The sequence below is a fragment of the Lynx rufus genome, unplaced genomic scaffold (genome assembly GCF_022079265.1).
Source record: "Lynx rufus isolate CCGP_SWC_20201006 ecotype Redwood Valley unplaced genomic scaffold, mLynRuf1.p SCAF_31, whole genome shotgun sequence".
Taxonomy (NCBI): Eukaryota; Metazoa; Chordata; class Mammalia; order Carnivora; family Felidae; genus Lynx; species Lynx rufus.
Window position 1 is genome coordinate 3719865 of NW_025814847.1, and position 261519 is coordinate 3981383.

At 58.8% G+C, this 261519-nt stretch overlaps 13 protein-coding genes, 3 long non-coding RNA genes and 1 pseudogene across 23 annotated transcripts; 7 read left to right on the forward strand and 10 right to left on the reverse strand.

Annotated features, from left to right (window-relative positions):
* Window positions 1–56490: 56490 nt before the first annotated feature.
* On the reverse strand, window positions 56491–66873 carry RHBG (Rh family B glycoprotein). The gene is made up of 10 exons (XM_047092912.1): window positions 66687–66873; window positions 61234–61420; window positions 60775–60925; window positions 60493–60640; window positions 58927–59093; window positions 58531–58668; window positions 58270–58403; window positions 57600–57721; window positions 56752–56825; window positions 56491–56559 (listed from the first exon to the last, which is right to left on the reverse strand). Exons 1-10 carry the CDS (start codon window positions 66871–66873, stop codon window positions 56491–56493), a joined length of 1377 nt encoding a protein of 458 aa, XP_046948868.1.
* Window positions 66874–75915: 9042 nt separating this feature from the next.
* On the reverse strand, window positions 75916–81760 carry TSACC (TSSK6 activating cochaperone). Its single transcript, XM_047092913.1, has 3 exons — window positions 81487–81760; window positions 77441–77563; window positions 75916–76134 (listed from the first exon to the last, which is right to left on the reverse strand). Exons 1-3 carry the CDS (start codon window positions 81518–81520, stop codon window positions 75917–75919), a joined length of 375 nt encoding a protein of 124 aa, XP_046948869.1. The 5' UTR covers window positions 81521–81760; the 3' UTR covers window position 75916.
* Window positions 79884–79981, reverse strand: LOC124521926 (uncharacterized; annotated as a pseudogene).
* An 826-nt stretch (window positions 81761–82586) lies between the features above and the next one.
* On the forward strand, window positions 82587–97861 carry CCT3 (chaperonin containing TCP1 subunit 3). The gene is made up of 14 exons (XM_047092847.1): window positions 82587–82712; window positions 84502–84563; window positions 85836–85886; window positions 85974–86036; window positions 86799–86895; window positions 89580–89697; window positions 91236–91422; window positions 92544–92693; window positions 93669–93801; window positions 93969–94050; window positions 95134–95314; window positions 96561–96806; window positions 97092–97223; window positions 97531–97861. The coding sequence occupies exons 1-14, from the start codon at window positions 82682–82684 to the stop codon at window positions 97633–97635; spliced, it is 1638 nt and encodes a 545-aa protein (XP_046948803.1). The 5' UTR covers window positions 82587–82681; the 3' UTR covers window positions 97636–97861.
* Window positions 93347–96567, reverse strand: LOC124521762 (uncharacterized). The gene is made up of 2 exons (XR_006964599.1): window positions 96259–96567; window positions 93347–94128 (listed from the first exon to the last, which is right to left on the reverse strand). It is a non-coding gene; the product is annotated as an uncharacterized LOC124521762 (long non-coding RNA).
* Window positions 97862–99215: 1354 nt separating the features above from the next.
* GLMP (glycosylated lysosomal membrane protein) lies at window positions 99216–104592 on the forward strand. 2 transcript variants are annotated; one of them, XM_047092919.1, is made up of 8 exons: window positions 99216–100266; window positions 100509–100647; window positions 100743–101899; window positions 102315–102572; window positions 102768–102965; window positions 103081–103299; window positions 103719–103972; window positions 104097–104592. In XM_047092919.1, exons 3-8 carry the CDS (start codon window positions 101528–101530, stop codon window positions 104260–104262), a joined length of 1467 nt encoding a protein of 488 aa, XP_046948875.1. In that variant the 5' UTR covers window positions 99216–100266; window positions 100509–100647; window positions 100743–101527; the 3' UTR covers window positions 104263–104592. The 2 variants fall into 2 exon arrangements, with proteins under 2 accessions (XP_046948875.1, XP_046948874.1); XM_047092918.1 differs by having other exon boundaries at window positions 100509–101899.
* Window positions 104593–105474: 882 nt separating this feature from the next.
* On the reverse strand, window positions 105475–109292 carry TMEM79 (transmembrane protein 79). The gene is made up of 3 exons (XM_047092920.1): window positions 108513–109292; window positions 108113–108326; window positions 105475–105817 (listed from the first exon to the last, which is right to left on the reverse strand). Exons 1-3 carry the CDS (start codon window positions 109270–109272, stop codon window positions 105604–105606), a joined length of 1188 nt encoding a protein of 395 aa, XP_046948876.1. The 5' UTR covers window positions 109273–109292; the 3' UTR covers window positions 105475–105603.
* Window positions 109293–111569: 2277 nt separating this feature from the next.
* On the forward strand, window positions 111570–136745 carry SMG5 (SMG5 nonsense mediated mRNA decay factor). 2 transcript variants are annotated; one of them, XM_047092698.1, is made up of 22 exons: window positions 111570–111793; window positions 115417–115515; window positions 116027–116150; window positions 116516–116672; window positions 118691–118780; window positions 119716–119805; window positions 120477–120555; window positions 122621–122746; window positions 122818–122886; window positions 123033–123241; window positions 123898–124035; window positions 124163–124747; window positions 126410–126585; window positions 127547–127622; window positions 128193–128368; window positions 129395–129553; window positions 132695–132754; window positions 133240–133399; window positions 133817–133907; window positions 134762–134836; window positions 135149–135287; window positions 135470–136745. In XM_047092698.1, exons 1-22 carry the CDS (start codon window positions 111720–111722, stop codon window positions 135551–135553), a joined length of 3036 nt encoding a protein of 1011 aa, XP_046948654.1. In that variant the 5' UTR covers window positions 111570–111719; the 3' UTR covers window positions 135554–136745. The 2 variants fall into 2 exon arrangements, with proteins under 2 accessions (XP_046948654.1, XP_046948655.1); XM_047092699.1 differs by lacking the exons at window positions 111570–111793; window positions 115417–115515 and having other exon boundaries at window positions 116058–116150; window positions 119621–119805.
* Window positions 136746–138238: 1493 nt separating this feature from the next.
* PAQR6 (progestin and adipoQ receptor family member 6) lies at window positions 138239–141671 on the forward strand. 2 transcript variants are annotated; one of them, XM_047093033.1, is made up of 8 exons: window positions 138239–138498; window positions 139080–139155; window positions 139581–139708; window positions 139784–139989; window positions 140119–140245; window positions 140635–140731; window positions 140811–140961; window positions 141265–141671. In XM_047093033.1, the coding sequence occupies exons 2-8, from the start codon at window positions 139105–139107 to the stop codon at window positions 141537–141539; spliced, it is 1035 nt and encodes a 344-aa protein (XP_046948989.1). In that variant the 5' UTR covers window positions 138239–138498; window positions 139080–139104; the 3' UTR covers window positions 141540–141671. The 2 variants fall into 2 exon arrangements, with proteins under 2 accessions (XP_046948989.1, XP_046948988.1); XM_047093032.1 differs by having other exon boundaries at window positions 138240–138483.
* A 644-nt stretch (window positions 141672–142315) lies between these two features.
* BGLAP (bone gamma-carboxyglutamate protein) lies at window positions 142316–143169 on the reverse strand. The gene is made up of 4 exons (XM_047092841.1): window positions 143085–143169; window positions 142891–142929; window positions 142725–142794; window positions 142316–142585 (listed from the first exon to the last, which is right to left on the reverse strand). The coding sequence occupies exons 1-4, from the start codon at window positions 143152–143154 to the stop codon at window positions 142456–142458; spliced, it is 309 nt and encodes a 102-aa protein (XP_046948797.1). The 5' UTR covers window positions 143155–143169; the 3' UTR covers window positions 142316–142455.
* A 1340-nt stretch (window positions 143170–144509) lies between these two features.
* On the reverse strand, window positions 144510–161726 carry PMF1 (polyamine modulated factor 1). Its single transcript, XM_047092840.1, has 5 exons — window positions 161550–161726; window positions 147884–147989; window positions 147161–147261; window positions 146082–146277; window positions 144510–144954 (listed from the first exon to the last, which is right to left on the reverse strand). Exons 1-5 carry the CDS (start codon window positions 161708–161710, stop codon window positions 144901–144903), a joined length of 618 nt encoding a protein of 205 aa, XP_046948796.1. The 5' UTR covers window positions 161711–161726; the 3' UTR covers window positions 144510–144900.
* On the forward strand, window positions 144947–151159 carry LOC124521759 (uncharacterized). 3 transcript variants are annotated; one of them, XR_006964598.1, is made up of 5 exons: window positions 144947–145773; window positions 146619–148804; window positions 149529–149615; window positions 150198–150484; window positions 150611–151159. It is a non-coding gene; the product is annotated as an uncharacterized LOC124521759 (long non-coding RNA). The 3 variants fall into 3 exon arrangements; XR_006964596.1 differs by lacking the exon at window positions 144947–145773 and having other exon boundaries at window positions 146212–147080; window positions 147164–148804; XR_006964597.1 differs by lacking the exon at window positions 144947–145773 and having other exon boundaries at window positions 146212–146719; window positions 146903–148804.
* A 215-nt stretch (window positions 161727–161941) lies between the features above and the next one.
* Window positions 161942–176883, reverse strand: SLC25A44 (solute carrier family 25 member 44). Its single transcript, XM_047092839.1, has 4 exons — window positions 176757–176883; window positions 171778–172415; window positions 165968–166095; window positions 161942–164371 (listed from the first exon to the last, which is right to left on the reverse strand). Exons 2-4 carry the CDS (start codon window positions 172400–172402, stop codon window positions 164180–164182), a joined length of 945 nt encoding a protein of 314 aa, XP_046948795.1. The 5' UTR covers window positions 172403–172415; window positions 176757–176883; the 3' UTR covers window positions 161942–164179.
* A 5445-nt stretch (window positions 176884–182328) lies between these two features.
* Window positions 182329–197991, reverse strand: SEMA4A (semaphorin 4A). 2 transcript variants are annotated; one of them, XM_047092766.1, is made up of 15 exons: window positions 197797–197991; window positions 196930–197094; window positions 195249–195409; window positions 194287–194349; window positions 193981–194079; window positions 193653–193758; window positions 192772–192888; window positions 192324–192448; window positions 191977–192149; window positions 190793–190943; window positions 186013–186193; window positions 184516–184634; window positions 184268–184425; window positions 183951–184051; window positions 182329–183563 (listed from the first exon to the last, which is right to left on the reverse strand). In XM_047092766.1, the coding sequence occupies exons 1-15, from the start codon at window positions 197852–197854 to the stop codon at window positions 182971–182973; spliced, it is 2370 nt and encodes a 789-aa protein (XP_046948722.1). In that variant the 5' UTR covers window positions 197855–197991; the 3' UTR covers window positions 182329–182970. The 2 variants fall into 2 exon arrangements, with proteins under 2 accessions (XP_046948722.1, XP_046948723.1); XM_047092767.1 differs by lacking the exons at window positions 193981–194079; window positions 194287–194349; window positions 195249–195409; window positions 196930–197094; window positions 197797–197991 and adding an exon at window positions 193872–193957.
* A 13031-nt stretch (window positions 197992–211022) lies between these two features.
* LMNA (lamin A/C) lies at window positions 211023–228474 on the reverse strand. 2 transcript variants are annotated; one of them, XM_047092828.1, is made up of 12 exons: window positions 227912–228474; window positions 217762–217918; window positions 216347–216472; window positions 215912–216082; window positions 215697–215822; window positions 214753–214973; window positions 214429–214651; window positions 213941–214048; window positions 213715–213834; window positions 213197–213286; window positions 212253–212522; window positions 211023–211965 (listed from the first exon to the last, which is right to left on the reverse strand). In XM_047092828.1, the coding sequence occupies exons 1-12, from the start codon at window positions 228265–228267 to the stop codon at window positions 211939–211941; spliced, it is 1995 nt and encodes a 664-aa protein (XP_046948784.1). In that variant the 5' UTR covers window positions 228268–228474; the 3' UTR covers window positions 211023–211938. The 2 variants fall into 2 exon arrangements, with proteins under 2 accessions (XP_046948784.1, XP_046948786.1); XM_047092830.1 differs by lacking the exon at window positions 227912–228474 and adding an exon at window positions 218634–218671.
* Window positions 219983–223715, forward strand: LOC124521751 (uncharacterized). The gene is made up of 4 exons (XR_006964595.1): window positions 219983–220169; window positions 221101–221290; window positions 222080–222323; window positions 223246–223715. It is a non-coding gene; the product is annotated as an uncharacterized LOC124521751 (long non-coding RNA).
* Window positions 228475–251409: 22935 nt separating the features above from the next.
* MEX3A (mex-3 RNA binding family member A) lies at window positions 251410–256575 on the forward strand. The gene is made up of 2 exons (XM_047092768.1): window positions 251410–251863; window positions 255467–256575. The coding sequence occupies exons 1-2, from the start codon at window positions 251410–251412 to the stop codon at window positions 256573–256575; spliced, it is 1563 nt and encodes a 520-aa protein (XP_046948724.1).
* The last annotated feature ends 4944 nt before the right edge of the window (window positions 256576–261519 follow it).

The following is a 261519-nucleotide window of genomic DNA, read 5'->3' on the forward strand; positions in this document are numbered from 1 at the left end:
ACGGTTACTCATTTGTATAGAATATGATTTAGAAATAAGTGGAATCACCTCGCCTCCCAAAACAAAACAAAAGACGCGGTTGGAGAAGGAGAAGGTCTTACCTGTATTGCACTCGATTTCCAGAGCATTTCTGCACATGTTCTGTCATGTGCAGCCCTTCAAGGTATTGTCTCCATGTGCAAGATGAAGAAAGGAGACCAAAAATTCATGAGGCCGGTGGCACAGAGACAGGAAAGGTGAGCGTGCAGGAGGTCAGCGGGGAGCCCTGGGCAGTTAAATCTCCAGGGTGCCGAGCACTGTGCCTGGTACAGAGAACGTGGTCGGCAAGCACTCGTTCATCGGGTGAGTGACGGAACTTTCTGACCATGTGGGTGTCCAGGAGTGACAGGAGCTGCCCCGAAGGCAGGTGCCCTGCTCAGCGGCTGGCTGACCACCGTGGGGACCAGGAGGACGAGAGAGGCCACTTTGGGCAAACTTCGGAGAGAAGCCCCCTCTGTGACTGTTCACGTGAGTCTGTATATCAGAGGCTGAAGACAAGACCATGTTACGATAATAAGGTTCTCGCCTGCAGTGGGGCAGCAGTCCCCAGAGAAGGGCCGGGACAAAAGAGACATTTTGAAGGGAAAGTTCATAGGACTCGTTCCCGGAATGGGTATGAGGTGTGTTGTTGCTGTGTGTATTGTTGTGTGTTGTCTGTGGCTCCCGGATGCTGTGCCGCTGACTACACAAGGGCGTAGAGGAACGTGGATTCGTGCCTAGCAGGTGGTTTGCGATGGAGGATAGCGCTCAGGACGGGTAAGGGCTGACGACACGCCGACACGCCAGGGAAACAGCACCTCAGTTTGAGTTAGGAGGCCCGATTCCTAGGCCTGTCACCCGGGACACGTCACTTCATCTGAGTGTTTGGTACAGAACGTATACGCGCAACAAGAGCTGAAAAGAAGAATGTGCCTGAGCCCCTTGTCTAGATCTAGTTAAATCGACTCCTATAGTTAAATATGCAGATACCCGCCCCTGGAACTTTGCTTGCCTCCGTCGTCCCATGATGTTACGTCCTTCATTCTGAGACTACCACATTTGTTCTGGAAGTGCTGTCTTACCCGAGTTTCTGTTCCCCCTGCCGTGCCTGGCACAGAGCCGGAGCTCGGTAGATGTGTGTTGCCCCGCACAGAATTGTGTGAACTAGAAACAACACTCATTTCCCCAAGACCTAGGTTTCCTTATTTGCAGATGAGACTAGTTGACCTTCAAAATTCTTTTGAGTTCTGGACTTCTGTTATCCAGCCATGTTCTATTGATTGAGAAGGCTGAACTAGCTGATTGCTGAATTCCTTTCCAGCTCCAGTGTTCCGTTGTGATACTGAGTGGCAGGTGATCTCACAGAAGCCGCGGTTGGGCGGGTCCTCAAAGGGAAAGCGTGGAGAAGGTTGAGGACAGAGACGGCACCCAGTTGTCCCAAACCAGAGTGGCACAGAATGACCAGGCTGGGAAGCAGGAGGAATACGAATGGCAGAGTGTCAAACTGAGACGCCCAGAGGAGCCAGGCGGGGGATGTGAATGTGGGACGTGGCCCCGCCGTGTGAGGGAGGCCATGCCCAGCCAAGGAAGTCCGCGGTCTCTTCCAGTTTTTGAGATGAAGCTGGACTCCCAGCGTTTTATTTGAAATCCCGTGATTCTTAAGTACTGACAACCAATTCAGACTATTTTTAAAACTCCGCGCAGGTTAAAAAACAACAACAAACGAACAAAAAAGCCCTCCACGCCTCTTGGCCTGCTGGTCTCTACCCTCGCTGGCGTGGTGCCCTCAATCCACGCATGCCCCAGGACGATGTTGCTGGAAGTTTCCCGTTTCTGTTCACACCGGTTCTCCGATAGGCCAACCCTTCCCGATACTCCCAGGACTTTGATCATTTATCCCCTCCCTGCCTTCTGTTTTCAGCGTCCCCCTTTATGCTTGTGTCTCCTTCAGTCTCGAAACATGCCAGCGTCTTTCCACATCCTGAAGACGCTGTTTCGTTCTCCTACGGTCCCTGCCAGGGCCTTTCTAGAAAGTTCTTTCTTTTTCCCTTCCACAGATTTCCTAGCAGAATCCACTGCATTCTCCCTGTCTTCCTATTGTAAGCCGGCTTTACTGCTCAGCTCACTGTAGTTTAAGGTCTGCCTCCGCGATTCCACTGAAGGTTTTCTGACCAGGGCAGAGGTCTCTGCTGCTGAATTCGTGAGACTGCTCCAACTAGGCTAAACTCACACTCAGAGACCCAAGTGGTGTCCTTTGCTTTAATCTATGACCTGAGAAATGTCGCATCGGTGTTTATGGAACCACACGGGAAAGTGTCCTCGAGAAAGAAGGACAGTCGGCACCATGGGATTTGCAGACAGATCAAAGTCTGTGTCGGCCACACGAAGCCCACTGGGTTGTAAGAAAAGGAGATTGCCACTAGCTTTTGAGAGGACAGTTCCGGCAGAGGCAGCCTGAAGGTACGTTGCTGTAGTCTGTGAAGAAAAGGGTGGTGACGTGATGACAGACGGTGCCCAGAGGTGGCGCCTTGGACGAGTTTGGCACCGCGGGAAGCGACATCAAGCAGGAGGTATTGGAGACACGCGTGCCCGTCAGAGTCCCTGAGGTTGAGCAAATCCTGGCATGTCTGCAGGTAAAGCGGGCAAGCCAGTGGCACGGGAGATACTGGAAATGCTGGGGAAGGACTACCTGAGAGCCCGCCGCCAGGGGCGTCGGGAAGAATCGAGAAGTCAGCCAGTTGAAAGGACTGGTCCGCCTTGACGAGGAAGCGAGGAGTCTCTGAAGTAGGCAGAACGGTTAAAGGCATGAGTCGTCATTCTATCCGGACTCTCGTGGCAGCGGTGACGCAGGAGAGCCCCGGTGTGCGTTTCATCTGTGACACGGAAGCGACGTCCCGTCTCCAGTCACAGGCATAGCAGATCCAGGATGTTGGCCGCCTTCGCGACATCACTCTGCACTGGCTGTGTCCCTTCCGCTCCCTCTGCACTGATTCCGGGGGGCTCTGGCCTTGGCTGCCCCCCTCTCCTCGTCAGGGAAGTGTCGTCCCCACACCTGAGGTTTAAGCAGCCACCTCAATGCTAGTGACTCCCAATCTGTGTCTGTGACATAGATTTCTCTCCTGAGCCTCCCATCTATGTGCCCAGTATCTTTATGACTAGAACTGGTCATTTCTCCTTAATTCTTTATTCTCATTTTTTATTTTATTAAAATTTTTTTTTCTGATGTTTATTTTTGAGACAGGAGTGACAGCACGAGCAGGGGAGGGGCAGAGAGAGAGAGGGAGACACAGAATCGGAAGCAGGCTCCAGGTTCTGAGCTGTCAGCACAGAGCCGGACACGGGGCTCGAACTCACAAGCCGTGAGATCATGACCCGAGCCGAAGTCGGACGCTCAACCGACTGAGCCGCCCAGGCGCCCCAGTTCCATATCCTAGCTAATGATCTAATGATCGCAGTCATTTTGCAGTTGTCAAGCCAGATCCGTGTTTCACCTCCCTCCCCCTCCCCCCGCAAGCGTATGTGTGTATAGTAGATCCTTAAAAGAACAGGAACATATTTATATTTCGTGTGTTGGGTTTTCTTTTCCACTTAGTACCGTCACGATCACTTGCGCATGTCAATAAATGCCTTTTTACATTCTTAGCTGCCGCCTGGTGTTCCCTCGTACGCGCCTACTCTGGTCTGCCGCCTTGTTGAAAACCGTTTCCTTCTTTCTGTTGTGCACAGCACTGAACGTGTCTGTACATACACTTTTTATTTCCTTAGATTTACCACTCAGAACTGAGAGGAGGACCGAGGAGTGGGACATTTGAAAAGCTTTTAATACCTATTGCCAAGTTGGCCTTCCGGAAAAATCGTACCAGCAGTATACGGTCCACTCATTGCCTGTACCTTTGCTAGGATCGGGTGTTATATTTCATTTTTGCTGATTTAATAAATTCCATCTGAGCCTCCGAGCCCAGCCCCCCTCCCTCTCCCCAACCACCCCTACCCCGTGTCCTTCTGGGTAGCTCCTCAACTCACATGTCACTTGGGACACACGCCACTTAGGAGGCGGAGGGGGAGGTGATGCCAGATTTCCCAGGGGGACAGGTCTCAGTCTTAGGCTCTGGCCCCACTTCTGCTGCTCTTGTGCACAGAGCTAGCTTTCCGGCCACCCTTCAGTATCTTCCCTAATCTCCCTCTTTTCCTAACTTCCTGCCTCCGGAGTGGTGGTTTTCTCCCCGCGCGTTGGGGCTGATCCCCCAGGGGCACAGCTGTCCTCCCCCCATCTCTGGAAGCTTCGTCTCCCATCAGCACCGGCTCCCAGGAGCAGTGTTTCTGCCTTCCATTTCCCAGCAAGCAAACCTACTCAAATCTGTCCTGTACAGGGGAAGACAGTTCCGTCACCCTGTTACCCTCTCAAACTGCCACTTTGTCTCCGCCTTCCTTTGCCATCAAACTTCTCCCAAGGTCCCGAGAGTAATTAGGAAGAGTGTTTGTCCTCATTTGCCTCTCTCGGTTCCAGCCCCTTCTTCTCTGCTGAAACCGCAGTCTTCAGGGTCCCCAGTGACCTCAAAGCTGGTTGGAAGGCCAAGTCGCCCCCCTCCCTTCAGTCAGCTGGTGACACAGGCCACGCCCTTGATGCCCTGGGAGGCTGTCTCCCCTGTCTCCGCTCTCCCCTCTCGGGACAGTGCCTGTGATGCTGCGTGCCCTCCAGAGGTCTGCAGGCCCTCACCCCGTCTCCCCTCCCTCGCTCTCCTTCTCTCTTGGGTTTTCTCGCCTCTTTCTGGGGTACCAGGGGTCTCCTTTGCACCGATGACTCACAGGCTCTCCGGGATGCCAGACCCCGGGTTTTATAGTCACCTGCTAGGCCGCTCTACCCGGATGTGACTGCGCGGATCCCACAGGTTAGCCACCAGGCCCTGCCCACTGCTCCCCCGCCATCCGAGAGCTGCCCTGTGGCACATCCCTGCAGCGTGCCAGGTGCTTTTCGTAGGCATCGAATCAGGTTCTCCCACAACCACGCGAGGCTGCCTGACTATTCCCGTCCCGGTTGTGAGGCCTCTAGTAGACGGTGGTGGTGTTCAATGGGCCTGGCTCGTGCTGGAGCCACGGTGTGGCGTTTGCCCACGTAATCTCTTCCTGCTCCCCTGTGCCAGCGGCGGCCGCTCTCCAGTCCCCCCGCCCCCGTCCCTGGGAGTGTTCCCTGTGCGCCCACCCAGTACATGCCGACCCACTCCACGCAAGCGTGCGTCCCTTTTGCCTGAAACCAGCAAAGCCCTCTTCCACTGTCCCTGACAGACTTCATTCTAAAGCACAATTTTAAATAAACCGCTACAAGCAAAGAGCCTAAATAGTTTTGGTGCCGGACACGGTTCTCGCCTGCAAGGCCCCCACTCCCGTGCCAGCTTTTCGCCCTCTGGGGGCCCGTCGTGCGCGTGTGCTCCGCCCGGCCGAGAGCGCGAGCCCTGGACGTGCCCCCCACCCTGCCGCCCAGCCCAGCCCCTCCGACCCTCTCCTTCCCATCCTGTCCTCACCCTCCGGTGAGGAGGACACTGCCCAGCATGGCCACTGGGAGGAGCCCTTGTGCCACAGGCGCGCCCGCAAGACAGAGCTGTGTGACTGCGTGCTGCTGTCTGGCGAGGCCACCACGGTCCCCGTCCCTCCCCGCCCAGCAAGCACCGGGCCCTCTGCGTCTCCGTTTCCATGCTCTTCTTCCAGACGGCCTGCTCTAGACGAGCGGACCCTGGATGGGAGCCAGGGGGCCCAAGACCGCCGCCCCAGCTTGGCCACCGGTTGGCTAACAGCTCGACTTTTGTCACCTGTGAATCAGGGGCGCTAAGCCCCGCCCTGTGAGCCCAACAAGAACCTGCCTGACGCTATTTACCAGCTACCAAGTGCCCCAAGGTTATACCTTCGTCTGATCTCAGATGGTGTCATTCCCCCCTCCCGGGCACCCTGGGCCTCCGGCTGGGAGCTCACCATCCGTGAAGGGTTCCTGCCTCCCTCCCACCTCTGCTAACAGAAAGGGATGAGCCGGAGGCGCAGCGAGGGGGCTGGAATGGACGTGACCCGGAACATCTGGGAAAAGGGGCAGAGCGGGAGCCGCGGGAAAGGACAGGCGCGGAAAGGAGCTGGGGAGGCGGTGGCCAGGTCCAGAGCCAGAGGGAAGGCTCCTCGTAGTTTTGCTAAAACACTGAGTTAAAGGGAACGTATGCACGATTCTGAGCGAGTGAATGAAATGCCCCTCCCCCGGGGGAGGGATTGGAAGGCTTGGGGACACTAGGTGGCAGCACAGGGCAGCAAACCAGGGGCGAGTGCCTTCCGGCTGCGGGAGCCGGAGCTCCCCACCTTAGGCACCGCGGGCCCTTCTCCACAGGTGTTCTTGCAAATGAGGACACCCTCAGTGGCGAGGACACCAAGGTGGGCGGGGAGGAGAGGCCCGGGGGGAGCCAGGTGTTTGTCGTCTGGGGTTGTTTTCAAAGGGCCCCCGAGGATAAGAGTTTCCGACTTTCAAAAAGATACCAAAAAGAGGGGGAGTTTGGAATGAGGTATGGGGAATCTGGATTAGGGTCAGGGGGATTGGGATAGGATTCCCCGACCCAACTGGCTGGGAAAAGAACTGTTGCAGGAATCTTTTCTTTTTTTTTTCTTTTTAATGTAGGAATGGTCCTACCTCATCCATTCCTGCCCTCGGGACACCTCAGACCCCTCTCCTCCAGTTTCCTCATAGACGGAGAGCCCCTAACCTTTCTCCGCAGAGCAAAAGCAAAGCAGAAATCAGGCATGTAGCTCACAGAAGCTCTCCATCCTACCCTGCCATCGAGTTTGGGTTCTTTGCTACAGGATAGAAGGCTCCGCCCAAACCCAGGGACCACTGAGGACACACACCCCCCCCTCAGCCAGGAAGCCCTGAAAAGCTCAGCGTGGCACAAAGCCGCGGGTTGGCCGCCGAGCCACCACCATGCAGGTGTCCTGTGTCTCGAATATGGCCCCAGCGGAAGATGCCGCCTCCGCCGCGGCCTCACTCTGCTTGCGTTTGTAATTGTGAGACAAAATCTCCCTTTCTGGATCATTTCCCCTCCCCTGCTTGCCCAGTTCAACCTCCTGTTTTAGCAGCCAGCCACGGACACGGACACGCAGACCCAGCCCCGCCTCTCATCCTGTCTCCTCTGCCTACGGGCTATGACCCCCTGCTTCTTCCCATGCTCTTCCTGTGACTGAACCCCTGTAACACTTACTGTCTCTACAGTAATGCACAGAAAGCACCTGAGACGCCATTCAGCAAATGTCAATGATGGTCATCGCTAATTCTAACTTTACGAGAACTCGGTTTATAAGAACTTCCACATGCACTGTCGAACTCACCCGTCCACTCGTGCATCCATTCAACAAATTTTATCAAACACCTGCTAAATGCCTGTCGCTCTTCTGGGCGCTCGAGAGAGAAAAGAACCCGATGGGCATGATCCCTGCCTTCACGGAACCTCCAAGGAAGCTTGTGGTTTTCAACGTCAGCTGACACCTGCAGAGTATTGGCGGCGTTGGGAAGAATGTTAGAAACTGGCTAATCCAGTCACTTGCCCCGGACAGAAATTCCTTCCACATCATTCACGGGTGGCCATTCTTGACCAAACATTCTCTAGATTTGGTCTTTTCCAGCTATTTGGGCAGTCTTCCTCATGCCAAACCTAATTGGCTCCCTCACTGGCATCTCTGATCCTTCCTGCACCCTTAACTAAGTTGCCCCCCTTCGGCGGGGACCCCCAGGGCGAGCAGCGAGAGACCACAGCCCGTCTCCAGCAGTTTCTTCGTGAAGCTTCTCTTTTGAAGAGTTAGATCCTCTTTTTCAGGAATCACGTGGGGGGTCTCCCGCTTCCGCAGATGCTTACATATCATCTGACCTGCCCCTGGCTTGCTGTGCGGAAACAGGTGAGCATCCCCCCACCCCCCACCCCACCCCCGCACTCCACCGAGCAGGAGAACGACTCCCAAGGTCGCACCGCTCACTCGGCCGACCCTCCAGGCTTTGGCTGACCCTCTTCTCGCGGCTTGTATGCCAGCAGCTCACTTGAGGTGAGCCTGCTCCAAAGTATCGTGATGGGTTTTTCATCTTTCTTGATCCGGACGTGATTCCCCCCTAACAGAGCTGAGGAGGGCATCGGCTTCCCAGGTCCGTGATGTTGCAGGCTCATAACAAGCTCGTGTTTACCCGAATGTCCAGGGCTTACTGGTACACATCATCGCCAGGCGGTGTCTTCCCCACATGCTGCACCTCCGGGGCCTAGCATCCTTCAAGGACCAGCCCTCCACGCTTCCCTGAGGAAAGCTTTCCCGATCCCACAGTACCCCATACGTGGTGCTCTCTTTCTCTCTCCAGAGAATTGCGGTCTTATTTTCTGCGCACACGTCATGTCCCGCAACGTACGCCAGCAGTTCGTGTCCTCGTCTGCCCTCTTTGATCGGGGCACGTGCCTCAGTGCTCTTGGTGGCCCTCAGAGCTTTGTGCATACAGGTCCTCAGCACACATCTGCCAAACGGGCAAATCTTATAACTTGGGAATTGATATTCCGTCCCAACACGTGCAAATACCTTGCCCATCCCTGTGGAACTTCTCGAACAAATGCTTTCAAAGCTTCCTGTGGTCCTGGGGCTAGCACACTGTGTGGTACCTCACTGAATGTCCACAGCGGCCCTTCGAGGCGGGCATGACCTTTTACAGGTAGGGGGTGGAGGGTCTGCCCCCCCCCCGGGGGTCACCCTGCCAGTGAGAAGCCGCCGCGCTGGGGCTGGTTCAGGCGGAGGTCCTCCCGACTCCCGTGACTTGTTTCTGGCACCTGCTGCTTTTCAGAAGCAAAACATGTGCCTTTTGGGGGACCAAGTGTGTCTGGGGCAGTCGCCCCAGACAGGCAGCTGTTGGGCGGAGCTGGGGAGCCCTGCCTCTGCAGGCTGTCTTGCGGTGGTTGGGACAGGCTGCTGGGAGTCACCTCAGCTCTTTTTATTTTTTTCAGGTAAGCTCTACACCCATCATGGGGCTTGAACTCGCAACCCTGAGATCAAGAGCCGTAGGCTCTACTGACTGAGCCCCGAAAAGGAGACTGGGCCCCAAAAAGGAGAGAATAAAAAAGAAAAAACATTTTTTTTCAAGTAATAGCCCCTTTAGTTTCTTGAGTGGGTTAGAAAACAGCTAAAAGGGTTGGTTGAGGGCCAGGGTGGGGGAGAAGTGGGCACATGGACAAACCTGTGGAATACCCCCTGAATACCCCTCTCACCTAGAAGTCCTTGTTCACAAGACACCTTTTCAAGGAGCTCCCCCCACCCCGTTTCGGGCCTCATGTACTTCCCTTCCCATGTGACTCCTGGGGCCTGGGTTGCACCTGCACGCCCCCGGGTTCCAACCATGAAACCCCCTCCAGGCTCCCCTGAAGCCCCTCTCCCCCCAAGTATGAGGCCCCTGTCGTCGACAGAGCAATCACAAAGAAGAGAATAAATGTCTAGGAAACAAATGCCTTAGATGGAAACAAGTTGGTGCTCGTGTGCATTTTCATGTGCCGGTCGGCTCGGAAGCTAGATCCCCCCCAGGGACCCAGGTGGGAGAGACTCAAAGAGGCCAGGCCAGGGCCGGGCGGGCCGGGGCCGGGGCTGGGGGTGCCCCCGGGCAGCCAGCCCCACACCTCCACGGGGCCGGCCGCCCCTCTCCCCGATTCCCAGCGCCGCGGGCTCCCGAGAAGAATACGGCTCAGGAGCATAAGTGACCTTTCACACCTCAGACAAGCCAAGTTTGTTTTCTCCTTTTCTGTCCAGCCCGCAGCAGGAGGGAGGGGGGAACGGGCTGGGCCTTGTCGAACTTTCTCCCGCTACAATACCCCAGAGGGGTTGAAGTGGAGGGAGTAAAGGATCTATTTATTTTTGGCTCAGGAGGGACAATGTAAGCAGATGGTCTTTGATGGGATTAGCGGCGTAATCTCTAAGACCCTGGTAAATTGGAAAATGATCCATTATATTCCACGAACCTTTGGCGGCTTGGGCTCCTGGGGAGGGAGGGGCAGGGCCCAGGGGCACCTTGTTAGAAAAGACCCCCCTCTGGGAGCAGCCCAGTCCCGCCCAGGGAATTTGGGAAGGGGCTCGTTAGCTGCGCCACCCCGGCCCCTCTCCTCCCAGGGCTCTCAGAGCCTCCTCCTTCCCCGTCGCCCTCCCCCCTCTTTTGAGAGTGTTGAGGTGTCCGCGCTACCGCCCCTGCCCCCAACCCTTTCCATTCCCAGGGTGTCCGGGGACTGTTCTTTGTGGAGAGAATGATATTGGGTCTCCCGCCTTGGAGGGGCAGAACATTCTTCTTAGACTCCAATTTGTATCCCTCGAACTGTACATCCCAGTCTGCCCCCCCCCCCCCGCTCCCGACCGGACGGGAATAGCCCAGAGGACCCCCTCCACGCCACGCCGGCGGGGGGGAAGCGGGGCAGAGGCTGGGCCAGGGAGAGGGGGAGGGGCAGACCCTCCCCCCTCCCCCAGGAGGGACGGGGGCGGGGAAGGAACGTGGAAGGGGAGATGAGGTGCTAATGAACCAGTCCGCCCAGCCCTCCGCCCTCTTCACTCACCTCCGTCCCCCAGAGCCCCAGCGCCTCCCGGAGCAGGAGCCCCTCCGTCCGGAGGACCTGGGCGGGGGCGGGGCGCCTGGGGGACCGCGCAGCGTCAGGGGCGGCGCAGTAGGTCCGGGAGCTCTCTGCGGTGTGCCTCTGCGAGTACCCTGTAGTTTATAGAGAAACTTGGACGTTCAGAAGGTCATGTGGATCTCCTCACCACGGAATGAGGGGGGCATCGGAAAACTTGGGAGGCAGGTCGGGAGAGGGCCGGCGGCTTGCGAGACGGGCCCCGCTCCGCGGGTCCCGGGTGCCTTCGCTTCAGTAGCAGACCCGTGGGTGTCGGTCAACACGTGAAATGTGTGTGTTAAGCGCCGCGCGATCTGTTTTTGGGGAGTCCGGTCCGAGACCTCGCCTAGTTACAGCCATCCTTGAACAGGTGTCTGGTCGTAATCGTATCACATGTATACATTTAATTTGGGGGGATCAAAAGCCAAAGCAGAAGCAACCAAAAGACGCAGTTTTCCGCACGTAGAATCTCCACGATTCTTTAAAACCAAATGCACAGATAAGGGAAGCTGGAGGGGGACAGACACTTTCTGCCTTTCGCAGCAGTTCCCTGGAACAGAATAGAAATTCAACGTTTCTGAGTGTATTAACTTTAGCTGTAAGAGGTGTAGCAGGTGACTGGTGGGGGTTCCAGGAGGAATTACACTTGTACAATATTTTGTTTCAGGCTATTTCAATGTATTAAGATATAGTTTACTTTATTTTAGCATTTTTTGAAAGAGGGACACTTTGTAATGTATGTATTTTTTAAATATTCTTTTTTTTACTTTACTCTTTTTTCTTTTTTTTAATAATCTCTATGCCCCACCCGGAGCTCGAACTCAGGACCCTGAGATCAAGAGTAGATCAAGAGTCACCCGCTCCGTCCACTGAGCCAGGCGGGAGCCCCTAATGTATGTATTTTTTTTTTTTGAGATAGCTTGAGCGGACGGGGATTTGCAGACTGGCTGACACAGGAAGGCAGAGTGGAGGGCCGTCGAGCTACAGCCCCCCCCCAACCACCTTTCCCACTGCCCCCCCCCAGTGAAAACCTCACAAAGTTGACCGGACAACCCTGAATGGCAAGAAAGCTACAATCTCGTGAATTTCTGTGGATGGCCAAGCTGGCACACAGGCACACACTGGGCACGTTAATTTACTGAGTTCACGGCCCCAGGAAGTAAGTTTCCTCTCGTCCATTTTCCCTGTTCAGAAGAGAGGCTCAGAGAGGGTAGGTAACTGGCTTAGACTCACACAGCCAGTGAAGTGGTGGGGCGACCATTGCAGACTGTGTCCTTCCCAGCACCGGCACCCTCCACGGGCCCTCGGGCCTTCACATCAACCCTCTGCCGGGAACAGCCCGCCAGGACGTTCACCTCGGGGCGGGGACCCTCCTGGGCAGCCGTCCTGCTCCCCGTTCTCCTGGGCTCTCGCGGAAGCACCCACTCTTCAGCCTCACTCCCACAGCTGGTGGTGTCCTCTCAAGTCTGTGTGCACCCTGCCCCGGATTAATGCCCGAGACACTTACTGACCGAGTCCAGAACGTTCTGGGGTGAGATTGAGCCACCAAATCCCGGCTCTGGTCACCTTCGCACTGGAAGGACGCTTCTTTTATGGAGGACGGAAGGGGTGGAGGAAACGACGAGGCCAAGGCCACAAGGCTGGTGGTGGCCACAGACACGGGGGGGGGGGGGAGAGGCTGGTGGGGGCATTTATTCAGGTGTTCTGAGAGTGAAATGCCCCCCCCCCCAAGGCGGCCGGGACTTGCTCTCAGGTGGCAGTGATCCCAAGATCCCACCTGGATCTGGAGGGCTTGGGCGGGCTGGGTCCCCCTCTTGGCTATCTGCTCTGTGCCCTGGAATGTTAGAGCTCCCCGGGGAGCGCGGGTCTCCATCCCCTTCCCCTGCCCGGGAGAACCACAGACAAGGTCCGCGAGGTCTACACGGCCCTAACTCTCTGGAGCCGGGCTCCCTCAGCCCCTGGAAACCTGGGTCTAGGAACCACGCAGCTTCGGAAGGGAAGGGACGGGAAGGGACACCCGGCGCCGCGGGAGGAAGGGAGGGTAGCAAGGCCTCCGGCCAAACCCCGTGAGCGTCCCCCCTCCCTTCCAGCGCCCTGTCCGGTCCCTGTGTCCTCCGTTATTTCTCCGTATCTCTCTCGCCTCCGTATCTCTTCCCCTCCTGTCCCCTCGGTCTTGGCCCCTCTTGCCCCCAGCCTCTGTGTGTCTCATCTTCCTCGTCCCGGGCTCCCGGGGCTCCCCAGGCTCCCCCCGTTGCCCCAGCTTCTCCGGACCCCGAGGCCGGGACGAGCGGGGACGAGCGGGGAGTGCGGCGGCCGCGGACCCGGGTCCCTACGCTCTCCACGGTTCTGGCTTCGCGAGCCAAAGCCTGGCGCCGCGAATCCCGAGACGGCGTCTGCAAAGGCCTGGCGGCCAAAAACTCAGACTCGAGGGAGGACCGGGGGGACGGCGGTGGCGCGGGGGGGGGGGCGGCGGGGGGGAGGTAGTTCTCGGCTTTATTCCCCCGGGACGGGCTCCGCGGCGGCGATGGGGGGAGGGGGGTGCGGACCCGCACAGCCTCGAGCCCGCTTTTCGCCTGACCCGGGTCGGGGGAGCGGGCGGCCAGAGGCGACCCCGCGGCCCCCGCTTTCCGGCTCCGGAGACCCCGCGCCTCCTGCTTCCCTCGCCCCCCCCCCATCCTGCGCCGCCCCCTCCCCGCGGCCCCGGGTCCCGCGGGCACCCCCCCCCGCATCCTGCAGCCCCTCAGTTCCAGTGTTGCCTGCTTCCCGCAGCACCCGACCCCCGCTCCCCGCACCCCTGAAAGCCTGGGCCCGCCCGGATCCTGCAGTCCCCCCGGACTTCCCAAGCCCCCCCTTCCCTGCAGTCCGCCGACCCCGCGCCCTCCCATCCCGTGCCCCCCTCCCCCGCTTCCCGCGGCCGTTCCCGCGCCCCCTGGATCCCGCAGCACGCCCCCCCCCGCCAGGATCCGTCCCCCACATTCCCACGGACCCCCAACTCCAACGCCACATCGCTCCGTCTCCGCCCCTCCCCTCGGGCGCCTCGGAGCCTTTTCTTTTCCATTTTGTTACCTCGCCTTTATCATTTAATTTAACGTTTTTAATATCCTTGTTATGTTTCCCTTTTATTTCATTTAGGGTCATTTCATCCCTTTGGTTTTAACGTGTTACCTCATTTCACATAGTTTTTGTTCTCCTCCTCCTCCTCCTCCTCTGTTTCCCTTTCCCTGTTTTCTTTTTCTTTCTCTGTTTACTGGTCGCCTGGGCCGTCGCGTCCCCGGAGCTGGCAGAGCCTAGAAGGACCCCCGCCCCCAGCGGGGACTTTGTGGGAAGCGGGCAGCCAGCCACCTGGAAAGCACGACTCGAGTCGGAGGGCAGGGGGCGCGGGGCCTGGCCCCAGGCAGACAGAGGGACGGGCGCACGGTTCACACTGGGACTCAGGGACCCCCAGACACACCCGCAAACACCGACATCGACAAATGTCAGACACGCAGCCTCAAGCCACGCAAACACGCCGCCTTGGCAGAAGCCGAGCCGGGACGTAATGGACACAGCACACACATCACTGCGCGCTGTGGAGACAGGACTCAGACGCACTTAAACCTGCGCGCACACCCTGGGCAGCCCAGGGGGGTTTCAGCGCTAACAAACCATCACAGTGTGACCCCCCCGCAGCCTCGGGGTGCAGAGGGAACCTGCCGGTCTCCCCGGCAGGCACTGCGGCCGCGTACACAGCCGCCCAGAGTTCATTGCCTCTGCCTCGACTGAGGTGGTAGGGGCTCCAAAGGTGGGGAATACTGGCCGCCTGTTTGGCCCAGGGTTCCGGCCCAAATCCGGGAGCCCCAGCCCCAGAGGTGAGCATCGGACCTGGAGAACCTTCTGTGAAGCAGACAGGGGCCAGCACGGCATCCGGAAAAGGCATTGTGTTAGAGTGGCGGGCATGGGACCCGTGTGCCCGTTCGGTCGTATTCCCGCCTCGCGGATCACGGTGCTGCCGTTTGGTCAGGTGCCCACAGAGGGACCATGATTTCCGTGAAAAGGAGCAGAAAAGACGTGTGCGGTTCTAGGAATAAAAGTACAGATATAGTTACCAAGTAGACACCTAGGGAGATGTCAACAGAAAATCTGTCTCCAGCCCATGGGTGTTGTGACCAAGCGGGCACGCTTGCCGGACCTCTGTGGCGAGGTCTGGGGTGACTGGTGCCGTGGGAGCTGCGTGGGGAAAGGCTGGTTTGTGGGGAAAACAGATACATTATCAAATCAACAAAAAGGGATATTTGGGCAGCCTTGGGGATGAACTCTGGGGTAAAAGACCGGCCGGACCGGGTCCCAGAAGTCCTGGGTCTGGAAGGGTCCCTGGGGTATAGCCGCACAGGAGTGGTGGCCAGATATGTGGCCAGTGGCGATGGCGGAACCTGACCCCAGGCAGGTGTCGGGACACACAGACCCTGCTGGGCGAAAACACAAAGCTGTGGGTGCCCTCTCCAGACCTGCTCCACCCATGGCCCCTGAGAACCATACCAGGCAAGGGGCAGGCAAGGTTACAGATGTCCAACTGGATTGCCAGGGACATGCATTTTGCAGGAGAGAAGAGGAGATAATAGATGTTCATGCGCACACACACAACTCCGTAGGTTTGGAGGTCAGTCATTGTGAGAGCCACAGACGTGGGCAAGTGCATAGCTCAAAAGGGAAAAGCTAGTGAGTCCCTGTCTGGAATGCTGGGTGGCTGGAGGCCGGGTCTCCACGGGACAGCCCTGGGAGGGGGTCCAGCCACCGTCCAAAGAAAGACTCCAGATCCGGGCAGGGGGATACGCCTGCTGAAGCCGCCGATCCGTTCACCAGTTTCTGGACTGAGCCTGGAGGAGAAACAGGCAGATGTCAGGGCCACGTCCCAGGTCGCTAACCGCTAACGTGGGACAGAGAAAGGCAAGCTGGGCCCCTGGGGCCGGCTGGCTGTCAGCCTCCTGGTCTGCCCTGCCTTTGACTGGCTCCTTGGTGCCTTTCTTGTAGGTGTTGGTCTCTGCCTCTCTGGGCTCCTCTCTCTGCTGGGCGTGTGTGTGTGTGTGTGTGTGTGTGTGTGTGTGTCTTTCTTTCAGTCCCTCTTCGGCTCCTTCACTGTATTATACGCCAGAGGAGCAAACAGACCCAGGAGGACACACAGAGACAAATGCATTTCGTAGACGTGGAGGTCATTGGCCATAAAGCCCGTCCATCGTGCTGGTCTCTATATACTTTATGTGATCACACATTTTCGTGTTTGTGTAAAAATCTAAGCGCAGCCTCGACATTTTGTTTCCCTGCAGGCTTCTGGCTACTGTCTCTTTGGGTGTCTGTCTCTGCCCGCTTCTTCCAAAGATCCTTCCCCTTCTTCATTCTACCACAGCTTAGGTCATCTCCCCAGTATGGCCTTCTTTGAAGTCGGCCTCAGGTGGGCAAAGGTTCGAGACGGGGGGGGGGGGGGGGGGGGGGGGAGCTAGATGGCCACTTTAGCAGTACCTAGAGGGGGACATTTGGAATTGCTGGGGCTGCGGGTATCTCTGGGGACGTGAAAAGGCCTTTGTGGCCACTCAAATGGAGAAGTCCCCTTGATCCACTCGGCGGTGGAAGGCCTCTTCCGAGGGGAACGGAGGAAAGGACGTCGGTGAGGCTATGAAGTCCGTGGCTCCTGCCCGGCCAGGCAGAGGGAGGGGGACCCCGAGTCAGTGGGGCGAGTCCTGGGAACGATTGTAGAAAAAGGAGAAACCCCTCAGGTCCCGCTTCCCAGCCCGAGAGGCGGTGTACAGGAGGCCTGAGTGAGATGGGGCCGGAGCTGGGGAAGGGAGACAGTGATGTGGCTCTTTAGAACCCGAGGCAGCAGGGGACATCTAGGTGGGGAGCCCCACGGAGGCCGGACACCCTGGGGGAGGGGAGGGGCTCCAGTGGGACTCTATCCTCCCCGTGGGCGCTCACCCAGCAGCTGGACCGAAGCAGGTGCCAACACCCCGTGCTTAGTGCCCTTGACTATTTACTAGGTGGGGCAAACAGGGCGGGCACGGGGCCTGGGAACGGGGTGGGCTTTGGCAGCAGCTGGGAGAGCGCCCAGCCCCAGGCCTACGACCAGAACGTCCGGGATGAGCCCATGCCCCCCCCCCCCAGATAGGCAGGCCCTCGTTTTCTCCCCCAGTCAGGACGCCCCCTCCGTGGGCCCTCCCGAAGGTGTCCCCGCTCCCCCACTCCCCTGAGCCGGGCGTCCGTCTCTCCACCTCTGTCACTCTTCACTCCCTGGCTTCGTCCGCCCCCCTCGGTCCCAGGTCTCTGTCTCCCCACCCTCACCCCACCCTACCTTTGTTAATCCAAAGACTTCTTCCCAGCCCCTCCCTACTCTTCCCAGAAGAAAGCTGAGCAAAATGTCCCCCTCCCTCAGCCCCCTCCTCCAGGCCTGCGGCCCCTCTCCCAGTGTCAGATAATTGCTGGCGTGCGGCTCTGATGCCAGAGCTGGAAGGAGAGGGGGGAGAGAAATAAATAATAATTTGCTTCCATTCAGCGTATATAGGTTACTTGATTTGCATATATGCTAATAATGCTATAATTACCCTGCTGTTCTGGCCTAGGATCAAGTTCTATAAATACATGGGTAGCAGAGTTAGGCCCAGCAACACCACCCCAAATTATAAAGTATGTGTACCCTAAATCCACAAGCCTCTCTTTGTTACCACACAGCCCTCGGAGGTCCTGGCTCCCGGCCCCTCCTGTGTTCGGAGGAGGGGAGACCGGCCCGGATGAGAAAATATTCTAGATCACGTGTGATTTGTATGTACTGATGTTATTATGAATCAGGTGTGACCAGTTTTAGGAAAATCGAAGATCTCCCCCCCCACACCCAGTTGTTGAATTAGTTGTTATTACCCGGATGCCCTCACCTCCTGGGGGGGGCCGTACTTTGGGGTGCAGGTCGGGGCGCAGGAGGAAGACACCTCCCTACCCTTGGGTCTGTTGAGATGTTTAGGAAAGTGCCGGCTACTGGGTGCCGTTCCCCAAAGCTGCCCCCGCACCTCAGCCCCCCCACCCCACCCCACCCCCCACCCCCGTCCCCCCCGCACGTCAGGGGGACGGTGGGTGCTCACGGAGCCGTGCAGATGTTCGGGGGACGGCAGAGGTGGGAGGAGGCGTGGGGAACATAAAAGACGCGATCCACAGCTGTCTGCTTTTAATTATAATTATCCCCTTTCGCTTCCTTTCTGGCTAATGAGGGGGGGGGGGATTCGATCTTTTTCTCCCTTTTCTCCCCCTCCCTCCTTTTCCTGGAATTGAGGGGTGGAGTGAGTTCAGGGTCCTCCTCCCCGCCCCCCAGCCCCCCGCTTACTGGGAGAAAGGCAGACTCCAGAGCGTGGGGATAGTGTGAAGAGATTTGCGGGAACAAAGGGAGGACAGGTTTGGGTTGCTGGACACGTCCCTGAGTTGGAGAGACCCCCTCCGCCCACTGGCACCCTCCCGCCGGCCCCCCAGCCCCCTAGACAAGGAACTCAATGTCTTCCAGCCGGTGAGAAAGGAGCTGAAGGGAGCCCAGGCCTGGAGGGAAGGAGGAGGGAAGGGGTGGGGAGCTGGGGGCGCAAAATTAGTCTCAAAGGATCTTTATTTCTGAGCTAGTGAAGCAGATGTAATCAAGGGGAGAGCAAAGTAATCATAATGGGAGGAATGGGGGGAGGGGGGGCTGAGGCTGGAGTGGGGGGCAGGCTGGCCTTCCCCCACCCGCCCGCTCGTCTCCGTGCTCCCTGCTCGGGGTGCGGAAGGAAGCTCCGGGCCTGCGGACTCTGACCTAAGCCCTCGGAATCCCGCCCTCAGAGCTCGGGGACGCAGGCCGGAAGGTGGCTGGGAAGGCACCGGGCAGGAGAGAGGCCCCCGCCCCGGCTCAGGGAGACAGTGGGCAGGGGGGGGCACTGAAAGCCGTGGGGGAGGGTGAGAGAGGGGAGCGGGCAGGGACTCGAGTGGCCTCCAGGTCTGTGGGACAAAAGTTGGAGGGAGATTTGTGTATGAGAGAGGAGGGGAGGGGGCCTTGGGGAAGGGGGGGTTTTGACAATGAACTTGAGACAAACTTCATTAGCATGCAGGCCTGCTGTCTGTCACGTCGAGCTCAGACTGAGTTCCCAGGCCGGGCCGGGAGAGTGGGAGGGAGGGGAGGGAGGGGCGGGGTGGGGGTGACAGAGAAGACGCGGCCATTGTGCCATCCTGGGCGCCCCCCCTCCGCGTCCAGCAGATATTGGGACCCCGGCCCTGGAAACCAGCCCTCGAGTGGCTCTCCCTCCTCTGAGAACAAGATAATTTATCTCCCACTTTGAATCTGTGGTCCCACCCCTCCCGTCTCCCGTCTAGACTTCCGAGCGCTGGCCTTCGCCGCCCCCACCCTGCTCCCCCCTCCCTCAGCCCCCAAGTGTCACTTTGTCCCTCACAACTAAGATGTGGACTTGTGATTCGTCCAGCTGACGGAGACGGGGGTCGGGGGACACCCTGAAACGGCAAAGTGTCCTTCTGCCGTCACTCCTCACCCCCCAACCCGGGACGCTCCCGAGTCCGGAGGTCAGTTCGACCTGGCGGGAGACTGGGGACCGCGCGCGCGCTCCTGTCCCAGCCTGTCTCTCTCTTCCTCTGGGGACGAGGGTGGCCGGGAGGAACAATAGCTTCCCTCGCCCCTTCTTCCTGCCTCAGGTTAGAAAAGGCGGCGGGAGGAGGTGGGGACGGGCGAGTGACAAAGACCCCTTCCCACACAGGCATGGGAGCCGGAGAGGAGGGGGCGTCCTCCGGGCGGGCTGTCATTTCGGTGGCCGTGGTGTCTCCAGACAGGGGCAGCACCCCCTCTTTGCTGCCTTCCAGGGAGAGCAGCGGGAGAAAGAAAGAGCGAGGCGAGCGGAATTCCTGAATGGACGGACCGATGCTACGTCACCGTCACCGGGCCGCACCCCCGCGCCACGGGAGGCTGGGAGCCGCGAGAGAGGCAGTCGGCGGGCGGCAGGGGCCACCGAGCCGCCTCTCCTCCTCCCAGAAGCCGGGTGAGTGGCCATGGGAGAGGGTCCTTGCCGCCTCGGCCGTGCGGGCTGGGGTGGGGTGGGATCCCCTGAAATCAGTCGGGGCGCCCCACCTGGCCCAATGGCTAATGGAGGCGGGCGCGATCATCAGAGAAAGGAAAGGCTGATAAAAGATTTAAGGGGGGGACCAGAAGGGGTGGGGCGGGTGCGTGCAGGGGTGGTTGGCAGAGCGGGGTCTCCCCTCTTGGGTCCGGGGCGCCCAGGGCCTGGGGTGGGGGGGCCCTCCTTCCGCTCGCCCCGGGCGACCCGACCGCGAGACAGCTCACCAAGTTTGTCAATGGGATTCAGGGGAGCTTTAGGGTCACGGTGCTACTGATCCCATTAATCTGCCCCTCCCTCTCTCCAGCAGACGGCCAACATCTTAATGCCGGTACCAGAGGAGGGGCGGGAGGGGAGCGGAGTGCGGATGGGAGGGAAGAGAAAATGGTTCTGTGTCTGGACTCCTGACCTTTCCTTTCCTGGCTCTGGGCCTCTCCGCCCTACAGACCTCAGCTCTTAGGAAAGGACCAAGTCTGAGGGGCTGGGGGCACGAGGGGGCAAAGGAGCCACGTTCCCACACAGGGGGAGACCAGAATTAGGAAAAAAAATCCAAGAGCATTTTGTAGGATCTAGATTAATTCAATTCCCCCTTCGTCCCCGCTTTTCCCAAGAGCTGACAGGTGGGAAAGGGGCTGAGGGGAGCCGAAAGGCAAGTGAGGTGTCGGGGCCCGAGCTTTGGGGAAGGAAGGGGTAACAGCCCTCCCCACCCCCTCCCCTGCCCCATCTGATGCCGTCCTTAATCTCTTGTTTTCTCAGAAGGGCCAGGGGATGTAGACAGAAGGCACTGGTGTCCCCACCTGCACGGGGCTTCCTGGGGGCAGGCTGGGACCACTGTGGGGCATGGGGGCGGGAGGCCCCCACACCACTTCTGGTCCCCCAGAGGCCAGATTCCTGGGAGAAGCCGAGGCTGTGGGTCACCAAACATACACACGCTCCATGACCCCCGGGCACGGACCTTGTCACCGTGTTTCCCTGGGCGCTGTGTGTATGTTTTGGGGGTGGGGTGGGGTGCAGGGCAGGGCTCAGCAGGGAGAGGCACACACAGGGACCCCACGACTCTCTCTGATGAGGGCGGAAGGAGCCGGAGGCCCCCAGCTGTGTCTGTGTCCGTTTTCCAGGGGGTCTGCAAGCTGGAGGGTTGGTGCCTCTTTGGCTTGAGGATCATTTCAGAGGAAACACCCCTTTATGCATGGGTGGGCTGGCAGAGCTGAGGCTGGGAGCGAGGGGGGGCATTCCAAGCACTCCTTCTAGAAATCAGGCTTGGAGGTAAGACTTACTCCTGACCCCTAGCCTTCCTTTTTATGATTTCCTCTGCATTAAGGTAGATTATCTTCCTGATTAAAAAAAGAAGGTGAGGAAGTTGTGGAATTGAGTTTGAGGCAGAAGGATTCACCACCTTACCCCCCCCCCACCCACACACACACATGCGCGCACACACACCCACACGCACACACAAATACACTTCCCTTAGTGTTTTAGGAGCCGGGTCACCCGAGTCATTCCCCTAAATAAAAATTCAGCCCGAAAGCAAAATACTGGGCCGGGAGAGTAGGTTCCACACCCAACATCGAAATGAAAAAGCTGCTTTGTATTCTCACCTCTTGTGTGTGTGAGCCGGGGGGAGCAGAGGAGGAGAGGGGAGGCCAGCTCCTGGATCTGCTCTTGCGGAGAGGAGCTCTAGAAAGCTCCCCCGCGATATCCTGAGGGCAGGGCGCTTTACAGCTTGTAATGCGGTCGGATCTGGACGGAAGAACAGAGGCTTGCCCCCGGGGTCTTCCCTTCTGTCCAGAGCAGAGGGGGCTGCGTGCGAGGAGAGAGTGTCCGGCTGGGCGAGGGGCTCCTCCTCCGGGACGAGCGAGCAAGCGAGGGCCCTTGCTTCGCTTCGGACTGAGGCACAGCAGGCTGTGCGTGGGGGCTGAGGACACGGGGTCCAGGCAGCTTGGGGCTGGAGCGTCCCCGGGCTGCCCAGGGCCCTGCCCTCCTGCACATCTAGGCTTTCCTCTCCCAGCTGCCGCCCTGTGCTGCCCGGAGGGCTGGTGATGGACGAGGGCAGGACGGTGGAGGAGGGAGAGATGGGAGGGGGGAGGGTGGCAGGGAGACGGGGGCGACGGAGAGAACCCGAGCCCCTCCAGGACTGTAACCTTCACATTCTCCTCCTTGACAGGGCTGGGCGTCCGGAAGCAGCGGCCTCGGTCCGGTGTCACCGTCATCGTGGGCGACCACCTTGGCTTTTAGGGTATTTATCTTATTTGTTTGCTTTCAATGGAGGGGCGGGCGGGGGAGCTGGCCCTGTATGGCCTCCGTGTCCTCTCGTTCTCCCCACCTCGTCAGGTCACCCTGCCTCTTCCAGCTGTGGGCTCTGACTTTGCTCCACTCTGGTGGCAGCAAGACCTGTGGAGCCTCGATGATGGGAGGGAGCGAGGGAATGAGGGGCCCCCCTGCGCCCAGTTCCGCGAGAGGGAGGAGAGGCCCTGGGGATTCAGGGGGCCCTTCCCCTTCTCTCAGCGGCTCCTAAGGGCGGCAGCCGGGGGACCCCGGGGAGGCGCGGAGATGTCTGTACCTGGTGACAGGTGAGAGAGGAGAGCGGTGTGGCTTGTGCTGAGCGGGATCCGGGAAGCAGGCACGTGAGGGTGTATGCCTCCGGGAGCATCTGACGCTCCTGCTGGGAGGGCCGAGGACATACCCTGGCGTTTGCCTGTGCGTGTGCCCAGGCTTCTGCGCGTGTGTGTGCAGGCACAGCGCCTTACACACCCACACTTTTGCCCCTCAAGGAGGCCATTTGCGGATGGTGGACCCTCTGCTATCTCTGTCTCCGTGTCCTCACCTCCCCGGCTCCCTAGGGCTCGGAGGCGAGCGGGCGAGCGCACCGCCTGTGGGTTCAAGGGAGGACCGGGGGCAGGAGGGGGCAGCGCTCACAGAGGCCGGGGGAATTCTCAGGCTGGCCTCTCGCCACGAGAAAAACACTGTCTTGGGGGCAGGGAAGGGCGGCAGCCCCAGCGACAGGATCCCCCAGATTGCGTCCCCAGGCCCTCAAACCTCCTCTGCCCTTATGGAGGTAGACGGATTGGTGTCCCCCAGAGCGTCAGCATTTCTTTTCCTGCCGATTCTTGCTTTCCGAGTCGCCATCCCACAGACAATGCAAATATTCCACAGCAAAAGGATAATGGGTGGCAATGTTCATGATAAGGATGCACTTAAAAGGCAGAAATAAATACCTGAACCCACCTCCTCCAACCGCGGCTTCCATCTGTGTCCTCAAGGCAAACTCCTCTGGTGACTGAGACAAAGAAAAAATAGGCTTTTCATTTAATCACCTGAATATTTCACGAGCGTGGCCTAACGCCGAAATGTATTCTGGACCCAAAGTATCAAAATCTGTCCAAAAGCTGCATCCCGAGAGCACAATTGAGGCCATGTTTTTCTCTACGTGGGCTCTTCAGGCACAGACAATGGGTGGGCATCGGGACGGGGACCGTGGCGATGGGGGTGGGGCAGGCGCTGGCAAGGGACAGGCTCCAAGCTGACTGAGACACTTCCACCCTCAGATCAACGCCAGGGACTTGGGGGGCTCTCCCCCCAGCACCCCCAGAATCTCCCTGGAAGGACGGGGGTGGGGTCTGCAGGCCATGGCTCTAGAACAGCCACCGCAGTGGAAAGTGCTGTGGGCTGGGGGTGGAGGCCTTTTTGGGGAGACTGAGGTTGACAGGCCGAGCAAAAGGGGACCTCAGGCCCCCTCTTGCTCTAGCGGCCGCCTCCCTCAGGCCTGCTGCCGCAGGTCCGGGATGGCGGAAGGGTCCCCCGCGGCCAGAGGAGCCGACACAGGCGGCGAGGTGGCCCCACCCCTCCCCTCCCACGCGGATCCCACTCGGGACACGCATTTTGGCAACACCCTCCCTCTCCACGCACAGCGCGTGAGAGCAAACCCAGACTGGCAGGCGCACCCACAGGTGCAGGCTGTCACTCCTGGGCGCCCACCCGGTGTCAGACCCCCGAGACCCCAATGAATGGCTGTGACGTCGCCTCTGTCCCAGAGGGCGGTCTCCTCTGCTCCCCTTCAAGTAGTTTCCTTTGGGAAGCTGGAATGCGGGCGCTGGCGGTGCAAACCAAGCCCGGCCAAGGTGCCAGTGGAGGTGTGTGTGGGGGGTGTCTCTGCTTCCCTCAAGGCTTACAGCCCCGTGCCCCTGGGAATGAGCCCGAGGGGACCGCACTCGCCGCCACCCCTGAGCGGGAGCCCTGGGAGTTCGAGTCTGCCCACACAAAACCGAACAGAACGTTGCTTCATCCGGAATCTGGACAGATAGGGTGATTCCGACTTAAACTAATCTCCATTTTCTTTTGTGGGGGGACTCCTTAAATGTGGACGCTGTCGGGGTTGAGGTGCTTCTGTAGGACCCACGGCAAGAGGCAGAGGACCTAGCTCTTTATCTAGCTATTTGGGGGAGATTGGGAAATGTACCCATTTCTTCCCAGACCTCAGTTCTTCAGAAGGTCCAGCTGAGTCTGATGTTGGCCAACAGGGGTGGGGGTGGGGGTTCTCCACGGGGCAAAGAAACCTTTCTGTGTCTACCTCCCCTACCCCCACAAAATTATAGCAGTGGCTGAAAGAGAAGGAAGGTTCATGCCGATCCCCACTCCGAGCTCACAGCGCTGCTGGGTGGCTCTGGGGTAAGGGGGGGGGGGCTAAGCCTGGGCCCACGGAGGGGAGGGGCCCCGCTGGCACTGGTGACAGAAGAGAACGGAGCAGAGCCTGTTGGCTAGCGGGAGAGCCAGCTCTTTCCCACCTGCCGCCCCGGCCTCGCAGGCACTGGGCGAGGGGGCTGGGAGGCCGAGAAAGTTCGCCTAAGGTGCTTTTAAGGGACCTTGCGGGGAGGGTGGGGGCGAATGCGGAAATATCTGTAGGGGAAGCTGGTGTGTGTGTGCGAAGTGTAGGCCCTATTGAGGGTTACTGGAACGTCTGGAGGGTATTGGGTATCTTAGAAGGGGGTGTGAGGTCGTGTACCTAGAAATATTGGGGGAGGTCTGTAGGTGGGAAGCTGGAAGGCTGGAGGGGCCTCTAGTTTCTCTGGGGCCTGTTTTGGAGGGTGCATTTAAGGAGTGCGTCTAGCAGCACGCCACTAGGGTAGGTTTATCTGTGAGTGTTTGGGGAAGGTTCCACTTTTCTGCAACTGAACTGGGGCAACAGAGACCCCAGTGCACGCCCCCCCCATGCTCTATTTTGAGTTCGAGGGGCACCTGGGAGGGGCAGGCAGAAAAAGCAGGCAGTGGGCACTTGACCTCTTTTCTTCTTTCCCCACTGTTGGCTGCTGTGCTCCCAGTTCTGAGAGGGTAAAGAATTGATGCTGTGGAAGCTTCTAGAAAGCCTTTCCCTTAGGTAAGGGTCCTGAGACCCTCTGGAGGCTGACAGAGGGGGAAAAAAAAAAGCGGTGCCAAGCACAGTCCCCAGACTTGGGGAAATCAGGCTGTCTGCATCAGCCCCATACTGCCGCTTGGGTAGGGAAACTCAGGCCCCTGGCCTTTATCCTATTTTGAAATGTCCCCCACCTCACAATAATGTAGTGGTTATTCAGACATTCTCCAACCTTTGAGGGGTGCATAAAATGAAACCCATTGGCCACTGGCTTGCATCTAACCAAGGCGAATAGTGTTCAGGCTCGGCTTTGTCCTAGACTGTGCAGAGAGGCGAGGCCCTGGAGTGGATAAAGCAGTCTGGCTGGGCCTGCTGGGGAGACCCAGGTCCCCCGGAGCACTCCTCTGTTGGCATAGCGTTCAAGGACGGCAGGTGGTAGGGATCGGCCCTTACCAAGCAGACACACAGGCTCTAGGTATGTAAGTCGTAGGAGTTTTTAGCAAAGGGACCGAGAGTAACGTGGTTGGAGGGGCGTGACAACTCCGGAAGGGAGTTCGCAGAGCCGAGGACCAACGCGACTCAGCTAGGGCCCCGCAGCTCTCCCAGAGAGCTCCGCCAGGCAGGGAGAATCCGGACTCCCCCTGCGGGGAGACGCGAGCTGCCCCGGGTTGGGACGCTGCGTTTTCTGATTCTCTGGGCCAGATGGGGAGCCAGGTCAGGGAAGCCCGGAGCTTCAAACCCCAGCTCTCCAGACACCCGGAGCTGGAGCGGAGGTGGGGGCGCAGGGCTCGCCGTTGGAGGCGCACCAGGAAGGGCAAGGGAGAGAAGGCGGTGGCAAGGGCCTCCGTGGCTGGGTCAGATCTATGGATGCTGCCCGGGTTAATGCCAGCTGGGACCCTCCAGCCTCCTCCACCTGGAAGCTTGGTGCAGCGAGCAGGTTCCGAGAGATGCCCGTCCCCGCACAGCAAAGAGGGAGGCCCTGTCTCGCTCAGACTAACTTCCAGAATCTCTCCCTCCCTGTTTGGGGTTGAAAACCAACAAGACAGGTTTCCGCCCGTCCTGAAAGGTTAGGATCCCAGTCTGGAAGGGATCAGAACACAAGCACAAAGGATATCCTGAGCGGAGGCGGCAGGTGGGGGTAGCATCTCCAGTTATCTGGTTCTTTTTGATATTTCACCGATCTCTTTTCCCGTCTCTGCCCCCACCCCCACCCCCAGACCTGGTGCAACGTGTCTGGGGCCCAAGTGGAAAATGTAGGACCTCCAGAAAGAGGGAGGATTGAGATCAAAACCCCAAATGGCAGCGGATGGGAGATGGCAGGCGGGTCTCGGGGTGGGTGAGGCCGCAGGAGGCCGGGAATCCGCACACAGAGGTAGTAGTTCCTCCCCCACCCCGTTCTGGGGGGGGGAGGGGCGCCCCAATTGCGCGCTCCAGCTCTTCCAAGGCAGGGGAGGGGCGGGGCCGGCGGGGAGACGAGGTGGTGACGTCAGACGTGGCGGAGCCAATCGGAGGCTGGCCTGGGGAGGGAGCGTGAAAGGATGAATGAAAAGTCCGGAGCCGGAGCGCGCCCGGGCCAGAGCAGCGGCCGCCGAGGAGGCGGGAGCTGGGGAGGCGAGGCCCGCCCGGCCGTGCTGGCCGCGGCTCGGCGGAGGCTGAGACCCGCGGGAGCCTGCACCCCGCGCCCGATGAGCCCTGGCGCCCCGGACCCGGGCCGCGGCTCTCCGTGGCGGGAACGCGCCGGGAGGACGGCGCGGGAGAGCTCGATGGGCGCCCTGGGCTCCATGTAAGTGGCCTGGCCGGCTCGGGGCCGCAGGTGGGCGAGCGCCAGCGTCCAGCGTGCCGGCGCGCCCGCCCAGAGGGGCCGGCCGAGCCCCACACCCTCCTCCGGGCTGCCCGCCAGGACCTCCGTGACGATTCCCGTTCTCGATCGGAATCCCCGCCAAGCCCCAGGGGCACCTCCCGCCTCGGGCCCCCGGCCATTTTCACAGCCTTGGGGGCTTTGTGGACCTCTTTGTACAAAGCCATTTCTGGGGGGGGGGGGGCGCGGTGGGGCCTGGGGCTCGCTCACCTGCACCGCCTGCCCCATCTCGTGCGTGCTCTCCCAGAACCCCTCCCGGGTGGGGTCTCTGCCCTTTTCTTCTCTCCCCGAGGCGCGCTTGGGAGGCTCTGGGGGCGCCCACCCCGCACCAGCCTGCCTCCCTCCCGGTTGCCGGGATTTCCTGTTCCCTGCCGGGACGCTGCCGGGGCTTCCCCCATGATTCGCTGCTCGCCCCCCCCCCACCTCGTTTCAGCGGGCAGCGGGGTTCTAGCCCTTGACGAGCTGGGGGTCCCCGCGGCTCCCACGCAGAGGCTTGGGCTGTGGGGCGCGCCCCGCAGCCTCCAAGGGAGGGCGGCGGGGACCCCGTGGGCTGGCCGAGGCCTCCGCCGCGGTCCCTGCGGTCTTCCCGGGTGGCGCGAAAGCCCGCGAGTCCCTCTTCGTGAGGAAGGACCCGCCGAACTCGCGCTTCTGGCTCGGATGGGGAAACCGGGCGTTCGAAGCTTCTCGGGTCCGGGGGCGATCCCTGGGCCTCCACGCCGCCGGCGCCGCGTCCTTCCCACGCCCTTTTCGGTGTCCGTGGTGCCTGTGTCCTGTACTCCGGGTCCCTTTCCGTCTTGGGCTCCGTTTCTCTCTCCGCCCCCACCTCCACCCCGTGCCCTCTCCCACCTCCACCGGCGGGCGTCCGGGGGCGGGGGCGGCGGCGGCGGCGGCGGCGGCCGGGAGGCTGCGTGGAAGAGGCAGCGGCAGCAGCCAGGAGGCGGGGTTGGTTGTTATCTTTGGTTATCTAGCTGTATGAGTGGTGTGGAGTCTTCATAAAGCTAGATAACCGAAAGTAAAAATAACCCCATACACTGCGCAGAGGGCCCCGGGAAAGCTGGCCGCACGGACGGGCGGGGGGCGGGCTAAACGAGGGGCTGGGGGCGCGAGGACCCCCGGGCCGCGCGGGCGAGAGGAGGAACCGGTGGCCCGCGGGCCTCAAGACCGCACCCCAACCCCGGGCGGCGCAGAGGCGCCGCGCGATCTCACGTTAGCCGGGTGCTCTGTGGGGGAAGGCGAGAAAGGGGCGGGGTGGTTACTCAGGATGGGGCGTCTCCCCCCCCCACCCCCGGCCAGCCGTCTGCGGAGTGGGTCAGTGCGGGGTGGGGGGGGGTGGGGGGAGGGGGGAAGCCACTCCAAGGGAGGGATCTGTTGAAATCTGGTTGCAGGGTTATTTGGGACAGTGCCTCAGGCTCCCGGGCCCAGGCCTCTCCCGGGGGCGCTGGCTTATCCACAGCTCTTGCTGGGGTGGGAGCTTTGGGGGAGCGCCCCCCCCCCAAGGAGAAAAGGAAAGAGCAGGGTCTTTGCTTAAATCGGTTCCTTGAAGCCACATAGGTCTACCCAGCTGGGCTGGGAGCTGAGAATGGCGAGGTGGAGACTAGGGGAGGTTGAACGGGAGGTACAGCCTGGGTTCTGGGCCGGTGGGGTGCTCGCTGTGTCTCAGCCTCCTCGCTTCCGTATTCGTTACTCCTTCCCACCCAGGACCTGAGTCTGGTGTCTTGAAAAGCTTCTCGTGCCAGCATTGTCTTCACTGACCAAATGGCTTGAGTTGGGGTCTTTCAGGGCACCCCACCTTCCCACGCCATCCTGGCTCTTAGAAATCATCTCCAAGAGCACATAGCCTGGAGGAGCTCGAACACAAAGGAATTTGTAGCTTAGTATTTATGCTGCCCAGAGAAAGCAAAGAATTAGAGAGATTAATCAGGGCCTTTCCTAAAAGAATCCATTTATCTGGCCTGACCTAAATATTTTAAGCAAAAGTGTTTGGGTGCAGCTGAGAGGAGAGTGGTCCAGAGTGACTTGGTAGAACAAAAGTGAACGAAACAAAACTAGAAGTGGCCTTGCTGCTTTTATCTCCCCGTTCCACCCCCCACCACCTGGCCTTCCAGAACGCGGGACAACTGGACAAAATGACCTTGTACTGTCCAGTTCCCGGTGTAAATTTACAGCTTCCTCCAGGAAATGATTTTACAGCTAGGAGATTATGATTCAATTACATATTATGTGGGAGAAATATTGGGGAATCCGAACGGAAACAGTCAGGCTTCAGAGGGCCTGGGGCACACGTTTCCTCCCTTCGGAGATCTGGAGGAAGGAGAGATGAACCGCCTCTCGCCTCTCCCTTTTTCAGCTGTTTGGAATTTGGTGTTTTCGGAGGGGGGCAGCGGAGACAGGATTAGGGAGAAGAGAGCGGGTTCAGGCAGGGACCGGGAGTCCCTAACACCACACCACACCTCCCGGTAACAGCCTCCGTCTACGAGCCTCTCTTGGATCTTCAGATGCCGTAAGGTAGCTGTCACTAACCCCATTTTACAGATGAGGAACCATAGACCCCCGTGCGTGGCTAATGTCGCTCCGTAGTTTCAAACCCCAGGGGAAGGACTGGAAGGTAAGGTGGGGATGTATCAGAAGAGAGGGGATTAGCGCAGCAGGGAAAGGGAAGGCCCGGGAGAGAGGAGAAAGGAGAGAGCCTCGGGCCTGGTTGTGACCGGGGGAGGAGGGGAAGGAGGACGAGGAGGAAGGTGAAGCTCGAGAAAGACAGGTGCTTTTTTTTTTTTTTTTTTTTAACTCTTCTTGCAGCTGGTTGGAAATGCGTATTTGGATCTGCTGAGACTCATGCGCACAAGACTTCCAACTTCTGTTCTAACCACAGTGGGTTTATATTGTTATCGTGGGGCCTCATTAGCACGTCTGACCACAGGGTCTCCGAAGGAGGACGAGGACGGAGGCCTGAGGAAGCTGGCGGGTGGAGGGCCTACACCCTGCAGAACAAGGATCTCCGAGGAGAGGGGACGGAGGCCGGGAGGGACGTGGGGGTGAGTGCGTGCTGCCTGCCTTACTCGTACATGTGGTGGTGCGCGTGGGTGTGTGGGCAGGGCTGCGGGAGAGAGGGGTGGGTGGCTGTGCCGGGGGCTGTGTCTGCTCATGAGGGTGACAAACTCAGTAACTGCTGTGAGGCTCGGGGTGTGCGACCCCCGTGGGCAGGAGGCTGGGCTGTCAGATCACGGATGCCTGGCTGCACCTAGGTTTAAGTCCACCGGAGGAACAGACACTCTGGGATCCGGGAGGCTCCTCGAAATGCAGACATCGCCCTGACACCACGGAGTCCTGCTGCCTGCCTCCCCCAACCTTTATGGCAGCTGAACCCGCTAGGAGCACTGGTGGAGTGGGGGTGCAGGGGCCTCTCTTGAAAGGGGTTCACAAGGGCCTCACCGGTTACCGGTTAGAAAATTTCTTTCTGGCTATCAACACACTTCTGTCTGTGTCCACGAGTTTTTAGTTCTATTCTTCAGATCTTGCAACATCCACCCATTCCTACTGGGAACCAAGTTCTAGGCTGGTTTCTTTACCCATTTCGGTCCCCTGCCCTCATTCCAGAGCTCTCCTATTGAATTCTGAGTCCCAGAGTTCAAAGGCAATTTTCTCCTCAGTATCTGACTCAAGTTTTACATGATCACTCACACCCTCACCTGGGTCAGTTTTTCCCCAATTCGAGGCATTGCAAGGTCTCTCCAGTCGTAAGCATCATCACCATCAGCAAGCCTGGGGAGGGACAGAAATGGAAACAGCCTGTGTGACTGAATGGGGGTCTGTGCTTCTGCGTGTCATTCACCAGCTACGATATCTCTGAGCTTCAATGGGATGTTCACATAAGGGGGAGAAGAAGATGTGCGCTCAGGATTGTTACATGGAGCAGACAAGGAATTGTATGTAAAAGATCTTGTAATATGTTATGGTATCCATGCGCAGAGAGTAATTCTCAGGGTACGGAAGGGTTAAAGGCCACGGTTTGGAACAAGGATTTGAAAGCATACGGTTGATCTCAGAATGCAAACAGGGTAGCTTTTCAGTATGTTCTTGACTGAGGATCTCACAACATTTAAACTTGAGGAAGTTCCTCCTTTTCCAGCTTCGGAGTTGAGGAGGGACTCCTGGGGACCTGGGTAGGCAGTGTCTGAAGCGTGGGGAGAAGGAACAGCCTTCGAGAAGCCTGTTAAGAGGCTAGAGTCCACAAGGGCAGAAGGGCCATTGTGTTTTCTGTTCTTTACGGATCTTACCACCTACTGGTAGAGAACTTACAACTGGTAAACTGAGTTATGGAGATAGAGAATGTGGCACGGGTAAATGGTAACTCCAAGTGTATTCCATTAAGTTTCCAGAGTGACAAAAAACACAGGTGTTAAATTTAAGGACCGGTTAGGTACTGGGTAGAATTAACCAACCAAATAGAGACCTGCCTACCAGCATACAGACTGAGCAACTTTAAGAAGAGGTGTTTTCTCTCCTCTTGCCTCCCAGCCTGCACCCCTACCCCAACCCCCAAGTCAATTCCCAAGGCTAGTAACCCACCAGAGAAGCATAGGCCCCTCTGCGTTCTTCTGGGTCTGGAAGTCCTTCTTGAAGTCTGCAATTCCCAAGGTTTGGGAATTGGAATATTCTGATATTTATTTATTCCCCACCTTCCCACCCTAATGCTCTGGGGACAGATTGACCTTTCCGCCTTCCTTCCTTTGCTATCAAGACCTCAGAGATCATGGGGGGTTATGGCGCTGGCTCATCCAGGGGCAGGTGTGCCAACTTCCCTGCAGGATAAATGAATTTAGGTTAATGTTTTAAAAATCATTGGAGGGGCGCCTGGGTGGCGCAGTCGGTTAAGCGTCTGACTTGAGCCAGGTCACGATCTCGCGGTCCGTGAGTTCGAGCCCCGCGTCGGGCTCTGGGCTGACGGCTCAGAGCCTGGAGCCTGTTTCCGATTCTGTGTCTCCCTCTCTCTCTGCCCCTCCCCCGTTCATGCTCTGTCTCTCTCTGTCCCAAAAATAAATAAACGTTGAAAAAAAATTAAAAAAAATCATTGGAGGGAAAGAGTAGACAAAAGTATGAAAACCATTCTTGGAGCTTTGAGGAAAATGAGAAGCAGGGTTATAGAAGGTAAAGGTGAGTAGCTGCATATTCAGGTGGGAGAGAGCTGGGAGAAACAGGGGAGCCCTTCATTGCCACCCAGGCTCTCCCAAGGCTCCGAGTGACACCCCCCTCCTCCTGCCCTAATCCCCCCATTAAGGCTGCTCTGAGTTTGTTATGACAGCGGCTGAAGGCAGCTGAATTGCTGTTTGCTGTGTCTGCTAATTGGACTGAAGGGTTGGAATCTGGACACTGAAAGAGACCATTGTTGCTGTTTACCTTCTACAACTGCCTCCCTGGGGACCTTCTGGGTGAAGGGGAGCAGCATGCCCCCAGGGTCATTGCACCCATGCCCTGTCTCTGCACAAGGGCCTGGGATGGGGACACAGTTCGTCTCCCTGCCTCATCTCATTGGGACGGTATGAGCTTCCACAGCACCAAAGAGACAAGCTCGATGCCTGAGTCGGTCTCCAATCCAGATCAGGCCTGGGGCCACCAGGAGGTCCCAGGAGATGCTTTCCTTCCTGCTTATTCCCTTCCTCTTCAGGGGCCCTGGCTTTCCCTCTCCCTCCAGCTCATCAGGCTCAACCCCTGTACTTTTTCTTATGTGCTTTCTTCCAGGCCAGTGATTCTCAACTTGGTTATGCACTAAAACCACCTGGGGAGCGTTAGGAAAAAAAACTGATGTTGGGGTCCAGCCCCAGGCCAATGAAATCAGAGTATCTGGGACTGAGGCCTAGACATTGGTATCATTTAAAAGTTCTCTCCGTGTTTCTAATGTGCAGCTAGGGTTAAGAACCACCGATGTAGGCTTACCTCTCTTCCCTGGGACACACACACACACACACACACACACACACACACGCCCTTTCCTATTTCCCTGCCTTTCCTCTCCAGCTCTTGATGGTTATAATACAACTGAGCAGATTGTGTGTCTTCAACTCTGCATCTTTCCCAACCTTATTTCTAAACTCCTTGTAGGAACCTTAGAATTTAGGATGGAATTTAGAGGTCGGTACCCTGTCAACTACCTCAACCTGAGCTCTTCCCCAAGAGCAGGAACGATGACTGTATCTCCCTGTGGATTTCCAAATAGGATCCAGATGGAGACTGAGTTAACCTATGACCCTTAAGTCGTTAGGGATGAAGGGGTGTGAGGTTCAGAGTTGCAGGGACCCTTGGGCTCCTCCTCCCCCCAAGTAGCACTGGCAATTTGGACATCTTCCCAGAGGAGAGACTTTCCTCGGGGGTGTCTGCGCCCTTGCTTACTGTTTCCCAATGTTTCCGCTTCTTCTCTTCCTTTTAGCTTCTCACCTGGGGCGGGTGGGTGCTCGTCACCCTCCCGCCCGCTTTCCTCCACTCCTGGGCCAGAGCCGCGTCCAGCACCACGGACAGCTCCCGGGCGGTGAGTAGCCGGCCGGCCTGCAGGCCCCCTTTGGGAGGCTTACGAGGGGGTCTTCTCTCGGTCTCTAGATTTTGTAATCTGTGGGGACTGTTTGCAGGCAGCTGCGGGGTCTCAGGAAGAGGGAAAAGCTGAGGGCAGTTGGCATTCCATCTCCAGGAAATTGGGTCTGTCCTCTTCGGGGAGTGGGAACTGAACGGTGTGGGGGCGGGGTGCTGTTGCAGCGGTGGGAAGGATGAGAGGTGGATGCGGGAAGTGTGTACCCTAAACTCATGTAAGGTCAGCCAGAGCCAGGATGAGCCTCCGCCCTATATCCCTCATTTTACAGATCCCAAGAGAGTGGAAGAGTCATGCCCAAGGTCACTCAGCTGGGTGGTGGAAATGCCAAGAGGCAGCCTCCTCAAGTCCAGCCCGGCCCTGCCCACTGTGTCTGATGTGTCCTGTAGGAACCTCCCTGCCTGACTCGCGTGCGTGCGCAGGCCTAATGCTGGTCGGGAGGGTCACAGGTTGTCCTTGCACGGAAAGGGACAGAGCACGTGTCTGGGCGTGTGAGGTGTCCACACAGGCCGGGAAGAGGTGGGCCCAACTGCTCTCTCTGTCAGAGGTTTGCAGGGGAGGCCTCAGAGAGAAGCACAGGGGAAGGCATACCTAGCAGTGGCTGGCAAGCCCACGGGGAAAGGGGCAGCCATCTGCCAGGGCACAGAGGCCAGCGGATGGCCACAAGGAGTCTCCAGAGGCCAGCAAGAGCCACGCAAACTGGAACGGGGCCTGGGAAAGGCCCTTCTGTGTGCCCAGGCCTGCTCCTCCGACACCGGGAGCCCAGAAACAAAGGGGCTATTCTCGCTAGGATGTGATGCCGCCATCTCCGGCTGGCAGTGCCAGGTGGTGGGGGCATCAGGGGGTGTCAGTCTATTATGCCCCCCCCCAACTCTTAGGTCCTCTGGGGCTGGATGTTGGGGAGGTGGGTGTTCCATGCTATGTTGCCATGGCAACCGCCCCAGCCCCCACCTTCCAAGGCACAAAGAGAGACAGCTTTCACCCCCACCCCCAGGAAGAACCTGGGTCTGGTTGGGAATCTTCCCTTGGGAATCCTCCTTTCTGAATCACAAGCCTTGGCATGCATGAGCACCAGCCTCCTTTCAGCACTGGAGCCGCACAGGCAGGGAGGCTGGTGCATCCAGAGACTCTGGGAAGGTTGTGCGAGGGAGCCGGAGTCCCCTGTACTTAACCCTCTCCACCCTCAAGCTCTCCTGTCCCTCACCTACAGCCGAGGCCATCCTCAGCCTTCTAAGGTGATGGGGCCTCGACCTTCTGCTCTTTCCCAGAAGCGAGGGACACCCTGCTACCCCCAGCCAGCCTCCAGGCTGTGGGAACGGGAGAAGAGGAGGGGGGTCATTCCTGCCACCCTCCGCCATTACTCATTAGGCATTCTGCCCCCTCCTTCCGCTCGTTAAGCCTGATTTGCATACATTTGCATAATACAACTCATTTGCATTCCAGGAGGCTCATGGTAGGAGCCAGAAAAAAAGGGGAGGGGGTTGGAGAAGAGAGAAAAGGGGAGAGATTTTGTTTTCATCAAAGTGTGTGTGGGGGGGGAGGTGGCAGGAAGAGGACAGAAATAAAAACTCACACTACTTTCTTTCTTCCCTTCTGCCGTCCCTCCCTGAGCTGGACTCAGATGCCAAAGAGAGATGCCAAGGGGCCGGCTTTTCTGTCCTTTTTTGTCTTGCTTCCTCCGGCCTTGGCTCCCCAGCCTGGCCCCCCACCTTGCTGGGCTCGGGCTTCAGAGAGAGAGAGAGAGGCAGGGGTAGGAGGCAATGCTGTGGGAACGGAAGCGGAGGGCGAGTGAGGTCGCCATGTGAGGCAGCTGGCACCCCTAAGATGGCGGCCTCTGACAGGTGGACGGACGTGGCGGGGGCTGAGGCCCCGGGAACCCAGGAAGGACTTGCTGGCTGGCCGGGAACATGGCTGAGGCTCCTTGCTAGTAGAACTGGGGAGAGCGGACGGGAGGGATGAGGCATGGCAGCCCCAGAGGAGAGTGAGGCTGGCACAGGAGCAGGGCTGGTGGGGCGGCCTCCCGTTCACTCACAGACCCCATGAGCACCCGGTGGTCAGAGGACTTGACGGAGGATCTTATGGACTGGGTGATGCACAAAGACTGGGGGGGGGGGTGAGAACTGGGGGGAGGGTAAGGTGTGGGCAGGCAGGACCGCCTGCCAGTTTGAGGGTCTCTCTGGGGCCTTGAAGGGCTGTCGTGTCCTCGAGGTGGAGCTCCAGGTTTTCCCTGCTCAGCCTGGCGGTCTGGCTTCCCTCGTCTCGGCCCTTGTGAAGCTACACCCTGGAGACCACCCACGGCCCCGCCAAGGGCCCACCGCCCACCCCCACCTCAGGCCAGGAGACCTCTGCAGAGCAGTCCTCGCTGGCCCCGGTCTGGTCCTGCCTCCTCCTGTGGCCTTTGGCCCTCCTGTTACATCCTCGCTCATGCGTCCTGGGTTCTGCTCATTCAGTCTTCCAGGTCTTCATTTGTGAGTGCTCCCCAGGGCTCCACGGCCCTGCTACGTTTATCGCGTCAGCCATCGTGGGCTCTAGACTTCTAGAAACCTGCCCGCTTCACAGGTTCTGGCCTCTCTGAACTCCAGATCTGTCCCCTCACTGCTCTGTGTGTGCTCCTGCCCTTAGCTCCTGGGGCAGAGGCTCGAGAGGTGCCCCTGCTTGGGTTCCACCCAGGCCCGAGCAGCAAGGAGGGCTGGGAGCGCTCCTGTGCTTTTGGCTTCCCTGGTGGCGAAGAAGCCAGCCTCCCTCCCAAACCGCAAGGTGGCCGCTCCCCAGACGCGGTACAGGGTCCCGGTGCTCACTGGCTCAGCATGTGCTCCCGCCTCCCCCCTCCACCTGCGGTGTCACCAAACTGCTAGGCCCTCGAGTCCCTCCCCCTCCACATCACCCGCGTGAGCACCATCCCTTCCTCCCGGGCAGCGCCTCTCGCACCCACACCTTCCTTTCGCTTGGCCCCTGCCTCCGTGGCTCATTCCGTCAACAGGCGTGTGCCGAGTGCCGCTGGGTGAAGGCGGAGGTGGGGTTCGGGGCCGCTCTGCGGAACCAGCAGTCTGGCAGGGAGGGCGGACAGGCACCACGGGACACCGGGAGGACCGTTGTCCTGAAGACCTGAGCCAGGCTCCGGGGAGCATGGGGCCGGGCAGGCAGGGAGGGCCTCCTGGAGGGGCCGAGGGGCAAGTGGTGACAGGTGAGCAGGAGGTCGTCAAGTCCAAGGTGGGAGGGAGTGGGCGGTGGTGAGGGGCCAGCTGATGTGAGGGGAGGGAGGAAAAAGCAGGCTGGGCTAGGGGACGGGGCTGTCGTCACAGGGACTCTGGGCTGGGAGGAGATGGGGCACGGAGGCTGAAGTTGGTTACCGAGAGAGCCTCATGTGCCCCAGCAGGGGGGCTGGACTTGCAGGGTGCTTAGCTGACAGCCTCAGAGATGCCCTGTATGGGGGGGGGGGTTGGACGGGGAGCAGCACACAGCCCCTCCCAGGAGGGACAAGGACACCGCATCCAGATGCCTGCTTAGCCCAGTGCCCAGCCGGAGGTTTCACTGGCTCCTGCTTAGTTCTGCAAATGAGGGAACAGAGGCCTGGGAGCCCCCCAGGAAGAGTCTCTGCCCCTCCCCCAGATCACCCCACCATCCGCATGCATGCGTGCCCCCGCTTACACAGTGGGTAGGCCAGTGGGGGCTCCCTGGGAGAAGCACGGGTGCCCCGAGGGCAGCACAGGAGATGGGCCGCTGGGGACTGAAGAGCAGAGAGGGGGCTCAGTCCTGGAAAGTCCCTGGGAGACGGGGTGCGGGAAGGGGTGCGGGCTATCAGGCGGGGAGATCCTTCCTGGAGAAGGTGGTGGAAGGCTGGAGAGGCATCTGAGGAGCTGCTGTGGCCACTGGGGGAGGGGGAGAGGGAAGTGGGGGGGCCGGCCCCCGCCCCTCCCCCAGGCCCAGCCTTTGCACAAAGGCTTCTCTGTGAGTGGCCACGGAAGTGGCCTTGTCAGGTGAGGGGGCTTAGCTCCCGGGGCTAAGGGGTGGGTGGAAGGGGATTGGAGGAGGGGAGGGCTGAGGGGTAGCCTCAGGCTTTAACCAGATCTGGGAAGGAAATGGAGAAACTGACACCTAGCCAGTGTCACAGTGTCACCTAGCCAGAGCCTCACAGTGAGGCCAGTGAGGCCCTGTCCGAACCTTCCCAGGACAGGCTCCTCTCCACGGTCCTGTCGGGCCCCGCGGGGGCCCCCAGCAGCAGGGTCCTCCTGCCCGCCTCCTTCCTTGCTGTAACTCCCTCCACCCCGGCCCCTCTAGCCTCCCTTCCCGCCCTTTCACGGGGCTCCCCAGCTCCTGCACGGGGCTCCCCGCTCGCTCGCTCGCTCGCTCGCTCGGGGAGGGCTGTGTTGGGAAGGTAGAAAGAAGCCAGGGCCCAAAAAGAGGCGTGAGGCTGCCTTAGACTCCACACCCAGTCTCGTCCTCCCCCGGGAAGGTTTCTCTCGTTGCCTGACCTGAGTGCCGCCTGCTGTCAGCCAGCGTGTGGATAGACCCCTGCCCCACCCCCAACGCCTTGTTGCGCACACTGTTCCTTGTAATAAGTGTGTGGCTTTGGGCCCCGGGAGCGGCAGAATGGCAGCGGGCACCTCGTCGGGCTGCAGGCTGCTCACGGATTGGATAGCAGGGCTCCATCCACAGGACGGACAACAGAAGGAGGTTTTGGTTGTAGACTCTGAATCAGACAGGCCGGTCAGGAGACCCTGGCTTCCCTCCCTTGCTAGCTAGGTGACCTTAGGCAAGTCACTTACTGTCTTTGGACCCTAACTTCCTTCCACGGTTACTCCGAGGGATCAGTTGGGTCGGTGTGAATGAGGGTGAGGCCATGTGCAGGTGGACAGTGCTAATTCTAGAGGGACACAGAGTTAGAGGGGCCACTGAGGTGGGGACAGTCTGGAAGGGCTTCTGCGGCTTGGAAATGAGGGCACGGATCGCTGGGGAGGAGGGGACCAGGAGGGACTCGCAGTCCGTGATGAAGGTCTGTCTGAGGGCGGGGCTGGGCTCCGGGCGCTGCCCAGAGCTCTCGTGGGCTCAAGCAGGCAGGTGTCTTGGTGGCCATCCTCCTCAGGAAGAGCTTCCCCTTAGGGCCGGTGTAGACACCGTCCAGCAGCCCTGGGAAGAGCGAGGGTGGGGTGAGGGTCCCCCACAGTGTCCTAACCCTGCTTGCTTCCCGCAGCCCGCATCTCGTCGTTCTCCAGAGGGAGCGCTAGCCGGACATCGTGACGCTCCAGCGAATGAGCCCAACGTGGTCCCTCCAAGCCCTGCCGCCCAGCCCAGGACTCTCTCAAGTCCCCGATGATCTTATGTTCCTCAGCATTGTCAGGAGTGAGCTGAATTCAGACTTACTGAGGTCCCTCAGCCTATGGGCCAGGGAGACTTTGAGCAACAGGGGCTTTCGTCTCGAAGCGGTCATTCCTTGTTGTACAGGCAAGAGCTGGGAGGAAGGATGGTTTGGGCATCATCCCCCACTGATAGCAGTGGAGCCTGTAGGCCTGCAGGGAAGGACCAGGCTGAGGCTGGCATATGGAGGGAGAGCCCTGGGCACAGGGGCATGAGCCTCACCCGGCCAGGGCTACCTTCTGCCGGGTTTGTCCATCTGGCACCAGCTGGCTTTCCAGCGCTGCCCCCACAGCCAACCGGACTCCTTCTGCTTCTGTTGCTATAGCAACTGGCTGCCATCTTGTACTCGGGGCACCATCTCCTATCTGGATTTTCCCATGGGGTTCCTGGAGGATGGGACGTAGGTCTCCAGCGATGTATCCCTTCCTCCTGATAGCCATCCAATAAGAATGGCCACGGTGGGGGCCAACGACACGTCAGGCTCTATGCTAAGTACTCCCTATGTGTTATTTAATACGGCAGAGAAAGCATCCATGTGATCAATTTAAAAGGTTCCCAGTTTCTTGTTTCTATGACAGACCTTTCCTCTCTCCAACCAGGAGACACCACGATCTTGCTTATTCTGTCTTGCAAGGTCCTTCCCAGTGTCTAACTGAGACCTGTTCTGCTGAAGTACCAGTTCTCTGACCCTGGGCTTGACATGGCTAATTTGAGAGGTAAGGAACGGACTGTCACCTGCTTTAGTCACTTTATTGGGCTTCGTGGACTCCAACTGATGGCCTAAGGAAACACACATGGGTACCTTGGTGAGGTCTGAGTGCCCCTTAAAGACTTGGGGACACAAGTCTGCAATCTTTTGTTCAGAGGGGCACCTGGCTGGCCCAGTCAGTAGAGCATGCGACTCTTGATCTCAGGGTCATGAGTTCAAGCCCCACATTGGGTGTGGAGGCTTCTTACAATAAAACAATGATAATAATAATTAATGAATGAATAAAATCTTGTTGAGAGAAGGGGAGTCAGTGTCACAAAACGCTTTGAAATTTCCCTTCCTTGCCCCCATCCCCACCCAAAGAGAAAAGCCAGAACCAGAGGCCATCGGAAAGGGCTAGTCTCTCAGGCCCTCAGCAGGGGGGAGTCCCCTAGGAAAGCAGGCTCCCCGCTCCTGCCACTGGGGAGGTTCCAACAGGGTCCCTGAGAGATCCTGAGATGGTGAGAATCCCCTCCCTCTGGAGCTCCAGCACAAGGCAGAGAATGGTCACCTTGACCTAGAGGGGCATCTCTAAGGGGCACTGAGCAGGGGCCAGCTTTGCTGAGGGAATCTCCAATGAGGGGCAGGTGGGGAGAGAAAGGAGGCCATTCTCAACTGAGGCAGGGTGGGCTGGCAGGGAGGGGCTGGGGATAATTTATGATATCATTGTTTCCCCGCCCCGCTTTCCCAGCCCCCCTTCCCAGCCCCCTGCTACTGTACTGTTGCTAGGAGATGCTGGCTGTCCGTGTCTGGGCTGGGAGGGCGGAGCCGACAGACCCTGCTCCGTCTGGACTCCTCCTCCCCCCCTGCGGGGGAGGGCCTGCTCTGAGCTTCACCCACCACCCCTCCCCAGGCCCCCACACGCACCTTCTCTTCTGTTGTCCCCCAAATCTAGCCAGCCTGGGGCTCGTGGGGCTCGTGGGGCTCCCGGGCGGCCTGAGGATCTGGGGCAAGGAATGGGACAGTGAGCAGTGGAGGGAGAGGCTGTAGACTCAGCGGGGGTGCTTAGGAGTGGCCGGCTCACCTCAGGGCCTCTGGGAGCCAGCCCGGGGCAGGACGAGCGCCAGGGGAAGTCGGAGGCCTCGAGGAGCCCAAGTTCGAGGGAGACAAGTCTTTCCCTTTGGGGAGCTACCAGTACAATGGGTGAGGCAGACCCCATCCACACCCCTCCACGGTACCGCCCCGGTCAAGGTCGGGGGGCCTGTAAAGACCATGTTTAGGGGCAGGGGTGGGAGCGATAATGGAGGTAGGGCAGGCAGGGACGTAAGGCTGGGCCTTCTGGTCTGAGCGGAGCTGGGCAGCGCAGGGGCTCGGACCCCCCTCCTCTTCCGGAGACTCTCTTTTCAGATTTTAAAGCCCTTGGAGAAGTCAGATGGGGTGAACCTCAGGGACTCCGGAAGCTGCTGGCTCCTGACTCCCGCCGGGGCAGGGGAGGGAGGCCGTGGCCACGGTTGTGCTCCTAACGCAGATTTCTGTGTGGCCCCTGCTCGTCCTGTCCATTCCTAGGTGCTGAGGCTCCTAGGTCTCCCCCACCCCAGGAAGGAAGGGGCTGACCTCGATTCCACACCCACTTGCTCACGCGAGCCCTCTCGCAGCCGTCTTCTCTGTCAGTCTGCTGCCAGGCCCGGAGTGGTTCTGTCCCCCACTTGGCAAAGCTGCAGTCAGGGCCCCACGAAGGATGTGTGGGTCACCCCGCGTCACGGGGCTGGTAAGTTGGGCTTCAGATGGGGCCCGGTGGGTCCCCCCGCACAGGCTGCGTCCCTCCCCGTGGCTCCAGTAGAACACCTCCTAACACACTGAGTGACTGAGGGGCGGAGCCCGTGGGCTGGGAGCCCGCGGCAGGTGGGAAGCCGCAGGATGCTTCGGCCGGGCCGGCCGTCTTTGGGGGTGAAGACGGGACTGGAGAAGAGACCACAGTTGCTGCAGAAATCACCCAAACCTTCCCAGGTTTGTCCTTGGCCAACGGAAGCATGTTCCCTACCTGGTGCCGAGTCCCTTGGGCCTTTACCTCTCCCCTGCTGGGGACCTGAGTCCCTCGCCCTGTCCTGGCCTTGGGCAGAGCTCCTGGAAGACACGCCCAGTCTCAGCCCTCCCCAGCCCCCTGCCTTTCTGGTGGAGGGGAGCCCCGAGGGCCGCTGGACACTCTCCCTGGAATTCTGTCCTCTGCTTCCTGCTAAGGTCTCCATCCAAAGAGAACCTTTTTCACTCTCGCCATTTTTTTCTTTTCAGACCGAAAAGAAGGACGTATTGCACCCAGCTGGCATGGGTTCCCTCTGAGAAGCCCTCCTGGATTGATCGAAGTGGCAAGACCCCAGCTCCCTCCTGGGCTGCCCGTTACACCCGGAGCCACCCGGGAGAGGACTTCGTCCCACCCTTGCTCCCGTGGCCACCGCTGTCCACCCTGGTCCATCCCAGTTCCTGTGGTGTCCGAGCTGAGAGTCCTCTGAGATGGCGGTCCCGTCTCAGATCTAATAAAGACTCCTGAATGTTGAACCAGTCCGGGTGGTGGTGATGTACCTGGGCAGGGTTGGGAGGGGAAGCCTCCCTCGGAGAGACCCTTGCTGGGGGAGCCCCTGTTGCAGCAGAAGGGGGAGGGGAGCCTCACTAAGACAGAACTCCCCGCTGTGGGCGTGGGCGGGGGGCAGTGAAGACCTCCTCAGCTCCTTCCACCTCTCTCAGCCGTCCCAGGGCTCCTGGCAATGCCATCAAGGCTCTGGTCAGTCCCAGCTCAGAGTGCTGGGCAGATGCTCCCAGCAGCTCCCCAAATTGTAGTTTGAAACCTGGATTTTTTTTTAAAGCTTATTTATTTATTTTTTTGGGAGGGAGGGACAGAGAGAGAGGGAGAGAGAGAATCCCAAGCGGGCTCCGTGCTGTGAGCAGAGTTCTACGTGGGGCCCGAATTCACAAACCATACGATCATGATCTGAGCCAGAATCAAGAGTTGAATGCTTAACCGACTGAGCCGGGCAGGTGCCCCCAAACCTGGAATTTTTAATTTTTTTTTTCAACGTTTATTTATTTTTGGGACAGAGAGAGACAGAGCATGAACGGGGGAGGGGCAGAGAGAGAAGGAGACACAGAATCGGAAACAGGCTCCAGGCTCTGAGCCATCAGCCCAGAGCCCGACGCGGGGCTCGAACTCACAGACCGCGAGATCGTGACCTGGCTGAAGTCGGACGCTCAACCGACTGCGCCACCCAGGCGCCCCTGGAATTTTTATAAATAAAAAGGCTTAAGATCGTGTGCATGGCACACTTTCAACAGCACCAAAGGGAAAGTATGTCTCCTTCCCACCCCCGTCCCCGGCCACCCACCTCCTGTCCCAAGAAGCAACCACTGGTCCCCGGGTCCTCCCAGAGACAGTCCATATGCATCTAAGCACATATGTCTACAGCCTCCCCCACCGCTTTCATTTAAACACTGACCACAGCATTTTTAGCCCCCTAGGCCAGGACTCCTAGCCTGAGGTCAAGGTGAACCTCAGAGGAGGCTGGCATCTGCTGAAATTGCATGCAGAATGCTGGCTAGGCACCTGTACCCCGTTTCTCGGAAGAAGGGACACATTAAAGCCACCTGCTCTAGTCCAGCTCTCCATTTTACAGAGGAAACTGACGTCGGGGAGGAGAAGGGCTACGTCCAGGGTCCTCAGCATGGTGGGGGCCCGTCGGAAGAATGCCAGGCTCCCTGCACCTGCGCACCAAAGAGCCCCAGGGTCTCCCGCCAGGACAGGGTCTCTGAGGGCTGACTCAGTCCCAGGATGCAGCCAGGAAGAGGCATTTCCATTTGTATCACAAATGTGGCTTATTTAAGAGACTGAGCTTGGGCCCCCCAGGCCTGGCTAGTGCTTCTGAGGCTCCCAACCCTCCCTTTGAGACCCTCCATGCTGTCCAGCCTTGCAAGGACCCCCTGCAGCCCCCCACCCCGCGCCGGGTCAGTCTCTGGGGAGGAGGGGTGAACAGGGACAGAGTCTGGCCTGGGGTCAGCATGGTGTGCCCAGTTCCGGCCTGAGCACCAGTCTTCACAGCCTCCTTCTCCTCTGGGTATTGGGGACCCTGTGCGGGGAGAGGCAGCCAGTGGCCTCCCGGCTCGCAAAGGAGGTTCCCGGTGAAGGCAAGGCGCTGGGACAGACCGGGTGGGCTGCCTTTTGGAAACAGAAAGACCCAGACCCAGACAGGGGCAGAGCGGGTGGGGGCTCTCCTTCGACAGGGATGCCAGCACTGGGGTGGGAGGGTCCAGGCGGGACACTTCGGAATGTGCTCTCAGAGTCCCACCGAGCTATGCAGATGAGGCCTGTCTGTATGCAGATGAGACCGTCTGTATGCAGATGAGGAGAAAGGGCATTCTCTTCTCAGGGTTACCATAGAGCCCAGCCCACCCCCGGCCCTCCGGGCCCCAGCTGCAGGGCAGCCTGGGAAGAGGCCAGGCTGGGGAGAGACAACCTGTGGTAGGTTAGACTTCGGGAAGGACTGACCCAAGGCAAATGGGCTGTTCTGGGGAAGGAGCTGGTGATAGAACTGAGAATGCAAGAGGGACGGCTGGGAGAGCCGGGCCGAGATGATGGGGCGAGCCATGACAGAACCCGGCAGACAGCTGCGAGCAGGACAGGAAGGAAGGGCTGATCTTCCACTCCACGCCAGGTCCGCTGGCTCTCCTGGGGTCCTGGCGATGCTCCTGTGAGCCTTTCACAGACAGAGAGGCTCCGACAGGCTGGCGGACGCGTCTAGGACACAGTTTGCAATGGCGGGGCCCTGGCCCGTCCAGCTCCGTGGCGGGCAGCCACAGCCTGGAACCCTCCTACTCCTTCTGGGGGGGGCAGGCAGGCACTCGGACGGTTCCCTCTGCCCCGGGGGAAGGGGACAGTGCTCAGGGTTAGGGGGCTGTGCCCGGCCCGGCCCAGGGGCGCTGGCTGGGTCTCGGGCCCAGGGAGGGCCTGTGGGGGGCTGGAGGGGGTAGCTGAGGGCAGATACCAGGAAGGGGACAGCAGGTTGAGGAAAGATGCCAGGGATAACCCAGTGGGGGAAACTGAGGCCAGAGAGATTGGGAGGGTTGCCGTCCTCACTGAGCAGATCCAAGCCCGAGCTGGGCCTGGACCCAGGGCCCCTTCCTGGGGGTGCAGAGGCCCAGAGTGGGGGTGTCTTTGAGAACGGCCTCTCCTCTTCCTCCGGCGGCCCCCGGCCCCTCCACCCCCCACCCAATGGGGTAGCCAAGGCCTTTGTGGGGAAGCGGCAGGGAAGAGAGGCCCCTTGTCGGCCCTTCATCTCGCCGGAGGTTCCGCCGATGCCAGCCCCCCGGCACCGGCTGGGCTCTCCTTCCTGGGGGTGCCAGCCGCCCCCCGCCCGCTGCCACTGCCCGCTCCCCAGCCCTGCCGTTTCCTGGAGCCTCAGGGCTTTGGCCCCGGGCCCGGCTGAAGGATGGCGGGTGCCCCGGCCCCAGCGCCTCCCGCGTCTCCCCTTTCACACGCTGGCACCAGAGCCGTGGGAACGCCGGGCGGCAGCTGGGCACCGGTGCCCAGCTCTGCCCACCCCCAGCCCAGCCGACCTCGGAGAGGGGAGAGCAGAGCGGCAGGCAGGCTGCCCCAAACAGCCCCTTCAGGACGGGCCCTAGAAATCCTTCGCACTAATTATGAATCTGGGGACAAACAAGGCATTTGCAAGTCAATTAGTGACAGAACTTTCCCAGGAAAGAGTTTCGTCCAGGCTCAGCTTCAGACAGGGCCACATGCTGGGTCATCTTGTCCCTCCTCCTGCCTCTGCCCTGCTCGAAGCTCAGGGAGAGAGGCCGCCCCTCTGCGGCCGACGGTGCCAGAGCCCAAGTGGGCAGGAGGCTGGAGGGCAGCTGGAGGTCACTCGAGGGCTGCCGCAGGGAGGCGTCCTGTCAGGGTCCACCTGCCTGGACAGGGTGACGTGGGTGGGTTGACAGGAAAGTGGACGTCATTGTGAAAAGGTGGGGGGGGGGATCTTCAGGTGGGCCTAGGGCCATCTGGGGCCACTTGTCACAGAGAGGGAGGTAGGGCGTGGTGTTGCTCTCCCAGGCCTGGGAAAGGCGCTCTCTCTGCCTACGGGACCCCTTAATTGGGGGACGAGGGGGAGGGAAGGGCTGCTGGGGCAAGCGCCCCTAGAGCCGCCCCGCTAGCCATCTGAGGGAGATTAAGGGATTACAATTAAAAGGCGTTTGCAGACGAGCAGGTGGGTTGGGGCTGTGCTAGCGATCTAATTGCCCAATTGCTGTGCCCGGGCTCTAATGAGGGGGGTGGGCTCTTCGGGGAGGGGAGGGCGGGGCCTGGGGGTGGGGCCTCACCTCGAACACACCTCGGCTCGCGGGGGTCACGCCCACAGGCTCCCCGGCTGCCCTCCCTGAGGACTCAAGAGGAAGCAGCCTGACGGGGCTTCCCGGGCTGGACAAGGGTGTTCGGGCCAGAAATGAGCAAAGAGGGTGCTGAGCTCCCGACCAGAGGCGCCGTGAACACGGGGGATGGTTAGGGCGGACTCTTGTCAAGCACTGTGCTAAATACTCTATAACGTAGGTAATCCCCGCGACCACAGTAGAGCCTGTCCGCGCCTCTGCGGGGGTCCCGCTGACCAGGGGCGGCTCCCTTCACACCCACCCTTGCCAGGAAGGGACAGATGGACAAACCCTCCGTAGACTCGGAAAGGCCCCAGGCTGAGGGTCCAAGCACGCCCGGTTCCGCGAGGGCCACCCCTTCCGCTCCTGTCCGGCCCCTCGGAGAAGTCTTCCGCTCCCCGCCATCCGGGGCTCCCCGCTCTTGAGGGTTATCTCTGGCGAGGGGGTGCCTAGCACGCATTTAGGAATTACATGAGTGGCCTGCGGGCCGGCGGCCCTTCACGTTTAGACACTAAAGGCCCTGATGGAGAGCAGCTCTGGGGGGATCCCCAAGCAACGGGGAGGTGAACTGTCTCTGGAAGGGACCTGGGGGTGGGCCCTGAGGCACGAGGGGGACTGCCTACTGTGCGCCGTGGCTCCCGAGTGTGGTGAAGAGATTACTTATTCGGAAACAATTACATTGAATTTAAAATAGTGATGATTGCAGCTTTCTAAAAGGTTTATTTATTTTGAGACAGAGAGAGAGAGCACAAGAGGGGAGGGGCAGAGAGGAGGAGAGACAGGATCCCAAGCACACGCCGCGCCATCAGTGTGGAGCCCGACGACGCGGGGCTCGAACTCACGCAACCTCGAGATCATGACCCGAGCGGGACCCCTAGCCGACTGAGCCACCAGGCACCCCGACTATTGCATCGTTTTTCAAGGCTGGGGAAAAACGTTTTGGCGTCTTTTACCCCGAAGGCCAGGGCAAGAGCGAACCTCAAGACTCCTCATTTGGGAGGAAGGACTGGGATTTCAGTTCCTCCTGTCCCCCTCTTCCTTCCTTTGGCCCGCCCTTGCTTCCCCACCCAGGCCACCTGGGTCTGGTCCTTGTGCCCCACGCTCTGCCCAGGCCTTTCGAGACCGGCCGGGAGCAGAAGCAGCATCTCCGCGCACGCGGGCCCGCTGCCGCCCCTGTGAGGGGCCAGTGGTGGCCTGGTCGCTCCCCTACCGAGGGCACGTGCCCAAGGGACTCTTGCTGCCCGGCCCGCGTGGGTCTGCCAACCTGCTGTGTGCCCACTTGCCCTCTCTGTGCATCGGGCCACGGGTGCCTCCCAGCCCGTCCTCCCCCTGCACGGCCGCGCTGAGCATAAAGGAGGTCTGGCGGTGGGGTCTTAGCATCTCACCTGGGACGCGGGGCTACAAACGGTAACGATTTGCCGGAGCTGCGGGGGGATCAGCTGTGATGACGTCTGTGGGGTGCTTGGCACCCCACGGGCGTGAAGCGGGGGCTCATAAATGGTAGCTGTTCTTACAGTGATTAAATGGGAGGGCCCCGCAAACGGCCCGAGCCTGCGGCAAGGGCTCCTCATTACTGCTCTGGCCGGGGGTAATGAGGCCTGTGGTAATGGCCCCTCACACTCCCAGGCCCACTGACAAAAGGCCCAACAAAGTGGGAAGTGAATGCCTAATGGGACCCTCGGGGGCTCCGCCCAGGGCTGGGGGGCGTCGGGAAGGACCCTCTGGCTGCAGCTCCGGGTGCCGAAGAACCCCGCAGGCCAGAGACCCTGCCGACAGGCCGCCCCTTCTCTGACCCAGGTCAGCTCACCATCGGGGCCTTGGCTGAGCGGGGTGTGCACCCCAGCACCCCTGACCTCTCGAGGCTAGCCTGGGAGACCGACAAGAACCCAAACGAATAAGTGAAGTGCACCTGATGTCAGCTGGTCACGAGTGATCTGGAGAGAAATAGAACAGGAAAAGGGGACAGGAAGGGCAGGGGCCAGAAGGTGAGTTGCAGGGGCGCCTGGGTGGCTCAGTCGGTGGAGCATCTGACTTCGGCTCAGGTCACGATCTCACGGGTCATGAGTTCGAGCCCCGCGTCGGGCTCTGTGCCGACAGCTCGGAGCCTGGAGACCGCTTCACAGTCTGTGTCTCCCTCTCTCTCTGCTTCCCGCATCCCCCCCACCCCCGCTCACACTCTGTCTCTCAAAAATAAATAAATGTTAAAAAAAATTAAAAAAAAAAAGTGAGGGGCGCCTGGGTGGCGCAGTCGGTTAAGCGTCCGACTTCAGCCAGGTCACGATCTCGCGGTCCGTGAGTTCGAGCCCCGCGTCGGGCTCTGGGCTGACGGCTCAGAGCCTGCAGCCTGCTTCCGATTCTGTGTCTCCCTCTCTCTCTGCCCCTCCCCCGTTCATGCTCTGTCTCTCTCTGTCTCAAAAATAAATAAAGGTTAAAAAAAATTTTTTTAAATTAAAAAAAAAAAGTGAGTTGCAGTATCAGATAAGGTCCTTAGGGACAGCCAGATTTTGTTCAACGGCTTCTTGTGAAAAATTGTAAATAGACACAACACCGGTCAGGACAGTAGAGCGAGCCCCGGCCTCCATGGCTCCTGGAGGCCCCTGGCCACAGCCTCCCCTACTCCCTCCCCGCCACCTGCCTCCCTTGGTAGGCCCAGAGTTGTTTTCAGCAAATCCCACACCTCTCCTTTGGCAGAGGGTGCGGTCTGAGCGGGGATAGAGGGACAGACGGGCAAGGCAGCACTTGGTCACTCGGGAGGCGGGCTCCCAGGCAGACAGACTGCTACGGTATGTGGACGGGTGGCCTCCAGTCTCATCTTTGTAACTGGCCGTGTGACATTTCACGAGTCTCCTAACTGCTCTGAACGTCAGATTTGCCGTCTGTGAAATGGGGCTGATCCTTTATCCCACAGGGAGTTTGTGGGAGGGGAATGAGTATCCCTGTGTGTGTTTCATGAAAGTACAGCGACACGGCAGAGCCAGGGTCTGGCCCCAGAGAGACTCAGTGACTTGGAGGTGAGACAAGGCCCCAGGGTACCCAAGACCAGGCGGGGGCTGGGAAGTCTCCTGCAGGAGGTTACCCCTGAAGGGAACTCAGTTCAGCAGGCCTCCGTGAAGGGGAGGGGGCCGAGCCCAAGCTTGGCCATGTGTGCTGGTCTGCCTTTCAGCCCCACCCCCCATGGATGGGCCACAGGATTCCAGGCTGCTGGAGACAAGGAGGGCCGGAAGGCCTGAATGGCCACTGTTCTCTGAAGAGGCTTCGTCCCCTTTAAAGACCCTTATCACCACCTCCACCTCCCTCCCAGGGTGATTATTACCCAGAGGGGCCTTTCCTAGGGGACATAAAGAGACCCTCAACTCCCATCAGTTAGGCAGGATAATGGGCCGTTCACTCAGAGGGGACCCAGCCCCACACCTGGCCCTCTCGGGCAGCCCTACTCGACCGCCCCATTGTCCCAGGCTGCCTCGCACGCACACATGGGCGTCAGTGGCAGGGGGAGCCCGAGTCCCCAGCTGGAGCGATCCTGGCCCTTCCCCCACCTCTCCAGCCGCCTGGACTCTGGGCTCGATTTGGGGGAGGTGGGCCTGCCATTCATCACACCCCCCCCACTCGGAATTTCACTGCTCTCGAAAGCCCTTACAGAGTGATGGGAAAATGGGAGGGAATAATTAGGAAAATCATTAGCGTCTCAAGGCCCATCTGAGAGGGATTAAGGGATTAAAAGCCTTGCAGCCAATCTCTCCTACTTTAAGGTTGTTGTAGGGGTTTTGTTTTCAGGACTTTCTTTTTCCTCTTTTCTTCTGAGTTGGGGCAGACTGAAGTCTTGGTGGATCCTTCCTTCAAAAGCTATAGGAAAAAGTCAAGACATTGAAGTCCCGGTGGGGAAGAATGGGGGAGGCAGGTGTCTGGGGACGGGTCCTCCCCAAGCTCTCCTGGGCCGCCTTGGGCCCCTTCTCAGGGCCTGAGTGGTCGGGGAGGGGGTGCCGAGGTCGTGTTTGCTGGTCTGCCTCTCAGCGCCACCCCCCATGGAGGAGGGCCCAGCCCTGCCTGTGGGCCACCTTCCACCTGCCCCGAGTGCTGGCTGAGGGCTCAGCAGGCCCCCCTGCCCCCCATTGGGTCCGTCCTGCTCTGGTGGCCTGAGGCTGGAGGCCCAGGGGGAGACAGTGAGGCAGGAAGACCGGGCTGTAAGCACCACGAAGCGCTATCCTCGGGCGGCCCAGGATCCAGTTGGGGCCAGCAGATAGACGGCTCCTGACAGCACGCTGTGAGGGGGACTGAGATGTAAAGGGGGGCGGGGGGTCTACAGAGGAGGCAGACCCCGTGCAGTCTGGAGGGGCTAGGGACAATCCCCCGGAAGAGGTGGCTGTATTTATTTATGGGCATTCGGTCATTGTGAGGTAGGTGTTCTACTCGAACACATCATCCGCTTTCACCGTGTGTCACTGTCTCCCTGAAAGGGTCCCTGTGTCCCCCGGCCACAGGAGGAGGAATTCAAATCCCACACCACCTGGCTTAAGGCAAACAGGGACGCTGAGGCCTAAGGGCTGCTGGGGCGCGGAGGCACGCGTCAGGTGGACACCCAAGCTCGCTAGTCTTTCTGCCTCCAACCCAAGCCATCCCCCCCCCGCCCCCCAGAATGTTCCGGAGAAGAAAGATACAGGCCTCACGTGGCTCCCACAGCTCCCTCCCCCGATACACACAGCGGCCTCCCTGGTTCCAGTTCTGGGGCTCCCTCCACTTCTCAGGAAGCTACCCGCCCCACCCCCACCCCCAGCCTCTGTGCCCACTGACACTTGCCTGGAAGGGCCTGGGGCCAGGCAGGGCGGCCGCGAAGCCGAGCGGCCCAAGACGGAGGCGGCCAGAAGCCTCCCGCAGCCAGCGCCTTGCCAGGGGTGCGGGGGGTAGACGCTGGCGGCCGTAGCCTGCCGCAACATCAATAATCGCGTTTATTAATGGTCTTAATTAGCAACTGCCGACAAGAAGCCCGGTGCTAATTCCACCAATAATCTAGGCTCGCGGGGCGTGGACAGAAGGGCGGGTGCAGGATGGATGGCAGGCGGCCACCACGTCCCGTCGGTCCGGCTACGGCGGAGGCTGCCTGAGAGGCGAGAGGGACGGGGGGAGGAAGGGGGACCCTGCCCCCCACCACCTCCCACACCAGGGGTCCATAGCCCCCCGTGGCGCAGCCTCCTCAGATGGTGTTGGGACAAAATGAAGCGTGAGGAATGGGGGTGGGGGGAGGGGAGACCTCTGTCTGGGCCTCCAGGGCCAGAACCAGACAACAGCCCGTGGGATGAAGGCGAGTCTATAAAAGCCTGAGTGAAATGAGCTAGAAGGCGATTGGGAACAAGCCCCACAGTGTCCTGGAGCCACATTCCTCGCTCTGGGGAGGGGGAGATGGTTGATGCGAGCAGGGACACTGGGGGGGCCGCCTCTCCAGCTGAGCCCTCTCCTGCCAAGAGGAGCAGGGTGGGAAAGGCGAGTTTCAGAATCTAGACGATGTCCTAGCACAACAAGGCCACTTCCTCTCTCAGCCCCCGAGCCAAGCTGGGCCCGCTTGGGGCCCCAAAGACCAGCGAGCGGCCCCGAGAGCCCTGGAGGCCCAAGCCAAAGAGAGAGGGCCGCTTGGGGGGGCGAGGAGCTCCGGTCACGCCTCTTCCGGGGACCGCCCGCCCCAAGGGTGCCTCCTGCAGGTGCCCACGCGGAGGGAGGGTGTACCCGGGGTTCGGGGGGTGGACGCTCCGGCCACGTGTGGACTTGTGTTGAGGATGTGGGGCCAGAGGAGTTTCCCTGGGGCTGGGCAGCCCAGCTCAGAATGTTCTGGAGGGGTTCTGGGTGGGGCCGGAGGCCTGGACGGAAGAGCGGCTGGCTGAGGAGTTGCAGCAGGGCCCGTGTCCAGAGGTGGGGGTCTGGGGGCAGGCACCTCGGCTCCCAGCCCTGGTCCCCTGAGCCTGACTTTCCTCTTATCCGCCAGTGTTCCACGTGCTAGCCCCGGAGGCCAGGCTCCCTCCCTCCCCCCTCACAACGGGGTTACTGCACCTGCATCCCCAGGGGAGCCAGGGGGCTGGAAGGGAAGAGCTCCATCTGAGATGGGGGGCCGCCCCCCCCCCAGAGGAACAGGCCTATGACGTGGCGGTAGGACCCCCGCCTCCAGGAATACCAGCGTTTCCACCAGCCTCCTCTCCGTCCTCCTCCTTACTGGGACGGGGATCTGGGCTTCCCGGGACAGTTCTTGTGGGTGTTGCCCGATAGATTGTGCCCTGAGAACATGATGAGTCCCGGAAGCGTCACTGTTTCAAGGGCCCAAACGCCATTTCTATACAGCTTCTCACCTGAGCGGCATCAGCCCCTGGTCAGGAATCTTCGTAGAAGTTTGGGGAAGACGAACTCAGGAGGCCCTGCACCTTGCCAGGCTCAAGCCCAGGTACTGCACGCGCCCAAGAGCAGGGCTCCAGGCTCCTCGCCAGGATGGACTCTGCTCCTAACAGAGCTCCCGTGCCCACTGTCTATTTTTTTTTTTTCAAGTGAACTCTGTACCCATCATGGGGCTCGAACGCAGGACCCTGTGATCAGGAGTCACATGCTCTACCGTCAAAGCCAGCCAGGCATCCTCACTGAGCATTTCAGTCCAGGGTTCGTCCAGTTCCATCTGTTAGCCGGACACAGGCCCCTGGGCTGGGGTGGAGGGTCGGACCGCTTTCACTTGTGGGAGGGGACTTTATGTGGGACCCCTATGCCTACATCCCTGGAGAAGCTATTTTAGTCCTGCCTTGGTGAGCCCTTCTCGCAGGCAGAGGCGGGGCCCCTAACTGTGGCGACAGCAGAAGGAGGCAGGAAGGGAGGGCTGCACTAGGCCTGGGGCTCCCTGGTCAGAGAGGATCCCTTGGGGAGTCTCTGTCCAGTAAGCTGCTTTGGGGAAATCATGAGCACTTCCCCCACGGCTCTGGACGGGACGGGCTCCAGGAACACCTGTAAGAGTCCACTGGGTCAATGCAGTGTGAGAAAATGGACGCGGATGGGGACGGGGTTTCGCTAACACGTAGGGAGGGTAGGAAGGACAGCGGCCGCAGCCAGGTTTAACCCCCAAGAGACGGGTTCAGAGACAGGGACGGACTCCTGCAGACCGTGGAGCTAGTGAGAGGGGGAGGTCAGCTAGGTGCCCACCGCGGTCTGACCCCAAAGTCAAGCCTCTTTGGGGCAAGGGGTAGGTATGGACGGGACCGTTTTGGCCAAGGCTGGTGATCAGACAGTGGCGTGGAGACAATGGCGCTCTGTCCCAGGGCGCTGGGGACGCCAGCTCATCCCTATGCAGTGACTGCCGGCCCCTTTCAGGCGGTGGAAGCCGGCGGCGGAGGGGAATTCTCACAGGCCGGTGGCATTTGCATAGCCGGCTCGCCCGCCTGCCGGAGACATTGGCCCGCATTGTTCCCACCGGCGGTGGTGGCGCACGGGCCCGGGACGCGCAGGGCGCGGGCGGCAGGGCCAGACAAAGGGGCCGGGGCGCAGAGCCGGGAGGCGGCGGGTAGGGGTCCTGACGGTGGGAGAGAAATATCGGGGTGAGGCGGGGCGCCCGCCGAGCCCGTCCGCCCCGGTACGGCCACCGGCCCCCACTTTGGACACCCAGGCCGTGTCTAATTCCTCCCTGAGCCGGTGCCTCGCGCCGTGATGTGAATCCCAATGGCGCAGCTCAGGCCTTTCCCAGGCTGCGTGGTTCAGGCCAGGTCCTCCAGAGGTCAGAGGAGCCGCTGTGGCCAAAGGGTTCCAGCCCCACAGACACAGAAGCATGGGGCAGAGGGGGATCTTGCAGACCCCTTTGTCACAGACACACGGTTACCCGAAGCCAGAACAGTGGCCACTTCCCAAAGCCCGTCCCTCAATGCCCCGGCTCTGCTGTCTTCCACGCTGACCCCAGTGCGGCCCGTCTCTCCCATCAGTGGGGCCCTGGAGGAGAGCGAGGCCCCAGTGTCCTCGTCCATCATTGTCCCCAGAGCTCAGGCACTGGGGCCGGACAGAGTTCATGAGTGGACAAGTGTCTGATTGTCCTGCATTGAGAGTGATAATGATGGTGATCAGAGGGGCTGTCCCTGAGGGGCAGGGGCCTCATTGTCCTCAAGGGGTAAGGAAGGTGCCCCCTTGGCCCCTGTCCCTGCCATCTCCTTGACCTGCTCATTGTCACCCTGTTGACCCAGCCTGAATGGATGGGCCACCGTGCAGAGGACCAATGGTGCTGAGCCGGCTGTAGGGAAGATGGGGGAGGGGCTCCATGTTGGGTCAGCAGAGGGGCTCCAGGGACACCTGTATTTCCTGCCCTCTGAGCTCCCTCCCTGAAAGCAGTGATGAGACCGTGATCCGTGTCCCCCCCCCCCTCCCCAAACCACAAGGGACGGCTTGCTTCAATCAGGGCGCGGTCTCTGGGGTGCCCACCAGCTTGCTTTGCCCCAGGCACCGGTGGGGAAGGGAGAGGAGGGAATGCGTGACAAACCAGGCAGCGGGTTCAGGAAATCTCGGCCCCGGACAGAGTCCCCTGAGCCCGGGTGTTGGGTCCTGTAGCAGAGCTCAGCACCGTCGCCAGGCCACAGGGGACTTTGTGGGGATGATGGAGACTGGAACGAGTTGCGGGACCTGTGAGGCCGTGTGTTGTGGGGCAGCCCACGCCCTGCCCTCCTTTCTCAGGGGCCTGGGGTGGGCGTCCCACGTCTCCTCCCTTGGAAGCATGTCCCTTCTCCGCTGAGGTGGGAGCAGTGGCCAGCCTGGGCTGGAGCTGTTCATGTGCTCGTGCCGGGAGGAGGTCTGGCTGTGGTCAGTCAAGGAGAAACAGGAAGCAGAGGAGAGGAGCCGGCATAAATGACTCCCCGGACCCCAGACCGGGCCAGGGCAGGGAGGGTCTCCTCCCACCGCGGAGTCTCCCTTTCCTGGCAGCCTTTCAGATCCCGGTAAGGACTGCTGGGGACTCTAGTTCAGCACAGGGGCCGGGAGCTGAGGCCCCCAGAGGGGGAGGGGGAGGTGGCCTCGGCTCTCCCAAGCCCCCTCCTTCCCCACAGGGGCTGACAGGACAGGGGGCCCTGTTGCAATCCGGGCGGTCATCCTCTGCTGGGCATAGGGTCTCCCCACAGCACTCCGGTCCCAGCCAGCAATGGGGGGCGCGCCGCAGCAGGAGGAGGAAGCCGATGGGCTGGGGCATAGTGGGGCCCTGGGGGCAGGGATGGGTCCCAGGGAGCGCCTGCGCCTCAGTGGCCCTCTTCGTTCCTCCCCTTCCCCTCAGCTCCGTGCTTGGCCTCCTTCCCCAGCCAAACTCAGGGCCTCCAACCACAGTGAGGATGAAGCCTGTTCCAGGGTCAGTCCCCAGGAACCTCTCCCCAGTGGCTGGCTCCCTAGGTCCCAACGGGCTTGGTCCTGAGGGAGAGGTCCGTGGACAGACAGGCCCGGCTCCCACCAGAAGCCTGGAGGGAGGGCAGGACAGGGCCACGGGGTCCCAGCTCTTCCGGGAGGGGAGAGGCCCTCCGGTCTGCTGCAGGGGTGGTGTCTCTGATGCGTGAGATCGGAAAGCCCCAGAACCAGCCTGACATACAGTGGGGTCTAAGAACTCGGAAGCAGTGTCTCCCAGAATGGTGAGGAACAGAGCAGAAGCAGACAGGAAGGCAGGAAGGCGGGAAGGCCGTCAGGCTGCAGGAAGGACGCCGGATCCGTGGAGGGTGGAGGGTGCAGGGTGGAGGCTGGGAGGCCACAGAGGCCTGTGCTGGGTCTGGAGCGCCCTCTGGTGGCCAGAAGACCTCAGGCGGCAGAGGCGCGGCCTGCTTTCCCTGTTCTCTGCAGCCCCTCTCCTGAGACTCTGGGGGGGGGGGTGGGAGTGGGGGAAGAAGGGGTTCCTGGGTGCTGGCTGCTTCCAGCTTCTGAAGACTCGGTGGCAAAGAACTCCCTGTTCGCCTTCGTTCAGAGACCGCCCAAGTCAGGATGGGAGTGGAGGCCATTCAGCAGGAAAACCTCTCCAGCCCTATTTTCTGGGAGACAATGAGCTGCCCGTCCCTGGCGGCAGGCAAGCCCAGGCTGGGCACCCACCTCGTGGAAGCTGGCATGCTAGAGGGGGCTCCGTGGGCCCAGGGGGACAGGAGCTTGCTGGCACTGAGGTCCTCCCCACCCGAGTTTCCAACATGGTGCGTTAGAGCGAGAGAGCGAGAGACGAGCTCCCCACATTCCCAGCGCACAAAAACAAGGCGTCTGAATCCTTGGTGCCAGTGGTGTTTATCACCGGGTCAGCCGGGCTGGCGCACACCTCTCTGTGACCGTGTGGCCTTGGGCGGTGGGCTGGCCGTGGGTTGGGCACCTCGCTCACGGGCCACGGGGTGGGGCTGGGGGTGTTGAGGGGTCTCCCCCCGCCGGGTGCAGCAGGCTCCCCCATACCCCCACCTTCCGCGGCCCTGTCCCCAGTGCCGTCTTCGTTCCTGCAGCAGGAGGGATGGACCCAGAAAAGACCTTCCCTGCGGTCCCCATCTTCTAAAAGGAGAGTGTCCTCTCACGGGCTGGAAGCAAGTTAGGCCCGGGTGTCTGTCTCCTCTGCCCTCAGAGATCCCTGGGCTTCGTCCTCGCGTTCCCCAGGCACCTGGAAGGTGGGGGGGGCAGGTGAAGGGGAAGCTCCAGGGGGCTGCAGACCGGAGCTGGGGGGAGGGTGTCCCCCAGCAGAGAAGAGCCAGCCAAGAAGGAAAGAGGCAGGTGGGATCACAGGGGGTGCGGCAGGGTGGGAGCTTTGGAGGATGAGATGGCCATCGGTCCAAGGGGCTGGGGACACGCTCACCTCCCAGTAAATCCGGTCCTCGTAGCACTGGGAGTCTGGAGGGGGGTCCAGGAAGGGCAGCCTCAGCAGGAGCCCTGGTGATGGGAGGGGAGGGTGGGTGGGGCTCCTGGCACTCCTGTGGGGGAGGTGGCCACCCCAGGCCCGAGGGCACCGAGGGGCTGAGCGGCCTGACACGCCTGTCCCAGATGAACTGCAGCTGTATTTGGGGAGCCCCTACTGTAGCCAGGCCCCCACGGGTGCTCGTCACCACAGCAGCCCTGCTGGGCGCGACCCTCACGGTACAGTGAAGGCAGCGAGCCTCAGAGAAGTCCTGGGCACCTCACTCGTTCGGACAGTTGGCAATGGACCGGATCGTGATTCTGTCCCGAACACGGCTCCTGAGCTCCTGGGGCCCCCTGTCCGGGAGGGGTGCTGCACGAGTTTATTGAGCAAATAAGTAAATAAACGAGGGGACGGAATCGAACCAGTTCGAGAATGAAAATCTCAAGATGATACTGAATCAGAAGGAGTAAAGCCAGACATCAGGGAGGACTGTCTGATGGGCATCGGCGGGCAGTCGGTGTCTGTGGAGGTTTGGTGTTCCGGCCCCTCCCTGCCCCTGCCCCTGCCCCTGCCCGGGAAAGACTGCTCAGCTCCCCCCTTCAGGGCCTCAGCCTGAGGTCGGGCTGCCCTCTGGTGGGCAGAGTAAGCAGTACAGGGAAGCCAGAAAACGGGAGAGGGACCCCACTCTGCCCCTAGCCCACTCCCCATCTTCTCTTGGCCCCAGGAGGGAGCAAGTACCCACTTCTGGGGAAGGTTACCCTTGAATTCTGCAACCACACCCCCCACCCCCAGCCAAGGTCACTCACCTCCAAGGCCCCCGCCCACAGAGGCAAACGTCAGTGTGACAAGCAGCCCGAAGAGTTGGTACATGGCCTGAGCGGTGGCGGAGCGCTGGCCCTCGGCTACGAGCGGAAACACACTGCCTAGGCTGCAGGGAGAGGAGGTCGGGGGGGGGGGGGGGAGACAGGGCTCCTCAGTGCGTCACGCAGCGGCCAAAAGGGCCTCGCGGCAGCCTGGGACACCCACACACTTTTCAAGACTCAGTTTAGGATCACTTTTGCTTGTTCTCTCCTCTGACCCCTGACGGTGCAAGAATTGAGCCTAAGGGTCATTACGTCCTTCTGTCGTTATTCACGAATGAATGCATGAAAACAGACACAGCTTTTTGTGCTGGTCCACAGGAGGAGGAAGAGAGTGAGGGAGGTCATGGGGCACCTGGGTGGTGCAGTCGGTTAAACGTCCGACTTCAGCCAGGTCACGATCTCGCGGTCCGTGAGTTCGAGCCCCGCGTCGGGCTCTGGGCTGATGGCCCAGAGCCTGGAGCCTGTTTCCGATTCTGTGTCTCCCTCTCTCTCTGCCCCTCCCCCATTCATGCTCTCTCTCTGTCCCAAAAAAAATAAATAAACGTTGAGAGTGAGGGAGGTCATCCCAGGGGGGTAATGACCTGGGTGAGGGTCAGGGGTGGGGAGGACTCACCCATCTCCATAAGCTTCGTGGGTGGCCAGCCCGGCCACAAGGACCCCCAGGAGGGCTCCCAGGACCCCAGGCATCCCGTGGAGGTTGTGGACGCCACACGTGTCTTGGAGTTTGAATTTCGCCTCAAGGACGGGCTGGAGGACGGGACACCAGTAATGAGTCCTGTGCGCGTCCCCCCCCCCCGCCAGGCTGCTGGAGACACGGGGGCAACAGGTGCTGGGGGACCCCCTGTTCTGCCCGGGGCCCGAGAGGCATCTATACCGTGAAGAACTTGTACCCCAGCGTGGAGACCGTCCCAGCCAGGAAGCCGGCTGCCAGGGCCCCAAAGGGCGTCAGCATCATTTCACCTGATGTCCCCACTACGACCCCTCCGGCCAGCGCTGCGTTCTGGATGTGAACCTGGGGAAGCACAGGGGAGCGGGGCATCGGGGGCCGGTCCAGGTCGACGCCCCCATCCAACCCCACCCCGTCCACCGCAGTGGCATCTACGGCTTCTGGAAGTCCCTCTGCCGTCTGATCGCAAACTCTCCTGCTGTTGTGTGGTTGCCTCTTGCTGTCGCCCCGTGCCTGCGCCCTGTCCTGTTCCCCTGCAGACCGGGCCTCGCAGGGTCCTCCCCCCGCCCGTCCCTCTGCGCCCCCCAGCGCCCTCTGCCGCACCATGTCCAGCCGGCCGTGCTCCCCGACGAGGGCTGACAAGGCAAAGGTGCTGAGGGTGCTCGCGGTCAGGGAGTAGTACGTGTTCAGGGTTGTTCGGTGCTGCCCATCCCCCAGCATGGTGGGCGCAGAGTTGAAGCTGGGCCAGAAGGTCCACAGGAAGATGGTCCCTAAATGACGGGCGGGCCGGCAGAGTGAGAGGAAGCAAGTAGCCCCTGGGCAGCCTGGGTGTCCTCGCTCGCAAAGTGGGGGCCAGAGCACCTCCAGAGCGCGGGCCGTGCGTGGTGGCTCGGAAGGAGCGCGCAGCCCAGGCCTAGCAGCCACTAGGTGCACAGCCAAGGGCCGGCTACCAAAGGGCACGGACACAGAGCCACTCGACTGAGAACCACAGACGGTTGAGATCGGGGTATTTTTAAGCATCAGAAAAGAAAAGAAAAACAGGCAAAGGGCCCTGCATGTCAGGCACTGAACTGAGCTCGGTATTCGTATCAGGGAAACAATATGCTTTAAAACCTCAACCGCCTCCTGGAGACCTGGGCCCTGCAAGGTGCAGGTGAGGCCTCCGCCTGGCGGGCACCTGATGGGCTCCCGGCCAGTCCTGGAGGGTGGGGAGGGGCAGAGGGACAAGGTGAGGGGAAGGCTGGGGACCCTGTAGGCTCGGGCCACCAAGGCAAGGAGGCTTGAGGGACTGCCCCTCGTCCTGAGCGGTCTCAGGGTGCGCTGTGACTTCTCCCTGCAACCCCGCAGTCTGCTGCGGAACCCAGCACGCTCACACGTGTGTCCTCAGAGGGCAGAGCAGGGGGACCCAGGAAGAGGCAGGGCTCCCTGCCTGGAAGGAGGGGACAGAGGAGAGCTGGTGTGTCAGGCTCCTGGGGAAGCACGCCTTCTTGGGGAAGCCCCTGGACTTCTAGCCAAAGCACCCACCTCATTTCACAACAAACCCGGAGGTGAGCAACAAATACAAATACAGTACAAAGCCAGCGTCTCTTTTTAGCGTGGGAAGAGGCATGGACCCACGGAAAAGAAGGTGTCGATCTCCTTTCCTGCCTCATTTGCGAAGGCAGAGAGAGGAGCTGAGGCCAAGGTAGAGGTAGGTGCTTGGAGGAAACAGGTGGTGGTGATGGTGCTCGAAGGTCAGACCCTACGGCGCCCAGGGGTGACCCGCTGCCTCTCCCCCTGCTCCTGGGCGTGCAGGGGCCTCTGGGAAATCGCCTGGGAGGCATGTGAAGGCCAGAGTCTTGGAGGCAGCAGGTGGACAGCCTGCAGGGGGGGCAAGACCTTCCCGTGCCAGGCTGGCCTGGCTTCTGAGGGGGGAAGGGGGCGGCCCCAGAGTTTTAGGCAGGGACCCGTGCAGTCAGACTTGATTTAGAAAGGCCCCCGGGAAGGGGTCTGGGGCAGGCGCGTACTCCAGGGCTGAGTTCTAAGAACCTGTCAAAGAAACTGTTGGGAATGATGAGCCCAGATCCCGGGCTCTCGGCAGGGACTTCCCAGCAGGGACCCCAAGGACCGTAGGCGGCCTGACATCTTGCCCGGGGCCCTCCCTGGCCCCCCCACCCCGGCAGGCCTCACCAATCATGGCAAAGAGGTCCGAATGGTAGACGGAGCCCTGACGATGCTTGCTCTTCTCCAGGTGGGGCCTGTAGAGGACCCGGGACAGGACCAGCCCGAAGTAGGCCCCAAAGGTGTGGATGGTCATGGACCCTCCCGCATCCTTCACCTGGGGAGGGGGCGCGGAGGTGGGCGGCCGGCCCTCCGCGCCCCCCGCCCCCCCCCCCCACCGACCCGTGCTCTCCCTGCTCGGGGCCTGGCCCTGGCCCTCGCCACCCCTCACCCCTGCCCCACCCGACTCACCCCCAGGAGACTAAGGAGCACGAACTCGTTGACGCCAAATAGCAGCACCTCCAGCAGGGCCAGGAGCAGCAGCTGGGCCGGCCCCGTCTTGCCCAGGACGGCACCGAAGGAGATGAGCACGGCAGCAGCACAGAAGTCCGCGTTGATCATGCTGGGGACCGGGGGGTGTGACGCAAGGGTGAGGGGGTGGGGAGGGCAGCCCCACGGCCGGGGGGGCGGCGGCGGGGGGGTGGGGGGAAGGGGTCTCGACGCAGCCTGGGGAGGTTCTGTGCCGTGGACCCCACGGCCCGCGAGGGGTGCGAGAACCAGATCCCGAGCCCTGCCCTGGGGGTGGCAGTGCGGACGGGCAGGGCGCTGGACACGCGTCTACGGAGGCAGGCCCGGGGCTGGAGGGCTGGCTCCCCCGGGGGCAGGGGATGGGGCGGGGAGGGGGGAGCCGGGGAGGCGGCCGCTGCCCACCTCTGCACGCCAACGTGGATGTGGCCGCCGTGCAAGGAGTGGAAGAAGCCCTGGATGAGTGTGGACCACTGCAGGGCAAAGGCGGCCAGGAGGAAGGTGAAGCCGACGCTGCTGAAGCCGTACCGCTGCAGGAAGGCCATGAGGAAGCCGAAGCCCACACACACCATGACGTGCACGTCCTGGAAACCTGCGGGGGCATCCGGGCCGCTCGGCCACCGCCGTCCAAGCAGCCGTCCGGCCGGTGCCCCTGGTTCTCGCCAGCCAGGGCCACCGCCTCCGGGCTGGAGCCGGGCCTGGGAAACTCCCCAGGTGTGGCGGGGCCTCCCAGCCTGGGGCCCCCCCGGGGAAGAGCTGGCCGGCTGGGAGCAGCGGGACCCACGCCGGTCCCGCTGTCCCCGTGTCTCCCGCCCTGTCCTTGGGTCTCCTACAACCGACCGGCGGGACGTCCTGCCCGCGCTCCCTCCGGCTGCAGTCCCTGCCCCTCCGTGCTCAAAATCATCTTCTTCGGGCTCCTTTCAAGTTTCCCTTTCTGCTGGGAAGTCCTTCCTGATGTCTAACCTCCATCCCTCATACTTCAGAATCTATACCTCTCCGTTTTGAGGATTTTAAGGGTTTGGGGTTTTTTTTTTTGTTATGTTTATTTTTGAGAGAGAAAGAAACAGTGCATGAGCAGGAGAGGGGCGGGGGGGAGAGAGGGAGAGAGAGAGAGAGAGAGAGAGAGAGAGAGAATCCCAAGCAGACTCCAGGCTCCAAGCTGTCAGCACAGAGTCTGATATGGGGCCCGAACTCACGAACCGCGAGATCATGAGCTGAGCGGAAGTCAGACGCTTAACCAATTGCGCCGCCCAGGTGCCCCGAGAATTTTAAGGTTTTTAAAAATAATTTATGAAATAGCCTTAATTTTTTTATCAAAACTTTTTCTTTATTTTTAGAAAGGGAGAGAGAGTGAGCACACGAACTAGGAGAGGGGTAGAAGGAGAGAGAATCTTTTTTTTTTTTTAAACATTTATTTATTTTTGAGAGAGAGAGACAGAGACAGAGAGACAGAGCATGAGCAGGGGAGGGGCAGAGAGAGAGGGAGACACAGAATCCGAAGCAGGATCCGGGCTCTGAGCTGTCAGCACAGAGCCGGATGCGGGGCTCGAACCCACGAACCGGGAGGTCATGACCTGAGCAGAAGTCGGAAGTTTAACCGACTGAGCCACTCAGGAGTCCCGAGAGACAGAATCTTAAGCAGGCTCCACGCCCAGCACAAAGCCCAATGTGGGGCTCGATCCCATGATCCTGGGATCATGACCTGAGCCTAAATCAAGAGTCGGCCATTCAACCCACTGAGCCACCCAGACGCCCCTAATTTTGTCTTCAATAGCTTTAATTGTTAACAGAGATTACCTCCGGGAAAGGAGCCCAAGGGAGGCGCAGGGCTGCAGGGGCACAGCTGAGCCGCAAACCACGCCCCCTGGAGTTGTGCGATAAGGCGGCTCTGGGAAGGGGGATTTTGCTTTTGCATTTGTTTCTTTCTATAATTTGAATATGTTCATTTTATAGATGCATTAGTTGAAGTCTTTTGTGTGTCAGTGAGGTTTCTGGGCAGGGAGATTGGAGCCTTCCTGTTTGCTTTCTATTGTGTATGCATAAAAGACCAAGCTAATACAAACGATACACAGTAACATTGAGAGTGAGACACATACAAATACCTGCTTCAGTATCAGTTTGATCCACACGCCTCCCCCGATCTTGCAAAAAAGGGTTGAAACATAACCTAGTGTGACAATTCAGCCAGCGCATCTGGCCCTGTTCTCTCAGCCTCGGGTCTATGTATAGAGTAAGTCCATGCTCTGTCTTTGGCTTTAATTCAGAAATGCTGGAGAAAGAGTTATCGTGAGTGCTGTTAGAAATCGGGCAGGGCAAATAAGTTATTGAGAAACAGGGTCAACTCTGACCCTAAATTCACTCCCCTTTTACAGCTCCACGTGAGAAATTTCTCTTGGAGCTTACTGCTAGCATATGTCACTTCCCCCCGGGGCACCGTCCGAGGTTTACTAAGAGCTCAGGCACCAGGCTCTGGGGAGGGTGCCGGCACCACAGCAGCCACACGCCTGCCCTCACGGAGCCTGGCGGGCAGACGGCAAAGAATCGGAGAATCACTCATGTGAGCCTTCCTTGCCTCTGATGAGAACATGTAACCGGCCGCGTTTCCCTTTTCTTCTTGGCTGCCTGGAAGCTCAGAGCTACCCTGGCATCGCAACCGAAACAACTGGGGAGGCACTCCCAGTGTCCATTATCTCTATCCCGCCCTCCTGCTTTTATTTTTTCAGACTCATGTTCTTGTTGCACACACACACCTCAAATCTCTTGTAGAAAGGGGCAGATCATAAAGAAAAAGGTCATGGTGACTTTTTTCTTTAATCTGAAGGAGCACCTAGCAAGCCAAAAATTTATTATTGAACTTTAGAATGCCATCAGTAATTTTGAGAGGACCAAACGTTTTTTGCCCTTTTTGTGCTGGGTACTGGCTGACAGGAAGTGAGTTTGCAAGCCCCTGGCAGAGGCTTGGGTGGGTACTGGGACTGCGGGTCGGCACCTCCGCTGCCGGCCCCAGCTGCCAAAGGGGGGTAAGGGTCTAAAGGTCCACTGGCTTTGCTCAATGTCCCGACACTGTGCCCTTTCTCCAGCCCTGTGCACTCCCAAATCACCCAGATCTCCCTTCCCTCAGATCCTAACACCCAACAGAAAAGGAGGAGGAGCACTTCTAACTCAGCCCGCAGCCTAAGCTCTTCGAGACCTCTCTGCCTGGCTTCTTTCCTCCTTGTGCCAACAGTAAAGGGGATGCCGCGTCTGTCCTTTTGTCCAAGGGCAGCAGGGTGGCAAAGGGGGCTGGGTGGCAGGGCTCCCTGTCCCGGACATGCAGAACTGCTCCAGAGCTGGTCATAACTGGCAGTAACATTTACGTCTCCCACCCCGGGTTTGTTTGGCATCACAACTCAGTCCCTTGACCTTTCAAGTGGAGGCTAAACATTAAGAAATCTCCTTCACTGGGGAGCATTCCACACACAAAAGCCCTCTAGCGACCCCTACTGCCTCCCCAACCCCACTGGCTAGCTCCCGAACAAGATAACACGGGGCAAGGGGACAGTTAAGGCTGGATTGTGTGACGGCTGACAAGCCATTTCGCCTCTGTGAGCCTCGGTTTCCTCATCTGTAAAGTGGGGCTATAAAACGTAAGGAGCAGAGAGAGTGGTGAGCTGAGGAGGCCCCCTCCCCCCTCCCCCACCACACTCTACCCACCCCCGCCTTATGAGGGAGGTGGGCCACGTTCTCCCAGAAGAGGTCACCGACCACTCTGGTCCCTGTCACGTCCCCCTTCCCCACTTCTTCCAAGAAGATCCTGATTCCAGCTATCCTAAATCCCTCTCACCAAAAGTAAGGTCTCAGAGGTATGTGACCCAGGACCTGTCCACACTGTTTTCTTAGAACCCTTTCTCATGTTTGCTTCTGTGTCCCCTGTCACCCTGTCTTTTCTCCTCTTTCTTTCTTTCCATGACTTGCCTCCGGAGGCTTGTAATGTGGGGAAAGGCCACAGCTGGGCAGCCAAGAGCCCTGGCTCTGGCCTGGCTAACTTGCTGTGTGCTCTTGGGCAGCCCCGTGGCCTCTCTGGCTCTCTCTCTCTCTCTCCACATCTGAGGGGCTCTGAGGGCCCTGCCTGCAGCGACGACAGACCGACCCCGGGAGCAGCCGTGTCCCGGGCACCAGCTGCGCTCCCTTTCATCTCCCGAACCAAAGGGCAGTGGCTACGCCTCCCTCTGACCCTGACCCCTTCCCTGGACACAAGGGCAGGGGAAGACCCGGCTCATCAAAGCCCCAGACTCCAGAGACCTCACGCTTCCCTCCACCCCAACCTTCCCCCACACCAGGGTCCCAAGTCCATGGGGATAGAAACCTAGGGCAGCGGAGAGGTAGGATCCCCACTCCCCTCCCCTTACCACAGCCCAGGGAGAGCTGAATGCCCAAGGAGAGCCCCCCCCCCCGCAGCAGAGGGGCGACAGGTGGGGGCGTTGCGGGGAGACGAGCAGGGCGCGGAGGCTTGAGTGGGGCCCTTGGAAGAAGCAAACGGAGGACGTGGCAGGCAGCCAGGTCACACCGTGGACAAGAGCTTGCTTCCCTCAGCCTCTGGGCTATTCCCTCTCAACTCCCTGGCTCTCTGGGCAAATGCAGGACCCAGGGGCCTGCTGTCCCAGCTCCCGGGGCTCACCTTGTGCAGACAGGGCTGAGGTGGAACACAAGAGGGAGGAGCTGGAGCCCCTCTGCCGAGGACAGCTGGGGGGCTGGGGGTCTAGCACTTCTTGCTTAGGCCCAAGCCTGCATCTCACTCCCTGTGTCCTCAGCACTGTGTTGGAGTTGGGACCGGGAGACGGTCGGTTGGGGACAGCCTGCTGCCAGCTCGGTATAGGAAAAGCAGGGTAATAACAGCCTGGGATTTTATAGGAGACTCTCACACTGTAGGCCTTGTTGGAATGTGCGTCCTTCAAACTGAAGCATCCTTCTCCCCATTGCCCAGATGGGAAAAACTGAGGCCGACATAAGCCCTACCCAAGCCGTGGTGATGAAACGAGGAGCTGTAGTATCCTGGGTCCCAGCTGCTCAGGGCCTGAGTAGAAAGGTAGGCCCCCAACCTTAGAGGGAGAGCCTAAGGTCCCCCCGCAGGCGGCAGGGGCTCGGCCCTCTCCTTCCTGGGCCTCACCAGCAGACAGGAGAGCTGTGTTGCTTGGGATGCCTGAGTCCTAGTTCCTTCTCTGCCACTCACCCGATGGGCGATCGTGAGCAAGTCACAAGCGTTCTGAGCCTCAGCTTCCTCCCCTATGAAATGGGCCAATGACCCTGCCATGCTTCCTGCTCAGAGCTGGGGGCAGCTGCTCTGGGCTGTGGTGGGTGGTTGTGTGATCCTCTCTCGACTCTGGAAGGGCCAGTTTCGAGTGACTGGGGCAGGAATGCCTGAGCCCCACCCACCTTGGCTGCCTTCATAGCTGATACCTGCACTACCACTCCTGCACAGCCCTCCCTACCTCCCCTGCCCAGGAGGACTGTCTTTGCCGTGGTCAGGGTGGAGCCCCCAGGAAAGGCAGTCGCCCTACGAAGCCCAATGAGGCCAACTGGGGGGGGGGGTGAGACAAAGGAAGCAATTAAAGCTCAGATCTGGGCTTGAGTCCCAGGTCCCTCAATTCTGACAGCTCGAACCTGAACCAGCCACTTCGAGTCTCAGTTTCCCCATCTTTGTCTGCCTGACAGACGAGATGAGACCTGGGACACCGCGGACACCAGCGACAGGGTGTTAGTATAAATCTGGGGCACCTTCCTCTCAAAGCCAGAGGGTTGCTCTCCTAGGAGTAAACGTGGACACCCAAGACACCGCGGAGCCTGGGCTCTTCGCTCCCCGCGCCCTCACCCGCACTCACTTGGGTAGCGAAAGTAAAATTCATTGTCCGAGCTACTGCGGTTGCCCGAGTGCCAGAGGGCGGCGTCGGTTTCGGGGTTGTAGCGGACAAAGACCGCAAAGAGGATGGCGGTGGCGCCCTGGAGGAGGAGGCACAGCAGGGGCAGCTGCAGTCGCCGGCCCGCGGCGCGGCGGGGAGACCCGGCCATGGACGAGGGCTTCGAGTCCCTGGCTCCGTCCGGCTCCGTCTCCGGGCGCGCGGGACACACGCTCCCGGGCAGGGCCGGCAGGTTCCACCGGCGCCAGGGCCCGCCCACCGGCGCCAGGGCCCGCCCACCGGCGCCAGGGCCCGCCCACCGGCGCCAGGGCCCGCCCACCGGCGCCAGGGCCCGCCCACCGGCGCCAGGGCCCGCCCACCGGCGCCAGGGCCCGCCCACCGGCGCCAGGGCCCGCCCACCGGCGCCAGGGCCCGCCCACCGGCGCCAGGGCCCGCCCACCGGCGCCAGGGCCCGCCCACCGGCGCCAGGGCCCGCCCACCGGCGCCAGGGCCCGCCCACCGGCGCCAGGGCCCGCCCACCGGCGCCAGGGCCCGCCCACCGGCGCCAGGGCCCGCCCACCGGCGCCAGGGCCCGCCCACCGGCGCCAGGGCCCGCCCACCGGCGCCAGGGCCCGCCCACCGGCGCCAGGGCCCGCCCACGCCGAGGCTCAGCGACCCCTTCCCCGCCCCCCCCCCCCCCCCGCCCCCCAGCCCCGCGCAGCTGGGAGCCCCAACCCGGTCCCGCGGGTGCGGAACAGGGGCGCCGAGGGCGTGGGCCCGTGGCCTGAGGCGGGGCAAGAGCCGGCGGAGAGGGGGCGTCCGGACCCCCTTGTCCTGTCTCCCTTCACCTGGCTGCCCCTGGCTGTCTTCGAGTTGGGACAGGTCCGTGGAAATGGCCCTGGAAAGGCTCCCTGTGTTCTGCCCTGATGGGGCACAACCGAGCGACCCGGGGTGGCGGGGTTGGGGAAAGGAGAGGCCCCCTCCCCCTCAAACGTAGTGTTAGTTTACAGAATGTGTCCCAAGAAATAAGAGGCTCTTTAAGGCCCCCGGCCTGGCCGTCCAGGGTAAACACCAGAGAGAGAGAGTTGAGCGGTTACTCAATCTTTTCCCAAGCCAGATGCAAAACGGAGGTGCCGTCCAGGCATCGATGATTAACCTGACTGGGGGGAGGGGGGGTCTGAGCCCTCACCTCCCCCAAGCCTCCTAAGCCTCCCAGCTGGGTCTGCACCCCAGCCAAGCAGCAGCTGGCCACGCTGACAGCTAGGTTCCCTGCACACTTGCACCGGGATAAGGGGCCCGGGGCAGCCTGAACAGCTAGATGGAGGAGGGTCTTCTCCCCCAGGAGTCAGGAGCCACTGGTAACACAAGCAAGGCCTACATCCACGGAGGGGGTGGGGGTCCTGGGAGACAGTAAGGAGACAGACTCACTGACATCTACTGTGAGCCAGGCTTTGGAGATGAACCACACAACCCCTCCCTCCAGGAGCCACCGTCCTGTAGGGAGACAGACACCTGGGAGGAAACCGAATGCCCACCGGAGTGAATGTGTGACCCTAGCAGTTGCAGAGGCCTAGGGGCCCAGGAGGAGAGCCCACTGTGGTGAGGGTGAGCACAGGCACAGACCTGGAGAACTGCTTCCTGGGAGGTATGTCTGCAGGTAGTCTAGAAGGACCGCCTAGAAATGGGGCAAGTGAAGAAGAAAGAGGGGATATTTCTAGAAGGGACCTGTGGAGACAGAAGCCTGGCCCTGTGAGTGTCCAGTGTGTTCAGGGACTGAAGCTGGGGGTGGGGAGTCTAGAAAGGCCTCGAAGGCCCTGCTGAGGCACGCGGCCTCTACCCCGTGGGGGCCGGGTGGCTGGAGGACTCTCACAGGGGGGCGACCCCGCTGCTATCAGTTCTGACACCTGCGTGCCACAGGGGCTTCAAGGAAGAAAAGCTGAAGGCCGGTCTCTTTGGAGCTGGTGGAAGGGGAGGCTCTCCGTCCACCCTGCTGCCCAGCCCAGTCTGAGGGGGCTACTGTGTGAGAGGGGCTTGTCCGTGTTAGCAAAGGAGTCCCGGACCCCTGCCGTTCCCGGAAGACGTGGTCTAGGCTCAGAGGGGCCAGCCTCTCCCCCAGAGCAGATTCGAAGTGAGCTCCTCCTAGGAATGGCGCTTGCCGGGTCTCACGAAGGGCCGGGGGGTGGGGGTGATGGTGGAATCCCTGACCCTCCTCCTTGCTTCCCCGGCTGCCCTTTCTGCAGCGCCTCCCGTCCTCCTCCCCTCCCGCCGTCGGCTTGAGCCTCCAGCCCAGTGCGAACCCTGCGGGACAGCTGGATTCTAGGTGTTCCAGCTTCCTGACCTAAGTAAGCGCCCGGCCAAGCGGGCCCGGGAGGGCAGGGGTCACCTCGATAGCACCGCTCCCAGCCGACCAAGCAGGCTCTCTGGCCCTCAGTGGCCCCTGGCCCCTGGCCCAGAGGCTCTCTGTCACTACTTGGTCAGCAAGAAGGCTGTTTTTTAGCTCCTTCTGCAGGGGCAGGGGGTGGGGGTGGGAGATGTCTGGTCAGCAGCCTTTGGATAATGATTCTTGGACAATTCATCTGGGGTATCCTTCTAGGCCCAGCCTTCTGCCCCAGGACGCAGCTTGCTTCCTGGGCCCTGTCTGGGGGGGGCGGGGCGCTGCTCTGGGCTGTCCAGGCAGGGTCTGGACAGGCCCTGCCAGGGGAGGAGCCTTCACAAGCTGCAGAACCAGAGAGAGCGTCTTCTGGGAGCCTCCTTGCTGATTCCAGCCTCTTTGACCTCTGTCTCACCTGTTGTCTCTCTTAGTCTCTGATCTCTGATTTCTCGCTCCTCTGTTGTTCGTTCATTCATTCAACAACTGTTTAGTACCAACTCTGGGCCAGGTCCTGGGGCCGTGACCTGAGATTCTCATCAAAATGTGTAACACAGTTGGGTCCTGGAGGCCCCTGGGCCAGGCAGGGGTTAACCCTTTATCTACTGGGTGTCGAGAAGTCGAGAGGGGGCCCCTGGAAAGGCCAGAATACCTGGGCCAGTTTGTGGAGGGTAGGTATTTGGGCAACATCTATTTACCAACCTGCATGGAAAGATCGTTCTATTTCAACAACTTCGTGGTACCAGCTCATGTCACCCCTCGTCTGGCAGAGGGCATGACCCTGACAGTCCTCCCCTTCTGAAGGTTCCCCCCCCAGCCCACCCCCTCCCCCAAGGGCTCTCCTGGCGGGCCTCCACCTGTGAGGGCTCCTCTGGCCCACCACCTAGAATGAAGAGGCTCCATCCATGGTTTTCTTCTGGAACTCCAAGTGATGTCAGGGCCCTTGTCTGTTCCCTCTTCCTCCTCTGGCCCTGACTCTGGTGGAATGGGGGGCTTTCTTCCTCCTCCCTCCACCCCAGACTCCCCCAAGAGGCTCCTGACTCTGTTACCAGCTCCCATCCTGCTGGCTTGGGGTCTGCCCAGTCCCTGACCTTCCTTGTCCAGTCTCCAGCTGGGATCAGCAGGCCGCCTGAAGGGTGGCCGCGGGGGAACTGCAGTCTGCTGCCTGCACTGGCCCAGCGTGGTCAGGCTGTCCGTGGGGACCGGGGTTCGGGTTACTGAGTAACTCAGGGTTGCTGGAAGCTGCTCGGCCCTGGGTCACCTCCTCCCGACTCCCTGCTCTCTTGCCTCAGGAATCCCCAAAAGAGCCACCTGGTTCCTTTAGTTCCACTGAGCTATCCCCAGGGTTATGGGAACAAAGGAGAGAAGTGACAAAGCGCCACAGTCTTTAAGACTCTCGTTCGTTCGTTCGTTCGTTCATTTGTTCATTCGCTACATCTTCAGGGAGGGACCTCGGGCAAGTTACTGAGCCCTCTTTGAGTTCGTTTCCTCACCTCTATGAACTGTTTTGAGGATTCTGCACAGTGAATGTAGAGAGTGCTGGGAGCTTCTCAGCCGTCAACAGATGTGATGATTGTTAGGGCTCTGAGTGGCTGAGCAGAGAGAAGAAATGACCGTGTCTGGCACACTGTGGGGCACGTGGTGCCTCTGAGGACAGGAACAGGCAGACAGTCTCCATGCATTCTCCTGTCATAGCTGGAGGGGCCAGGGGCCTGGGACAAGCACGCTGGGGAAGGGCCATGAGACCAGCAGCCCCAGCGACACACCAGCTCTCGAACCGAGGAGATTTGGGGAAAGGCAGAGCCTTCCTTCATTCAGCAGACTTACCGAGCACCTGCTGCGTACCGGGCACTGTGCTTGGGCCAGACAGCCAGCGGAACAAGACAGCCCTGCCGTCAGGAGGATGTATATGCATAGGTGGTCAGGCTGCAGAGGGCCGTGATGGGGACAGGGCCTGGGCTCACCCGTGGTGGCGGTGGTCAGGGAGGGCTTCCCGGAGGAAGCAGTGCTCTCTCTGAGATTTGGCCTGATTTCACAGCTTGGGTGGAGGAGGATCCCTTTCTGGCCAGCATTCTGGTGCGAAGAGAAAAGGGGCTGTGCCAGAAGGCCCCTCGATGCCCTTGTTCTGGGGCTGCGCAAGCCCCAGGCCTCAGTCTCTCCTGAAGCCACAGGCGCCGTGGGCACCGTGCAGAACACTGTGCTCACAGTCAGGGCTTTCTCCCCCCGGGACTTCGCCGTGTTGGTGTCCACGCGAAAGGTGGTCAGATCACTCGTGTTTAAGCTTACTTCGTTTGTAAAATAAAAATCAGGGGCGCCTGGTGGCTCAGTCTCCCGCTCTTGATTGTGGCTCAGGTCATGACCTCGTAGTTAGTGGGTTTGAGCCCGGAGTCTGGCTCTGCCCTATCAGCACAGAGCCTGCATGGGATTCACCTCTCCTCTCTCTCTGCCCCTGCCCTGCTCTCTCTCTCTCTCTCTCTCAAAATAAGTAAACTTTACCAAATGTGTACTTAAGACAGATTTTTTAGGGACACCTGGGTGGCTCAGTCAGTTAAGTGACCGACTCTGGATTTTGGCTCAGGTCGTGATCTCACAGTTTGTGAGTTCGTGCCCCACGTGGGGCTCTGCGCTGACAGCGTGGAGCCTGCTTGGGCTTCTCACTCTCCCTCTCTCTCTGTGCCCCTCCCCCTGCTCATGCACATGTGTGCTCTCTATCAAAATAAAGACATAAGCATTAAAAATATAAAAAAAATTAAAGCGACAGTACTTAGAAAGAAGTTTGTCAAGAGGCAACGATCTCAAAGCCCCAGTTTTTTTCATTCACGAAACTCTCTCCGCGTTCCTGCTCTGTGCCAGGGGCTGTGCCGGGCTCTGGGGACTGTCCTCCACACTCCACCACCACCGCATGGGACAGAGCGGCACTCTGTTCTCCACCAATCAGAGGAGATGCTGTCCCAGCTGCTAAGGCCTCACGGCAGCCCTGATTCTGAAGTTTAATCCTTGCCTGTGCTGTTGCAGGTCTGTAGGTCAACCCCCCATCAGTGAAAGTTCTGGAAGACAACAAAATGCAGAAGGTAAGGGCTCTGTCCGAGCTGCTTACAAAGCCTCGAACCTCCGCGTCCTCCCGTTACAGGGAGAGGACTCACCTCACCGGGGTTATTGTGAGGATTGACGTCTACAAAGCACGTGACACCCAGTATGTCTGCAGCAGCAGGAGTCGTGTCCTTACCGCTGTTACTAAGGAAACGTAAATAAACCGTTGGGGCCATTTCTTTTCCTTGGGCTAGCGGCCTAGGGGAGATTTGTTTATGGGGAAACCGGCCCTCAGTCGCGTTACAAAGGACAGGGTGAACATAAAAGGAGGGCTGTTCTGTGAACTCTCACGTGCCTGGGTGGGGCCTCTTAAGAGAAAAGCCAGAAGGAACGTGGGGTGCAGGGGGCTCACTCGGGGCGGTGGCTCACGGGGATGTGACCGCAGCGAAAGGGGGCAGGGGGGCAGAACATCATCCCCACCCCAGTTGCTCTTCCTCAGTTGGCCCAAGGACTCCACCAGCGCCACGGAACCAACCAGAACCGCACTCCACCCTGGACCAGCCAGGAAAGCTGGCTCAGGTCCCACCGCTTCCCTCTGCCAGGAGCCGTTCCGGGGACCGTACCCTCGCTCCCCCCTCCTGGGCCGGCCCCATCCTCCCGGCCTGTCTTCCCCAAACGTGAGGCTGTTGTTGGATGAACACCTCTCTTCTCTGGATAGGGAGCAACTGAGTAGAAATATTCTTCGCATATGACCCAGGAAAGAACAGTAATAAAGCAGGTTTCTGCCCCGGGCCTGGTGAGACGCCTGACCCAGGGCAGGGGGCAGCCTGGCGAACGTGGGGAGGTGGGCGCTACAGTCCCGACAAGGGCTCGTGGCCAGAGAGGGGCTGGATGGGGCCGGAGGCACAGGAGAACTTGGCCCCATCTGGGACACATTGAGGACGAGGGCTGCGTGCTCTGGGTCTCCCTCCTGCAGCCCCAGCCACGTACTGAGCCCCTGACTCACAGGGGGGCTGTGAAATCTGGGGCTCTTACTGTTGCTAAACAAAGTCATAGCCACTCAGCCCCTCATTTCATAGTTGTTGATTGAGCCGCACTTTGCAAGGTCAAGCAGGCCCTGCTTTGACCCTGAGGACACTGGCAGTGAACAAATAGACACCGACCTTGCCCTCAAGGAGATGCTTTTCTAGTGGGGGCGTCTCAACAAACACACACACATAGCTACATAGAATGCCGTGAGAGGTTTGATGTAAACAAGGCTGAGAGAGAGGACAGAGTGACGGAAGGGGGTGGGGTGGGCGTGAGACTGGCTGGCTGGGGTACGCCTCAGGAGACTCGCATTCCTGCATTCCTCCGAGGTGGAACAGCATGGAGGGCAGGGTGGGTAGGGTGGTGAGCAAGGGGGCGGGGCAGGGAAGGGCGGGCGGCACACGTAGGGATCAAGGCCCTGGGAAGGAGTGTGGCTTTGTTGGGAGGATAATGGGGAAAAGCTGAGGAGTTAAAAACAGAGAAGTAATATGATCTGATTTCTCATTTTAAAGGATCCTTCTGGCTGCCTGGGAGGCATGAGCTGTAGGGATAAGTGGAAGCAGGCAGCCAGTTGAGAGGCCACCACAACAATCCAGGCAAGAGCCGGTGGTAGTGGTCCCAGAGGAGAAGGCAGAAGCAATCGGGCTCTGGATCTGTTTGGAAGCTAGAACCGATAGGGTTTACTGAAGGATTGGACAGGGGGTGAGAAAGAAAGGAGCCTAGATTCACATTTTTGCTTGTGAATGTCCAGTTGTCCCAACACTGTTGAAAAGACTATCCTTGGGGCGCCTGGGGGGCTCAGTCAGTTGACTTCGGTCCAGGTCATGATCTCATGGCTCATGAGTTCGAGCCCCACGTCAGGCTCTGTGCTGACAGCTTGGAGCCTGGAGCCTGGAGCCTGCTTCGGATTCTGTGTCTCCCTCTCTCTCTGCCCCTCCCCCACTCGTGCTCTGTTTCCCTCTCTGTGTCAAAAATAAATAAACATTAAAAAAGAATTAAAAAAAAAAAGGAAAGACTATCCTTTCTCCGTTGGATTGCCTTTACTCCTTTGTCAAAGAGGAGTTGCCTATGTTTATATGGGTCTATTTCTGGGCTCTCCATTCTGTTCCGTCGGTCTATTTGTCTAGCCTTTCCCCCACACCACACTGTCTTGACTAGTGTAGCTTTATGTTAGTAAGTCTTGAAGTCAGGGAGCATCAGGCCTCCAACTCCGTTCTTCTTCAATATCGTGTTGATTATTCTGGGTCTTCTGCCTCTCCATGGAAACTTTAGAATCAGTCTGTCAATATCAACAAAATAATTTGCTGGGATTTTGACTGACATTACGTTTAACCTCTAGATCAGGTTGGTGACATCTTACCAATACTGAGTCTTCCTATCCATGGACCTGGAATATCTTCCATCGAGCAGGACCTAAAAACAAATTTATTGAATATATTAGGCAAATAATATTGTCTAAATTTAAGGCGAACAATGTTACGTTGGTACATTTATACACTGCGTGATGAGTGCCTTTGTAACTATGTCACATTACAAACTTATAGTGTGATATTATTGTCTATATTCGTTACACTGTGATTAGATAACTGTGGCTTATTTAACACTCGTTTGCCCCCAACTCCCCGTCCGCTGGTAACCACTATCTTACTGTCTTGTTTTGTTTTTTTAGGTTCTGCATTAAGTGATATTATATAGTACTTGTCTTTCTCGGACTTACCTCACTCGGCATAATGTGCTCAAAGTCCATCCATGTCTTTGCAAATGGCCGGATATCCTTCCTCCTCGTGGCTAAACTCCACTGTGTATATGTACCCTAACTTTTTTATCCATTTGTCATTTGAGGAGCTCTTAGGTTGTTTCCCTGCACTAGCTACAGTGACTGTGCTGCAGTCAACATGGGAGTGTAGATAGCTCTTCAAAATCTCATTTTCATTTCCTTTGGGTAAGTGAACTTCTGCGTGCCCCGCTCCTATTTGAAAGCTTCCAATGGCTCTCTAGTGCCTCAAATAAAATCAGGGCTTCTAATGGCTGACATTTGTACAACTGCCCAGGGAAAACTGTCTTGTGAGTTCTCGGCTGCTCTATATTCAACCTCACATCCTATTTGGGGAGGGGGGAGTCTCTTCTCTTTCTTTTTTTTTTAATACTTTTATTTATTTTTGAGACAGAGAGAGACAGAGCATGAGCAGGGGAGGGGCAGAGAGAGAGGGAGACACAGAATCCAAAGCAGGCTCCAGGCTCTGAGCTGTCAGCACAGAGCCCGACGCAGGGCTCGAACTCACAGACTGTGAGATCATGACCTGAGCTGAAGTCGGACGCTCAACCGAGTGAGCCACCCAGGCGCCCCTCTTCTCTCAATTTCTAATGACTTATTCTACTACGCCTAGGTCTTTGTCCAAGCCTCCCAAGTGACATGAAACCAGCTTACTTCATCTATCTATGGCACCCACCCCGCCCCTCCATCGCAGGCCATCATCAGCTCACCTCCTGCAGCCGGAGTCCAAGGATGACCCAGCGGCATCCTCCTCGAGGCCAGTCCCCGTTTCGGTACCACTACATTTTGCAATGGATTACCTGTCTTCGTTGCCTTGTTGGACAGTAAATCCCCCGAGACTGACTCTTCTGTGAGATGTATCCCCAAGTGCTTTGTCCAGCACTTTGTACCCGGTGAGCCCTTATTGTGAACATGTGAACTAACCAACCGTGGATGGGATGCATATGCCCAGGTTCCACCAGGTGTTTGCTGGGGATAAAGGAAAAAACATGCACAAGAACTTTGTTCCACAAGTCATTTACTGGATGGGGGCAGGCGATTTTGCAACAGATTACGGGGTAAGGCCGGGAGGGCAGAGTTCTTGCTTCCCCTCCCAGGAGCCAGATGTGTCATAGATGCTTGTAAATTTTCCAAAATAGCCATCTGTTGTCGGGCGAGCTGGGTCTGAAGCTGGAGATTGGCATACATACGTTCCAGAAGTCCCAGGCATTCCTTGGGCTTGGGGTCGATTCCTGAAGGGAGAGCAACAGAGGTGCAAGGGGCACAGAAGAGATCCTGTAATTGTACGAGGCAGGAAGGGCTCTAGCAGGATGATTGTCTAGTCTTTCCAGGCACAACTCGACCCACACACACCTTTGCTTGGCTGTCACCTTCTCAGGGCCGGGGGGGGGGGGGGGTGGCTACCTGGCTACCCTATTTTAATTTGCAGACAATCACAGGACTTTGTTAACCTTCTCCCTTGCCTTATTTTTTCCATAATATTTAGGATCATACAGCATATTTCGTAATTACTTATTTAATTGCTAAGTTCCCCTCTAGAATGTAAGCTCCGGGAAGGCAGGGGTTTTTGTCCTGATTTGCTCACTATTGTATCCCCAGCACCTGGTACATAAGTATTGAAAAAATATTTGATGGGTGAATGAAATGACCTGAGAGTGAGGCTTAACTCCCCTTTCAGCCTCCTTCTCTTGCCTGACACAGCATCTCATCAGTAGTGACCTGCGGTCCTCCTGTGGTATCACTTCCACCAGCCTTGCTGCATTGGCCCAGTTTTTTCTAATGTCTTCAACTATGTTACATGCAGTCAGCTCCTAGGTAACCTTGGTGGTTATTTACCTACTGTTCATGTATTTAGTGGTCTTGACTTCTTTGCTAAACTCTGAGGTCCTCAAAAATTGGCGTCATGACTGTCTAGTGCCCGGGTAGGCTCCCCACAGGTACCCTAAGTACCCACCAACCTCCCCCATGGGAGGATGAATACAACTGAAATTCAAGAAACAGGGGCACCTGGGTGGCTCAGTCGGTTGAGTGTCTGACTTTGGCTCAGGTCATGATCTCATGGTTTGTGGGTTCGAGCCCCGCGTCGGGCTCTGTGCTGACAGCTCGGAGCCTGGAGCCTGCTTGGGATTCTGTGTCTCCCCCTCTCTCTGCCCCTCCCCTTCTTGTGTATGTGCTCTCTCTCTCTCTGTCTCTCAAAAATAAATAAACATTAAAAAAAAAAAAAAAAGAGAGAGACAGAAACTGAGCTAATAACTACCATTTCCTTCCCTGGCCCCTTTTGAACTAACATTCCTAGCAAGCAATAAAATTTTCCTCTCGGTCCTCCCTAGCCCTAGTAAAGGTGCCCGTATGCAAGGAAACCACACAACTTGTAGAATCTGGAAGAAAATGACACCAGTAGACAAGCTACCGGCGAAAAACCCAGAAGTGGCTTGAGCCAGAGCTGGCACCAGATCCAGGGGAGAAGGCTCGGGCCCCTTCCTCCGTGCAACCCCTCCCGCACTGAGCCCACTTGGGAAGCCTGGCCTGCATCCTTACCTGAGGGCAGCTTTGCTGTCCGGACGTTCAGGAATGTGGCCAGTGGGGAACTTGCTTGAAGATTAATAAAGCTAGGGGAGGGTTTGGCTCGACAAAGAGGCACAGCATTACTTTCCTCTTTGGCTGAAACAAAATCAGAGGGAACTAATCAGAGCTATTTCCAACAAGGGATGGCCTTTCTAGCTAGATCCCTGCAGTTGGTCTATGAACACAAGTGCCGAGGCCCTGCCCTGAAGAGCTCTGGAGAAAGTTAGGTGAGACAAACAAAAAAGAAACCACAGTGGACTAAGGGAAGGCAAGCAGGGATGGGTTCAGCTAAAATCTAGTTTGCTTCCATTTGACAAGTTCTCATGGCCCCGTGCTGCACGCTTACTAGTGTGCTAGGCGACAGGGCATCACGAGATACCTAACACACGGTTTCTCGGGTACTTACTACCTCGCTGGGAGACAACCGGGGCACTGATGAAATGTGACATAACCACCGAAGGACGTAAACAATGCGTCCGACAGTCTGGGTGAAAATGAGGCCTTTCATCTCGTGGCTATACCAAGTGTGTGATTGATGTCGAAATGGATGTTTCTGGAAAAGTGCAAGAGCTCAGTAGGAGCACTGTAGTCAGAGAAAACTCCAGGCAGGTAGAGGATGCTTATTGGACCTTGAACACAGGATGCTTTCGGTGAGTGGAAAAAGTGTTTCGAATGGGAAAAAAGAGGGCAGGAGCGCAGGAGCACACGGTGGGCCACAGAAGACCCTTCACAATAGCGAATCTGAGACTTTAGGCTTTCTCTTGAGTATGACAATGCCATTGAGCCTTTTAGGATTAGAAAATTGTATAAAAACTGTATCTTATTAATGCATAGGTATTAAAATGGGCTGGACGTGAAAGAAGTTTCTGAATGGGAACATAAATAAATCAGCTTTGGCAAAAACAGTTAAGTTAAAAGGAAAAATTGATTTGTAGGGAGAAGGTAATGAGTTCTATACAGACGTACGTTATCTTTGTCTAGTGAGCAACACTTCCTCTGGGAAACTATTCTTTCCCCAGACCCCAGGCCACACAGGTGGGACCACAGCAGGCCCTGTTCCCCAATGGAAAACGGTGTGACCCAATCCAGGCCAACCACGGTATCTCATCCTCCGTGGCAACTGTGATTGATCCCAGGGGTAAGTGCAATGGGCAAGCTGGGCCAGGCTCATTCTCTGGGGTCGACATATGGATTCTGTAGTCAAAGAAGCTTGCTTTCTTGTGATTTGCTACGCTGGGAAAATGCAAAGCTGGGGCAGATGAGAGCTACCGAATTCGGCTGGCATGCCGTAAGGAGCAGATACAAGCAAGACAGGAGAAAAGAGTACAGGAGGGAGGTGGATGGACGGACACTGCTAGGCACAGAATTCCGCAGTTCGGTCCCTGAGGCTCTGGCTTTTACAGGCCTTCTTCCTATTCTGTGACCATCTCGACACCCCTCCCAACTGCACGAGCCTCTGAATTTCCTTTTTTACTCAAGGGAGTCTGAGTTGGGTCCCATCCGACTAACACAACCCACACTGTGGACACACAGTCCAGACAGAAATGCCTAGAGAAACAGTCGGAGGTGGCACCGAGCTCAGGTGAAAGGTTAAACTGCCAAGCTAGCCACAAAGCGGTGATAAAGAAGCTGCAAAACTAAATTAGCTCTCCAAAGTAAAAGACCGAGAGGGAAAACTGGGCGCTGGGGAGCCCCTCCTCGGCAGTTTGGAAGATGAGAAGGAAACGGCAAAGCAGAGAACCGACAGGCAGAGGCGAGCGGCCAGCCCTCCAAAGGAGCCCAGGATTCACTGCCAGACTGAGGTCAAAAAGGACAGAAAAAGTTCACCCACTCGCTCATTTATACTTACGAGACAGCCGAGTGCCTGTGAAGAGTCCACCGCTGACACCACAGCAAGCTAAACACACACGTGCTCGCGACCCTCACGCAACTGACGGTGTTGCAGTGTAGACAGTCACTAAGTGATCGAGCACGCACCTTATCGCATCCCGTAAGTGCTAGAAGAGCGCCTAACCTATAACCTCGTCTGTGCAGCTGGGGAACGTGTTCCCCAGAAGCGATCCTGTCTCGGCTGGGATCGAAAGGATGAGGGTACGGGGACCTCTTCATGGACAACAGGCCTGGGGGCAGAGGTGTGGCAAGTAGGTCGTATGAAGGAAGATGGATTCTTGTCCTGAACTCTGACTGCGACAGAGCAATGGCCTGCTAAGGGGAAGAGGTAGTCACACATGTGGGGGCCGGGCCGAGGCTTTCTATTTGGAAGCTCACTGAGCCTATCGAAATTGAAATCTGTTTTATTCCCGATTCCTCCTGGCAAGGGAAATCGGGGTTTGTTTTTGTTTTTGATGCTGGGTTTGTGGATTTTCCAAGCCCCACTGAAGGTCCTCCTTCTCTTCCTTTTTGTTTTAAGAGAAGTAAAAATATGCAACAATGAATTCGTGTGTCATCTCATGCAGGGGCCATGCTAGTCTCTGTATCATTCCAGCTTTAGTGTGTGTGCTGCCTGAAGAGCACGGCCCTCCACTTCCTTTTCCCTTGGTCTCCTCAGCCCTTTGACGGCTCATGCAGAACGGTAAGGAGACAGAAGCTGAAATTCAGGTCTCAAAATTATTCTCACCACGGGGCACCTGGTGGCTCAGTCGGGTTAAATGTCTGACTTCGGCTCAGGTCACGAGCTCATGGTTGTGAGTTAGAGCCCCGCGTCGGGCTTGTCAGCACAGTGCCCATTTCCGATCCTTTGTCCTCCTCTCTCTCTGCCTGCCCCCTGCTCATGCTCTCAAAAATGAGTAAACATTAAAAAAAATAGTTTAGGGGTGCCTGGGTGGCTCAGTCGGTTAAGCATCTGACTCTTGACTTTGGCTCAGGTGTTGATTTCACAGTTCATGGGTTTGAGCCCCACATCGGGCTCTGCATTGACAGTGCAGAGCCTGCTTGGGATTCTCTCTCCTCTCTCTCTCTCTCAAAATAAATAAATAAAAACTAAAAAAAAAAAATTATTCTCACCATTGGAAAAATATAACTTCAGCTTCCATGCAAATACACTTCCCAATAATTCAGGCCCTTCCTAGGTATATGAGGACAAATTTTCTACCAGGCTGTGAGGTTTGGAGAGTACTTACACTCCATACCACAGGAACCAGATTTCTGACTACACAGTAACGGAGAATGAGGTTGGGGAGCAGTAAAAGGGAGCAGAACATAGAAAATCATAGTAAAAAGTGTTTACCTACATTGTGTTGTTCTCACAATGACCCTAAGAAATAGGTAGCGTTAGCCACATTTTATTTGAGAAAACCTAAGTTAGGAAATTTGCTTAACATCCCACAACTAGCCGTGTGGCAGTGCTGGGGTTAAATCCAGGCCCGTGGGCTCAAAGTCGTGCTCTTCACCAATGCACAACATACTGTGTGAAAAGAGCTGGTCCATTACATGTAAGCTATGACGTGGTAGGCCTCTCGGATGGAGTCATCTACTCCACTCCCAGCCAAGTGGATGGGCTCTGGAGTCAGATGGCCCCAGGCCATTTCCCTGGCCACTGGTTGGACCGTCCCACTTAAACAGAGTATCTGTTGACTCTAGTTAACACGATGTCTCCTGGGATCCCTGCACTTCAAGTCCTGTTCTAAGTATTAAGAGGGGAAACAAAGGAAGAATAATGTATTCATTCAGCATACAGTCACTGAGCATCTATCATCTAACAGACCCAGTTCTCGGTACTGGGAACACAGCAATGTTCCCACTTATTTTTTATGCAAGCTCAACTCTGAACATGGGGCTCGAACTCACGACCCTGAGACGGAGAGTCACATGCTCCACCGACTGAGCCAGCCGGGCACCGTCCCAGCAATGTTTCCATTTGATGGGCAAGTGCAGGACAGATACAAATCTTTTCCAATTAACCGAGAAAAAGGAAAAAACAAAACCAAACCATACATACAACTAGAATCACTTCCCAAACTTCTGAGTAATTTAGGAGGTCTGCTGTTTAAGGGAAGGGGAGCAGGGCCTCCGACACACACCTTTTCTGTTAGGGTGATTAGCACGCTGCTCCATCTGAACAGGTGTGGCGCCTGGGGAAGAATCATAGCGTTACATGATCAACAACCCATGCTGTTACTATTGACGGCACGTCTCCGGCTGTTCCAGTTTGGGGAGGAAGAAGTGTGAAAAATGTATGGTTCCATTTCACGGCCAAACATAAGCGCTGGGGTTACAGGTCCCTTCAGTAGTGTGGAAATCAGTTCTATTATTATCACTGCTTCCTTTTTTTTTTTTTTTTCTGGACAAAATACTAATTTAACCTTACCCAGACCTTAAAAGAGTCCCGCACTAGCGGGCGACTCCTGTCTGCGTCCTCTCCACGGTCTCCTTCGGCAGCATCAGCCCCTATCCTGTCCTAGGAGGCAGGTTGGAAACCTGACTCCCATCACGTCTAAAGAGCCACCGTGGCCTAGACGGAGGGCGGGGACAGAAGTCGCAAGGCTCCACGGGGAACCCCTGGGACCACGCTTTGGGTGCGAGACCCGGAAGCCGCAGCCTGCCTCAGTAGAAAGCACCTGCGTGAGAAGGGAGAGGGCACGCTCGGCCAGGAGCCCAGGGGCAGCGAAGCACGACTCGCAGTGCGCCCCAAGGAGGGCTCGGCCAGCCGGCCAGCTCCTGGGACCAAGCTCCCGAGTCGGCCCGCGCCGCTATTCCTCCCGCAGCTCAGGCTGGAAAGGGTGGAGACGGTCACGCTTCTCCTGACCTTCGCGGCCCCAGAAGACGCGAGGCGCCGGCCAGCTCAGCGACCTCACCCTCTCTGTTACTCGAACGCCTCCCACCCGGCACCCACCCGTGTAGTTGATACACATGCGCAGTGGCGCGCCGGCCAACCGCCCCGGCCTCCGCGCTTGCGCCGACGTGCGCGCCGCACGCGGCCGGGAGCGGCCTCTCTACTGCGCAAGCGCCGGCGCCCTCCCATTTCCAACATCGCGCGCTCTCTATCTAGCTTGCCTTGCCGTTCCTGCGTAGGGAGCGGGGCTAAGAATGTCGATTGGCCAGTTTTGGTGCCGGTCACTGAGCTGGGTGCGGTGATTGGCGGCGACCCGGAGGGTAGCGGGTTGAGGTGTAAGCCCTGAGGAGGCAGCGTTCGCTGGGCTTCTCTCTGGTTCTCTCTCTCCAGAAGGTTCTGCCGGTTCCCGCAGCTGTGGGTACCCGGCTCCGCATCGCGCCGCCATGATGGGCCATCGTCCGGTGCTCGTGCTCAGTGAGTTGGGGGGAAGCCGAGGCAGGGGCCCCCTTTTCGCCCCTTCCCTCCACACTTGGCCGTGTTGCCCCAGCCCAGCCCCGTCCTGGTCGGCCGCGGAGGCTTCCAGCCCTCGTCGCTTTCGAAAGCCCCTTCTGCCTCTTTTCTCCGTGCGCCTGAGCCCTTCCCTTGCCCCCGCCGAGCCCCTGGTGTGCGGGGACGCGGCGCCGCCCCGCCCCCTCCTCGCGTGGCTTCAGGGTGCGGAGGAGCAGTTTTTCCGTTTGGCCGGTCGCGGAGCGGTGTGTCCTCGGCCGACGGGGTGGATCGTGGCGCTTCCGTCTTTAGTACCGGGGTTGACAGTGTTCCCTGGAGGATTGGGAGGGTTCAGTGGCCCAAGTAGGTAAGCTGCTGAGACGGGGGCCTGGCGGACAGCCAGTGGGGTCCTTGGTCGCTTTTCAGAAGCAGCCCTCCAGGATTTCCCTTGAGCGACCCCGGTTGGTGAAGCAGCCCCATTCCCTCGCTGGCCTGGCTTAGATGCAGCGAGCCCCTCCGTGTCCCCCGCGTGGTGGTCTTTCCCACGGAGTTGCCCCTGGTTTCTGGCTAAGGAGTACCACCTCCCTTGTCCTCCCCTGGCTTGTTTCCGTTTTAACTTCTGGACCCCATGTGCGAGCCCGCCCTGGGCGCCTTTCTCCCTCCCTTACCATTTTCTGTATACGAAATGCAGTGAAAAGCGATTTGATCCATTTTCTTCATACCTGGGAAATAACTATTACCAAAAAAAAAAAAAAAAAAAGATGCACTTAAGGGAGAAAAGGCGCCGTTCCTTCTGATGAGTCTGTCAGAACAGCGGGTGCAGGATTTGAGTTACCACTGCCCGACACAGGAATCTAAATTCCGAGGGTTGTGAGTGTAGACTTGGTGGGACTGCATTGAAAACTTTGCCGATTTAAATTGTACGGAGTGTGTGATTCAGAGAGAGGAGCGGAATAAGCATCGTGTCGGTTTGGTTATAGCCACTGGCTGGTCTCACCGAGAGGCCCCCAGGGGTGAGTTGTGCACTGTGAAACCCTTTTTAGGTCTGCATTAATCCCTGGCACTGGTTGGATGTAACCCATTAGGCCGCGTGTTAAAATACGTGGTCGGCTCTGACCGAGCATTGTTATGATGTCCAAGCATGGAGTGACCGTATCTGGAGAATGGAGACCCTCCGAGAGGATATTCTCACTGCACGGCACGCTGTGGGGGCGCTGGCAGTAATTCCGCTGGGACTGCCTCCTGTGATTCCCCCTGTCCGAGTAGGAAAATAGGAGCCCAGACTCCCTCCTGGGATATTTTTTTTGAGGGTCACCAGCCCTCTGAGCATCTGTAGATCCTCTTTCCAGACAGAACTGCAGTATCTCCCATTTTCTCGTATAATCTCTGCGAGTTCACCATTCCACCGAGGCCCATTCATGGATCTCAGGTTATGGGTCCTTGCTGTAAATAGGTGAATGTTTGATTAGTGGGAAAGTGATGACCAGGGATCGTCATGGGTCGTATGTGTATCAAGTTGACGTAAAGAAATAGCTGTAAGTACATGTACTTTTTTGTGTTAACAGTTTTTTAAGGCATATTGGTATATAATAAGCTACACATATTTGGAGTGTACAATTTGATGAGGTTTGAAGGTATGTTACCTCTGTGAGGTGTGTGTGTGTGTGTGTGTGTGTGTGTGTGTGTGTGTGTGGTTTACTTTCAAAGGTCAGGGGATAAATAGTATCTATACAACGGGCCACTCCTGGTCTATTGCATTTTATTTTCTCTATTCTAGGCCAGAACACAAAGCGTGAATCTGGAAGAAAAGTTCAATCTGGAAACATCAATGCCGCCAAGGTAGGATATCTTTATTTAAAATCTCTACACCCAGGGGCGCCTGGGTGGCTTAGTTGGTTAAGCGGACAACTTCAGCTCAGGCCATGATCTTGCGGTTCGTGAGTTCACGCCCCGAGTCAGGCTCTGTGCTAACAGCTCAGAGCCTGGAACCTGCTTCAGATTCTGTGTCTCCCTCTTTCTCTGCCCCTCTGCTGCTCACGCTGTCTCTCAAAAATAAATAAATGTTACAAATTTAGGGGCGCCTGGGTGGCTCAGTCGGTTAAGCGTCTGACTTCAGCTCAGGTCACAATCTCACAGTCCGTGAGTTCGAGCCCCGCGTCGGGCTCTGGGCTGATGGCCCGGAGCCTGGAGCCTGGTTCCGATTCTGTGTCTCCCTCTCTCTCTCTGCTCCTCCCCCGTTCATGCTCTCTCTGTGCCTCAAAAATAAATAAACGTTAAAAAAAAATTTTTTTTTTTAATGTTACAAATTTAAAGAAAAAAACATCTCCACACCCAATGTGGGGCTCAAACTCATGACCCCGAGATCAAGAGTCTCATGCTCTTCTGACTGAGCCAACCAGGCACCCCTAAAGTAGCTTATCTTTTAAGTAGTTTAGAGTATTATTTTGTCTCTAGCTGCCTTCCTTAGGATTTCTGTACCTATTCGCAAATAGGCAGAGGAAATGTTGACTTCCCTTTCTTTCAGTACATATCTCTGATGGTGGTAGGTGGAAGGAAGCCCTTCCTCAATGAGGCAGACCTAACAGTCTTCCCATATTCACTTGTGCATAATTCTGTTACCGTGTATAAGTTTTAGAGTCTTTTTGTGTTTGTCTCGCATGCTAGACTGAGTTACTTGAGGGGAAGGACCGTGTTCCCATTTGTATTCCTAGTGCCCCCTGTAGAGCCTGGTTAGGTAGTCAGTAAATATCTTGGGATGAAGGAACGCAACAACCCTAGACCTGAGTCAGTGGCGTGGAGGCCAACATCGTGGAAAGAAGTACTCACGGGTAGACTTCCAGTTACCTGAGCTACTGAGAAACTGAAACTCTGGAAGGCACGTCCCCCTCTTTTCCTGGGAAAAATTATTTCTGTATACACCACGCTGAAGTCATTCCTTAAGGGGAGAGACAGCAGAATGGAGCCACACGGTGCCCTGTGTCTAATGTGGTTATCAGCCTGGCTTTAGAGGGTTAAACACTGGCTCTGCAGGTTCCTCGTGTCCCTTCTCACACATGCGTTTGCACCGTCTCCTGATTGGTGGTTGCATGTTTTATGTTTTCCTTTCGACAGACCATTGCAGATATCATCCGAACATGTCTGGGACCCAAATCCATGATGAAGGTAGGCCTCTCGTTGAAACTTTGTGACTACAGATTTTCCTTTTCCGTAATCTGGAACACTTAGGTAAAACTTTTGCTTTTCTCCTAGATGCTTTTGGACCCAATGGGAGGCATTGTGATGACCAATGATGGCAATGCCATCCTTCGAGAGGTTTGACTTTTCGTTTTGCTTTCTGATAATTTTATAAGGGGCCCATAAGTCATATATACACGATGATTAGTTTCTTAGGGCTGGTATAACAAGTTACCACAAAGCGGGTGTCCGTAAAGAACAGAAATTTGTTCTCTCGTAAACTGGAGACTAGAAGTCCAAAATCAACTTGTCATCGGGGCCCTACTCCTTCTGAAGGCTCTCGGGAAGAATCTTTGCTGCTCCTGGCATCTGGTGGTTGACCACAACCCCTGACATTCCTTGGCTCGCTAGACTCTTGTCTCCTCAGTTGTTACATGCCATTGTCCTCTGTGTCTCTTGTTATAAGGACACTGGTGGTCGGATATAGGACCTATTTTCATATCCTGTATGATCTAATCTTAACTTGATTATATTTGCAAAGACCCAGTTTCAAAAACATTTACGTTCACAGTTTTGGAGGGTAGGACCAACACATCCTTTTGGAAAACAATCCAGCCACAACAGTGGTGCTCCCGGTAAATAAGCTGAAAGAATACCACTCCGTGTCTTCAAGAAACTTTAATAGCCAAGCTGGCAAATGCGTTTTTCCCCAAAAAGAAGGGGACTTGGGAAGAGGATTTACTTAGATATTTTGGGGGCCACTTTTAATCTTTCAAGCTGTAGTAGATAAAGGATAAGGGAGGAGGCATGGGAGTAAGAAGCCCGAGAGGACCAAGCACAGTGGGTTAAGAGGTCTTTGAGTCGTGTTGATTCAGTGGTAACCTACATTTTTATTTTAAGATTCAAGTCCAGCATCCAGCAGCCAAATCCATGATTGAAATCAGCCGGACACAGGATGAAGAGGTGGGAGATGGGACCACGTCAGTGATTATTCTTGGTAAGAGGAGAACAGAAGGTTCATAAGGAAAGTTGGAGTGAAACATGAAGATTTTTGCCCAGAATAGTATTTGTGTCCTATTTTAAGGAAACTGGTACCAATCCACTGGTTATAAATATTTAAATAATTTGTTGCTAATTTTCTATGTGTTTTCTCCAGTTGAGTGTAAAACATTCATCATAGTATAGGATGAACTGTAGATATCTGCTTGAACAAGATACAAAGCAGGTTCTTGTCATTCACGGTAGGTTGTATTCTATAAAGTCACCACAGACACTGAATTAGCAAATGCCATTACTCCTGGGGGAAACACAGGTTAGGCTGCTGTGAGCCTCTGTTCAGATACTCTTCAATTGATAAATAAATATATCTTGTTATATGAGGTTTTTTGTGTTATTCATTTGTCTTTTTTTAATATATATATTTTTTAACGTTAGTTATTTACTTTTGGGAGAGGGAGACAGCACAAGCAGTGGAGGGGCAGAGAGAGGGAGACACAGAATCCGAAGCAGGCTCCGGGCTCTGAGCTATCAGCACAGAGCCCCATGTGGGACTCAAACCCACAAGCCATGAGATCGTGACTTGAGCCAAAGTCAGATGCTTAACCGACTGAGCCACCCAGGAGCCCCTGTTTTATTCGCTTATTTTTCAAGTAATCTCCACCCCCAGCATGGGGCTGGAATTCACGACCCCGAGATCAGCACTTGCATGCACAATCAGCTGAGCTGTCCAGGTGCCTCCTTTCTGTTTGTTTTAAAGACACCTTATGTGGTACGTGTTGCTGATTCCTTACCGTTGAATTCACAGCAAATAGCATTATTAACTCCGGCCAGAATGGAGCTTGTCTAATGTGTTTAGAAAACTGGTGACAGCCTTTCTGTGCTTAGGAAAACTAGGCTATACTTCAGTGCCATACCTAGGGGTCATTTTAAACAGTGAAGTCACCAACAAAATGTGTAAAAATGTGAAATTAAATATACCACATAAAGTATGAGAGCTGAAACAAGGCATAGCGTTGCCTTGGTTGACCTCAATCTGAAAATTAATGAGTCAGGTGACAAAAATTTTTCACCTGTGCACCTGTGTGTGAGTGACCAGGAAAGTGCCCCAAGTGAGTGCTGATTTGCAGCTTGCGGGTAACATTGTAGCCAGTGGTTAGGTTGACAGATGCAGAACTTTGACAACACGTCTTGACCATACAAGTTGGTAATGGTCAATCTTCAACTTTCTATAGGATTGTAAAAGATCACTTCTGAAAACTTGATATGCTGCCTTTATTTGCCGTGAACACTTTACATTGATGGTAGAAGTTTCTGATAGAGGCGTTTTCGGGGCTCCCTGGGTGGCTGTCAGTTCAAGCATCCAACTCTTGATTGTGGCTCAGATCATGGTCTCAAGGTTCATGCATTTGGGCATGGGCTCCCAGTTGGGCTCTGTGCTGACAGCTTGGAATTCTCTTTTCTCCCTCTCTCCCCCTTTCTCTCTCTCTCCCCAAACAAATTTCAAGAAATTTTATAATACAGGCATTTGTTGTGTAAAATCTGATTGCAGCAACACATTGTCAGGAAATGAGAGCTATGTTAAGGGGTGCCAGTTTATACTGTTGGCCCACATGCCTAAAGATGGAGTCCATACAACAAAATTATTATAGGAACTTTTTAAAAAGTGACACTTTGAATTAGTTTTGGAATGTGTTGATGGAGATGGACTTGAGTCATCACCAGCTAAGCGCTTCAGACCCAATTCTTTTGAGGATTGAAAAGTACATGTGGCTGGTTCTGTGCTCTGAAGAAAAACTTGGAGGATGAAAGAGAGAGGACAGACGTGGTGGGATTCTGGGATTCTTTGGGTTGTTGAGGAGCACTAGATATCAGGCCAGATTTTCTAGCTAATAATCTTAGTTGAATCTCCTGGTGAGATTAGGCAGGTTAGGTATGTATTAATTTGTGTGTGTACGAAAAAGGAAAGACAAATTTTTTTTTTTAATTTTTTTTTTTTAAACGTTTATTTTTGAGACAGAGAGAGACAGAGCATGAACGGGGAAGGGGCAGAGAGAGAAGGAGACACAGAATCGGAAGCAGGCTCCAGGCTCTGAGCCATCAGCACAGAGCCCGACGCGGGGTTCGAACTCACGGACCGCGAGATCGTGACCTGAGCTGAAGTCGGACGCTTAACCGACTGAGCCACCCAGGGGGCCCAGAAAGACAAATTTTTAAGTAGGGCGACATTCCACAAATAATCTCTCATCCAGAGGATAAATTTTGTACAGTTTTATGGCTGTGTTTCTAGGTATGAGGAAACCTGTGTTTTTAGTACTAGCAGTTGGACTGTATCCTAGGTGTTTGGATGATGGTAAACAAGTCTGTTTTCCTTTATACATTTTTCCTTGTTTAGAGACTTTGAAACACAAGTGTTTCCTTTTGTTTAGAAAACTGGTGACAAATATTAGATCAAGAGAATAAAACAGCTTCAATCTTCGATCATTTGAAATGTGTCTGGCAAGGGTACTTTTCTTTATGAATCGCCTTGTAGAAAGTGTAAAGTTCGGCATGGTTATCAACAGCCAAGTGGCATGGCTTTTGGGAGAGTCTATTTAGGAAAAAAGGTATTTTTAGAAGCTTGACGAAGTTGCCTTGAAGTCTAGGTATTTGTAAGTAACCTCACGGCATCTGTGTCTTTTTCAGCGGGGGAGATGCTGTCTGTGGCCGAGCACTTCCTGGAGCAACAGATGCACCCGACGGTGGTGATCAGCGCTTACCGCAAGGCCCTGGACGACATGATCAGCACCCTCAAGAAAATCAGGTACTGAGGACACCAGCAGTGGACCATCAGACGTGGGAGGCCTGGAAGAGCCATCTCTTCTGAGGTGACGAAGGCAGGCCAGGCACGCCCCACGGTCGTTGGTTTGTGAGGGAGACACAGAGGAGAGCAAAACGAAGAGAGGATAAGGGAAGTAAATGTTTTAGAAAATGACAAAGGATACAGGGCAGACAGAAGGAGCTAGTTCAGTGCTTCAGGGTATCTTGTGGCTCCACGCCGTTTGCCTCTTTCCATGTTAGGCAATGCCACGGAAAATGTGTAGCAAAACCTACCCTTTCAGAATTGTAGCTGCTGGTGTGGGGAATAAACTGAAGAGTTAGATGAGTGTAATTATTCAGGACCGAATGTAAAAATGTCCCACCATCAAGTATGATTATAACTAATACCATAACTAGAGATCGCAGTCCGATCTGATCAAGTGCTGCCCTGGTGGCAGCCAGCAGTTTTCCATTCAGGTCACAAGGAGTGGGACTGGAAATGCTGTTAGAACCCCGTGTGGGAATCCAGGCACTTGCTGTCTGTGCAGAGCGCTGACAGGGTCACGAATGCGGTATAGAAACGCAGGCCTTCTAATGTCAGAGGATGTTAGGTCGTGACCGTGCAGAATGCAAAATGTCTTCCACGAAAAATTTGTGTTTAAAGAGGAAAAGCTGTGATCGACTCTCCTGTGGCTGGGTCGTTGGGTACGTAGGGATCAAGTAATTCGGTGAGCTTTGTGCCGTACTGCCTGTCGTGAGGATGAAAAAGCAGCGTACGGCAACGTGTGTGGCAGTCCGAGGGAATGCCGTGTTTGCCTTGAATTGTTTTTACGAAAGGAGCTGTGTAAGAATGTAGAGATGACCAAAGGGTGTATTGAGTTTGTGGAGCTGAGTTGCTAGAAAAGTTTTCCTTCTCATCAAGCAGTAATGGTCTGAATCCCTTAGATAATACTTGGGGAGCACTTGCTTCTCCTCTAAAACCCATAATGCAACTGTGCAACGATTGCAGTGTGTGAAAATTTGGGCAGGATGGCATCCAAGGCCTCTTACAGCTTCATTTTAGGGTTCTAAGTAGACTTCTGTACAAATTTACGATCTGGTGAGGGAAAACTAAACACACGAACACGGCACTATGGCACAGCATGAAGTAAGATGCTGGATAGAATAGGATGCAGATGTTCAGGTGGATAGTAACGACCGATGGTGTCAGATGAGCTCTCAGAATTTGCTGGTTGTGGGATAAGGCTTCAAAGACCAAATGTGTCTTGAGCCAAGTTAGACAAGGTGAGAGTATATTTGGTTGAAGCAGAAGGTAAAGAACAAATTATTTTCTGTAAACTCTGCAGGGTGGTCAGCCGTGGGAACCCATGACACAGGGATTTGAGACAGCTTCCAGGGACGGGTTAGTTCCGATCTTGCTGAAAGGCAGAGGGATGGACGGTTCCGACTCGAGGCCCGCTATGGTCCCCGAGCTGTAGATCGGGCACTTCCTTAAATATCCAGGGTCTCTGCTGAGCATAGCACCCGTTTTCTTTTCTCCAGTACCCCTGTTGACACCAATAACCGAGATATGATGCTGAACATCATCAACAGTTCTATTACTACCAAAGCAATCAGTCGATGGTCCTCTCTGGCTTGCAACATTGCCCTAGATGCTGTCAAAACTGTGCAGTTTGAGGAGAACGGTCGCAAGGAGATAGACATCAAGAAATACGCAAGGGTAGAAAAGGTAAACTCTTTCGATGTGTGTTTTTTTTAATGTTATTTTAGAGCGAGTAGGGGAGGGACAGAGAGAGGGCGAGACAGGATCTGAGCAGGCCCTGTGCTGACAAGCAGAGGGACGTTGTGGGGCTCAGACTCAACAGACCGTGAGGTCGTGACCTGAGCCAAAGTTGGAGGCGTAACTGAGCCTCCCAGGCGCCCTTCGATGTGTATTTAGAAGACAAGTTATTCCCTAGTAGGAGCCTTCCCACTTGTGGAGGAAATGTGTTTAAATCGGCACAAGATGTCATTGTAGTTAGAACAACACTTATTTGCTGCCTTGAAAACAGAAACTTGAGAGTCCCAGGGAGGTATTCCCAAAATAGTTCTGTTCCCTTCAGTGCTGTTCTGAACGAGGTTTCCAGGGACTAGAGAAGCGCTTAGTGGTGTCTCCTTGTTTGTGCCTTTACATATGTCTGACACTTGGTGGGGATGGGACACAAAGGCTCTGCACTGTCTAAGCTTCAGAAAGCCTTCTCTACTTCTTTAAGGTCCAAAAGTAGCATTAATAGTGTGGCCTGTAGATGGAGCCCCAAGCCTGGAAATTCTGTGGGAATCTCCTTCAGGAAGTAGGAGAGACCTGAAGCCCTTTATTTTTTTTTTTTTTATTTTTTTTTTTTCAACGTTTATTTATTTTTGGGACAGAGAGAGACAGAGCATGAACGGGGGAGGGGCAGAGAGAGAGGGAGACACAGAATCGGAAACAGGCTCCAGGCTCTGAGCCATCAGCCCAGAGCCAGACGCGGGGCTCGAACTCACGGACCGCGAGATCGTGACCTGGCTGAAGTCGGACGCTTAACCGACTGCGCCACCCAGGCGCCCCGACCTGAAGCCCTTTAAATCTTCGTCAGTCACTGGATTTCTTTTGAGTCTCAGCTGATCTTGAGAGTGGCTGTCATGGTCCGAGATTGGTATGCTTCCTAGAGGGGAAAAAATGTGATTGCAACCATATTTGTTGTTGAGGTTCAAGGAAGAAAGCGATGTTGGAAACCTAGAATAGTGGTCATTTGGAGAAGATAAATGTCTGGGAAGGGAGTTGAGAAATTGTCTCCTCCTGGTCATGGATGGAAGTGGATCTTTTTTGCTCAGATACCTGGGGGCATCATTGAAGACTCGTGTGTCTTACGGGGAGTCATGATTAACAAAGATGTGACCCATCCACGAATGCGGCGTTATATCAAGAACCCTCGCATTGTGCTGCTGGATTCCTCTCTGGAATACAAGAAAGGAGAAAGCCAGGTAAGGTTCCTGGTCTTTTTCCTTAAAGTCGGTGTAAGAATCTGACTGCTGATAGGGATAAGGGAAATAAAAGATACGTCTGTTACGTTGTAGACTCTGTCAGTTACTGACCTTTATGCGTGATCTCTGATTTTACAAGAACTTTTTTTTGTTGTTGTTGGTTTTGAGAGAATGAGAGTGCGTCCGTGTGAGCAGGGGGAGGAGCAGAGGGACAGAAAGAGAATCTTAAGCAGGTTCCATTCCCAGCACAGAGCCTGACAGGGCTCCGTCTCACAACCCTGAGATATGACCTGAGCTGAAACCAAGAGTCGGATGCTTAGCCCATTGAGCCATCCAGGCGCCCCTTTTATGAGAACTCTTGGACATAGTTAATATTGACCCCAGTTTTACAGATGAGGGATCTAAAGCTCAGAGAAGTTTGGGTAATTGTTTGGGGAATACAACTGGTATCGACCAAGTCAGTATTTGAACCCAGCTCTGTTGGCTTCATTTCCACACTACCACACCACCTTTCCCAGTACCTGAGTGGAATATAGAGTGGGAATTAATGTAGCTGGGAAACGCTAAAGAAGAATTTCCGGAGGGCAGGAGGGTCACAAGGCTCTATCCTCCTCGGATAGGATAAAAGTGATTGGAGCTTGTTAACACGAGAATTGGGAAGAAGATTTAGTTTATTGGTGGGAAGAATTAAGACCCAGAGTTACCATGCAGGGTAGATGTAATGTCGTACTGAGTGGTCAGAGACCTTAGGCCAAAATCTCCACTGATGGCCTTTGACTTTGAATCCTAGTTGAGGAGTACTTCAGTGAAGGAGTTCAGCTGGAGTTCTTGAGTTAAACTAGCTTACAGAGGCGTGGGCTCCTGGCTTCAGCAGGACTCTGACTCACTTCTGGGGTGCATGAGAGGACTCGGTAGAGGGGCCTGATACTGGGCACGTCTGAGATTTTAAGTCTGTGACTTTTCTTCACCACGCAGACGGACATTGAGATCACACGAGAGGAAGACTTCACCCGGATCCTCCAAATGGAAGAAGAGTACATCCAGCAGCTGTGTGAGGACATCATCCATCTGAAGCCCGATGTGGTCATCACAGAAAAGGGCATCTCGGGTAGGACTCTGTTCGTTTTTCCAACCTCTTATTGAGGTAGAAGAGGGTGGACAGGTTGGCAGAGACGGCAGGGTGAACGTGGTAGTTAGTGTGCATTGAGGATGCAGCCAGGTCGGAGCCCAGGAGTTCTGGCCTCCCTCTTGACCCCTCTGCTCTTGGGTTTACAGATTTAGCTCAGCACTACCTCATGCGGGCCAACATCACGGCAATCCGCAGGGTTCGGAAGACAGACAACAATCGCATTGCTAGGTGAGTAGGCCACGTAAAAATAAGATTCTTCCTTCCCGTGGGTTCGCCTTGTGTAGCTTTATGATGTCGTTGCTGTCTCTGAGAAAGTTTAGCGCCGGATACGGTCAGCCGTGTCAGTTACAGATGGAACCAACCTGGGTTTTACTGTGTGGTCCCTGAGAAATTCTCTAGTCTGGCAATTATCTACTGCAGGAATCTTTTTTATACTGCTGCTAACCAGTAGGGAACAGCTTATGCTTAGACACCTGTGGTCTCTACCTTGGGGTCCGTGACTGTCTGTCTAAACTAGCTCAGAATACAGCAGAAACATCAGTTTCCTTGAGGGGATCTTCAGCTGCTGTTAATGCAACTTAAGATTGTGGTTCCTACTTTTGCACTGGTGTCTGTGCTCACATATCATTCATTCTTAATTTATATTTTAAAGAGAGAGGTCTACCCCAATATCACCTACCCAATCCAAATCAAGTTTTATACTTCTGCTAACTCTGAAATGGCTCTGGGCACACATAGTTGACGACGTGCCCAGGAGTGGGTACATGTTAGGTATACTGAGAACTCACTTGTCTAAATTTTTTTTTTTTTTTTAATTTTTTTTTTTTCAACGTTTATTTATTTTTGGGACAGAGAGAGACAGAGCATGAATGGGGGAGGGGCAGAGAGAGAAGGAGACACAGAATCGGAAACAGGCTCCAGGCTCTGAGCCATCAGACCAGAGCCCGACGCGGGGCTCGAACTCACGGACCGCGAGATCGTGACCTGGCTGAAGTCGGACGCTTAACCGACTGCGCCACCCAGGCGCCCCGTCTAAATTTTATTATCACAAAATATACTTAAATTAAACTGCGTCTGGTTATAACAGTTGTCTTAGGTACATACGCTTTTATTTGTAAAGCCTCGTTAGTTTAAGGAAACTTTGCCTACATACGTTCGAAAACCAACTTGCTAGGCAGCCAAGACCTCTCTAGTTATGTAGCAGCGTTTCCAGCAATCCGTGTTTGGCCCTCTCCCCAGCCACAGACCCTAGGGACTAGGAAGATGAGTAAAAGTACCTGAAATCCCCTCCCCTTCCCATCTAATCACTAGAGCCTGCGGGGCCCGGATAGTCAGCCGGCCAGAGGAGCTGAGAGAAGAAGATGTTGGGACAGGAGCAGGCGTGTTGGAAATCAAGAAAATTGGAGATGAGTATTTTACATTCATCACTGAGTGCAAAGACCCCAAGGCCTGTACTATTCTCCTCCGTGGGGCCAGCAAAGAGATTCTCTCGGTGAGTCCGCCTTCGAGGTCATTCCGTTTCTTGAGAGATTCCTAGAAGGCCTGAAATTTTCCTGTTACCCTTTCATAGCTATTTAGTTTTTGACACGTGGCCAAAACTTTAACTTCTTTTAAAATTAAAGCAATTTTGGGGGCACCTGGCTGCTTAGTCGGTAGAGTGTGTGACTCTTGACCTTGGGTTCATGAGTTCAAGCCCCACTTTGGGTGTACAGATCATTTGTAAAATTAGTTAATTAAATTAAAAGTCTGTAAAGAGTGATAAAAATTATCTTAACCATTTTTAGGTGTATAGTTCAGTATACATTCACATTCTTGGGCAATAGATCTTCAGAACTTTGTCGTCTTGCAAAACTGCGACATTACATCCATTCAACAATGACTCATCATTTCTCCAGCCCCCAGCAACCACTGCTTCCTTGTTTATAAAAGATTGTTTTTCAGGGGTTTTTTTTTGTTTATTTATTTTTGAGAGAGAGAGAGAGACAAAGAGCATGAGCAGAGGAGGGGCAGAGAGAGAGGGAGACTCAGAATCCGAAGAAGTCTTCAGTCCCCGAGCCGTCAGCACAGAGCCTGACGCGGGGCTTGAACTCACAAACTGCAAGATCATGACCCGAGCCGAAGTCAGATGCTTAACCGACTGAGCCACCCAGGCGCCCACCCTGTAAAAGATTTTTTTAATGCTTATTTATTTTTGAGAGAGAGACAGAGCATGGGGGTGGGGGAGGGGCAGAGAGAGGGAGACACTGAATTGGAAGCAAGCTCCAGGCTCCGAGCTGTCAGCACAGAGCCCGACGCGGGGCTCGAACTCAGGAACTGGGAAATAATGACCTAAGCCGAAGTTGGACGCTTCACTGACTGAACCACCCGGGCGCTCCTCCTTAATTTTTAAGTTAAAATGACAATTCTCGCTTTTGTTCCTCAGGTTAAGTAACTTACCCGAAGGTACATGGCTAGTAACCGCACCACCACGCAGCCTCCCAGGGACACAGCTAGGGTGGCAGAACGGGGCCCCTGTGAGCGTAGTGGGCGTGGCCCAACATTGCCGAGACACGCCCACTTCTTGGCTCCCTTGCAGTTGTCATTCATGCGTTTTTCAAACCAGCGGCGGCTGCCCTGCCCACCAGGGGTTCCGAGGAACTTTCTTATCTGCCCTGCCTGTTAGTGGGAAGCCCTCCAGTGCCTCCGACGCATTCCTGAGTCCTCGCGCTTTCTACATGCTGTGTGTTCGCTCTCCGCAGGAAGTGGAGCGCAACCTCCAGGACGCCATGCAGGTGTGCCGCAACGTCCTCCTGGATCCCCAGCTGGTCCCCGGGGGCGGGGCCTCTGAGATGGCCGTGGCCCAGGCTTTGACAGAGAAGTCCAAGGCCATGACCGGTGTGGAGCAGTGGCCATACAGGGCTGTGGCCCAGGCCCTAGAGGTCATTCCTCGTACCCTCATCCAGAACTGTGGGGCCAGCACCATTCGTCTGCTTACCTCCCTTCGGGTGAGTCCCTCCCTGCTTTCTCCTGACGGGGTAGGGGCACCTGTCTGGCCCGAGAGGCTGGTTCACATCTGTCCACCGGCTTCTCCTGACCTCAGGCTCATTCCCTTAAAGTGTCCTCTCTCGGCGTTGGACTCGTTTGCCGTCATTGCCATTTCCGTTTGTCATTTCAGTCTTTTGGGTTTAGTGTTCGGTTGGTTTCGTTTTGTTTCGTTACGTAATGTTCCCTGCCAGCTCACTTGTTCCTGGTGTTTCCCCTTTAACTGGTGATGCTCCTTCCAACCACAGGCCAAGCACACCCAGGAGGGCTGTGAGACCTGGGGTGTGAACGGGGAGACCGGCACTCTGGTGGACATGAGGGAGCTGGGCATCTGGGAGCCCCTGGCTGTCAAGCTGCAGACCTACAAGACGGCAGTGGAGGTGAGGCGCCCTGAGACCTAGACTGCGCCGTTTCTTTGCAGAGAAGCAGAAGCCAGGGTGCTTGGTGCAGTCTGGAAGGGAGGGGTATAGTATGGAAGGCAGAGTATTCTCCAGAGATCAAGGAATTCGCCCCCTGCTTCGCCCATGCGGAAAGCAAGGTGACCTAGCATAAGCCGCATCCCCTCTGGAAAGGTGGATTTCAGATAAAATGCTAATTACGTAGGAGGAGCTAAGTGTTGCCTTTAGAAGAAAACAAGTGTCCCTCCGCTCTCTGCTGACCTCTGTGGCGCTGTGGTGTTTCTCCTAGACGGCAGTTCTGCTACTGCGGATTGATGACATCGTCTCCGGGCACAAGAAGAAGGGTGACGACCAGAGCCGGCAGGGCGGGGCCCCCGATGGCGGCCAGGAGTGAGTGGTGGGCAAGGCGGCCTCAACGCACAGAGCCAGCAGAGGCTCCCTCTTCCCTGAGCCAGACTGCCAGGGACACTGGATGTCTTTGTTTGGAGGGATCAGGTTGAGGGGCGGCCCCGGCCCCTTTCTGTCCCAGCTCGGCTCGCAAAAGGCGCTGACACGTAATTCCTCTCTATTGTAAGCTTTCCACTTAGTTTGCTTCCGATGATTAAATCTAAGTCATTTGAGATGATTGTTATGTGTTTTTCAACCTGGGTCGTATCTCTGCCTCCTGGCAAAGAGGGAGGAGGCAGAAGACTGTCCTGGGGAGGGAGGGAGGGAGGGAGGGAGGGAGGGATGGGAATGAGGTAAGTGCCTCCTTGAAGGTATTTTTCAGACCTTCTCAGAGATGCTGGTTGGGAAGACTCTGGGAGTTCAAGGGATCGTACTTTATTTTAAATTTTTTAATGTTTATTTACTGTCGAGAGAGAGAGCATGAGCGGGGGAGGGGCAGAGAGCGAGGGAGACACGGAATCGGAACCAGGCTCCAGGCTCCGAGCTGTCGGCACAGAGCCTGACGTGGGGCTCAGACTCACGAACCCTGAGATCATGACCTGAGCTGAAGCCGGACGCTTAATGACTGAGCCCCCCGGGCGCCCCAGAGGGTCATACGTTAAAGCTTGAAGAAGCACCGCTTTGTGTTCACCACCCCAAGAACATGAGGAACCTGTCCAGACCGTGGGTGTTCCCACGTGTGGCTGTGTGTAGAGCAACACCCAGTACGTGCCAGGGCTCGGGCACTTGTCCTAAAAAACAACATGCGTTGTTTCTATCGTGTCCTATAACTTTCAGAATCCCTCCTATCTTACCTGGAATTCTCCTCTGCCGGTGTTCTTTCTGGCAGCAGTCTGTTCCCTGTTCTCCTTGTGTCACAGGAGGGCCTCCGCTTCCCCTGCCGGCAGAAACAGAGGGTTTCGTCTCACTTCGTGCTTTGTTTTTATCCAGGGAAAAAGTGGTGGCCGTGGGATGCTGGAGGCTAGGTGGGGCTAGCCTTTGGTTTCTTCGCGGCCGTTCCTCTTGGCTACTGGGCCTTCCACGTCCCCTTTGTCCTTATGATTCATACACTCAGCCTTTATCTCCTCCCTGATCTCAGGACTTAGTCACGTTAGGTTGAATACTGGGTAGAATAATGGCACATAGTCCCTCCCGTGTGATAAACGTTCTAGCCAGTTTGCACGTATCGGCTAATCCTCCCAAGACTAAGACTGGCAACATCCCCCGTTTTACAATGGAGAATCTGCCTGACAGAAAGCTGGTGAGTGGAAGACGGAATTGCTGCGTGGGGAGTCTGGCTCCAGGGCCGTGTTCTCAGCCGGCCGTGCTCCCCGCATAGGAGGCGCGATGGGGCTCTGGAGGCCTCTTGTCCGTTCACACCCGGGTCTGGCTTCCTGCTCGGCCCACTAGGAGGTCGTTGGCTCTTCCTCTCCTCTGAGGGGATCTGAGATAAGCCTGTTTTTTCCTGAAATCCCTGCCTCTTTCTTATTTTTTTTTTTTGAAGTTTTTGTTTAAAATTTTTTTATTTTAGAGGGACAGCCCAAGTCCCTCTAAAAGGGTAGAGTGGGGGAGAGAGAGAATCAGAGCCTGCCTGACATGGGCCTCGATCCCACATTCCTGGGATGGTGACCCGAACTGAAATCGAGAGCCAGACGCCCAACCAGCTGAGCTACCTGGGCACCCTCCCTGCCTCTTTACTGGCAGTGCTTGTCATTCTGTCTTCGAGAAAGACAATGGATTAATCTCAAATAAGTGAATAGAAGTTGACGAAATAGTGCTCACAGGACCTGAGAAGTTACAGAGGAAGCTCGTCACACCATGAGGATTCCTCCCTCCCGTTTGTGATTTGCCCTGACGTCCACTCTGGTTGCAGTTTGGACGTGGGTGACTGCTGGGTAAACGGGGGCTTTCCTGCTGCTGTTGGAGCCTCTCCTCTGGGAGCACCTGTGTGTCCTGGGCCCGTGGAAATCCCTTCTGGCAAGTTCGATCTGGCAAGTCTGTTCTCCCATCTGGCTTTCAAAGGCCCTTAGTGCTGCCCGGGCCGAAACAACATTGGGATTGCGGGCTGCCCACACCGTGTTCTGTATCGCCTGGCGTGAGTCTCCATCACTAAACTGTTCCGTGAACACAGCTTTGCCTCCTCCTTGACTTTGCTCATGGTCCTTCGTACTGTCAGACTCCTAGACTCCACCAAATCCTGTTCTCCTATAAAGCAACATTTCTTTGGGTGGTGGGGAGGCTTGGATTCCAGACTACTCCGGCCCTCCGTACTCAGCCGGCACTCTTGTTTTCGCTTGCCCTTGTCAGGTCCCGGAGTTGAGACTCAGAAGATACAAGTTACTTGTCTCAAAAATGAGTTTTTTGAGAAAACTTGAGTTCATCCTAGAGTAGCCATTTTGGGGGAAAATGAAATTGGATTCCTACTTCATTGTTTGCAAAATTAATTCGAGGCAGCTGAAAGATTTAAATACAAGCAAGTGAAACTAGAAGAAAACAGATTTTTAAATGTATTTATCACAGTGGGGAAAAATAAGGGCAAAAAAATTTACATGCTGAGAACAAAGTGTTGGGGGGGTGTGATATTTGTACCAATACAAAGGTGAATTTTTTTTTTTTTAATTTTTTTTTTTTTTCAACGTTTATTTTATTTTCGGGACAGAGAGACAGAGCATGAACGGGGGAGGGGCAGAGACAGAGGGAGACACAGAATCAGAAACAGGCTCCAGGCTCTGAGCCTTCAGCCCAGAGCCTGACGCGGGGCTCGAACTCCCGGACCGCGAGATCGTGACCTGGCTGAAGTCGGACGCTTAACCGACTGCGCCACCCAGGCGCCCCTCAAAGGTGAATTTCTTTACAGAATTTTCAGAATGTGGCGGTCAAGACGATTGGGACTACAGAAAAATAGGCAAACAACAGCTCCAGAGTGACTGTAGAACAGGAGGTGTTCCACCTAATTCAGCGGGAAATGCAAATAAGCCTGGTAAAGACTCAGCGAGGGTGGGGGAAAACAGGCCCTCTGGTCTCAGGCAGAGGTCAGTTCCACCTGGCAGCTCGAATCCTGACTTTATCTTACAGATTTGGGTTCAAATATATATGAAATGCACTACATACAGGGATATTCATTTCAATGTTCGCCGTAGCCAACTGTTGGATATGCGAGGTTCTGGTCAAACATATCCATGGACGTCCCCCTGCAGTGTCACTGAAAGACCAGTGGACAAAGGCAGTGCCAGGTGCATTGATACAGAACAGTCCTCCATGTGCAAGTGAGAATGAAAAAGCAAGCTGCAGAGCGGTGTCTGGATGCCAATGTGTGGTATCGCCTGTATGTACATACATGCAACATGTGTATATATGTGGCAAGTAAGCTCTAGGCCCAGCCTGGCGCTTGAACTCACAACCCCGGGATCAAGAGTCCTGGCATCCCTGCATAGAATGTCTTCGGAAGGACTCAAAGGTAACAGTGGTTGTTTGAGGGAAAGACCCAAGTCACTGGGGAATAAAGATGATACCTTTTGGTACCTTATGAATTTTGTGTCCTATGCATTTATTATTAGCCAAAATAATTTTAAGCAGAAACACCAAAGAACAACAAAAAGCGGGTTTGTTCAGCCAGACAGGAACTCCTTTGCAACTACTACGTGCTGTTCTCACATCCTATTTACTGACGTCTCTCTTCTCCACAATAAAACCGTGAGCTCTTCTAGGACAGGAACCGGCGTACCCGGGGGCTCCATAAATATGAATAATTGACAAAAAGAACTATCTGGGGTCTGCTGTCTTCGCCCTGGAAGTCCTTCAAATCCCTCTGCCTCCCTCACAGGACCGAGTCAGTTTATTGGGATCCATTCGGATCTTGAATGCAGACACCCTGGCCACTTGTAGGCAAGAGCGGGGCCAGTCGGGTAGGAGAGACCGAGAGTGTGGCTGTGCACCTGTGCAGGCCGGGACGCCTCGCAGCCCCAGGGGACGAGTTGCTCAAGCCGGAATCTGGGTTGAAGGAGGCGGTCTCTTTAAGAGCTGCTGGCTTGGCCCCGCCCTGCAGAGAGATCAGCTGCATCTGGGAGTCACATGACTGCGGTGTGTCTTCCGCCCTCGGAGGTTGGGGCCGCATGTGCGGCTCCGAGGGGCCCCGCCGGGGCTGGGGGCGCTGTGCCCCCAGCCCCATGCTCCTCCTGAGTTTGCTTGTGTCTGCAGCCCCGCTTGGCCTGCTGGGGGAGGAGACCCGCCAGGTGAGGGGCTAGAGCAGTAGATGTTTCGGGAAACGCAACCCTGGGAGGGAGCTTGGAATCCGGGGGGCACCCAAGGCGCAGGGGTGGGTGGCTGCTTGGAGACGAGTTCTTCAGCCAGGGCTCCTGGGACAGGACTGTGGAGGAGGGCGGGTGTGAGGGTTCCCTGTCTTCCGATGGAAGCTGGGCCCTGACTCAGCCCTGAGCGACCCAGGTCCGGGCGAGCGTTGGGCTGCTTCTCCCCCTGCCCCTGCCCTGCGCCCTCATCCGTCCGCTGGGGGCGGGGCAGTTGTGCTCTGCCCTCCTCTCCCCCAGCCCTCAACACGCCTCCTGCCTTTCCCCATCACGTCCAAGCTGCTTTGCCCTGTGTCTCTCCCCCGACCCTGTTCCCTTGACCCTCCACTGCTCCGTGTTCTAGGTGTCTCTGGAGGTCATCCCTCCCGGGCTGGACGCCCCCCAGAACCTCCTGCACATCCGGGCGGTGGGAACCAACTCCACGCTGCACTACGTGTGGAGCAGCGTGGGGCCTCCGGCAGTGCTGCTCGTGGCCACCGACACCCCCCACAGCACCCTGAGTGTCAACTGGAGCCTCCTGCTGTCCCCTGAGCCTGACGGGGGCCTGGTGGTGCTCCCCAAGGACAGCATCCAGTTCTCTTCTGCCCTTGTCTTTACCAGGGTGAGGAGGTTGGGGGAGAACCAAGGGGGAGCGTGTGCGGAGCAGAGGGTTCATCCGGATTCGAGGGAGGGACTGAAGACGGGGTACGGGAAGCAGTCAGGTACGGGAGCCTGCGGGTGGGGGCCCGCGGGTGGGGGTGGTTCCGGGGACAGCTGGACTCAGGCAAGCCCTGCCCCGCCTCACCCCACCCACCAGCTCTTTGAATTTGATGGCGCCAACACATCCGAGGGGGCCGAGCCTCCGGGAGAACCGTATCCCCCGTATTCCCTGGCCAAGTTCTCCTGGAACAATATCACGGACTCATTGGATCCTGCCACCCTGAGCGCCACATTTCGAGGCCGCCCCACCGACGACCCCACCGGGGCTTTTGCCAATGGCAGCCTCACCTTCAGGGTAAGGGTGTGGGGAAGCAGAGGAACTCAGAAGGCTGGTTTATGAGGGTGGGGGTGCCCTTCAAAGCCAGGCCTGCCCCCCTGCTTCCCGTCCTCCCCCACCTCCCCCATCCCAGGTGCAGGCCTTCTCTGGATCCGGCAGACCAGACCAGCCCCCGCGCCTCCTGCATTCGGCCGACACCTGCCAGCTAGAGGTGGCCCTGGTCGGGGCCTCTCCCCGGGGAAACCGCTCCCTGTTTGGGCTGGAGGTAGCCACCCTGGGCCAGGGCCCCGACTGCCCCTTGATGCAGGAGCAACATTCCATCGACGATGAATATGCACCTGCTGTCTTCCAGGTCAGGCCTTCAGCAGAGAGGCGGGTGGGTGGGGGGATGCGGCAGAGAATCATGGAACCGTTTATCTTTTAGCGACATAGTTCAGCTCCTTTAAGTGACGGTCACTGTGCTGACAAATCTCTGCCTTCAGTGGAGAAGATGGAAGGCGGGCCTGGGGGCCTGGGGGCCTGGGGGTCTGGGGGCAGGAGCTGAGTACAGGTTTGCAGAGGGTTGGGGCTGGAAAAGGACCCAGTGCCCGTGGCCCAACACCCCTTCCGACAGAGGAGAGATTAAGGCTCTGTGCCAACAGCCTGTGAGTCCTTGAAGCAGACCCAGGACTCAGGACACCTAGTGACAGTTGGAGGCCGGGAGGGGTGGGGGAACAGAAGGGTTGGGCACAGGCTGGTCCTCCTCGGCCTGTGGCTTGTCTTTCTCCCCAGGTGAACCAGCTGCTGTGGGGCTCCCTCCCATCCGGCTTCGTGCAGTGGCGACCAGTGGCTTTCTCCCAGAGGCAGAGGGGCCGGGAATCAGCCCTGCCCTGCCAAGCTTCCCCTCTTCACCCCTCCTTGGCATACCTCCCCCAGTCACCCATAGTCAGAGCCTTCTTTGAGTCCCACAATAACTTCTGTGCCTTCAATTTGACATTTGGGGCTTCCACAGGCCCTGGCTACTGGGACGCACACTACCTCAGTTGGTGAGGGCCTGGGGCAGGGTGGGGGTGCTGAGCCGGGGCTTTGGGAGGGGACGTGGGGGAGCCTGGCCTCCCAGCATATTCGTCTAATGTGCTCACCTCTGTTTCTCACTTGTGCTTGCCTCAGGTCGACGCTCCTGGGTGTGGGCACCCCTCCATTGGACACCTTGTCCCCACTAGTCCTAGGCATCATGGCGGTGGCCCTGGGTGCCCCGGGGCTCATGCTGCTGGCTGGAGGCGTGTTTCTGCTGCTGGGCCACAGGCAGTGCTCAGAATACCAGCCCATAAACTGAGGCCCGCTCTCTGAAGGGCTGGACGTTGATCCCCAGACTTGCCCTGCTGGTCTGCCAGACGGGGGGTCAGCTGCTCCCTTCTCCCACCTGGCTTTTCTGCAGAACATCAGGGACACCTCCACCTTTCTGGAGAACCCCCAGATGGGGCTGCCCTCATACTCTGGGGAGGGCCAGGGGCAGGGCGATGGCTGGAGGGAGGGTCCCTTGGTGATGCCTTACTGCCCCTCTGCCCCCATTTCCCTTAAATGGGACTCACAGGCCTAAATGAGAGGCCTTCTGACTGACTGGCTGCCCTGGAGGGCACGAAATAGACTCATTTTCTGCCCTGGGCTCCTCTCTCGGTGTGTGGGTGTCGCGGGCTGCTGTGCGGCCGGTCCTGGGAATGGGGGGCGGTGGGAGGGGTGTGGGAGGCACTGCTCCAGTGCGGCCCCTTCTCACCAGACGTAGCTTCCCTCCCTGCATGGGACCAGGCTGCCGCCAGCCTCACTCCGTCATGTGGGGAGAGTCTGATGCAGCTTGGGTCTGACGAGGAAGGGACGCTTGAGAGCGGGGGGCGACCACAAAGAAGAGCCGGGGAAGTTGTGGCAGCCATTTATTGTCAGACACATGGTCAGACGGGGTCGACGTCGGCCACTGTGCCTTGCAGCTGCTCCCCAGCCAGCACACACGTGGGTGCTGGCACACACATACCCCTGCCCTCTGGGGAGGCAGGCCTCCCCCTCCGCACCTCTTCCCATGGGAGGGGCGTGGCGGCTTCTGGGCAGTTCGGAGGCCGGAGGTTCGAGGGGCCTAAATAGGTTGGAAGACCGGAGGCCGCAGCTCTGGCGGGGGCAGTTTTGATCATCTCGACGGAGGCTAAAGATCCTACAAAGGCCAGTCGTGGAGGGTCCTGAGCCCAGGGCCCCAGGAAGGTTTTCACCAAATGTGAAAGTCCAGTTTGGTGGGATGCCCATCCTTTATCTTGGGCACGGGCAACACTTCCAGTCTCCCCGAGGCCCTCTGCTTGGACAGTGGCACAGAAACGGTCAGTTTGGCTGTGGCTCAGCCCACTTGGTGCCTCACGGGAGGCTGGAGGCTGGAGGCCGGGGCGGTGGGGGGGGGGGGGTGGTGGCCACTGTGGGCATGTGGGCTAGTGGCGGTGCTGGGGGCTGCTCCTGGCCCTGGGCCCTCAGCATCCGTAAGGGGCGTAGCCATCCAGTCCGTTCCCTGCCAGAAACCAAAGTCCCTCCCTCACGATTGCCCCAGGCCCCCAAGGTGGAGGGCGATACCGACGGAGGGCAGAGGACAGTCAGGGCAGTAGTGGGGCTCGGCCTGGGGTGGGGGCGGTGAGAGGGCGGGCACTCAGCCCCAGGGCCGGGGCCTGTGGTCCGAGGCCGAGCGGGCATGGTCGGGGTAGTCGAGGCGGCTCTCGGCCGCGGTGAGCATGCGCTCGGGCTCCACCACGAACATGTAGTACAGGTTCCACACCAGCATGGACAGCAGGGGCAGGAACGTGAGGCCGTAGCCGAAGCCTCGGAAGGAGCGGCCCACGGCGAAGGTCAGCCAGTATATCAGCCTGGGGGGCGGGGTGGGGGGGGGCAAGAGGAAGTCAGGCCCCCACGTAGTGCATGGGCTAGCTGGCATACAGGCTGGGGGAGGGGAGCACAGGCAGGGGGACCCACGCGGGTCGGTGCCTACAACTGACACTTCTCAACCCCTGGCGGTTACGCGCTTACTATGTGCTAGGCGCCGCACTGATTCCTCCAGGGGCCTATTTAGACTTCCCCACGTGTCTGAGAGGCCGAGGCGTCATTCCCCTCCCTCTTTGTCTCCTTTTTAAACTTAAGTGTAAAACTTTGGCGTAGGCACCATACAGCCACATGGTTGGAAACGCCAAGGCCGCGGTGAGCGCGGTAAAATGTCTTCCTGTCCTGACTCGCAGCCGCCCCGTTCTCTCCACCTCCACTCCACCCCCTCCTCGGACGTCCAGTGTCACGGTGGCTTGCACATCAAGGGCTGTTGTACGTGTAGATGAGTGAGCAAAAGATTTATGTTTTCCTTTTCTCAAGTTTGGTAGCATGCCGTGCAGACTGCCCTGCACGCTTTTCCCCATTGACCGTGTCTTGGGCGTAGCTCCATCGGTACAGAAACAGCCTCCTCATTCTTTTACGGCTGTAGTACGCTCCACTGTATTTATCTCTCCTTTTGAAGAAGAAACTCAGATTCCAAAGGGGTTAAGTAAAACTGGCCCAAGGTCACACATCAGGGAAATCATAGAACCGTGATTTGAACCCAAGCCCGTTCATCGCCCTCTCTCCTGTCATTTTAGAGGGGCGGGGGGAAGAGAGGGTAAGGAAGCCAGCTTTGAGAGGGCCTGAAGCCCAGAGGCATGGGACCTTCCCCTCTCGGAAGATCCACTCCAAGTCCACACCCCTCAGCTTCCTCTCAATACGGGAAGGACCCCTTACTACAGAAGTGACGTGCCTCGCTCTTTTCCCGGAGCAGGGGAAAGTACCTGCTGCTTCTGTACTGCCCCGGGGGGCAGCAAGGCAGAATGAAGGAAAGGTTCCCCTGGTGAGCCCTTATCCGGCCGACTCTGGCAAGCACGCTACATGAATTAACTCGCTAATCCCCACAGCTCCATTTCACAGATGGAGAAGTGGAGGCCCGAGCGTTTGAGTAACTTGTTCCGTGGTAGGGAAGAAAGGGCCCTGGTGACAGACGGAGGGGCCTGTATTCCAGGCCCCACCACTGCTGAGCGGTCTGAGCAGCTCCTCTCCCCTGGTCTGCTGTGCCTTCCCCATGGTGAAGTGGGTGAGGCAGGCTGGACAACCCTGGGGTGCTCTTTAGCCCCCTGACGATTCTTACTGCTCAAGCCGACTTCTGTCTGAGATCAGCACTCCCCAAGACGCACACGGGAGGGTGAGTCACACGAGGAGGAGAAACCAGGCTGCACGCTGGTCAGGAGGCCGGTGGGACAGACAACCACTACACTACAATCAGAAGCGGCAGAGGAGACAGATTCCAGCTCAAGAGAAAGAATGTTCTAGCAGCTAAAGTGACCAGGAATCCCGTATCAAAAGTTAACAACAGGAAATACGTTAGGGGAAAAAATGGGAAGATCTCCGTGTGCCTCCAGAAATTCAGAAGTACTTTCTGGGTCAACAGCAGTTCACGTGAAAGCAGCCCCAAGGGTTCAGGTGACTTCCAAATGAGAGCAGAGGAGTGGGGCTGCCATGAGAGCCACTGTGGCCTCCCGTCTGTAGGAACAGGAGGCCAATGCCTGTGACAACGGACAAGCAGGAGACTCCCCTGGCCAGAGGGAAGGTCACAGGAGCCTGAGGGACCCTGGGGGAGCAGGGTGTTGCAGTGGGGGGACTGGGAGCTGTGGTCAAGTGTCTGAATTGTCTTAGGCAACTCCAGAGTCAAAGTCAGGGGCGCACTTTTTAGCACAATATAAATAAAAACTTTCCAGTGATGGGACTTGAAAAATGAAACAGACACTCTTACAAAGAACTGGACACTTGGTCACAGGGAGTGTTCAGCTAGAGGCCAGTGGCCAGCTGACCAGAGGGTCACGGAAGAGCGCTCCCAGCAACGAGCAGGAGGTTGATCGAGATGACACCGGAAAGCCCTTCCAGTGTTAGTGTTAGGCTGGTACCTGGGTCTCTGAACTCAACTTCCTTTGGGAAGACACACCTGCTACCAGGTGAGGCAAGGTGCAAGGGGGACAGTGGAGGCACCGATGCGGGACGCACGTGTGGGCTAATGCAGAGTCCAGAAGGCTCCCTGCCCCCATCTCCCCAGGCCAGACGCCTGGGCCCCTCCAGCACCCTCATCTCCCCCGGGCCCCACCCGCAACCCCACTCACCGGGAGACGGCAAAGAGACCAGTGAGCAGAGGGAGCAGCTTGAGGGTCTCTTGGGGCAGGTAGGTGGCGAGCACGGCCAGGTTGAAAAAGTACAGGATGAAGAGCTGGACCGACTGGGCCACATAGCGCCGGTGGATCTCCACCTCCCGCCGCGGCTCCCCGAAGGGCCGAAGCGCCGAGAAGCACAAGAGGCTGAGCCCGTACACCAGGAGCCCTGGGGCAGGGGGGAGGGGGGAAGGGCGCACAGGGGGTCAGCGCCCAGCGGCAACGGGAGGCGGGGGAGGGTTCGCGGTGGGGCTCCCACCCCGGCACCGGCTGGGCACAGCGGGCGGCGCGGGGGAGGCCCAGGGAAGGGGAACTCCGCCCCCGGCCCCGCTCCCTTCTCCCCTGCCCGGCTCACCCAGTACGATGGGGAAGGTGGCAAAGACCCCGCAGCGCAGCGTGTAGATGAGGCGGGAGCTCATGGTAGGCAGCCGCGGGGCGTCGAAGGGCAGGAAGGCGTAGGCCCCGTACAGCAGGCAGGGGAAGAGAACGAGGGCGGCTCCCACCGAGGCCACGGCCCGCACCCCGTCCCGGCCCCCGCAGCCCCCGCAGGCCCCGCAGGAGCGGCCTGGCGGCCTCACCACAGCCTCGGCCCACTTGCGCTCAGGGGGCTCGGGCTGGGTGGCCCGGGCAGGCGGGCGGGTCCGGTGGCGCTCGCCCTCACCCGCCTCGCAGCGCACAACCAGGTCCTCCTGGGGCCGCCGCTCGATGCACTGCAGGTCAATGGGCACAAAGGCCCGGGCCGCCTTCTCGGGCAGCAGGTTGGCATCATCTTCGGACAACTCCTCTAGCTTGGTGGGTGGCTCTGAGCGGAGGGGCTCGGGCTCGATGTCCCGCCATCCGGGGGGGTCTGGGAACGGGGCACTGGGCTGAGGGCCAGTCCCCCAGGGCAGGGTGGCAGCTTCGCTTACGGTGCTGTTGAGACCATCCTCAGTCCCCTCTTCGGCTGTGGGAGACCCAGCAGAAGACCCCGCCCTGGAGGACTCAGCTCCACAGGACTCAGCCCCACCTTCCCCTTCCGGCTGCCGGCCATTGGGGACCAAGGCCTGGGGCGGGCTCTTCTCCGGGGCCTCAGACCCCTTCACTTCCAGCAGGGCCAGGGTCTCGGGTTCTGTCATCCTGGGGCCTCAGTTCTGGGGTCTACCATGAGGTCCTATCACCCTAGAGGGAGCAGAAGAAAGCTCTGTCAAAAGTTCCTGGCTTCTGGCCCTTGGGACAAGGAGATAGACTTGGAACTCTCTGGGGCAGCTGGTCTCACGGGCTTTAGCCCCTTCTGGGACCTTAGGGAGAACACGGTACCGAGGAAGGTGTTGAAACAGAAGGAGGTGGGAGGGAAGGGCGCGGCTGAAATGGAGACACCCTTTCGACGTCAGATGCCATCCAGCAGGAGAGGGTGAGTCAGGGGGCACAGGCGTTGGCAGCTGTGGCCTCAGCCAGCTCCCGCCCGTGCCTTCTACCAGCCCCCTCCGAAACCCCCGGGGTCACGCCCACCCTAGTGCAGAAACCAGAGGAAGGTGGGGTGTCCAGAACTTTGCCTGGAGCCCCCTTCCCACTAGGGGCCTCTTGTGGCCAGAGGCTGCGCCTTTACCCTCAAACCTCCCTTTCTTGTAGATCCTTGTTTGAAACTCTCCTGGAAACCGATACCAGTGATTTGCTAATAAATCTGTCCCAAGGAGCCCGCAACAGCAGTGCGCCCTGTTCTTTCGTCCGCAGTGTGGGTACCTGGGTGGTTTCCATGCTCTTCGCTAGTCCGTGCCCTCCATCCTCCCTCTCCAGGGGGCCTGGGGCTGTCCATTCTGGCTTCTAGGTCTAATTATGGCCGTTCCCCATGCCTCCCCTCCTGTTTTTCTCCGTTTCCCCCATCTCACTGCTTCTGGATGGGGCAGAGTCCCCTCCCTCCACCTCCTCAAGGGCCTCCTACCCCTTGCCATGTGAACCCATGACACCCTCTTACTTTCCATCTGCAGAGGCGGAGGGTCCCCAACGTTTGGGAAGGAGCTGCCCAGCTCCCTGCTGGCTCTGCAAGTATCCCTCTCAGTCTCTCTCCCTTTACCTGTGTCTCCAAACCTGTCTGACCAGAGCAGGTGGGGCCCATATTAAAGGGGCAGGCCCTGCCCTGCTGAATCTGCCGACAGAAAAAGCATTGGAGGACGTCACCCTTTCCGAAAGTGGGGGTGCAGCTGGGCACAAGGGTGTGTGCTCTAGGCAGGTGGGATGTGTAGGAGCTTGAAGCCCCGGAAAGCAGAGGGCACATCAAAGGGTGCTCGGAGTAGGTAGAAAAGGTGGAACTTCTACACTTGTGCAGTATTTGGTGAGCACCTGTTATTGGCTAGGCACTATTCTAGGCACAGACATAGGAGAGAAGAGTGCAGGCAAGGTCCCTGCCCTCGAGTAGCCTGTTCTATTGCGGTAACAGATAATGAAGAGCCTAATCAATAGGACAGTTTGAGTAGAGAAAACGTCTTTGCCAAGACAACATTTGAGCTGAGACCTGACAGGAAATGAGGAGGGCTCCAAGGAGGAGACAGAAGCAAGTAAAAGACCCGCTTAGGCTGGTTCAGGAACAGAAGAAAGGCTGGTGGCTGGAACCAGGAGCACCGAGGTGGAAGGGAATTTATGTTCCTATCACCACTTCCCCAGACTTCCCAAGATACCTTGCTTTTTTTTAGCCTAGGTTCAATGCCAAAAAAGCAATAGGAATCCAAGGTAATCTTTCCAAGGCAGAAACGTGAGAGGGGCTTCTCATTCCTGTGGGACCTCACCCCAAAGTCACTTGAGCTTTGTGAGGGCGGGACAGGGTCTGGATCGCTCTTCGCCCGTGTCTCCAGAACCCAAGGCTGGAAGACAGCAGGCGTTCAATAAATGTCTGCTGGGCTGCTGAGACGGCAAGTGGAAGGCTGTGGGGTAGGGGAGCTGAGGGCGAGGCGCCTGCACGAGGGTCACGTCTTGGAGGGGCCTCACTCTTACGGTCCTCCTCTCCCCAGGAAACTCTCACATACACTTTCGTTTGTTCTTTTAAGCACCAGGGGAAAGGGAGGACTGGATCACCTGCAACCTGAGAGACGCGACTCAAATGGGGGGACAGGTGTAGGGTCGGCAGAGCGGACCAAATGGCCACCGCAGCGCAAAACAAAGTCTCGCTCCTGGCCGTGGGCCCATCTGCCGCGACCCTTAGTTGAGCCCCAGCCCCTCGCCGGGTCCACTGTCCGTTCTCTGGCAGGTTTGTCAATAAAGTTTTTCGCAAGGACTTGGAGAGGCCGGAAAGAAGCCGCGCTGCCCAGAGTTAGTTCTGGCAACTTCCCGGGAGGGAAAACGAGCCTCGCGAGACTTGGTAGCATGCGGCCCCCCCCCCCCCCCCCCCCCGCGCCGGCCCGCCGCTGAGCCGCCACTATCGCGAGATTTGGCAGGCGGAGGAGGAGCTGTCGCGGGCAGCCGCCTCACAGCGATGGCGGCCGAGCAGGGCCGGCGGCGGTGGCGGCTGCGGCTCCGGCCGAACGCGGCAGTGGTGACGGTAGCGGCGGGCGGCGGGGGCCTGTGACCGGGAGCCGCCCCGGACCCGGGCACCATGAGCCAAGGCCCCCCCCCAGCGGAGAGCAGCGAGCCCGAGGCGAAGGTCCTCCACACCAAGCGGCTTTACCGGTGAGGGGCCGGGGCGTGCGTGCGGCCGCCGGGGGAAGTGGGCGCCGCGGGGGCGGGGCCGCGGCGGGCGGGGCCCGGGTGCGGGCCGGGGCGGGGGTGGGCGCCGGGGCCGGGCCGGGGCCGGGGCTGGGCGGCCTGGGGAAGCACGTGGGCTGGGCCCCTGGCCGGGAGCCTCGGGCTGGCCCCGGCTGTGCGGCGGGCGGGCGGGCGGGCGGGCGGCCGGGTCTGGAGGTGAGGGAGGGGCGCAGACGGAGCAAACCCGGAAGGGAGTGGCGCCCCGAACCCCGCAGGACGCGGAGGGGACAGCCCTGGGCTGCGGTCCGCGGGGCCGGGCGCTTCGCCGCTCGCGGTGTGACCTTGGGCCTCCTGAAGGGGACGGGCCGGGGTGGGATGCGCTCTGAAGCCCCTCGTGGCTCTAATTTTGGGGGAAGTTTGAATGAAGAGAGGAGGAGAGACTGAAGGCTCGTTGCGTTGGCTGGACGGGCCACGAAAGGCTTTGAGTCCAGAGTGTCCTTAGGTCATGGGAGCCCATTTCAGGGCACCCGGGGACTCCTGATCCTGAGTCCTCTGCTTCCTCCCAGCCTCATGACTACGGTGTCTTGCCAGACAGCTTCCATTCCTGGTTTCTGATTTCCACAGAGCCACTGGCACTCCTCAGGACACCTCCAGCCCCCGTCCCTCTGTCGGGAACAGGCCCGCATGAGGTCTTCCCACCCAGGGTCCAGGATTGGGGTGGGGGAGGGGAGGCGGGGCGATGGTGTGTGTGTTTGGGGGGGGGGGTGCAGCCGGAACATGGGCTCCAGAACTGGGTCAGAATGGGGTGAAGTTTGAGACCAAGTTGAATTTTGTGCTTTCCGGGCTTGGGCTGTTGGCTGGGCTCTGTAGAACAGGGGTGTTTGCAGAAGACCCCGCTCAGAGCAGGGGGCCCCCTCCTGGCAGTGAAAGAGGCCAGAGCACGTTGTCTTCTCCCTGGAGTGGGCATCCTGCCTGCCGGGGCTTTGTCAGGCAGAGGCACAGGGGAGTATAGGCTGCTCCAAAAATAGAAGAGTGATCCAATCCAGCAGCCCCCGGGCTCCCACTGCGGGCTGCCCCCCGCCGTCTCAGGGCCAGCGCGGACTTGGCTGGGGCTGGCACGTGTGCCTCGTCATGCTGCCGAATGTCACGCTGCCTGTCAGAGCGTGGGCCCTGCCTGCAAGATTCCTTCCTGGTCTCCAGCTTCGGGTAGTAGCTCTGGTCATCCTGATCCTTCTCAGGTCTGGTTCTTTTCTCGAGCCGCCACCCTCACAGCTCGGACTGACCTGAGGTGATGCGTTTGCACAGGTGGCCTTACATCTGTGCCCCTGGGTACCCCTGCCTGGGATTGTACGCTCTTGGCTTTGAGCGGGGTGGAAATAAACGTGAGGCAGCAGGTCTCTGTTTTTGTCCTTTATTAAAGCCGCGGTGATTGTTGGAAGGAACTGGGGGAGGAAGGTCTGACTGCCGTGCCCGAGATAAATGTGTTGGTAGACTATGAAACTGTCTCTCTGAGCGTCAGTAAATTTGGGTAATTCCCACAGTCTGCTTACAGAAATGAAATTCTGAAATGTTTTAAAGCCCTTCAGAAGAAGAGGCAGCAGCAGAAGGAATGCCGGAAGGGCCACAAATACCAGTTAATTAGGCCAGTTAACGGACTTCACAAAAGATGTTTTTCGGGGCATCTGGCTGGCTCAGTCAGTAGAGCGTGCAACTCTTGATCTTGGGGTCGGGAGTTGGAGCCCCACGTTGGGCCTAGAGATTACTTTTTAAAAAAGGAATTTGCAGTTAGAACTTCCTAAAGTAATGGTTATTAACCTTTTATCTGGATCAAGAATCTAAGGAGAACTCTGAAGCCTGTCCATAAAGACATATGCGTACACTTCTTACGTTCGTGCAAGGCACTGACATCAAAAAGCCCCGCCCTGGGGAACTAGGCTGGCATAGAGTAAGTCACACCCCTGGCATCAAGGGCCAGGCTGGCTAAAAGGGCTTGGCTCCCCTCTCCAGGCCCAGAGGGTGTTTGGAGAAATGCTGAGCTCTCAGGTTTGCCTGTGAGAAGGCCTAGATCACCGTGCCACCCACTCTGGGTGCTGGTGGTCACCGTGCCCTGTACAAGGTAGCCGTGAGTGGTGAGCCACCTGAGCCCGCACAGCGTGCCATCCTGCGGTGGCCCACTTCCCCTGCCCAGGAGCACATGTTTCAGGATTCCGAAACAACCTTGGATTGTTTCAGGGATCATCACTCTCCCCTTTTTGGTAGCTTTTGCGCCCAGAGCTGTGTCTGATTTCACCTGTTCTCACGGCGGCTGTCCGTCACCCTCTGGGTTTCGCCCTTCTAGAGATGACACCTCCCTTTGGCGCTCCTTAGCCATCCATTGTAGAGTTTCCTTTGTCTTCAGGTCTGTAGTCTCCTCCTTAGCCTTATAGCAGGAAAGATGGAAACTAACACTTACTGAATACTTCCCATGCATGAGGCACTGTTCTGAGTGCTTTGTGTAGTAGCTAATTTAACTCTCACAAAGTAGGTGATGATATTATTTCCATTTTGCAGATGGGAGAACTGGGACACGAGCTAGATATTTTACCCAGCACCCAGAGCCTACACCCTAATATCAAAGAATTCCTTCAGCAGAATCCAGGAGACCTTACACCTAAACAGCTCAGTCCCCACCCCCGCTGCCATTTTCCCATATCCCACTATTTCAAAAACAGAATTTTATGCTACGAATGCATTTCTTTTATGTCAGAGATAATAAACCCTTGCGTAATTAATTCATTCCATTGTTTATTGAATGCTTACCATATATCAATGTCATATATAAATTCTTTCCTTGAATTCTGACAGCCCTCTGAGGTAGCTGCTACTGTTCTCTCCATTTTTATGGATGTGGCAACTAAGACTTAAAGAGGTTAGGTACTTTACCCAAAGTTACAGAGTTAGACAGACACAGCCAGGGATCAAACTCTAGATTTTCTGCCTATCACAGTGTAGGCTCTTTGCATTAAGAGAGCCTACCTCCTAGGGCGCCTGGGTGTCTCAGTTGATTAAGCGTCGGACTTCAGCTCGGGTCATGATCTCGAGGTCCGTGGGTTCGAGCCCCATGTCAGGCTCTGTGCTGACAGCTGGGAGCCTGGAGCCTGCTTTGGATTCTGTGTCTTCTTCTCTCTCTGCCCCCTCCCCTGCTCACACTCTGTCTCTCTCTGCCTCTCAAAAATGAATAAATGTTAAAAGAAGAGTCTACTTTCTTATATCACAGGATTTCTCTACTTTGACGCTGTTGATGTTTGGGGCTGGGTAGTTATTGTGGTGGGCTGTCCTGTGCATTGCGGGGTGTCTCGCAGCACCCACTAAATGTCAGTAGCAACTCCTCCCACACCCTCAAACCCCTGCGGCAAGTGGAGACAATGAGAAACGTCTGTTGTTGCCAAACGTCCCCTGGGATGGAGAGCTGTTCCATTCGGAGGGAGAGTGTGTTCGACTTGTTTTGCTCAGCCTGCAGCCCGCCCACTTCCCCTAATTCTGTAGCTCCTCCTCCAGGATCGGAGGCCCCCCCAGCCTGCGTGAACACGTTCATGGCTCAGGGACTGCCTGCCTGTGTTTCTCTCCAGGGCTGTGGTGGAGGCCGTGCATCGACTTGACCTCATCCTTTGCAACAAAACCGCTTATCAAGAAGTGTTCAAACCAGAGAACATTAGCCTGAGGAACAAGTAAGCTGGAGACTGCAAAACCGCAGATCCTTACGGTTTCTCTACCCCCTCTCCGCCTGAAACTCTGTCGCGTATAGACACCTGTTCTCTCTTACCTCCTGGCCTCGTGGTACAATAACGGGCCATGAACTCTGGCCTTCCTGAGAGAAGAGATGGGGACCCCTCGTTCTCTCGGAAGCTCCTGCATCTAACAGACTGGGGCCATACGAATGGCATTGGAGCTGGGGGGCTGGCCATGCTGCTCCATGACAGGAAAGAAAGACGGGGTAAAGAGGCAGAAAAAAAGGAGAGAAATGTGCAGGGGAAGAAGAAGACTGTTAAAGTTCTTACTGTTCCTGCCTCTATCCTCTGGGGCTCCCACTGTCCCCCCAGAACTGCTCTTTGTCCTGGGTCATGCAGACTGACCCTGGATGTCTCTTGGGAGGCACAGGGACTTCTCGGCCGGGTATTGGCAGAGGCCTCCTCGCTCCGCTCAGGACGGTCAGTCTCTTGTGCTCCTCTGTACCCGCAGGCTGCGTGAGCTCTGCGTCAAGCTCATGTTCCTGCACCCGGTGGACTATGGGAGGAAGGCTGAGGAGCTGCTGTGGAGAAAGGTGTACTATGAAGTCATTCAGCTTATCAAGACTAACAAAAAGGTAAGGGGAGGTCCTGGGTCCTGAGAAGAAATGTGTCTAAAGAGGGAAGCTAAGAAAGGAAGAGACAGCTAGGAAAGTGGGCCAGGACATGGCGGGAGAAAGAGGAGCCGCGGAGAAGATGCCAGAAAGGAGGGAGGGGGTCGGGGGTACTTGGGATCGGGGGAGGAAAGGAGCCTCGTCCCAGATGGGAAGACCAGAGAAGTGGGTCTACGGGTGGGGGGATCACTCATGGGCGAGAAGAGGCGTGGATGCAGTTCAGAGCCAAGAAGATAAGTTACCTTCCTCGCGAAGGAACGGGGTTGGGGAGGGGGGACCGCCCTCTGAGCACCTTGCTTAGCCAGCCCCTTCCCTTTCCCGACGCCCAGCACATCCACAGCCGCAGCACCTTGGAATGTGCCTACAGGACACATCTGGTAGCCGGGATTGGCTTCTACCAGCACCTGCTTCTCTACATCCAGTCCCACTACCAGCTGGAGCTTCAGTGCTGCATCGACTGGACCCACGTCACCGACCCCCTCATAGGTCAGTGAAATCTGAAAGGCGGGCTTGAGGAGCGAGATTCCGCGCCTCCGCATCTGGCCTTCTTATTCTTCCGGGTCGGCGTAGCTTGTGACCTGGCCGGGCCGGAGGATTCTAGCAAGACCTGCACGCGGCCCGTGGAGTATGGTTCATCCAAGCAAGCGCGTGACGTAGGGTGAAGATGTTCGGGAAAGAGAAGGGTTTCTTTTGTTCTGGGACTGTAGACTGAGGTGTAGTCGGAGGGAGGGATGGAATGATCTAGAGCAGGGCTGGCTCTGGAAGACAATAACATTTATTGGCTTCTCCCAGTTGAGTTTGGCTGGCACTGTTTCTTTTTCTTTTCTTTGTTTTTTTAAAGTTTGTACTTAAGTAATTACCGTGCCCAACATGGGGCTCAAACTCAGGACCCCGATATCAAGAGCTGCACGCTCTACTGACTGAGCCAGCCTGGCACCCCTGGCACTGTTTCTTTTAACTTCAGAGATTGTTTCCCAGTGTTTTTGTAAGTACCGAAGGTCTCGGAAACGTCCAGGGATTACAGACGCTTCTGCACGGTAGCATGTGTCTCCATGCACCTGCCCCAGGGTCGGTGGCCGTGCTGTACCTCCGTCTCTCATTGGCGGTTTTCTTTTTAGTCTGGCCACCCTCTGGCACTCCTCCCCTCCACCCCTGAGCCCCTTCCTCCTCACCTCCCTGCCCCTGCCCTGCTGCACCCTCTGGGTCCCGGTTTGTGACCCCGCCACCACACGGTAGCGTTCTCCCGTCAGAAGCACAGCACTGCATTTCGTGCATTTACAAAAAATTATTTAAAAACGAAACAAGGGGCACTTGGGTGGCTCAGTTCGTTAAGCGTACAACTGTTGATTTCGGCTCAGTTCATGATCTCGTGGTTCACGGGTTCAAACCCTGTGTCAGGCTCCTAGCTGACAGTGTTTGGGATTCTCTCTCTCTCCCTCCTCTCTCTCTGCCCCTCCCCTGCTTGCTCTCTCTTACAGAATAAACTTTTAAAAATAAAAACAATACAACCTAACTTAAGACCACCCTCACAGGCCTTGTACCAGATGGCCAGCGGGGTCCACAGTCCAAAAACAGGTGAAGAACCCTTACCTCAAAGAATCAGTTCCCCAAACTCCCGTTTAACTTCTCATCGATGTTTTCTCATGCAGCCAGCTAAGCGGTGTCTGTAGAAAACACTAGGAAGTGCTTTTCAGAGTGGGAGTCACACAGCAAGCAGAGTGGCTGCGAGGTGGCATGGGCAAGGGGACGGGCTCTGGAGCCGGTCTGCCTTTTGAATCCTGGCTCTGCCGCTTACCCGCTGTGTGACAGCTCTCCGTGATGAGAGCGGCCACCTCATGGGGTTGCTGGAGGGTCGAAGTTGACACTGAACAGCGCTCGGACTGGTCCCTGTCACATGAGAAAACTGCCTCCCAAAGAGCTCAGGCTCTCTGAACTGAGGTTACACAGCTGCTGGGGGAGGGGGGATGAGAGGCCAGCACATGGGGCTCTGGCCACGCCTGTCCTCATGCAAGGCAAGCTCACCCGTCTCCCTCGTGGGTGGCCTTCTCGGGGGGGGCCTCCGCCCCCCAGGTGGAAGCCAGGAGCCCTTACCTTGGCCTCATTCAGGCCATTCTTCCTGGGCGGGTCTCGTCTGTACCCAAACCTTTCAGCTTTGGTCCCCCTCACCACTCAGGCAGGACACCCAAGACTGTCCTGACACCGGAGCTTCTCTTCGTCCTTTCTAGAAGCCTTCTGTGATGACCTTTCACGTAGCCATTCCCCAGGGCACTGTCCTAGGTCCGGGGCCCTAGCCTGTCTCCTCTGGTTTGTGGTTTTCCCATGAAGGACTCCTACCTGCGAGCCTCTGTCAACCTGTGTCCTGGATGAGTGTCTTCTGTGCCCCATAACACAGTCTTCTCAGGACTAGTGGTGGATTTCTGATCTCCTCTCTCCACCTAAGAAAGGTGTTTCCCCTCAGGTAGGAGGCAGGGGGACGCACTTCTAAGTTTCTCTCTCTTTTTCAGGATGCAAGAAGCCAGTGTCTGCCTCAGGGAAGGAGATGGACTGGGCACAGATGGCGTGCCACCGATGTCTCATGTACCTGGGGGATTTGTGTAAGAACCTGAACTCTTTGTTTTCTGTTCGGGGCTCCGGGACAGGCGGAGAGCTGCTTCATTTGTTGGTACCGCCCTGTAGGTGCTGGGAGAGCAGGGGGACGTTTGGCCGCTGTGACTCTTTCCTTCAGTCATTCGATGTTCCCTTCTTTTCGCTGCCTTTCCGTTAGCAGAAAGGTTCAGTGAACACGGAAGAAGGCAAATGAACTTTGAGAAAGTCTGAGTGGTAACTCGGTTTCAGTGGTGGGTTAGGAAGGTTTTAATTCGGTGCTTTTCTCCTTTGGAGTTTTCTCTTGATGGACTCCTAGAGGAGCAGAAGTTAGACTTCGTGGAGGACCTACCTGCCCAACAGATGTTTCTCAGAGGGAAAAAGTGCTCCCTTGCTTGATGGCCCCTGGGTCTCTAGTCCTGGCAGCCGAAGGTTCCTCATTAGACTGTTGGTGGGGGGCTGTAGGATTATCTTTTATTTCCTGAGGCTCCTCTCCTTGGCCCCAGCCCACTTCTGGACCTCTGATAAGCAGTATGCACAGGGAGAGGCAAGCTGCTTCGTGTTAGACGGACCAGGTGTCCGTAGTAAGGTCTGGACGTTACAGGACGGTAATGTCCAGTTGTGTTCTGGATCCAAACACCAGAGGTCTTTGCAGTCAGTTACGTCTGCCGTGGGTCCCCTTCCTTGGGGAGAGAGAACCAAGAGCCTGTTGTCAACACCAAATAGTCTCTACATTTCGAAGCTACCCACGAGCAAGAGAGAGTTGAACGATTTGTTCATGGTCACGCAGAGTTAAGATTGTGCCAGAGACCCAAGCAGCCTGCCTCCTAGCTCAGCTATCTTCCTCCCAGGCTCTTACTACAGCTGCACAGAGTGGACTCCCAGACGAGGGGACGTTTTTCTGAAACGCGGCATCACGGAGTTTTCTTCCTCCTCTCTCCTGCAGCACGGTATCAGAATGAATTAGCTGGCGTAGACACCGAGCTGCTAGCTGAGAGATTTTACTATCAAGCCCTGTCAGTAGCCCCCCAGATTGGTAAGTGGCACCCCTGCTTGGGCCTCCCTACCCAGCCGCGTTTTCCAAGAGGAAGACCACGTTGAGACAGCAGGCAGGCCGCGCTGGCTCCCTAGGTCCCCCCGCGCTCGGTTCCGCCGCACTTCACCTCGGTTATGCGTTGTCCCCCTCGTAACGCACGCTCGAGAGAAATGCAGTCTTGATCTAAGGAGGGAGGCAGAGGGGAAGGACGAGAAGATGGCTTCCCTGTCCCCGAGGTCTCTGTGGGAGGAGGAAACTCCGCTTCAGCTGTTTTTCCCGCAGGAGGCACAGAGAGAAGAGCTAAGGCTCCATTATAGGGAGAGGTGAGGATTATTAGCCCGTAGGCAGGAGAGCTCAGAGGTGAGAAACCGAGCCGGGGTAAAGGAGAGGGCTCCGTGACGTACCATCACCCCTGCGAGAGCCACAGCCACCAGTGAGGGGGTGACACCCCCGGGGGCTGAAATCCCCGGTAGGCCAGGCCGGGTAGGACTAGACTGATAGGAAGGGAGTCTGCGATCGGCGATCCCCTGGAGACGCGGCAGAGTCCACTGCTCGTCACCCGAGACCCCGTTGTTCTCCCCCTGGGTTCGCCGCCACTTGGCACCCGTTGGTCCTGGCAGCTCTGGGTGCGTATCGTGTCCGCAGACCGCGTGACGTCTCTCTCTCTCCAGGAATGCCCTTCAACCAGCTGGGCACGCTCGCGGGCAGCAAGTACTACAACGTGGAAGCTATGTACTGCTACCTCCGCTGGTGAGCATTCACCCGCCCCTTCCCCGGCCCAGCTGTCACGTCCGTGCTGCTCCTGCTCGGGTTTCTCGCCTCCCTTTTCTAGCTCTCGGCTGAAATAGGGGAAGCGGAGACTGAGGGGTCCTCCTGTCAGGGGCGCTCTGACACAGCCCTGCTGCTTTTCACAAGTCCACCTGGATGTGTAGGAACTGGGGCAGCCGGGAACACTGCCCACCGTCTTGAAGAAAGTAAATTCGATCTAGTCAGTGAAATGTTACCGAAGTAGCGGATGATGAGAGCTGCAGAACTGTAGATCTTCAGTGTTTTGAGGTGACCCGATGACAGGGTGGGCTAGGGTTAGGGTGGCTCGCTGCCTCCCTGGTGCTGACGTTCCGCTCTCAGAATCAGGGACATCGTTTTCGGAGGCCTGGACTCGGGTGGGCAGTCTGCTGAGTCAGCATACCGGAGTGGGGCTGGGTGGGTGGGGGTGCCACTGACCGGGCCGTCGTCGGAATAAACTGGCTGGGACTCACCTGCTGCCGCCTAGTCAGAGCCACCTTAAACTTGAGCAGCCAGTCACGCGTGGGACAGGCTGATATAAACCCGGCTTCAAGGCAGAGGGAATAAGCTGGTCTTCATGACTTTGTTGATCAAATACTAAAGTATAAGATACGGTCCCGCCTCAAAATTCCACGTGCCACGTTCCTTGGTTCACCTGGTCCAGGAAAGCTCTTCCTTGTATCGACAGAGTATTTGCTCTCGAGGTGCCTGTCTCCTTTTCTGAATCCGTGCAGGACACCCCCCACCCCCCACCCCCACGGATGCCACTGTATTCGTTCTTAAATATAGTTACCAGGTTTGTAGCCTTCCATTGTATCTTCTCTATGCCTCACATGCCTTCCAGGGAATGCCCTCTTGTCCTTGGTCCCTCATCACACTCATGGTTGTGATTTAGGGTGAATCATTTCCAGAGAGCCCAGCACATCCAGGTTTGGAAGGTGCCCACTAAGGTCCTGCCCTGCTGTGTGTGCTAAGCACATCTCGTCGTTCCTGGGTCAGGCATTTGGGTAGGGCTCAGTTGGGCGGTTCTTTTCCCCTGGTGGCCTTGTCTAGGACCAGTCGCTGGTGTTCAGCTGACCTGGGGGGCTGATAGGTCTGAAGCGAGGCTCATCTGCCCCCCCCCCAATGTGGTCTTTCTTGAGGAGAGATAGATGTGTTACATGGGAGCTCAGGGCTCCCAACAGTGAAGTATGACCCAAGAGATGTGGAAATAGAATGTCAGTCCTTTATGGCCTGAGCCTGGAAGCTGGCCGAGTCACTTCCACAGTGTTCTGTGGGTCAGAGCACTTGCATTGCGTCGTCCTCTCCCCCTGGCCCTCTATTAAAGGGGAGCAGGCAGAAAACCCACGTGTGGATGGAAGGAGGGTCAAAAAATTTGTGGCTACCTTTTACTCACAAGCAGATATCCTTTTCCGTACCTTGTTCTTTATGACGAAGAGGTTTCTTCCCCCAGGAAAGACATTAGAAACAGTACAGTGCTGGTGCCGTAGACGCCGTAGTGAGACAGGTTTGGGTCGGGGACTCCTCTCCACCATGCGTTAGCCGTGTGGCCTTGGCCGCATTCTTGTCCTTCCGGGCTCCATCTTCTCGTGCGTATGGGCCGACAGGGTCAGGTGCAGTGCCTGACATGTGGGGGCCACTCCGTACACACTCCTCCTATTCAGAAGAGTGTTGTAAGGACACTTAGTTGTGTGTGTAAATACCCTTGTACGTGGTCGCCCCTTGTTGACTGCTACCTGTTAAGTGCTCTATATATACTGTAAAAAAGACAAAGGGTATCTTAGGGCCGGTGATGAACTTGAGTTTGTGAATATAGAGGAAGCAAAGGCGTTAATTGTATTTTGATTGATCTAGAAGTCGTGTCTGTATTTTATCTGGAAAGATGGCCTTCACCCTGAGTGTGTCCGTGGGAGGGGAGGCTGGGGGTAGCTTGTACCGCTAGAAGCATTGCTCCCCAAAACAGAGCAGAGCACCGTCCCCCGCCCCCCCGCCGCCGAGAGCCCGTAGCTTCCCTCTGCGTCTCCCGCAGCATCCAGTCGGAGGTGTCCTTTGAGGGCGCCTATGGGAATCTCAAGCGGTTGTATGACAAGGCTGCCAAAATGTACCACCAGCTAAAGAAGTGTGAGACTCGGAAACTCTCCCCCAGCAGGAAGCGGTGAGTAGGGCCTGTGGGGCGCAGGGGCCCTGCGGCTGCTGGCCTTTTACCTGGGGCTCCTCTCCTTCCAGATGTAAAGACATCAAGAGGTTGCTGGTGAACTTCATGTACCTGCAAAGCCTCCTGCAGCCCAGAAGCAGGTGAGCGGAAGGGGGCCGGCACACGGAGCGCATCCTGCCAGCCCCCGACGGGGCGGCTCTCTCCGAAGTCTCCCCTGTGTCCCCAGCTCTTGGTGCCCGCCCCAGGCCGGATCTCTGACCTCCCTGCCGCTCCTGCCCTTCCGCAGCCCGGTGGACGCGGAGCTCACATCCCTCTGCCAGTCGGTCCTGGAGGACTTCAACCTGTGCCTCTTCTACCTGCCCTCCTCACCCAACCTCAGCCTGGCCAGCGAGGGCGAGGAGGACTACGAGGGTGGCTACGCTTTCCTCCCGGACCTTCTCATCTTCCAGATGGTCATCGTCTGTCTCATGGGTGTGCACAGCTTGAAGAGAGCAGGTGACTCCCTGTATGCCCTGCCCTCTCCCCCCGGCATCCGGGGTCCTCGGTGCTCTTCCCGTAGCTCCTTATTCCTGAACTTCCTCCCGTGAGCAGCGCCGTCGCCACCTGTGTCACTGCTTGGCTGTGGGAGCGTGAGGGACGAGGAACCCCACCCTGAAGTTGCTCTGGTGAACGAACGAGGGCAACTGCGTATCTTCACCCCTTCCAGTCCCACAGACACAGTCTTGGCCGTGACCCAGGCGGACGAGAGGGCAGGATAGTGAGCTGAGGGTGCAGACCGAGTTTAGACCTTGCTATTGGGGGCAGTCAGGCAGTTCTGCGGGCCTTCCCGGCAGAGGTGTGTGTGGGGCCGGCCTGGGAGGGCGGGAGAGGCCGGGCCGGGTGTGCAGGTGCTTGGGCTGCGAGGAGGAGCCGGTGTGAAGGCATCAGAGCCAGAGAGGACGGCGTGGCACAAGAGGGTATGCTTGCCCGAGGAGGCACAGAGCGAGCTGGCACATTCTAGATGCAGAGACCTGAGGAGTCTGTTTTCCTTAGAGGAGGCTTCGAGGGGTAGTTGGATCCTTGGAAGGGTTGAGAACACGAGATGGGATTGGAGCCGCGGGCGCCCGCTCGTCGGAGCCCTGGGCCCTAACGCCTGGCTCCCCTGGCTTTAGGATCCAAGCAGTACAGCGCGGCCATCGCCTTCACCCTGGCCCTCTTCTCCCACCTCGTCAATCACGTCAACATACGGTTACAGGCTGAGCTGGAGGAGGGCGAGAACCCCGTGCCGGCGTTCCAGAGTGATGGCACAGGTGCGGGAATGGGGGCGTGGCCGGGGAAGGTTCGCCTGGGGCGCCGCGTCGAGGAGGGGGAACAGGTGTGCTTAGAGATGGTACCAGAGAGCGCCTAGAATTTCTGGGCTCTGCTGTGTCCGCACAGATGAGCCCTTGGAGAAGGAGGAGGCGCCGGGCCCTGAGCCCCCTCCCGCGGCACCTCAAGCTGGCGAGGTCAGAAAGAGCCGGAAGTTCTCCCGCCTCTCCTGCCTCCGCCGCCGTCGCCATCCACCCAGAGCTGGGGATGACAGTGACCTGAGTGAAGGTTTTGAGTCGGACTCCAGCCATGACTCGGCCAGGGCCAGCGAGGGCTCGGACAGCGGCTCCGACAAGAGTCTGGAAGGTGGGGGAACGGCCTTTGATGCGGAGACAGACTCGGAAATGAACAGCCAAGAGTCCCGATCAGACCTGGAAGATATTGAGGATGAGGAGGGGACACGGTCCCCAGCCCTGGAGCCCCCTCGGCCCAGGTCAGAGGCTCCCGAGTCTCTCAATGGCCCACTGGGCCCCAGCGAGGCCAGCATTGCCAGCAATCTACAAGCCATGTCCACCCAGATGTTCCAGACCAAGCGCTGCTTCCGACTGGCCCCCACCTTCAGCAACCTGCTCCTCCAGCCCCCTGCCGAAGCCCCCACCGCGGCCAGCCGCAGGCCCTGTGTCAACGGAGATGCAGACAAGCCCTCGGAGCCAGGTATTTGGGCCTCTGGTCATCGCCCTGCTCGGGTCCACGCCTCCCCGCCTTCTTCGCCGCAGTGCCTCCATCCCCACGCTCGCTGCCGTGCCTTCGGCCGTCTGCCTGTGGTGCTGTCCGGGAGCGTTTTCCCGGATTCCGCGCTCCTGCTGGCTCCTCACTCCCAGCACCTGTGCCGCCCCGCCTGTTTCGTGGTCTTCCCCTCCTCCCACCCCCCGCCCTGCGGGTGTGGGGCTTTGCTCCCCGAACGACCGCTGCCATCTCCCCCTGGTGCCAGCCCATGTCCCACCGGGGCAGGTGGCTCCAGGGACCCCGTTCTCCTAGGGTCTTCCCTGCACAGGGGGCACCCAGTTGGCACAGCGAGTGTTTACTGAGCCTGTTGTCTGCCAGGCACTGGGCTGGACTGTCGTCGGGTGTTGTCTTGTTAAAATTTTTTTATTATTTTTTTTATCATTTTTTTTTTTAACGTTTATTTACTTTTGAGACAGAGACAGAGCATGAACGGGGGAGGGTCAGACAGAGGGAGACACAGAATCCGAAGCAGGCTGTCAGCACGGAGCCCAACACGGGGCTCGAACTCATGGACCGTGAAATCACGACCTGAGCCGAAGTCGGCCGCTTAACCGACTGAGCCACCCAGGCGCCCCTTAAAATTTTTTTTGAGAGAGAGTGAGCAAGTGTGGGGGAGGGGCAGACAGGGAGGGAGACAGAATCCGAAGCAGGCTCCGGGCTCTGAGCTGTCAGCATAGAGCCCGATGCAGGGCTCGAACCCATGAACCACGATATCACGAACTGAAGTCTGACGCTTAGCCAACTGGGCCACCCAGGTGCCCTGGGTGTTGTCTTGTTTAATTTTCACAGCAGCCCTTGTGGTGGAGGAGTTGTCCTCCCTGTGCTGTCCCTTGACCCTAGGCATCTGTGGCCTGTGCTCCTTTGGTCTGAAATGTACTTTCCTCCCCACTTGCCCAGAGCCTGTTGCTTGGCTAATTCTTACCTGCCCTCTGGCTTTTCCCTCAAATCGCTTGGTCTGGGATTCTTCCAAGGTTAGGTTAGATTTTCTCCCGTGGGCTCCTGTAGCCTCCGCCCCTCCACGGTTTCCAGGCCTTTAGTACTCAGGTGAGGCCGTCTGTTGACTGGGAGTCTCTGAGGGCAGGGCAGTCTGTGCTTGGTCTGTTGTGTCCTCGGAACCTAACGCTGTGCCTGTGTGTGGTTGGGACTTAGGGAATGAATCCGAGAAGCGAGGAGGCTGATGTGCGGAGGCGAAGGGGCCTGCCCGGGGCTCTGACCTGCACAGGTGGACAGCTGGGGGCTCGTAGTTCAGTTCTGTGTGCCTTGGCTCCCCGCCACTGGCCCCCTCCTGAGTGTCGGCCCTGCTTTCTAGCACAGAGCAGGTCCTTCATAAATACCGCTCGAGCGACCAGCTACGGACTCTTCACAAACCTGCCGGGATCAGGAAGAAGCATGTTTTAAAAGGCACCAGGGTCCTTGCTTGAAAGCAACCCGTTAGCGGGTGTAGAGAAATGAGGCAGAGTGTGTAGTGAATTCCCCATCTGTCACATCAGAATTCTTCCGAAGAGTCCGGGCGAGCATGCCCCCCACCCCTGGGGCTGAAGCCTGATGCCGCCTGCCTGCGGCTCACCCCCTTCTCTGTGCCCGCCACAGCCTCTGAGGACGGCTCCGAGTCGGAGGGCAGCGAGTCCAGCGGGCGCTCCTGTCGGAACGAGCGCAGTGTCCAGGAGAAGCTGCAGGTGCTGGCGGCTGAAGGCCTGCTTCCTGCGGTCAAGGTCTTCCTGGACTGGCTGCGGGCCAACCCGGAGCTCATCGTCGTGTGTGCGCAGGTGCGGCTCCGGGGGTGTTGGGGAGGTGGGGGGGAGGGGCCCCCTCACATGGTTGCAGCACGTCAGGCGCCTGCTTTGTGCTGGGCCCTTAGGCTTTTTATGGGGAAAGGGTTAGATGTGACCTCTGCTTCAAGAGCCTGTGGCCTGGGCTGAGACACAAATTCTCTGAACGGGGAAAGCAAGAGCTGCCTATTCTGCTTTGTGTCCATAGCGCTGGGCATTATGCCTGCGGTTGGGATCAGGCTTGATGAGTGCTGGGGGGGGGGGGGACGACTGGTCTCTGATCCCGGTCCCAGAGTCCAGAGGGAGGAGAGCACACCGAGTGGGGCCGCGGAGATAGGATCCAGGGGCGGAGGTGTTGGGGCGGGGAAGCAGCAGAGTCAGGTGTCAGGCTGGCGCCGTGGAGGACAGCGGGGCAGCGGCGCCTTCTCAGGTCCAGTCTGTCTTGAGCCTCGATGGCCCAGCGGCCTTGGCCCGGAGGTGTTTTATCACAGCAGCGCTCCGCTCCACCGAGAAGACCCTTGGGTCAAGGCCAGGCACGCCCTTGGGTGTGTGCTTATGTCTGCTGGCAGCTGGTTACTCACCGTCCTTGGTCATCAAGGGAGGTGTGGTAAAGGCGGGGATGCGGGGTCATGTCTCCACACGGGTGCCCCAGAATGGGCACGTGGGGGCTCGGAGAGGTGCCTTCCCAGCACTCGAGGTCTTCCCGCTCCCAAGATCCAGAGGGTCCTTCCTGTGGTCTCACCCCTGCCCACGAAAGCTGCAGCTGGTGATGAAGTTCAGCTGGGCCCATGGGCCCCCTTCATTCCTCATGGGACCAGCTCCCTATTTTGCAAGTCTTCCATGAGCCCGTCCCCGGCCTCTCTTGTAAACTTTCCCGTCAGCTCCCTCTAGGTCTGTGGCCATCGCCCCAGACCCCAGGTGAAGTCTTTGCTCTCGCTCCTGTCCCGCTCCCCCCCAGAGCTCTCAGAGCCTGTGGAATCGCCTGTCTGTGTTGCTGAACCTGTTGCCAGCTGCCGGTGAACTCCAGGAGTCTGGTGAGTGAGGCCCTGGCACCACCCTCCCTTCCCCTCTCCCTCCTCAGTGGCCCCACAAAGCCCATCCCCCCCTTCCTGGTAACCCAGCCTGGGGGTAAGGAGGTTAATGGTCCTCACTGCCCGGCCACCCTGACACACAGCGGCCATTGTGGTGTCTGCGTCTCCGGTTTCCCCCGACACTGCCCTGCCGGTCGGCCAGGGAGTGTGCTCCCCGGGGAAGGCAAGGGGATGGGCGGGAGCAGCGAGGGGAGCCTGGGAGGCAGCGCCGGCTGCTGGTGCCCGTGCCTGTCCCTGAGTCAGCCTCCGCCTCCAGAGCTCATTCTCTCCTGCCGCCTTCCAGCTTTCCCCACCTCTGGCCTCGCCTGAGAGACGTGCCCTCCTCGTTTCCACCCTGCTTTCGGGGAGCCTTCCCCATCCGAGCCATCGTTGCCCCCGCCCAACCAGCTCCGGTCTTTCCGAGCCGTGCGGATGGCGCTGTGTGTCCACCTCTCTGTTTTCAAGGGGAAGAAGGGCCGCGTCCTCCGGGGGCTTCCATAGGGCAGGTGGTCTCACACGTCTTCTTTCTCCCAGGCCTGGCCCTGTGTCCCGAGGTCCAGGACCTTCTCGAAGGTGGTGAACTGCCTGACCTGCCCTCTAGCCTGCTGCTCCCAGAGGACACGGCCCTTCGTAACCTGCCTCCCCTCCGGGCCGCCCATAGACGCTTTAACTTCGACACAGATCGGCCCCTGCTCAGCGCCTTAGAAGAGGTGAGGATGGGTTTTCTCATGCCACAGCTTCCGTTGTTAGTCTCACCTGGCAGCACAGCAGGCAGCCCTACCGTCCAGGCAGGGAGAGTGTCCTTGGGCTGGGCTGGGCCGGGCGGGCTTCCTCCGGAGAGCCACGCAGCTCGCCTTCCTTCTTGGCAGGATGCTCGTCTACAGGCGAGTTGTTGTAGGACAGGCCTCGCTCCACTGTATCCACCTTTTATAGAGGGCGGAACAGGGACTGTTAGGGCTGGAAGAGACAGTGCTGCTCATCTAGGCCAGCTACTCTTTTTATATACGCACACGTATGTGTTAACGTTAGAGAGAGCGCGCGCATGCGCAGAGGTGCGCAAGCCGGGGAGGGACAGAGGGAGGGAGGCACATAATCCTGGGCAGGCTCCGAGCTGTCAGTGCAGAGCCTGATGAGGGGCTCGAACTCATGAACCGCGAGATCGTGACCTGATCTGAAGTCGCACGCTTAAGTGACTGAGCCACCCAGGTGCCCCAGGCCGGTCACCCGTGAATCTGCGTCACCACAGGGGCCATCTGGGGACAGCTGGGGAAAGCCAGGCGAGCCGGCCTCCCAGCACACACACGAGCCTCTTGGTTGCTTCTCTCCAGCCAGAGAAGCCTGGCTTTAGTCTTTTACGTTTTAGGATCCTAGAGAAGGTTTTTGTCTGAGGGGAAGGAGTCGTCGTGCCCACCAGAAAAATAGATTGGAAATGTCAGTGTAGCTTAATGCCCTCGTGTCACACGCGAGGTCCTGAGGAGGGAGGTGGCATTAGTGCCCAGGTTTTCTCGCTCCCAGTGCAGCGCCCTGCCTCCGTCTTCACCCGAGTTCTGGTTCTCCCAGGAGTCCCTGTTCTGGCACCGGAGGCTCTGGGCCTCGGTGCTCCCCTCTCCTACCCCGCAGAATGCAGGCCCTTCCCAGGAGCTCCTGTGGGCTGAGGGGCTGGGCGGCAGGGGCCGGGCGTGGGGTGGGGCTGGAGAGCCCTGCTCAGCCCCTCCCCCACCACCGTGTCCCCTCAGTCGGTCGTGCGCATCTGCTGCATCCGCAGCTTTGGCCACTTCGTCGCCCGCCTGCAAGGCAGCATCCTGCAGTTCAGCGCGGAGGCCGGCATCTTCGTCAGCATCGCCCAGTCTGAGCAGGAGGGCGTGTTGCCACAGGCCCAGGCCCAGATCCGCATGGTGAGTCGGCCCGCCTCCCTCCCTCCCTGCCTGCTCTGCTCCCCACCGGGCTCGCTGAGAAGCCAGCCCGAGGGGCCCAGACAGATGGGGGTGCCCTGGATGGAAGAGCGTGCCGAGTGGGGTTGGGACGCCGAGCCCGGGGAGAGGGGGTGCAGGGAGGGCAGTGGCGGGCGGACCAGGGGGTGGGGGGCGAGAGGTGCCTGGGTCCAGACCGCCTGGGGGTCGAGGGCCGTGTCTGTCTGCTCCGGGTCTGAGCTGGGCACGTCACCTGACCTTGCTAAGCCTGTTTGCCTAGCAGTTAATGGCGTCGGCGGGGTTGACCTGGGGCTGTTGTGTGGACAGGATGGCCATGTGTCTCAGGCACCCTGCCCACTGCAGGGTGTGTGCCCGGCAGGTGCTCCCAACCCTTCTTCCTCTCTAGGGGATGAAGACTGGGACCTGGGCGGGGCTGGGGGGGGGTACTGGCTACCAGAGGCCGTGTAGGGTCACTCCCACCTCCAGCAGCCCCACAGAGTAGGACAGGCCTGGAGTTACAGCCTCCTCTGCGTTGGGTAGTTCAGTCCCCGAATTCTGACTGAGCGTCTGCGCTGTGCCAGACGTCCTGTCCCAGTCGGTCCTGTAGGCGCTGGGGCTACAGCGGCGAACAAGGTGGTCCTTTCTGTGTGAGGCTGGCTCATGCTCCGTGACCAGCCTTTGGGGTTCTGCGGTCAGGCCCGTGTTGCCCCGAGCTGGAGGGGGCCAGGGCCTGGCACCGCAGCCTGGCCCACGCGTCGCGGCCAAAGCCTGGGGGCTCCTGCTTGTCCCAAGCCGGTCCCCTCCCCTGTGCCCTTCCTTTCCCCAGCCCCGGGCCTCCCCGCGTCTCTGAGCACCCCGTTCCTGCAGATGCTCTGCTTGGCTGGGAAGGGGCATAGGCTCCCAGAAACTCCCTTCGCTGTGTTCAAAGCAGGCACGTTCTGTTAAAAACAAACCTTTCGTATTGAGGCTTTTATTACTGTTCTGTAGAGGAAAACACAGAATTAACAAAAATAATTCTGGGGAAATTACACAGCTTGAAAAAATGTTAGTTTTTGTAGGCATTTCCTTTAGCCTGAAGCTCCCAAAGACTGTTCCGAGGGGAGAGGGCGTTCCTGGAAGCCCCGCTCGGGTGGTTCCGGACACCAGGTCACATCGCCTGCTGGGGCTGCGCCCGGCCCTGCCTCGGCCGCGGATGTGCGCCCTGAGGGGTGTCTCCCTTGGCACCGTGGTCTGGCCACACTGTTCCCCTCCAGTTGTGGCAAGGGCTGTGTGCAAAGCCCGCTTCGCCTGTGGCCGCTCGGTCAGCCCTTGGCGCGGCTCCGTGAGGCGCGTGCTTGCGCTCTCCTGCCCTGGACGAGGAGGCACCGTGAGCCGAGAGGGAGCGACCGCGGCAGAGCCGGGGCTGGGGGTAGACAGACTGGCTCTGCCCTGAGGCTCCAGCATCGACCCGGGTTAGGGACCCATGTCTCCCCGAGGGGCTCGGAAGCCCGCCTCTCCGAGCTGCCTGGCCCCGGGCCCGCCCCCTGCACTGCGCCTCAGGCGCCCCCAGCCCCCTCTGGAACGTGGTGCGTCCCGATTCCAATTCCAGCCTGAGCGTTCATTTCCTGGGCTCGACTTCTACGGTGACCGCGTTAGCCGTTCTCACCAGTCTGCCCACGGGGCCTGTGGGAAGGTGGCCATCACACAGGCTCTGCGCGTCTCCCTCGCTTCCGCCACCAGTGTTTCTCCAAGGGGCTGTTCTTTGTTGTGCAGGACTCTGCGGGGGGTGGGGGGGGTAGGTGCGTACCGCGGAACCGTAGTGTAATTGTCAGGACAGGGCATTGGGACCGGACGACACCGTTAACGGTAGATTTCGTTCATTTTCACTAGTTCTCCCGCTGATGTCTGTTTCCTTTTCTGGGCTCCCATATCACGTTGGGTTCTTACGTGTCCTTGTTCTGCTGCAGTCTGTGACAGTTCCTCAGTCTTCCTTTCAGGACCTTGGTGGTTCTGAAGAGTATCGGTCGCTTATGTTGTAGAATGTTGCTCACTTGACTTTGTCCAGATCCGTGTTAGCCGTGTATTCCGATGGTTGGAATGGGATTGTGTGTTCCAGGTTAATGTGTTTTTTTTTTTAATGTTTGTTTTTGAGAGAGAGAGAGAGAGAGAGAGAGCGGGGAAGGGGCAGAGAAAGAGGTAGAGGATCCAAAGCAGGCTCTGCACTGACGGCCCAATGTGGGACTCGAACTCACAACCTGCGAGATCGTCACCTGAGCTGAAGTCAGATGTTTAGCCGACTGAGCCACCCAGCCGTCCCCCCACTGAGGTTAATGTCTTCGAGCACGCTCTGAGGACTCCCCTTTGCTCATCAGAGAGCCTTCAGTGGCTCCCCCTCCACCCCCCAGTATCTTTTAGGATAAGTCTCCATCCTTAACCTCGTCTTCTAGACCCCAGTAAGGAATTGGGACATCCTCCGGAAGACCAAGGAAAGCCATCAGAGGGTTTTAGTCAGGACCACGGTGGGCACCAGACGGCGCCGGCAGCATTCCCTGCCTGGTTGTAGGCAGGGAAAGTGGATTGGGGTGCAGGCGGGGACCAGTGAGGCTGTGCTCGGCAGGGCGGAGGAACCGGCCTAGACCGCGGTCGTGCAGGGGTGACGAAGGAGGTGCGGTCACCGGACTGGAAAGCGGTGACTTCAGGAGCTGAGAGAGGGAAGGAACAGTCACGGCCAGCTCAGCCTCCTGACTTGGGCAGGCGGTGGCCTGTTACCAAGCTGGGGGGCGGCAGGTTGTGAGGAGAGGAAGGGGCCGTCTGGGCTGGAGCTGGTGCTTTGGGGAAGTTGGCAGGTGGGCCGTGATGGAGGCAGCCCCGGAGGGAGGGTCGGGCGGAGCAGAGACGAACAGTCCCGTGCAGCCGGCCGCCGTCCTGCTCCCTCCCGGGGTGTCTGCTCGCAAGTTGCCTGCCGGAGAAACCGATTTTCTCCCAAGCCTCCCTTTCCCTCACCACCCGGAGCGAGAGCTGACTCTGTATGAGGCCCCACCCGTTTCCGACCTCTTGGATGATCTCTTAAACCTCTCGATGGCTGCGGAAAGGGTTATGGGCCCAGCTCTTGGCCCCGAGCTCAGCACGTGGTGTTTTGCCTCGTAGGCTCAGGAGGAGGCGCGTCGGAACAGGCTGATGCGGGACATGGCCCAGCTACGACTCCAGGTGAGTGGTCAGGGCTCGGGTGCTCCTGCCCCGTCCTCCTGTCCCCCCCACCCCCGCCCCGTCCTCCTGTCCCCCCCACCCCCACCCCGTCCTCCTGTCCCCCGCACTCCCACCCCGTCCTTCTGTCACCCCCCACCCCGTCCTCCTGTCTCCCCCACCCCCACCCCTGCTCTGATCCATGCCTCCCACCCCCATCCTGCTTTGTTCTGCCTCCCCATTCCATAGTGGCCTTTACTTTGACCCAGATCACCTCTCAGACCACCTTCCCTTTCTCGTTTCCTCACTGAGTCTTAATGCCCTTTCGGCCTTCATTGGTCTGTTCCTTGTCTTTCTCTTTCCCTTACCCTTCTTTCTGTCTCCTTTTTCTCCAAGGCCCTCGGTACAAGGAGTCTCCCGTCCACACAAGAACCCTCTTGGGTTCCATTTCCCCCTGCCTGCCCCAGGCTGCAGGCCCACGCAGCCCCACACTCTGCCTCTCTCCCCAGCTCGAGGTCTCTCAGCTAGAAGGGAGCCTGCAGCAGCCCAAGGCCCAGTCGGCGATGTCTCCCTACCTCGTCCCTGACACCCAGGCCCTCTGCCACCACCTCCCGGTTATCCGCCAGCTGGCCACCAGCGGCCGCTTCATTGTCATCATCCCGAGGACAGGTAGGCATACTGGGCAGGTGGGGGGACAGAGTGTGGCCACGAGAGGCTTTGGGTTTACAATTGAGAGAGCCTCATGGGGGCCCAGGTTACACACAGCGGCCTCAGTCAAGTCCTGCCACCTTTCTAAAGCTCAGTCTTCTTCAGCTGTGAAATGCGTGTGACAATCTCTATTTAACTCTGACTTATGAGACAGTTGGGAGAAACAGAAAAGTCTAAGTGAACGCACTTGGTAAATCGCTAGGTACATTGCTCGCAGGTTGTACTCTGAAAGGCCCCGGGAGCCCCATAGGAGCCACAGTCCCCGCTTTTCCTGCAGCACGTGCTGGAACGGGCTCAGATGGCCTCCTGCAGGGCCCCACGCCACCAAGGCACGGGCTCATGTGTTTTGTCCTTCCCCACCTCCACCTCCCCCACCAGTGATCGACGGCTTGGATTTGCTGAAGAAGGAACACCCAGGGGCCCGGGATGGGATCCGATACCTGGAGGCAGAGTTTAAAAAAGGAAACAGGTGAGTGGGGCCCCGGCAGGGTGACTCCTAAGCCCCGTGTCGGTCTCCCAGTCGACAGACGCGTGTTTGCGCTCGCTCCCTTGGGTGAGACACACGCTTGTAATCCTGCTCACCGCGCGGGAAGGCAGGCCGGAGACTGGATGGAGGGTGGTCAGTGGGCCTGGAGCCCCGTGGGGCGTTCTGACCGGCAGTGTGTCTGCCTCTGGGGCAGCCGGGAGAGAGCATCACCAGGGAGATGGGGGCAGACCTCTGACTGCAGGCTGCGGGCTTCTCTGCAGGAGTCGCTCCTGCTCTAGGCTCGGGCCGGCGGCAGAGTTTCCCGGGCTGGGAGCGCCTCCTCTGGCCCGCGCACATCCCGCCGGAGCTGTGCAGGGACGAGCAGGTGGCAGTGGGTCGGCGCTCTGTCCAGCACGGGCCCTTCTTTCTGGGCTTTGGGGCCAGAAGAGCAACAGGCGGCGGGTGCGGAAGAGGGAGAGGCCGGCCCCTGCTCCCCCCGCCCCTGCCTCTGCCTCTGCCTCTGCCTCTGCCTCTGCCTCTGCCTGCCCAGGAAGCTGCACAAAGCCCGCTTGTCTGGGCCTGGTCTCCAGAAGCCCTGACTTGAAAAGCATCCGCCGCTTCTCCTCTTCCAGCTCCTCCCCTGGGAGGAACCAAACGCTCCGTGTTATCGGGAGGAAAAGCAAGCTGGGCTCGGCCGCCAGGAAGCCGCTTTGAAATGGCTCCGAACAGAGCTGCTACGAAGGGAGAGAGGCGCCCCTCCCCCTCCCCCTCCCGGGGCCACAATGAGGTGCTTTGTGTGAGGCGCCCGCCCGCCCTCTCCTCTGACCCCCCGCCTCCCTCTGCCGCCTCCTTCGCAGGTATATTCGCTGCCAGAAAGAGGTGGGAAAGAGCTTCGAGAGGCACAAGCTGAAGAGGCAGGATGCGGATGCCTGGTGAGACGTCAGCCCGGCGCTCCTGGGCCTCAGGCCGCTGCTGCCTCGCTGCTCTCTGAGCAGGGCCAGCCCAGGGCCACCTGTTCGTGTCCCCTCAGAGGGAGTAAGAGGTTGCAGCCCCAGACCCCCCGTCGCCCTGAGAGTCTTGCTCAGTGCACGCGGGCCCGCTGGACACCGTCTAGCATCACCTTCCAGAAACGCTGCCCCTGACTGCCTGCTGCCCTCCCTGTCCCCAGCTTCCCCCGTGCCCTGGTGATCCTGGAGTCCCGGTTCTAACGCGGGGCTCGACCCTCTTCCTCCTCCTCCTACCAGGACCCTCTATAAGATCCTGGACAGCTGCAAACAGCTGACCCTGGCCCAGGGGGCAGGTGAGGAGGATCCGAGCGGCATGGTGACCATTGTCACGGGCCTCCCACTGGATGACCCCAGTGCGCTGTCAGGCCCTATGCAGGTGGGTCACAGGGGGAGCTGGGGGGCGGGGGTGAACGGGGAAGGGGTGCCAGAGTAGAACCCCCCCCCCCACTACTCTGTACGGGTACTTTTTCCTCTTCTGCCGCCCCTCCCCCCACCCTGCGAATGGTCCTGGAGTTCAGGAGGTCGGGCCCCCACCATCAGCCCCCTCCCGTTCCTCAGGCAGCCCTGCAGGCCGCTGCACACGCCAGTGTGGACATCAAGAATGTTCTGGATTTCTACAAGCAGTGGAAGGAGATTGGTTGAGATGGACCCCCAGGCCCTGCAGTGGGGCTGACTCCAGATCTCTCCTGCCCTCCCTGGCAGCCAGGACCGCCACCTGTAGTCACCCCACCACACGCAGACTTCACTCACGCACGCACGCAGAAAGGAGGCCGCAGGGAGGGCCCGGGAGCCGCAGGGAGGGCCCGGAGCCGGCTGGGAGGGCGGGTCCCCTTGTTGTCAAGACGTCAGGAAAGCAAGGGAAGTGCTTGGAGCAGGAGAGGCCTGTGGGCCCCCAGTCCGCCCTTCTGCCTCGGCCCCCTGCTGTCCCTGGGGGCAGGCGGCAGGCACGGGCGGGCGTCTGTGTTCCACGGGAGTGGTCTGTGGACCTCCGAGGGGGAGGGGCGGCAGGGCCCCTCTTCCTCGCGGTGCAGGGTGGTCGGGGCCGGGGCGGACCCTCCGGCACTGGGGGAAGAATTGCGTAACACCAGACATCTGACCGGTTCTGTGCGGACCCTTTCCTCCTCAAGGACCTCCCGTTCTCCCTCTGCGCAGGCTGGGTAGCTCTGGAGCCTTGGGGACTCTTCGAGAAGAGGGGCCTGGAGCTGCCCGCACCGTTAGCAGAGCCAGGGCTTGTGCCCCTCCTGCCGCCGCAGGGGCCCGCCCACCGGTTGCCCCGCGTCTGCCTTCTCTCCATCTGTCCGGTTCCAGGGCAGGGAGCAGGCCCGTGTGCCAGTGAGGGCTCCTGGGCCCACCCGCCCATGGGCGTGTGCGGGGCCGAGTGGGATGCCAGTACGAGGAGGGGGTGCGGAGTGAGGCCGCCGGCCCCCTTACTGTCGAGGCCCTTAAAGCTGCCCGGTCGGGGGCCCGCTGTCCTGGAGGCGCTGAGCCGGGGCTCTCGGGGCCAGTGGCAGGTGAAGTGGGAGCTGAGATCGTGAAGAGCTCAGGGCGGTGGGCGGAGCATCGAGTGCAGGTTGCGAGGGAGCCCCGGCCAGGACCCCCTAGGGTCCCTTTCCCTGGGGCTGGCCAAGGGGGCCTGGGGGTCTTGGCTCTGTTGCCGCCTCCCCCAGCACTAGCCTCGCCTCCCAGGCTGTTCTCAGAGGAAAGCGGGTTTCTGGTCTCCTTCCTCTAAGACCGCGTGTCTGGGACAACCAGGGGGAGTGGGGTCACCGCCATTCCCAGTCCCTGGCAGAGACTGAGACTAAGGCATCACTTAATAAAGACCCCTCGAAGCCCACTCCCTGTCTCCTGGTGCCATTCTGTACACTTTCGTTTAATTTAAATACATATTTTTAATTTATTTTTGAGAGGGGGGGGCAGAGAGAGAGAGAGGGAGACAGACTCCGAAGCAGGCTCCAGGCTCCGAGCTGTCAGCACAGAGCCCCACTTGGGGCTTGAACTCACAAATGGCGAGATCACGACCTGAGCCGAAATCCGTGGCTTAACTGTGCCACCCAGGCACCCCCGTTCTGCACGGTTGTATTGGGATGTTGGAGGCTTCTTGCTGAAGCGGCTTTTCAAGATGCCGGCAACTCAGGAGAAAGCTCCGGAGATGCTCTTGTGAAGGACGCCGTCCGGTTCGTTGGCCCCGTGAGCTGAGCTGGCGCCTTTGCTGGGGTGCTGGCTGCGTGAAAACCAGTGAGCCCCCCACCCCCACCCCGGGGCACTTCGCTGCTCCTGCTGGCCCTTCTAAGTCAGACACATGCTCTTCCTCAAGGGGGACGTGGCGGTGAGCCTGGAGAGCAGCCTCCGGGCCCTCAGTCCCCGACCCTCTGCAGGGACAGGCACCTCGACGTGTGTCCGGGGAGTGAACACGCTGGGCGGTTCCCTTGTGCTTGAACCAGCGTTCGGTAAAGGCCTTTGCTCCGGTCTCCGCCCGGCCCTGGCCGCTGAGAGGTGCTCTCTGAAGTCACAAGTCAGGAGTGGGGTTCCGGTGCCTGGCCTCAGGCAGAGCCACCCGCTCCTGGGAGGACTTGGCACCCGGTGCAGCCTGGTCTGAGAAGATCGCGTCGCCCTGGCGGGGTCCCGGCTGGGGCTCCAGCCGGTCGTGGCCGCTCTGGTCTCAGTGGGCTTGGGTCGAGCTGGAGGGGCTGGCTGTGTGCAGGAGGCCGAGTGAGCTGCCTGCTAATGGGGCGCCACCCCCCCCTCCCCGAGCTGCTCCCTGGGGGCTGGACAAGGCTGGGATTGTTCCCTGGCTCCCTTTTGTTTCACTCGCCGCCCAGGCCTGGCCCGCCTGCCACTCTCCCTCGCGGCAGCCTGGCTGGCGGAGCCTGGGACTCTGCCGGAGCGGCCCTGGGCCCGCGGACCCACAGGCTTGGGAGCGCCCCCTCCCCCCGAGCTCTGGGTAAGGACGCTCCCCTGAGGCTGTGACACCCGTTCTGGGGACCGGAGCTAAGGCGACTGCTCCCGCCCCTCCTCTGTCTCCACGCCTCCGGCACAAACTACTCCAGAGACCCTAGGCCCTCCCGCAAAGGGGGAAAGGGACTCTGAGGGGACCTAGGCCCCGGCGTGTTCCGTGTTCGCTGCCACCCGTCCCCCCGGGGGAGGTGGGGAGGTGGGCGGCGTGCAGGATAGGCCACACCACCCCCATCCCACTCCTGGGGGCGCGGGGGTGCCCTCGGGGGCCTCACCTAAAAGCTCGGCCAGGGCACGGGGATCGGAGACCAGGCACCCGGCTCGGGGGCAGAGGGCCTGGCAGCAGTGGAGGCTGGGGGGGCGGGGACCCAGCAGCGCCGGGGTCCGGCGTGCGCGCGCGGCGCAGACACAGCCTGGCCCGGCCGGCGGCAGGAAGACGGGCGGGGCTGGGCCGTATTGTTGCAGGGAAGTTGGGGCCTGGGGAGGGAGGGTCTTACTCTCTCTCCCCCGGGGCGGCTCCACCCGCCCGGCTGGCCCAGCCCCTCCACCGGTGCCAAGGAATGTGCCTGGGAGAGGCCGGCGGGGCGGCAGAGCCGCGGCCACCCGGAGGCGGCGCGCAGGTCTGGAGCCGAGGGGTACGGGGCTCAGGAGGGTCGGGGACCCCGGGGTACGAGCGTAGTGTTTAGAGGAGAGCCAGGCATCCCGGTTCCTCGCCCCTCCCGCGGCCATCTGGCCTCTCCAGGAATTCTCCGCCAGCGTCATAAGTTTCCTCTGTTCAGCCAGGCTCTGCGGGCCGAGGGGCTTTCTGATGGTGGCACGGGGGTGCCGGGGCCCTCCCTGCGCTGACCTCCACGAGTCAGGGTTCTCCGGGGACAAAAAAACTGGGGGCTGGGGGCCTAGATCCAGGGTCTCGGGCCACTCACCGAGGCAGCCTTCCAAATGGGGGAGGATCCTGCGCTCGCTCTGTCCTGGGCTGAGGCTGAGCAGCCCCTCTGGGGAACCGAGTGCCCCCGGCTGGGATGGAGAGTCGGGGAAGCGGGGCCGCCCCCCCGCCCCGGCCTGCGGGAAGCAGCTCAGTGGCCAGCTCCCACCCGCACGCACGTAGGTGCCCACAGCCCACCCCGGGGCCCGGTGACCAGGCCCGGCCTGGATCTGGGTGAGAGGGGCCCGCGGATGCGGAGACCTGATCCCCCCTCACCCCGCACTTTGTCTCCAGGTCAGCGTGGAGGTGCCGGGTCACCATGCTCAGTCTCAAGCTGCCCCAACTCCTTCGCATCCACCAGGTCCCTCGGGTGAGGGGCTTGACCCATCGACTCCCCCTCCCCAGTGCCGACTGGGGCAGAGGCTCTTCTCTTTGAGTCGCTGGGGAAGCCCTTCCTGCTGGCCAGCTCGTCCCTGCCGTCCCCCTGCTGAGGACCTGGCTGGCAACCCCTCCCGGAGCCCTGGACGCTCCTCCCTCCAGAATCCCCTCCTTCCTCAGGGCGCCCAGTCTGTGCCGCCCCCCTCCCGCCCCCTCCTATCTGGTCCCCTCCACCGGCTCTACTGTTTCTCATCTGCTTTCTGGGTATCTGCCCGTGGTAAGATGGGGGACGGTCGGTTTGGCTTTGAGGCCCTTGCGACCTCCAGCCCACTCTCTTGAACGCTGCTTCCGAGAGCTCTCGGCGAGAGAAAGGGTCGGACACAATGACGCCCCTCTGTCCCACCCGCCACCGCACAGGTGTTCTGGGAAGACGGCATCATGTCAGGGTACCGCCGCCCCAGCAGCTCCGCCCGGGACTGTGTCCTCAGCTCCTTCCAGATGACCAACGAGACGGTCAACATCTGGACTCATTTCCTGCCCACCTGGTGAGGGGTGGCCCGAGGGGGTGCGGGGCGGGCGGGCCGGCGGGCCGGGCGGCGGCCTGAGCACCTGCCCCGCAGGTACTTCCTGTGGCGCCTGCTGGCGCTGGCGGGGGGCCCGGGCTTCCGCGCGGAGCCCTACCACCGGCCGCTGCTCGTCTTCCTGCTGCCCGCCTGCCTCTACCCCTTCGCGTCGTGCTGCGCGCACACCTTCAGCTCCATGTCGCCGCGCGCGCGCCACATCTGCTACTTCCTGGACTACGGCGCGCTCAGCCTCTACAGCCTGGGTGAGCCCCGCGGGGCCGGGGTCGCTCCGGAAGCGGGGGCGGGGGCGGCGGCGGCGCTCCCGGGGCGCGGCGGGGGCCCCCCCCCTTCGGGCCTCAGCTGCCGCCCCTCCTCCTCGCCCTCCCCCCCAGGCTGCGCCTTCCCCTACGCCGCCTACTCCATGCCGGCCTCCTGGCTGCACGGCCGCCTGCACCAGCTCTTTGTGCCCGCCGCCGCGCTCAATTCCTTCCTGTGCACCGGCCTCTCCTGCTACTCCCGGTGGGTTCCCGGCCGGTGCGGAAGGGGAAGGCGGAGGGACGGGACGGGGCACCCCGAACACACCGGGGGCGAGCGACGGGGTACCCGCGCCTCGGGGTGGCCGACATGAGAAACAGGGCCTGTGCTTGCTGAGGATGCCACGGGGGGGGGGGCGGGGCGCACCCCTCGCCAGCGCCGCGCCTGCGCCGCCCCCTCGAATTCTCGCTACCCCGCCAGAGGAGGCAGGCGTCCGTCCCCCCCCTCACAGGTGTGGCCGCTTCCAGAGGGGTCACGTGCCCTAACAGCACTGACATTCCATCCTGGCCAAAGGCCCCCTGTCCCTCTGTGACCGCCACCCCCGTCCCCGCCCGGAGAAAGGATGGCGACCGCCTCTCCCTCCCGCCCCCCAGGTTCCCCGAGCTGGAAAGCCCGCGGCTCAGTAAGATCCTCCGCACGGCCGCCTTCGCCTACCCCTTCCTGTTCGACAACCTGCCTCTGTTCTACCGGGTAAGGGGGCCCGGGGCTCGGACCTCCCCGGAGCCCCTCCCCAAGGCCGTCCCCACCAGCTCCTCTCTCCCTTCGCCAGCTTGGCCTGTGCTGGGACCGGGGCCACAGCTGCGGGCGGGAGGCGCTGAGCTCCAGCCACACCTACCACCTGTTCTGCGCGCTGCTCACCGGCTTCCTTTTCGCCTCGCACCTGCCCGAGCGGCTGGCCCCCGGGCGCTTCGACTACATCGGTGAGAGGGGCAGCCGCCCCGGGAGGGGCGCGGGGACGGAGGGAGCGAACCGAGGGGCGAGGGGCGGAGGAGTGCTCCTGGAAGGGGCCCTGGTCCCGGCGCTCCCCTCCCCCTCAGGTGACCCCGGTAGCAAGGACACGAGGGGCCTCGTGCAGACCAGCTCGTTCACTGCTTCGTGAAGGTTTTCATATTCCCACTTTGGGGGAGCAGCAGGCCCGGAGGACGAGGTGACGGGTCCCAGGGTGAGTCCGGGCCGCCCTGGGAACGGGCCGTGTGCCCTGACCTGCCCCACCCTCCCCGCAGGCCACAGCCACCAGCTGTTCCACATCTGCGCGGTGCTGGGCACCCACTTCCAGCTGGAGGCGGTGCTGGCCGACATGGGGTCTCGCCGCGCCTGGCTGGCCGCGCAGGAGCCCCCCTTGGGCCTGGTGGGCACGCTGGCCACGCTGGGCCTGGCGGTGGCCGGGAACCTGCTCATCATTGCCGCCTTCACGACCTCCCTATTTCGGGCCCCCAGCACGTGCCCCCTGCTGCACGGTGGCCCGCCGGAGGGGGGAATGAAGGCCAAACAGCAGTGAGCCCGCCCTGGGGAAAGGCAGAGGCCAGGCCCCGCTCCCCCCCCATGCCGGGGAGGAGCCCGGAAGGGGCACATCGGAGCCTGGGGCCGAGAGTGACTGAGGGGAGGGGGCACAGGAGAGGAGGGCAGGGGGCAGGGGGTGCTGGCCATGAGCAGGAGGGGTCAGTGACGGTGCTCTCAGGGGGCTGGGGCAAGTGCTGAGGGTCCGAGAGGGGCAGTGCAAGCGTCCGGGGCTGGAGCGCCCCGGCTGGAGGCTGGGAGGGGGAGGCGCTGGGCCCCGACACCTGGTCCCTTCCTGCCTACGAGTCTCTGCTGAGCCCAGGGGGGTCACTAACACGACTAACCTAGGCCTGCCTCGCGTGCTTGTTGCGCCGGAGGCCCGCTGGCGCCCTCGCCCCCCAAACGGGCTGTTTGCCCACAGGGATGTGGTCTGTCGGTCCTGGTCACAGCCGTGTGCTCAAGGTGTCCAGGACCTTGGGTCTAAATTTGGGCGTCGTGGCTGGTGCAGGGGCTTGTGGGGGGAGGGGTGCTGGGCTCGAGGGGGAATCCTAATAAGACTTTTAGGAAGCTGCTTTCGACGCTTCCAGATGAGGCGAGTACAGTACAAATAAATAAGTCAACAGCGGACTTTGGGAAGCACTTTCTGGGACCAAAGAGCTCACACCGCCCCTCCACTCCCGTCCCCGCCCGCACCTTCCCATCCCGCCCCTCCCTCCCCTCCCACGCCACGGAAGCCACGGACGTCCACGGGTGGACAGAGACTCACAGCCCCACCAATTCCTCTTCTGGAGTTTATTTCGGAGCAGCGGGGATGCCGGGGGCCCCACACATGCCGGGCAGGGAGGTCAGGGTGCCGGGAGGGGAGGGGTCCTGGGTGGGGAGCGGCAGACGGCGGCGGGGGGGGGGGGGCGCCTGCTCTAGACCGTGCCGTAGAAGCGCCTGTAAGCGTCCTGGAAGCCGATGTGGTCAGCCAGCTCGTCACAGTCGGGGTTGAGCTCACATATTTCCCTCTTGGGCTCCAGGGGGTCCGGGTAGGGGGCTGGGGCGCTGACGGCCCAAGAGAGTGGCATCAGCCTCCAAGAAACATGCCCACCCCCTCCGCCCACGGCCCTGGCAGACCCGGGTCCTGGCCTTCGCCCCCCACCCCAGCCCGGATCCACGGCCACGGCCACGGCCCAGCACTCACCCCAGCCCAGGGGCCAGGTAGCGCCGGAGCCTCCTCACCACCTCACTGCCCTCCTGCTTGGACACGAAGGCTGTGGAACAGAAAGGCAGAGGTCAGATGGCTCTGGGTCTGGGGGCACGGCGGGCAGCCCCGCAGGCACGGCCCCCCACCAGGCCCTGCCGCATACCTGCGCCTCGGCCTGACTCTGCACGGCTGGGCTTTGCATCTGCAAAGGAGAGGGCCCAGTTCACCCCTGCTCACCCCCCCCCCCCCCGCCCCCGGCCTCCCCTCCTCTCCCTGCACTGGGACTGAGCCTGCAGGAGGTGGTTAGACCTGGAGGGCGGCGGGAGGGGAGGCGGGGGCAGAGGTGGGGGCACTCACCTGCCGGGCCAGCTGGGCAGAGGCAGAGCACGGCCAGGGCCAACAGGGCGAGGATCGTCAGGGGCCTCATGGCGTGGCTGTCAGTGGCCACCCGGGCTGCTGCTGGACTTCGGCTGGTCTGCCTCTCCCGCCAGCACCATTTTATACCCTGGGCTGCGCCCCGGAGGCGAGGGTGGGTCAGGGGGAATCTGCCAGGGCTATTTGGGGGTCATCCGCCCCGGCTCTGTAGGCCAAACCCCAAAGGATGTTGTGGTTGGAGCTGAGCTGCCTGGCCAGGCCCCTGGAAGTGATGGAGGAGGGTGTGGGCCGCCAGCCTCTGGACAGGCCCGGCCCCTCCCCACGGGGGTCACCTCAAGTCCCCCAGCCTCAGTTTGAGCACCAGCTGGGTGGAGTAGGAGGGGCAGGAGGGGAGAAAGGGGGGCTCGAGGTCTAAAATAGACTCAAGTGGAGCTGGACTGTCGCTCTAAGACTGTGATTTCCACTGACGGCCTGTGGGCAGGAGCCAAACCCCAGGGAGGGAGGGGCCCAAGGCAGCGATGCCCTCGTTCACCCGGAGGCACCCTGCCCCGGCCAGACACCAGGGGGAGGCCTGGTGTGGGAGCCGCTCGGCTCTGCTCAGGCCTCGTGTGTCGGGACCGGAACCCAAAGCCGAGAGAGGTGGGCCGGGAGGGAGAGCAGGACAGCTCTCCTGTCTGGGGCGGTGGGGACCCTCTCCCCTGCGCCTCTGGCACGTGGGGAGGCAGAGCCAGTGAGGAGCAGGGAGAGGGCCCCTCTGCCTGGCCGTACGGCCTCCCCCGTGTTAGCAACTGTGGGGACCTGTCTCCCAGGAGGCAGACATCCAGCCTGAAAAGGCCCGTCCCAGCACACCTGGGAGCCAAGTCCCGCTCGGCCCAGCCTGGAGAGGAGGGAGGGTGTTCTCACGCCCGGCCCACCGCAGGTGGGGACCTGACCAGGCGCTCCCCGCCCGCCTCACCGCCCCGTGTTTGGATGCCGCGGCTCCACTGAGCTTAATTCGGGGCAGCAGGTGGCCAGCAAGGGCCACCCTGATGTCCGAGTGTTCCCAGTGCTCCCAGATAGACCGCACCTGGCCTCTCCGGGGCCCTGCCTGTACCCGTCCCCTCACCGCTGGCCAGAGGAAGCGGGCAGAGCACCAGCTACTCGGAGGGCCCACCCGCTGGCGTGCATGCTCACCGTGTGCACACCCCGGGGGAGGTGGGGGAGGCACAGAGCCTTTCTCACAATGGACCCAGACAGCAAAGAGGGGTGGAACCCAGGGGTCCAGCCTTCTGTGACAAGGCCTTCGCTGCCCTCCTGCACCTGATGGTCGGGTACGGCCTCCCCCCCACCCCCACCCCAGCCAGGGCTCTGAGAGCCAAGAGGGGTCTTGGCCTGGGAGAGGCCCCGCGGAGGAAGCATCCTCACAGATTACAGTGTAGGAAGTGCAGGAAGTTTATTTACGGATGTGGGGAGAACATGGCACGGGTCCTCAGGCTGGCCAGCAAGGGGGCAATCAGTGGAGAACGAACACAGACTCCCCGAGTGGGGGGGGGGGGGGGCTCAGGAGCAGGCGGGGACCCGACTCCTGGGATCGGAGCTGCCCAACAGTCCTAGTTACAAGAAAACAGGGAAGAATCTGAAGTGTGTGTGTGTGTGTGTGTTGGGGGGGACCCCAGGGGAGCCCCCAAAGCAGGATAGACAGGCCTCATCCTCCAGCTAATTCCATCCCCACTCAGGGACTGGGCACCATGCCAGTGCTTCTCGGAGGCCAGGCCCTCGACCTCGACGGCCCTCTGCTCCTGGTCCGGCCGTCGCCTCCTCACTCCGGCTCCCCCAGCACAGCCACCAGCTCCTTCTGTTCTCTGTGCAGGGCCTGGCAGCAGTAGGAGGGAACAGACGGATGAGAAAATCCAAACCCTCTGCCTCCGCTGTGTTGGACTCCGGGCCTATGTCCCCCAGGACAACACAGAGGGGGTCTTGGCTCATGTCACAGACCCAGCAGGGGCCCCCCTATTCAGCAGGTGTTCACGGCAGGCTGGGCGCCATGGCCACCGACGCTGGGCCTCCCCAGAGCAGCGCCCATATTGAATAAGGGTCCCCAAAGTGTCCCTGTGATCCTTTGACCCCCATCAGCGATTTCTAGTGGAGGAACTTTCTTGACCTGACTGTGCTAGTGGCTGGGCCCAGGCTGAGCTCGGGCAGGGACCAGCTTCACACACGCCTCGGGCCCGCAGCGGCACCGGGTGAGGTGGGTTATGAGCAGGGCCCAGAGAGAAGAGTGACTGGCGGCCTCGTGGTGACAGAGGGGGATGGTGGGGCAGCACCTTGCCTGAGGACTCAGCAGGGTGGCCCCAAAGTGCCCCTACACGGCGCCAGGCTGTGGGCCCTGGTCACGAGCACGCTGGGGCCTGCTTCCCCGGGGGCCCCGGAGCCAGGGAGGGGGTGATGACAGGAGGGAAAAGGCCAGCTTCTGGCCCTCGTCCTGCTGCGGGCCCTCCAGGGCTCAGGGTCCCGGCAGCCAGGGATCTGGGGACCCGCTGCCCTCCGCCGCAGGAAGGCCCGCCCCAGGAGGGGAGCCATCGGGTGGGAGAGAGGACACAAGCTGGACACCCGGACAGCGGAAGGAGCCCAACAGTGTGGCCACCGCTCAAGCCCTGCTGGCAACCCTTGACCGGAGCCACCTCTCGAGCCGGTAAGAAAACCCATGTTGTCTCTATGGCCGTGCCCGCTCCCTGGGTCCTCAGCCCGGTCACCCGCTCACCCGCTTAGCCCCAGGGGACGTGGGCCACTCCCAAAGATTCCCTTCACCCTCGGAGGACACAGTTGTTGCACAGAGCACACGTATTACGTGTCCCGAAGGCTCGAGACATCATCCTGATGGACACGTTTTAAAGCTACTGGGGAGCAGTTGCGTGGGGAACCCCATGTCACCCCGACTAACACGAGGTCGTGGCCCCCTGGGCCGGGAGTCTGTGCCCGAGGGTAGGGCCGGGCACTCACCTGCCAGGCCTGCTGCCGGGCCTGGCCCCGCCGCTGGAGCTCCTGCACCTGCTGGCGCCCGGCCACCACGGCCTCCGCCAGCCGCCTGTTCTCCGCCTCCTGTTTGCGCACGTGCCGCTGCAAGGCGTCCCGCTGCTGCCGGAAGTAGGGCACCAGGGCGCTGCGCAGGTCCGCCTCCGGGTTCCCGCTCGGGCGCCTGCGAGGCCACAGGGGGCACGGGGATGGGGCGAGTGGTGACCCTTTCCCGGCACGCCACGCCCCCCCCCCCCCCCCCCCGACACCCGGCCCCACGGCCGCCTCCGTCCCCAGAACCACGTGCGCCCACCCCTCAGACACGGGGCTGGAGGGTGGCGTGGGCTGGGGCAGGATGACAGGAAAGGCCCCAGCAAGGGTTGGGTAACAGAGGAAGTTGAGGAAGACAGGCCTGGAGGCAAGAGTGGGGGGCGGGGCCTCTGAAGACCCCAAGTGAGGGGGGGGCGGGTCTGATGAGCAGCCGGGTGAAAGACACCGCAAGTTCCTCAAAAATGTCTTTTTCAGTTCTATAACGTCATTCTCTTAAGTATTCCGGTCACAAAGCATAAAAAAATTGGAAAGCGCAAGAAAGGGGTTTCGTCGCTCTGGCCTAACGTGCTGTTCAGGTGGGGAGGGTTGGGGGGAGGCAGGAGCTAAGGGCGCCTCCACCTTGCGCGGGACACCCCGGGAGTGCGGCCCCAGGGGGCAGGTCTCTTGGGTCCAGTTCGCTGCTGATCTCGGGGCGTGTGGTGGGTGCTCCCTAAACATTTAAGTGGACGAGCGAATAAAACCCGGATGCCCGGGGCCAGCCGGCCCGAAGATCGCCAATCTGCCCTTCCGCCTCCCGCCGGCTACGTGCCCCGCGGGCCAGAGGGGTCCTGAAACGAGTCCCCCCAGGAAGGCTTTCGTCAGCCCGCCCGCGCCTGCATTGGGGCTCCCCTTCCCGGAGGGCACCACACGGGTGGCTGCGCCCCGAGTCTCAGGCGTGTGAGCTCTTGGCGGAAGCCCCGTCGGGATGCTGGGGGGGCGGCCTCTTCCCGCGTGAGCCTCGCGGACCACCTTCTCACCAGGCCGGCTCCTCCTGGTCCTTGCGGTCTTCCACGATCTTGTCCAAGGCATTCAAGACGGCTTCCAGGTTCCCCTCTGCTTTGATTTCGGAGATCTCCTCCTGAAGAGAGAGCAGCAAAGGGCTGTAAGGACACCACACAAGCCCACAGTGAAAGTGCAGGACTCAGTAACATTCCGGCGAATTCCTGTTCTGTGCCTTTGTACCCACACGCCCTCTTCTCTCCAGGGGACTTTAGTAACGAAGAACAGAAAGTGTAAGATGGAAAACATCTGAAAAGAGCCTCCCATCACCCCGGGTGCCGCAGCCCCAGGCCCAGCGCACCCCGTGCCGGTGGCACAGATGCGTCTGGGTGCTTCCGGGCCCCCCTGGCGCGTGCCGGCAGGGAGACAGAGCCCTCAAGAGGGATCCCGGTCACTGAAAGACCTGAATGCAGAGGCCTCTCTTGGGCTCCCTGTCGTATGCAGTTCCGTTGAATTCAACGGTTTAAGTGCCCTGTCCGTGCCAGGCCCTGCACCAGGTGCTGGAGGTACGAAGACGAGACGACCCAGCAGACAGTCATGATGCAGGAGGACAAGAGCAGGGGTGTCGAGGTGCCCGTCCTTGGGAAGGAAGGGACGGTGGCCACCGTGGCCTGACCACTGGGGACCGGCAGGGGCTGAGCGTACGGCCCCTGCCTGCAGGACCCGAACCAGCACTGCCTGCCGGGCTCCCTGCCACTCACCCGGACAGACGTCTGCAACTGGGTGATAAACTTGTCGTAGATTCGTTGCGTCATCTCAGGCTGCAGCTGGTAGAGGCGCTTGTAACAGTCGGTGAATCTCTGGTAGCTGGTGGGAAGGAGAGCCAGCCCTCAGCAGCCGCCGGGGCGCCCCGCCCCGCCTCCCACGGCAGGGCTCCGGGCCGGGTCAGCCTCACGGCGCTGGTTAAAGGCGGTGGGTGCAAAGCGTCTCGCCTGCACCTCCGGTCACTGCAGACGGCTCAGCCCCACCTGACCACTCACCGCCTCTCCGCAGAGCCGCAGGGGCGCCCAGGGGTTACCCTCAAGGGTGGGTCACGATGGTCCAGCCACTCAAACCACCGGGGTGGAGGGCTTGTTAAGCCTCAGCGCCAGCCGCCTCCCCGGTTTCCAACCAGCTCCCGGGTGACATTGCTGCCGGTGTGGGTAGGGGTCCCGGAGAAACCCTGGTCACTCCAGGCCCCTTGCTGGGCTGGATTAGGACAGGACATGTGGCCTCTGGGAGAGTTTTCCTGCCTCCTCAAAGGAGCCACAGAGGAAGGAACTGATGCCCTTTCTGGAGGATGTGACCGTATCCAGGTGATGCGTCCGGCTCCCGGCCACCACAGGGGTCTCTGGCCTGAGGGCACAGTTTATACCCTAAGGAGGCAGAACGGAAGGAGGGAAAGAACTGGGGTCCCCAGTTGGGGACATCGTCAAGCTGCCGAAGACGCCAAGCTAGAGTCCGCGCCTCTCGGGGCTGCTCGCTAGTGAAGTGATGGATGCCTCTTGTCGTTCAAGCCATTTCTAATCAAGTCTCCGGCAGCGGCGGCCGAGAGCATCTCGCTGCTACCGCCCTTAGAGCTGGAGAGATCGGGGTACCCGGGACAGTTCTGATGGCTGGCCGTCTTGCGCAAAGACATGCCAGTAAGTTAAAGAAGCCTCTTGCCTTTTGTCTCCCCACTCCTTGCTTGCTTGTCTCTCTCTACCTTCCCCCCAGGCCCTTCCCCTTCTGCCTGTGTCCGTGCTGGCCACCCGCGGGCCACTGGGCCCTGCGCGGGAGGGCGGCCACGCGGCCCTCCTGGGGCTTCTGACAGAGATGGCAGCAATCGCAGACACTCATGAGAACGTGCTCATGACCCCGTGGAGGGCACTTAGAAGGAAAAGGGCCACGGGCTTCCGAGTGTCACGGGGATCGCCATTAAGCTGGGGCGGGTGGGGGTGGGGGTTCAGCGACAGCCTGTCTGACGAAGCAGTGTTCAAATGACCTGCTGGAAGCGTCCAAGCCAGTGAGCGCTCAACCACACAAAAGCCCACGTCTGTGCTCGGCTGTGGGTCCGGATGTTCCTCAGCTGTGTGGCCAGGCTGGGATCGGGTCCCTGGAAGCCCGTGCGCAGCCCGCCCCCGCCACCCCCCCCTGCCACCGGGACTCACTGCTGGCCCTCGGCCGCCCCACCCCCCCGTTCCTGCCCCTGAACAGGGGCTGTGAAACAGGTGACAAGGGAGAGCACACAGAGGCTTGCGAGGGACAGCCGTTACATCTTCAGGAGACACAGCCAGCACGGAACACTAAATTATATAACCTGGCAGTAAGTTACGTTAAAAACAAGGTACTAACTATTCAAAACACACGGCTTCCTAATCCTTCCAGCACATTTTCCTTGCGCGAGGCTGTTGGCGGCGTCCCCGTGGAAGCACTCTGTGACGGTGCCCAACCACCCATCTTTCCGCAGCTCTAGTGAGTATTTACACCTCGGAAGCTGGCAAACACAGTCAGCCGGGGCTTTGTTTTCGGAGGGCCGGCTGCAAGCCTCTGCCGCCCGGCCCCTCTGCAGGAGGGACAGTCTCTCCCTGCTGGAGGGTACACACCGGACACTGGTGCACCTGGGGGCAAGGAACGGACGACCGGCACCCTTCGCCCTCGGCGGAGCCCTGGGCATCCTGTGGTGCTGCCGGCCCCCCTCGCCACGCAGTCTGTGGCTCACGAGGGATGTGGAGGGACGCAGGACGCCTGGCCAAGCCGGGCTGGAACTGAACCGGGTAATTGTGGCTTGAAACGGGCGCGGCCTGGACACCGGAGATCCTGCTCCTCCTGCCAGCAGCCCGCTGGACGGCAGAGGGTCTGAGCTGAGCCAGACCCCCTCTCCTGGGGGAGCCTCCAGTGCCGCCGGGGAGGCTTTCCCGAGGCCCCGCTGGGCTCAGAGCTCAGTGAGAGCAAAGCACGTTCGCACACATCCCTGGACACGGAGCGCAGGCGGCCACACTGGAGGCCAGTGTCAGGGCACAGGAGGACAGGGATCCTTGCTTTGTATTTTCCCAGCTTGACTGTAGAAGTTGAAGGCTGCGGCACGACGGGGCCTGGCTCACGTGTGCAGTGAAACGATGGCCGCCGGAAGTGCAGTTAACATCCATCATCGCCTGGTAGAGACACAAAGTTTTCCCCTCGTGCTGAGGACGCTCCGACCCCCTCCCCACAGAGCAGCGTGAGCCGTGGGCACCACGTGGTACACCTCGGGGTACTCCCTCGTCCTCCAGCCGGACCCTCGGGCCTGTGTCCCCCTTCATCCAACCCCTCCCCACCGCCAGGAGTTCTTTTCTTGAGAGCAGGTGCGGGCCTGGGAATGGTGTGAACGCCCTTGTGAATTTCTGGGAAAAGTGCTCTCAGGGAGAAGCAGGAAAAGTGATGCATTTCCAAGCGGCCCCCTACCGCAAAGTCAAATTTTGTCTTGTCAGGTAAACTAATATCCCTGTGGGCGGGGACGCCATCTGCAACATCACTGGGATCTCCAGGCTGTCCAGAGCTGTGACCACCCTGCAGACCAGGGGCTGGGGCTGAGGGGAGGCCTGCCCCACCACTCCCAGCCATCTCTCCACCCTGGACCCCAGGCTACTGGGCCCGGGCTACTTGGGCGGAGGAGTACTCCCTCGTGAGCTTCCCCGGTGGCCTCTCTGCCAAGCCCCCCTTTGCCCTCTGCTGGAGTGGTCTCCTGGCCTTGGCCTTCCAAGGGGACACAAGGGGCCACCCAGCTATGGGCTGGGCACTGCACACTGGTTCTGAGGACTCCCGGCCTGTCCTTTTGTCTGGGTCCAAATCCTACCTCTACCACTCATCTGATGAGTGATCTCTGACAAGTTCTTCACCTTTATAAGCCTCAGTTTCTGCCTCTCTCAAATGGGAATAATAACTATATGTACCGCGCCTGGCACATTGAAAAGCTCCATGCGGGGCGCCTGGGTGGCGCAGTCGGTTAAGCGTCCGACTTCAGCCAGGTCACGATCTCGCGGTCCGTGAGTTCGAGCCCCGCGTCAGGCTCTGGGCTGATGGCTCAGAGCCTGGAGCCTGTTTCTGATTCTGTGTCTCCCTCTCTCTCTGCCCCTCCCCTGTTCATGCTCTGTCTCTCTCTGTCCCAAAAATAAATAAACGTTGAAAAAAAAAAATTAAAAAAAAAAAAAAAGAAAAGCTCCATGTTAGCCACAGTTATTATTTTTTTAATTTTTAGAAAAGTTTATTTTTGAGAGAAAGAGAGAGCGTGCGCACGAGCAGGGGAGGGGCAGAGAGAGAGGGAGACACAGAATCCAAAACAGGCTCCAGGTTCTGAGCTGTCAGCACAGAGCCCGACACGGGGCTCGAACTCACAGACTGCGAGATCATGACCTGAGCCGAAGTCGGATGCTCAATCGACTGAGCCACCCAGGCACCTCTAGCCACAGTTGTTACTATTAATTTCAAAAGAACGGCCCCCACTTCCCCCTCAGAAGTGTCCAGCAGTAAGTTGGCTTCCCGAGTCAAGACGTCTCCTCCCCTACAGAAGGCAGGCGCTTGGCAAATGCATCCTGGTGGCAACCCTGTGGCAGAACAACACACTGGCCCCACTACAGAGAAAAGGCTAAACTGTGCCCTCCCAAAGGGTTACTTTTGTTATCAATGGAAGTTTCTTCTTCAAAACAAAGATGACTATATTAACTGGTTTTAATCTATTTTTTCTCTTATACTTAAAAAAATTTTTTTAAGCTTTTTTTTTCCATTTATTTATTTTTGATAGAGAGAGACAGAGCACAAGTGGGGGAGGGGCAGAGAGAGAAGGAGACACAGAATCCGAAGCAGGATCCAGGCTCTGAGCTGTCGGCACAGAGCCCAACGCGGGGCTCAAACCCACAAACCGTGAGATCATGACCTGAGCCGAAGTCGGACACTTAGCTGACTGAGCCGCCCAGGTGCCCCTAAGTTAATTTTTAAGTAATCTCTATGCCCAACGTGGGTCTTGACCTTACAACCCGAGACCAACAGTTGCTCGTTCCACGGACTGAGCCGGCTGGGCACCCCTCTCTCTTAAATTCTTACTCTGCAACATCTGAGGCACCTTCACTGGTTTTGAAATGCTTCACGGAAAAAGCATTGCACTTACTGCACTAAAAACTCACTGCAAATTGAGTTATCACATAAGTTTAACTTTTAAAAACAATTGACTGCAAAATATTTAAGCCCAGCGTCCAGCCCTCCGTGGTGTGTTAACCTGCCCGCCAGCGCCTGTTCGCCGAGTGGCCAGCAGAGGGCGCCCGGTCCCAGCCCCCCCCCCCCGCCCCCCCTCCGGAGCCGCCGCCGGGCCGGCGAAGCGCCAGCCCCCTCGCCCAGGTGCTTCTCTGCGTGCTTCTGCACCGCCCTGTCCTTGGTCCCCGGGCTGGGGCTGCCACCCGAGAAAAGCTTCCTGGTGACAGCACCGGTCCATGATTGGTGATAACTGCGGCAGAAAGTTATCCTGTAAAAATTAATATTAAGGCTGCCGCTGGCTCAGTCGGGGGGGGGGGGGGCATGCTTCACCTCGACCCTTCATCTCCGGGTGAGTTCGAAGCCCACCTTGGGTGTAAAGATGACTGTAAAAAAATCTTAAAAAAAAAAAAAATCCTAATTTTAATTAGGTCTTTAGGTTTTTAGGCCCCTTGGGCTAACCTAACTTTTTATTACTTGGATTCTTTGGCAACTGCTAGAAGCTTAATAGTGAGAATCTGAAATTGGGATACTTTTTCTGAAAAAGACTTTTTTTTCCAATATGATTTTTACTTGTTTATTTTAGACAGAGCATGCACAGGGGGAGAGGGGTGGGAAGGGGGGGGCGAGACAGACAGAGAGAGAGAGAGAGAGAGAGAGAGAGAGCGAGCGCATGAATCTTAAGCAGAATCCACACTCAGTGGGGAGCCCAACCTGGTTCCATCCCATGACCCTGAGATCATGACCTGAGCTGAAATCAAGAGCCAGATGCTCAACCCACTAAGTCACCCAGGTGTCCCTGAAAAAGACTTCTGATTTGATAAATATTTGCATGCAGATAAAAATGTCCATCAAGGTAACTCTACAGTAGTCCCCCTTATCCACAGGGGTACATGTTCCAAGGCCCCCAGTGGATTCCTGAGGCTGCAGAGGGTACTGAACCCTACATACACTATGTTCTCCTCCTATGCATACATACATACCTGGGATAAAGTTTAACTTATAAATTAGGCACCATAAGAGATGAACACCAGCACAAAAATAATTGTTCTATATAACATCCCTATAACAGCATACTGTAATAAAAGTTACATTAATGTAGTCTTTCTCTCTCTGAATACCTTACTATTACTATTATTATTATTATTTTGGTGGGGCAGAGAGGGATTTATTGGGGTCTCCTGGATGGAGCTGGGATGGCTGGGGTCTGGAACTACTCATCGGACGCCACCCAAGGACTGCATGGACCGTGATAAAGCCAGGAGCAGCATCTGGGGCATGGGGGAGGGTGTTCCCATCGGTGAGGGCGACCTGAGCGGTAAGGCGTGGGTGGAGAGATTATGACCTACTACTGTGGCCAGGACTTTGGTCACCAGATGGAGGTGGGGGGAGTCCTATGACACACCAGGCTCACCCATCACTTGTCAAGGACCTCAGCCACCCAGAGCCTCAGGGAGCAGGTGCACGCCTCCCCGAGGAGAGAGGACGCTGTCAATGGTGGTGTCGGGGTCACTAGGAGGTCTCTCTCTCAATACATGACTGTACTACATTCACTTTCCTCCTGTTGATGAGGTCCGGTGATGAAATGCCCACGTGACAGGTGAAGGAGGTGAAGGATGGAGGCATGTGACAAGCTGCTCTCTACTCCTGACAGTGAGCAGATGTCAGAGGGAGGAGCCTCTGCTTCGGGACCGTGGCTGACAGTGAGTAACTGACACTGCGGAACGCAACTCTGGATAAGGGGACTACTGTATTCGTTCATTCATTCGACAAACACCAAGCACTGAGCACGTGCCAGGCCCAGCCATGGTACAGACCCAAACGTGCCCCAGCGTGGTCCCCGCCCTCAGAGGGGACACTGTTTAAAAGACAGATCAATCCCAAGAAAATGAGGCTGGGGTAGCCGGCGGGTGGGGGGAAGGGGTGGCTTGCAGGGAGCTCAGGGAAGATTCCCTGGAGGAAGCAGCATTTGAAGCCTAAGAGGGAGGCAGGAGTGGAAGACCCAGGCAGCACAGCTGAAGAGGATGTGCGACTAAGTAGCACCGGGCGACATTTGCTGGGCGTGGGCCGAGCACTCACACGCAGCCTCTCTAACCGCCTCGATAACGCTCTGGGGCAGGTTCTGCTCTCACCATCCCCAGTTTTCAGATGAGGGAGCTGGCCCAAGCTTGCATGGCTGGGACCTGCTGGGGCCACCCGGCTCGGGATCAGGTGCCTCGGGCCCACGGCCGGTGGGGAAGGCAGGGAAGGGCAGACACAGGAGCCAGAAAAGGGTTTAAGCGGGATGCAGTCTGCGCTGTAGGCAGCTCCCGCAGGCTGCTGCGGGGCACGGCGGGGTGATGACAAGACACAGGGGGGACAGAGGGCTGTGGGAAGAGCATGGGCTGAAGCCGCAGTCGGGAGTCACACGTGCTTCAGGGACAAGTCACTGCCAGCAGCACGGCACGTGCACAAAGAGGGGGAGATAGTCGGGAGGCGTTTATTTTGTGGGAACGCTTGATCTGTTAAATCACACTCTTTCCCTCCAGGAGCCGGTTCCTAAGAACAACACTGGGGCCGGCTCCCGCCCAGGGGCAGGCGGTCAGTTCTGCAGAAGTCAGGTTCCACAGACCCGACAGGCATAGCACACCACTGGGCCAGCCCGGGGACAGCCAGCACTCAACCACTTTGGGCCCCCACTTTGGGCCCCCGCCCGTGGCATGGCACCTGCAGCAGACCCCGCTTTCTGCCAAATGGGGCCAACCGGTCTTCGCCCGGGCCCCCCACTGCCTCTAGCCAGTGGCCCCTCTCAGTGCACGGAGGGGGAACGGCCTCCTCTGCCTGCTTTAGCTAAACAGGAGAAGGGTGGTTTCTCAGCAGGTCCAGGAACCTGTGAGGACAGAAGAGAACCCTTCCTTTTTGACAACAAGGCACAGGTCACAAATGGTAAGCTCCAATAGGGCCGTGTTTCTGTGTTCTGATGCCCAAGACAGGACAGGTGGGGTCTTTGCCGTGGCCGACCCAAGGAAAGGAAGACAGTGGCAGGGGGCCGTCTGATCCGATGGCCCAGCGAGGCCCATAACCTTCCAGGCATTCTGAGGTGCATCATGTAACTTGCCTCTTTGTCAAGCTAATACGTACACGAAAAATACGCTGAGTTGTAGGGAAAATCAATCTAGGGTTTAAAATATCCTTTTGGATACCCGACATGTGAATAAACTAGCTTGCACTATGTAGAGACTCCTGTCCCGGGAGAAGTACTTGGTCTTTGAGAACGGGGACTTTTAACTTAACGGCTTGGGAGAGGGTCAAGTATTTGCATACGTGACCTTTGCCTAGCCCTTTCTGTGTGGAAAGCAGCTGCAAGTTTCTATTTAAGCACACAGAGGGACGGGGGTCCTGGCTAGGAGAGGCGGCGGGGGAGAGCAGGTCGAGGCAGAGGAGCTCCTGTGCACGTGTGCCCGCAGGAGTGCACCTGCTGCCCTGACTGTGCTGGAGACACAGGGAGGGGCCGAGGGGTGCACGGCCTTGTGTGCTGAGCTAAGGAGCTTGTGTTTGATTCTGGAAGCAGCCCTGAGCCAAATAACCTTTTTTTTGGTTTGTTTAATGTTTGTTTGTTTTTTTTCAGAGAGAGCGTGAGCTGGGGAGGGGAGGAAAAAGAGGGAGACACCGAATCCGATGCAGGCTCCAGGCTCTGAGCTGTCGGCACAGAGCCCGATGCGGGACTTGAACTCACTGGCTGCGAGACCATGACCTGAGCCGAAGTCCTACACTTAAGTCCACTCAGGCGCCCCACCAATTAACCCTTTGAAGCAGAAGGACCTCCAGTCTGAGCGGTAAGGGAGGGACAGGACTGAGGCTGGGGGGCCAGGGTGGAGGCTGCCACAGCAGTCTACGCAGGTGGCCCTGAACCTAAGCACTGGTACACAGGTGGAAAGGAGGAGACTGGGGAGGGCGGTGCGAGCCCATGGGGCTGTGGCTGACGGGGACAAGGGACGGGTGAGGACCCTCAAACCTCTGGCCCAGACAATGGGCACACGGTAGTATCTTCGACCCAGTTAGGGAGCAGCCATCCTGTCTCCACCATGCTGAGCTTGATGGCTGTGTGGACACCAAGGGGCCATCTCCAGTGTAGACTGCGGAGACAGAGGTCTGGAGCTTGGCAGAGAGATGCAGCTTGGGAATCCTCGTGCATTCCAAAAGCACCTACTGAGCGTCTCCTATGGGCCAGGCACCGTGATAAGCAATGAGTGGAGAGTGGCCAGTGCAATAGACCAGAACCTGTGCTCAGGACCTTACATTTAGTGTGGGGAAGACAGACCCCGGAGCTGTGTCCTGGGGTAAGTGCTGCGAAGGAATAACATCAGGTGTTGTGACCAAGAATAACCGGGGAGAAAGAAGGCTTTAGAGAAGGCCTGGGAAGAAATGGAGGAAACCATCCCCGGGGAGCCTACGTCAAATGCAAATGCCCTGACCTCACAGGAAAGGAGGAGGTCTGATTATGGGTGAGGGGGTGACAAGAGGCAGGCAAGGACCAGAGCGTGCGGGGTCTTGGGAGCGAACGTAAGGAGCAGTGGACACTGAAGCATCTGGACATCAGACGGGACGCAGAGGTGACAGGAGGAAAGTCCAATGCTCACATCTAAGGTCAAGGAGAAGAGGAGCCCAGGAAGGCAGAGGGGCAGAGCCTGGTGTGGAAACCAAGGGACAAATGTCAAGGACAGGGGAGTGGTTAACGGGGTCAACTACTACAAGGAGAGCAAGGAGGATCAGGATGAGAAGATAGCCACAGGACTTATCGACGAAGAACTACACATGACCTTGAAAGGAACAGTTTCCAGGGAGACAAACCTGGAGGTGGGACTAGAGCCTGGAAGGGGGATCTGCAGCTGCAGCCTTGGGTGTAAAGGGAGGGACGCTGCTGGTGGGGGGCGGGGGGACGCGCGACCAGGTCTCTCTCAGCCAGATCCACAGTCAGAGCAACTCCTTCTGCTGACCTCAACTGTCTCTACAAACCGGGTGCCAGGGGTCATTCTCACTGCGAGGGGCTGGGGCGGGGGGCGCAGGGGAAGGGCCTGAGGGACGTCATGGAGATTTACAACAGCTGCCCTGAGAAGGCACCAGAACTGGCCGGGGCCCAGCCTGGGCTCCTTGGAGGCTGGCAGTGAGGAGCTTGTTTGGGATTCTCTCTCTCTCTGTCTGCCCCTCCCCAACCTCTCACGCCCTCTCGATCAAAATAAAGAAAAACTTAAGAAAAAATTTTTTAATTAAAAAAAATGGAGTGGCTTCAAAACAAAACGTTCAGATTAGCTAATATTGTAATTGTTATTTTTAAGTGACTATAAAATGTAACATGTCAACTACTCAACTGCAATTTTTTTAATGCTTATTTTAAAAAAATTTTTTAATGTTTATTTTTATTTTTGAGAGAGAGAGAGAGACAGAAAGAGAGACAGAGCGTGAGTGGGGCAGGTGCAGAGAGAGAGGGAGACACAGAATCCCAAGCAGGCTCCAGGCTCCGAGCTGTCAGCCCAGAGGCCCCCTGGTTGCTTCACCTCCTGAACCACCAGATCATGACCTGAGCCAAAGTTGGCCTCTTAACCAACTCAACCACCCAGGTGCCCCTAAATGTTTATTTATTTATTTTGAGAGAGAGTGGGGAAGGGGGAGAGAGAGAGGAGAGAGAATCCCAAGCAGGCTCCACACTGTCAGTGCAGAGCCTGATGCGGGGCTTGCTCCCAAAAACCAGGAGATCATGACCTGAGCTGAGATCAAGAGTTGAACACTCAACCGACTGAGCCACCCAGGTGCCCCTATTTATTTGTTTTAAGATCTTATTCTTGGGGCGCCTGGGTGGCGCAGTCGGTTAAGCGTCCGACTGCAGCCAGGTCACGATCTCGCGGTCCGTGAGTTCGAGCCCCGCGTCGGGCTCTGGGCTGACGGCTCGGAGCCTGGAACCTGTTTCCGATTCTGTGTCTCCCTCTCTCTCTGCCCCTCCCCCGTTCATGCTCTGTCTCTCTCTGTCCCAAAAATAAATAAAAAACGTTGAAAAAAAAATATTTAAGATCTTATTCTTTTAAGCAAGTTCTAAACCTAACATTGGGCTTGAACCTACAACCCCGAGATCAAGAGTCACACACTCTACTGACTGAGCCAGCCAGGTGCCCCTAGTCAACTGCAATTTTAATACAATTAGATAAAAAGTATATTCAATGTGGGATATGGATGCTTCCTCCCATAACCTGATTTTATTTATTTATTTATTTAAATTTTCTTTTTTTTTTTTAATGTTTATTTTTATTTTTGGGACAGAGAGAGACAGAGCATGAACGGGGGAGGGGCAGAGAGAGGGAGACACAGAATCCGAAGCAGGCTTCAGGCTCTGAGCTGTCAGCACAGAGCCTGACGCGGGGCTCGAACTCAGACCGCGAGATCATGACCTGAGCCGAAGTCGGACGCTCAACCCACTGAGCCACCCAGGCGCCCCCCATAACCTGATTTTAAAATTTACCATTATAATGTGATAATTTTCCCATGATTCAGTATTATTCAAAATGGAATTTTAAAGCAGCAGAGTACTTTATTAGTTATTACACTTGAGCGACCACCATTCTTCAAATGTTGGATGTTTTAGGTGGTTTTCAATCATTTTCCACTGAACACTGTCCTATCCTTTGCAGATAAGCTTTTTTTGAACTCATTATTTTGAAATAGAGATTTGTAAGAAGTTGCAAAGAAATGGACCTTCCACGATGTGACATCTTGCACAACTATAGCACAATATCAAACCACAACCCCACGCTGGCTCATTCAGACCTCAACAGTTAGGGTACCTTTGTTTGTGCGGACATCTTTGTAACTTTATCACACGTGTAACCGTGTAGACCTACTTACTACCTCAGCCAAGATACTGGACGCTCCTTAAAGACTTGATGTGAGTTGGAGTCTCAAAAAAATCACCCTCGAGGGGCGCCTGGGTGTCACTTAAGCGTCCGGCTCTTGATTCTGGCTCGGGTCGGGATCTCATGGTTTGTGAGTTCGAGCCCCGCGTCAGGCTCTGCTGGTGTGTGGAGCCTGCTTGAGATTCTCTGTCCCTCTCTCTCTCCGCCCTTCCCGTGACCTCTCTCTCAAAATAAATTAACTTAAAAAAAAGTAAACAAATGCATAAATAAGGAAAACGAGTCTGAGAAAAATAAAAAAAAAAAAGCTGGAGGAAGTGAGCGGGCTGTTCACAAGAGAAGCCAAAGGCCTGACGAGGGTGCGAGGAGACGTCCGCAGCTGTGAGGGAGCAGGGGTGTGCAAACCACGACAGCGAGATGCCCCTTTGACACCTTCCGAATGGCGGACGCTCGGTGCCGGTGAGGACGCAGGCAACGGGACAGCTTTTCTGGAAGGCAGCCTGACCGAACACGGGCAGGTGTGAACCTCGGAATCCAGGGACCCCTCTCCGTTACCTGCCCGCCAGAGCTGCTAGCTAGCGCCAGCACAAGGGCATTGGCCGTGGCATGACCCGTGGAGGAGGGACCTGGAGGCAAGCGGGTGTCTGCGACGGGCCTGGGTAAGTGCGTGATGCACATCGCGGAACGAAAGGCGGCAAGAGAAGCCCCGAACCATACGCCCTCCCAGAACAGGGCTAGGTCTTAAAAAAAGAAAGAAAGAAAGAAAGATGTTGGGTGAAAAAAGACAGATGTAGCTCAACACCACCCACGGGAACTTCGAACGTGCACGGACAAAACAACGTACTTTACAAGGATACAAACAGACTCAAAAGTCGCTTCCGTGCACTCACGCGAACCCAGGCCCCCCACCCCCATCCCACTGCTCTCTTCCTTTAGCCTGATTTATTTTTCTTTCTGGCACCAGAATGCCTGCCTACCCCATGAGGGCAGGGACCTTTCTGTCTCGACCGCCTATCTCCAGCTCCTAGAACAGAGCCTGGGACACTGTCGATGGTCAGTATGCATTTGTACACGAATAAATGGAGGAAGCGGGGCCTATGGAGAGGGGAGGGGAAGACAAGAATGAGCTGGGGGGTTAGGGGGTATCTAAGCAAACAAACAAGGGAGGAACCCTGCCTGGACATTTCCTGGTGGCGTGCCATGACGGGCCCATAAAAATAATTACAAATTAGGGGCGCCTGGGTGGCTCAGTCGGTTAAACATCTGACTTTGACTCAGGTCATGATCTTGCTGCTGGTGGCTTCAAGCCCCGTGACCGGCTCTGTGCTGACAGCGCAGAGCCTGGAGCCTCTGCCTCGGATTGTGTCTCCCTCTCTCTCTGCCCCTCCCCCACTCATGCTCTCTCTCAAGAATAAACATTAAAATTTTTTTGAATGACAAATCACTTTATCAAATTCATTACTCCATAAACTACATCTGGCATGAACAGGCCCTCACTTGCCCTCCTAGAAGCCCTCTGCCAGCTCCTAGAAGGCCCTGGCCACCTCAGGGCCTTTGCACAAGCTGTCTCCTTTGCCAAGGAGCTTTCCCCCTAGCTCTTCAAGAGCTGGTTCCTTCTCATTCTTCCAGTTTCTGCTCAGCGTCACCTGGTCAGAGCGGGCTCCCTTTCCCCACGCCGCCCTCTGTCACATCACCTGTTCAGCACCTCCTCAAGCCCAGTGATTAGTTTGTTTCCCGCAAGGGGTGCAGGCCCCGAGCCAGGCCCTCGTCTGCTCTGCCGCCTCCCCAGCTCCTGCCACCGTGCCCGGCACACGGCGGGCGCCCGAGCGTTCGCTGAGTGAACCGGTGAGCGGAGGGGCGATCTCAAGGGCAGGGCCAAGGCGCGGCGCCAGGGGACGAGGCGAGGACGGGGTCTTGCAGGGACCCGAGCGCGGGCAACCCCCCGAACACCCGCCAGGAGGCCCGCCAGCCTCAGCCCTGTCCGCCCGGGACACCGAGCGAGGTGGGCGGGGGGGGGCACCACCCGGGGAGGAAGGCAGCGCCCCTCCCGCAGTGACAGCTCCGCACTCCCGCGCCCCCCTTATTTCCGCATCCGGCCGCCCCCACCCGCCACCGGCACCTCCGGCCCGGACCACCGCGCGGTCCCGCCCCAAGGCGGCTGCGCGATCACGCGACTGCCAACGGGGGACGCCAGGCCACGTGAACAGGCCGCCGCCGCGCCCTCGGGGTCTCGCGGGGTCGAGACGCGGCCGGCCCGCACGAGCCCTCCCCGGTCGGCCTGTCATCCGTCTGGCTCCCTCCGCCTTACCTCCCGGCGGCGACCAGCTTCTGGAGGAAGGTATCCACCAGAGTGTCGAGGAGCTTCACCCTGGGCACGGTGGTGCCGGGGGGCACGGATTCCCGGGACGGCCCCTCAAGCCCCTTTCCCTCACTGCCGCCGCCTGCGTAGCTGCTGCGCGCTTCGGCCATGTTGAAGTCGCCGCGCGAAATCAAACTGGCTCGGCCGGCCCGCCCCCCGGGGCCGGCTATTGGCCGGCCCCGGCCCCGGGCGCTCCCGATTGGAAGCGGCGGGCGTCCGTCACCGAGCCGCGCTGGGGCGCGCACACGCGGGAGCCCGAGGGCGGTGCGGAGCTGGGAAGGGGCGCGCCTCGCGCCCGGATCCTGGCTGGGCGGGCGGGCCGCAGAGTCGCAAGGCGAGGCTGAGGGGCTCGACAAAAACTTTTAATTACAGTTCAGAGACCTTGTACAGTGCAACAGGGAGTGTCCGATCTTAATGTCCGTATCTTGGGCCCACTGCGCGCGCGTTCCCGCCCCTTCCACTTCGGGCTGCCGACCAGCCCGCCGGGGACCAGCGGGTGCGGCCGGCCGGCCACGGCCCCTGGGCTCTTCGATGGGAACGTCACGGCCGAGGTCCCTTCCACCAGATGCGCGTCCTTTCACAACGCGCGCGCGCATATGTCGGTGTGTATGAGACCGTGCCTGTGAATGTCAGTGTGTGTGTGTGTGTTGTGTGTTTGCGTGAGTGAAGGTCAGTTGTGCGTGTGTGTGCATGTCCGTGTGAGGGAGCGGGCGGGAGACCGGCGGGCAGATCCGAGGGCGGGAAGGGGGCAGGGGGGCAGGGCCGCCCGCAGACGGGCCACTGGGGAGAAGGTGGGGCGCTGAGCGGAGCCACAAGGGCCTCACTAGGACGGGCTCAAAGAGACGAGGGGTCCCCGGCCTCCATTATGTTGGTGGTTCTTGGGGATAAATGGGTGACTGCGGGGCAGGGAGGTTGAGGGTCATCTGAGGACCCTTGGGGTGACCGTCTGTGGATAGAAACTGGGAGACTCCCGACAAAGGGAAAATTAGGACAAACAAAAGTGGAGAGAGGTGAAAGGGGAAATAACCCTGGGGGGTAAGAGACGGATGGGCGCTGGTGGCGGTGCAGGTAGGAACGGGGCCTCCGGGCTCTCACCTGGGCGACAGTGTAGGGCAGCCGTGAGAAGCAGCGAGGCTTCAGGGAGCTAGCACCTTTCAGAAGGGCACCAGGTCCTTTCCCAGGGGCGGGACCCAAAAGAGGTGTGCAGGGTCATCCCGCCAGCCGTCTCAAGTACAAGGGCAGGGTCTGCCCTGCCTTCTCCTCGCTTGGGGGCTGCACCTGTCTGCCCACGACACAGGTGCGGGGGAGGAGGACTCGCTGTCCGCCCCTGAAGAGCCTCAACGGAGTCTCGGCAGTATCGGGCTGGTAAACGCAGTGGTCCTGGTATCGGGGGACTTCCTGACCTGCTCCTTACTCTCCCCCAGGCACCCCTCGGGAGAGCCACTGCTGGGATGACTCTTCGCGTGGAGGAGGAGAAAACCACAACCAGTCCCAGGTCTCAGAGATTCCCATTGGGACACCTCTGTTTCTGTGAGTCCCGGTGATGGGTACGGACACGCACGTCATGACCGCCCCAGGGCGGAGAACCTCCCCCCGCCCTCTCCTAGGCCTGGGGCCATGCGCCGGGGCACAGGCACACGCACCCTGTCCTCACTTTCCAACCTGTTCTCTCCACCTCGCTTTGCAGGGTAGTTCTCCCACTCCAGCCGGACGGCCTGATCTACCCAGGACTGGGCCCGCCCCTGCAGTCACCTGGCCGAGGGAGCCAACAGCTCGCATGTCCTGGGGCTGCTGGTTCTGAAGGAACGTGGGGTAGGTAACTGGGATTGAGGGAAAGCTACGTTTTCCACCTGAGGAAGGGGTGGGCTCTGACTGCAGGATTGGCGCTTCAGCAGGACTGACAGTAGCTAGTTCACAGATGTTAAAAAAAAATACACACACAAAATAAAGTATCGACATTTGTCCCCAACCTAATAACTCTCCGAAGAGAGGACACGTGCTCTGGAGAACCAGAGGTTTTCGCTGCTCCTGCTCCCTGTGCAGAAGTACCTGGCACCTGGCCCCCAGTGGCAGGGAAAACAGAACAGTCGGGTGGCGGCTCAGTCCCAAAGCAAAAAGAAGCAAGCCTACGAGGTGAAGCAGGAGAGGGCTGACGACAGCTGCTGGAAATCCGGGCTGAGAGGCCGGGGGGAGGACCGGCAGTAGGAAACCAGCGCCCTGTACAGCTCTCGTCAGGGCCTCAGGGGCACAGATGGCGGGGGAGGCCAGGAGAAGGTTCCGCAGGGGACGGGGGAGTGGGATCGCTGGGGATGGGGGTTCCTTGGATCAGGACGGAGTACCGGGACTGAGCAGAGAGCCCAGGCTGGCAAGAAAATAAAAAACACCAGGGGCAGGGGGTCCAGGTGCGGAGCCTCTTCAGCAAGAGCAGTTCGGAGTCTCTGCCCTGTCCCAGACAGGCCACCTGGCCCCGGGCAGGGCTGTGAGTGTGGCGGGGGCACCTGGAGAGGGTGCTGTCCTCCCCACGCCACCCCCGCCCCAAAGTAGTGTGGGAAACAGCAGGGTTCTCGCCCTGCCACTGGTTACCAGTGTCTCGAGTCCACCAGCTCAGGCCGGAGGCTGAGTTTCTTGAGGCTCTCGTAGCCCACCACGATGACAATGCTGGAGGGCGTGGCTGAGATGATTCTGGCAGAGAGGCCCTTCATGAGGCCCCAAGGCCCCTCTTCTGCCATCAGCTGTCTGAAGGTCAGGATGATGGAGCTCTTGCCTTCAACCTGGAAACGCAACGTGGCGGAAGGCCACGGGCCACAGTCAGGGCCACTCAGCGCAGCCTTGGGCTACGGTGGAAAGAACTGGACTTGGGGCCCGGGGGCCGGACAGGGCGGCACTGTGGTTTATATGGGCTCTGGTATCGGCCTGCCTGGGTTGAACTCTGCTCCCCAACTTGCTCACAGTGTAGCCTCAGGTAACGTACCTCAGTTTCCTCAGATGTAAAACAGTAACGAAGTAGACCTAACCCATGTGGTTGTTCTGGGCACCAGAACCGTAACTGTGAGCTGCTGTTCCTGTCATTAGGTAAGCTACTGAGCTAGGGCTCCTTGCCGTGGGGGCTCCTCTCTGGCCTCAGGGAGCCCAGGGACTGAAGGCCCTGCTGGTCTGTCATTTCCGTTCCCGTGTGTCAGTCCCTCTGAGTCCCCGAGGCTGGGCCCACCCCCGACCCTGTCGCCCCCACACACCCTGGGACCCATCTTCCCTACTACACTGGAAATTGGGCTGAGGCAGAAATCTCCTCTCTTCCTTCTCAACAGTCCTGCCCCTGCCCCGGCCCCCCACACTCTGCCACCCAGGTACACGTTTAGACACCACCCCCCTCGGACCCTCAGCCAGCGCAGGACAGATGCACTGCTTGTTGCACACCCCCGTACCGTGCGACATTCACAGGGTGACCTCTGGCTGAGAATATTGCCCACTCATCCCCACCCCGACCCTCCTCCACGCTCCCCTCTTCCTCTCCGGTACTCTCCTCTGACCACCTCTGCTCCCCTGCCCTCCCCTATCCACAGCCGCGTCAAGGGCTGTTCCAGCTCTGCTCTGGGCCTCACATGCGCTTGGTCTCCTCCAGCCTGGGAGCGCTCAGAACAAGGCTCAGGAGAGAATGAGAAGGGAACCTGTGCACTTTGTGGTCTGCAAACCAATCAGATGTCAATTTATTCATTTTCAAAAGCGGGGGTGGAAAGGGCATTCTTTCCTACAGACAAATACACCTAGATTTGCCAGCCATCTCCATCCCAACATCCTCGGATCAGGGAAGCCGACTTCACCCCCAACCTGTTGAGGTTCTTTTCTTTCCCTCTCCTCCTCACCACAGCCGTGACCCCGCCCTCCTGCACAGCTGTCCTCTTCAGCTACCCACATCAGATGTTCAAACCCCCGTTCTCATACAGCAGAACCTGCCATTTGTATGTTACACATCCATTCAGATTCCATTTCCTTGGATTAGGTGCTGGGGAAGCATCTTTGAGCTGAGTGGAGACGGGGACTACGATCTCTGGACAGCACCACCAAGGGCTCCGTCTCGGTAAAGAAAAGCATCGGCTGTGCTAACGGGATGAGAGGCAGGGAGGAGCCAGTGAGGCATGGCGGGGACAGGCGCGGGGGCGTGCCAGGGGGCACACGTGGTGAGGGGAACGCTCTAGGCGTTCCAGAGTGCTCCGCTGCCTGCTGCACACGGTAAGTCGTAGGCGCAAGGAAGGGGCCTGGCTGACCAGGACGAGGCTGGCTGGACTAGAAGGCCGTGACACAGAGAGGTCGGGGGAGCACTGGGGAGCACGGGGGAGCCTTCTTACCGGGGGCAGGGAGGCCGGTCTTACCTGCACTCGGGTTCGGATGACGTCCATGGGATTGGTCAGGACGGAAGCGGTGGCCGCGGCCAGGGGACCCGAGACAGCTTGAAAGACAATGTGCGGGCACTCCTTAGGACAGAGGTACGAGATCTGCTCTGGAAGTGAGGGAGAGACAACAGGAGAGACGTGAGGCGCCGTCCCGTCTGCCCTCACGCTGGTTCTGCTCATTGGCCCAATGTGGACGGACCCTCTCCATCATCAGCCACCTTAGATCCTGTCACTCCCATCCTCTTTTCTTTGCTTCCTTCTGAACCAAGAAAAAATGAGGACCCTCAGGCCCCTTCCGGAAGCCATGTTGGGTACATTACCCGCTGTGAACAGAGGATTCCTCTGGAGAAGGGGTTTCAGAACCTCTCTGCCTGCCAACTCCCCTCTTCTGATGAACAGAAATCCTTCCTGACGTGACAACCTTACGCGTGTGCTCTACTCCTCCCGACTCCCAGGCCAGGCAAGCACACGCCACGGGTTTTCTCACACGGGCACCCCATCGCTGGTAGGAAACGTTAAAGCTGGTCTCGCCCACTGTCTCTAAGGAAGGGAGCAGGGTGACCGTGGTGGGTGAGGAGTCTTTTCACCGCGTCCCTGTCTTTCTTTTCGAATTTTGAGCCGTGAGAAGATTTTTTAAAATTGTAGTTCGTTAGCATACGGTATCGTGTTAGTTTCAGATGTGCAGTACAGTGATCCGACACGTCTGTACGGCACTCCGTGCTCTCACAGTAAGTGGACTCCTCATCCCCTTCACCTGTTTCCCCCACCCACCTCCCCTCTGGTGGCCAGCAGTGTGTTCTCTGTAGTCAAGAGTCTGTTTTTTGGTTTGTCTCTTCTTTTCTTTGTGTGTCCTGTTTCTTAAATTCCACTAATGAGTGAGATCAGATGCTATTTGTCTTTCTGTGACTGACCTATTTCACTTAGCATAATACAGTCTAGATCCAACCATGTTGTTGCAAGTCGCAAGTTTTTTTTTTTTTTTTATGGCTGAGTCACCTTCCACCATATGTATACGCCCGTGTGAATGTTTTTAAAAATAAAAACAATCACAGCCTAAAGAGAAGGTCGTACCCTGCAGTGAGATGTTTTCTGCAGGCTCTATTAACAAAGAAGAACTCAGTTTCCAAAATGCTAATGAAGACAAGGGCATAGTGCCCAGATTCGCCCACTCCCAGCATCACTGGGAAGCTGACTGCAGTTGAATTTTTTGCTTTAGCCTCCCTAGAAGCAAGAATCAGGAGTTCACTCACTGGTTCGACCAGAGTTGACCCAGTGACTGCCGTGCACCAGCCACCCTGGCTCTTGAGGATGGAATGGTGAATAAAAGAGTCTCAAATCCCTGCCCTTAGGAAATGGGAACACAGGCAATGCATAAATAAAAGGCAAAATCGATAGCTGTATCAGAAGGTGATGTGTGCTTCCTAGAGATAAAAATGAAGCAGGGAAGGGAGACAGGGAATGCCAGGTGTTGGGAGGGAAGGGGTTGCCTTTTAAACAAGGTGGTCATGGAAGCTCTCTCCCAGGAGGTGAAGTCTGAGCAAAGGCCTGAGGAAGAGTGCACGGATCTGTGGAAAGAACTTTCCAAGCAGAGGCAACGTCCAATGCAAAGGATAGGGGCAGCAAGGCCCGTATGAATGAGCGAGGGAAAGAACACCACGCAAGGCCTGAGAGGTAAGTCATTAGGGCCTTGAAGCCACTGTGAGGCTCTGGCTTCCATTCTGAGGGAGGCTGGGTGTAGCGTGGGTCATCTCGAAGACTCCCTCTCCGTCCACTCTCTACAGTCCAGTTCCCATAGTACCTTCGAGAGTTTTTCCCTCATGCCCCTAGTTTTCGTAATCTGTGGCCACCTAAATAAAGATGAGGGGCAGTGGGAAGGTGGGGGCTGGCACTGAGCATCTCTTGACGCATCGGCCTGGCGGGACTCCTGAAGCCACAACCCCCGGCCCCCTCCCTCCCCGGGGTCACACGACCCGAGACAGAGCGGCCTGCCGGCACCTCCTCAGCCGTGTCCCGGCTCTCCTGAGAAGGTGGCATCTGGACGGGCACTGCCAGCCTCCGTGGGCCTGTCGGCACTGGCCCCCAGGTCTGCCGGCCACAGCAGGATTCGGATTCCAATTGTAATCACACACACGTGCCCTTTTCCTGTGACTTAGGGACAGGATGAAAAACCAAAGTCAGGCAGTGGGGGAGAAAGCCCCATGTTTTTGCTCTGTTATTCACTCAGCAAGTGCTTACTGGGCACCTGTTATCTGCAAAGCAGAAGATAAACCCAGGCTGACTTGGGTTAAGTCCCTCCTGGCTAAATGTCTGTGGACAGTAATATAAATGCATATTTATTTAATGCTACTGGATGCCACGCACTGTGGTGAGCACAGGACATACAACAGGGGAATGAACGGTGTCTTCATGGGACTCACAGTCTAATTAAGGAGCTGTGAGTGAGGGATAAAACGATCGCAAATGGTGACAAGTGCTATGAAGGAAACAAGCTGAAAAGAACAGAAAGAGCCCTCTTTCCAACTGGGTGAAGAAGTCTGTGCAAAGGTGGCAATGTCAGCCAAGGCCTGAAGCACGAGAAGGGCAGGGGGTGGGGCGTTTCCAGGCTGAAAGAACATCATCTGCAAAAGCGGAGAGGTGAGGACAGAGCGTGGTGTATTTCAGGAACCGAGAGAAAGACAGGACGGAGCTGAGTGAGGCAAGAGAGGCCGGCAGTGAGGCTGGCCCAGCAGACGGGCCAGATCGCGTGGACTTGCACGGACCAGGAGCACGTTCAGTTTTATTCTAAGGGCCCAGAAGGCAGCATGGGTAGATTTTAAGCAAAAGGGAATGACAAGAACCAATCTGCTCACTCAACAAATATTTACTAAGCACACGTGTCACAGAGCCTGGCACATAGTGCATATTCATAAGTGGTAGTTTCCTCCCACTTCCAAGAAACTTCCCAATTTTATCTCAATAAAACTAGGAAGAAATGCATTTTAAAAGAAGGAGGCTTGGGGCACTTGAGTGGCTCCATCAATTAAGTGTTTGACTCTTGGCTCAGGTCATGATCTCATGGTTTGTGAGATCGAGCCCTGTGTCGGGCTCTGTGCTAACAAGTGCAGAGCCTGCTTGGGATTCTCTCTCTTCCCTTCGCTCTCTGTCTACTCCTCCCCTGCTAGCTCATGCGCTCTCTCATGTGCACTCTCTCTCTCTCTTAAATAAACTTAAAAAAAAAAAAAGGAACCTTTCCACATAGTCAAAAAAATAAGAACATCAGGCAAGCAATACAGGTGCCCCCCAAAAGATTCAAGCACTGTCCCAGGGGCTGTAAGGAGGGAAAGATCACCTGTTGAAGGTTAAGGGCTACGTAGGGAGATGTGACAGGGGCAGCAAGGAGCACTTCAGGAAAGTCATGGTTTCACCAGGGTAAGTGGGCCTGGAGGGCACCCAGGCAGAGGGGTGAGAAGAACAAAGCAGGGGTGAGGGAGACGGTGCACAGTGGAGGCAGTGTGGGTTATCTGGCTGCAGCAGACTGCACGAGGGGAGGCTTCGCTGTGAAGGGAGGCTGAAGAGACAGGGTTGTACTCAGTGAGCAGTGGCGCCCCAGAGCATCACAACCAGGGATTAAATCGTGAATGTTAGGAGCATGTGATAGGTGGGAAGGGAGAGCAGCTAGAGGGCTGGTGCAGCACCCAGCAGAGTGAAAACTGAGGCACGGTTTCCAGGAAAGGCAGGAGGAATGGAGAGAGAGTAGGAAAGGTATTCTGGGGTCACCAGGACGAGATGTGGGGACAAGGAAGAGGGGATGGCAAGCACAGTCCCTAGGGCTTTGGGCTCAGTACTGTGGAGAATGATGAGGCCACTAAGGGAAGGAAGAGGGTCAGAAGGGAAAGCCAGCTCGGGATGAAAAACAGTTAACTATGTAACATTTCAGACGGAAATGCACGCATCCAAGTCAAGAGGGTCCGACAGTCAGAGTGTCTGTCCAGAACTCTGAAAGTTAGTCTGGGGACGGAAAGAGATTTTCTGACATGTTAGAAAAGTACAACTCAATTGTAAATAAAATCAAGTGAGGAGAGAAGGGTGAAGACAGATGCTAGAGAAAATGCTCACGTTTCCTAGAGGTTTGTGGGGGTTTTTTGTTGTTGTTTTTAAGTATTGATTTATTTTGCAAGAGAGAGGGAGAGAGAGGGAGAGAGGGAGAGAGAAAGAGAGACAGACAATCCCAAGCAGGCTCCATGTTCAGCACAGAGTCCAATGCGAGGCTCAATCTCACAACCATGAGATCATGACCTGAGCCAAAATCAAGAGTCAGACGCTTAACTGACTGAGCCACCCAGGTACCCAGAGTTGTTGTTTTTTCTTTTTTTTTTTTTTAACATTAAGATGACCAGGATCCACTCCCAAAGAATCTGATGCAGAATCAGGGGTGAAATCCAGGTATGTGAACTTTACCAAATACTCTAGAAAGACTGTGTTAAACAGAAGAGAGAAACAGAACTAGCAATAAAGAAGAAGGTGCGATCAGGAAAGTAGTGGCATAGGGACAGAATGGTTTTTTTTAATGTTTTTTTTTTTTAATTTTTTAATGCTTGTTTAATTTAATTTAATTTTTTTTTTAATTTTTTTAACGTTTATTTATTTTTGAGACAGAGAGAGACAGAGCATGAACGGGGGAGGGGCAGAGAGAGAGAGAGGGAGACACAGAATCTGAAACAGGCTCCAGGCTCTGAGCCATCAGCACAGAGCCCGACGCGGGGCTCGAACTCACGGACTGTGAGATCACGACCTGAGCTGAAGTCGGACGCTTAACCGACCAAGCCACCCAGGCGCCCCAATGCTTATTTATTTTTGAGAGAGGTAGGGAGAGACAGAACGTGAGCAGGGGAAGGGCAGAGAGAGAAGGAGACACAGAGTCCGGAGCAGGCTCCAGGCTCTGAGCTGTCGGTACAGAGCCTGACATAGGGCTCGAACCCACGAACCGTGACATCATGACCTGAGCCGAAGTCGGACACCCAACCGACTGAGCCACCCAGGCGCCCCAGGACAGAATGATTATAGGTGAGGAAGTCATAACGAAATCTGGTTAGAAAGGTCCCAAATGGGTTGGATAGAATGTCCATTGCCAGCAGCAGGGATCAGGGAGGTTACAAGCACAGACTGTCCTCATGGGAGTTTGGTGGCCACCTAAAGCTGTGGATGTCGAGGGTGGCAGGCACACTCAGGTCCTGCTCTGGGCAGTGTGGTCTGACCTTTCAGAAGGAAATCTGGTATTATGTTTATTGAGGGCCTCAAAAATGTCATCTTTGGGCCCAGTAATCCGTTCGGGGAAATACTCAAAAAGAAGTAAAATGTCTTATGAACAAAAATACATCACAGGAGTGGAGAGGTTCAAGGTCCTACACCATCTTGAACTTAACAATGCTGAGGAAAGGCATGCAAGTCAAATGCTCATCTGAAACCTGAAATTTCACATTCAGATCCCAAGTATCCCACCAGTTTTGTGCTTCCTCGTCTTCCACTTCTCTGCCAGTATTCCACTAACCCTTGTTGACGCTGATGCGCCCAGAATGTACTTTATGTCCTACAGTCATCGACTTTACTTGTGTGATTCCCCCACGATGATGTAAGCTCCCGGAAGGAAAAACCAGGTATTATGATCCGTGAACCCTCCTGGAGTCAAATGTTTGCTGGATGAACAGCCCACTCTCCCATTAAATCCTCCACCGCAGCAAGTGCAAAACCACAGCAGCTCAGCCCTGTCAGCAGGCCCACCCTCTGCGCCGACTCTCCTGGGCCCCACTTACCTGCATAGAAGTGATAGAAGGGCCACCAGACGGCGCTATTGGGGATGTAGGTAAGCAGTGAAGCCACGTAGCCTCGGTAGAAGCCTCGAAGCCCGTCAGCCCGCAAGATCTGTCTGATGATGTCCTTGGTCTGGCCGAAGGCAACCACCCCTCGTCCGTCCGGGCTCCCTCGCACTTGGAAGCGGCCCATTCTCTCGCCCTTGCGCTGCATCATCAGGTGCTGGGACACCACATCGATGGGCACCGTGATGCTCTGGGCCACCAGGGAGGCCGAGCCACCGGCCACCAGCGATTTGACCGTGTTGCTCTGGCTGTAGTCGGCGACAAACTTCCGGGTGAGCTCGTACGTGGTGACATAGCACTGGCCAGAGATGAGGGTGAACGTGTTGACCAGGAACCCCCGGTAGAGGCCAGTCACGCCATCCGCTCGCAGGATCTTGACGAAGGCGTCAAAAGTCCCGTGGTAGAGGCTCTTGCCTTTCTGAACCTGCAGCCGGGTGCGGATGAGGGTAAAGGGGTAGACGCTGACACGGATCATCATCGTCATTGCCACACCAAACACGTAGAACTTCTTCTTGTCCAGGTGTTCCCACTCGATGATCTGGATGTTGCGTTTGTCCTCCATGGTGCCCGAAGACCTGGAGACGTGAGCGGGTGGGTACATGTGGGAAAGGAGGCCAGAACCTCGCACTCGGCCCTCCTGGCCGGGCTCTGACCACCCTCCCCCCCGGTTTCATCTCCTGGGGTACTCACGTCCCCAAAGCTTAGATTCCACCCAGTCTAGCTTGGCCAACTCTCGCCTGAGTCTTCCTTCACGGATCAGGGTGCTGCCCCTTCTCTCTCCTTTATCAGCCCTGTCCTCACGTCAGTGACTCCCGAGGCTCCCTGCCCTGGGCTCATCAAACGGCCCATTCCGGTCTCTGCCCCTGCCTGGGCCCCGGTGTCACGGTCCGTTCTCCTCCTTCTCTGCGCACCCAGGCAGAGCTCAGGATGCTGAGGACAAACCACCTGGCCAGATGCAAGGCCTTCAAGTGGGCTAAGGGGACGTCACTAAGTGACACAGCAGGTTCCCAGTGATGAAGGGAAGTGCTCCATTTCAGATGAGGAGGCAAGGCCTTGACCCTCCACCCTCAGCAGGGTGCCTCTTTTGTCACCATTACTAGCTGCCTCGCCTTAATCTCTGGTCCCCAACACCCCCCCCACCCTGACCCCACACGCACTACCCTTACATGGCTTCCAGTCCACATTAGAAGAAAGTGTGGCACCCCCCCACCTCTCCCCTCCCTCCGATGAAAGGAGTTAGAAAGTTAGGAAGAAGCCAAAAGTCGGAGTCCTCTTTGGTTATTAGATAACTCACTCTAGAGAAAGAAAAAAACCAGCAGAGAGCTAAGTAGTTTCCCTGAAGAGCCTTGAGAACGACACGGTAGAGAACGTGTCTGCCCCTTTCACCCCCAAGCATATAAATAATAACCTCCGTCCTGTATAATGAGGGGACATTTCAAAGTGACAGGGAAGATACAGATTCTGCCTTCGAGAAACTCACAGTCTATTCGAGATGACACGGTATCGCTCCGGGAATGAATGTAAGATACAGAAAGAAACCAGGGCAAATCACTGCACATGTGGCTCTCATGTCAAGTGTATCCTTCGCCTGAGTTTCCAAATAAAATAATACTAATAATTGTATAAAATTAGGAGCCTCCAACTCAAGAACCGTCAAATAAGAGGTCATGATATATTGGACATATTCTTCGTGTCAATGCGATATGTTCCTGCGTAAGAAACTGGACATTTTCAGCCAGAGGGGGAACTGGGAAGTGAAACTGGTAGTGAACAGTCAGGCTGCCCAGGCTTTGAGAGAAATCCCTACAGGCTGGGAATGGAGGTGGCCACCTCAAAGGGACAAGTCTAGAAGCCGAAGTGCTCCCGCGGTCAGTGCCTTGGCAAACCTCATGTCAAGTGTCTAAACAGAATCCATCCTCAACCACCTTCTGCAACCCAAGGTCCCAGCCTAAGGAGCCTCCCGCCTTCCCATGGAAGTCAGCGGAGAAGCAGGGTTGGCTCTCTGGAATGCACCGAGCTGGACAGTGTGAATGGTGTCACCTTCGCTATGTACAGGCTACCTGCGGAGCAAGCTGGGCTGCTGAACAAGCGAGAAGATCCCCTGGAGGACAGAGGTATTTGAATGGAGGCCGAGCAGGTAGACCATGAAACAAGAGAACGATGGCTTAGGACAATGAGGCTGCCAGAATGGAGAGTCTAGGCTGTGGGAAATGAGTGAAAGGAACACTACTGTGTCACCTGCTGGGGACAAAAGTGGCCCTTCCTCCCCAGCCTCAGACTGGGACACCCACCAAATCCAGCAGGGCAGTCTTCTCCTTTGAGGCCTTCAGGAGAAGGTGGTCACCGTCTGCCCTGCCCAGAGTGTGATCCAGGGTCCCAAGGTCATGTTTCCCAAACCACTGAGCAATGAGGAGAGAAAGAGAGAGAGAGAGAGAGAGAGAGAGAGAGAGAGAGACTGACTCTAGGATTTACCGAGTACCTATCACCTCATATAATCCGTACAACCTAGCCTGTGCACAGTTAGACACTTCTGCTAAATGAGAAAACAGAGCATCAGAGAAGTTAAAAGGAACAGGTCCAAGGTCACCCAGCTGGTCAGCAGTGAGGGCAGTGATGAGCCAAGATCTTCTACCTACACTACCACGCCTTCTACCCCACGGGAACTGAGGCTCCAGCACAAATCACACTGCTCAGTCTAAAGCCAAGTCACCCCTACCTGTGGGAGGCAGAATTAATGCCCTCATGACTACCAGTCACCCAAGGGTTCAGCATAAGCTCCTGGCCCCGCAGATGACCAGGGCTTTCTCTCAGCTTTGTTCCGGAGAAACCAAGATCTGCCCATGCTTTCCCAGTGTGCCGGTGGAGAGAGCTGAGTGGCCAGTGGGCACATGGTTGTCACAGGACAAACACGGCTGGGCTCAAGCAGGAGGGCCTCCTGCCGGGCTTGTGCAAGCTGTGTGCTAAGCCGGGCAGAAAGGAGGAGCAGCGAAGGATTCTGTTCCAGGACCTGGTTTTGTGGGCACCTTCTCAACTCGTCAAGCTGAACCACAAAGTACCAGTATCTCCCGCTGAGAAACCCGAAGGCAGGACCCGTGCCCCTTTTCTGCTTTCCTCCGTCTCTTACATGAGCCAGTTGATTTTAAATGCCCAAAAGGAAGGAGGACTCTCCCCTCCGAGGCCAAAGCAGATAACTCCTACCATCGCCGTGGTGACAGGAGGAGCCACTAAGGGTCATGCCTCAGAGGAATAAGCCTCCAAGTTGAAGGGGAGAGGGCACTGCACTCCCTCCCTCTACCCCTTCCAAAGGTGGGGCTGTTCCGCAAAGGTGGGATCTCAACCTGCTCTTTGTTACATAACTTCCAAACCTCCTGCTGAAATATCAAAACCAGTTCTTCTTGTTCTACCCTCTGGAAAATCCTCTTTACGGACTCCTGTACGCCTTCCAGCCTTCCCCTCTCCCAACTCAATCAGCCCCGGTTCTCTATGGCCCTTTCCTAGGCTATTTGCGCACACAGCTCCAATTCTGAATTTCCTCCCACCTTTCAACCCTGCTCAGATGACCCAGAGCATCCTGAAATCATCACATGAGATGTCAGAGGCAGAGCCACCAGCGCAAAGGGACACACTGGTGGTCTCGGTACACCTCCCTTCCTTCCACTTCCGCTCTTCCTGAACCAGAAACATCACGCCAGACTATTCACTAGGCTCTGACAGAAGATTCTGGTTAGAGGCAAGGCAGTGTCACCTGGAAGGCCAGGTCACGAGGTGGAAAGAACACTAGTACTCAGGAGATCCGGGTTTGAGTTCTACTTCCGTTACTTACTGGTAGGGTTGGAACCAAGTCGCTTCATTGAAACTCGGTTTCCTCATCGGCGAGAGGGGGCTAGTGAAGCCTGCCACGGCTATATAAAAGTGTGGTGCAACTCACGTGAGGTAATAAGTGTGAAAGCATTTTGTAACAGCAAAGCATTTCTATCATTGCAGAAAGCCCTGTTAGACAATGCTGCACAGACCACATGCACACAGACCACAGCATGGACATTACCTGGGAGCTTGTTAGAAATACAGAATATCAGGATGCATGCTTAGACCTTTTGAGTAGGAGCCAACATTTTAACAAGTTCTCTGGGTGACCAGTGTGTGTCAGCGTTTGGACAACAGTGCTTTACATATAAAGGGCCGTCAGTATTACAACAACGATAAAAACGACTCTAAGGGTCCAGGACCATGATGGCTCCATCCTGACTCGTCACCAGAACTGGGCCCAATGATGACTAGCGGACGCATTCAGATCTTTTCCGCCAACCACCCCACCAAAGCAAAAATCCCGGACACCGCACCCGTGCGGTTGGATCTCCGATTCTCAGCTGGAAACAGGATCTTTGCTTCCCCCTTCTGTTCGTCTGCTCTCCCTCTGCATGTGCATCGGATTCTGCTTCCCGGGAGCGACCCACGACGTGAACGCGAATATATATACGTGCTGGCCCACGTGTCCTAATGAATATGCCTGTCCCTAGGGGAGGTCCCTGGCGTTGCCTCCGACCCCTCCTTTGAGGGAATCTCCTCCCTCGGTCGCCGTGAGTTCCCACCCAGCCCTCCTTTGGTCTTCCACCCACGTGACCCCTCATCCTAGACACCACATGACACCCCTTTATGCAGCCTCTGTCCTGCTCCCCGCACAGCCACCCTCGGCTGGGTCTTCAGACGTGGCCCCCGCCACGCCTCTCGCCCCGCTTCTGTCGCTGGCGGCGAGCCTCACGCCCCTCCGACTGGAAGAGATGCTTCGCTGGAGTCGCCCTGCACCTCCAGAGCTGCGTGGCGGGCTCCCGTGGACCTGCAGGCAGCCCTGCCTCCCTGACAGGTCGAGGTCCTCGGAGACCTTAGTCGCCAGGCACCCCACGCCGGTGCTTTCTTACCTTCTCCGATCACGGCGGTTCCGCCGCGTCCGAGGCGAACTCCAAGCCCGGACCTCTAGGCCACAGCTCCCACTCTAGCCTCCATGCCCGGCGACCGCCGGCCTCCGCTCGCATCTTCCCCCATCTCGACCGGGCTCCTGGTACTGCCGGAACCGGAAGTTGGGAGACTGTCATTCCCGCCCCCTGGCGGGGATGCCCTGTGAGGCAACTCCACCAATGGAGTACTGAGCCTTGAGCCTCTGCCCCCGCCCCCGAAGAGTGGATGGGCGGGTCCTGTGGCCACATTGATTTCGGGCAGAAGCCACGCCTCCACTGGCTTCGTTCTGCCCTCAGCTCTACGGCGCGTGCGTGTCCTTTCTCTTTCGCCGAAACCGAGTCGCCGGGCGCTTCTGGGAGATACTGATGAAAGTGGGTCACCTTGTGTTTTGAGTCTGTTGGATATCTTAAATTCAATGTAATCTGTAATTTTTGCGTAACTTTTCTCATCTGTAAACCCAAAATAGTAGAGGCCAGTGTGCAGGAGGAAGGACTCAAATGGGTTAGAATAACCCGTTTTGAGGTTTGAGGACTCAAAACATTGCAGGGATGGGGGACATCCTGGAGATTGCAGTAAATGACATTAGGGTCTCTTCTGGCTCTGACATTATTTGCCCATACTTGGATTTAAAAGGAGAAGAGGGCACCTGGTTGGCTTAGTGTTGAGTTTCTGGCTGTGGCTCAGGTCATGGTCTTGGGGTTCTTGAGGTCCAGCCCCGCACAGGGCACTTAGCGGTCAGCGCAGAGCCTGCTTTGGATCCTCTTTCTCTGCACCTCCCCGGATCGTGCTCTCTCTCCCTCTCTCCAGGAAAAAAAAATTTTTTTTTTTTAAATAAAAGGAGGAGATGAGGGACTGGGGGGCCAGAGTGGAGAATCAGTTCACTTCAAGAGATATTTCTACAAGTCAGCAACAAAGACCAACAACCCAATTTAAAAATGAATAGAAGGCAGGCCGTCTGGGTGGCTCAGTCGGTTAAGTGACTGACTTCGGCTCAGGTTATGATCTCACAGTTTTTGAGTTCCAGCCCGCGTTGGCCTCTGTGCTGACAGCTTGGAGCCTGCTTCAGATTCTGTCTCTCTCTCTCTGCTCCTCCCCAACTCGCTTGCTCTCTGTCTGTCTCTCAAAAGTAAATATTAAAAATATTTTTTTAAAAATAGACAAAGGGCTCGAATAGACATTCTTTTCCTTACCTCGGTTCATTAATAAGTATATTCTTCCATTTGCCCAGACCAAAAATCTGGGGGCCATCGCTGAATTTTCTCTTTTTCTCACTCATCACATGCAGTCAGTCTATCATCAGACACCATCGGTTTTATCTTAAAAATCTACCCGGGGGACCTGGATGACTCAGTCCCTTAAGCGACTGACTCTTGGTTTTCACTCAGGTCATGATCTCACATTTGTGAGATGGAACCCCACATCGGACTCTGTGCTGACAGCACGGAGCCTGCTTGGGATCTTCTCTCTCTCTCTTTATCTCTCTCTCAAAATAAACTTAAAAAAATAAACTTTAGGGGCGCCTGGGTGGCGCAGTCGGTTAAGCGTCCGACTTCAGCCAGGTCACGATCTCACGGTCAGTGAGTTCGAGCCCCGCGTCAGGCTCTGGGCTGATGGCTCGGAGCCTGGAGCCTGTTTCCGATTCTGTGTCTCCCTCTCTCTCTGCCCCTCCCCCGTTCATGCTCTGTCTCTCTCTGTCCCAAAAATAAATAAACGTTGAAAAAAAAATAAATAAACTTTAAATATATATATATATATATATATATATATATATATATATATATATATATCTTCAGAGCTTGGCCACTTCCCACCTCCATACTGCCACACCACTCCCAGACACCATCCCTTCCACCTGGATTATCCCAGCAGCTACTCACGGATTTCTTTGTTGACGCTTGCTCCTGCTATGTTCTAATCACAAAGAAGCAGCCAGAATGATGCCTTTGAATTCTAAGTCAGATCATTTTCCCTCCCCTTTTCGAAACACTCCGGTGGTTCCCCATTTATTCAGAATAAAAACCAACATCTACGTGGCAATGGCCTACAGGGTCCTACAATCTCTCTCATACCCACCCCCAGTATCTTTCTCCTTTCATCTGCCTCTATCACTCCTGCCTCAGGACCTTTGCATGGGCTTCTGCTTAAGTCTGGAGGCATTTCCTCTGCCATCCACATAGCCCATGCTTTCATTTACTTCATGTTCCATTGTTCAAACTCTGCCCTATCAGTGAGACCTACTCTGAATCTCCTATTTAAAATTGTACAGGGACTCCTGGGTGGCATAGTCAGTTAAGCATCCAACTCGGCTCAGGTCACGTTCTCACGGTTTGCGGGTTTGAGCTCCGCATTGGGGTCTGTGCTGACAGCTCAGAGTCTGGAGCCTGCTTCAGACTCTGTGTCTCCCTCTTTCTCTGCCCCTCCCCCGCTAGCGCTCTGTCTCTTAAAATAATAATAATAAACATTAAAAAATTTTAAATTGTACACACTCCTTCCACTCAAGCTTCTTTCTGCCACTCGATTCTTTCCTTCATAGCACATCACCATCTACTGTCGGTACCTGTTTGACTTATTTATCTATTATTATCTGTGTCCCACACTAGAATGTATGTATGCTCTATGACCACAAGACTTGTGTGTTCTGTTCAGTAGTGTGCCCTCGGCACCTGACAGCGCCTGTCACATAAAAAGTGCTCAGTAAATATTTGAGTGAATGAATGAATGGATTTCAGCACTGAGAGTGCTTACCATATGCCAGGCACACAGACACCCGGGGAAGCAGCAAGCGGTACAAGAAGGGATTGCAGTGAAGTGGGGGGGGGGGGGCACTAATTCTGCATGGTACGTTAGAGAAGAATCTGGAGGGGATGATGTTCTAGGTGGGAGAAGAACCCCACTGTTCGTTCCTTGAGGTGGGATGTCTGTTCATCTCTGTGTTACCAAGACGTGGAATAACGCCGGGCACTCGGGAAAGGTTTCCACAAAACTGCACAGAGGTGCTCAGAAGCTGTAAGTAGCACCAAGGCGTGTTTGGAGGCGCTGGAGGGAAGGCACGCTGTTCCGAGGTTTTCGTTTCTTTATTCTGGATCTAACGAAAAGCCATCTCAAGTGTTAGGAAGAATTTTTTTTTTTTTAAGTAAGCTTCTCTTGACCCTGACCAGAGAGTGGAGACTGGAGGACAGTGGCAGAAAGGTGAAAGAGACTGGTGCGGGGTCGGCTCTGGTTGTCTCGGTGAGGTGGTCGGGACCCGGTGGGACTAGAGAGGTGCCGAGGAGTTCGAGGGTGAGCGAGGGGGGGGGGCTGGGGACCCACCCAGTGGTGTGGAGGGGTGGCAGAGAGGAAGCGTAGGGTGAGTTCCAAGCCTCCCCTCGTAGGGGAACATTGGAGGGGAGCAGGTCTGGAGGGGATGACAAACTGAACCTGGGAGATGGTGCGTTAGAGACGCCTGGGGTGTGTCTAGTTACAGGTAAGCAGTAGCTAGAGGGGCGGGCAATGCCCTGTCCCCCACGATACCTCTTCCCGGTGGCCGGCCCTGTTGCTGCGTAGTGAGCCCTGTGAGGACAGGAAGCAGACCTGACTCCTGTGTCTCCCACCGTCTAGGCCAAGTTCTGAGCCATAGCAGGTGCCAAGTGCATGTTCGCCAGATGGATGGGCGGATGCGCGTCCTTGGTTAAGAGGCGGGAGTGGAAGCAGCAGGCCTGGAGACCTCAGAGGGAGGGAACCTCTGTCCGAGGGAACCCCTCGGAGAACCCCTGTCCCTGTCCGAGGGAACCCTCAGAGGGAGAGAACAGAGCTCGCGGGAACGAGACGCAGAGGCAGACGGGGAGGCAGGTGAGCACGAGGGCACCGCAGCCGGAGACCAAAGGACGGGTGTTGCAGGAAGGAATTGTTGCCAAAGTCTGCAGAGAGGTCACATCGGGTGAGACTGACCAAGGCTGTGCTCTCACGAACGGTAAGCACCCCCGAGGCCTCGGTCGCCCGAGCGTAGCGCCCCACGCTGCAGGCTGTGGACCTTCTTTCTGACAGGTGAGGAGCTGGGGGGCCGGGGGGGGGGGCAGACAGGGGAGGCTTCTGCACTCACAGCAGGTGCCGCCCCGGAGGCGTGTCCTGCCGGAGGCCCCACAGCCCCGGGTCTCCAGGCCAGCAGGGGAGCCCCGGGAGAAGGCTTGCGGGTCCTTGGAAGAGTGGAAGCCAGGCCCGGGGTAAGAGTGCACTGGGCGGCGGAGGAAGAGGAGTCAGCAGGGGAGAGAGAAACCCCTAGAGAAGCCACGAAAGGCCAGCAACGAAGACACAGCAGGCGGGATCTGGAGGGGACCCTTGTGCATCGGGTTCACAACAGCCAAGAGGTGCAGCCAACCGGGCGTCCGCCCACAGATGAGCAGGTGAGGACATCGAGGCCAGCGCCCCCGGCAGAGCACGCGTCAGCCCCCAGAGAGGAGGGAACGCGTCCTGGGCCCGGGCTAGGCCACGGTGACCCTGGAGGATACTATGGTGAGTGGAAAAAGCCAGTCGCGGAAGGCCAGACGCTGTACAGTAACCCCTGAAGCCCCTGAAGTGGTCAGACTCGTAGCGAGTGGAACGGTGGCTTCCAGGGCTGCAGGGAAGGGGGCTGCAAGACGAAAACGCCCTAGAGATGTTGTTACACAGCAACGTGAACATCGTTGACACTACTGAGCTTTAAAGTGGTTAAGAGGGTAAATGTTACGGTATCTGCTTTGTACCACGATTAAAAATAAATACGTAAATAAAAACAGTAAACCATAAGGGAAGAGAGTTATGGGAAAAGGGTGGCCAGGTGTGAAGGTGACACAGAGGTAGTCTCAGAGAGTCATTTGTGCGGAGAGAGCCAGACCACAGGGCATCGGAGAGGGCGAGGGCCTCCCTGGGGCGGGGGGGGGGGGGGGCAGCCAGAAAGGCCCCTCTCTGGCGTTTGGTGGGGAGGGTGGGGGGGGAGCAGCGTTCTCATGTGTTTGGTTCCCGCAGAGAACACCTAGCACACCTGGGTGGGGAGTGGGGGGGACGGAAGGCAGGGGTCGTGGAGTGAGAGGGTAATGCCGGGGGTCTTGGCAGACAGAGGGAAGGGGCTTGGTTAGCCCGAGGGAGGTGGCACGGGGGTGTGGACAGAGCGCCGCGTGTCAGATTTGGGAGGGGATGGGTGGAGTCCACGAGAGTTGACACCAACCGGGGCCGTGGGGAAGGGGTGCCGAATCGGCGTCACGGGAAGCTGGGACAGCAGGGACCAGTAGCTGCGGGGATCAGAAGCGGCGGGGGTCAGCGACAGGTGAGGCGCGGCCCGGTGGGTCCCGGCTGAGGCTGCCGCCCCCCAGCTGCGCTGGCCTGACAGCGGGGTTTGAGCCACTCTCCTGCAGCGCCTGAGCAGAGGAGAGGGCCGGGGGGCAGGTCCCGGGTGGGGAGCCGGCAGCGCAGGAGAGACCAGTCACCCCACAAACCCTCCCTGCTGACGTCGTGGGACTGCCTGCTCGCCCCACCCCCAGGGTCCTCGGCTACGGCATGCTGCTCGGACAAAAGCACCACTCATAAGCTTTGTCTTTTTAATAAAAAATAAACTGTCTGTGACAAGCAGTTTTCTGAATCCCAAAATAAAGGAGGGGAGAGGACAAAGATCAAGGGGTCAGCCACAGCCAAGGAGTGAACAAGGCTCAGATGACCCCTGTTACTCCAGCCAGGCCAGCAGGGATCACAGTCTCCCCAACCGAAGCAAGAAGGAAGGTGGTCAGACTTCCGGAAAGACTTCCCGGGAGTCAGCGGTGCATGGTTGACAAGGGAGGGGGAGGGCGCATCTCCCTGCAGATCCCGGGGGGGGGGGGGGGCGCTGGCGTCTGAGGTGAGGTGGCGGCTGCGACCAGAGTAGGGTCGCCAGGGGTACTGGCGTGCCGTCCCGTTTGTATGTTGGTGTTTATTACCACAGGGTCCTGGAACACCCCCCCCCTCCCCGCTGGAGGGTTCTGGAACAGCCAAGCTGGAGAGCCTGTGTGCGTGGTGGAAGGAAGGCCCACAGGGGGTCAGGCCGCTGTGTCCAGCCCCGCTGAGGGCTCCTGGTAGCACACAGTGGCAGGAAAAGGTGGTCTTTCGTGGTACTCCCCCACCAAGTCCCAGGTCCCCACAGCCGGCATGGCCAGGCGCCCTGCCCACCCTACAGCCCCGGTCTGTGCCCAGAGTTTAAGCCACCTCAGAGCCCAGATGGTTGTTGTCCGCGTCCACCTCGCCGGCTGAGGTCGTGTGGTCCTTGGGAGGTTGGAGGTGCTGCTTTCTGCTCAGGGGGGCCTTCTCCCCAGGAGGCAGGGTCTCACAGCCCCGCACCTTGCCCCGGGCTCGGAGCGCCCCCAGCGGGGAGGCAAGGAGAAGGAGGAGGGCTCCAGAAAGCACGAGGGCCAGGAGCACAGTGACCGTGAGGAAGTGAGGCCAGTAGGACCGCTGGGCGGCCAGGGCGGCCCCGCCCCCGACCCTGGTCAACGGGGCCTCCACACGTTCCCGGGGGATGCCCGCCAGTTCGGGGTCCAGGGCCAGGGGCTGATCCTGGCTGTGCACCCAGTAGGAGACCACAGGGTAGGAAAAGTCGTTCTCTGTGGCCCAGCACTGGTACAGGCCCCCCGCCCCGTCCTGCAGCAGCAGCAGCAGGGAGCCGTTGTAGACCGCCGCAGAGGCCTCTGGGACCGCCGCTTTGCCGTGACTCCAGCGGTAAGACGCCAGGGCTGACAGGCGGGGGCAGGGGAGCTCCACGATGGAGTTGGGGACAGACAGGACTTCTTTAACTGGAGGTGAAGGGTGAGCGGTTCAGAGAGGGGAGAGGAGGGCAGGAAAGCTGTGCCAACATTTGGACCCTGACTCCCCTCTCCGGCTTCCATTTCGACTCCCCAACTCGACTCTGACCCCTCCCCTATCTCCAGTCTGGACCCCAAACTGACCTCAGTCCATCTGACTCCAGCTCTGCACCAAAAACAGACTGCGGCCTCAATCCTGAATCCCAGCTTAGAGCTCCTAACCTTCCTCCCTAAGCCAGGACCCAAATCCGTCCCAAATCTGGGCGTTCAGGTCTCCAGCCGGGCAGGTGCTGGGGGAAGAGACTGAGGCAGAAAGGCCCATCCCTGCCCAGAAGTCCCTGAGCCTCCCCGCCCCCCACCCCCTGGTTTCGCACTCACTGATTTCGGGGCGGCTCTGAGGCTGGCGGCTTCTGCCCACGGGGCCAGTGGCACAGGCGAACCGTGGGTTCCCTTGCTCCATGTCCTGCCTCCAGGACTTCCTGAGAAGGCGGGGAGAGCACACTCATCCCTTGAAACAGACCAAAGTGGGAAGAGGAGGAGGAAGAGGGGAGGTGAACCCAGGACGGCTTGCTGTGACCCCTCCCCGGGAGGGACGCTGTTGGAGGGAGGAGCCCCCGGAGAGAGGAAGAACCCCGCATGATGCGGAAGAAGGTCCTGGCGGGCCAGCCTCGCTGCCATCCGGGACCGGCACTCACGGGATGGGGGTGGGCAGGAGGCGGCAGGTCCGGGACTCTGGATCCCAGGCACAGTGGGGGTCCCGGGCAAGGACACAGTCCACACAGCTCTCATAGACGCTACAGTTGGCCCGTGGGACCCGCCAGATGCCCCTTGAGGAGCCCGCAAACACTGCACCCTGCAAAAGAGAGGGAGACTGACGGGGTCACCCTGCCCAGTGAGGACCCGGCTCCCAAGCCCCCCACCTCATCGGAGGGCCCCTTGCCACCTGTGCGGGGGCCAGCAGCAGGTTGCGGACAGGTTCAGGTTCAGGGAACAGCTGGATCTCCTCCACCAGATGGACACTGTTGTTCCCACTCCCCACAGCCTTGTGGAGGGACCCCGTGGCTGTGGGGACAGAGCAGAGACTGTCACGGGTCCACAGACCCTTCTAACTCCAGATGGCCTCCCAGCTGTCAGAACGTTCCTGCTGAGCGCAAAGTGCGCAGACACGGGTCTGTCAGGCTGTTGCCTTCGATGCCGCGGGGATCACGTAAGTCCCGTCGTAAGCGGCTCACACCCCTGCCCCTCTGCCCCTCCTGTGCCGGAACCCAGCCCACTTTCCCCACGGACTTGGGGCCGAGGACAGCCGAGTGCTTTCCGGAGGAAACCATGTCACCAGCCACCCTCAGCTCCACCGAGCGTCCCTGCTCCGAGGCACTTCAGTGAAGTCCACCCTGACCACCCTTTTGAAAACCGCCATTTCCTTAACTGGCATTCCTCATCTGCCCTCGTGCCGAATCACTTTCTAATCTCCTAACACGCCGAGTAGTGACTCGTGTGCCGTGTCTATCGGCTGTCTCCGTGCATTCCACACGGACCGAGCTCTGGGGGCGTTCTGCTCTCTGCTGGGACCCAGGGCGGGCACAGCGGACACAGTGGCTGGAAACGTGTCCTAAAAGAAGGAAGGAACCTGCAGGTTTCTTCCACTGAAGCTCAAGGTCACCCCCGCCCGGCCCTCCATAGACGCGCCTGGCAATCTTCCACATTCCCCGCGGGCTCTCTCTCCTCCTTTCCACAACGGCTTTTGAATCTACCCCCTTTCTCTCCAACCCCCCCACCTTCTCTACCCCTCACCCCCAGCCGAAGACCCCGAGTCCTCCAGCTGCACGGAGGGGCCTGCCCATAACCTGCCAGCCACCCACCCAATCCTGCCTGTTCTATTCATTCACCGCCAACCCGGCACGGGTGCTGGCCCCCACCCGTGTCCCGGGCTCCGGCTTCCTGCTCTCTCTGCAACTGTACCTGCCAGTGACCCCCTGGCCTGCCCCTTTCTTCACCACCTGCCCCTCTCCTGGATCCCACTGACCTTTCCTTCTTTAAAAAAAAAGCATGCAGGCTGCCGCGCCCCCCCCCCCCGCAGTGTCCCCTCCCTGCTTCCCCTCACAGCAGACTTCCTAAGGAGGGGCCCTGTCCTGGTTGCTCCCAGTTGCCCTCCCCCTGCCCGCTCTTCACCTCTCTCCATGGCTCCTCCAAGAGAGAAACAGCTCCTGCGAAGGCCCCCAAAGTCCTCTGTGTTTGTCACCCCCTCCAGCACTAAAGCTCAGAAGGCACGGGTAACCCCGCTGTATTTTTAGAGCCTGGCAGGGCACCAGGCACATAGCCAGTACTGAGAAAGCATTTGTCGAATGAAAGCATGAGCGAATGAACTCCAGGGCTTCCCTCCTCAGCCTGAAATGCAGCCCCTACGTGGTCGCCGAGGGAGGTCCTGGAGCCCTTTACTCACTGGTGCCCAGGTACATGACCAGATGGCTGTGCCCGTCGACGCCCTGGACTGTCTCCACCGCGAGTCTCGTGTACTCCACGCCAGACTTCACCAGCACGGGGGTCCCCACCACCTGCTCGTCCATCAGGAAATGGTCCTTCATGAAGGTCAAGGCTTTATCAGAGGAGGGGCCCACGGAGCACTAAAGCGGGGAGGACGAGGATCAGGTCAGCTCTCTCCTTCCCGTGAGCTCACCATTGCCTCTTCCCTCCCTCCCAGCTTCAGGCCTGCTGCGCCTCCCTCCCTTCAAGCAGTCCGCATCTCAGGAGGTGGTTAAACTCTGGAGCTGCCTGGCCTTGAATTCCAGCCTCCGAACACAGTGCCGCGTATATCACAGGCTTGCTGCGCGCACGAGATGCACGAATACGCGAAAAGTAACTAGAACAGGGTGACATGAAGAAGTGCTCAGTAAGTGTTAGCGGTTATTACTTTCCTCCTCCTCATCGCCTTCATCCAGGGTGCCCGGCAGGAAGTAGGGCGACAGCTACCTGCTGCGGGGACCACGTCTCCCTCGTATCGGGAGCCCCGGGCATACCCGGCGCGAGACTGGCACACAGCTCGTGCCCAGTAGTGTTTGTGGAGTCAGCGACTGCATGACGGATGTGACAGAAAGGGGCGGTGTAGCAGGAAGTGCCTGTCACCACGGTGTGGCATGAACTTGCCACATGAGTCTGGCAGAGCCCCTTCTCCATTCGGGGCCTCCTTTTTCTCACCCATAAAGTGAGGGGGACGGCGGACGCGGTGGGCCAGCTGTTCTCCAGAGGCCCTGCCAACACCCGCACGCTGTGTGTCCTGATCTCAGTCAGGATCCTTGTCCTCCACACCCAAAAGTACTATGTTAGGGCCAGCCCAACTCTGTCCCCTGCAAGCTGTGTCCTCGGGTCGGTTTCCCCACCCCGCCCCGCTATGAGCCCCCATTTCCTTGTCTGTAAGTGAGGTAATAACATCCATGTTTCATTCTGATGCCAGAATGAGCACACGCACCTATTCTCACTTCCTCCCCCGAAAACGTGGGGGGTGGGCTAAGGCAGAAAGCTACAGGGACTGGGAGAACAGGAGGGGAAGCGAAGGCAGCCACAGTTTGGAAGCTGGAAAGCAAATGAACAAACAGTAAAAGACTTAGCAGGAAAAAAAGAAAGGACTTTTCTTAAGCCAGCCCTGGGGTAGCCAAAGCTGTCTGATTTACAAGGCAGAATTCCTAAAGGTCATGAGTGAGTGGCCCCAGCCACCTCCAGAAGTGAGGCAAGGGAGGCACGGAGTCAGAAGAGTATTTGGAAGTCTGTCCAGGACAGAGGCTGGTCTCCTGCAGCTCCCGTGGCTGGGAGACTGGCCCTGGCAGGGCCTGGCCCAGGTCTGGAGGCTCACTCTCTGGAGAGGGTAAAGTAGAGGGTCTCTGGGCGGAGGGCACGGGCACGCCACGAAAGCAGGGGTGAAGGCAGGGAGGCTCAGTGCATGCTGAGACTCCTCCCTCACCCCCTCTCCCCCAACGCCGGCAGCCAGGCCGTCCCCCTCCGAGCAGAAGGCTAGAAGAGGGCTCCAGAAAACTGACTGGAGGTCAAAGGTAAGACTTGACGATTTTCATGTTGAGGGTCCCCAAGAAAACCGCCCAGCCAGGCCACCTCCAGGGGACAACAGTGGAGCCAAGTCCCATCCACCGGTGCAGTTTCCAAACAGCTGCATGGTCCCCACCCTCAAGTACAGCAAAGAGCCCAGGGCTACCGGACCAAAACAAACAAATGGAAAACAAACAAACAACACAGCTAAATGATTCAGAGAAAAGAGACCTTCACGCAAAGTAGTATTACCATTTTCAGAGAGCTAAGTGAAGAGAGTGTATCCACGAAACAAGAACATGATGCTACAAAAGAGGACTGTACTTCAAAGAGGGAGCCAGACACCACGTGTGTCCTGAAGGAAGACACACGACCACGGTGAAGGGATCAAATCACACTCATGTTACTGAGTCTCTAGACCCAACCTCCAATGAATTTACAGGAATTCCTTAAACTCCACCACAGAGAGACATGGTCACCAAGATCTAGACAGTGAAAGATTCTACATGACAAGTAAATGGCAAGAGAAAATAAGAAGATGGAAAGGGAATGTATAGATTAAAAGAGACTTAAAAGAACAACGCCTGGGGGCGCCTGGGTGGCTCAGTCAGTTGAGCATCTGACTCTCGATTCCGGCTCAGGTCATGATCTCACAGTTTGTGAGATCGAGCCCCACGTCAGGCTCCGTGCTGACAGTGCGGAGCCTGCTTGGGATTCTCTCTCTCCCTCTCTCTCTGCCCCTCCCCTTCGTGTGTGCTCTCTCTCTCTCTCTCTCTGAAAAGAAACATTTCAAAAAAATAAGAAGACAAAATTGAGACACTCTCCCAGAACGTAGGGCAAAACCGAAGTCTTGGAAAGCTGGACAGGATTTAAAAATGGAGAGGACCAGTCCAGGCGGGCCAGAAAGAAGCAAGAAAACATTCTAACATGAACGTGTCCACTCCATGAGGGAAGGGACTTCCGTCTGCTCTCTTCACTGGTGTATCCATCCCCTAGTGCTTAAAATTTTTTTTTTTTCAACGTTTATTTATTTTTTGGGGGACAGAGAGAGACAGAGCATGAACGGGGGAGGGGCAGAGAGAGAGGGAGACACAGAATCGGAAACAGGCTCCAGGCTCTGAGCCATCAGCCCAGAGCCCGACGCGGGGCTCGAACTCACGGACCGCGAGATCGTGACCTGGCTGAAGTCGGACGCTTAACCGACTGCGCCACCCAGGCGCCCCAATCCCCTAGTGCTTAAAACAGTGGCAGGCAGCCTCAAAATCTGTCTGTTCATTAAGAAGAAAATAGGGGGAAATAGTTCAAGAAAACTTCAAACTGCAGGAACATCTTCCCAGGCTGAATGTCCAGCACAATAAATGAACAGAGTCCCGTCAAAGCACAATACTGTGAAATTTCAGAACTGGGGACAAAGACAAGGCACTACAAGATTGCAGTGAGAAAAAAACAGGACATTCAGAGACTTAAGAATCAGAATAGCTCTGGGTATCTCAGTAACCCCCTGGGTAATAACAGGGCAAGCCTTCCAAGTTTTGCAGGAAGCTTAGTTCTAGTCTAGAATTACCCGCGCACATCAAACTACCAAATGTGAAAGTCGAATAAAGACATTTTCAGACACTCAGTCTCAAAAAGTTTACCTCCGCTGTATCCCTTTCCAGGAGTCTATGGAGGCCACGTTCATGAAATAAGATAGTAAAACAAGAAAGGAAAAAAAAAAAAAAGAGGAAGTCACAGGTTGCAAGAAACACGAGAATGTCACGGACAGATACAAAGGGAAAGCCCAGAATGATGAGCAGGGAAATTCCAGGATGGCAGCAGTGCCCTGGCCCCGGACGGCCAGCCGCTGGTCCAGGCCGCAGTGGATAGGAGCCGTTTCCAGGAACGTGAAACCGTTTGAATGCCTAATGGCTGTGTCTTCAGAAGAAATGCAGATAATTGAGGAAGAGTCTGAGGTTGAATTAATGATAAGAGCTTAGAAAACAAAGCAAGCAAAAAAAAAAAAAAAAGTGAGAGAGAGATAATTACTAACCCCAGGGAAAATTTTTAATTATGTAAAAAGGAAAAGTAATCATGGCCTTCTACGTAGCTCAGTGGTGCAGAAGAGTCCGATATAAATATTGATCTAACCAAAATTGTGACAAAACTACCCTGGGAGATGAGGGGTGGGTGCAGTGGTGTGCTGGCAAAGCAGTTCCGGTGTGGGCGTCGGGGATCCCTGTCTCCTGACTCATCGGGTTTGCCAACTGCCGTGACCTGTACTCCCCCCGTGGCTGACCTCAAGCTACCAGCGTAATGTCAGTGCCCACGAATTTGGAAAGAGACGCACAAAAACAGTTCTTGCTAGCTGCTGCAGGCCACACGCTACTGGAGGGCGAGGGGGGGGGGGTGGGGTGGCAGGGGGGAGGGGGAGGAACACAGTTAAGTCCTCACCATCCAGAACGGGGAATCCAATAGATCCTGCCTGAAAATGAAGCATTAAGAGGCGGCAATAAAAGTATGTTAGAGACGGGGCGGGGCGCCTGGCGGGCTCAGTCGGTTAAGCATCTGACTCTTGATTTCGGCTCAGGTCACGATCTCACGGTTCGTGGGATGGACCCCCGCGTCGGGCTCTGCGCTGACGGCACCCAGCCCGCTTGGGATTCTCTCTCTCTGCCCCTCCCTTGCTCGCACTCTCTCTCTCAAAATAAGTAAGTGAACATTTGAAAATAAAAGCGCGTTAGAGATTAGGAGATAAATACACAAAGTATCGGCTAAGAGAGTTGAAGGGGGTTGTCCCTCTAGAGAGGGAAAAGCGTAGGGCAGGGAATAAGGCAGATTTTTATAACCGACCGTGTAGCTCTCTAGGATTCTTTAGATGGTGACCGTATAGCACTCGGATCAAAAAACAAGAGTTGAATAACAAACGCAGATGAAGATGCCAGGCAGTCCTTGGCACAGCCCGTGCCCCCTTGTCTCCTCAGTGATGTACTCAGGTAAGTGGTGTGCACTTAGCGGAGGGGGTGCTTCTCTGTGGGTGGGATGGGGTTGGAGCAGCTGGGCCAAGTGTGTATCTGAGCAGACAGGGCCGGTTAGGGCAGGAAGCACCAACGACTGGACACTCACTGCGCCGCGACAGGTCCTTTGACATGGGGGAAGTGTGTGTGTGTATCTGTGGAGGGCGGTCGCTCGGTGTTGGGGGTGGTACTCACGCTGCCTGGCCGGGGACTGATCTCGGGAACCCCGTAAGTGGTCCAGCGTGAAGTCTCTTTGTTCAGCTCCTTGTACTTCCCCTCAAAGACACGTCTGAAGTCCTTGAGAGAGAAGGCACAGACGGCAGAGCTCCTGGTCCCACCGATCTGCCTGGGGACAGCCAGAGGGGACACTGTTATCTCTCTGCTATACCAGGAAGCTCCCCCTGTAGCCCTGGCCCACCCTGGTCAGAAAGCCCAGGAGGGAAGGGGTGTGGAGGGTGGGGCTGGCCTACTGATGCCTAGTCTCCCCGAGCTGTGGTGATAAGGCCGGGGGAGTCCCTTGCGGACCGTCTTGGGACCTGAAGTGTGATTATCCTTAAGGAGACGTGATTGGGGCTCAGGCCGTGGGGGTGGCTGCTGCCTGTCTTGCCCAGGCTGGGCTGTACCCATGGGAGGGGCAGTGTAAACAGTTCCCAACAGGCTCCAGACGAAGCCCTGCTCCTTTTGGTCCTACTGATTCCTGATCCTCAGGGAACCAACCAGAGCCTGACTATGAGAATATTTGTATTCCTTCAGCCCTGGCCTGTGGACAACAGGTTTCTCTTGTTCTCTTTAACCTGATTGTGGCTCACAATCCTGTTCTCGGTTCTGGATGCCATTGATACCAGCCTCTGCTTACAGCAGGTATTTTTGGTACCTGACACATTGTCAGGAAGTACCTAAACACCGTGTGACCAGATCACAGCAAATCAACTGACTTTTCTCAGCCTCCAAGCAATGACTATTTTAGCTTTAGTGATACTGATGGTGTTTCCCTTTTTGCTTTGGCCATTAGGAAGCTCAGAGCTAAATTGTGATCAGCACCTGGCACTGCATAAATGACAAACATCTGTAATGCGTCGCCCCAGTCCCTGCCTTGTCTTATTTTTCTTTTACTCCTGTTTCCTTATCAGTTTTTATCGTATCTTGTCTCAATGTTTGCCTTTGGTAAGCTGTCTCCTATCCTTTTTGGAACCAGGCAGGCTATAAACTAGTAAGAACCTGAGTTTTCTTTTTCCATCTACATGAAGGGGGTGGGTCTGATCTGTGGGACTTGGTGGCGATCACACGCCTTCCTAGGTGAGCTGCGCGGAGTGACAGCTCCAACCCGCCGGCCCCACGACCCGCGCGCGCAGCCCCCGCGTTCCCGCCGCTCTGCTCACCACTGGGAGCTGAAGGTGGCGTAGACGCGGGCGTCTGCGGAGGCAGTGGCGGGCAGCAGCACCGCGTGGCGGACGACGTTGAAAGGCAGCTGCCCCGGCTGCGCGCAGAGCAGCTGCGCCTTCAGGAAGGTGGTCCACTTCTTCTGCAGCAGCTTGTCTCCGCCCACGTCGTTCTAGGGCCGCGTGGGCGGAGTCAGTGGCGCCCCGCCCCGCTCCGCGCGAGCCCTGCGCCCCGCCTCCCGCGCGCCCGCCCCGCTCCCATTGGGTCCTGGGCGCTCGGCCCCGCCTCTGCCATCTCCCCATTGGCTGCCCCGCGGCCAGCGCCGCCTCCCGCCCGGGCCGCACACCTTGCAGACTCTGGCCACGCGGGACGTGTGGAGCTTCTCGAAGAACTCGAACTCGCTGGCCGTCTCCTCGAAGAAGAAGTAGACGAAGTGGGTCGAGGGGATGGCTGCCACGAAGGAGGCGTCCGCTGCGGGGCGGGGCAGATAGGCTTAAGGCTGGGACTACCCCCGCCCCCACCCCCCCAAGCTCTGGTCCGCAGACTGGATGCCTAGAGGCCGGCCGAGGGTGGCCCTGGGGGGGGGGTGGGGGTGGGGGACACCTGGTCCCTTTTGTGTTTCCTGACGCTTCGCGGGGCCGAGAACTGCACCCCCAGCAACAGTACTGCCTCGCACGGAGGAGGCCCCCTTCAAGAAGGACACAAGGGGGAACAGCGGGTCTCAGGTTCTCAGGCCTGACCTCCGCGCTTGCTCTGGGACGGGCCAGACCTGTGCTGGGGACTGGGGTCCTTACGCTGCAGCCAGCGGAGGAAGTTGTCGGTCTTGAGGACAGGCTGGGGTCCCAGCGTGCGGATCAGGATGGGCTCGCTGCCCAAGAAGTTGTTCATGGTGCCAGAATAGAGCATCCCATCTAGGGCGGGGAGAGGGCGGGAGGCCTCCTGGTTGGAGGGGGTCCCTGCTCTCCTCAGACCTGCCTCTGCCTGGGGCCAGCATTCACATCGGTCTCTGGCCCCCTTCTGTGTTCTACACCTTCCTGTGGTGCCCAGAGCCCAGCTCACAGACCCCGCTGAGCCCCCTTCTTAGGGAATGCTGCCTCAGGGAATAGTCATGCCTTGTGTCCCTCTGTGCACTGGCCTCGTCCAGCCTTCCTCTGGTTGCTCCCTCACAGGCCCAGCAGAACCACTTGGCGAGTAGACTCACTCCTGGTTCCCCAAAGGTGGCTGTGTTTTCTGCCTCCACCCCTTGGCCCTACCCTTCTCTTCCTGGAACATCTTCGTTGCCCATCTACGTATCTTTCAAGGTCCAACTCAAAAGCCAAAGGCCACCTCTTCCAGGAAACCAGGGCGGGGAATCTGTTATGGTCTGTGTCTGGGAGGGCACAGGCCGTGATTTCTCGTAAACTCCACAGAAAAAATGGCTGAGCCTCAGGCCTCTCTTCTGCCCAAGACCCTTCCCGGACCCTCTTGCCTGTGTGAACCTCTCTATATCTACCTCCCTCCACCTCCTTTGGGGCAGCTTCGGCGGGACCGGTTGGGGTGCCCGAGTCTCTCTCTGATCTGGTGCCCTGAGGCTCCTGGCTTCCCCTCCCTCCATCCCCTGCCTTTCAGAAAACTGTCAGATTCCATAGTTCCCAGAGTGACCTGGGAAGGCAGATACTGGAAACCTGATACTCACCTGCCAAGACAGCTGTGTGCTTATGGGCGGGGTCGAAGGGGCTTTGGCCTTTCCCCTCCACAACTTTGTCCTGGGAGATGGGCATCAGGTAGGAATCTTGGAGTTCCTAAAGTGGGGGGGAGAGGCTGGGGGCCAGAACGCCAGGGTCTCATGTCTGGGAAATGAAGGGCTTGAGGGAAGGAGAGGAACATGGAGGGGAGGTGGGGCCAGGAAGCTCACGAGGGTCCTGCATCTGGAAGAGCAGAGTTTTCCAGAGCTCCAGAGGATGGGCCGGGAGTAGGTGTGGAAGGGATGCTTGGGTCCGAGAGCTGGGTGCCCAATAACTCACGATGAAGGTACAAGCGGGGCTGAAGGCGAAGGTGCCACATGTATATAGGTGGGTGGCGTTGAGAGAGACCAGGACACGGATAAAGTTGAAGCACTGTGTCTGGGGAGACAGAGAATTCAGGCTGCCCCTCCCTTGCTGGGGGGGAGAGGGCAGGGCACCCCCGACGCAGTCTCAGTACGTTTTCACAGAGGGTGATGCAGGCGTCCTAGTGGAAACAAGCATCCTCCGCTGCCTGTCCCACCTGAGGTCTTCCGGTGGCGGTCTGGGGGCTCTGCCCAGAGCCCCTGCACCCCCACTTCGGCTTACCTCATTACTCTTCTTCTTAAAGGCACATTCTCTCTTTTTTTGGTCACTGGCCGGCCAGGGTATCTGCAGTGGGGAGTGGGGAGGGAGACGAACGAAAGTGAGGTCTTCGGCTCTAGCTTTGACGTGCTGCCCTCTCCTTGGGCCAGGTGTGAAGTCACCGGAAGGCATGGTGGCCAGTGACATGCTAATGAGCTGTAATAACATCAGCTTGTGACTGTGGCCACTGCTCTGATGATGCTGGCGTTCCTTGGGACGCAGCTCTGTGGTAGAACACGGCCTGCAGAATCAGACCTGAGTTTGAATCCAGAATCGGCCGCTTGGTGGGGAAGTGATCTCAGTCAATTGCACAGGCTTCTGGAGGGCACCCACCAGGAACATATGCAAAGTACCCTAGGGCAATGCCTGGTATACAGAGCAGCTGTTGTCAAACCACACGTTTCCTGGAGAAATGGTTTAAAATGTCGGTTCCTGGCTGCCACCTCAGAGAAGCTGCGTCTTCACCCGGCAACCCATATGCGCAGGTGGCCCACAGGCCACACGCTGAGAGGCACAACCGGGAGATGCTCAGAAATTGCTCCCTCTCTCCCTCCTTCCTTCCTCCCCCCCTCTTCCTCACACCATTCCCGTTAGGAGGCTGACCGTAATTTAATACACAGGCTTCAGTGATTTCTACCAGTGGGTGGATGTCATGTTATTGATGTCATTGGAGTCAGGGTTTCTGTCGTATGTCAATGATTTCCATTTCAGCCATTCTAGCAGCTAGTATCGTTCAAGCGGAAGGCAGGGTACCAGCAAGTGGGGAGACCACTATGGTATGTCTTCTCTGTTCTGCAGACCGGGTACATCCGACCCGGTAGGATGGGTAGTCGGTCATGCGTAGGCAGACCAGGCACGGGGGTGGGGAGGCACTGTCGGCCCCCTCCCCACCCCCAGCCCAGGCCCTTCACCCCTGGCCTGCTCACCATGTTCTTCAGCTTTGGCGTCCCTGGATCCTGGATGTTCAAGGCCAGAATGGCCTCCCGAGCCCCCACGTAGAGAGTGCCTCCATCACCACTCAAAAGCAGAGTGTCGAAATCCTGGAGGCCCTTCTGGTGGAAGAGGCTGAGAACCCTGCGTCCGTCCCCTGTTGGGAGTTGAGGAGAAGGGGTGAGTGATGAGGGCTGGCTGGGCACAGAGCTGACTTCCGAGACTGAGGTGGGGAGGGGACGTGTTGGCAGAGTGTGCCCCCCCGCCCCAGGCCCTGGCAGCCAGACCTACACTCCACCAGCAGCCGCTGCACCCCCCCCTTCACCCACCCTGCTGGGAGGGCGGGAGTTTTGTGTTGATCCCACAGCGGAGAGAAGAGGCAGCCAGAGACAGGGTAACGACAGCCCGGGGCTGGGGAAGGGTGGCCTGAACCCAAGAGACACACAAAGGGCCAGCAAATAGAGTGAGCCACAGTGGACACACTTCCAGGCCTGGCGGGGGTGGGGGGCTGTGGGGGGCAGGGGGAGGAGCAGGGGGAGCAGAAGACAGACAGACAGATAGGACTGTGTGTCAGGGTGGCCGTAGGCTGTAGGGTCACACTCCCCAACCCCCCTTCCCTTCTCTCGCAGGACATTTCCACCACTAGAATCACTGTCATCAGCTGAACAGAGAGGAAACGTTCATCCCCAAAGGCCCCTGTGGGCGTGTCTGGCTGGCACCTGTGTGGGGGCAGCGAGCCGGCCACCGGGAGGCAAGTGAGGCCCTCATGGTCACCTCAGGGTGGCGGTGGTGCCGGGGGGATGCTCCTGTCCCGCTGGTACATCGGCAAGGGGACAGGCTCCCCCCCCCCCCCCAGGGCTGTGTTTGCACGTCAGCCCTGGAGGCCTGTCCTGTCTAGCTAAGCGTTCCCTTTGGAAGCTGTGAGAATCTCAGGGCCAAAAGGAGAAGTCGGCAAGGTGCTGGAAGGGGTGGCCCCCCCAGACCTGCGTGAACCCCTCGGTTACTGGACGCCCCATCGTGCGGCATGACCTCCGGGCCTCGCATCTGCTTCCCACGCAGAACCCGGAGGGCGGGCTGAGTACCAGCGTTGCTTATGTTGGGGATGCCAGCACTGGACGCAGAGGCGTCCTCGCCAACAGCGGCCAGCGTGCGTGTCCTTTACCAGGTTGCCCCAGACAGATACCAGAGACACAGCCGTGCCCAGGAGACCCTGCGCCTACAACTCCTGGCATATCCCTTCCTGAGCCTTCTGCCTGGAGCTGAGAGGGCGGGCGGCAGAGCGTCAGGGCCCGCACCCCAGCGGGCCACCCCGAGTTCTCTTATTCCTGGCGTCTGGACGTGGCGCGGTCCAGCACCCTCTGTGTGGTTGTTGCGGGCCTGGTGTGTGCGGGGCCACCGGGTCCACGGATGATCTCCTAGCGTGGCTGTGGCTTTGCGGGCACGTGGGGGAGTGAAAGCAGTTAGGGGTTGGAAGCGCCCGGCTTGAGGACAGTGACATGTAAGGAGGGAAAGAAAAACCACCAGCCCTGGAGAACCCCCCGGCCCCTTCCTCTCCTCCCTTGGTCTTCCCCCTTAGTCTTCCGGCCGTGGCCCATAGTTTCCTCATCCACCCCTTCCTCTGCCCCTCCCCTCCAGCTCAGCTTGCCGCCCTGCGCTACCTGGCCGTCGGACGCTTACCTGCGTGGTAGATGACCCTGGGTAGGGGCCCCTGCCCAGCGGCCCCCGCGGTCAGCAGCCGTGGCAGCAGAAACAGCCAGAAGAGGAAAAGGCCCGGGAGGCTCCAGGGGTCCGGGCCCGGGGCTAGGAGGGCCATGCTCAGCCAGAGGCTGTCACCAGATGGCTCTGCGGAAACAGACACCCAGACACCCTCTGGGTGAGCAGGCCTCACCACATCCCCCCCGGGGAGCCAATAGGAGAGCCCCAGGCAGCAGAAGTGCGCGTGGGGGTGGGGGGTGCCGGGGAGGGGACAGTTTCCTTTCCAGAGTGCCTTCTGAGTCTCACTTCCATCGTCCACGGGCACCAGCCTGCTGCCTCGAGCTCCCCTGTGGGTCGGAGTCCAGCTTCCTGGCTGCCCTTCTGATCTTCGGCCCCCAGCAGCCCTGCTCTGCCCTCTCTCACCTGAGTCTCAGGAAGTCCTTCTTGCTGTCTACCCTTTGCCTTCCCTCCCCCGTCGCCCGGAGCCCAGACCTTTCCCTTCCCCGGGCCCAGGCAGGGGACTTTCTGGGGAGCAGCTTCCTACACTCAAAATGTAGGTTAATCAGACCCATCTCTGCTGGGACTTTCAGATCTGTGGCCGACCTCTCCCCTGCCCTCAGAGGACCCAGGCAGGCCTGATTCTGCCTATGCTGACCTCTCCCCTTCCCCTGCTGGGTGCAGGTCTTTGACACTCTGGCCTACCCGGCCCTCCCTTGTAGGGAGGTAATGAGGGGCCGCGCCACCAGGCAGCTCTGCGGCTGCCCCTCCCCCTGCTCTCTGACTCCCTGGGTCGCTGCATCGAGGTCCCCAGGATCATCACCCCCCAGCCGCCCACCTCATCGCACATACCCTCGAGCCAGCCACAGTGCAGAACCCCAGGAGTCCAGAGTCTTGGGTAGGGGTGCATCCAAGGGAAAGAAGAAGGGGCTTCCTAGGCCCCAGAGGCAGGGGACAGGGGACGGAAGGTCAGCCCGGCTGGGCCGGGAGTGCGGCCCGCCAGGTACCCATAGCGCCAGAGCCCAGCCGGCACTGAGAGCTCTGGAAAACCAGAATTTCCACCTCTGGAGTCGAGTTGTGACAGATCCCTGGCTCAGGCGGAAGTGGGGGGGGGGGAACGCTGGGAGGGCAAGAAAGGAGACACGCCTCTGCCCCCCCCCTCCGTCTATCCAGAAAGTTTCTGGGCCATGCCAGCCACCCCACTGCCCTCTGTCGTGCCACCTCTAGTCCAACCAGCCCGGGAGTGGCTTCTCTTGCTCAAGATTTCTCAGATAGGACGTGACCCTGTCCTCTCTGTTCCTCTTTTCGCTCACCCACAAAGCGGGGTCTCTCCACGGCTGTGTGCTCAGAAGTGCCTGCGGTGGTCTCCCCTGGGGACCCCCGCTTCAGGGGGGCCGCAGTCTTGAAAGACTAAGAGGGCTGCGTTGGGCTCTCCCCCGTGGCTGGTTCCCTCCCACGGCCTGGCGTCCATCCCTCCCCGGGGCAGCATCAGGCCAGGGGGGGGAGCCCAGAAAACTTCCCATCTGAGCTCACACCCAACCCCCCAGTGTCTGCTCACCTCTCCCTGGAGGCCCCGGGGCGGGGGGAGCCTCCCCATGCAGGGTTAACGAGGCATCTCCAGCCGGGGCGCACAACCTATAAAGTGGGTAGCTTCCGGCGCACTCGGCCCCGGGCCGGCCGGCTGCTGGTTTAAGAGCACGGCCATCCCGGGGCTAACCTGACTCCAGCTGGTGACCCAGCTCCTTCTCACACTGCCGTAGCTCAGGCAGGATGGCCTTCCTGCCGTGTCACTGCCATCCTTCTGGTCGTGGTGCAGCCCGTCATTCCCTAGAATTCCCGGTCAGGGCCCACTCATCTTCCCTCAGTTTCTCTGGGGGCTGGTCCCAGCCGGAGCCCTCCTGACAACTGTTTCGTGGCGACTAGCCTAAGACTCTCCCAGACTTTCATGGAGGCTGGTGGCCAAGTCCTGGGGAGAAGCCAGGGGCCACGCCACTCAGAGAAAGTCTTCCAGACTCAGAATCCAGGGAAGGGAAGATCCCTCCTGGACTCCGCCTTCTGCGCCTCCCCAACCCCTAGTCCAGATCTGGGGCCTGCTCTGCCCCTTGGCCTCTCTGCTTGAACAGATTGGCTTATCTGGGTCACAGGGAGGGGTTCTGACTGCGGGGGAGACGGGGGAGGCAGCCCAGCTCCAAACTCCCAGCCCGACGCCCCGCGTCTGCCCTCTGGAAGTGCTCAGTTCACCGGGCTGGCCCTAGTTCCTCCTGCCCCAGAGACCCGAGGATTCTCCTTCCCCAGCCCCTCCCGCCAACATGAGTAGTTCGCGGTATTAGGCCTCGGTCTCCCCAACAGTTTTAGCAGATGGGCACCATAGTCCCATTTCGCAGATGAGGAAAGTGATGTTACGCAGCGAGAAGCCAAGTTAGACTCAGATGGGCCTCGTTCAGAAGCCAACCCCTTGGCCACCCAGCGTGGTCCCTTCTCCGCTCTGAGCCACTTGGATGGGGAAGACACCTCGGAGGGAGGGGGTGGCCAGCTCTGGCTCTTCTGGGCTGAGAAACTGTACCTCAGGGACTCCCGATTCCGGAGGGGACAGAGACCTCTCGGGCCATCAGGTACGAGCACCAGCCCCACACGCAGCAGGGCCATCCGCTTCCGCGGGAGAGCCTGCCGGGGGGAGGACACCCCGCCCACCACCGTCCCTCTTGCGTGGGGGGGGCTCTGGAGTCGGAGGCAAAGTCACACGGCCATCACCCCCCGTGCGGCTGGGGAGCCCACGGCCAGGGTGGCTTCAGGGGCACATGACCCGGGCAGTCACGGGGGCCCCCCATTCGGAAGGGCCCACACGTGACCTAGTGCTCTCCTGCTGCCGTCCTGAAGGTGCCTGATCACTGCTGAACGCGGGACCCCACGTCTTCACTCTGCGCCAGGCCCGCAAGTGACGGAGCAGGTCCTGCCCCGGCATCAAGCAAGCTCGTGGCCGCCAGGGGTCCTCAGCTGACCTTCCTCGTTGTCCACACAAGAAGCCAAGGCCAGCAGGGAAGTGTCTTGGCGGGGGCTGGGGTCTGCAGGGTTCAGGTGGGGCGGTGGCGAGAAGGGGCCAGGTGTTCAGGGCCCAGCCTTAGGGGCTGTGACATTTCGTGGCACCGATGTGGGGGCTCCCCAGCTCCTCTCTCCCCAGCCTGGGGACCCTCCCCCCCCCCCCCCCCCCGCAAACCAACAATGTCTAGTTCCACCCTGTCACCCGCTGAGGGCCCACCTCTTCTGGGGACTCCTCCCCTCGGGCCCCTAGACCACATCGAACAGTAGCCCCTTCCTCCCAGGCTTTCTGGCCTTTGGTAGAGATGTAGCTGTGGGGGTTGGAGTGGGGAGGGGGGATGGAGACATCGTCCTCGTTCTCCACCCTACCCTGTACTCGCACCCCTGCCCCCTACCCTGTACTCACCCCCCTCCGACCCTAACCCATGCTCACTCCCCTGCCCCCTACGCTACGCTCACCCCCCTGCACCCCTACCCTGTACTCACCCCCTGGCCCCCTACCATGTACTCACCCCCCTAAGACCTTACCCCATGCTCACTCCCCTGCCCCCGACCCTATGCTCACCCCCCTGCCCCCTACCCTGTACTCACCCCTCTCTGACCCTACCCCATGTTCACTCCCCTGCACCCCTACTCTGTACTCACCCCCCTGCCCCCTACCCTATGCTAACCCCCCTGCCCCCTACCCTGTACTCACCCCCTATGACCCTACCCTATGCTCATTCCCTTGCACCCCTACCCTGTACTCACCCCCTGCACCCTACCCTATGCTCATCCCCCCTGCACCCCTACCCTATGCTCATCCCCCTGCCCCCTATCCTATGCTCATTCCCTCTGCACCCCTACCCCATTCTCATCCCCCCTCCACCCCTACCCTATGCTCATGCCCCCTGAACCCTACCCTATGCTTATCCCGCCTGCATCCTACCCTATGCTCATCCCCCCTGCACCCCTACCCCATGCTCACTCCCCTGCACCCCTACCCCGTACTCACCCCCCTGCACCCTACCCTATGCTTATTCCCTCTGCACCCTACCCTATGCTCATCCCCCTGCCCCGACCCTGTGCTCATCCCCCCTGCACCCCTAACCTATGCTCATCCCCCCTCTACCCCTAACCCATGCTCACCCTTCTGCACCCCTACCCTGTACTAACCCCCCTGCACCCTGCCCTATGCTCACGCCCCTGCATCCTACCCTATGCTCACCCCTTGCACCCCTACCCCATGCTCATCCCCCTCCACCCTTACCCCACGCTCACCCTCCTGCACCATACCCTGTACACATCCCCCTGTACCCTACCCTATGCTTATCCCCCCTGCACCCTACTCTATGCTCATCCCCCTGCTCCCTATCCTATGCTCATCCCCCCTGCATCCTACCCCATGCTCATCCCTCCTCCACACCAACCCCATGCTCACCCCCCCTGCACCCCTACCCTGTACTCACCCCCCTGTACCCTACCCTATGCTCATCCCCCCTGCACCCCTACCCCATTCTCATCCCCCCTCCACCCCTACCACATGCTCATCCCCCTGGCCCCCTACTCTGTGCTCAGCCCCCCTGCACCTCAACCCTGTACTCACTCCCCTGTATCCTACCCTATGCTCATCCCCCTGCCCCCTACCCTATGCTCATCCCCCCTGCACCCCTACCCCCTGCTCATCCCCCCTCCACCCCTACCACATGCTCATCCCCCCTCCACCCACACCCTGTACTCACCTCCCTGCCCCCTACCATGTACTCACCCCCCCTAAGACCTTACCCCATGCTCACTCCCCTGCCCCCTACCCTATGCTCACCCCCCTGACCCCTACCATGTACTCACCCCCCTAAGACCTTACCCCATGCTCACTCCCCTGCCCCCGACCCTATGCTCACCCCCTGCACCCTACCCTGTACTCACCCCCCTGCCCCCTACCCTATGCTCACCCCCCTGCCGCCTACCCTGTACTCACCCCTCTCTGACCCTACCCCATGCTCACTCCCCTGCACCCCTACTCTGTACTCACCCCCCAGCCCCCTACCCTATGCTCACCCCTTGCACCCCTACCCCATACTCATCCCCCCTCCACCCCTACCCCATGATCACTCCCCTGCACCATACCCTGTACTCATCCCCCTGTACCCTACCCTAAGCTCATCCCCCCTGCATCCCTACCCCATTCTCATCCCCCCTCCACCCCTACCCCATGCTCATCCCCTGGCCCCCTACTCTGTGCTCAGCCCCCTGCACCTCAACCCTGTACTCACTCCCCTGTATCCTACCCTATGCTCATGCCCCTGCCCCCTACCCTATGCTCATCCCTCCTGCACCCCTACCCCATGCTCATCCCCCCTCCACCCCTACCACATGCTCATCCCCTCTCCACCCACACCCTGTAATCACCCCCCTGCACCCTACCCTATGCTCACCCCCCTGTACCCCTACCCTGTACTCACTCCCCCTGAACCCTACCCTATGCTCACTTCCCTGCACCCCTACTCTGTGCTCTCCCCACCTGCACCCCTACCCTGCACTCACCCACCTCCACCCCTACCCTATGTTCACTCCCCTGCATCCCTACCCTATGCTCATCCCCCCTCCACCCCTACTCCATGCTCACTCCCCTGCCCCCTACCCTATGCTCACCCCCCACCCCCTACCCTATGCTCATCCCCCCCTAACTCTACCCCATGCTCATCCCCCCTCCACCCCTACCCCATGCTCACTCCCCTGCACCCCTACCTTATGCTCATCCCCCCTGCATCCTACCCTATGCTCACCCCACCTGCACCCTACCCCATGCTCACCCCTCTCCACCCCTACCCCATGCTCACACCCCTCCACCCCTACCCTGTGCTCTCCCCACCTGCACCCCTACACCATGCTCACCTCCCTTCATCCCTACCCTGTGTTCACTCCACACACACACCCTACCCTGTGCTCACCCCTCTCTGCCCCTACCCTGTGCTCACCCACAGAACTCTGGGGAACTCTGTCCCTTTGGGGCTCCTGGCAACATGGATACCTCACTGGAAGGGGCTCCAGGAGCTGGGAGAAAAGCCACTCCGGGCTTCATCAATGACCAGGTCTAGCTCCCCTTACCTCCTCTCCCTCCCAGCCTCAGGGGTAGCCCTAGAAGAGCGCAGTCCTGGGGTACATCTGCTTCCTGGCTCCCCTTCCTCAGCCCTACCTGCCCTGCACCGTCTTGCCCTGTTTTTATGATCCAATCAACTTATATTTAGGTGCCTACTGTGTGTGAGGCGCTTCCTTAGCCTCTACTCCCCCGGCATCCCCGCACCTCTTCCCACCCACACTGTCTCTCAGCATTCTCACCACCCGCCAAGCCCAATCCCCCCAACCCTTTCCCCAGGGCCTCCTAGGCCTCCTGGATCTGAGCTGGAAGGCTGAGCTGAGTGCCGCACACAATGGCCCGACCCCTCTGTCTGCCCCCTTCTCAAGGCAGAGCCAGCACCAGACAATGGCCCGCGCCCCCCCCCCCCTTCAGCCCTCCGGCTCCCTTACCTGGAGCTTGGGGATGCACCGAGCTTCCCTCCCCCTGGAATGCCAGGCAGTTCCTGTCTCCCAGTGCCTTCGTCCGTGCCACACCCCCGCCCCCCATCCCCAACCCCATCCCGCCTCACTGGTCCTCAGTCACCATGGCGACCGCATCTCTAAGTGGGAGGGACTAGAATCTCCCCATATTCTTCCTCCTCCTACCCGTGTCCCCCTGCGCCCCACCTTCTGCTGCTCGTGGATCCACAGTGTGGGGGAGGTGGGACTCCAGATATGGGGGGAGCCCCTGGGGGTCCTTGCTCAGCTCCCTCTCCCCCTGTCAGGCAGGCACCACCTCGTAGATGTCCCCTAGCTGGGTTCAGGGGTCACGTGGGGCCAATTCTTTTATGGTCAATTTCTCAGGGTTTCCCTCTTCCCTGGGAACTGTGTATATGCACATATGCACGGGGACAGGGGGTCATAACTGGATGCCAGCTGGCCGGACCCCGTGCAAACTGAGTTTGCTAAGGAGGAGGCGAGTGCACATACAGAGATCTGTGCAAACAGGCCGAGGGACAGGGGCTCCGTCAAGCAGGCTAAGAGGCCCTCTTCCATCCTCACTATCCTGGCTTCCGGGTTCAGGTTCTGCCATTTCTTCCCAAGCCACTGTGCCAGAAGCCTTCTTTGGCCAACCCCCTGAGACCTGTTAGGAGAAGCCTTATGCTCTAAGAGGAAGGATGAGGGCAGACTTCAGAAGGGACTTTCCAAAGGTCGAGGCCAGATAGGGATAAAACAGACAGGCCGAGCTATTATTGTTCCCCAGCTACGAAGGAGCAAGCAGGGGCTCTGGGGGCAGTGTTGAAGCTGGGCCTGTGTCCTCTCCCAGCCCCGACCCTGAGCACCTACTCAGCAGAGCGCCCTCCTGTCCCCGCTGGACCTCACCTTTCTCACTGCTAACAGGAGGAGGTGGAAAAGCCCCTTCAGGGTTGGCCCCTCTCTCGGCCTGTGGGAAGACTGGGAAACAGACAGCCCGGGGCCAGGGCGCAGAAGGCCTGGGTCCCAGGCACGGCTGCCTGTAACTTGCTGTGTGACCCTGGGCAGCTTGCTTGTCCTCTCTGAGTCCAGCCTACCTGGGAGCAGCTCAGCTCATTTCGAGACTTCATAGTATTTTTAAGAGGGAAGTAAGTGTGCTGGGACCAGCCCCAGGCTCAGGGGTTCAGAGGCCAAGCCTGGTTCCCTTTCAGGTCTGGGTCGGGGTGGCGAGGGCAAGGCCTGGGCCAAAAGCAGAAGTGGGCTCTGAGCGGAGCTCTGTCACCACCCCCACCGCCACCATCTCTTCACTGCCGCCAGCACCCAGGCCTCGGGGCTTCGGAGGGCGCCCGCAGGCTCCTCTCCCCCTGGACGGGGCCGTGGTAGCGGGGGAAGAACTGACTGGAAATCCGGGTGGCCAGGCCCAGAGGGAACTGGGCTGGCGGTGGAACAGGAAGGAAGAAGGGAAGACTATAGAAGGACTTCCCGCCCGCCCGCCGGGGAGTGTCCTGGGTCCTTCCCCTCTCCTTCCCTCCTTCCAGGGGAGTTGGGTGCAGTCTCTGAACGGAACTGTGAGGGCCACATCTCTGAAATACTCCAAGGGAGCAAGGTAGAGGGAGCCTGCAAGCTTCGCCCGCATCCAGGGTTACCCGGGTGAGCTTCGGGGAGCCTCTCCCAGCCTCGATGTATGGAATCAGGGCTTCCAGGAAGGAGCCCAGACGTCCTGTGAGGCAGCAGGGACCCAGTCTCGGGCAGCGGCTGTGGCTGCGGCTAGAAATGTGCCGGGGTCGAGCTGGACACCCAGTGCCCTGTACCTTCTTGTTCAGGTGGGGGAGGAGGGAGAGGCTTTCTGCAGCCTAATCTCCACTTCCCCCGCACCTGCTCATACACTTCCCTTTCCTGTGGCTGGCCTGGCCTCAGTTTCCCCACCTGTCAGGGCCCCACGTCTTTAATTGCAGGAAGGGCAGCGAGTGGCTGATGGAGTTGATCAAAGGAGAGTCCCAGGAAGACAAAACAGGGGAGTGGAGGGTGAGGAGCCGCAGGCGCCCTGCCCCGCGGTCCCTGCCCCTCCAGACCCCCGGAGCTGCCCTTCCCCCCGGTCCGAGGCCGAGGACCACCCAGAAGGACCCCCTGTGTTGTCCACTGAAATTGGCACAGACACCCGGAGTATGAGGAAACTGGCATCCCCCGTCCCCTCCCCCTCCCCCGGGGACCACGGTCCCCCTTCCCCACCACTTCCCAGCCTTACCCCCAGCCCAGCAGTGGAGACCCTAACCCAGGCGTCCAAGACTTCCAGCAGAGTCCGGCCAGGGCAGGGGCGGAGCAGAGGCGGGCTTGGCAGGGGGAGGGGTGGGGGCCCCCCCCCCCCCCGCCAGCCCCCTCCAGTGCCCCAGTTCCCAGGCAGCTCTTAAAGGAACCAAGACGAATTAGCTAGGGACAGCTTCAGGGGGTGGGTGTAGAGGAAAGGGGGTGGCGGGGAGAGGATTAGACCTGTCAGGGGCAGGAGGGCCAGAGCGGGGGTGCTGACACCCCCTCCAGGGCCCGGAAGCCCTCCAACTCCTCAGTCTAGCCGTTCCCTCATCCCATGTGACCCCCACGGTGGCCACCCAGCTTCTGACTGCCACCCCCTCGGATCCTGGCCCCTATTCCCCTGGGCCCCTGCCCACTTCCTCCCCCTCCCCCATATTCGTGCCACCTCAGTCTCCGGTGAGAGCTGCCAGCTGGCACGGACTGGTACTAAGCGCGGAGATCTGGCCCAAGGATTGTAAGGGCCTGAGGCCTGGCCCCAGAGGCGGGGCGGGGAGGGGGAGGGGAGGCCAGCACCTCAAGGTCACTGCAGGGGGCCGGGGACAGGAGGCACCCTCCCCTCCCAATCCCCCTCCAAGTCTTGCCCGTCTGCCCCTCTGGCTGTGGGATGAGGGGCTCCCAGGGAGCTGAGGATGCAGGGTCCTAGCCTGTGGCTTGTTAGGGCGGGGACAGCGAAAAAGCAAATGACTTGGTGGGTGACTTGTGGCCACGGAGGGGCCGGGCAGCCAGAGAAACGTTCAGCAGAGGGAGACAGAAATGGAGACGGAAAGACAGCAGCCAGTTTTCAGCCCTGGCCCCCCAGTGTCCACAGCATGAATTTCAGTCTCTGGAGTGTGGGAAGGCTCTGCCCCAGTCCTCCTGGGCCCCGCCTTTCCCCCAGCTTCAGGGAATGCTAAGTCTGCCACCTGCAGCGCAGGTCCTTTCCTTCCATTTCTACCTGATAGAATATTCTGAAAGTCATCTCTACACCCAACGTGGGGCTCGAACTCACGACCCCGAGATCAAGGGTCGCAGGCTCCTCTGAGCCAGCCAGGCCCCCCGCCCCCATGAAACTCTTCCCGTCCTTCCCTGCCCCCCCCCCAAAAGAACCCCTTCATCCAGAAAGCCTTCTGGCGTCCCCACGGTGTTCTGAGTTGCCACCGTGTTTTGTGGGAGTCAGGAGCCCCGCGCCCCACCACCAGCAAGCTGGGTGACTTTGTGGCCGACCCTGTCTCCTCGCTGGCTTCGGGGTGCTTCACCCAAAGCGAGGACTAGCCCCCACCCCACCCCCGCCCGCCCAGCAGTGGCTCTGCAGGAAGCGCTCACGCTGAGCGGTCCCATTCCTGCACTTACGGGTGCTGACCAAGTACCTGCTCTGGGGTCAGGCCCTGCGCTAGGTGCTGGGGGTTCAGCGTGAATAAAACATGAAAACGCCTGTCCGGGGTGGAGGACAGAACATGAGGAGATACAGAAATGAGATACGCCCGGTGGTGCTAAGTGCAGGGACAGGCGCGCAGTATTTGATGGGAAAAGTGGTCCAGGCTGGGGAGGCACTCACGGCGGGCAGGCGCTTGGGGGGTTCCAGGAACACCAAGGCGGTCAGTGCGGCCTGAGGGGCTGGTGAGGGACGCGCTGTCCCCCAGGTTGTCACGCAGGGCTTCACACGGCGTTCGTGCCTGCTGTCTGGCCTCTCACTGCTTTGGGAAGGCTCTGGAGAGTTTTGAGCAGAGGAGTGGCCGGAGCGGTAAAGGGTCACTCTGCCCCTGCGTGGAGAGCAACGCGTGGGGGGCGGGGGCAGGAGACCAGCCAGGAGGGACTGCCACAGTCCCGACAAGAGGCAGAGGCGGGGGGGGGGGGGGCGTAGAATGAACTGGATTCCAGATCCACGCTAAAGACGGAGGTGACGGAACGTGCCGATGGACTGAGTGTGGGGCTCGAGAGGGCTTGAGGAGTTACGGGGGGACTCCAGCCTGAGCAGCTGGGGAGAAGGACGGTCAGCAGGTGCCCCGGGGAAGACGACAGGCAGAGCAGGTCGGGGGTGGGTGGCAGTCAGGCTATCCGCTCCGGACATGCCAACTCGGACAAGCATCAGGTTTGGGGTTCAGGGCAAAGGAATGAGTTGAAGGTGTCAACCTGGGAGTCAGCAGTGTGTGGATGGTGTCGAAGGCCGTGAGCCTGGAGGAGATGTCTCCAGGCCCCAGTGTAGACAGAGAGGGGTCGGGTCGGGGCACTCGGTCTGTCAGAGGTGGGGGAGAAGAGGAAGACCCAGCAGTGTGGGCTGAGAGGGACCAGAGTCATCGTCCGTGACCAGCAAGGTCAAGGAAGGTGAGGACTGAGCAGGGACCGGTGGGTCAGCCACGTGCAGGGCCCATGGACGTCAGCGACAGTAGTGTCTCTGGAATGAAGCCAGAAACGGGTCGGCAGCTGAGCGTGAGGAGGGGAATCTGAAGAGACAGGAGGAGGTGTGATGTGGTCATCTGGAGAAAGGAAGTGACGGGGCTAGGGACAGGAGGGGCAGGGGGCAACGCTAGGGATGTGTGGTCATGACTTTAAAGTCGGCCTAGTCAGAAGGGGAACCACCCAAACTCCACCGTAAGAAATTACCTGGAATACTTAAAAGGTAGTCTCTGCCCCATTATTTATAATCCCAGAAGTGAGAACAAATTCAAATACCCAGAGACGATTGTGAAATGAGGTGTTACATATACACTTAGCCATTTTTAAGTAGTTCTATATGATAAACATCCTTTATAAAATATTTGCAAAAAATATGGTTTAATACCTATAGATAAAGTCAAGAGGGCTTTCTCCCCTAATCTTAAGAACCAATATGAAAAAGATAATCTTCCCAATAAAAAAATGAGCAAAGGATAGAAACCTTATTCGCACCAGAAGAAATGCAAATAACCATTATACACGAATGAAAAAACAATTTCAACTTCTTTTTTAAAAAGTATATTTTTTACTGTTTATTCATTTTTGAGAGAGAGACAGAATGCGAGCGGGACAGGAGCAGAGAGAGAGGGAGACGCAGAATCCGAGGCAGGCTCCAGGCTCCGAGCTGTCCGCACAGAGCCCGACGCGGGGCTCGAACCCACGAACCTTGAGACCATGACCTGAGCTGAAGTCGGACGCTCAACCGACTGAGCCACCCGGGCGCCCCTGATTTCAATTTCTTTTCAAAGAAACGCAGTTGGGAAACAATGACGTGTGATCACTTTCCTATCAAGTTGGCAAGGATTAAAACCAGCAAAAGCTTGGTGTCAGGAGCCACTCGCGGAGAAGTGAGCTCAGCAGCAGGTCAGGACAGGAAGTCTGGTTTCCCTGGAAGGTGGTTGGCAACATCAACAGCTTTTGCGACGTACACGGCCCTGACGCAGCCAGTCCTGTTCCTGGAGTTGACTTCGTGGAAATGCCCAGAGATGCCTGGGCAGATGTCTGTCCCAGGAAACATTTGCGACGAGCCGCAGAACATGGCAGACGTACGGACGTATTTGAAAATCGAAACTGCACAGAACGGTGGGAGGCCTCCCCCCTGACGGTGGCCGTGGGGCAGTAGTGAAAGTGCCGATAAAGAGGGTGGGCCTCTCTCCCCTTTTCTCCCCACTCTGGGACGACCAAGTATCACTTACATGAGCCAGTGGAGAAAGAATCCATGTTATTTAAAAATCATGTTTATAAACTTAGAAAGAACCTGGGAAAGGGCTCACGCAGGTGAACTGAAAAGCAGAATCAAAATTTAAGCCGCAGTGAGATCTTAACTGTGTAAAGCACGTGTTCGGGGACGACGTCTGCGAAGAAACCCGTCAGTGGCTGTCTCGGGGTGACTGCAAAGGGATGACTTTCTCCCCTTCTTTTTACTTACCTGCGTTTTTAGTTTTACTGCAGACTATCACTACGTGATGCCAAAAAAACCCACGTTTTAAAAATTAATCTCTTTGGCCTGCCACGCGCGCGGGGCTGCGTCGCGGCGTGGTGACAGGCGTGGGAGCCGTTGGCACCTGGGCGCGAGTCCCCCGCGCCATCGCCTGGGTCCCCGGGGCCGCGCCCGCAGCCACCGTACGGGCGGCGCTCTGGCGCCCTCGGGTGCCCGGCCCGGGGAGTGCACAGGACGGACCCCTCGGCCGCCGCCCAGGGGCCCAAACCCGTCGGCCCGCGGGCTCCATCGCCGGAAGGGGGGGGGGCCCGGAGGGGGTTTCCTTCTCGGAAGCTGCCCACCTCCGGCAGGGACCCTTTCCTCAAGCTCACACCCCTCCCTCTCAGCATCCCTCTTCCAGGGGCACCTGGCCGCAGCCCCCTTAACACTTTTTCGAGAATGTCCCCCATCATCCCAGACCTTGCTCTTTTTCTCACTGACTTGTCACTGCGGCCCAGCTCCTTCGCCCCAGGGAACATATACTTCAACATCTCTGCTTTCCCTTCAGAGGGGAGAGTGATGTCACAGGAGCAGGGGCACCTACTGGCCGTGTGGCAGTTCACTTAGAGCCCCCGTTTCCAGGGGCAGAGGGGATGATCCCTCTCAAGACTACGGGGGTCAAATGAAATAGGGCAGAGATGCTTCGGGATCTAGAAAGGGCCAGGGCAGCGGTTGCTCTCCGTAGCTCCTGTTCCCTGTGTGGGGCCCTCCCCTCGCCCCAGACCCCTGGCTCCTGGCTTATAAAGTCATCTCCCCCTCCGAGGGTCCTGCTCCCCCGAACAGTCCCTTCGTCTGCAGCCGCACACACGTGCTGGGACGTCGGCTGGGGTGGAGTTTCTCCGAGGACGCAGAGTGTGCGGTCCTGTTTGTCTCCCTGCCCCCAAGCTGAGCACAAAGGGACCTCAGCTGCTGGCTTGCAAAGTCAGACCCAATGCTGTCCTGCTGCCCTCACTCTCTCCTACACCCTCCCCCGTTTGTCCTTGCCCCAGGTCCCGAGGCAGCTCGGGGCCGGGCAGACAGAAGGCTCTCAGGTGGGTGCTGACCAGATGAAGGAGGTTAGGAAGGCGGGGCCCTCCATCAGGCTCTACCCCTCTGTCCTTGGGGACAGGGCCCTGCTGATGTCAAAGCCTCTCCCCACCAGGCACCGGAGGACCCAGGTGTGGATCCGAAGCTCTGAGGGCTTCAGCTCGCGTCCCCCAGAGCAGGGGTGAGGCTGGACGGTCCCGAGCACGAGGATGTGGGTGACCATGCGACGTGTGTGTGCGTGTGTGTCTGCCCCTCCAAACTCTCGGTGACGCCCATCAACAGAGACAGATACCACAGCAGCCAGGGATAGAAACAACTAGTGTATTGATTTGGGGAGAGAGAAGGGTGCAGATGGGAAAGGGGGGGCAAGGGGCTCTTTAGTGTTTGCAAACCCACAGACGCACACCCTCCACCGCTTGTCACCTTCCTCCTCCGGGGTGGGGCCACGGCAGGCTCCCACCCTTCCTCGAACCCTCCCCTCTCCCTGCTCCCCTGCACCCACTTGACCTTGACCTCCAGTAACAGGGCAGAGCCCTCCCTTCTGGCTTCCAGGTGAGGCAGGCTCAAAGAACCTTCCTTCCCCTCTTTCCCACCTCATTCCCATCTCTTGTCTAAATAAAATACAGAAAAAGCAAGTGCGGCTGGTACCTGGCAGAATGAGTCGCCCCCGGGGCTGGGGCAGGGGTGGGACTGGGACGGGGCGGGCAAGGAGCCTCAGCCAGGTGTAGTGGACTGACGGGGGCTGGCCGAGGGGCCCGGCTCGGCCCCCTCTCCCTTGGAGGCCGGCCCAGAAGGCTCCACACCCGCCTCGCAGGCACCATGTTCGTGGGGTCCCCGGGGTGGGGGCAGCAGCAGGGCGCAGAAGCAGAAACTAGGCTCTGTAAAAAGCATCCCTTTCCCTCGGCTTCTGGAGGAAGCCCTCTTTGGTTTTAAGGCAGATGTGAGTTTCCCGGAAGCAGGGAAAGGACGGGGGTGGAGATAGAGCTTTTTTTTTTTTTTTTTTTTTTTTTTTTTTTTTTTTTTTTGCTTGTGTCTCTCCTTCAGTATAAAACCACTGTAGAAAATAAGTTCTCTTAGAAAAAAACGAAACATAGAAGACAAAACCAAAGGGGTATTTTCTTTGGCTTCAAGCCCCCTCCCCTGAGGTGCAGGGCGGGGGGTGGCCATGAGGTGAGGAGGACTCAGGAGGTCTCCACCCTCACCCGGGCCTGGCAGGTCCCAGATTACATGATGCTGCAGTTCTGGGGGCTCTGAGAGAGAAGAGAGAGGGGACGGGTGTGAGCCACGGTGTGGGGGGGGACTCCCCCGGAAGCCCTCCCGGTGCCCCCGGCCCCGCCCCCGCCCTCCAGTCTGGGGCTCAGACGGGAGGGGCAGGACGCAGGAGCCGACTGTCTAGGATCTGGGGCTGAGGGGAGGAGGCTCCCGCTCCCCCGGGCTGCGGAAGAGAAGGCCTCCCCCCCGACAGGGCCCCCTCGTCTTAACCCTCAAGGACCAGGGTCCCCTGCTTGCAGGGGTGGAGGCGAAGGGACAAACTCACCTGGGTTCGAGGGCTGGAGTTGCCCAGGAGGTAGGAGCGGGTGACCAGGCTGTCCCCGAAGCCGCTCCCCCCACTGCCCCCCACACTGCGGTAGCTTCGGGTGACCGTGACACTGGAGGCGGAAGAGCCAGAGGAGATGGTTCCGCCCACCTGGGCTCCCGAGCCGCTGGCGGAAGCCTTGTCCGCAGGCTGCCCGCACGTCCCGCACAGCACGGTGCGTGAGCGCAGGTTGTACTCGGCGGGGTCCCCCGAGCTGCTGCAGTGGGAGCCCTGAGGAGGAAGACAAGGCTCAGGCGGGACGGCGGGTCTGGGACAGCGCTCAGGCCCGGCACCCGGCTCTGCACTCCTGCGGCACCGCCACCAGGCAGGAAGGCGGGTTCTGTGCTCAGGGCCCCCCCCCCGGAGCAGGGCCCGGCTGGGAGGAGGGCAAGGCGTGGAAAGGCAGAGACGGGGTCAGGAAGACGTGGGGACAGGGAACTGGGGTTCTGGCTGGGCTCCGCCCCAGCCTCTCTGGGCTTACAGGGGAGGGCCAGTGTGCAAGCTTGTTGGGTGGCAGGCATGCAAAATAAATCGGGGGGGGGGGGACGGTCCTGCAGGAAAATCCGTGGTATGAGGGACAGGGATGGGAGGGTGGGGGGAGGAGGTGCATGCAGCAGGGGCTGGGGAGAGAGGCAGGCTGGGTGCCCCACTTCTGTCCTCCCATCCCCGTCTCGGGAGACAAATCCACAGCCCCGTCCACTGCTCCCGTGGGAAGACGCCGTGGCGTCAGGAAGTCCCTCCTCCCAGACACCTGGGCTCCCTGCTCAAGGAACAGGGAGGAGAGAAGAAAAGCCAGGGCAGCGCGTGAAGTTCCAGAACGTTCTTTAATGAAAAGATCTTTGGCAAGGGGAGGCCTGGCCGGGAGCCCCGGCGGGGGCTCGGCCTCAGCGGCGGCTGCCACTCACATGGTGGTGATGGAGCAGATCGTCTCCGTCCTCGTCCTCGTCGTCCTCGACCATGGTCACTGAGCGCACCAGCTTGCGCATGGCCACCTCCTGCGGGGACACGGGGCCAGGCCCCAGGGTTAGCGGGTCGGGGCAGGAGCGGGGTCGTGTATCCTCTCACAGTGGCCACCAAAGAGCCTTTCCCACGGTGTGCCCTTTGTCCGGCCTGTTGCCGACCTCTGTGGGGTGCAAGCCAAGGAGCTATTCTCCCCCAGAGGGCACTGCCAGGCTCTCTGGGTAGGAGTGTGCTTCTGCCTGTAATGACCCTCGCTGCCCACCTTCCTTCCCTCGTGCTGCTGGGGGAGGCATCTTCGGGTGTGAGCACTGGGTGGAGAGTTTGGCGCCTGGGGTTGCAGCGGAGGGAGACTTAGGGCGAAGTGGCCTTGAACTGGCTCCCTGGGGTTGGGTGCCCCCGGCTCCAGTACTGCCCACCAAGGGGGGGCCCCGTCCAGCCCCGTGCCGGCCCGCGGCACACTCACCTCCCCGGTGGAGTTGATGAGAGCCGTGCGCAGGCTGTTCCCGCAGCCCCAGGTGTTCTGTGCCTTCCACACCAGGTCGGTAGGGGGGCTGTGGGTGGCCCCGGCTCCTGCAGCCCAGATCTGGAGGGGGGCAGGGTTAGAGAAGGTGCTCAGTCCGGCGGCCCATCCTCAGGCCGACCCCTCCCCCACCCAACCCGCCCCAGGGTCCCAAACGCCTGCCACTCACCGTCACCACCTGCCCGGCCTTCAGGGTGAACTTTGGTGGGAAGCGGTAGGTCAGTAAGGGGTCATCGCCATTCTGGCGCTTGATCTGCCAATTGCCCATGGATTGGTCCTGCCAGGAAGGAAGGGGGGGGGCGGGGGGAGGCTCATTCAGACTCCTGGTCCGTCTTGCTCAAGGGCCCAGGCAGGGCCCCGCAGCGGAAGACAGCCGAGGGCCGCGGACGCCCAGGCGGGACCGCGCACGCTGGACACTCGGCTTCCAGCACCTCAAAGACCGAGGGGCTGTTATTCATCTCGGGCGCTCGGAGGGGTCAGAGAGCTCACGGGGGCCTGGCCGCCAGGGGCGAGTCCGGAGCCGCTCCCCACCGCACCGTGGAGGGACACACCCGCCCCCGAGTGCCTCTGGGAGGGGCTGCTCCCTCCCCGAGCTGGAGCCCCTGGGCCTGGGGCTGGGGGGGTGACGGGGAGGCGGGGCGGGGGGGGGGCACCTACCTCACTGGACTTGTTGCGCAGCCGCACGAACTTGCCCTCCTCGTCCACCTCCTCCACGGCCACGCGCCCGCTGGTGCGAGCGTGCTGTGAGAAGCTGCTCCTGCTCTCGGCGGCCTCCAGCTTGCGTTTCTTGGTGACGCTGCCCGAGCCCTGCGTCTGGGAGGAGTGCGAGGAGGCGCGGCCGCGGCTGCGCTGCGAGGTGGGGCTGGGGGACAGGCGCAGCCTGGCGAGGGGGACAGAGGGGCCCCGTCAAGGTGGGCGGCTGGTGGGGGGGGGCGCTCCTCCACCACCCCCACCCCCCGCCCCGGGCCCTCCCGGCCCCACCTCTCCTCCTCGCCCTCCAGGAGCTTGCGGTAGGCGTGGATCTCCATGTCCAGGGCCAGCTTGATGTCCAGCAGCTCCTGGTACTCGTCCAGCTGCTGCTGCATCCTCGCCCGCATCTCCGCCATCTCCCGCTCCTTCTCCGCCAGCAGCCGCCGGCTGGTGTCGCGCTCCCGGGCCAGCGAGTCTTCCAGGTCCCGCAGCTTCGCCTCCTTGGCGGCCAGCTGGGCGAGGGAGCCGGGGTCTGGTGAGCGCCCGCGGCCCCCGGGCCCCCCTCCCCAGGTTCTCGAGGCACCGGAGCCCGCAGGGGGCTGTCACGTGGCGCGGCTGGTGGCCGGGAAGCCCTTCCCCGCATCTAAGTGAAACCCCTGTGCCGAGCCCGGAACCTGTCTCCCGTGGCCACACGCACGGCCAGCCGGGAGGTGGCGGATGCGTGACCGCACACTGAGCCTCGTGCAGGGCAAATACAGCCCCCGTTTTCAAACGGAAAACCAAGGCTCTCGGGAGTGAGGGTCACACGGGGACGTAAGAGGCCTGGAGGGGCAGCCAGGTGATCTCAGTCCGTGGTCCTGGGGGCACGTTCTGTCTCTCGCCTCTCCCCTCCCCTCCTCCGGGCCCTACATCCCGCCCGACCACTGCCACTGGCTCCCGGCGGCAGGATAGAGGTGAGATGGGACAGAGGTGAGGCGGAGCGGGGTAGAGGTGAGGCAGGAGAGAGGTGAAGTGGAGTAGAGGCGAGGCAGGGTAGAGGCAAGGTGGGGTAGAGGCAGGAGAGAGGCGAGGCAAGGAGAGAGGCGAGGTGGTATAGAGGTGAGGCAAGTAGAAGCGAGGCGAGGTAGAGGCAAGGAGGGATAGAGGTGAGGCGGGGTAGAGGCAGGATAGAGGCGAGGCGGCATAGAAGTGAGGCGGGCAGAGGTGAGGGGGTGGAGAGGCGAGGCGGGCGGCACCTGCTTCTGCAGCTGGCTGAGCTGGGCCGACAGGCTGTCGATGCGGATACGAGACTGCTGCAGCTCCTCGTGCGCGGCCCCCACCAGGTTGCTGTTCCTCTCGGCCGACTGCCTGGCGTTATCCAGCTTCGGGGGAGGACGCAGGGTTAGGGCCGCGGGGACCCGAGGGGGGACCCAGGGGGCGCAGGGCGGGGGCCCGGGGGGCGGGCAGGCACCTTGGCGGAATAGGTCTTCTCCAGCTCCTTCTTGTACTGCTCCACCTGGTCCTCGTGCTGGGCCCGCAGCTCCTGCAGGGCGTCCGCCAGCCGGCTCTCGAACTCGCGCTGCTTGCCGTTGTCGATCTCCACCAGCCGGGTCTCGTGGCGGCGCTTGGTCTCTCGCAGCTCCTGGGAGCGGGGGGACAGGGAACCAAGATCAGAGCTCGTCCTCGGAGGATGAGGCGGCCCGGATGGCCGGCCCCCCCCACCCCCCCGTCCCCCGTCCCATCCTACCCCCGATGGGGCCACCGTCACCCCGCCGTAACCTGGGGTCCGGGCGCCAGACACCCCGCACTCCCCGTCCGGCAGCACGAGGCCGGCGGGCGAGCTCTGCCCACAGCTGCCCCCAGCCCTGCCCCCCTGCCCCTCCGGCGGGCGGGGCACAGTCCCCACCTCGCTGTAGATGTTCTTCTGGAAGTCCAGCTCCTCCTTCAGGGTCTGCAGCCTGTTCTCCGCGTCCACCCGCCGCAGCATCTCGTCCTGGAGCTGTTTCTTGGCCTCACCCAGGGCGGCCTCGAGCTGGGAGGGGGGAGGCAGAGGTGAGGGACAGGCCCGGGGGACGGACAGCCTCCGCCGTCACGGACAGAACGGGGTCCCCTTACCCGCCGGAACGGCCCGCTAAGAAACGAGAGGAGGCACCACACACGGCAAGTGCTCCACAGGACGCACGTCCAGAGTACGCTGGAACCACAGTGCGCCTGGGGTGGTAGGGGGGGTCTGGGAAGGCCTCCGGGGGGCTGAGGCCTGCAGGACAGGCTCTTGGGACGTGCCCAGGGCAGAGGGGGACACTGCCTGAGCACAGGAGCAAAGGCCCGTGTAAAGGCCTGGAGGCGCAGAGGCACAGCGAGCTTCAGGGTCCTCGGTTCTGCCAGAGCCCGCAGGGCTCAGGGGTGGCGACACGGACAGCGGCTGCGCGGGAAGGCAGGGGCTGGACCGTGAAGAGATGCCCCCTTCTCTGCCACAGAAAGATCTCTGAAGTTTGAGTGGCAGAGAACCCCTCCCAGATCCTGGTCTCTGAGAGGCCCACTGGCCCGCGCAGGGGCCGGCAGGAGGCCTGGAGGAGAAGGCTCCAGCCCAGCCTTAGTGCTCAACCCGCTGGCGTCTCCCGCGTGCCGGGCGCACTCTGGTGGCGGGGCCTGGGAGAGGGCCGAGCCCAGGGAGCCTGGCCCCTGACCCTGGTCCTGGCCCTGCTCTGAGCAGTGAGGCGGCAGAACCGGGGGCCAGTCGGCTTCTTTGATTCTGTTCTGAGCTTGCGATGTGAGAGACGAGAGCCCAGGACAGACAGCAACGTGCCTTGGAAGGAAAGACAGCCATATACACGCCAAGCATCAAGAACACCCGTCCCATCTGTGATAGACCATCCACTGCCAACTTCAGGCTGGCTCGGTCTTCCAGAGACCTCCGCTCTCTTACAGGACAGCCACCACCAGGAGGAATCCAGGGCCAGGCACGGTTTGCTGCAGACTTACGTGCAAATGTCTGCGTTCTACTTTATTTATTAACACAAGCTAGATGCCCAACATGAGGCTCTGACTCGTGACTCCGAGATCAAGAGTCGCACGTTCTCCCAGCCAGGCGCCCCAGCTGTGGACGACCGTGAACCCGCTGTGCCAGATGCACGGGCAGGACGCAGCGAGGTGGGGGCGGGTGAAATGGCACCAGGGCGGGCAGATGGCTGTGATGCCCTGTCCGTGTAACGGGACAGACGGGTGCCTCGGAGAGCAACTGGGGTGAAAGGGTGGGTAGGGCGAGCCTGCACTTCTCTGGGGGGAGGAGGGGTCATGGCGGGCCCTGGCGGGCAGCCTCACCTTGGCCACCTGGCCCCGCAGGTCATGGAGCTCGCCCTCCAGGGTGCGCTTCTCGCTGAGCGCGGTGCTCAGGGCGGCCTCCTTGGAGTTGAGCAGGGCCTCCAGGTCCTTGAGGCGGGCCTGGGCGGCCATCAAGTCGCCCTCCTTCTTGGTATTGCTAAAGAAGCAAAGGAAGAGTAGCTTTAGAATCCCTAGAGAGAGCCAGGTCCCCCACGGAGAGACAGAAGCCACCTCCTAGGCGGCCAGCCCAGCCGGGGCCTGGCTTGGCTGTCCCTCAAACTGCCAGGAGAGGGCATCCTTGCTTGTGTTTTGTTAGCATCTGCCCGCCTCTGGGACTGGACTCCCACTTCCCCCAAGGTCCCCAAAACCCCCTTCCTGCTTCTCCACCCTTCCCATGACTCAGTGCTCAGGAACGTGCCCGGGGCCAAGGGGAAAGCGCAATCCCGTGAGATCAATGCTTTCCCTCCCTCTCCTCCCATTCCTTCCCAAAGAGACAGGGCCACCTTTGTCTCCTGCCCCTTCCCACACAGGGCCTTAACCTCCTCCTCCCTGACTCCACCTCCCTCCCATTGGGCCAGGCCTCCCTCCCTGCAGGGACCCAGACAACCAGGCTCCCAGTGTTGGGGTCCATGCATCCCTATAGCTTCTCAGTTTGGGCCCCCAAGGTACTGGTCACCTCTCCTGGCCCCTTTTACACACGGAGACCGTGCAGAGGGAAAGTCCGGTTAAAAGTCAGGGATAAGGACAACCAGGCTCGGTACTGGCCCTTCCCTTTCCAGACCCAGGCTGAGTCCCCTGACCGGGGCCAAGCACGGGGGTCCAGCTGCCTCCCCCCCAGGCCTTACAGAGCTTGAGAGAACACTAAACCCTACCCTTCGGCCACAAGCCTCAGCATCTGGGTCCAGGTGTGGCCCCTGAGCCTCCAGGCCCATCTGGGCTCCAGCCCTGAAAGTGGGTGAAGCTTTAGCCAAATAAACACATAAACGGGGGATGCCTCTGCCATTTCCTTCCGTTTTCTGGGCCCCAAAGATACGGAACTGGAGAAGGAGAGGGGTCCAAACTTCTGGGGAACCCAAGAACTTTCCAGATGTTATTATCACCTCACCAGCATCTGGTGAGAGAGAGCAGGAGACCCAGGGAGTGCAGGGAAAGACCCAGGGGGCCTGGCCCCGGCTGCCATCCGTAAGTAACTCCTGAGTCGTAAGCGTGGGCCCACGTGGCAGAAGGGAAAAAAGGAACCAAATGTGGGCAGGAGGGGACATTTCTGTCCTGGGAAGAAGCAAAGTGACCCTGCCAGCATTTTTCGCCTCTGCAAAAGCCCTAAGCTCCAAGGGGCCCAGCGGTGACGGTGACACGGGTGATGGTGACAGGGTGCAGTGGCAGAGGCCAGCCTTGAGGAGGCTCTGCAGGGAGGGGCCCGGACAGGCAGCACTCTCCTGCCACCAGCTCAGGACTTTTCAAACAGGCTCCACCAGGAGGGGGACACAGAGACACCCTCGGAGGTGGGGGGAAGATGGGAAGACCTGGAGGGGGCCCTCACCTCCCCCACAATCTCGGCCTCTGGCCACACCTCGGAACAAGCGACAGTGTCTGTCTCCCGTGAAAAGAGGCCCTTCCAGAAGTGGAGGATGTCTCCCCTCCTCCGTCTCAGCCAGAAAAGCTAAAAATAAAGTCAAAACCCAGCTCAGGTTTTGGCTGCCATCCGGCCCAGCCCCTGGCTGGGAGCACAGCCCCAACTTTCCATGACTTCAGAACTTTTCCGAAGCTGAGCCAGCTGCGGGGGGGGGGGGGGGGGGATGAAAAAGAAGAAACCGCTAGTAAAGTGAAGCTCCGCGGCGGCCGCAGGCTCCCGCTCCTTGGGCCAGTTCCAGGTGCAGGGCCTGCCCCACAGAGGCCTCCTCTGCCTGCAGGCTGACGGCCACGGCCACCGCCACGGCCGGCTCTCAGCACCTGGGAGAGCTGCAGGGAGCTCAGGGTGGGGCCAGCTCAAGCCCTCCTTGAACAGATGAGGAAACTGAGGCCCGTGTGCAGTGCCGCACACGGTGGCAGCAGGGACAGGGTCACAGTCCACGCTGCCGCCGGGGGCTCCTCCCCTCCGCCGCACCGCCCTCCTTGGCCACAGGAGGAAGAGGGGTGGCCTGGGCCGGGGGAGGCGGGAAGGAGCCCCCCCCCCCGCTCTCGAGGCTTCAGGCGGCATCTCTGGGGACACGCCTTCCCGGGCCTCGAGAACAGAGGAGCGGGTGCCGGCCCCCTGCCAGGCTCAGTCGGCCAACCACCCTCGGCCTCGGGCCGTGGGGTACAACGGCAGTAATCCTAACAACACGACGGCAGCAAACGCCCCGGCGGGGCTGGTCCCGGAGCAGGCACCGCTCTCAACGTTAGCGCTCGGTCTGCACAGCTGCCTACAGGTCGGGCCATCACCGTGTGACCAGGGACACTGAGGCACAGAGCACGTCCGGGGGCCCGCAGCAAGTCGGTAGCCCAGCAGCCGGGGGGTCTGCGGAGCCCTCGGCCGCGCCACCAGGGCGGCCTCCCGAGCAGCAAGGGGTCTAGCTGCCTATCGGTCCCGGAGGCTGGACTGGCTTTGCCCACAGGGGGAAACCGCCAGCACCCGGGGGGGGGGGGGGGGAGGAGGGGGGGCCCCCGCGGTTTTCTCAGTCAGGCTGGGGAGCTCCCATCTGTGGGGAAGAAGCCACTATCACCCACAGGCTGATGACTCAGCCCTCAGGAGTTGTGGCCGGGGAGCCACACGCACACCCCAAGAGAGGGTGCAGGGCCCGGCGCCACCCCCGTCCCCCACCTCCCTGCGCCAGCAGGGACCGCAAGCAGAGCCTGGCCAGGCGGTCAGCGCGTCAGGTGCCAGGGCCACTGGGGCGGCGGGGGGGGTTGGGCCGCGGAGCTGGGCGGCAGGTGACTCATCCTGGGGCAGAAAATACCCCGGCGGGGTCAGGAAATCCTCTAGCGCTCACAGGGGAGACCCTGACTCTGCCCGTGTCCTGCCCCAGCCCTCACGTCCAGGCTCCTCCATCCCAGGGGCCTCGTGGGGCGAGGAGGGCTGGGCATCCTGTTTCTGCCTCTTCCCACGGCGGGCAGCTCCCGTCTCGGGAGGGGGGAGGGCAGGGTGCGGAGAACCCGGGCCCAGGGCGGGGCCGGGGGGTCTGCCGGGCCTCGGGGGCAGCCAAGGGGTCGGCTGGGCACGGGGCCAGGAGCTGGCCCGCTCGCTGAGTCACCCCCCCTCAGCCCTGCTCGGATGCCAGATATGGAAGCCAGGCCGCCCAGGCCTGTTTGGGCCCCGTTGCTGGGGACAACTTGCAAGGCCCTCGTTTCCTCCCCCACTAGGCTGAGGAAGAGATACGGGGACAGAGACCTGGGGCTGAACGTACGACGGGGAGGGGAAGATGGCCACGGGGCTTCCAGGAGCTGGCCCAGCCCTGCAGGGGCTCCCGCCCCAGTCCCCTCCAGCCTCAGCCCCTCAGCCTCACCGGCACACAGAGTTCCCCATGGCGAGACCCCAGGACCGGAGAGAGGGGTGAGGGTGGGCGGGGGCGGGGGGGGGGGCGGAAGAGCGAGGTCTCCGAGGGCCCGCAGGGAAGGGCGCCCCCTGTGGCGGGGCGGGGCGCCCCCTGTGGCAGGACAGGGCCGTGCAGGGCAGGCGCCCCTTGTGGCAGGACAGGGCCGTGCAGGGCGGGGCGTCCCAGTGTCAGGATGGGCGGGCGGGTAGGCACCAGCGCCAGGACTGTCCCCTCTTTTCCCTGGACGGCAGAACGCGGCCCAAGCCTACTTCCTGCCAGTGAGGGGCGGCTCCTGTTGGCCACCCTTCCCTTTGTTCCTGCAGCTCCTCCCCCTGCAATCTATCTGCCTCCACCTCCCTGGGCTGCGGGGCCCTCAGCCCTGCAGCTCTTGTCCCCACCCCTGACATGTGCTCAGCTGTTGTTCTCATCCGCCAGTTTATTATCTGTTCACTAATGTCTGGGGCTTTTCCAGTCTGTGCCTGGAATGCCTGGGGGCTAGGAGTCCACACAATCCTGGCTTCCAGGGGGCCTCCTCCCGGGCCAGCCTCTGCACCTTTACTGGTGGGGAAACCAAGGCCTAGACAGGAAAAGGCTCAGGCACTGAAAACCTGCCCGCCGGGTCACCTGAGGACACTCACGGCAGACAGGGACAGAGCACTGAGAATGGCAGGGTGCACGGCAGGGTGGGGGGAGGGGAGGTGCGGGGAGGGTGGCACCCAGGCACCCAGGAAGACAGCCTGGGAGAGGCCTCGACCTCCGGCTCCCAGTCCAAGAGCGATGCGGCCCAAACGCACACACTCCCACAGCTGGGGGTGAAGCGGGTTGGACACCCCCCACCCCGAAAGGGAACCACTGCCTGGTCTCTTGGCTGGTCTGTGGCTCTGCCAACACCTTCTGGTAAGGGCAGGATGTGGGAAGGCGGGGACATCTGGCGCTCCAGGCACCAGCCCCGTCTGGAAAAGAGACCTTCAACAGAGGCACTGAGGGGGAACAGCTTTCTTCGAATCCCACCCGCTGACGTTCTGAGGGTCTTACAGCTGCAAAGCGCAGGTAGGCCCCTCGGGGTGGACCCCACCCCGACCTCCCCACACAGGCCTGGCCCTGCTTCCACCTGCCGCACGCGCCTGGGGTCCGGGGCCCTCAGATCCCGGTCCAGGGGCGCTCGGCCCCAGCTGTCCTCCCCCTAGACAAAGCCAGGTGGCAACTGCAGGCAGAGGGAGGGCTGGAGGAGAGGGGCCGGGGCCGAGAAGCGGACGGGAGGCCTGTGGACATGTTCAGACTCGACTCCGGCAGAGGCGCTGGGGCTGGCAGGGGGCCAGGCCTGAGTCACAGCTGCCGGGTGTATCAACGTGGCGTTGTTCGCAGGCAGGAGGAGCCTACGGCTAGGAGCCGGGCCCCGGGGCCTGGACGACAGGCAGCCGGCTTCCTGACCAACTGCTCTTACGGTCCCTGCCAACTCCGCTTTCCTTCTTCTTGGCCTGACTCTCAAGAAGTCACTCTTGACTTCTGTGCAACGATGAAGCGCTGAGGCCTGGGGACAGACCAAAAGAAGGAGGGGCCTGGGTCACAGCCTAGGAAGAGGCAGACTGTCCTGAGGGGAGAGAGAGGGAGGCGCCGGCCAGAGTAGGGACATTTAGGGGATCCCCACAAGAAGCTGACTCAGGAGTTCCTTCTTTGGGATGCATTAACCCTCCATCTGGATTATCAACCTTGATGATGGCAAGAGGGGGTGGGAGCCGCACCCCAGGCTCGGCAAAGGAAGTGGGAGGGCCTAGGAGTTCTAGTCCCGCCGCATTCCAGCCCCAGCCTGGGAAGGTGCAGCCTTAGGAGCCTCGGCACCAGGGGGCCTTGGCGATCCCTCTCCCCTCAGCTGCCCAGAAACCGGGCTCCTTGATATGAGGGTCTCTAGCTCCCCCGATCCAGCCCTAAACGGACACACGTGCTCTGTCCCCTCCCTTTGTCCCCCACGCAGGGGCCACCCGGAGCCATCTCTTGTCTGACGGAACAGCTCAGGGTCTCCCGTCCACTCTGCACTCCGCCCTCTGCCGTGACTCAGCTCCTCTGTCGGGCCTGGGATCCCAGCCAGAATTAATCCCGGCTTCCTCTCCCGCCAAGGGACAGGGAGCACCCCTTCCCCGCCCGGCTCCTCCTTCCCAAACTCTGTCCTCTTGCAAGACCCCCTCACAGCCCGGCCCCAGGTTGGGACCCAGGTTGGGAAGGGAAACGGGTAGGCCACCCAAGGTCAGCGTGCGCCTCCCTCCGGCTGCAAACACGTGTGTCGGGCCTTGGCCAACTCTGAGGTAACAGCCCTGCCTTTCCCAGGGCCTCCCCGCGTCCCCAGCACAGGCCTTCTCCCCAACACAGCCCTCGCCACTGTCCTCAAAGGGGAGGCGTCCCAACAAAGTGTCCTTTCCTACTAGCAATAAAAACAGCAGAGGCCAAGAGCGTATTGTCATAATTACCTGCCTCTAACAAACTTTCTTTGAGAAAGAGAGAAGCGTGTCCGCACGTTTGACTCCACGGCTCGTGGCAGACATTTCTACTGAGCATAGCACTGGCTGCTAATTATATTCACATTAAGTATATTTGTTTCTCACGTTATAGCTGGGTATTGTGGAGGACTGACGTCTCACGCCGTGGGTCACGGTTCTACCCCGTGAGGGCTCTCTGCAGACCTTCTGCTCTAACCGCTTTATTTCACAGCTAGGGAAATCCAGAGAGGGGAGGTGGCTTGTTCAGGGTCACACAGCCATTTAGTGGCAGGACCCAGCCTAGGACACCGAGGGCCAGGGCTGTTTCCACTACCTCATGCAACCTGTCGCTTGGCTAGTGGACCACCTCACGTCTTGTTAAGGGACAGGAGACCTGCGACCTCTCTCCAGACATTTCCAAGAACGTGAGAGGTTGGCCTGCATCACCTTCAGGGGCACTGGGGCTCCAGGAGGTGGGAATGGGGTGAAGTTGCTGGGGCCAGGCCTCTGAGCCGACCTGGTGGGGGGGTGCGGGGAGGCAGGCTGGGGGAGGGGAGCGGAGGCACAGCTGGTGGGTGAAGGCGTCCCCTCCCAGTTGTTCCCCCAGCTGTCCCTGGCTTCAGCCCTGACACTGAACTACTGAATCCCTGGGGGGTAGGACTGAGGCATGGGCCTATCCTGTGCAAGAGAAAATCTCAGAACGGAGGCCAGGGGAAGTGCCAGCCAGGGGCCTCGATCACAGGAAAGCAGTCAGGGGCTGAGTAGGAATTACCATCTCTTCTGTTTTCTCTTGGGCTCCCTAAGCGGTGCTCAGTCCCCGAGTTTAGCTGCACCTTCTTTCCCTTTGGATCAGAATGCAGACTTCAGGGCTGGGGGGGCCGTGGCAGGGACAGACAACACCAGGGGCTCCCTCAGGTGAGGACACGAGCCCGGGTACCCTCAAAGGCTCCATCCCTGTCATTCCTAGGTCTCTGCCAAAGGGCACAGCCTTCGTCGGAGCCAGGTAGACACTTCCCACGACAGGTCCCAAGACAGTCTCAAGACAGGAATCCCCAGCCTCCCAGAGCTGTGTCTCACAGCACAGAGCTGTGCTCTCCCTGTGTCTTGGCAGGGTCTTGGGTCTTTCCAGGGACGGGGCAGAACAAAGGATGGGTATTAACAGGACAGCAGACCGTTCAGGTATCACTGGTCCCACTGGTCTCAGACCAGAATCTTCAGGCTGCGGGAGCCTCGGCTACCCCATGCTACCCTGAGGACCCTCCAACCTGTCCTCTAAGCTAAAGAAGTAAGGCTTAATGATATAGGCACACAACTGGAAGTCAGAAGGCCCGTGCTCAAGTCCTGACCTGTCGCTCTCTTGCTGTGTGACACAGGACAAGGCTTTGCACCTCTCTGGCCTTTGCTGTTCCTGTCTCAGTGAGAGCCGGGATAAGCCTGGGCCCGCACTTCCCTGTCCTTCCCCACTGGGGCCGCGCAAGGCAGACAATACAGGAAGTCGTCAAGCACCCAGCCTCGTCCGGGGGGGAAGAAGTGCTTCTGCTTTGTGGGCCCAGGATCTCCCCACTTCTGACTCAGGCTTCCTCCACCAGTTCCACATGGGAAGACACAGACCTCGGTCCTATGCTGCAGCCCCGTAACTGGACTCTGTTCTAGAGCCACCTGCTACATACTGGCCACGCGGGTCCCTGCTCCAGACCACCACCAGAGGTCCTAAGGAGGGAGGCGGGAAAGGCTCCCAGGACGCACTGGGAAGCAGGGGCAGAGGATGCAGATATTCAGGCCCCCATCCCTCCCTTTAAGACATCTGCCGTCTCCACCCTGTCTCCTGCTGGCTCTCATAAAGCCACCAGGGTGGAAGGGAGGGGGCAGCATCTGAGTCATCTACCCAGCTGTCAAGCCTGGGATGGGGCCCAGCTCCAAGCCTGGACCCCAGTGGGGCCCTGCCTGGTGCTCAGCAACTCATTCTTGCCACACTTAGGTGTCCAAATGTTTCAGACTCCAGAATAGACAGAGAGTGTGTGTGTGTGTGGGGGGGGGGACTTGGGGGTGTTGTTTTTGCTTGGAGCCTATAACCCAGCCCAGTGAGAGGGCACCCCGAGCCCCTGGGTGTGGTCAAGGTACCAGGCTGGGCCAGGGATTGCCACAGGATCTTACAGACAGCTTTGCATCCCAACGGGAAGCCTGGCCCTGAACTCTGAGCTCTAATTAAACATTAATCCAGACAACACCTTCTCTCTCGGCTTTAGTGGGGAGGAGTTAGGACAATGCCTTTCTTCCTCTCCCGAATTCCTCATTCTACTCTCCTCCACTTCACCCTGAGCGCAGCAGACACAAAAAGAAGCCACAAATCCTGGGTCCTCCGGCTGGGGACACGGAAGGGGACAGACAGCCCAGCCTGAGCCCCCTCTGACTCCAGCCTGCCTCCCATCAGCCTGAGATCCAGGTGTGCAAGCCCACCCCCCTTTTCCGGAAGCCCAGCCTCCCCAGCCAGGATCAGTGGGGGAGAAAGAGAGGCAGGTGGCTAAATATAACAAGTACACACACCACCCCCGCCCCTGCCCCACGTGTGCGCACACCCGCCTGGTGTCCCAGGCCCGGACAGCTGCACCAGGAGGCAGGGGAGACAGACTGGCGTGGCTGGGTTAGTAAGGGATCACAGACTCTGCTCATCCTGATTCCCGATCAATGTCCTCCCCACAGAAAGGCCTGCTGAGAACGCCCTGCACAAGAATCCACGAGGGGGGCTTTGCTGAGTGGACTGGTTTCGTTCTCTGGCCACCCCCCAGCTTGCCTGTCTGTCCGGCTAGCTAAGTCGCTCATATCACCAGGAATGACCTCTGTCAACAGTCTCCCCCAGAAGTCAACCTGTCTCTGCAGTTTCCAGTCACCCTTCACCGGGGCATAGCAGAACGAGCACGGGATACAGAGAGGCTCTGAAGAGAGCGGTTGTTCGGAGAATAGGATCAAAAGGGAGGTAAAGAGAGGAAGTCAAGCCAGGGCGGCCCCCGGCCCAGGGACCTCAAGCACCTTTAGGGCCCTTTGGCTCGGGGGTCCTCGGAGAAAAGGGGAGGAAAGAGGAGGAAAGCAAGTTCTCAGGGGCTAGGGAAAGAGGGCCTACACTCCCAGGCTCCAAAGGCCTTTTTAGACCGGAGGGTGGAGTCAAGTAGGGTGGGGTAGGGTGGGGCAGTGATGGGTGCAGTAGGAGTGGCCTGCAGCTTCCAACGGCTGGATTTCAAAAATGTCACCGTACTCCAGCAGTTTCATAAGGCAAAGATCAAGAAAACGTCAGTGGCCCAGCGGATAGGCCAGAGCAAAGACTACCGGGCTTGGCCGGGAAATGAAAGTGGCTCACCCCAAGCAGGGAGGCGGGGAGGGGCAGAGCCCCGAACCTCCGGGACCCCAGGCAGAGGGCCGAGGCGGGTGCGGCAGACCTGGGCATAGCACGACCTCCTGAGCCCGCGCCGGGGGCCCCTGTCCTCCGTCTCCCTCCCTCTCTTGCATTCCTGGGCCAAGCAGGCCAAGGGCTGTGGGAGCTGCGGGGGAGCTGAGCTCCTGGAGCTGTTCCGTGGGCCTGTCAGGGCCCAGAGAAGGTCCCAGACGTGAGGCGGCGAGGGGAGAGCTTCCCGACTCTTAGAAACAATGCCGCAAAGAGCTGTGCCCGGGGGGGTCACCTCCGTGTCCCTGACTTGGTAACCTCTCTCCAGCACCACTGGGTATCTGCCAGCACGGGTGCTCGGTCTTAGTGGGCATCATGTGTCCAGAGCCGGTCTGGGCAGAGTTGGCACAGTGCCAAGCCCGTCAAGAAAGTTCTAACAGGACCCTTTCACCCACTCCAGTGTGTCCTGAGGAGCCCGATTTCTTAGACCAGCAGGGCCAGCTGTCCTTTGCCCAAGCCCCGGCCCCTGGCTCCAAACGGCCGGCAACCCCCAACCGGACTGAACGTGGGCCGGACGCCCGCCTTTCCTCGGCCCTGACGCCCCCGCCATTCCCTACACACGCCACCCTCTCCCCGAGACCCCTCCCTTCTCTGTCCGGTCCCGACGGTTTCCCTCGGCACTGCCAGTCACCGCTGGGGCAGTTCCGGGGACGGAGGGGGCGGTACAGCCTAGTTACCAGCCGCCCGCCCCCTCGGCTCCCGCCCGCGCGCCGCCACCTGGGCGCACTCACCGCGCTTTGAGCTCCTTGAACTCCTCGCGCACTTTGCTCAGCTCCAGCTGCAGGCGGGCGCGCTCCTTGGCCACCGAGTCGAGGGTCTTGCGGGCATCCCCGAGCTCGGCCTCGTAGGCGGCCTTGATGCCGGACACCTCGCGGCTGACCACCTCCTCGGACTCGGTGATGCGGAGGCGCAGCCCCGCGTTCTCCGTCTCCAGCGAGCGCACACGGTCGATGTAGACCGCCAGGCGGTCATTGAGCTCCTGCAGGTCCTCCTTCTCCTGCAGCCGGGTGATGCGCGTAGGCGACAGCGGGGTGGAGCTGGCCTGCGCCCCGCTGCGGGTGGCGCGCCGCTGGGACGGGGTCTCCATGGCCGGCAGGGTGGCAACGCTGCCCGCGGGGCAGAGGTCCCGGGAAGGGCGCGGGGCTCGGGCCGAAGGGCAGAGACTGCTGGGGTGGGAGCGCGCCGGCCGGCTGGCTCGCTCCTGGCAGGCGTGGGGTCTGGGCCGGGTGCTGTCGGACCTCGGAATTCGGGTGCGCGGCTGTGGCTGCGGCGCTCCCGCGGACACTCTGAGTCACCGACGCCGGGCCGAGGCTCTAATAGGTCTAGGGAGTGGGAGGAGGGGCCGCCGCTCTTAAAGGGGCCGCCGCACACCCGCAGCGGGAGGTGAGGGGGCGGCGCGGAGGGGCGAGGGCCGCCGGGCGGTGGCCGAGCGGGGCTCCGCCCTGTCCCGCGCACCCGGTGGGCCTGGGGCTCCTCCCGTCTTGATTCTGCCTGCTCAGGGCTCTCGGCTTCAAGCTTGCCCCCACCCCACCGTCTCGGGCCTTCGTGGGTAGGAGGCAGAGCCAAAGGGTGAGAGTGGGTGGGCAAAGAGCAGTGGGGGGGGGGGGCGGGGGGGGAGGGAAAGCGGGTGTAAAGCAGGGGAAGGAACCAGGCAGGCAGATCCAGGAAAGTGGGGGGTGGGGGGGGTTGCTGAGGCTGGTGCCCATCAGGGTGACTCACTCTTCTTCCACAAGTGGCTCCCCCTCTCCTCCCCATAGTAATAGTGAGTCACCCCAACCCCCCCCTCCACACGTGGGCAGCCCATTCAAAGCTGCATTTCTGTATGCCAGGGTGGGGTGGGGAAGGAATGCCTGGGTTCCCCGGGGAGCTGGGCTGCAGGGAAGTTCTGGATCCCGAGATCCTTTAACTCTCAACTTTGGGGTCCCTCTTTTCCTATCTTGTGCCCCAACCTCTCCCTTCAAAATCAAGCATTGGGTCTTAGACCCAAGCACCAAGCCACAGGCCCCCTCAGAAAGTCAGAGGAGGACCCAGGCACTGCCCCCATCCCCTGCCCCCTTCCTTCGGACCCAAGCAATTGGAAATTGGAAAAAGAGACTGCCTAGCGCCCCGCCCCCCCCCACTTCAGTCCCTTTCTACTCCTTCTATCCCACCCCGCCAACTCCAAGACTGTACTTATTTTTTTTTTCCAGGACTGTACTTATTTTAACGGATAATTTAAAACAGATACCAGAGCTGTGCATTCGTCACGTTGCCAGGACACCAGGTCCCAGATTTTTGTGGTTCCCAGAGGGGCCTGAAAGGGGGAGCAGGGCAGGGAGCTGGACAGCCAGTGGTGGCTCTCCATCCTGGTTTGAGCCAGAAAGCGGGTAATGGGGGGGCAGGACAGCAAAGACCCCACCACCTGCCTGGTGCACCACACTTACCGCTACATCCCTCTCTGACCAGGGCTGCTCCCCCATGGGCTCAGGGAGGGGCCAGGCCCCCTCAGAAAGCAGGACCACCCAGGCCCCCCACCCCAGGCCTCACCAGCCACCCCTCTGATCAGTCTTCTGCTCCCCTCCCCTAATCCTGGCCCCGGCCCCACCGGCCACCTCATCCTCTCTAAGACTTAGGTGGCCGTGCTGAGGCTCCAGAACCCGTGCGCCTCCCTGCCCCTGTGCCTCCCACAGTGGAGTCTCTGGTGGAGAACCCGGAAGACTAAATTACGTTGCTAACTCCCGCAGCCCCAGGACATCGGGGTTTCTGTAATGCGAAAGGGAAGCCTGGCTGGACAGGTCCTGTGCGGGGCCTGAGTCCTCAGGGGTTGGACTGGGGTTAAGACAAGGACTCTGAGGGGAACCGTGGAGGGGGGATGCTCAGGGCCCTGGGTCTAGGAGGGTGGCTGGGCATTGCGGTGAGAATCCACATGCACCCAGGTGAGGGACCCATGGTATGGCCTCCCCTCCCTGCAGCCCTCTCCCCCAGGGCGTGGCGCCCACTCTGCGCTTTTCCGACAAAACAAAAAGTCTTGTTCTGCGTCTACTTCCCAAACTAGAGCAGAGGCGGGGTGGGTTACCCTGAAACGTGAGGGACAGGGCTCATGCTGTTCCCACTGCCTCAGCTGCGCACCCCCCCCCCCCCCCCCGGCACTGCCCCACCCGGTCCTAGACAGGCCCCGGCTTCCCTTCCTGGCTGGGAAACAAAACCACACTTAACCCTTCCTATCCCAGATCTCCCCATCTCTGCAGAAAAGAGGCAGGAGAAGGGAGGGGGGGAACTTAACCACAAATTTCACTCTAGGCTCTTTCCAAAGCACCCCCCCCAACCTGCACCACCACCCTTAAAGGCCTCAATCCTAAATCTGACCTTCAAAGTGGGCCTGTATCCTGAATATTCCATCCTCACTCTGGACTCCAAATGCCATCAGTCTGCTCTTCCCCTGCCAGGGCATAGATCCCCAGGCCCAGAAGAAGCTGGAGAAAGCAGAGGAAGCCAGGTCCAGAGGAGGGAGCCTGCTGGGGTTGTGGCCGGAGGTAGCTGGCTGGTGACCAGGTTCCAGTCCTGCCTCTCCCTTGCTGTGATGACAGACCTGCTCCTGAAGGCCCTGGGCCTCCGTTCCTCATCTGTAACATGGGCAGAATGCCTAGAAGAGGCACAGGACTGAGCCACCGTGCCTGCCCACAGGGGACTTGCCCACTGTAGGGACACAGAGGGAGAGGCAAAGCCAAGCACAGCGGCTGGAGAGCAGCACAGGACTCTGGACTGGAAAATGAGTTCCAGATGGAATCCAGAGGCCCGAGAGCTGGAGCACGAATGAGTCATATCAGAATATAGGGGTTCAGTCCGAGGGTTGGTTTGGACAGTGGAAGTGCCACTTGCCTTGATGACTAATGACCCCAGAGGGGGGAGCAAAGCATCCTGGGCCTGCCTCCATGACCCTTCCTCCCAAAAGTGCTGTGAGAGACAGGAGGGACCAGGTCTCGGTCATCTGTGTCCCTAACAAATGCATCTGGCCCTGCCACTTTTCAGGGGAGTGACCCCGGGCAAGCGCCTCAGTTTCCTTAGCTATAAAATAAGGGCGCTGCAGTGATTAAGTAATATGCACGTGGGTGCACTGGGCTGGCTCAGTCGGCGGAGCATGTGACTTGCTCTCGGGGCCCTGAGTTTGAGCCCCACGTTGGCGTAGGACTTACTTTAAAAAAAATCTGGGGCGCCCAGGTGGCTCAGTTGGTTAAGTGTCCGACTCTTGCTTCTGGCTCAGGTCATGGTCTCATAGTTCGTGAGATCGAGCCCTGTGTCAGGCTCTGTGCTGACAGTGTGGAGCCTGCCTGGGATTCTCTCTTTCTTTTCTTTCTGCCCCGTGCACTCCCTGTCATAAATAAATCAACTTAAAAAAAAAAAATCTATGCATTTGAAGGGAGGCTTCTTGAAGGAGGTAGATTTAGGAGCTTTAGAGAAATACCCTCTACATAAATAGTGAAGTCACTCACCCAATAAATATTTAGTGGACAACTACGATGGGCCAGGCACTGCTGTAGACACTAGGGATACAGCAGTGAATAAAACAGACAAAAATCCCAGCCCTTACGAAGCTGACATTCTAGAGGAGGGAGACAGTTAATAAACAAAAGAGAAAATCATGGTTTGTTAGAAGGTGGTAAGCGCTATGGAAATAAAGTTATAAAGAGAGACAACGCTCCACAGTGAATCGCTTCTATGTTTCCACACGATTTCATAGCTGTGCGTTTTCACACACCTTCTCAGCTTGGTCCAGAGAACCACCTCACAGCTGGAAGACTATTTCCCTGTTTTACAGGTGAGACTGGCTTCCCTCAAACTAGATAGTAATAGGCTGAGCTCAGGATTGGACCAAGCAGCCAGGACATGCTTTACTCTCTTATGCCGCTTTGACGGGACGCGTGGGAGGTACGCCGTGGCCTGGTGCCCGAGAGGAAGTGTGTGCAGAGGTGCCGGAGTACGAAGGAGCAGAGGAGGGTTGCAGCCTGGCCCGCTGGCCCGAGCAGGGCCACCGGATGCAAAGTGGGAAAGGGTGGGCCAAGAGGGGCACGGAGGCAGGGGCCTGCTGTGGGAATAAGGCTGGGGTCAAGAGGGACAGCAGGGAGGCACTGAGCCCGGCAAGGGAAGAAAGAGGTGGTGGCCCCGGCCTCGACACCAGGTAAGCCAGAGGGAGTGGGCTCAGAAGCATGAAGCCAGGAGGGATTCCGGAGGCATCCAATAATGAGCGGGGTGGGGATGTTTATGGAGTACTTGCTATTATGAGGCACTGAGCATCCGCGCTACCTTGTTGAACCACCACAATAGCTCTATAAGGGCTATCATTAGCCTATTTTACAGATGAGGAAACTGAGGCCCTGGAAGGTAAACTTATTCACTTAAGGCAGGGTCTCTGAACCGTGGCACCGTTGGCATTTGGGGCCAGTTATTTCTCTGTCTTGGGTGGGGTTCTGTGCCCTGTGGGGTGTCTGGCCTCTACCCACTAAATGCCAGGGGCATCTCCACTGCCAGCTGTGACAAGCAAAAATGTCTTTGACATTGCCAAATGTTCCCCGTGAGGCAAAATCTCCCCCAGTTGAGAACTACTTGTCTAAGGTCATGTGGTTAGTAGCACAACTGGAATTTTAACACAGGTTAAAATGTGAAAAGCTAGGGAGTGGCGAAGGGTGGGGGGGATGATTTGGAGATTCAAGGCCATGGTCTGGGAATCCTTTAGTGAGTTCTTCATGGAAGGCCGGGGTCCTGCAACCTTGGCTCACAGGGGCTGGTACTCAACCCCCGTTGAAGTGCTGAATCAATCGTGCACAGGTGATCAATGTAACCTTGAGACTGGAAGGACTCCAGGAGCTGGACTAGGGGCTGTGTGGAGGGGGTCCCATTTAATCTTCAGCTCAGCTTTAGGAGGAGTGGGGCCAGGGCTCAGCCATCCTCCCTCACCGCTCCAGCCAGGCCAGGGGGGTGGCGGGTAAATGAGTAGAGAGCCAACCCCTCACTCTCACACCCAAGCGATGTCTCTGCGGTGACAAGCCTTTCACAACGAAGATGGCTATCGTAACCCTCCACATCTCCTGGAGGTGCACAGAGCAAGCACCATGATCCCCACCATACAGATGAGGAGACTGAGGTTTGGGCGGGTTAACTGACTTGTTCAAGGCTCCATAGCTGAAAGGTGACAGAGGCAGCCCCAAACCCCAGGTGTCTGCCTCCAGGTTAACTACATCCTACTGGACCCCAAGAAGACCAATCCAAAAGCAAGATCCCGGAACCGCCCCGGAGCTCCTTCCCAACATTCCAAACCACTCCCTTCCCCCCACCCCCAGCAAACTGGGCCCGGGTAGTCGTCCCACCCTCGAGTCTCAGGCTCCCGGAACCGTCAAAATACACGCGGCAGTGCACCTTACAGCCACACGCACACCAGACCAGAGCCAGTCCAACAAAAACCCCACACCGCCCTCTCCCTCCCCCCTCCCCACGCAGCCCCCGGCCCCGGGCCCCGCCCCTGCTGGAGGTGGGGGAGGTGGGTGGGCGGAGAGGGGCGGGGCCCCGGGACGGGGATGGGGCTGCAATTGGCCCGGGCGCCTCCGGCTCCGCCCCCCGGCCGCGCCCGGCCCCGCCCCCAGCCCCGAGGCGCGGCCGGCGGGCTGTGCTGACGCAGGGCCTGCGCGTGGGCGGCTGCGCGTGAGGCTGTGTGCGTCTGTGGGCGCGGTTGCCGGGGCCTCCCCGGGCTCGCGAGCGGGGGTTTCCTCTCCCTGTTGCCAAGGAAACAAACAAGCGCCACAAGCCCGGGGCCGGGGCCGGAGCACAGGGTCCCCAGGCCCCGCACCGCTACACGCTTCCGGGAAGTGAGGCAGAAGAGGATTCCCTCTCACCCGCCCCTCGCCCCGCAGCCGGCCAATCGCTGCTGGGGCCCGAAACTGGGGGGTCGGCGGCCGGCAGCAGTGACTGGGGCGGGGGGCTTTCGGTGCTAGCACCAGGCCGACCGGGCAGTCGGTCTCCCTACATGCTCCTCTTGTTGTTGCGGGGAGGCCCTATTTTGAAAAGTGTGAAAATACCTTTTACAAATTGTACGCGACTATGTGACCACCTGGGCAGGCCCCTCCAAGCGTCTTGGAAGCTCCACCTTCCTGCCAGTCCCAGCCCCCAAGCCCCTCCGGGTCCCCTCGGAAGGCTCCCCAGGGCCCTTTAAGCGGGGGAGGGGTGGGGGGGGTCTACTGGTCAAGTGAACTGTGGCAGGGAGGATGCTGGTTAAAGTGCAGATTTCCTTATGGGTGGGACAGAGCAAGGGGCACTCGCTGCAGAAGTGGTGGGGCTGCAGGTGGGGCAGGTGAACCGGGCGGAGACCAGGAGCGCCAGGAGGGAGGCCCTTAGGGATTGGGAATGGACTGTCTTGGGCCCGTGCTCCCCCACGCACGGCCTAGAAGCCAGAACTTCAGAGCTGGGAGGAGTCTTAGGGCATCATCCAGGCCAACCCCTCTTTTCTAGCCCTGCCTTGGCCCAAGTGCCCAGATTCCCCCATGGCGCTCTCCCTAAGCTAGCCCACGGGCCTGCCGCGCAGCGCAGTACGGGCCTCTATACCCAGTAAGTCCACAGATTTCAGGGCACCCTGAGAGCCCACCTCATTTTGGCCCTGGACCCTCCCCCCAGGGGCTCTTCATCACAGGGACAGGTAATGGGGAAACCACTGGAGGAGGGGGTAGGGCGGCAGGGGGCCGGCTGGGACAGGATGCAAGGGCTCAGGCTGGAGCACTGTCACGCTGCCCAGGGAGGGGCTGAGGGGGCATCTGTTTCCTCTTGGCCATGGTTTTCCCTCAACTCTGTCCCCAGAGGAGGTGAAAATGGTGCTGGCTTCCTGAAGCAGAGCTTCCTGGGGATGGTGGGTGGAGGATGGACAGGTATCCATCAAAACATCCCGCATCCCTTCTCTCTCCCCTTGGAGCCTTGGGGAGCTGAGCTAAGGCTTAAGGAATGGGGGCATATTCCTGTTGAAGCAGAGAGGTGAGGTCCTGGGACTCAGCACCAAGATCTAGCAGAAGGGAAAGCCAGGCTGGGCTCCCAGTGGGATGTGGCAGGGACCTATTCAGCTCAGGGGTGAGGTCTCCCCCAGGTACCTTTGTGGATCAGGGGCAGAAGGTGGATTCAGAGAGGTGAGCACAGACGGCAAGTGGGAATGAAGGGAGAGATCAGAGAGGGTGAAGGGAGGAGCATGGGAAGAGGTCTACTGTGAGGGGGGAGGAGGAATGGAGCTTTGGGACAAGGCAGTGGGGGTCACGTCTTGAATCCAGGCCAGAGGGCTTTGGAAAGGAGAGCTGGACAGAGGAGAGGCCCAGGAATTGAGGAGAGGGGACGCTGCCTAGGCTGACACCCACGCTCCAGCCCCAGATCCTGGTGGGGCAAATATTTACCCAGCAACAACGGTTGCTAAGCACGGAGGAAGGAGGAGGGAGGCCAGTAGCTGGAGGGCCTTCCAGGCTCCTCCCTATCCCTCACAAAAGACTGCAGGGAGAGGGTGAGCCAAACCGCTCCCCTCAGCCCTCCCTCCTCCCGCCCAGGCTCACTCCTACCCCTCCATGCACGCAGATCTTGGGGTCACCTCTATCCACCCCCCACCCCAGGCTGGCCACAGGCCAGGGGGCTGGGCTCAGGGGATTTAATCCCTCGGCTGCCAGGCTTTCCCCCACCCTAGGACAGTCCTGGGGGCTCAAACCTTGCAAAAGGCCCCCTTCCCAATGGGCTATTCAGTAGGAGCTGGAAAGGGGGGTGATCCAAGGAGTCAGGATATGTTGAGGGAGGGGTCACTGAAGGATGGAGTCCAGATGTCCAGGACTTAGGAGGTGGAAAGGAGGGGAAGGAGCCAGTCTGCCACTGTGAGGGGGCAGGACAGCAAAGAGGGGTCCTCAGGGGCACTCCCTGCTCAGGCCCCCAGGCAGAGAAGGGGGAGGGACAAAGGCGGGGAGGATGTGCTCAAAGGGAGCCAGATGTGGCCCATGTGATGTGGGCTGTTGCTGGCATGGGCACAGGGGGGCAGGATGTGCTGCCCTGCCAGGAAAGATTAGTCAGACGCCGGGAGGGAGAAGGGAGGGGGACAGCTAGTCTCGGACCCCCGTGAAGCAGACGGGCACTTTCAGGAAGAGCAGGAGGGCTCAGAACCTGCGACGAGGCACTGGCAGGGCAGGGCCGCCCTCCTCATCCCTCTGTCCACCACCCTCAGGGCTCCCACCCACTGTCATGGCTGAGTTTAGGAGTCTGTGTGCAGGACAGGAATTGACACCCCTTCCCAGGGCACAAGACCTGTGCTGTGCACAGGACAGACACGCAGCACGTTCTTTCTTACCCACCTCCTTGGGGTGAGGTCTCTGTTCTGCAGGCTTCTCCCTGGGAGTCGGTGGGTTCTTACCCCCAGCCACAGGCCCCGTGGAAACTGGGGTACAGAAGTGGGAGGGGAGGGCACCGACAGGAAGCCGCTGGGGCAGAGAGGAGGTTCCTGGAGCCCACGCTCCCTGGTGCTGATGGTCGCTCCCAAGGGTCGCAGGCCAGAGTGACTGCAGGCCCCATGGGTCCGCCCTGAAATGGGGTAGATGGAAGGCTGTTACTGTGCGATGGCAGCAGAGGACAGACTGAAGTCGCCCCGGGAGAGACTTCTCTGGGCCCCTCCAACAGGGACAGCATGGGCCCGGAGGGAGAGAGGGAAGGGATCCCCGGAGATGAAGCAGACCCGAAGGACTGGCCTGGGAGCAGTGGCGGTCAAGGTGAAACCTACAGACACAGAACCAGGAATCCCTGGAGAGCCAGGTCTAAGTTGGCAACCAAAAGGCCGTTGTTTCCCAAACTCCCATCGGAAAGTTTGAAAAATACACATGGAAACATGACTCACTGCCCCCTGCCCAGGCCCCCCTTTCCTGGTTTCTGTGATTTTTCTCCCAGGAGTTAATTCAAATCACATTCTCCCAGAAACCAAGTTTCACGAGGGAGGGCACAGAGCAGGCTGAGGAAGCAGAGAGGCGTGCAGGAGGAGCCTGGAAAGGGAGCGGCCAGGGCTGGGGCAGACAAGGACACAGTGACCGGCCGCTGCAGACCCCCGGACTGCGGCAGAACTCAAGTGCAAGTGGGAACATTCACGTTTCCACCATCGAACTGCCCTTCGGCCCAGAGAGCTTGCCTTCTGGCCTCCCCTTTGCAACCTGTTCCCCAGGGCCACGACTGAGTCCCCCAGGGCCAGAGGCCGGAAGGTGGGAGTGGAGCTCCCGGGAACTCCCCTGCCCGCACCTCTTTTGGGTCAGAAACACGCATTCCCAGAGCAGGCACCCCGCACATCCTGCCCCGTGGGCTGGGGAGGATCCAGATAGGCCTGCCCCAACAGGGTGTCTCTGGGCCAGGGATTCCCAGCCTGTCCCGGGAAGGCCAGGGAAAAGGCCTTCCCTGCAAGCATCCCCACCCGGGAGTGACCCGAGCCCCCGTACTGGCCATCCCCCCACCCCCTGCGTGTGCCAGATGGAGTTCTTTGCATCTCCCTTGGCCACTGAGCCCCCACGTCCTGTGGACCCTGCCTCTAGAATCGCTCCCCGTTCTAGGTAACTGCTGGAGCCCCCGGGCCAGTCTCCCTGCCTCCACCCCTGCCTCTACACGACCCTTTCTCCTCCCCACACCGCAGCCGTCTTTCCAAAATGTAAAGCTTGGCATGTTTCCACAAAACTTCAAGTTACAGTGCACCCAATGTATCAGGGATCAAGTCCAAATTCCTTGAGCTGGCTCATTAATGCCCTGGGTCCCCAGAGCCTCCTCACTTGCCCTCTAGATTCTAACAATCCTGACTTCTCTGCTGCTTCTAGACTAACCTGCCTGAACTTGGCACAGGCTTTGCCCTCTGACCAACTCCTCCTCACCCTCTAGGCTCAGCTGAAAGTGCCACTGAGGCCGGGTTAGTTGTCCCCGCTAAGCCCCCAGCATCTCTTGTCACACGTAGTGACACTGTGGATGCCTCTGTTTATCCCCCAATGAGGGGAATTCCTTGAGGGGAGGGCTGGAGGGGTCCTGCCCCCTCCCCCCCGTACCCTCAGGCCCTGGCACAGTGGCTGACGCATGCTCCACCCACACTTGAGCCCAGCATGTCACCATACTCCTTCCTGAACCTGCACACCCCCCTCTTTACCGCATGCCCTGCAGCGAGGCGCCTCCCCACCCCCAGCCTGGCGGGTGTCGCTGTTTATAGAGCACTCACTGCGTCCGGGCCTGTTCTAGGTTCTTTCTGTTCATTGGCTAATTTGATTCCAAGCAAGAGCTAACGAAAGACATTAGCCTGAGACCCTGACTTGTCCGATGGGTCAGGACCAGTCGCTCTGGGAGCTTAGAACTCAGTAGTCACTGTGTGTAAGGGAGATGGGGTACGTGCTAGGTGCTCAATAAATGCCTAGAGCAGGAGGAACTGTATAATTGCCCACCTTTGGACCAGGCTCTATCACTAGTGATGTTATCTCCAGGGAGGTGAACACAGCAGGTTACTATTCTCATTTTATAGAGGAGGACTCTGTCCAAGTGAGCGGGGAGGGACCTGCTTCCGGTGTGGGCAGGTGCACGTCCTGGGGCCTGCGTTGCTGCGGTGCAGGGCGGCAGGTGGGTGGTGGGGGGGGCGCATTACTTGAGAGTGAGCGTTCAGGGGTCAGGGCTGCGGGGGAACCTTCCATCCAGTGCTCTCAACCCTCGCTGGGCGTCAGAATCACAAGACTGCCAGCACCCGACGTCTCAGATGTTTTGATTCCACACTCTGGGAATGGTCTGGGGTGGGACCTGGGGGCACGTCTCAGTAAACACCACTTCAGTCTGTCATTTTACAGATGAGGAAGCTGAGGTTGGGGACAGGGACTGTGCCAGCGGCTGACAGAGTGCTTTCGCGGCTGGGCCCTGTTCTAAGTAGCACGGGTGCCTTATTTACCTGGCCCTCCGCAGAGCGGGCTCAGTGAGGGGTTGTTATTATCAGCTCCGTTTTAAAGATGAGAAAACAAAGCCCCACGGGTTCAAGGTCACATAACCAGTAAGCGGTGCAGCTGGAATTCGGACCCCAGAGACCCAGTCGAAGCCCACACTCTGAACCGTGACCCCACCGCAGAGGAGCCCGGGGTGGGTCCAGGCCCAGATCCCACATCTCCTCTGGGCAGAAAAATGAGAAAGCCCCCAAGAGTGGGGAAACTGAGGCCAGAGGCACCAGATGGGAGGCCGAGAGGCTCCCGGCCCCCTCCCCCACAGGAGCAGAAAGGCTGGGCACGGGCCCACCCACGGGCGGCCTGCCTCCCTCCCTTCCCCAAGGGGAGCCCTGACCACCCCCCGCTGAGTCGTCACCCTTCCCCTGCTAAGTGATGCAGTGTCTTAAATGCTGAGCACAAGGAGGCAATTAAGTCCAATTAGGGAGGGGGAGCTAATTAGTGCTCAGCTTCCCACAGCCTCTGGGTACCTCCCCGGGTCTGGGGAACCTGCTACCCACCCCCTACCCCCAGGGGAGGAGACTGCTGCTCCTATAGAACACAGCAAAAATTCATACGCCCTCCTTGCTCTCCTGAGGGGCAGGGGGCAGGCACCTGGCTCGTCCCCAGCCTCGGCCCTGCAGGGCGGCTCTGTCTCCCGGTCCCACAGGACAGGACTTGCCTTCCCTGACGACCAAGAACATTCAAGGCACCCCGTAATTCCTAAGTGCTCCCCTGCCACCTCATCCACCCTCCCTGCAACCCTGGAGGTGGGTTAGCCCTGGGGCCCGAGGTCACACAGTCCACTTAGCTCCCCGACACTGACACCCCTGACGTGCACGCGATGATCTCCCCTCCGTCATCCTGAGGTAACAAGGTAGAGAGCTGGGGCTAGGTTATGCCAACTAATCTGCCCTCTCTCCCTCTGTTCATCCATCCGCCTGACTCCGTTCTGAGACCCCAGTGCCATGTTCCAGAATATTCTTCCTGGGATCAAAGAATGTAGTGTCAGGAGTTAGGGGATCTAGTTTTCTCTTCCAGGGATTCACTCCGTGACCTTGGAAGAACTGCTTTCCTTCTGTGGGCCTCCGTTTTCTCATCTGCAAGACAAGAGGAGGCCTGGAATGGAAGAGCCCCAAGGCCCTAACAACCTCGGTCCCTCCCACTGCAGGTGGAGAGATGGGGACTGGCTGGGCTTCCCTCTTGCGTGCCATCAGGGCCTGGGGGCAGGAGAGGATACCCCTTTCATACTGAAATTGTGGGGGCCCCGTGGCTTAACAAGAATGAAACTGTCCTGCCAGCAACAGAGAGGCCAGGAACTCCCAAGCTCTAGCAGGGGCCCGGAGGGTAGAATAGGGGACAGATATGACGCCCTCCCAACTGTCCCTCTCGTCCCCAGAACCAGGGAACAGGGAAAGTGATGGGGGACGCCGGCTCGACCAGACCTGGGCACTGCTTTCTGGGGCTTGGAGGAGAGGGAGGGAGGCAGGATGCCCCGTCCCTGGCCCACATCCAGCCAAGCACTGTGCCAGCCTCCCTCCCTATCAGTGCTGGGCTCACACAGGGCGGGGCAGGCAGGAAGGCCAAGGGAGCTGAAGGGCCCTCTCCCGTCTCGCCCTGGGTCTTAGCCACACTCCATCTCCCATGCCTCTGTTCCTTTTTCTGCTTTCTGGGTCTTCACAAGCACGGTCAGGGTGAGACCAGCCTGGGTTCGAATCCTCATGTCCCACCCATGTCATCCTGGCGCAGGTGACTGCTTCCTTTTCTCTAAAATGGGGTAACAATAGGGGCGCCTGGGTGGCTCAGACGGTTAAGCATCCGACTTCGGCTCAGGTCATGATCTCACGGTTCGTGAGTTCGAGCCCCGTGTCGGGCTCTGTGCTGACAGCTCCGAGCCTGGAGCCTGCTTCGGATTCTGTCTCTCCCTGTCTCTCCCTCTCTCTCTGCTCCTCCCCTGCTCACATGCTGTCTCTCTCTCAAAAATAAATAAAGGTTAAAAAACAATTGTTTTAATGGGGTAACAATAATTCCAGAGGGCCGCTGTGACCATCAGTGAGCTGTGCAAGTGCAGTGAGGAGCAGGGGCTCGGTTCCCCACCTGGCATCTTCCAGAGCCCAGGCCCTGGGGCCGCGCTCGGGGTGCGTGCGCTGAGCACCGAGAAGAAGCCACAGGGCATCCGGGCTGCAACACCCAGTCCCTCCGAAACCTTCCCTTTCCTGTACTGAATCACTGCTCACAAGCCTGGGGACCCGGGCGTCCCCGGCTTGCCACAAACACTACCGTTGCCATAGAAACCGGGCCTCCCCTTCCTCTCACTGATTGATTTCACCACATCGTCCCCCACGCTGTGTCTGGTTCCTGGATCTCAGCTTTTGACTCACCGACTGAATGGCCTCTCATTTCACGTCCCCACCGCACGGTCTGTGCCCTGAACCCCTCAGCCAGGCCCCTTTCCCCAGCATCTCCCCCCCGCCCCCCGCCAAGTGAGGCTGGACACCCCGAAGGAAATGTCTGTCCCTGAGCCCGCCAGCCGGGGCTCCTCAGCAAGGGCAGGGAGGTGGCCCCGGGCACAGCCCCGCGGGCGCTGGCGCCACCTGCTGGCCTCCCGACTGGTGCGCCGCGTCCTCCGGGCAGCCGGTGTCCACTCCCTCCCTCGCTCCTTCACCGGCGGCGTTACCACCTGTGCCCCGGCGGGCTCCTGCCCTCGGGGACCACGCACGTGCAGTGAGCGCCCCGAGCCAGCCCCCACCCCCCAGGCTGCATTCGGGAGGAAGGGATGACTAAGGTGAGCCCTGAGCATTTAGGAAGCACCTTCTGTGCACTACACGCGGTGGGAGTTTACATGCCTCCTCCCACCCACCACGCGACAACCCCGGCAGGTAACTGCTGCTATTATCTTCATTTTATAGATGGGGAAACAGGTTGAGAGAGAGAAGGAATTTGCAGAGGGCCCGCAGGCAGTAGGCACCTAGAGCCCGGCTCGGGGACAGCCACACCCGGGGCTTCCGCTGGGACAGCTGGGCAGAAAGGGAGCCGGAAGCGTGTGACAGAGGAAGCGACTGCAGGCAGGGGATCCACTGGCCGGTGACACAGGAGGAGAGGTGGGCAGAGGAGACGGGAGAGGGGCACCCAGTGGCGGGGGGAGGGAATAAAGAGTTTGGAGGAGGAGGGTGGGACCAGCAGGGTCAGGGGTTAGAGGTCAAGCGAGAGCAAAACTGAACCTGGACACAGCCCCTGCTTCCAGGCAGCCTGGGTCAGGTCAGCGCAGTCGGGAAAGTGGGGCACACAAACACGGGGACCCGGCACAGTCTGATGTCAGGGCCTGGGCCAAGCAACCGGCCTTAAATCGTCTGCAAAGCCTGCTGGGGAGAGTCACAGAGAGCTGTCCGCCCGGAGGGCACGGAAGCGCCCTAGGATACTGGCAACAAGGGCACCGGGCGGCCCGGTGCAAGCGTCCGGATCCCGGGACTGGATCTAAGAGATAATTGGGGGTGCTGGGGGTGGCGCCGAGGGCGGGGAGCAGCCTGCCCCCCCTCCCCCCAGGCTCCCAACAGGGGCCCTCGTGCAAGGACGCGGACCCAGTGAGTGCCGTGGAGGCTCGGGCCCTTCCAGGTCGGCCTGCGGTGGTGAGCCAGACGCGGCTTGCACCTGCTAGTGAGAGCCCGTTCACACCGCAGTCGGCCACGGCGACACAATTTACACCATGGGAATTGGCAGTTGCCACAAACACAGGCTCTTTCTCCCCTTGGTTGTTAAACAGGTGCAGGCACGTCCTTGTTCCCTCGTTCTACGCTCTCTCGCCCCCACTTGACAGAAAACGGAACTGAGGCCCAAAGATGGAGACCGGCCTGTTCAGTAGCATAAAGTAACGTTCTTCCTTTTATTCGCTCAGTCATTCACTCAACAAATCTTTACTGGGCGCTCCCCCACCCCCCGCCCCACACTAGGCTTTGGAGAGATGCGTCCCATCCTGGGGGGGGGGGTGGGGAAGCAGTAAGTCCTGGGCGCTCAGCTGACTCTGGAGGCGAAGCAGTCAGCGTGGTCGGGAAGGCCGACCGGGGCACAACGCCTTGGCTCAGCTCTGAAGGATGAGTGGGAGATCGCCGCAGGGAGTGGGGGAGAGGGGGCCCCAGGCAGAGGGAGCAGCAGTCACAGAGTCCTCGGGGGAGGACAGGAGCCCGGCAGGAGGATACGACCCACGCATACCTGGCACTCTCACAGCCTACTGTGTGCGAGACTCCTTTTACCAGCGGTGACCGAGGCGGTTACGCGATCAGAGGTCCGTTCTGAGCCAGCGTCTGAAGCCACACGGGTGGGTCAGTGCCATGACTGAGCTCCTGCCGTGTGTGAGCTCCAGGCTAGGTGCCAGAGGGGAGACCGGTGAAGGCACATCCCAAAGCCCGTGTAGACAGCACCCCCTTGGAGATCAGATGAGGGAGGGCTGTGAGGGCCCCAGTGTGTGTGGCGGTGGGGGGCTGGGGGTAGAGCCGGGTATGGAGGGTGACAGGTAAGACGGAAAAGACGGAGACAGGTCGAATCTTTGGTGGGGGTGGAGGGGCGTGTGAATGAGCATGCCCAGCTTCCAAACAGCAGGCATTGAGAACCTACTGTGTGCCAGGCACTGGGCCCGGAGCTGGGAAACAGGAGTGGGCTAGATGCAGTCCCTGTCCTCAGTGAGCGCCCAGTGGGCTGGGGAGCCATTATAATAGTGTGTGACAGGTGAGGGAGCCCCAAAGGGCCCCGAGGGAGATTCCCCAGGGAAAGCGACACTGCATTCCAGTCCTGCAAGATGAGCCAGCATCAGGGCTGCGAAGGGCGAGGGGATCATAGATGGCTCAGCACAGGCTGGGTGACCAGCAGAACACCCCTGAAGCAAGGCCAGTCTGTGGCCGGAGCAGAGAATGGACAGAGGGCAGGGCCGGATGGTGAACGGCGTTCTAAACACACGGAGGAGTTTGCTCTTGGATCTAATGGCCGTGGGGAGCTACTTCAGGGTTTAAAGAAGGAGTTTCAGGATCGGATTCGTTTTTAAAATGATCTCTCCGGCCACCATGTGGCGAGCGGTTGGGGGGCACCGAGGCGGCAGGAGTGGAGGAGGGAGAGCAGTGGGAGGCGGCTGCAGGCGGGGGTGAGGGGTTGGGGGGGGGCACCAGCTTCGTCAGGAGGGTGGCAGCAGGGACAGGAAGTCAGTGGGCTTGGGAAATGTCCAGAGGTGTCCAGGGAGGTCTGGTTGATGGGCTGGATGGGAGGAAGTCCAGGGAAGGTGGGAATCACAGCCGGCTCCAGATTTCCAGCCTGAACCACCCCGGTGGGTTTACCGGAAGCAGGGAGCTGGCCGGGAGGGGCAGGTTGGGCCGTGTGGCGGGACCCAGTCCGAACACTCTAGGACTCCCGGCTCCCGGCCGGCACCTGTTTCCCCCATGGGGGCTGCCAGGAGAAGGCACGGAGAACGTGGGCCACAGGAAGGGGGCACGGGGAGCAAAACGATAGCAATGGCTACACAACGTCAGCGTTGATGACGTGCCGTTAAGTTCTCACGACGTGACCACCTCTTCCGAAGGGGCCGCCTCACGCCTTTCTACCCCATCTCCCGCTGGACGTGTCTACTGTCTGTCTCCCTCCCCCACAGCGTATCCGCTCCGCGAGGGTAAGGCCTCCGTCTGTCTTGCTCAGCGCTGTATCTCCAGTGCCCAGAACAGTGCCTGACACAGCCAGTGTCCGGTATATATTAACTGGATTAAAATTAATAATAATTAACTCCTTGGTGGCTCAATCGTTTAGGCGTCTGACTCTTGATTTCAGCTCAGGCCACGATCTCACGGTCGTGGGTTCGAGCCCCGCGTCAGGTTCTGTGCTGACAGTGCGGAGCCTGCTTGGGATTCTCTCCTTCTCTCCCTCTCTCTCTGCCCCTCCCTCATGCTCTGTCTCTCAAAAATAAGTATATCAACTTAAAAAGAAAGAAAGAAAACCTCCTTATTAGGTACATATTATTATTATTTTTCCCCTTCAGAGCGAGGCCAGCTGGAGTCAAATGTCGGTTTCCTTGGCCTGTTCCTTGAACCGTGTCTCCCAGGGACTCAGGAGGGCAGGTGGGCACGAGGCCAGTTTTTTAAGCAGCTGGAGGGGGCTCAGGACAACCTGAGGAGCTGGTCTGACCAGCCTCAGCCACCTGGGTTTTCACCTTGAGTCGGGAACAGACTGGTCTCCCCTGTGCTGGATGCCCCGCCAGAAAAGGGCAGAGTGGAAGCCCCAGGTGACACCTGAGGAGGCGGGGCTGGGCGCCGAGCCCCAGCGGGCAGGGAAGAAACATTTGGGCCCCGTGTCCAAGTCCAGACCGGAGCGGCTCCCAGCAGTCGGCCTGCAGCGCCACCTCGTGGTCAAGGTTCAAAGACGCGTCTCCTCCACCTGCGTGCCCCACTCGAGACCCAGGCAAGCTGGCCACCTGCCCAACCAGCAGGCCTCCCTGGGCACCTCCGGCACCAACCTCCGGGCATCCCTCCAGTCCTCTCCCTTCAGATTAACCTCCCTCATCCCTCTGGGACTCCGGGTCCTGTTCATCCAGGAAGCCTCTCCAAACTTCTCCAGCTTCAGTGATCACTCCCTGCTCAGTCTCCAGACACTCACTGGGTGTCACTGTCTTACCCCTGGGGTCCTAAGCTCTGGGGTCAGATAGACCCCTCTGAACACCGGAGGGTCCACTTACCAGCTGTGTGACCTGAGCAAATTATTTGACCTCTCTGAGCCTTAGGTCCTAATGTTAGGCAGAGGTGTGTTTCCAGCCTCACAGAGCCGTGAAGAGGGTTGAACAAGATCAAGTCTGCAAAGGCCAAGAAGAGGGCCCGGCAGTAAACAGGCAGTCAGCAAAGGGCAAGTCCATTCCCACCCCTCTCTCTGACTTCCTCTTCCCTTTCCTAAAAAAGAGAGCATGACAGGACAGAAGGCACAAGACAGTCATAGGACCTGGGTTCTCCTTCTCTGTAAAATGAGGCCATCGGATATTTGATGAATCTATTCGAATACTGATTGATTGATTGATTCATTCATTCATTCCACTTCCATTCCACCTGTGACATTCTACAGGATGAGTATGCCTTTTATGTCCATTCATTCATCCGTGCCAAGCTGTGTCTAATGCTCCAGTGTCCCCTGTTAGTATCTAGCACAGTTCCCGGCATGGAGAGGGCACTGGAAAAGTCCTTCCTCGATAACCTACCAAGGGCATGCTTGCTGTCACCCCCCCCCCCCCCGCCACCCGGCCCCAAGAGAGCAATCAGCCCAGCCTGGCACCAGGCGCCCCTCCCCCTCCCTCTCCCCAGCCCGAAACCAGAGCTGGCGCCACTGGGTGAGGAATCTGGGGACCAACTGTCACAGCTCCGGTGTCACCCGCCTCCCGGACGCCGGGGTCCAGCCCTGAGTCCCAGAGGGGCCCTGTCAGCCAGCTGTCCTGGGGGACCCTGGCTCCACCCCGGCCCCTCTGAGTTGCTCTCCCTAGGGAAATCAGAGAGTGCAGGGGACCTGGTGGGGGCTGCTGGAGTGGGCGCTGGGGAAGGGCAGGGGCCTCTGTCCAGGCCAAACCTCAAGCTGGGCGTCGGAGCCCTTGGAGACGGGTCCATGACAGCGGACGGACCTGTAGTGGCCTCCTCTCTTCTCCGTCCCCGTAGCCCTCCAAGGCCCAAAGACCGTTCTGCCCTCACATGCAATCCTGTTTGACCATGTTCTCTGAGTCACATAGGCTAGTTTCTGTGTCTTGCTGAGAGCAGAGATCAAATCTGGTATTTCTTTTGTGTGTCCTACAGAATTTTACTTAATACATTCTCACTGAGGGAAATTAATTCATTGTTCCAGCAACAGAGGGAAAACTGGCTGCACTGTCAGCAGGAAACACGGTGTTTAGATAGGTTCCCAGGAGGAGGGGTGTTAGGAAAAGAAAATGGAGACCCCGTAACACATAGGAGAGGAGGCTCCTCTGATGAGGACAGATGGAGAGGACGGGGGAGGTGGCTAAGAGGACCTCCATAAGGACCAGCCAACTTGGTGGGGCAGCCTCCCTGGGGCTCTGGGAGTAGGGCATGGGGGGGGGTGCGCAAGAGCTAGGTATGTGCCCCATCACTTGGTACTTGGACAGGTGGTGACAAAGGGTGCCCACGTTTGCCCAGAAAAGAGAAGGGAGGTGCCTGGGTGGCTCGGTTAGTTAAGTGTCTGACTCTTGATTTCAGCTCAGGTCACGATCTCATGGTTCATGAGTTCGAGCTCCACAGCGGGCTCCACACTGACAGTGCAGAGCCTGCTTGGGATTCTCTCTCTCTCTCCCTCTCTCTCTGCCACCCCAGCCCCACCGGCACTCTCTATCTCTCTCTCAAAATAAATAAATACACTTACAAAAAAAAAAAAAAAAAAGAGAGAGAAGAGAAGAGAAGGGACAGAGCTCCACACACAGACAAGCACGGTCTGCATCACCCTACCCCACTGCTCTCCTGAGCCGCCACACAAACCCAGGGCCACTCTGCTGTCCTGCTGTGTTTTGTAGCCAGGCCTGTGTGCACACAGGGAGACGCACACAGATACACCTGGACTGAGCCACGCACTGCACACACAGCCAACTCAACAGCTCCACGGGGTTCTTTGTTCCTCAGGCCCGCGGCTAGAAGCCTGCCCGCGCCGGCCACGGAGACAGAATTCGCTTGCATCCCAGCACTCGACAGGAATTATTTTTGGAATTATCTGCTGGTTGTTTGGGATAATCTTTTTTTCTACGAGGCCAGATCTAGAACTGGCTTTGAGTGACTCACAGTGGGTCAGGATCTCCTCCAGGGCCTGGCACATCCTAAGAGCTCAAAAGGAAGTAGTTAGGTGAAAGAAGGAATGAATGAAAATTAATTAACGAAGAGCGCGATCTAGCCAAAGTCCACTGCGAGGAGAGAACAACAGGGCCAGAGCGCTAACATGGACCGAACACTTATCTTGAGTCAGGCACTGTGCTGGGGGCTTGTTTTTCCATTTCAGAGACGAGGAAACCAAGGCTCGGCAGCACCCGACTATTGCTCCTTCCTCTCACACCATGAAACTTCGAATATGCAGTTAACTGGACACCCTCTTACTGAGCTTCTGCTCTGGGCAGGGCTGCGTGCTGGGCACTGGGGGGCCAGGGAGGGGGACAATGACAAAGAGGAAAGACAGCGCTGTCCTTTAAGGCCTTGGAGTGGAGTGGAGAGATACGCCATGCACACACCTTTCTGGTCACAGGCAGACAGTGAGGGGTGGGGTGGGGTCGGCACAGTCGTCTATTTCCAAGCAAAACTGTTTAAGTTAAGGCCTTCGGCCTGAATTCTGGAGCTGGCAGGCAGGCGGAAAGAGGAAGAGAAGGGCCCTGGACAGAAACCTAGCTTGTCCAATACAAGTGTCAGTGGAAGAGGGGAGTCCCCTGAACAAAGGAGGCCATCAGCCTCTGGGAGCAAGAGAAGGACTCAGCAAAACCCCGCCCCATGAAAACTCTGTCACCTGGGCAGTCTGGTGGTCCCCACTGTGGGTGGACATACCCCAGACCATCTGCAGGCACACGGTCCTGCGCGTGACCCAAGTGCCACTCACGCACGCACCCTGCCCTCCAGGGGCACACGGTCACGTTGGCCTCTCCTGCCTCGGTTATCTGTCTGGAGTCTCAGTGGGACCCTGAGGGCGACACGTGGCGCATTAACACACCCAGGGCGGCGGGGGGAGGGGGGAGCTGACTTGTCTTTGTCGGCTCAGTGAGGTGGGTCCAGCAGGGGCCTCCGCCTCCCCTGCCCCACTCCTTACTCTACCCTTCCTGTTCGGCGGCTGCCCCCTCCCCGCGCACACACACACACTTGTTTCTGTCCTTTGTTTTCCACCCGGGCCAAATCCCCGGGGCTTCTTTGGTCATTAACCTCCTGCTTTAATTAGCTTAGTGGGGAAGCAGAACAAATTCAGGGGTGGGTGTCAAGGGGGAATCTCATTTCGGTGGGGACAGGAAGGCTCGGAGCAGCTGGTGACAAAAATGCCTGGCACACAATAAGTCCTATACGAGTGTGTGCTATTTCTATTAATGTGAAAAACAGTCACCTGGTCCACAGAGCAGGAGCCTCCCCCCACGAGAGGGCCCCACGGGCCCCCAGGAGCACAGGTGGCCCAATCCACGTTCCTGGGGCAGAAGGAGAGGGGACAAGAGCCTACCTCTCCACTCCCTCTGCCTCTCAAGCCCTAGAGCTTGCCCTTAATGTTCGGTCAAATCCCCAGCGCAGGGGGCACCAACTCTGGGGCCCTCCAGGGGTGCCTGGCCATGGTTCCCCTCCCTTTGATCTTCTGCTGAACAAGAGCCTTGCCCCCAGCCTCCTGCTGTTCAAATCTCCTCTTTCCAAGAACCGGCTGAGGCAACTGGGCTTCACCGCCCGGCCCTCAAGGCCTCACAGTGGCAGCTCTGTGAGGTCACCTCATCTCTCTGTTCCCCGCCTCCAGGCAGGACTTTACCTCACAACCCAGTTCAGAGTTTGGGTTTCCAAGGCCCTGCAGAAAAGGACACCTTCCCACTGTAGCTCACCTCCACCCATTCTCACGAAACGATTTTGGGAAGTTCTTCTGAAAGTCCAACCTCAAGCCCTCGGGCTGCAGTGCACCCTCTCTCCCCTTGGGAAGGGCCCAGGCATAAGAAGGGAGACAAAAGAAATGCTGGAGAGGCGGCGTAGGGAGGGAAAAGGTCGCAGTACACCCCGACTTGCCCCAACTCCCTCTAGAAGTACCCAGCTGTCCAATTCACGCCTTAAAAACTTATTTTTACTTCCACCGAACGTCCAGAGTGCAAGCAGCCGACTTAACGGGCTCGGGGGTGGGGGTGGGGGCAAGTGCAATGACGGTGGAGGCCCGAGAACAGATCACCCCCAAGGCGTCTGCGGGGCCCGGGCCCGAAGGAAGTTCGGGTCCCGAGCGCACCCCGTCTCTCCTCCCTCCTTGGGTCGCGCCCGAAGCCCGGGGCTGTCCCCCGAAACTGTTAAGTCACATCTCGCGTCCAAGCCTTCGCCTGCCTCCCCGCTCGCTGCCCTCCGCCCCCCCTCTCCCGCCCCGCGCCCCGCCGCCGCTCGGAAGGACCAGAACTAACTCACCTCCCAGTCGCCGCCGCTCAGATCTCCGAGCCTGGGGGGGGGGGGGGGGGAACGGGAGGGCACGGGGGGTGGGGGGTGGTGGCTGGCCGCTCGGCGGGGCGGTGGGGGGGGCGGTGAGCGGACCCCGGCTTTGGCCAGGGGGTCCCGCCCTCCGGCCCATCCCGGCCTCCTCGGCGCGCACGGCCCGGCGGCGCCCGCATCGCGCTGCGGGCTTTGTCTGCTCTGCGGAGAGGCTGTCCCCGCGGCCCGCAGCCGGGACGACTCCGCGGGAGGGAGGGGCGCCGAGGCAGCGCGCGGGGAGGGGGCGCGGCCAGGGAGGGGGCCGCGGCGACCCGGCCGGGCCGCTCCCGCCCCCTCGCCCCCTCATTACCATAAGAAAGGGGGACACCCCCCCCCGGCCGGCCCGGACGAGGCGGGGGCGGGTGGCGAGCCCGTCTGGGGAGGGGGCGCTCCGTCAGCCTTTTCCGACCCGCTCCGGTTCCGTCCCCCGCGCGCGCCCCTCCCTCGGGGAAACCAGGGACCTCGACTTCCACCACCCCCACCCCCCACCCCGCTGCGCCCCGGAGCCGGGCTGGAGACCGGAGGCACGTCCCCATCCTCCGCGGGGCGAGGAGCCCGAGCCCGCGCCCCCGAGGGCGGGAAACTACAACTCCCGGCATGCCCCGGGCGCCCCCGCGCCCCCCCCGCAGTTCCATGCTGCTCCATCCAGTTCATTTAAAACAAAAGAGTTTGAGCGCTGGAAGGGGCTGGGCTCGACTGGGGGCCACTGGGCGCCGCTCCCGGACCGGGGCTCGGTGCGGGAGCCTGAGGGGGGCGTCTGGACGGCGGGGTCTAGAGCCGCCCGGGTCCGAGGCGGGAGGGGTGGGGGCAGAGATCCCGCAGCCCCCCGCCCCCCGTCACCCCCGGAGCGGAGACGAGAGCGGCTTCCTCGGTTTTGCTTCTCTTTCCCCCCACCCCCACCCCGGGGGCTGGGGCGAGGGGAGTCGGGTTACAGGGTGTTTGGGGAGGGGGGCTTAGGGGGAGGGTCTATCTTTCTATCTCGCTTTCTTCCCCCCTCCCCAGTTCTTTGTTCCCCCCTCCCCACACGCCCCCCTCCTCTCCCCTCCCCTCCTCTCTCCTCTTTTCCCTTCCACCACCTCTCTCCCTCTCTCCCCCAGCTTTTGTTTCGCCATGCCTAGTCTAGTGGTATCTGGAATAATGGAAAGAAATGGGGGCTTTGGAGAACTAGGATGTTTCGGGGGAAGCGCTAAGGACCGAGGGCTGCTGGAAGACGAGCGCGCCCTTCAGCTGGCTCTCGATCAACTCTGCCTCCTGGGTTTGGGGGAGCCCCCCGCCCCCACGGCGGGCGAGGACGGGGGAGGTGGGGGGGGCGGCGCCCCCGCGCAGCCGGCCGCCCCCCCGCAGCCGGCCCCGCCGCCGCCGCCCGCGGCGCCCCCGGCCGCCCCGCCGGCGGCCCCCGCGGCGCAGACGCCCCAGCCCCCCACCGCCCCCAAAGGGGCCAGCGACGCCAAGCTCTGCGCTCTCTACAAAGAGGCCGAGCTGCGCCTGAAGGGCAGCAGCAACACCACCGAGTGTGTCCCCGTGCCCACCTCCGAGCACGTGGCCGAGATCGTGGGCAGGCAAGGTAAGCGGGCGCCGGGACCGCGGAGACGGACTGGAGTGGGGGGCACCCCATCCCAGCACGGAAAGTTCATTTCCTCTCTCCTTGCCCGCCTCTGGCTCTGTCCCTTCCCCACAAAGGGGGACCCGCCCCCTACCCCGATTTCCAAGTGCCACAAAGTTCCCTGCCACCCCCAGTCGGGACTGTTCTTCGGATCCTTCCTTCCCCAGGGCTCTGCCTTTAGACAAAGAAATAGCCTCTCACAGAGAGAGGGAAAAGGGAGGGGGATCGGTCTCCCAATCCTGGGAGGCTGTCCGGAGGGGATGTCCACTCCTAGCCGGAAAAACTGGAGGAATGCGCAAAGAGTTGCTCAGAAGCCCCTGCTCCGGGATCTGCTCGTGGGCTGGGGAGGGGGCACCCCTGGGACCCCCTACAGCTGGAGTTACAGACTTTGGGGGAGACCTGGCCCGGGAAGCCAGACTGAGTATCTGTCTCTTTGTTGGGCTGAGTGCAGGAATGGAAGGGGGTGTGGCTCATGGGAGGGTCCCAGCCCAGGGGAGAAGTGGGGAGGGGGGCTGCTGGGAGGAGGGAGTCCTGTGGTCACCCACACACCAGAGTTGAACGATCTGTGGGGTTTTGGAAGGGGTGCCTCCAACGAAGTGCCACGTCCTGGCGTGGACCTGTCCTCATCCCTCTCAGGCTTTTGTTCTGGGCTGGCCACGGCCAGGGGCCAGAGGCCTGGAGAGGGGTCTCTGGTAGTGTGAGAGTAGGACAGGGCAGGAGGGGGCCTGCAGGGGGGGTGGTGAGAAACCTTCGGGCGGAGGTTCGGTTGGAGGGCGTGCGCCTGGGTGTGTTGTTGGGGTGGGGGGTGTAGAATTAATCCAGTGTGGTGTGTCTGATACCACACCCTCCTCAGCTCCAGCATCCCTGGGCGGGTGGGGGTGGGAGTGTTGGTGAGGGTCCAGACTGAGCAGACGGGATCTTGGGGACCCTTCCCTCTCCCGGTTTCCCAAAGGGGAGTGGGGGGGGCGGGATTTGGAAATTGCAAGGGGGCTGGGCTGGGAGGTAGGGGTGGGGGAGGAGCAGGGGAGGAGCTGTCCCACAGTGGGGAACAATAGAGGAGCTGCTTTCCGGCTGGGAGTGAGGGAGGAGGCCGGCTGCGGGCAGGGGAGGAGGGGAGACCAGCCTGGGGGGGGGGGCTGCCTACCGTACACCCCACCTCGTCCACCCGAACTGCTTGGGGGTTGGGGGCATTTTGCAGGGCGATCCAGAATGGAGGAGGGAAGATGCCACTCCCCTGCACAGCCCTCACCACCCCACCCCCCCCCCGGGGCGCTCCATCTCGGATTCCTGGTTCAAAAAGTTGGATTTCCTCTTGTTGCCAGAAACTAGGGACCCCGAGCCCTGGCATTGGGTGGGGACACTGATAGCTCTCCCTGGATGCGGGGGTGGTCTTGGGAGGGCCCGGGATTTCGTGGAGTCATCTGCCTCTGCAGCAGACGGATGGACCTGTCTCTCAGAAAAGTAGGGGGATCTCTCCTATTCGGGGAAGAGAAGCCCCCCTCACCCCTGAAGCACGTGGAGGTCCTCCCTCTTGTCTAGCCCCCCCTCCCTGGGCCGCAGCGCCAGGACTCCTCTTTTTGACCTCTAGAAAGGTGAAGCCCCGTGGTCTTCCCTTCCAGAGGTGCTTCTTCGGGGTTCCAAAGCCCAGGATCCCGTCCACCAGCTCTGCACCTCCGGGCCCCCAGCTTTTCTTCTTACTCTCCTGCCCTGGCCTGTCTGCCCCACCCCCACCCCCACCCCCAAAGATACCCCATTGCTTCAGCTAATGGACCTAGAACTTAGAGCCCCCGGGTGCCCAGCAGACGCCATGTGAGTGGAAGTTGTAGGAGAGGGAGTCACTGCTCCTCACACCTCCAGGCCTCACAGAAAGGAGGACCAGCATTTACTGATATTAGAGCAGCAAGGATGTGGGCTTGACAACAGGTAGGACTTCTCAACTGCCAAGAGGCCTGAAGACAAGAAGGGAGGAGCCAGTTCTCCTTCCCGAGGTCTCTTGAAGGTGAGGAGCACTGCCCTCAACGCACCCCATCCTCCCCCCTGCCCAATCTGGTGGGGCTGGAGAAGAAGCCACCTGGAGAGAAGGAAGGAGAGAAAGCCCCCCCCCCCCGCCCCAGCTGCCCTCAGACCCGTGGCTGGAGGGCTGGGGCCCAGTGGGAGAGCTAGGACCACTGGCATGGGTTTCGGGGGGAATAGGGCACGTGGTGGGGGCTAGAAGAAAGAGCACAGTATGTACCTGCAGAGCGGTGGGAACGTGTCTCCATGTGCGCGGGGGGCAAAAGTTGTGGGCGTGCAGAGGAATGTGCTGTTTGAGGGCTGCGGGTGATGGAGATGGGAGAGCAGGGTGTGCGAGAGGTTCAGACACAAGCGGTCCGTGTGTGAGTGTGAGTGTGCACTGCGTTTGCACCACGAGTCGTGTTTGGATAAAGGCACACGGTGCATCACAGCTCTTAGGTCCATGTGTGTGCAAACTCACACGCGTGTGGCATGTGTGCTTCGAGGAAGCACGTGAGCCTGGCTGCGTGTGAAGCCAGGGGGCAGAGAGACAGAACTTGGGAAAGAGGAGAGAGGCTTGGCCTGTCGGCCATCAGGGGGCTGCGGCCTTCAGAGATGCTGTGTCCACGCCAGCCTCCTGGACCCTTCTCTTCCCCTTCGCTGTCTTTGTCTCTCTTTGTCTCGGCTCTCCTCTTTCTCTTCCTGCCTCTCCCCCCAATCTCCCAGCTTTAACCCCCTCTACTTCAGAGCGTCAGTGTGGGTGCAGAATACCTCGTCTGTCACCTCCTCAGCGCCCAGCCCGTCTCAGCGCTCCTGCCCCCAGGGGACAGTGTGGCTGGAGTGTGCATGGGCTCGGGTGCTGTCCCTCACACGTCATTATTTTTATCTTCATACTTCTTTCCCTCTTGAAACTGATTCTCAGACCCTTCCCAGTCTCCCACACTCCACTGGTTGCTGCAGACGTGCTATGAATTTGGGACCCTCTGAGACGCACTAATGGGTGGAAGGCACAGGTCGGGGGGGCGGGGCGGGTGATCATAGATCACAGAGCAAATGGGTGTCAGTGGTCCCTCAGTAGACTGGAGGACACGTTTAATGAATGGAGGTCAAGTCAGGAGATTGTGGGGTTACTGAGCACTTCGGGGCCCCACAAGGTCAGTGTCAGCCTTGGGGGGGGGGGGGGCGGCGGTGTGATTAAGTGACCTGGAAGTTTGTGAGCAGTCAGGAATCAGTGGAGACATTGAGGGAACAGTACGTGGTTGGGCGGAGTTAGCAGATTTGAGGTTAGCAGCTTGTCCGGGAGGGTCCCGTGATTATCTCCCGGTTTCAAGAAGTGATTGAATTTGGAGGGCGCCCTGGCTGGAATCCGAGCGAAAGTCGGTACCTTTTGAAATCTGTGGTGGATAGAGGCGTTGGGGAGACCCGAGACGGGGGACGGTGGAAGGCAGGGGGCATTCGCACCTGGGGGCCTGGGTCTGAGTAAAGATCAGGAGCGACTGGCCCCAGCACAGACCTTCTTGCCCTGTGAGTTTCCTTCTCTCTCCCCTCCCCCCCCCCCACCCCCCATCCCAGGCTGCAAGATTAAGGCTCTGAGGGCCAAGACCAACACGTACATCAAGACCCCGGTGCGCGGCGAAGAGCCCGTGTTCATGGTGACCGGGCGGCGGGAGGACGTGGCCACAGCCCGACGGGAAATCATCTCGGCGGCCGAGCACTTCTCCATGATCCGCGCCTCCCGCAACAAGTCGGGCGCCGCCTTCGGCGTGGCGCCGGCCCTGCCGGGCCAGGTGACCATTCGCGTGCGGGTGCCCTACCGCGTGGTGGGGCTGGTGGTGGGCCCCAAGGGGGCAACCATCAAGCGCATCCAGCAGCAGACCAACACGTACATCATCACGCCGAGCCGCGACCGCGACCCGGTGTTCGAGATCACGGGCGCCCCGGGGAACGTGGAGCGCGCGCGCGAGGAGATCGAGACGCACATCGCGGTGCGCACGGGCAAGATCCTCGAGTACAACAACGAGAACGACTTCCTGGCGGGGAGCCCCGACGCCGGCCTGGACAGCCGCTACTCCGAGGCCTGGCGGGTGCACCCGCCCGGCTGCAAGCCGCTCTCCACCTTCCGCCAGAACAGCCTGGGCTGCATCGGCGAGTGCGCGGTTGACTCCGGCTTCGAGGCCCCGCGCCTGGGCGAGCAGGGCGGGGACTTCGGCTACGGCGGCTACCTGTTCCCGGGCTACGGCGTGGGCAAGCAGGACGTGTACTACGGCGTGGCCGAGACCAGCCCCCCGCTCTGGGCGGGCCAGGAGAACGCCACGCCCACCTCGGTGCTCTTCTCCTCCGCCTCCTCGTCGTCGTCGTCGTCCGCCAAGGCCCGCTCCGCGCCGCCGGGGGCGCACCGCTCGCCCGCCGCCTCCTCCGCGGGGCCCGAGCTGGCCGGACTGCCCAGACGCCCGCCGGGAGAGCCGCTGCAGGGCTTCTCCAAACTGGGGGGCGGCCTGCGGAGCCCCGGCGGCGGGCGGGACTGCATGGTGTGCTTCGAGAGCGAGGTGACTGCCGCCCTCGTGCCCTGCGGACACAACCTGTTCTGCATGGAGTGTGCAGTACGCATCTGCGAGAGGACGGACCCGGAGTGTCCCGTCTGCCACATCACGGCCACGCAAGCCATCCGAATATTCTCCTAAGCCCCCTGCCCCAGGCCTCCTGCGTCCCTCCCCAGGGGCCCGCCCTGGATCTGTTTTCCACCGGGGCCTTTTGGAAATCAGTGGTCTGAGGGGCAAGGTGCTTAGAGATACTCGCTCCGTGGGGAGGGGGAGGGGAGGCGATGGTGGCTGAGGAGGGGTAGGCCACTTTCAGAGCCTCTGGTCACCCCAGTCCTGGAATGGTGGGGAGGGGGCCAGGCAGGAGATTTTACTAGAGTTACAACTCTGATACCTCAACACACCCTTCAATCTGGAAGCAGCTAAGAGAAACTTTTGTTTTGCCGGAGGTGACCGTTAAGGCACCCTGACCCCCTCTGTCCACCTCCCCCATCTGCATCACGCTGCCCCTCCCTCTGCGGAGGGGATGGGAAAGGGAGGGGGACAGGTTCCATCTGTATCTAGAGGTGCTCTTTCCAATCCTCAAGCCCTCTCTGGCCCTGACCTTTGACCTCCCAACATGACCCTTTAGACCCTCCACTGCCATATCCTGTTTGGGAATCTGTTCCTGGGTTTCCAATGGTACAAGGGGGTTGGGGCCCTTTCAGAAGTCTGCACAGATATTCCGGGCGGGGGGTGGGGGGAAGCATGTCAATCTATAAAGGGCTCAGAGCTCATCTCCCCGACAGAGCTGGGTGCGGGGGTCTGGAGAGAGAGCTCCTCTCTGCCCCTCCGGCTCCCCGCCCCCACCTTCCCTCCATTGGGCTCTCCCTTCCCTTTACTGTTTCCACCTGCTCTCCTCTTTGCTTCCCCTTGATGGCTGCCCTTCCCAGCCCTGTCCTCCTCCCCTCTCTTCCCTTCTCCCCCTCCCTCCTGCCCCTTCTAGCCCAGCTTTGGGTTCACCACCTCCCCTGGGGAGAAATAGGGGAGAAGAGCATTTGGATGGACCCCCCCCCCATTTAATTCCCCTTCTGGCATTCGGAGGCCCTCCCCACTCCAAAGAAACACCTCTCATTCTTGATGGAATGTATCCCCATTCTCAGTGACAATTTGAGGAGGGAACGAATACTGGGGTACATCAAGGGTCGAACCCCCGCCTCTACCTTCTTTGGGCATTGCATTTGGGGAGCGGTTCTCGGGCTGGATTTTCTAGCGGCCGGCAGTGGTGGAGAGCCAGGGTCGTGTGTGTGTCTGCTGTTCAAGGGGACAGGAAGGAGCCTGAGGCTGGTGGATGGAAGGGCCCCCCCTCCCCCTGCAGCTCCCACCCCTGTGCCCCTCTCTGGGCCTTACCCGAACCCCTATCAGCGGGCGAATCATGAAGTCTCTGTCCCACCCACTGTGGCTGAGGAGAGAGGCTGGGTCTTCAGAGAGAGCTCAGTCCCAGGCCGGTCGGGATCGTGGTGCCGCAGGGCCCCATATTGCTAACAGGCCTTGCATCCCCCCTCCACTGCTTCCCTGAGGCTCACTTGGGGCTGCCACCAGCCTGCCACCCTCCTGGTTCCGCTGGCCGGGCCAGGAGAGGGTGGGGGATGGGAGTCCCAGGAGATTCTTGTATATAGTGGGGTGGGACTCTTCCAAGTGATCTCTGAGCACTTAGCTCGGGAATCCCATTCTATCTGATGGAGAGGGAGTGCAGGGATGGAAGTACAGGGGGGATTTCCTCCTCTCCTTCCTCCTGTTGTGAATTAACTCACCTCTCCTCGGCCTACCCCTCCAGACCACCAGCCAGGGAGGGGAGAGGAAGGAGGTCACAGTCAGGAAAACTGGCCGCTGACAACTTCCCTCCTTCCCGCCAATGTGAGCCATCCTGAGATGTCTGTACAATAGAAACCAAACCAAATGGGCACCCCCGGTCGCCGAGGGGGGGTGGGGAGGGGGGTGGGAAGAAGGGATGTCTGTCTGTCGACCCCCCTCCCCCTCTCCACCTCTTACCCACAAAGGCAGAAGACTGTTACTCTAGGGGGCTCGGAAAATTCAATCCCACCCTTACTAATTGAGCCAAACCTAGAAACCAACGCAAAAACACATAGTGAGAGACAAAACAGAGGAGAGAAAGCGTGAGAGGGAGCGAGATAGGCGACCAACGCAAAGGAGAGAAAACAAAAATAGCAAAAAAAAAAAAAAAAAAAAAAAAAAAAGCAGTTCTTTATAATTTAATATTCTATTTTAATAAAGGCGTTTATTACCGTATAAATGTAGCAAAGAACCTGGGCTAATATGAAAAAAAAAAGACTTTTTATTAGGTAATTTATTATATGAAAAGGATATTTTATTTTATGATAAAGTGATCCTTAAAAAAAATAAAAAAACTTTAGAAGGTTTAGAATATATGTAGGGAGAGAAGAAGAAAAAAAATACATTTGTATTCAGAGTTAAATCTTAAAAAAAAAAGTGTTTTTAATATATGTTCGGGTTTACGTTCCTTTTTTCCCCCACTTTTTTTTGGGGAGGAATGTCATTTGCTTTTCGTGGGGAGCACCCTGGGATGTGTGGTGGAGACGGGGGCTGGGGGAACCTGGTCCTTCTGGGGCCCCACAAGTAGATTGGATTTCACTCCATGGGCCCCCTCCCCGCTCCCCTCCCCCTCGGGGGAGCTGGCAGAGCCAAACAAAGAAAGGGATTAACAAGAAAGGAAGACGCACTAGGACTGAGGATCCTGGGCTGCCCCCCCCCCTTCCCCTGCCCTGTCCCAGGGGCGAGTGAGGAGGGGGACGTCCAGAGCTGAGGCCTTGCAGGCCTGCGGGAACCCTCAGAGAGGTACAAGATTTAAGAGAAATAGTTTTGTTTTGTTTTGTTTAACCAAAAATGAGAGAGAGAGAGAGAGAGAGAGAGAAGAAAAAGAAAGAAACCGAGGGGTTTAAAAGAAAAGAATACTACAAAATAATAATTATTAATAATAATAATTCAAATTTATTTCATATAATCCTAGAGAAAAAGAAAGAATTACTAGTTACTTAGTAGACAATATTCAGATAGCTTAAAGTTTAGTAGCATTGAGGGCCCCTGGGTCCAGTAGAATGTATAAAAGTTGTAACGAAAAAGGAAAGTAGGTGAGGGAAGCGGTCAATTCCACCCTGCATGTGAGAACTCGCCCACGTCCAGGTATCCGGGTGCGAGCAGGTTGGGGAGCTTCCAGTCTGCTGGGGTTGATTCTGAGAATCCTTGGATTTTTAAATTGTAGGACAAATAGATGAGGGGCTCGGTCCCCAGGGTCTTTGAAAGATGGCATTGATCATTTCAACCGCATGGGAGCTGGGCGGGGCGGCAGAGAAGGTGAGCGCATTTCTCCTGCTCTGTGCCCTTGCACCTGGGGGCCTGCCATCAGGCGCATCCCTGGTCTCTGCAGAGCAGCCCTTACTCCAAAGTGGGGTGTCCTCTCGGGGTCTCAGGGAGGGTGGAGCCTGCTTCTCCCAGGCCCAAGGAAGTCCTTCTTGAAGAGTAGCCTCCATCCACCCCGCTACGGATTGATTCAAGAGCCTGGTAGGTCATTCTAGAAACAGATTCGCACACGCTTCCCACGGTCGTAGAGCTTCGAGAGGACTGAGGGGGTCGGCACCCCCGTCCTCGTTCCTATCCAATATTCCACGTAGCTTTTGGCCTCCGAGGCGGTGGTGGAGGTCGCAATCTCGGTAATGGTTCTTTACAGCTGCACTGTGCCCCTTTTCTCCACAGGTTTGCTGTATTGTCTCAAAGAAGTTAGACTCCAAGAAGGACTTCCCACCACTGGGGTATAGGGGAGATGCTGTCCTTGAAGGCCTGGGAGAACAGGGCTCCCAGGGGTACGAAGGCAGGGGGAGGGCAGCAGGGACTTCGGGGGACCCTGCCTCTACCCCTGTGTTTCAGCCCACCCCCAGCTGTGAGCGGTCAGGTAGAGGCCACCCGCCGAGCCCTGGCCTGGGGGACAGCACCCTCCCCACAGAAGACTGGGGAGCTTGGCTTTTGCATGTAAGAAACCCGCGAATCTTTCTTAGCACTTGCCTTCTAGCGGCCCCAGCTCAGGGTGGGCCCTCCTGTCCGAGGGGGTGGCGGGGGCCCCTCAGCTCTGCTTTGGGCACGTGGAGGCTGCTCCTTGACACCAGTGACTCCGTCATGCCCCTCCCTGGCCCTAGGCCCCCCCCATCACATCTCCCTCTCCCCAATTTACTCTTCTCACCCCACCTAGGGAGATCCCCCCCCCTGCTCTTTTTGTCCTAGAAACCCCGCTAGTTCGGGAAGGTAGTCTGGGGTGGGGAGGGCTTCCCCTTCCCACTGAAGGGTGCGGGTGGGGTAGGGTGGGGGGGGGAGACGGCCCTGGGGCAGGGGGACGGTCTCTCCACTGTAGAAAGTAGCGTAGGATTGTGGTCAGACTTAATTTGAGGCATCTAGCGAAGACACATACAAACCCACCGAGGAAAAAGATTTCAAAAGCAAAATAAAGGCGGGAAATGAAACGGACCCATGAATAATCAAGTCAAAGTAATGTTGCACAAAATGCAGAGAAACCAAGAAGGGGGAGGGTTAATGTATTAAATGTGCTATTAAGAACTTAATTTTATTAAAAGTATTATTAATTAAGGCTCTGGCCTCTTTCTCTGCATCAGAGTCTGACCCACTGTGGGCTGGGTGAGGGGGTTTTCTCAGGGGTGACTGGGTGCCCTGCCCCCCCCCCCCGTGCAGTGCAGGGGAGGGACAGCTCCCACTGCTGTTCACAGCTCCCTGCTTGAGTCTCCAGGTGCTCAGTCCCCTCCTGGGGGGTGGGTAGGGGTGGAGGGGTGCATGCACCCTGTCCTGCAGAACAGGGGAAGGTGAGGCTGGGTGACACAGACCCTGCTTGGACAGCTTGGACTCCCCCTCCCACCCTGCCAGGTTGGACACCCCCTTTCCTCTGTGGGTCTGGGGGGCGGTCAGGCGGCAAGCTGGATGTGAGACTTGGACCTTCCACCTCCCAGGCTTCAATCTTGCCCAGCACACGCAGGCTGGCCCTGCCTCTCCCTTCCCTCCAACCCCTCC

Excerpts from the sequence above, each read along its gene's own strand:
- LMNA (XM_047092828.1), bottom strand. The coding sequence starts at position 228,267 with ATGGAGACCCCGTCCCAGCGGCGCGCCACCCGCAGCGGGGCGCAGGCC. Across the intron at positions 214,049-214,428 it reads TGCGCAACAAGTCCAGTGAG|GACCAATCCATGGGCAATTG; the intron begins GTAGGTGCCCCC and ends CCTTCCTGGCAG. Across the intron at positions 211,966-212,252 it reads ACTCCAGCCCTCGAACCCAG|AGCCCCCAGAACTGCAGCAT; the intron begins GTGAGTTTGTCC and ends CTTCTCTCTCAG.
- PAQR6 (XM_047093033.1), top strand. The coding sequence starts at position 139,105 with ATGCTCAGTCTCAAGCTGCCCCAACTCCTTCGCATCCACCAGGTCCCT. Across the intron at positions 139,709-139,783 it reads ACTCATTTCCTGCCCACCTG|GTACTTCCTGTGGCGCCTGC; the intron begins GTGAGGGGTGGC and ends CCTGCCCCGCAG. Across the intron at positions 139,990-140,118 it reads GCTCAGCCTCTACAGCCTGG|GCTGCGCCTTCCCCTACGCC; the intron begins GTGAGCCCCGCG and ends CCTCCCCCCCAG.
- PMF1 (XM_047092840.1), bottom strand. The coding sequence starts at position 161,710 with ATGGCCGAAGCGCGCAGCAGCTACGCAGGCGGCGGCAGTGAGGGAAAG. Across the intron at positions 146,278-147,160 it reads GACCAGGAGGAGCCGGCCTG|GCGCCCGAGCGGGAACCCGG; the intron begins GTGAGAAGGTGG and ends GTGGCCTCGCAG. Across the intron at positions 144,955-146,081 it reads CCCGGCAGCAGGCCTGGCAG|GCCCTGCACAGAGAACAGAA; the intron begins GTGAGTGCCCGG and ends TACTGCTGCCAG.
- BGLAP (XM_047092841.1), bottom strand. The coding sequence starts at position 143,154 with ATGAGGCCCCTGACGATCCTCGCCCTGTTGGCCCTGGCCGTGCTCTGC. Across the intron at positions 142,930-143,084 it reads CTGCCCAGCTGGCCCGGCAG|ATGCAAAGCCCAGCCGTGCA; the intron begins GTGAGTGCCCCC and ends TCTCCTTTGCAG. Across the intron at positions 142,586-142,724 it reads TACCTGGCCCCTGGGCTGGG|CGCCCCAGCCCCCTACCCGG; the intron begins GTGAGTGCTGGG and ends TTGGGCCGTCAG.
- SLC25A44 (XM_047092839.1), bottom strand. The coding sequence starts at position 172,402 with ATGGAGGACAAACGCAACATCCAGATCATCGAGTGGGAACACCTGGAC. Across the intron at positions 166,096-171,777 it reads CTTCTATCACTTCTATGCAG|AGCAGATCTCGTACCTCTGT; the intron begins GTAAGTGGGGCC and ends CCTCACTTCCAG. Across the intron at positions 164,372-165,967 it reads TCATCCGAACCCGAGTGCAG|GTTGAAGGCAAGAGCTCCAT; the intron begins GTAAGACCGGCC and ends TTGCGTTTCCAG.
- CCT3 (XM_047092847.1), top strand. The coding sequence starts at position 82,682 with ATGATGGGCCATCGTCCGGTGCTCGTGCTCA. Across the intron at positions 89,698-91,235 it reads AGCACCCTCAAGAAAATCAG|TACCCCTGTTGACACCAATA; the intron begins GTACTGAGGACA and ends TCTTTTCTCCAG. Across the intron at positions 96,807-97,091 it reads GTCTGCTTACCTCCCTTCGG|GCCAAGCACACCCAGGAGGG; the intron begins GTGAGTCCCTCC and ends TTCCAACCACAG.
- GLMP (XM_047092918.1), top strand. The coding sequence starts at position 101,528 with ATGCAGACACCCTGGCCACTTGTAGGCAAGAGCGGGGCCAGTCGGGTA. Across the intron at positions 102,966-103,080 it reads ATGGCAGCCTCACCTTCAGG|GTGCAGGCCTTCTCTGGATC; the intron begins GTAAGGGTGTGG and ends CCCCCATCCCAG. Across the intron at positions 103,973-104,096 it reads GACGCACACTACCTCAGTTG|GTCGACGCTCCTGGGTGTGG; the intron begins GTGAGGGCCTGG and ends TGCTTGCCTCAG.
- RHBG (XM_047092912.1), bottom strand. The coding sequence starts at position 66,873 with ATGGCCGGGTCTCCCCGCCGCGCCGCGGGCCGGCGACTGCAGCTGCCC. Across the intron at positions 60,926-61,233 it reads ATCCACGTTGGCGTGCAGAG|CATGATCAACGCGGACTTCT; the intron begins GTGGGCAGCGGC and ends CCCGGTCCCCAG. Across the intron at positions 56,560-56,751 it reads AGGACCGGATTTACTGGGAG|GTGCCTGGGGAACGCGAGGA; the intron begins GTGAGCGTGTCC and ends CCCACCTTCCAG.
- SEMA4A (XM_047092766.1), bottom strand. The coding sequence starts at position 197,854 with ATGCACCCCTACCCAAGACTCTGGACTCCTGGGGTTCTGCACTGTGGC. Across the intron at positions 194,350-195,248 it reads CGCCAAAGCTGAAGAACATG|ATACCCTGGCCGGCCAGTGA; the intron begins GTGAGCAGGCCA and ends TCCCCACTGCAG. Across the intron at positions 193,759-193,980 it reads GCCCCGCTTGTACCTTCATC|GAACTCCAAGATTCCTACCT; the intron begins GTGAGTTATTGG and ends CCCCCACTTTAG.
- TMEM79 (XM_047092920.1), bottom strand. The coding sequence starts at position 109,272 with ATGACAGAACCCGAGACCCTGGCCCTGCTGGAAGTGAAGGGGTCTGAG. Across the intron at positions 108,327-108,512 it reads CACCTTCCCCATCGTACTGG|GGCTCCTGGTGTACGGGCTC; the intron begins GTGAGCCGGGCA and ends CCCCTGCCCCAG. Across the intron at positions 105,818-108,112 it reads GGTCTCTTTGCCGTCTCCCG|GCTGATATACTGGCTGACCT; the intron begins GTGAGTGGGGTT and ends CCCGCCCCCCAG.
- TSACC (XM_047092913.1), bottom strand. The coding sequence starts at position 81,520 with ATGGAGCAGCGTGCTAATCACCCTAACAGAAAAG. Across the intron at positions 77,564-81,486 it reads TAATCACCCTAACAGAAAAG|CCAAAGAGGAAAGTAATGCT; the intron begins GTGTGTGTCGGA and ends ATTTTGTTTCAG. Across the intron at positions 76,135-77,440 it reads GACAGCAAAGCTGCCCTCAG|GAATCGACCCCAAGCCCAAG; the intron begins GTAAGGATGCAG and ends CTCTCCCTTCAG.
- MEX3A (XM_047092768.1), top strand. The coding sequence starts at position 251,410 with ATGCCTAGTCTAGTGGTATCTGGAATAATGGAAAGAAATGGGGGCTTT. Across the intron at positions 251,864-255,466 it reads CGAGATCGTGGGCAGGCAAG|GCTGCAAGATTAAGGCTCTG; the intron begins GTAAGCGGGCGC and ends CCCCCATCCCAG.
- SMG5 (XM_047092698.1), top strand. The coding sequence starts at position 111,720 with ATGAGCCAAGGCCCCCCCCCAGCGGAGAGCAGCGAGCCCGAGGCGAAG. Across the intron at positions 116,151-116,515 it reads TTATCAAGACTAACAAAAAG|CACATCCACAGCCGCAGCAC; the intron begins GTAAGGGGAGGT and ends CCCGACGCCCAG. Across the intron at positions 132,755-133,239 it reads TGGCCCAGCTACGACTCCAG|CTCGAGGTCTCTCAGCTAGA; the intron begins GTGAGTGGTCAG and ends CTCTCTCCCCAG.